The sequence below is a fragment of the Rhinichthys klamathensis genome, unplaced genomic scaffold, assembly GCF_029890125.1.
Source record: "Rhinichthys klamathensis goyatoka isolate OS25496 unplaced genomic scaffold, OSU_Roscu_1.1 h1tg000169l_1, whole genome shotgun sequence".
Classification (NCBI taxonomy): domain Eukaryota; kingdom Metazoa; phylum Chordata; class Actinopteri; order Cypriniformes; family Leuciscidae; genus Rhinichthys; species Rhinichthys klamathensis.
Genome location: NW_026606700.1, coordinates 2,808,385 through 3,096,742, shown reverse-complemented (window position 1 = coordinate 3,096,742; position 288,358 = coordinate 2,808,385). Strand labels below are relative to the sequence as shown.

General features: G+C 38.0%; 5 protein-coding genes across 14 annotated transcripts in view; 1 reads left to right on the top strand and 4 right to left on the bottom strand.

The window, feature by feature from the left end:
* dab2ipa (DAB2 interacting protein a) overlaps positions 1-106,780 on the bottom strand; it is a 112,185-nt gene extending 5,405 nt beyond the window's left edge. The window contains exons 1-15 of one of the 8 annotated variants that reach the window (XM_056259707.1): positions 106,608-106,780; positions 105,244-105,365; positions 104,858-104,984; positions 70,908-71,014; positions 53,094-53,212; positions 25,081-25,237; positions 20,533-20,631; positions 19,752-20,306; positions 12,072-12,216; positions 10,816-10,960; positions 8,752-8,988; positions 8,206-8,407; positions 3,890-4,068; positions 1,895-2,792; positions 442-594 (exon numbers count right to left, since the gene is read on the bottom strand). In XM_056259707.1, the coding sequence (XP_056115682.1) occupies positions 442-594; positions 1,895-2,792; positions 3,890-4,068; positions 8,206-8,407; positions 8,752-8,988; positions 10,816-10,960; positions 12,072-12,216; positions 19,752-20,306; positions 20,533-20,631; positions 25,081-25,237; positions 53,094-53,212; positions 70,908-71,014; positions 104,858-104,984; positions 105,244-105,365; positions 106,608-106,677 (3,315 nt within the window). In that variant the 5' untranslated portion in view covers positions 106,678-106,780. Of the gene's footprint in view, positions 1-441; positions 595-1,894; positions 2,793-3,889; positions 4,069-8,205; positions 8,408-8,751; positions 8,989-10,815; positions 10,961-12,071; positions 12,217-19,751; positions 20,307-20,532; positions 20,632-25,080; positions 25,238-27,968; positions 28,316-32,232; positions 32,539-53,093; positions 53,213-70,907; positions 71,015-81,712; positions 81,819-102,138; positions 102,307-104,857; positions 104,985-105,243; positions 105,366-106,607 lie in introns of those variants that run through there. The other 7 variants (XM_056259708.1, XM_056259711.1, XM_056259710.1 and 4 more) reach the window with 7 other exon arrangements.
* Positions 67,390-68,935, top strand: LOC130091682 (antimicrobial peptide NK-lysin-like). Its single transcript, XM_056259722.1, has 4 exons — positions 67,390-67,566; positions 67,932-67,996; positions 68,281-68,379; positions 68,513-68,935. Exons 1-4 carry the CDS (start codon positions 67,524-67,526, stop codon positions 68,669-68,671), a joined length of 366 nt encoding a protein of 121 aa, XP_056115697.1. The 5' UTR covers positions 67,390-67,523; the 3' UTR covers positions 68,672-68,935.
* Positions 106,781-107,590: 810 nt separating the features above from the next.
* Positions 107,591-135,404, bottom strand: phf19 (PHD finger protein 19). The gene is made up of 15 exons (XM_056259706.1): positions 135,158-135,404; positions 132,902-133,107; positions 132,118-132,199; positions 131,815-131,910; positions 127,486-127,580; positions 127,225-127,373; positions 124,554-124,649; positions 123,578-123,646; positions 122,867-122,987; positions 119,804-119,871; positions 119,541-119,690; positions 119,041-119,110; positions 116,685-116,770; positions 114,475-114,570; positions 107,591-109,386 (listed from the first exon to the last, which is right to left on the bottom strand). The coding sequence occupies exons 2-15, from the start codon at positions 133,079-133,081 to the stop codon at positions 109,053-109,055; spliced, it is 1,692 nt and encodes a 563-aa protein (XP_056115681.1). The 5' UTR covers positions 133,082-133,107; positions 135,158-135,404; the 3' UTR covers positions 107,591-109,052.
* A 4,327-nt stretch (positions 135,405-139,731) lies between these two features.
* Positions 139,732-154,425, bottom strand: traf1 (TNF receptor-associated factor 1). Its single transcript, XM_056259705.1, has 10 exons — positions 153,842-154,425; positions 153,266-153,350; positions 152,958-153,056; positions 151,267-151,428; positions 149,297-149,356; positions 149,142-149,210; positions 147,983-148,405; positions 145,904-146,081; positions 143,369-143,517; positions 139,732-139,964 (listed from the first exon to the last, which is right to left on the bottom strand). The coding sequence occupies exons 1-10, from the start codon at positions 154,054-154,056 to the stop codon at positions 139,746-139,748; spliced, it is 1,659 nt and encodes a 552-aa protein (XP_056115680.1). The 5' UTR covers positions 154,057-154,425; the 3' UTR covers positions 139,732-139,745.
* Positions 154,426-160,862: 6,437 nt separating this feature from the next.
* On the bottom strand, positions 160,863-288,053 carry fibcd1a (fibrinogen C domain containing 1a). Of its 3 annotated transcripts, XM_056259703.1 has the most exons (9): positions 287,705-288,053; positions 287,413-287,495; positions 276,043-276,162; positions 258,586-259,065; positions 229,148-229,313; positions 228,723-228,859; positions 203,094-203,190; positions 172,464-172,643; positions 160,863-161,532 (listed from the first exon to the last, which is right to left on the bottom strand). In XM_056259703.1, the coding sequence occupies exons 2-9, from the start codon at positions 287,482-287,484 to the stop codon at positions 161,270-161,272; spliced, it is 1,515 nt and encodes a 504-aa protein (XP_056115678.1). In that variant the 5' UTR covers positions 287,485-287,495; positions 287,705-288,053; the 3' UTR covers positions 160,863-161,269. The 3 variants fall into 3 exon arrangements, with proteins under 3 accessions (XP_056115678.1, XP_056115677.1, XP_056115679.1); XM_056259702.1 differs by having other exon boundaries at positions 287,413-288,053; XM_056259704.1 differs by lacking the exon at positions 276,043-276,162 and having other exon boundaries at positions 287,413-288,052.
* Positions 288,054-288,358: the final 305 nt, after the last annotated feature.

Here is a 288,358-nt window from a genome sequence, read left to right as displayed (position 1 = left end):
GATTTGCTGCTCAAGAAAGATTTCTTATTATTATCAATGTTGAAAACAGTTGTGCTGCTTTTGACCGACTAAATGTTTCCTTGCTGAATAAAAATATTCATTTCATTCAACAACAACAACAAAAAAACAAATGATTAGCTAGTGAATATTAATTAGGTTTAGATGATTGGTCATTCCAGGAAGGTTACCAAGCAATGTCAGCATGGCCTAAATAATATTCATCAACATGCCGTGAAGTCACAGAAAGTCCATAATGTTCCAGTGAGGATAAATGGGAAAGCAGCTAATGTATTTTATGAGAGATGATCCCCTCTTATAGCACTTATAGCACTTCCTGTCTGTGTGCCCATGGGAGGCCAGTCTTGATCTCACAAACAGTGAGCCTGCTGTATTTCTGCTGTTTTTATGCTGCTGCACCGCAAAATAAGGTCTCATTATTACCTTTTCAGTTGGTGTGAGATCCTCCTTGTTAGGAAAGTCCTCCCGGTGTTTCGAATCTGGGTCAATTCCCTCCTGCTCCAAATATTGCACATTCATATTCAGCAGCCATGCAGCAGTGCGGTCCAACGCATTGGGATTCACAGGGGATGGAGCCTAATAAAAGTTCATTTGAACAAACACGCACACACAGACACACACACGATTGTATTATAATATGGCCATGCTAACATCGAAATGAGAAAGTTGCTATCAAATTTGTTAGTTTTCACTCATCCACAGAAACATGCACACAAACAAGTGCCTCAAAACTGTTCAAGGTGTCAACAGCACTTGTGCGCGCTAGAAAAAAACATTTGATCATTTTTTAATGAAGAGTCATTCAGCAGACATCAAAGGAACAGTTTGGACAATGCGAGCAGTCATTTAATCACTAGCGCAGCGCCTGCGCTCTAGCAATTAATTCTGCTTGTCTGCTCCATTCCTTTCGCCTCTGACAGCGAGAGGGCTGCGTGTTCATCTCAACCTAAGAGCCTCGTTTGATTCTAGCGTTGCACCAAAAGGCTCATTATCCCCCGAGAGATCTGAGTGCCAAGTTGTTTTAAGGATATCAGCCGAGTGGTAGCTAATTTAGTGGTATCTAAATTAGCTATGGGAATGTTGCAACATAAAGAGACAGCTAGGGATGTGATCGGTTTTAAAATGCTATGTCTTGAAAACTTGGAACTTTGAGAAGTATAATATCTTTTCTTGATTGAAGCAACAATCACTACGATTAGGTTTATAACACTTCTGAAAAAAACATGAGTGGCACTAGCCCTGCAAAACTTGTAGCCACAATGCTAGTTGTTAGCATGCTGCTATGTGGTTGATGGGGTTCTTACTGGCCCACCAATTCTCTGTGATATTTTGATCTCCAGATATGACTCGGATCTTTAATGCAAGTCCATTGTATTTTTTTTTAAAATTGTATTTCAAAATATCTCATTGTATTTTTTATGATACGTTTATTGTCCAGAGAAAAATCAAGTTTATTTGCCTTAAATAAAAGCAACATTTGTGATGGAATATGGAGCCTCACACATGATATGTGGGGAAAAATAGACATTGTGGCAAAGACCAAATTTGTTTCCTAAGATCTATTCATTCATGGCCACATTTTATTAATTAGTTCCCTTGTTTTAGTTAAATTGAGGCCACTAAATTAAGGGAACACATTATTAATTCGTGACAATGGTATCTTCTTGTTGTTTTTTTATTATACTTTAAGAAAAAAGCTTTTCAAAATAGATTTTGTTGAGGAAATCTAGTGGTCAAAAAGATGAATAGCACCTGTACATGACCTGTACATATTCGATTCATATAATTCAATTATATGACAAACTTTTTACCCAAAAGAAAGGAAATTTTCATCTAAAGACAAAAACTAAAAAAAATGTTGTCACAATTAACTCACTTGTTTGTGCAGGGTCCGCTGCTTGGATTCTGGACTGTCCCCTTTGGAGGACGACGACTGCTGCCTCAGTCTGGTGCCGCTGCTTGGCCAATCAGGAGATGATGACATCATGCTTCCACTGGAGGGGCGGGGGTAGGGTGCGGTGTTGAGCATGTTGGGTGGAGTGCGGCCTCTTGTGACGGCTGGAGGCGGCTGGTCTATCCGGCGCTGTGGCCCTGCGCTGTTCTGCCGCGGTACGTTGGTCTGGTGTTGGGCCTCCGTGAGGGACAGCTGTCTGCGGGTGAACTCTCCAGAACGCCGAATGAACTCATCCCCGCTGCTGCCCCCTCCCCCACTGGCCCCCGCGCTGGACTGGCCCAGGAACGGGTGCTTTGACCCCGCAGTAGCTGCTTCCTCTGCGTTACTCTGGGAGCTGATGGAACTCTGGCATTCAGATCCCGAATCGGCCACCGCACGGGGCGACACGGGCAATCCGGCAGCCATCTGGTACACAGGGTTCTGGAACGAGAGCGGGGCAAGCAGCTGAGACCTTCCCGGGGCGGTCTCTGTGCTCGGTGTCGTGGGGGTCTGACCTGCTCTCCTTAGTGTCGGACCGCTGGGCGTGTTGCCCTTAGCAGTGCGGGTGGTCCACACTCCCGTGCCCTGGCCGACGGAGGTCTGGCTGTCATTGAGGGGGTCGCTGAAGGAGGTGTTGGGAGCGCTCTCAAGTGAACGACTGTCCTGCAGGTCCACCATTGACAAGCTCTTGCTGCCGTTAGGGATCTGAACATCTGGCTCGTTGGCCTCTGAGTAACTGGAGCTGCGGGCCGGCGACGGCTGAATCACAGAATTCCTTGTCACAAAAAATAGATCCTTGTTTTCGGGGGTAGGCGAGGGCAGCCGAGTGAAATCCACCAACCTGTCCAAGTGGCGACAGGACAAATTTGAAGATCACAGCTGTTCTTTAATTCAAATCAAACTCATTATTTGTCAATCTAGCTCATTTGCATGGCTAATTGATGTGTGTGCTAATATGACAGATTATAGTCCAAACACTGTACTTTGACAAAACATAACAGTACACTAAATCTCACGACAAAGACTACATAAAAAAAAAAAATGCCTTTCATTACTGAGCAAGAGGATAAACCACCCAGAAGTTTTTTGTTTTATTTTTGCACATGAAGAAAAGGAAAGTTTAAATGTCTTGTTTGGTTCTCTCCAGTCAAAACAAATCAGGATAAGTCTGGTCAAGTTAACTGCATGCATTATATTGCCACTTTCGACATTAACACGTTCAAAAGTTTAGAAGAATGTTTCAACTCTTTTTAACGCTGTTTTTAATAATAATAAATGTTTCTTGATTACCAAATCAGCATATTAGACACTGAAGACTGGAGTAATGATGCTGAAAATTCAGCTTTGCATCACAGGAATAAATTACATTTTAAAATATATTCAAATAGAAAACTATATTTAAATTTGTAATAATATTTCACAATATTGCTGTTTTTACAGTCATTTTCATCAAATAAATGCAGCCTTGGTGAGCCTAAGAGACTTTTTAAAAAACATTTAAAAAATCTTAACGACGGCAGACTTTTGAAAGGTAGTGTACATTTATGCATTCGGCAGATGCTTTTATTCAAAACATCTGACTGTGCATTCATACATTTTATTAGTAGGCCTATTCGTTTTCCCAGAGAACTGAAACCATGACCTTGGCATTGCTAGTGCGGTGCTCTTTCAGTTGAGAAAATGAATGTATGTGTAGATCTGTAATAGATCTGAAAATAAATTATTAAAACATGTGAAGACATAATCAGATCCAATTAATCGTCTTTAAAAAGCACTGAGTGATGAATCAAGCAGCAAGAAAAGATGTAGTGCTTTATAAGAGCCCTGCTCTGTAAAAGTTTCACCTTCATTTTTACCATATTCCACAATAGAATGATAAAGATTTGACTAGCTTTACTATCTAAACCAGGCTGAAATTGAAGTTTAGGCTCAACTTACCCTGTGATCTCACTGTCCATGACCATTTTCTGCAGACCGGTAGACAGGCTGCTGCTGGGTAGACTGGGGGAGCCCACGCGCTCGGTGGGAGACGGCACAGGGACTCCGGTGGGGTTCGTCAGGGCTGAATTCACGTCCCGCAGGATCCGCGCTAGAGGACCCAGCTTGGTGATAGTACTCTACAATACAATGGAGAATGAAGTGTGTCTGACTGGATTCAAACTTGATAAAGCACTGAACTCACTCTGGTGGGTAAAAGACAATATATCACTACAGAAAAAACACTTAAAATAAGGTTTAGTACAGGTATGTTATTCCAGCAGTTTGAAGCAGCAAGACTAGAGAGGCTATGGATTAGAGTGATTTTACTGTTCAATGGGTTCAGTGGAGAATCTTAAGGATCAATTGCTGGTGTTAATCTGGATGTTTCTATTGAAAGTGCACATTTTAGCCTAACCGCAAGATTAATTTTAATACTGTAACCATTTTATGGTTTCTAGCAACATGGTGCCTAAATATTAAAGAGGCCATATATTATGCCGTTTTACAAAGTCATGAGTTTGCTTTTGGGGCCTGCTAAAATAGGTGTTAATAAAACGCATTATTTTTCATATACATTCACCTAAAGGATTATTAGGAACACCTGTTGAATTTCTCATTAATGCAATTATCTAATCAACCAATCACATGGCAGTTGCTTCAATGCATTTAGGGGTGTGGTCCTGGTCAAGACAATCTCCTGAAGTCCAAACTGAGGCCCCGTTTACACGATGGGAAAACGCAGATATTTCTCTGCGTTTTGCCCTCTCATTTACACGAAAACTGCGTTTTTATCACAGAAAACGATTATTTCTAAAAACTCCGGGCAAAGTGGAGATTTCTGAAAACGCCGGTTATGTGTTGCCGTGTAAACTGGGAGAAACGGGGTTTTAGGTTCTCTCTTGCCGATTCTGAGGATTTTGATTGGCTTGCATGGCTTTATCCTTCTCCCTACACTGCCGCCCATAGGTTTGGCATAGTTATGATGGCGCTCGACGGTGTATTTATGCGGGTGTGTGCACGATGTTATTTTTGAAAACGGAGAGGGGGAAAATATTCGTTTCTCTAAATACCCGGCTATGTGTAAACGTAGCCTGAATGTCAGAATGGGAAAGAAAGGTGATTTAAGCAATTTTGAGCGTGGCATGGTTGTTGGTGCCAGACGGGCCGGTCTGAGTATTTCACAATCTGCTCAGTTACTGGGATTTTCACGCACAACCATTTCTAGGGTTTACAAAGAATGGTGTGAAAAGGGAAAAACATCCAGTATGCGGCAGTCCTGTGGGCGAAAATGCCTTGTTGATGCCAGAGGTGTAGTGGTAAAAAAAGAGGTGGGTAAACTATAAATTCTGGTGGACCACGACGTGGTGGTCACCCGGTAAGGTGGGCCACTGCCTACCGGTGTATGTGTATCTCCTGATGACATTGCTATATAGGGAGGGCTCGACATTAAGCCTTTTCATACGCTTAATCTGTCATCCACTTGTCCGAATAAAAAAGTTTTTTTTTTTTTTTTTTTTATTCTCAGTGTTTAATCAGCTTTGATATTTAAATCGGCATATTGTAATATCTGCACCTTTAAAGGGCATCCCCTCCCCCAATCTTATTAAATGTATGCTTAATCTTTCATTTTAAATTCCTAAATTTGATCAATAAATTCATGTTCGCCAATGATTCAATTATTTCGAATAATAAGACACTATAGGGCTGATCAAATTGAGTCATTTACACTGAAAAATTCCAATTGCATAAAATAATGTTATGAAATTGATTTAAATTTACAAATAAGAAACTTTGGGAAGAATGATCTACTTTTAAACATAACACGAAACCGCCAGTAGGTGGCGGCAGGCGACCGTCTTAATGAGTGAGTCATTGATTCATTCAAACGATTTGTTAAAACGGCTGATTCATTCAAGAATGAGACAGATGTTTATGAATGGGTCATTGAATCTTTGACTCAATCGATTCGTTCAAAATGCTGAATGATTCAGTAATGAAAACAGGTCGAGTGTTCCTGTGAGATGCGCCGTGGTTCTGCTGTGATTTTTGTTTGGAACTATTTTCGCTGCTGAAACAGAACAAAAACAGCCACTTGCATCTAAAATGTAAGTGACTTAATTTTAACTGTTTATTGAACTGTTGTAGGAAATCAATGTCACATTTTCAATTGTGATGGTGTTCAGGAAAAATAATGGAGGTTGCTTAACATATGTTAAAAATATAAAAACTCCACATTTAGATTTTTTATAGGCAGTATGTTGTTAACTGAGTGTGTGTGCGCTCATTTGTGTAGATTTCTCCTCGAGAGGCTGCGCGAGCGTCAACAGCGCAACCGTCATTAAAAGTCAACAACATTGACAGTAATGCAGCGCAATATGAAAGAGTTCGTCTTAGGTTTAACAATTATGAAACTAATAATGAACAATATGAAACTAAAACGACATAAGTTTAATTTATAGCTATTTAGAGGTGGATAAACGCACTTTGGAGGTGGGTAAACGCTATTTCCGAATATTGGGAGGTGCGTAACGTGCGTTTAGCCTCCACTACATCCCTGGTTGATGCTAGAGGTCAGAGGAGAATGGGCCGACTGATTCAAGCTGATAGAAGAGCAACTTTGACTGAAATAACCACTCGTTACAACCGAGGTATGCAGCAAAGCATCTGTGAAGCCACAACACGCACAACCTTGAGGCGGATGGGCTACAACAGCAAAAGACCCCACCGGGTACCACTCATCTCCACTACAAATAGGAAAAAGACGCTACAATTTGCAAGAGCTCACCAAAATTGGACAGTTGAAGACTGGAAAAATGTTGCCTGGTCTGATGAGTCTCGATTTCTGTTGAGACATTCAGATGGTAGAGTCAGAATTTGGCGTAAACAGAATGAGAACATGGATCCATCATGCCTTGTTACCACTGTGCAGGCTGGTGGTGGTGGTGTAATGGTGTGGGGGATGTTTTCTAGGCACACTTTAGGCCCCTTAGTGCCAATTGGGCATCGTTTAAATGCCACGGCCTACCTGAGCATTGTTTCTGACCATGTCCGTCCCTTTATGGCCACCATGTCCCCATCCTCTGATGGCTACTTCCAGCAGGATAATGCACCATGTCACAAAGCTCGAATCATTTCAAATTGGTTTCTTGAACATGACAATGAGTTCACTGTACTAAAATGGCACCCACAGTCACCAGATCTCAACCCAACCCAGATCTCAACCCAATAGAGCATCTTTGGGATGTGGTGGAACGGGAGCTTCGTGCCCTGGATGTGCATCCCACAAATCTCCATCAACTGCAAGATGCTATCCTATCAATATGGGCCAACATTTCTAAAGAATGCTTTCAGCACCTTGTTGAATCAATGCCACGTAGAATTAAGGCCGTTCTGAAGGCGAAAGGGGGTCAAACACAGTATTAGTATGGTGTTCCTAATAATCCTTTAGGTGAGTGTATTTTACATTGTTGCAGCACCTCTTTTCCCAGTCTGTCAATAACGCTCTAGTTCGGGTCTCAATGAAGCCCCTCTTTCCGAAAAGTGCAACGTGCTCTGATTGATGCAGACGACCAATCAAGCGTGTTTTGGAAATGTCACGCCCTTTACCAATATTAACACACTACTAACGCAACCAAGCGGCAGGCTTCCAACACGGAAGTGATTTAAACTGCAATTCATCGACTGGCCCCAAGAGACAGGCCCCAAAAGATAGTCAATCCCATATACCCCCCATATTAATATGCCCAACTTTCCAGCAGAAAAAAATATTTTTAAAACCTGGTTTCAAAAGTATTTTTGGTCTATATAGCCAATTTTGCCCTTCATCACAAATGTGAGCCACTTGAGTGACAGGTGGATTGCCGCTGCTGTCAGATAACCAACTCCCTTTGGACTGGACTTTGTGCTTTGTAACTTTGCAGGCCTTCATGCTTAAACAACAACATTACAATAAAGAAAGATTAAAATGTAAAAAATTATATTCTCAGGTGTGTATATATGCTATTTCACATTTTAGATCTTTGATTGTGGCTCATCCAATCAGATTTTAGAGCCAGTACTGTCTGTATTTTATCTTAAATGAAAATCTGTTCACTTTAGATAAACTAAACTGAGCTCTTTGTAATTCATCAGATTCTATTTTCTGATCTCAAATTACAATGATAAAGATATTCATTATTCCCTTTTCACTGATTTATGTGATTGTCTGTGAGAAAACTGACAGTTATATATATTTTCCCATGAAAAATGATATTTGTTCAAACATAGGTGTTCACCTGATCGAGCTGTGAGACCGCTTCTGACAGAAGAGAATGGAGAGTGGAGAGTTCACGGCCCAGGTCAACATAACCCTCGAAGCCTGCTGTGTTTGAGATGGTCTCTGGGTTGGAGATCTCCAGCAGGAAGCGCTGCATGTTGGTCCATTCATGCTCCAAGAACTGATTCATGAAGGACATGTACTCCTCCTTACTGCCAAACCTATGAGCAAAAAAAAACAAAGTACAGTTTGAGTTTCCTGATACAAATGTACCATTTGAAATACTTTATCAGTATGTTCACATAACTAATTGCAACCACAGGAATAATATTGCTCATTATAATACTGATTTAACCATAGTTCAAAGTACGATGCATTAAAACTCATGATCAACATCAATTTCATTGTCATTTCAGTATCATGGCATATGATATAGCTTTTGTTATGACACTCTTAGAAGAAAAGGTTCCATATACTGTAGAACCTTTGTATCTATCTTAAAAAATAACTTATTTATGTACTTAAAAAAGTTCTATCTTTGAGTTGCATGCACAAATTCACTCACTTGGTGAAGTTGGCGAGGTTTTGCGTTACTTTGGCAATGAGCGTGAGTGTGCGGGCGGTACGGTCGTCGGGATATTCCTGCATGAGGCTGAAGAGTGAGGGCGACATGATAGCAGGACACAGGAAACGCAAGAAGAGAGAGGCACTGATCAGGCGTTCGCTGATGTCTGGCCGTCCTCGGCTACTGCATTCATGCCTCCAGGACGCAAACACTTCTTTGAGCTCCCGAGGAAACACGCTGGAGTGAAAAGACAATTAAGTGATTTGATTAGAAAACAAAAAGTCTGTTTAAAAATGATTAAATGGATAGTTCACCCAAAAATGTTAATTCTGTCATTAATTATTCACCCTCATGTGATTCCAACATACAGCCTGTAATATAACTGTCATTTAACTGTCTTCAACAGTTCATAGTGACCACAGCTAAAAATATCCAGTATACAGGTTTGGAAAAACATGAGGGTGAATAAATGATGACTTATATGAGTCTAGCACTGCTAAGTAACTGTTTAGTAACAAACAGGCCCAAAAACAACAAAACTCCCACACAGTTCTGCATTCCCACATTGCATCACAGTCACTGTGTGCATTTAATTAAGTGTTAACAACACGGGACGACATCTTCTCCCACAACACTTTCACTGCTACCCCCTTTAACCGTTACACCCTCCTTTAATTTTCACATCATCGCCGTAAGGACGTCCCCTGCTGCGGCCTCTAGCTCACCACAATCTGCTGTTTAAGTAGCTCTTTTTAAGACAGCACGATATAAAAAAATGGCGGTATGACAAAACTGTAGCACTGTTAGACATAACCTGTCAAGATTCAGTCTAAGATAATCCTCAAAGTCAGGAAAATTACATTCCCCTGATGGAATATCATGCACCGGGCTGTTGCAAGAGGGACTAATTTCATTTCTCAGCATGGTTTTGCAGAAACGTAGGTGATGATTGAGGAATAGCACAGTCTCTACGAGGACAGATGGAGACCTCTCACTTCTTATTAGTCTTACCAAGCCAGGCTTCATGGGCCTTTTGGAGAAATGACAAAATTCCTTATTCAGGATCTGCCTCGACGATAGCAGACGATAACCCTTCATAAGTCTAAAAATGCTTGCATGTTTTTATTCAGCATTTATATTAATCTATTTGTAATGCTTATTATTCAAAGTGACTTACATTGAAATCAATATATATATATTAGTGCTATCAAATATGTTAATAAAAGTTTGTTTATTAATAATATGTGTATATATTATATTTATATATATATATATATATATAAAATATATATGTGTGTGTGTGTGTTTGTTTATATTTGTATACTACACACACACACACACACACACACACACACACACACACACACACATATATATATATATATATATATATATAATCATGATTAATCGATTTGACAGCACTAATATATATATAATTTAAATACCTTTAATAAAAAAATATGATATATATTTAATTTTCTTAATACATATCTTGAAATGTAGTCATATTTATATGAACACCTTTATATTTGTGAATAAATTAAACCTAATTTTAATATATTTCATATATATATATATATATAATACACATAAAATACTATATTAATGTAATCGTTTATGACATTTAAATTACTTAGTAAAATCTCTATGGTTACTATAATCACTTTACTATATGAATACATTTATAATTGTATATAAAATTAATACTACATAATTTAAATATACAGTATTTAATATATATATAAAATAATATTTTAATGTAATAGTTTCTGACATTTAAATTATTTAGTATAATCACTAATATATGAGAAGAACATTTACATATAAAATGATGTATACTATCACTCATCCATAAGAAAGGAAGTAAAGTAAATCGATCATATACGCGTAATGGTGAACTATGTTGTGTATTTTAGCATAATTAGAACTTCATATTGACCAATCAGTATTCAATATTGGAACTTCCCATTTTAAACCAATTAATGAAGCATTTCCAAATAGAAAAAAATCCCATTATGAGCTGTGAGCAGATGCTGATATGAGAGGCGAATTTGATCTCATTACCAGTAAGAGTTAATGATCTTGCAGAAAGCCAGCTCACAGCACATCTTGAGGTTGCTCTGGTGCTCATGCAGGTCGCTGGAGGAGCACTTAGACGAATCCACCTCACAGTTCTCGTCTGACTCATACAGAGCTTTGATGAACTCTCCTGGAACAAAGAAAGTAAACAATGCAGAAAACCCCAGTACTGTGCTGCTGGTCAAATGTTAAAACTACAGCTAATGCTAAAGTAACAAAACTTTATCATTAGAAAAGAATAGTACTATTAAAGCGGTTTAAAATAATGTACTTGAATAAATTGGAAATTAATCATTGACTCAATAGGTGCAATGGGTGATTCTCCACAGAAACATTTTTTATTATGCTTGCTGGTTGAAAGTCTCTTCACATCCTGATAGCAATCACTATGTTAAGCGGTCTAAATGTATTTATATACATATATATAGTCTATGGAGGGGGTAGGACCATAAAATGTTCGTTCAATCATTGCATTCGGTCCGAATAAAATGATAGCATGTGTTCCCTGTCAGTCAACGTGTGTTTGCATACCACTGCACAGCCTGTTCACGCAGACATCATACGTCATCAGCGTTCACACACGCTGTGCGGATAGAGCGAGAATGGCAGGCAAACAGTTGTTTACGTTCGTTATTGTAGTACTTTGACTCACTGTACTGTAATGTTTTCTCACCGGTGAATGACAAATGATCTAATACAATAACGTTGTCTCTGATCGTCTGGCTTCTGGTCTGTGCGCGTTCATGTGTTTTAGGGGGAGGCGTGGCTTTGGACGGCGATTTGAAGGGAGGGTGGGATCGTATGCTAGCAGGCTAAAGTTAGCATTTCCCAGATCACCTATTGCACCTTTAATTTTGTAATGCTCGAAAATTAACCAAATAATGATTGAAACTATGCTGTTGATGTAAGCTTCAACACTTTCTCAATGACTAAACTTTTAAAAGTAGTTTCTCAGCATCAAACAGGCACTTCTGAGGGAAACCGAGCCTAAAGCTTTCCCTCCGCACTCGATTGTGTGCTCATATTCGACTTGATATCTTAAATAATTGAACAGAACTTCAAAAACACAGACTACACAAAAAAAAAGCAGTAAATTATTGATTCTTGATTCTCCCAAGCATATTTGATGGTCTAAAATCCCAACAGGAATTGTGAGGAAAGGATCGGACTGCTTTAATTTCAATGACAATTAAATAAATATACATTTCACAGAGACATGTACACAAAGTCAGTGTTTTTACCTAAAGCGTCCTGAAGGTACTTCTGTCCCACTAGTTTCAGGTACTCCTCTATAGCTTTAGTGGCCAGTGTGTTCTCACGGAATATGAGATGCTCATTGTCTCCGCAACGGTCCACCTCAGACATCATCAGATCTGTCAGAAAGTCCTGAGGGGACAACACATTAAAATGTCTTTATTAGTGTTCAGCTTTTGTTGTCAAACTGTTTGAAAAGGACCCCTGACTGAAACCTTAGGTTTTCCTGGACACTCCCCCTGACTCTCATTGGTCAGACAAACAGATAGTCCCGCCCAATCTCATCTGGTTGAGCAAATGTTACTGTATCAAGCTGGTCAGGATGCTTGATTTATCGGTAACGCTTCCTTTTACAGTACAGTACTTACGTGTACTTACAGTGTACTTACCTAGAAAGTACTGGCTAATATAAGGTAAGTACATGGGTTAGGGGTAGTTTCAGGGTTAGTACCTAGTTATTACCCAGTAATTATAATTACTATAATAAGTACATAGTAAGTACATGGGTAACAGGACTGTAAAAAAAAACGTTACCGATTTATCAACATTACTTATAGTTGTCTTTGTATATAAAACTGATAAAAAGAAACACAAATCATGCAGACTTTTTATACAAGCAATGAAACTCGAAAGAAAAAAGTTGTATTCGCGTCTGCTGTGCTACTGGTCTGTTGCTTGCTTTTCTCCCTTATTCCCCCATCTTTGATCACTCTGTTTTTGAAATCCCAAGTTTGATTTTGAACCATCCAGAACCGGGTGTCTGACTGGATGACCTGGAAAACAGCAAAATCATCTAATAGGCCAGACTCAGGGGCTTTTTATTTGGAGTCTAGGAGTGCCACTATCGACTGAAGACACACAGCAGCTCCAGTCAGAATGTGTAACAGATTGAGAGGGTTATGGATATCCAGCTGGGGAGATGACTCATACTCCGTGATAGTGTATTGATTGTGGGATAATGGACATTGTATAGTTCAATGAAATTTACCCTGGGTGTCATTGCAATATTCTTTCCCTAACTTCCTGTTTTTCCTCTCTCATGATGCGTATCCCATGTCTCAGCTCCGCCTTCACTGCCTCTGTAATCAGTTTCAGCCTCCGAAGCCTACGAGTAAACATGCTAATGATTTGGACTCATGTGGCCCCTGTGTGAGAGGTCCTTTATACTCTGCAGGCTTTATTTAGAGGATACTCAGAGCCCCAAAAATGACAAAAAAGCACCATTAACAGTTAAGAAGACTCTTGCACACTACACTTCAGGTCTTATAAAGCCATACAATATTTTGTAATAATTTTAATTAGTCCTCTGCTGTAACTGTCATTGATGTCAAACATGTCAAGTGTTTTGTACTCGCCAAGTTTAAATAAGATTTCAGAGCTATGCCAGAAGGGAAGATCTTAAGTGAATAACAATGGCATCTGTGCACTTTTTCTTTTGTACACACGCACGCATGCACGCAGTTTGGAATTTAGAGTAATGACAGGAAGTGTAATTTACTGAATTGCAATTCTAAGAAATCGTTAGGTAATGGCATTCAATCATCATAATGACCTTTACCCATAAAGCTGTCTGTCTGTAAAAACTGTAATCCTTCAATCCTTGTCAAATGTTCCTTTTTCTTGTTAAAATGACCGTTATTGGGCTTAGTGAAATAAACCTATACCAAAATGTTTTTAAAATACATTTATTTAATACTAAGTATAGTACAAATCCTAAATTTTTTAAATTTCTTAATATTAAGCCTTAAAATGCATATAATATCCCTATTAGTAAGGATTGTATCTCTGTTTATATTTATTTTTTACTTTAAATAAATCTAATTCCTTTGAATTTCAGCACTAGTTCCAGTTCAAATTCAAATTCAACTCCAAATCAAATTCAATTCAAGCTTAACAAGTTAAAAAGCATTTGATTCATTTTAGAATGATGCTGAAAATGTAAAAAACAAACAAAAAAAACATGCTAAAATTAAAATTGCATTCAGCCAGTTATAATGTCATTATATATTCATAATGTTCTATTTTTCACAATAATTACCATGAATAATATAAGGGGTGAAAGGGGAATTTTTGTTCTCTTTTTGGCCCCCAAAAAGTGTTGATTAAAAAATGAATGATTATTAAATATGATTAGGCAGTATTAAACTGATTTTGGTTAGTGCTGGTTTAGGGCTTGTGGACAAGCACAGTCTTGCTATTTACCAGATTCCACCAGAATCAAAAACACAATCTGGTGACATCCTATGAAAAGAGACGAAGGATCCATGTGGGTGGTGCTGTGCTACTGCTGTCAACAGAATCTCCGTAAAGGACACGGACGTGTGTGTGTTTACAGCTGGCTGTGATTTCTGCTGATTTCAGCTCTGGCGTGTGATCAATGATCTGCAGCAGATGTATGTCTGTGTTTTGAGAGATAGTGTCTGAGTCATTATTGCACGTCTCCACAAGCACCCTTCAGAGGATTTTGTCTCCTAAGCAGGTGTCCATTAACAATCGAAACAGTTGCACCTTATATATTACACCTTATATAAACAAGAACAAGACTGTACCGCACAAAGCTCTCTAAACCATCACCGGTGGGATCAGGTGATAAGGGCATATCTGAGCTGTTCTCTTCCCAGTCAGGCAGAGGTACATTGTGGTTATGACACCGAGAGGATCAAATGAGACCCAGTTTCTGGAAAAGCTCTGCGTCTTTGGCAGCAGTCACAGCACTCGGTATTCAATTAGGACGCAAGATCTTAACACAGTGAGCTGCACTCAGCGCCCGCTCGCTGATGAGACTTATCCGTAGTCACTACTAATCAGACACTATCGAGTGCAGTGCATCTTCCTCGGCTCGCCTGTCACATCCCATCATGCCTGTCTATAGCTTAGCACCACAATCTGCAAAAAACTATAGGGTTTTATGAAATATGGAGTACTAGTGCAGGTTTTACTGGATACTAGGCAGAACACACTGTGTAATGCGTATTATTTTTTAAGCAAACAATGCATTTGAAACAGTATCCAGCTATAAATGCTCAAGGTAGTATTGTTGTCGCATGGTCTGATTAGGTTGCATGAGTGGTGCCCAGTTAAAGGTGGGGTAAGCGATAGCCAATCAGCATTAGGGGGCGTATGACGATGGAGGAGAGAGAACGAGCAAGAGGGAGATTTGAAGAAAGACTTTAACCCACATAACCCATTCTGGTTTCACTCTTCTAAGGAAACATGCAATTTTTTGTCTTGGAGAACAAAAAAAAAAAACAGGCCTATGCTGCGTCTCAATTCGCCTACTTATACTACGCCCTAAAAGTATGTACTCTTTTTGTGAAGAAAAAGTGCACACTTTTGAGTGTGTAGCAGAAGAGTAGACAAGCTTTGGGACATACATACTACATACAATTGCGTCTTTAATGGTTGCTCTCTGTCGCATTCTGTCACAGTAAACTGGCCTGTCAATCATCTTGTCACAAGTCAAAATCCTCTACATTGCATTTCCTACCGTATCGGAGAGAAATGCAGAAGCGTTGATCTGCAGTCGCGGGTCTTTCATGTCACTCTCCTCATATTCATGCATAATGACGCATTTAAAAGGTTAATGGTCAAACGGATCTTTATAAAAGTCCACATTGTTATTACAGATGAAATATAACACGGATAACATTAAATAAATATTTTTCTATCAGGTTAAACTTTGATTAGTCACTCAAACCTTTATCTAAACCTCTCACCGTCGGTCGCACATATCCACCATGTTATGTAGGTTTTTTTTAACACTTTTTACTCGTGTTTGTAATTCCTCCTCCAAAGCGCAATGGGTTGTGGGTACGGTAATATTAGCTGATAGTGTGCATGGATCCACACTTCGAAAATCCACCGGAAATAGTAGACCATCCGGGGACTTCTGGCATACTCTTTTCAACATACTATGCTTTGGGACACACTTATTTTAATCTCACATACTGTTTAGAATGGATACTATAGTGTGGACATTGAGACGCAGGGCTACAGACTTTATATCACAGACATTTGAGGGTGGGTTTTTTTAATTTGGTACACTAAGTAAACACTTAGTAACCACCCTGAACACCCTAGCAACAACATAGCTACACAATATAATTTACTCAGAATGAAACAACTACATAGAAACACCCCTGGCAACCGCCCAAAACACCTCAGCATCATTGTGGCAACTTGTACAAAAACACACAAAAAATAAAATAATTATGCTATAATTTGGCTATTTCACAAATTTCTATTTTTGTCATTTTTCAAAAGCAGACAGGTACAATACACACAGTGTGTGTGTGTTAAACTAGAGCAAAACAATAAATAAAAATCAGCTCACCTAAAATGAAATGATGTAAACCTCAGTCTGTTGTAAAACCTGACACAACCAATTTGTTTTTGCTGCATGTTTTTTTTTTCATTATACACAACCAATAAAACTGAAATCTGTGGCCATCTTAAAATGCTGTGTATTCACATAGGCCATACACTCATTATGATACTTATGGTATGTATATGATCCATGTTTCACACATTTCCTGCTGTCCAATAGCCTGAGGAAGGGTTGTTAATGTTCTGTTTAAGCTTCACGCTTACAGCGGTTTGAGGCAGGCATGAATAAGTAAGCAGTGACTTGTTAAAATGGCAGTGTGTGCTCTTGAGAGTCCGTTCACCCTCAGAGGCGATCCAGTAATGACCCCTGTCCCACAGGCCCCGCCTCCCTAGTGCACAGCCCTGCTGATAAATAATCTTTCAGACTTGCACATTACAGCTCAATTCTTCACTGTGCGTGATCACATGAACCTGTTTGGCCCTTAAACCAACGGCTGAATTAATAAAAGCTGATTAGCATGAGGCCTGACACTTGGAATTTCCCTCGGGACAAACCCTGAGCGGACACATTGGCTCTTTATGTGGGGTTAGAATCGTGAATCTCCCCCATCTGGCTAACACCCTTACATTTTTAACACTGTTTAACCCTTAACACGTTACATTTTTAATAAAGCATTTAAATGTAAATATGTAAATTGTATCAGTAATGCTTCAAATGTCTATATACAGTACAGTATATATTCAGAATATAACACAGACACACTATATTGTATGCATTTTATACTAAATACATACTGTATATGGACATTTAAATATTTACCATTCAGAGTTAGAGTTAAGAGCATCAAAAGATGTTTGATACATTAATAAAGTAAAACTCAAATGCATTGGCTTTTCAAAACTACTTTACAAATTTGATAGCTGCTTATTAGATCAATAAAGGTAAATATGACAACACATTATGGAGAGCTCATCATTCTACAATTCAATTTTAAAACGAGATGCCCCATACAGTTAGATATTATTTCAATCATCTGCTATCAGTACATAATCAAGCTAATTAGTATTCATTATTGAATTCATGCAGACCTGCAGACAAAGACAGGAAGCTGTGGAATCTAGGGAGTAAATCAATGCACTTTATTTACAGTAACCAGGCTTCAGCTAATAAACGACAATGCACTGGCTGACCAGCTCTGGCCTTGTATAATGAGAGACAATGCAGTCCCTGACCAATCAACTGCTTCATAATGAAAGACTGTGGCCTTATTGACTTAAAGTTCTGCTGTAATGACAGACCAGCCACTTCGTTGATTGTCTGAAAAATGATATAAGTGTTCTGCAAAAACTGGCACTTAAGAGCTTGAATTGTGCGTTTTGATGAAAATATGTTGAAAAAGTAACAGATTAGGCCTGCTGAAAAGGACAGAATCAATTTTTCATTCAACACAACCTGGAACATAAACACCAAAAAGCAGGGTACTTCTCATCGAGCACATTTAAACACAGGACACATTGTGCTTAGGGGTTGTATTATTACATTGCACAGACTCAAATCCCAAATAAGCCTAGAGTGGCACTCAACAATAATGCGATCGCATATTCTAGACTAGAGAACTGGACGGCACATTGTTGAACGGGTCCATTATGATGCAACAATGCCTCGGATTGGCGTCAGAGTGCTGCAGCAAAAAAAGCAATCACAAAACAACTCTTTTCTCGCAGCATTTGATCAATAATGACAGATGAGTGACAAAGCGTCAGACGGTGGGCTTTTGTGTGTGATGTCAGCTGATTTATGGCGAGTATCAGAGCTGTTCGTGCTCAACTTAATGAGGGCAATCATAGCGCTCAGCACTCCCGTGATTAAATGAGGGAAAACGGGCCACGTCTCTATTATTCTTCTCTGTCAATGACGCTTTTCGCAGTTGGACATTTGGTGGCGTTTAGAGTAAGGGCTAGAACGTTCTGTGCTGTGTTTTTTTTTAGTAACACTCACAGCTGTTCAAATGCTTCATTTTAAGAAGAAAAAAATGAATTTATTCTTTCAAGACACATCTAAGACAACATCCAAAATAACATACAGCTATTGAACTCAATATAGCACAATGATTGTTGAGTCTTTTATCTCGACGTCATGTCACCCTCTCGTTCGCTTGCCAGCAAACAGCATCCGTGAGAGACTATAATTAAATAATCTTCCTAGAATACAGTCAATCAACACGTTTACTTTTGAAGTCAACATGAAAATCAAGTGTAGAGTTAGTTCTGGCAGGTCACGTCAGTCAAGCTCGCATCAGAGGACTCTCAGCAGATCCACGTCTACCTACTGTATAGGAATACGACACCTATCACAGCATCCCTATATATAAAGCCCATTCAGTATTATCAGCAGCTTTATCACGTTGCTCAGGAGCTAATTACCCTCCCCCATCCCCAGCTCCTCCTCTCGTCCAGTCAGGACTTGGCCTTTTGATATTCCTCTTTGAACCAGACAAATTTTTCTTGAATTATGCTGCATATTAAATGATTGTTATCTGCAAAACATTTATGTTGGTTCAGTTCTTTTACCCTAAGGGGGGTTATCGCTGTTCTCCATGCTCTTATCCATGCTAGGCTGCATGAGTTCTTGCCTAGGTCAGAAGAACAGAACCATACTAGGGCTGCACGATATTGAAGAAAAATGCGAGATGCGATAACTACTTAAATAATGCGATATTCGATATGCGATACTATGAAGTGTGTTAAATAAACTTGAATTATCCTTAAAATATATTTAAAATTATATAACCTACATACGTGTTTCACAATCTGTTTTTGACAAGAAAACATCACTATAACTTCTGAAAGTGAACAGCAGTGTTTTAGTGTAGCATAAGAAGTGTAAATCAGTGTAAACCACAGGGTTTAAGGTAGGCCTACATTAGGTTTATTTAACAACAGAAACTGAATAATCAAATGTAAAAATAAAACACTGTATGAATAAAATAAAATATACTGATTCTTATTAAAGCTACAAAAGTTATTTAGCCAAGTGAGTGATTTTCTCTTTGTCTTTTTTTCATGACCCCAGTTATTGCAAGCTGTTGCGATATGCATATCGATATACATTTGCGATATTTCGATAATTTCGATATATTGTGCAGCCTTAAACCATACAAATTCAAACTGTGTGAATTGTCAATCCTCTTTGACGATAGTGGTCTGGACAGAATCAGTTTTCTTTGAAATAATGTGCACCAATAAGAGCAGGAATCTGCATTTATAAAGTAAATGGGGGTTAATTTTGATTTCAAGTTGACTTTAAAGAGACAGAGAAGCATACAACACAATTGTCTTACCTTGGCCTTGCCTGTGCTTTGTAAGATATGGACAAGTGCACAAGCCATCTCTTCTTTGTTCTTCACACTTAAAGCTGGCTCCAGCACTGAGCACATCAACATATAATTGTTAGTAATATACTCTGCAAACTCCTTGTACAGCTCCATGGGAAGGATGCTCATGCTCTGATATCGGGATTTCATTCGGACCATAGGTCCCGGACTCTTTCCTTTGTTGGGATTCGGCGTGCTCACGGAATACCATTTCTCCACAAACTGTCGCCCGGTGACCGCCGCCATGGGGATATTGACCAGGCCCACGTAATTATTTTTGTCCTTCTTTTTCTTTTTATCTGTTTCCTTGTAAAGATGCACAGTGATACTCTTGACTGAGGGCAGGTTGTTGAACTCAAAGTGTTCGCCCCAGAAAACATTGTCCGTTTTGAGTTTGCAGGTAGTCCGTGCATATAATGTGTCATCCAGACAAAGTTCACAGAAGTATTTTTTCTTTGCCGGCAAGTCCTTGGCTTCGATAATCCAACATTTCAGCATGTTTTCCACCCGACGGGTGTTATCCTGTGGAATATGAAAAAAGAAAACACTGCATGTTACATCGGCCTCTGCAAGCTGAAGAAAGATAACCCCCGTGTGTACTTTCAAAAGTTAAGCCCGGTTAATGCAGAGAAGTCGATCAGAAACAGTCAATATGTGAGACAGGATATATGAAAAAGTAACATGCTGACTGGCTTAAACCTCATCTCGTCTAGAATTACACAGGATTCAGATGAATCATCCAGTCTACCTTGTTGGGATGCACGGCACGTCTCAAATTCTCCATCCATTTGTCTCTCTCGGCAGCCGATCGACATGAGAAGCATTTGCTTCCTGTTGAAGTAGTTACCTGCAATTACAGATTACAATTGTTACAATTTGCAGATAAGTGCATGAAGTGAGCTAGAAAGGAATGTAATGCAGATCAGGCAGATGGTGGACATGAGCAGAGAAATCTACAGCACTCAATCAATGAAGCGTTTCCCAGGGGTGGAGAACAATTACATTTGAAGAAAGAATAAAACTATCAAATAGCCCAATCAGACAGAATGCACTTAAATCAAATGTATTAGCAGGATCACATGTGATATCAGAGAAAAGTGATACAAGCGGAGGCCTTTTACAAATATTCTTTTTATATCGAAAATTCAATCTGAAAAGACCATCTGTTCACAGTTGCACCATCCAGGTGACTACAAAAGTACGTTTGAATACAGAGAGGTGAATTCACTAAACAGTTGCAATACTTTTGCATGCTGTAATGCAGCCAAACATTGCTATGATAATTGAAAACCCATCCAGTTTAACCAGGTGCTATCTGCGTTTGACTCCTTTTGTATTTAAATATGCATTTACATTTTATTTGAAATAAATGTTTAAAATAAGTAATTACAAAAAATTAAGTAATAAATATTAAATAAAAAAAGTAAATAAAATTCATTCATATTAAAAAAGGGAAACATTAAGTAATATTTTAGTAATATATTCATTTAAATTATACTAGAAATAAGAGGTAATTGTTGAATATAGTAAAAAAAAAAAAAAAAAAAAAAATGAAGCAATTGCGAAATAAAGTAATATTTCATTTTGAATTATATTTGAAATAAATATTTTAAAAAGTAATAGCAAAATGTAATACAATTTAAAATAAATAATATGGGCAAAATTAAGTTATATCTATTTTAGATTTTTAAATAAGTAATTGTAAACCTACAAAAATAAATGTAAATACAAAATAAGTAACTGCAATATTTAAATGAAGTAACTGCTAAAAAACAGCTTTTATGTAAACAGGGTTGCTGCACATTTAATTTTAAATCAAACGTAAGACTTTAAGACTTTTTTTTACCTCTTTGAGACAGTATTCTAATTCTAAAAATCTAAATAATTCTTAATTAATTTGCCTTCATTCCCATTGCACCTAATTAACGTCTTGCAGCATAAATTGCTTGGCTTCATCGCTGTCATTAGTTGTGACGTACATCACTGTGACGTACTACGTAAAAAAAAACCTACGTAACAAAGTCAAGTTGCGAACTGGGTAGGCTACTACCAAAGACTTGGTGCTACACCTAAACGCACATGTTTTTCGATCAGATTTAAGACCTCACCTTAAATTTTTATGTCTAGTAGAAAAATACTAACATTTAAGACTTTTTGTGATATATTGAATTGCAGTCCAATTCAATTTATAATTTTGACTGTTATAATTGTAGTTTGAATGACTGAATAAACAGAGAAAACAGCATAGTCCATGGACCTCTGGCTGACCCCTGCAGAACTCCTACTAACTGTCTCATTTTTTCCAGCTGGCGTCTGGTGCTGTGTAACAGTCATCAGCTCCATGTGAACTGGCCTCTCGAAACTCACCGCTAGTGAGCAGAGAGAGAATGAGAGGAGATGTTCAGACAGATGGGACAGGCTCTTTCGCACCCTATCGGGCAGGGGATGCAAAGAGACAGGAAGGCCCTTCTGATCTTAAGATCTGCATGCAGATGCCTGATCCAAGTTAACTGTCACCAGGGGTGTAAAAAAATCCATCATTTCAGAAGTGAGGGGGACAGAAATGTCAAGTGTAATCCCAGTTGTTTTTGACTGGTTTTATTTTTTCCTATCTCTTGCTTTTAATTGGCTAAGGAATCAAATACAGTGCTGAACAATAACCAATAATTTGTAGTATATAGTTTCTATACTGTAATAAAGGCTATGTTGATTAGCACTGCATTAAGCATACTTTATTGTTATGAAAAACACACATAAACCATATATTGTGTGGTGCAAGTGTGTGTTTATTGTTTTTAGGTTTTATAAGTCAAAATGTTCCTGCTTTTTATTCAGCTACAGTGATAACTGGATGCCTTGTCCATATTAGAGATTTTCTGGAACATCACAAGTTATTACTTCTATGACTCCATTTTGGACTTTCTGCGAGAGACTTCCAGTATGAATAATAATAATTCATTACATTAATATAGTGCTTTTCTCTGCACTCAAAGCGCTTTACAGAGAAGGTGGGAATCTCCCCAACCACCAACAATGTACATCATGATCCACTTGGATGATGCGACGGCAGCCATATTGCGCCAGAGCTCCCACCACACACCAGCTTACTGGTGGAGAGGAGACAGAGTGATGAAGCCAATCATTATATAATATAAGGATTATTAGGAGGCCATGATGGACAGAGGCCAAGGGGCAAATTTGACCAGGATGCCGGGGTTAAACCCCTACTCTTTCGAAGGACATTGGATTTTTAATGACCACAGAGAGTCAGGACCTCGATTATTAAATGTCTCATCAGAAGGACGGTGCTTGTTACAGTATAGTGTCCCCGTCATTATGGGGCGTTATGACCCAGACAGAGCACGGGGTGAGCACCCCCTGCTGGCCTCACTAACACCTCCTCCAGCAGCAACCTAGTTTTCCCAGGAGTCTCCCATCCAGGTACTAACCAGGCTCAACCCTGCTACTTCAGTGGGAAACCAGTCTTGGGCTACAGGGTGATATGGCTGCTGGCTATGAAACAGACATTGCATGAGAGTGTTCCATAATGTTCACATCACCTCGTTTTGGATAAAAAATAAAACATCAGGTCATGCATAGACTATCTTGTCGATTTGAATTTAAATCTAGATTTAATTACATTGGCTCCGAAAAAAGTGCAAAGTGCAAAACATATTGCTCCTTAAGTAATTTTAAAGTACAGTATTTAGCTATTTTTAATCTAAAACAGTAGCATGACTGTAGTTTAACTGCTTAAAATTATGATTAGCTTGTTGTTTCAAAGTAACTGTTACAAAGTGGCTTTGAAGGTAGTTTTGTGTGCTTTTTAGAGCTTGACAGCCTGTGGAGCAGCATGAACATTTTCAAAATCCCTCCTTTTGTGTTCCACAGAAGAAAGAAACTATACAGGGTTGGAAGTGTATGAGGGTGAGTAACTATTACTAATATAAAAAAATATTATAAAATATTATAAAAATGTACATTTTATTTTATTTTAAACATTTGAAATATTACATAAAAAAATTAGTGCTGTCAAACGATTAAAATATTTAATCGCATTAATGTCATAGTTAACTCGCGCTTAATCACAATTAATCGCACATTTTTATCTCTTCTAAATGTCTCTTGATTTCTTTTTGTCCCATTATTTTTTCTCATTTTAATGCTCTTTTCAACATGGAAAAGTGGATCGGCTTGCTTTGTGCAAATGTTTTTTATTGAAAACAACATTGGCATATACTGTGATAAATTTCACACTAACATTCTCACTAGGAGCAAATAACCTCTCACACAATGTAACACTGTCCATCAATAAAAGGGTGAAAGAAATACTGACGAGGTACTGATATTGACGAGGGGGCGGAGAATTCGCATCAGCTGTGTGTGTGTGTGTGTGTGCTTGGCCATCAAGTGGTATTTCAGACTGGACGTGCTGCGATGATGATAGCTCGGTTCACAACGACAAAACACACAGATCACTTTGGTCTTGTCAATGGAACCATTTGGCAACTTTTTAAAAGTAAACTTTCCATTCAGAATCTTATTGGCATCCATTTCGGCGTCTCGCGCTTGTCATCCACTCAAAACATAACGTTAACCTACTATTTGGCCGGCTCACAAGCCTAAACAAGTGTGTGCGGCGCCGGCGTCGTGCCTGTTGTTTTGTTTCCGGTCTAGCTAGATCCGCTTGCGCTTTGGTCGACGAAGCAAAACGTCCTCACGCGGCGCAAGCCATTGAAATGAATGGGTTTCATAGCGCAGCGCCGCGCATGCCGCGTCCTGTTGCAAAAGCATGTGAAAAAAACTACAAAGTTTGCTAGGCCAAAAAGACCGCTAATCGCGCGATAAAAAAATTAACGCCGTTAAAATGGGATTGCGTTAACGCCGTTAATAACGCGTTTAACTGACAGCCCTAAAAAAAATACATATATATATATATATATATATATTTATTTATTTTGAGGTGAGTTACTATTCCTTTAAGGAAACCTGCATGCTGATACCAGATCATAGTTTTCTTTGTCTGCACCCTTTGACCTTGTAATTATAAGCATCTGGTTTAAGTGAGGCTTCCCTGTAGCACACGTGAAAATCATCCAGTAACTTGACCCGTGGCCCCTCAATGATTTAACTGTGGAGCAGCTAGATAGCGCTGCTATTTTCAGCTAATGGCCTTGATGAAGTTTTAATGGGCCTTTGCTGCGTGCTATTTTGAGACTTGTCGGACATTAAAAGTCATTTTCGCAATTAATACAGAGCTGTGGGTTCAACAGGGCAGTAAGATCAGCCGACTCACCTCAAAGCAGAAATCCTGTCCCAGGATGCTGCTGTGCACAGGTTTGATGAGCACTTCCTCCTCCATACTAAGATCTAGAGCTTCAACTGCACTGCTGGGGCTGAGCAACGACTCGTGAGACCGCGATTCCTTCAGCCTCGGCATCAGATGGGATCTACTGGAGCGAAACAGGAAGAGAGGAACACATGCATCAAGGTTAGGTTTCTTACAAGCATCCAATAGAGTCGAACAGGCATTTGTAGTTTATTAGAAGTGAGATGCAATGTGATCTGAAACTAGTGAGCACAGCAGGAGCTGCTGATTTCTGCTCAGCGGTTCTGCTGCATCGCACACAAAAGCCAAAGCTTTCAGGCCTCGTCATGGCATACAGTATCTGACGAAGATCCTAGGGGCGGCAGCCTGGGAAATGATGAGGCCATGAGCCGTTTTCAGCAAGCTGTAATGAGCCATCAAAAAGTAGTGTCGCTTAATTGGAAGTGAGGTGTCTCTCACATAGGAAATGGAAAACAAAGTTTGCCCTCCAGGTGGTTGACCTTCACTCGGACTGTTTGAACGAAACCACTGAGGACGTGATGAGTTGACTAATACTGCCACAAAAATGAAAAAGGAAGTAGCACACATACACAAATTAAAAGGTGAAAAGGAAGTGTTTACTGGATGTGTGACTTGTCTTCTCCACGTTTCCTTAGGAAAGAACATCTCTTAATTGTTTCTTTTAGACAATAATGAGATTAGGAGAGAGAGCAAATGAAGTCTGCTGTCTGTGAGAGACTCACACCTAATCCTTTACCTTCATTTCTAATTTTCTTTTCTTCTTGGTCTGTTTTTGTATGACTCTGCTGAACCAATGGCGTTTTACTGTCCATTGGTCACGCCTTAATTTTGCCATTTCCAGTATTAGTATCTAGTTAAGTATTGATTCCTTCTCATGAGCATTTAATAGTTTTTGACTTTTCAGTGCGAGTTACATTTCTTTTTTGGCCCATTTTACCTGTAAAAGAAAACCTGCTTAATAATTATGCACACCTGAATATAAGGCGTTTTTCACTTCCAGCCTTCCTTAACAATTATATATCACTTATAAATGATTAAATACACAATTAATAGTAGTTATTAAGATTGAAGTGGTTTGAAATTGGTAAAATGTGCTTGGAATTTTTTTTTTATCCTGCCAGTCCTGCTCATCCTGCCAATTACAGTTCAGTACAGCCCAGAAAGGAGGAAAATGTGCAACCGAATAGATTTTTTTTTTTTTTTTAAATGAGTACTTAGATAATGAGTTGAGATAACAGATGATGGAATTACACAGCCTCAGAGACACTGCTGCTAACAGAAAACAAAGATGGCAGATCAAATTATGAGTTATGAAATTGTAAAAACTCCCTTGGAAAATTCTCAAAAAAGGCCCATTTTGCTATCATGGTCCCTGACAGTCAGAATAGGGTGTAAAATAACAAGAAATATGGATTTTTTTTTTTGAAGAATGTACAGAGCATCAGTCAAGGACTATGTAAAAAAAACTCATCTCAGTCAAATCTCACAGAAAGATGACCAGATTATCTTCCTGTTCCACTGTTCATTCCTGACATGTATTAGATAAGTCAAGCAAGTGCTTCTCTGGTCCTGTGTGCTTTCAAAAGTTTGACGAATGACACACTGTGGACTGTAGGCTGATATTAAAACTCATGTAATGTCCCTCTAGCGACTCTGCCAGTGGTGTCAGCAAATCCACAAATGACCCGAGGCGAACATATGTTTGCTCCAAACATTGACTAAAATGACAAAGAAACCTACTTTATGCATTGACAGAATGACCGATAAGTGCAACAAGGCTGCAAAAATATGTGCTTCATAGCGAGAGAAATTTCTATAGACCCTATCATTTACACATATATTATATATACAAATGAAAAAAAATATTTTATATATATTTAAAGCGACTATAGCACAGGAAATAATGGATGGACGGATTGCTAAATGTTGCAAAACTTGCAACATCTATATGATCAGCACACACAATGAATGCACTTCTGTAAACTGCTAAGCCACAGGCTGCTCCAAACAAGAAAGTAGAATTGTTATCAAAATATTCTTTCCGGAACATTAATCACTGAAAACCACCTATTAGTAGACATTCACACCATTAAATAATGCAAAGGTCAAGTAGACAGCTGCATGGGCACAAACTTGTTCTATTTGACCATGCATGGGCTCTTCTAATCAGAGAGAGCTAGTGATGACTCAGTGATTTACACAGGTTGAGTTTGGAAAAAAAGTATATTAAAAATCTTTGTTTTCTTATCAGCTTAACATGAAAAGAGAGAACAAGTGTACAATGACAGAAAATCTCTTCTTGGGTTGTTTGCACTTATTTTAAGAAAACAAAACGATGTTTGTATAGACTGTTTGCACAATGAAAATCTTGGATTTAAACAAGGAAATAACTAAGCCTTAACCCTACACACAACCCTCACAGAAAACATTCCGCATTTTTACATTTTCAAAAAAACATCATTGGGATGTTTTCCTCATGGAGACCAAAAAATGCCCCACAACGTAGGAAATACCTGAACCACACACACACACACACACACACACACACACACACACATATAGAACCTTATATTTGGACCACGATGAACATGGAATTTATTTTGGGAACTGATACTGTATTGCTTTATTCAGCTTTATATCTACATCATGATCAAAAAACAAAATAACCGCAAGGTTTTCAGTAAAAAAAAACCCCTCTATATTGCAGGTTACAGTCCAACATTCCAGCTAATCTGTTAATCCCAGCAAACCCAGTGTTAATAACAATAATTTTCACTAGAACCGCAGCCATCAAGATTATAAAAACAGGAAGAAGAACCATTTCCCAAACTTACTTTTTACTATTCTGATTCAGCATGGTCCCAGAGCAAAACAAAACAAGTCCAGAGGCTGCAAGAGAAGCGAGCCAGTGCAGTGATTATCCTTGATTTTTCTGCAAGATATCAGACGCCATGGCTTGGAAACCGTGTTCACTGTACAGCGCTCTGCCGAAAACATTCAGAGCGAGGGAGTGCCTTGGTCTCCGAGCACCCTAGGGAACAATCTGTTGCATCTTGAACACACCCAAATCCATTTTCAAGGAGTTCTATTTTAAAAAAAATACTGCTCTCGCTTTCAGAGCAGGGATTTATGGATCGTTGCTGCAGTTCTTGTTGAGTTTGAAATATTAAGCTTTAAAAAGATATAAAGATTCATAATTATCTGATGAATTACATAATTAAAGGTTATAAGCAATCAGCAATTGAAAGTCTCCACTGTCTCACTGCACTAAAAATCCTTATAAGAATGATGACACTAAACAGCCAATTATTCAAAAAGCACTTCCAAATAGGTTTCTTTTTAAGTATGTCTTTATGAGCTAATAATAAGGAAGGAAAGAAGGATAGACAGCAGCAGATTGTGGACTCCGCAGACCTCGCATGCTGTAATTAAATTCATGTTGTGGAGTGCAGCCTGCCGTCTGGTCTAAGATTGTGTCCTATATCTGTGGTTGACTGTGTACCGTGTACTCCGCCTCCAAAGGTTCCCACACTCCCCAACAGGAAGCGGTCCTCCCTCGAGATCTCTGCTCCAAATAGGAAATGACTGCCAAGGAAACCAGCAATACAAGCAAGATTTTTAGGAGAATGACAATGGCTCACTGAACCTGGCATACAGTGCTGTTTAACGGAAACTTTCCATACTTACAATATCATTTATACCCCCAAAGGTCACACGCACATAAAATGCACTACTTTTCAAACGTTTAGGGTCAATAAGGTTTTTTCTTTGAAAGGAATGAATACCTTTATTCAGCAAAGATGCTAATTTTTTTTTAGAAAAATACATTTATAATATTAAAAATATTTATATTTCATATAAATGTGTGTATCGATTTGATGTTCACATTACCCTTATTTTTGAGGCTTAAATAATGAACAAGCTAAGATTTCAAAAGCTAAAAATGTATTGGAGTATACAATGACAAAGTATTCATATTATCCATTATCCCATAAGGGCAATATATACACAAGCTACACATCAAAACAAAGTAATAAAATGCCTTAGTGTGAACTAGATCAGCAAGCTCATGTAAACAAAAACAAAAATCCTACTAAACCACTCATTTTATAATCAGAAAAACATTTGGGAGCTCAATGACCAAAGTAATTATTCAGCATCCGATAATACCCTGGTACATATCTTATTACTGCATTTCAACAGCTGTGTTTGTGTTCACAGATGAATAGTTACATAATCTCAACACTATCGATGGGGTCACTCCTAAAGCCTCTTTTCAAAGAAGCTTATTTGGGTGATTCTTGGGGCATGGAATGTTTCAGGTTTTTTTGGGAGAAAGTTGGAGATAAACAAAACAAGTGTCCTGGACGTTTATTTTAAAATATATAGTTTCTCTATAGTATTATCATTATAGTAGTGGTGTAGACTCTGCTATTCATTTATATTTAGAACGATTTTTTAGAACTATGTATTTTTCTCCATCATCCTTAATGCCAAATACCAAGAAGTCAACACCAAGAATTTAGCCCATAAAAATGCATGTATACAAATATAAAATAATTACACCAATTTAAATAGTTTGGGATAAAATATATCATATCACACCGCTGTCACATGTCACCAGTGTTGGGTGTAATGCATTACTATTTAATTACAGTAATTTAATTACCTTTCCCTTGTAAAAGTAGAGTAAGGGATTAGTTTGAATTTTTCTGTCATTTAATTACAGTTACTTTTGATGTAATTGCACTAAATACTAATAGACAATAGAACAATTCTATATAAAACAATAGTAGATTTAACATCAAAATTTTACGTCTAATGTTAAAATGTATGTTTTTTGTAATTGTAACCTTCTCCCTTTAAATTACTTTGGTCAGTTCAAGAATAATGTATGCAATTTTATATGATTTTTTTTTTTTAATTAAAAGAGTCGTATAGAATCAAGATCAAGTATATCCTTTTATAGTTCAGCTGGTCGAGGTTGATATGGGATTTATAAAGTAATTAGTAATAAGTAATAAGTAATGCAATACTTTTTGGAGAGAGTAATTATTACAGTAATCTAATTATTACATGGTTGAATATGTAGTTATTAACTAGTAATTAATGGCTTTTTTAGAGTAACACTGCATGTCACTGCTTGATATTTCAGCTACTATTTCTACCCAATTTTACCAACCCACCAGCAAGGTTTTTGATCAAGCAGAAATTACTGAAGCTCTAAAATGGTTGTGTAGAGGGAGGCAATTAAAATGGAATGGTATTTCTGCACTAACCTTGGTGAAAATTAATCTGCTATGTGACAAGGTTTTTGAAATAGTCATGAATTTTGAGGGTCCTTAAAAATCCTTTACACAACTTCTGATAATGGCTTTGAATTCATGCAAAGTGCCAAACCTCGCTCTTAAAGAAGCCATTAACAGATATCTACAAAAAAAAAAAAGAGTAGAACCTGAATATGTATTTTGTCCTCAGCATTGCACATTCACACTTCCTGATGGAAAAAAAAAATCTATGTGAATAACACCTTTTTCTAGTGAATAATCTGGGTATATACACCAAAAGTGCTACTTAAAAAAAGTTGTACATTTGATTATTAACGTACATTTTCTATGTACGGGATATCGTACAGGAAATCATAAAATGTATTTATAGTTTTGACTCTTAATTGGATGAGCCATCATAAAATGCAGACAAATACAAATCTGTGAGCTCACATTCTAATCTACATGTATATTAATGCACAAAATCTACATTTATAGTGCCTCTGTGGTTTAGAGCAGCAAATGCATCATGCAACAACTGTGGTGGTAAAAGGCGATTCTGCATGGGTAAAATAATCTATATCAAATTACATTATTTGCAACAGTTTATCTGATACTAATAAATAAACTACTAAATGAACAAAAACTACTGTTTTTTATCATTTAGAGACTGCGGAGTGATACAAGACAACAGCTATAAAGCAAATCAAACAACAGTCAGTTATACAGTTTAGTGGTCATTATACAAAATTATTTGCCTTCAGAATGCAGTCAAATGCTACAATTGACCAATCAGAATCAAGTATTCCAGGTTGTGATACACATACTATGCTTATACCATAAATACTGTTGCGATGCTTTTTAACTTTTCAAACAACTTTAAGTTAATTTGTGATCACAAACACATCTAATACAGTTTCATGAAATAAATGAGACCGAATGTGTTATGCCAAATTCCTATGTATAAATATTTACTTACAGTACATATCTAATGAGAAAAATGACGTATGATGTGTCCAGCAGTATGTGTATAGACAACATGTTTATAGACTGAATTAATTCATTTCTTTGCCAATAAATGTTTGGATTAATCACTGTAGTAATATAAAACAATACTCTCATTATGTATAATAAATACTACACAGATTCATGACATATTCTCAGTCTGCACCAAGAAGTTTCACAATAACACACTCTCGTAAATACACACCTACACTAAATCACTAAATCAAATATACAGATGAAAGTATAAACTGCTAATATCTATATTCTGCCATCGCATCTCGACATACATACATCATCAGATTTGCCCATCTGACATAGAGAATGCTGGGATGTCAAACAGGACGTGTTGCCACCCAGTAAAAGGGTGGAATAACGGATCTCATTATATCAATACACAACCTGACAGTGCCATTAAATAAGCACCTCTACAGCCACCTGACCGCAGGGTATGGCGTGTATTCCTCACCCAGCATGTGTTTTCCAACATCTGCTCCCACACAAAGGACAGAACGGGGAAGTCAAAAGCCCATGATCCGTTCATAGGGACTGAACGCCTCAGTTACCGGCCACAATCCCAGCTGACCGCAGCAGCGCGCTGTTTACCATCGATTACTGCCCTGATAATGCCGACAAAGGCTGAGGGAGCTCTGTGACTCGTCCCTCGTCTCTCTCTCTCTCGCCCTCTTTCATTCTTTCAGCATGGAAGCTCTGTAATGAGATGCCATTCAAGCACAATGCAGCGCTCCCGTAACACACTCCATCCACCAAGATCTGGATCTACAGCGTGCCTGTCAGAACCACAGGGATTCTAGCATGGACTACTCACCGGGCATGCCGTCAAGATCCCCGGTCCCCTGGCGATGAAGACAAGGATGAGGAAGGCTGCTCACAGCTCCATTTTGCTACCTCTGCTGCGGCTCAGAGCCACTGGGAACAGCGGACACACACAGCCAGCTCACACACAATCTCACAACCCCGCCTCTCTCCTCTCGCTCTGGCCTCCTTGATTTAACTGTCACACTCTCATAGAGGAGCTGCTGTAAACCCCCCACTCATATTTAAAGTGGGCCACAGATCCTTTGACAGACTGTGGGCTGTGCCGATCCCTCTCTCCCTCTCTCTCTCGTTGTGTCGGCTGGACTGCTGCTGTGTGCAACGGAAGCAGGCTGAACAGTGTGAGCTGGCCCTGCCCCCTTCCCTCTGTGAGTGTGTGTGTGTGTGTGTGTGGCCTTTGTCCTCTGGCTTTTGTGATATACTGGCTTCTTCCCTGAACTGGGAAAATCCACATCCAGAAGTAAAGACAATATTGCCATGCAGAATGCATGTTTGCTGGAAGTTAATGGCTGTTTGGGAACGTGGGTGGGTGTATGTATGCTCAGTAAACCTTGACCTGAGTAGTGTTTGCTTAAAACAATTATAGCCTGCTTTTAAGCAGGCAGTATTGCTCATTCTTAGGGTAAGGGCAGGGGTTCTCAAGTTAGTTGTTTTGTTTTTTTGGTCCACACTGCAAGTCATTTCTTAGGTTTCTAAATTGTGGTGACCCCACTCCCACATAACAGAATCAAACAACTCTTTTCATTTTATAGGCAAATTATGCACCTACGAATACCAATATATCATTATTATTAACTGTCTTGCTCATGCACCATGAGCTCTCTGTTTTAAGACGCTAAAAATGCATTTTGCAGCAAGATACCCCTGGTGAATAGCAAAGAATGTAACTAATAGATATCACCAAACTTATACAGCTGATTGATTATATTAAGAACAGCAAACATTTTTTTTTGTATTACAAGTATTCTGAAATGTGTCTAAATATGAAAATGATGCATTATCTAAACCCTTCTGTAAAAACCTTTAGAATATAGACCGGAATAAAACAGTAAAGTTTGGTGTACAAGTGCTGCTAAAGTGGAGATTTCTTGTTCAGTGCATGAGAAAAAAACCCATTTTAAGAAAGTAGCCTTTAAAGAGACGTACTGTAATTAAAATCTACATACAGAAATAGATAACATCAAAATACACTTTTTATTTTATTGCACGTTTTCTTCCCACTTCCCACACACATGTAAAGTCACATAGCCATAAATCTCACAATTGACCAGTGCAAGTTTTTTGCCTGTAGTGTCTTGCATTGATTTTAAAATGTTTTGTTTAAAACATGCTATTTGAAATGAATCTGTGAATTAGTTGTGAACATGATTTGATCAATTATGAGATAATTTTATCAGGCTTAGTGTTCAACCCACACACATTTTGTGATTAATACTCTCTATTAAGAAAATGCAGTTTAAGCCATAATTTGATGAACAACAAGAGGAGGAAGAGGGCTGACACACCACAGCCTACAGCACGTCACTTAAAACTATTAGTGTTATGAGCTTGCAATGGTGATTGAATTTAAGCATTGCTGATCCAAACAAAATAAAACAAAAAAAAAGGAAAAAAGAAAAAGAAGATTAATTAGCAATATAGAGTGAAGAATGAGACCACATTGAAAATTTGCAGTTCAAATCTATTTTATACCTGGAAATAAACAAAAGATGTTTAAGGATTTTGAAAGATTTAAGCCAACCAACTTTAGTATGTAAAACTAATCAAATAAAGATATATATATATATATATATATATATATATATATATATATATATATATATATATATATATATATCTGTCATTCACTTGTCTGAGTAAAAAAGTTGCTTGTCCGGAATTTGTTTTTTTTTGTGTGTGTTGTAAATATAATTTATTCTGAAGCAATATTCTCATCAGTGTTCAATCAGCTTTGGTACATTTAAATCTGCATATTGTAATATCTGCACCTTTAAAGGGCATCCCCCTACCCCCCCCAATCTTATTAAATGTATGCTTCATCTATCAATAAATTAAATTATTTAAAATAATAAGGCACTATAGGACTGTTACCCTAGGTAGGGCTGATCAAATGAAATCATTTACACTGAAAAGTTACAATTGCATTAAATAATGTTATGAGATTGTTTTAAATATACCAATAAGAAACGTTGGAAAGAATGATACTTTTAAACATAACACTAAAGCGCCAGTAGGATCAGTGTCACATATTCAATGTCACATTTTCAATCGTGATGGTATTCAGGAAAACAGCACTCGTCGTGTGAGGTCAACTGTATCATACAGTTCTACTCGTCAACTGTATCACGTTCAATTTTTAAAAAGTTTATCGGCAGTATGTTGTTAACTGAGTTTCTTTGTGAGCAGTGCTCATTTGTTTAGATTTCTCCTCGAGAGGCTGCGCGAGCCTCAACTGCACAACCTTGTTACCGTCAGTAATACATTTATTATCCACTATCGATCAAAACTTACAATAAATGTAATAAAATAATTCTCTCGTTTTAGTGATTTCCTAGTTATTTTTTTCTTATTAACGTTCTAATCTTGTCCGGTCGGGCAAGTAAAATTCTATTTTACTTGTCCCTTCAAAAAAATCCACCCGTCAAAGTCCCGGACAAGCGTTAATGTCGAGCCCTGTATATTTATATATATTTATGAGCAAAAAGTAAATATATATATATATATATATATACACACACAATTATGTATGTACAGCTTAGATTTAAAAAAAAGTAAATTGAGTATTCTGCTTTTAGAAGTCAACAAACTTTTTACAAGATCACATCTTACTCTTTGTTCTGTATGTGTTTGCTTTGCATAACACAGCATCTGGCTTTTAACATATTTTCCATGGAAAAATGAAAAAAAGGCCTTTATTCATCATCTATTGACTATCATCTATCATCATCTATAGAACAGACTCTATCATCTGAATGTCCATTTAGATGTAAAGATTTGCATCCATTAAACATGTTTATAAATGCAAGTTAATCAATGCATTGTATTATAGCGACTTAAGGTCCACTCTTTAGCTGAACATCTCGAGCTTATGCACACTAAGGCGTTTAAAAAGCTTTTAGGTAGAGAAACCAAAGTGGGTTCCATGTCCTTCAGACCTGAAACAATGAGGTCATGTCTTTGTTACACAGAAGTGTGACAGAAGTGTGATGTGACAGTATCCGTGCCTAGTGGGTGCAGGTCGCAGAGACACATTCAGGAATACAATTCATCGGGCGACACAATATTCATGCACTAAAACAGAGGACCTGCAGCACGGGAGAGAGGAGTTTCCTATCACCAGCTCGGCTCTCCTCCAAACTCAACCTTTAACATAATGTATCGAATGTGAGCGAGTCACCCGGCAGACAAATTAATGACATATGTTCTCGCCATTCTCCACCACGCATAGCTTTCCCCTACAGCAAGCCTGTGATTCATTTTCCAGTGTCATGTGGGTGTAGGTGTGTGTGAGCCAGCTAAGAGCAATTACTTGTCATCTTGCAGCCTCACTTAATGGTCCCGCACCTGTCTTATGGAGTTGTGGAAGTCTTTTAATATTAATTTGTATTCCTCAGAAAGGATTCCTCAAATGTAAGCTCCCTGGAGCATTTAAGCAGAATGAAGATTGCAATAACAGGGCCTGACTTCCCCACTGGCCTCTTGGATTGTCAACAGACTGAAAATAATCCTGAATGCAATGATGCAGATGTGGCTAGCTGTAGCTGCCTCTCATTTCTGTCATGTAGCCGCAGCTGGGGACTATTTTCAGGCGCTGCGTCATATCATTACGCCTGCTGCTCTCATGGTAAGGCAGTAAAGTTTCGTGATTATTACGCAGGAATGAGAGTATTGAGAGTGAGGAGTCACGTGCCGATTTGGGCGGGGTCTGAGCCGGTCGGCCATGATGGTAGGAGACGCTATCGGTTGCCAGGGGCAACGCCTTCAGAACTTCACTGAGGCGCGACTAAACATTCATCCAGAAATAGCGAAAGAGAGACAGCGCAGCTTAGTATTTGTTTACATTTTACCGATACGCCGCAGTTTCTTTGGAAGATATGGAGAAGGAAGAGAAATGAAAGGGGTTCTATCGGGAGAGAGTAAATAACAATGCTAGCCAGCTTAGAGAAACTGCTTGTCAATAAACTGACAGCAGCAAAAGCGAGCAAAGCCTGCTTTCAAAAGCAACACATTTCAGCACAGTTCGCCTTTTATTTAACACAAACGAACGAAATTAATACTCTGTTATTCAACTAGAGTTGTTTCATTTGTTATAGATATATCTGTACCGTGAAATGTTTTAAAAATACACTTTTTTTAATGACGTACGATTCGCATTGACAGGGGAATGTCCGATCTGTTCGCTTAACGTTGCACGGCAGGTGCAAATGCACGTATCTGATTCATATCAGATTTATTTCCACATATGAATGAGGCCTGAATGAAACATCAAGTATGACTGAACTCTCGCAGTTTAACGTTACAGGTTTGGGGGTTTCTAAGTCTTGCACCCGCAGCCGCAACAGACTTGTTCAGCTTCTAATCCTCTTGCATTGTGTAGGCAGTAACGTTAGTCACTGATACCATAAACAAACCAGGTAATTAACTTTGTCAGCGTATGTAAAAGGTGGTAGTGCTTTGGTCTTTCGTCCATTCTGTAGCAGGTCGTACGGGTCCATGTTGATGTCAAGTAGTTTCTCTAAATAACGCTGCTTTGTGTTGTTATTTAGTCTCTCCCGATAGAGCCCCTTTCCTTTTGCTTCCCCCTTCTTCATTTATTCCCAAGAAACTGTGCCTTATCGCAAAAATGCAAACAAATATCAAGCTGCTCTCTCTCTCTGTCGCTATTTCTCTCGGTCTCACGGTCGAAGTAACCATGACAACGGACAGCGTATCCTTCCAAGATGGCGAATCCTTCCCACAATGCAACACGGAGTGATACGCGTGACGTCACCTTCTCATTCTCAATAGTTCCTAGCCATATCAGCCTAGAAAATCGCAACATTTTCCGTCGGTCTTAGTGCACGATGTAACTACAGAAGAGTCTTAAGTTTTAAATAGGAAAAATATCGAAACACTTTGGTCATTTTTTTATGAGAAATGCTAATGGTCTTGTCCACTTCAATGATGTATGCTAAGCTATGCTAAAAGTGGTACCGCCAGAACCGGAGATCGGCTGAATGGATTTAAAAACGGTAAAACTCAACAGTTTAACTCTGGGGGAGTTGTAAAATGAGCCTATTTCCAAAAAAAGTGGAGTATCCCTTTAAGCGCGCATGCTTGGCCATAATACAGAGTGTGAACAACGCACATACACTGTAGATGATTCTCTTATCTACACAGATGCATTTTACTTTTTGCAAATGATACATTATTATAAGGAAAAATATTAAAACATGAGGGAAATCATTTGTGTCCATGACGATGGGAAAAATAGGCATAAAGCTTACACATTTACCCAAATTATTATATGCATGTTTAACCGAAGCTAATTTGGGTGGGTTTGTCCCATCCCCAATGTCACTTCTCTTTCTTTTACGGCCCTGGCAAGAACATCGATCTCCTCGGCTGTGAACCGATTCTGAAGCGCGCCTGGTAAATGCGCCGTTATAATAGTATTGCGCCATGGAACAAGCGCACCTCGTTCATCATGCTCTTAAAGGGAATGTGATATGACGCTCTTATTGGTTTGTTTCCCGTTACGCCCAAACCACACCTATGAATAATGAAGCTACTTCAGACCAACCCCTTTTAGATTTGCGTCGAGTGCAAGAGTCATTTATCCCGCCGGTTAAATATCAACAGCGCCGAGATCCGCCCACAAAGTTACTTGCGCTTTGCGCTTGACACTTGCGTTTTAGATCGTTAAAATAGGGCCACATGTTTGAAAGGATGCAGGCAGTTTTTAGAGAAAAGCGACTTGATAGCGACCAAATTTAGATCTATTTGTCACCACATACACACAAAAAAAGCTGAATATCTTCAGAAGACTTGAAAACAGCGAAAGAGTACGGACTACCTTTATACATTGTTATTTTGGAGCCTATTCACTTTCAATAGGGCTGCACTATATGGGGGGGAATCAAATTCTTATTTATGTTTTTAAAAAGCTCCAGGTTTGCCATTCATGTTTTGTAAGGCTGTACAATTATGCCAAATATTTTAAAATTATAAATCAATATGACTATAAAAAGTAACATTTCTTATTTTGTTTATTATTTTATTTTATAATAATAATAAAATATTATAGTCTATTATTAGTAGTAGTATTAAATAAAATATTAAACAAAAGAGAAATATTTCACTATATAATAAATACAGTATTTGAGAAAAAATACTGTACATATATTTATACGGTTTATAAGCACTTCTCATCACAAGCTTGGGAAGATGGTAAGCGCATGTTGCCTTCTCAAATGCACACTATACATGACCCAAACTACTGCAAATACAGGGATGAATTCATGTGAAGCAGCATTAGAAAACAGGAACATGAGCTGTTTTGGTGTAAAAACAAAAACAGTGCCAGGCCTCACTATGAAACATGCAGCGCACATATTTATGTAATTAAATTGCAGCATGTGCGGTCTGATAATCGTTCTAAGCCATATCGCAATTTCAGTTTTATTTCTATTAATCATGCAGATCTATTTTAAAATATGGAAAAGTAGGCAATACTTTAGTTTGGGTTCCACAGAAGAATCAAAAGTCGAGCAAATTTGTTACAACACGAATTTTCTATTTTTCTAAACTATCCCTCTAACAAACCACAGACTGTAGCAGAACGCAGGAAGTCCTTTTACTCGGTTAGCTCAGTCTGCGACCTCTAACATTCCCCTCAGTGTTGTTAACATTCTCCTCCTGTCTCTTCCGGCTCCATTAGCTACAACTACAGACCACTGAACACATGCAGAACCATAAATCCGCCCCCATATTTCCCGTTTTTATTATTTGTTGCCTTACAGGCTGAAATTATGATGCATCATATTGACCTAGTTTTCCAGTAACTATGCTAACATCCCGCTAGGAAAACATAACTGCAAAACGTGTTAATTATGGAGGTGCAGGTTGACATTGTTAATGGTGTAATGCAGTAAAGCCTACTCGCAAAAGGGTCATACGGTATCCGTCAATTCGAAACGCTTCACTTGCGGCAACAGCCCACAAAAGGTACACACACTCGGAGTTAGCGATGATGTGCAATCATTAATGTGCATGTAAAGCGAGGTTGATATTGTACTTAATATTTATCTTTGTTACTATGGCAACTCTAGAGGGTAAGATTAGCTTTTATACCCAGCGACTGACTGCTTTCATAACTGGAGCAATTCCGCCTGCAAGTTGTTGACACAAATTACCTTGTCATTAAATGATGATGATTGCTTAGATGTTTTGGGGGACAACAACACAAAACTGCATATACAGTCTACACCATGGTGCACATCTCAATAAGACCGGATAATAACAAAGTGTCACAAATGAAAGCCTAACTCGCAAGGATATAAGATACTGCTTCAAATGCAAAAGAAGGCTGTGACAAAGGAGACAAAAAACCTGTCTGAGAGTCTCAACAAGAGTGAACCGCACTAAACCCTGTGAAGAAATGCCAATTTTGTGTGTCTCTGCGTGTGTGGTCATAAAAAAAAAAAAAAAAAACTGATAGAGCATAAAAACCACTGCAGTGGCCAAGCAGAACTGCTGGTTGAAAGATCACTGCGTATAACAAAGGCTTATCTGATAAATTGATTTGTCATTGATCCCTGAACTCGAGTGAATCTGCCAGACACAGTTACACACTTAGGCCTGTTTCACACAGATATAGTATGCAGCACAACTGCAACTGCAAGTTCACGTTGTGCTTTGTGCCTCTTTTAACAGGGATCTAAACAGAAAATAACAGTAATATTGAATATGTAAGGAATAATTGACTCTGGGCTGTTGAATTAGTAGGAAAATAATGCACACAAGAGGTGGTAATGCGGCCACGACACAAAGCAGAGATTATTTTTGCATTATTTTTCAATAATTCAACGGCCTGGAGTCAATTATTCTGCTTATACTACGGTTACCACACCTCAAAACATTCTTCAGATCATCTATTTCAAGACATTTGTTAGGTTTTTGTCCATAAAACGCTCTTGTGTGTAGGAGTCATTTGTTACGCATCTCATCCCAAGCCTCTGTTGCTAATTCCAAAATGTAATTTTAGAGCTGACGGAGCCACTGATATTTGACACAGAGCAACTGTCTCATTCAGTTATTAATGCAGTTAGAGAGAGAGAGATGTATGTATATTTTTAATGTATGCATATGTCTCAACAGTGTTTGGCAGCATAGCGAAACTGTGCTCCAAGAACAGCGCCGTTATTACATCGCTAGTGAAATGTCTTGTAGCTTTTAAGTTGCTAAACTATTTTACTGATAAAATCGTCAGAGCAGCGCGAAACAACATGTTTCTGTGCGAGTGTGTGTCTGTACTGTTGTGTGTGCATTTGAGTGGGAGAGGGAGTGGGAGAAAGAGAGTATGTGCTTTCCATACATAATAAAACATAATTTTGTGGCAAAAACATGGAAATAATTTGTCGTTTTTCCCCTATTATTAGCAATATTTATTTGCTTGCTCAGTGTCATTGTGGGTTTTGGTTCTTTTGTTGTTGTAGTCTGTAAGGACCTTTGAAATAACTGGAATCATTTGGCGAAGTGATATGGAACTGTAATGCGGTCAAGACCAGCCTGGAACTACTTTAGCCTTGCTTTTCCCTGAAAATAATTGGTCATAAATTATAATATAATAAATTATTATAAATTATAACATTGAGTGAGCTATTTATTAATTATTACAATCTTATAAAGAGAAATCCTTTACATGAAAAGAAAAGAAATGCATAGAAACCTAAAAGGAAATAAAATATTGTTTGATTATTTTGATAGCTTAATGAAAACATTTCTAAAGATTTTAAAAGATACTTTAAATAAAGTAACAAATTAGTGAAATAGGTCTGAACTGCACTTGTAGCTATGCATATGCCATATTATGCCGTTTATTAAAAGCTGTAACTCTTTCCCCTCCAGTGTTTTTTGCCAGCGAACAACAAAATTTTCCTAATTTTCACATAACTTTCATGGCACCCAGGATATTTTGTTGTATGAATATCTGAACATACAATATATCAAAAGAAAAAACATTTTATTCTAGCTTCATGGATTCTTTTGTTATCAACACTTGAATGTGGGTACGTTTTTTTTAAAGCATTGAACATTTTGAACAAAAAGCTGAGAAAACTGTATTTTTGCCAAAGACTACATCCAGATCGAATTCATAACGATGATCAAAACATAGATGGAGTAGATCGAGTCCATGAACACCCCAAATCTTTCTGGGTTCGACACTTCATTTGGTAACGTTAGGCAGTTTTGATTTATATGCTGTTTAATGATCGATTTAGTATCTTCTATGCTTCTATCTTCGCCTGTGTTTTGATCCAGAAATTCTGCACTCTTTCAGAAAATGCTAAATAGCGCCCCCTACCGTATAAAAGTGAAAAAATGGATTGCCTGAAAAGTCCGTCTATGGCAGGGAAGCGTTGTGTCATAAATGATGGAACATTCTGTCAACGGCAAGGAAAGTGTTAATATGGGTGCTAAAACCTGCCTTAGCTTGAATTAGCTACAACTCATACAAATGCTGCCAAATGAGTAGACATATATATTCAACTGCCTATTCGCTCTGAATTTCTATTTTAAAAAAACAACAACAACAACAACTTGACTGACAATTTCTGCCTCCTATTTGCTTGTTTTTGTTGTTTTTAGATCTGACATACCTCATGTAAAATATTCTTGGCAATTAAGCAAGAGTGATCTGCATGGTACAGGCGGTTGGAAAATTCCAGACGATGATGGGCTGTCGGGGCGGGATCTGTGGGATGCTGACAGGCGTTCGTGCTGCGTCTGAAGCCTCATCTTAACCACTGCACAATGCAAAGAAAGAATCAGCTGCGTTCAAGACGCTCCTCTCTCTGCTATCCTCTCGGATTTGAGTGTGAATTAGAAAGACATTTCTTCTTAAGAGCAAATCAATTTGCTCAGGTCATGGTCATTGCAAAAAGAGCCATTACTAGAGCTAAACAGCCTTCTCTGCTGTCAAAATGACAGTGCAGAGCTCTTTTAAGATGTAAACTGCAAATCTATTCAGTTTTATCCTCAATTGCACCATCACACTTAAGCAAACTGTTTTGTATTAAAGCTCCAGTCCGTAACTTTTTTAAGTTAAAAATAATCCAAAATAATTATATTAAAAAAAACTTATTCTGCCAGTGGTCAAAACTATCTGCTTGCCATAGCTAGATTCAAAACGGTTAGCTTGTAATAATGATTTTAATTCCAGAGGTACTGGTGGGTTTCCGCGGGAAATTCGAGCATGTCTTTGCGTCATGACGTCACACCCGTACACATAAAGAAGGAGTTTCGGCTAGCCGGCTATACTGCGCGTGACGAGATGTTTAGATGTATAGGCTTTTCTCGCAGCACTTTACATAATTAAACTTATGGCATCCAGAAAGATCCAAACAACAATCATCAGTGTCAACTGGAGATTCAGCAGTTATAAAACCCAAAAGACTTCGTACTTCGGATTTAAGGTGGCTAGAGAAAGAGAAAGAAACCGTCTCATGCGAACACAAGGATTTAAACATCGGCGGGGCTTTTGAAAAGTGCGTGAACTCCGTGTTTTGAAGGGGTTCAAAACGGAAGAAGAGACGGCTTTTTTCTGCTGAACAAGTAAGACATTTCAATAGTTCAATCGTGTAACAGTACGTTTTCTTAATTCACACAGTTACGGAGTTTCCTTTGTTGTGCCTTTCTCGTTTTGCTATTATGGAGAATATGAATTCTGAACTACACAGGTAACCATAAAACACATTAAATTTAACATTAGTCACGCAATGCTGATGTTGTTATGAACATGAACAATTTGAGAACAAAGTAGGCTATAATTTGCACGGTTGCTGTAAATCGCGTTGATTAAATCTAACGAAGCTTACCATGTCGAATGCTTTTTCCCCCTTAGTTGGTCAGAACAAAAATGGATGTTACTTACTTGTTCAGAAGACATTTTATTATGAAAATTCTTATGTTGGTCAAACTTTCAAAAAGTGAATCTGTGATTCTGTATGACAGTATCCACACAGCGCGGTGACTGACAGCAGCACTCGCCTCAAAACACTGTGTTCATCCGCGCTGTTTCATGCCGATTTACAACCCACGTAAAGATGATAATTCCGCGAATCACTGCAGTTACAGATTTCGAACAGAGAGATGGCGACAAAGAGGAAAAGATACGGACTGCAGCTTTAAGTAGTACAAGAAAATAACACAAAATCTGAAGGTTTTACCCATTATTCTGTAATTCCTAATTTAATTTACTTTATTGGCTCAACCCAAAAATGTTACACAATTTACACAGCGAACAATCACAACTATGTAGGCATTGAGTACAAGGACTCTTTAGTTTGCTTTCATTGATGTACTGTCTTCACAAAAATTAAAGGAACATTCCAGGTTCAAATTATAAGCTTTATTGAAAGCATATAATCTCAATTACCACTCAGAATATTTTGACCGGTCCCCCTCAGCTTGTAAAAATGACAGGTCTATACTGATAATTAAAGTCTAGGAAGCAAGACTGAGAGTTTAAAAGCAGAAATATGAAGCTCATATTTTTCTTAAAGAAACCTTATTAAATCTTACGTGCAAAAATATGTTGAGCTGTAAAGTTTCTAAATTCATTATCATTCATGATTCGGACTACACTTGATTTGTATGTGTTTTATTCACTAAACAGATTCGGTTCATAACAGTCATTAATTTGGGGATAGGACTGTGATCTATATGATTCATGGTCCTGTGTCTATGATTCACTAAAAATGGCTCATAAGAGTTATTTATTGGGGAATATCACTGGTCACGATGTATAGTGTTGTTGCAGCAATGACACATATTGCGCACTGCAGGATTGTATTTTAGTACAGTATTTCGTCTGCATTGGTGGAAGAACGCACATGCGAGAATCGTTAACAGAACCGAGCCCCATTTTATTCAAGTATTTAAAAATATTCTGGAACAATACATACCCACTTTCCAACATGTATTCGGTGAAGTCTTGTTTTGAAACGGAGTAAACTCATATATTTGAATGTTTATCCTTGTGCAATATCAGTGGCGCATCAAAATTCCTGCTATACTGTGTTGAATTTAAATTCAGAAGTCATTCAGCTGGAAACTGTTTTATCAAGAAGGTTATTCTGTCCTTTGAGCTCAAGCATTACTTTACATCATAACAGTGAGATTTGGTGATTCCTCAGAATAAAGATTTGTGGGATAGAGAGGTCATCGTCCTTGGCCGTGAAGATGTCAAACACAGCCCTGCTTACACGAATTGCATTACTACATCATCCGCGAGCCCGATCTATATAATATACCATGTCAAGCATTCAAAATGAGAGGGAAATGAAGACAAGGAGGGAAATGTTGCCAGTGTCATTGAACTGCTGGGTCAAAGAAAAGGCGGAATTGATGGTCATGTTTTGTATCAAGAAATAATGTCAAAAATATTCAATGATATAAATCAGACTGATACAAATACATGGACAATATTTAAATTATACATTTCAAAGGCATTTTTAAATTAAACAAAAAACACACGAATGTAGGGATTATAAATGTACGATATTTGGAAAAAGGATATTCATTTTGAGATTTGCTATACAAAAAAATTTAACTGTTAAATTATTAGCATTTTTAAATATTAACTTCTTATTTATTAGTGAGTGAAAAATGAAGGCAAATGTGATCTAAATGTAAAAACGGGTCACAAATACTGACCAAAACAACATATTTAAAAAGAATCGTCACACATTACAATAAGGCACCATTAGTTGATGTTGGTTAATGCATTAACTAACATCAATTAACAATGAGGAAAACATTTGTTATTATTAGTTTTTGTTAATACTATTTAATAAAAATACAACCGTCCATTGTTAGTTCATGTTACCTCAGGTCCATTAAATAATATTAACAGATAGCCAACAACGTTTGATTTTAATAATGTATTAGTAAATGATGAAATTAACATTAACTAAGATTATAGAAGTATTTTTCATTGTTAGTTCATGTTATGTCATTAACTAATGTTAACAAATGAAACCTTATTGTAAAAAAAAAACCCTAAAATAACCGATATGGAACTAATATATTGTGCATTCCTTGATGAAAAAAGAAGAAGAAAGAAACATACAGGTTTGGAACATCATGAAGGAGTGTGTACAGTGACAGAATATCTTATTTTTGGGTGAACTGTTCCTTTACTAGGGGTGTAACGATACACAAAATTGACAGTTCGGTTTTCCCACGGTTTTGACGTCTCGGTTCGGTTCGATTCGGTTCGGTTTAGAAAGCTAAAATTGCTTCTTTTTTTCCTTTTCTTTTTTAAACAGTGGTTTAACGAAAAAATTGTCTTTGTCTTTAAATTAATTCAATTACAATTAAACGTTTCACAAGGATTAAAAAAAAATCTGCTAAATCTGTAAACTATATAGGGAGCCGCACATTACTATAACATTAAAGGTTGTAGCCTAGACTTTTAACCTAAATTCAGATGCTATTTATTTTTTAGATATAATAATCAACACACAACACATTGTATGAAAACATGTAAACTGAACATAAGGCAGTTTTTGCATTAACTTGTGTTTTACTCTAATTTGTTATTGAAATATAATACTTTACACAGTTGTCATTTTCATGAAAGATATTTTAAACATACATTAAATAATCAAGATATCATTAACAGGTTAAGTAAAAGTAAAAAAAGTAAAAAAGGCTAACATGGTGCATTTATTTAGTGCAAGAGTTCATTTATAGGAACCATTTATAGGAAGTTGTGGACACTGAATCACTTGCCTGTTGAGGTAAATATAATGCTAGTGACAAGCTATGCTGTTTTATTAACGTCTTTCCGCTGCTGAAACACTGATTGAGCGATTACACGAGTTATGATGCCTTTCAGTAAGTATACTGCATCTTTCAACATACCTTCAGGTGTCCATTCCGTAACTGAGGAAGAGATGATCGCGTTTACCCGCGCGCCGCGTTGCCGTTTGAAATGAGGAGCTTAGTACGCATAGAGCGATCTGTCACGCCACATCAAAGAGCGCCAAAACGGCATTTATTGTTTGAATTTCGTATCAAATAGACAAATTTGAAAGATTACACCTTGCTTATTATCGAAAGTAACAAAACACGGAGCTTGTTATTTGGTGTTAATGGTGGTTAGCTACAAAACTGAATTCGTTGTGTACTGTACACAAGACATGAGGTCCATTGAGCCGGGCTGGGCGGGGCCGGGGTAGCAGGGGGCGCGGAGGGGCGTGTTCGGTACGCAATGAGAGTATCGCGATTCGAATCGTGTGTTCTGTATCGCGGTTTTTCGGTTCGGTTCGAATATCGTTACACCCCTATCCTTTACCCATGCAATCTACTGATCTCTTATTAAACATAGCAATAAACTATATATATATATATATATATATATATATATATATATATATATATATATATAGAGAGAGAGAGAGAGAGAGAGAGAGAGAGAGAGAGAGAGAGAGAGAGAGAGAGAGAGAGAGAGAGAGAAAATAGAAGCTCCATTGTGTAGGCGAGCATAACAATCTTGAGAAAGCGATGCGGCTGGTAAGATTATACCATCAACAAAACATGCACAGTCGGCTTCAGAATTTGTAAAAGGTTTAATGACCACACTAAAGCTAAATGAAGCGCTGAGCATCAATTTTCTATAGGTTTACCATGGTAAATAAGCTGCAAAGCTTGCTCAGTTTGCTATTAAATGCAGACCTTGAGAGATAAAACCTTCATCTCATGTGAAGAAAAAAACAAACAATCAATTCAATAACCATTAAAAGTCCTTGGCCAATCATAGAAATGCTCTGAATGTGCACGACAATCCTATTCATAGCTGATATTTGAGGTTGTTGGAGGGTCAAAAGCAGAAATATGGTGCAGGTTTTAGTGGGATAGAGACAGTAGAAACCAATAAAAACAGAGGTGGGGGGATAGAAAGCCTGTCAGATAGAGTACCGTGGGGGAAGACAGGCTGAGACAGAGACAAAATGAGAGGGACAGACGGACTGAAGGAAGAGAGGATGTGCAGCTTTGCCGTGGGTGTTTTTCGGTGTGGAATGCAGGTTTGAATTTAATGAGGCTAATCCATTATGGGCAGACTGCCACAGCCCTCACATCACACATGTCTTTAAACCAAACCCAACCACCATCCTGCACCCGCGCACTGCACCCTTCCCCCATCTCCTGGGACGCCACACACTGAGGGACAGTGGCTTCCAGTGTGCCTTTAATCAATACGAGTCAATAGTGACAACTTGCTCATGTATTATTAAAGAGGTTGGCTTTTCATAAAGAGGTCAACATGTTCCATTAGAATGAACTAAAAGTTTCATATCATTATATTATTGCAATAGCTGTTGGTAAAGGCTATTTATTTGAATTAACAGTCAGGGGCAAAGCTGTCAGATCATTTTTTATAAATGTTGTAATTTTATACAATTCATTACCTGTAGTCCAAATTCCAAAACAGTCATTTAAAATTTTTGTACATTACAATTTTGTACATTCCACAAATTGCAGTTCCTACATTACTGTTTTTCAGTAAATTCAGCAGATATAATTAACATAATATAATATAATATAATATAATATAATATAATATAATATAATATAATATAATATATGTCCCTCTATTGGGCCAACACTTCTTAAAGGAACAGTATCTTTTTTCTGCAGTCGACAACAGTAGAAATACTAAACTTTGTGTTTATACTAGACTACTATACGGTAGAGGACTTTAGGTTTGTCACTACTAGATATTGACTTTCAAAAAATTAAATTCTCAGAAATATTCACTGGAGTGAAATCATTTTTTAAATGTTTATCAGATGTTTATGCACAAATATGGTGCTTAAAATACTAAGCTTTCCAAATGATGCTCTTTCACAGATATCTCGGGGAAGTATGTATGCTTACTGGGGTATCATAGATTTTACACATCGTTTTGTGACCCTGATACGATCTGCGGTGGAATTCACAGGTCACTAATTAAACAAAATAACATAACAGCTTCTGATTACTCCATTCGTCAACAGAAGACAGACAAAGACCCCCCACGCCCCGGCCCGCCCCACACACACAGACACAAAGCCAGAGAAAAATGAAGACAGTAATCTGTGGAGTAGGGTGCACACTAAAACATTGGCACGCCCTGGGCGCTCATGTCTCTTGGTGTTAGTGGAGTGCAGTAAGGCCATGCATTCTCTCTATTACAAGACTCCCAGGCCTGTAATTAAGTGGGACATGGCAAAACAGCCGTCAGCGAGAGGGGAGGCTGACCTGGAAACCACGCTCTGTCCAAACGGATGATGCAAGAGACCCGTAAAAAACATTTACCAAAGTAATTGGTTTCAGGCAGCATGTCTTTAGATTCAAAATAAAGCAATTTGCATCAATACCTCTTAATAAATGTACAGAAGTGTGAGCCAGAGGTGAGGAAGATGGCCTTTGCCAAACAAAAACATGCTTTGAATAGCGCTATCCATCACACTGCCGTGACGATACCACCTCTTTTATTTCTTGTTCAATTACATGAGGATGAAGAGATCTCACTGGCGTTATTGTTCAGATAATGGTTGTTGGGAAACAACAACAAAAAATCAATAGGTAAAGCCCAAAGTCCTTTTCAAAGGCTGTAATGTAAAGAGATCTCCTAAGGCTGAATGGCATGTGTTTTGTCTTTAAGTGTCAGTTTGATGTCTCCACTTGGACATGTAGGTGAAAATTAAAGAATAATTTTTATAAATAACATTATCAAATAATATTACATTATATAATATATCATTACATAATGCATTGAAATGTCAAACTTTGATTCATATTTTTTCATAATATATCAAGTACTACTTGATACCAATTAAAAGTTTGGGGTCAGTAAGATTTTTCCATGTTTTTGAAAAAAGTCTCTTTTGCTCACCAAGGCTATCTTTATTTGATCAACAATACAGTATAAACAATAATTTTGTGAAATATTATTCTATTGGAATACATTTTAAAATGAAATTTATTCCTCTGATGGCAAAGCTGAGATTTTCAGCATCATTACTCCAGTCTTCATTGTCACATGATCCTTTAGAAATCATTCTAAAATGCTGATTTGGTGCTCAAAAAACTATTATCTATGTTTAAAACAATTTATTCAGGATACTTTGATTAATAGAAAGTTCAAAAAACATCATTTATTTAGAATAGAATTTATTTTTGTAACATTTAATGCATCCTTTGTTGAATAAAAGTAATAAAAGTTATAAAAAATAATTAAAAAACGTACTGACCCCAAACTTTGAAATGGTAGTCTGTTATTTTTCCACGTCATCTTACTACTTTCCAAGCTTAATAAGCACAGAGACCTACAGCATAAGTCATATACGTGACATACTGGCACATAACTTAAATTGTTGGAAGTTATTATAAAGTACTCACCCAAAATATTTAAGTTCACAAAATTAGCATTTTCCCCCTTCCGCTATAAAATAAAAATCAACTTCCCTTTCATATCACTTCCAGTTTATGTCAAAAAATCTTTTGGAGTGGCCAGTTGAGAGCTTAAAAGCTGATTCTTATCTTCAGCCAAAAGGACATCAGATATCTAAATGGAAGCTTTTATAGAGTTAAAAAAGGTAAAATATGCACTATAATAGAGTCCGTAAAGGATGAAACCGCAGATTCTACATATACTGATGCTGGCCATCAGTGCGGAACAGAACACCACAGTTCAAAACAATGTGCTCTACAAGCAGAATGAGTCTAAAATCAAATGCAATAATTCAGTCCAAAGTCATGCATTTTGAACAACTTAAATTTATGATTGTAAAAAGCTAAATGTGTGAAAAGAGATCATTAAGCAGATAAAGTCGGTAATTTCTGCACCACTATGGGCACCAAAAACTGAAAACCTTCAGCTCCGCCCCTTCTCTGTCATTGGCCAGACCAAAAGATAGTTCCTCCCCAAACTCACCCCATTGGTTTACATGTTAAATAAAGAGAGCAATGACAGCAAATATGTCATTTTATGTCATTGTACAACAAATTGCCTTTCAGGGACATTAAAGTTTTCTAAGTCTAAGTCTAATGTTTATAATCAACCAATAGAATGCGTACTTACAGCACATTAAACAGGAAAAAGTATTATATCAATGGAAAATGTTGCAAATTTAATGAGGAAATAAATGAACAAATCAGTCATATCCAAAAAGAAAGAAAAGAGAACTGACTGGGTCTTGAAGAATAGGGTAGGGATTTCAAAAATTAATTAAAGACAAAAATGGGCCCAAATTTATTTGAAATAATGCAGATGATTTGTGCACATAAATAACAGGAAAGCAAACTAAACTTGAAAGCAAAGAATAATAAATAGACAAAATTTCACTAAATATTAGACTGTGTGATGCTGCAAAATACTGCGAGTGATAGACCATGTCTGAACTACACAAAATCGACTTGAGCTTTGCAACCGTCAGGTCCAGGCAGGCTGAACAGACACATCTGGGTGAAATGACCCTTAACTTACTGTGACTGGCAGAACCCAGTCAGGTATGAAGTCTGGCACAGCATCCGAAAAGCAGTATGTGCATGTCATATCCAGCTCACACACCTTGGTGCCATGAAGCTGATGGTCCCCCTCCCAGGATAATATGCTGCTTTAATGAGGCGTAAAATCTCTGGACAAGCAAGGCCATTTTTCCCTGCTAACACCACAGCAACACAGAAGCACAAGGTTGACGGTGAGCTGTGGAGAAATCTTTGGCGCGGTTGCTATGATATCCACAGGACTGTATAGACTAGAGTGACTCAACAAATTCCCATGTAAAAGATTGTGCTCTTGAGATTCTCCCACACAACACACATCTAGTATACACACATCTAGTATGAAGAATAAAGGAAGTCAAAGTGCATTTTTGTAGTAAACTGATGAATATCAGACTCAAAACATCATTACTCACTCTCATATTGTTTCAAACCGGCATGAGACTTTAAAAAAAACTCACATTTTTGCATTATATCCCACTCTTTTCAATATAATTAAAGTTAATGGAACCACAAAATGCACCATAAAAGTACCACAAAAGTGTCTTATAACTAATGGCACCAGATTTGATTTGAGAGCATAACTGAGAGGAAAATTATTAAGCTAGAGTGGCTTAAATTTCACAGAGCTATTGTGTTGCTTCAGAAGACTTGGAATATAGCCGTGTGAGTCATATGGACTTTTTAATGACACTTTTATGGTGTTTTTTAGTAATTTTGGACCTTGATATGCCCATTCCCCATTTACTTTTTACTACATGGAAAAGAGTAGCCAGCATATTCACCATACGGTTTGGAATGAGATGAGGAAGAGTAAAAAATAAAATACATTTTCAACACATTTGTTGAAAGGTACAACAGCGTGATGACAGGAAATAATGGGTCAACAAGCATAAGCCAGATTCAAACTCAAATTGCTTAACTGAAAATTGTATAGCTCAGAGGATGTCTGATATGCTTTATTTGAGTATCAAATGTTCTACTAAATTTTCTTATAGGATAAATAAAAATAGAATGAGAATGAAACAATTGATGACGTACAATAAGAGCAATAAATGTGAATGGATTAGATAATTTGGTTTTAAAAGAATTTGGGAAATATTTAAATTTATCAAGAAAGATCTCAGACTTTTGATTGTAGCTTTTGGAATCTGTAAATCTGAACACAGAATTTCAGATGATATCTCAAACTGGGGGAAACATGCAAGAAAAAGCGGGAAAATAAGCTGAAAAGCACTGAGACCTCAGCAAGCCTCTATTTGTTTTTCATTTAATCTCATTGCATAAGAAAAAATTGGGTTAGTAAAGAAGTGAGGTTGCGAGATATCGCTTTCCACAGTGGCAAAGTTAGTGTTCTGAATAACAGACTCAAACGCAATTGCAATATCATCTAAACTCTTTGACTTTATCATTTGCCATGAACTCTGTTCACTTCTGTGCACATTGCTACAAGCTTGTATACAAGAAACACACACTGAGGCTGAGAAACTGCTGCGTGTAGGTCACTGTGTTCAAGTCACATTGAAACAACATATGGACCCAGCATCCCGGAGCCTGATATTTCTTCTCCTGACAAGCTGAACAACACGCAAGGAGCCGAATATTTCACAAGCATCTCTCGCAAATTAGACTGTGGCTGGACCATTTATCCTGTGAGTAATCCAATTCATTTCTCACTCTGATCCCTATTCATGGGGGAGAAAGATGACTCAGACATTTTAGCACTGCAATAAGTGACTCTAAACAATCCTAATAGAGATGAATAGAGAGGCTAAACGTTTGGAGAATAACGTGATGAATGCTGTAGGAGATACGGCAAGCTGCCTGCAATTCGAGACGTTACGCTTAGACCAGACAAGAGGAGATCTGTTCATCAACTTGTTGGCACAAAATCAAAATATTAATGCTAATTCTAATCACGGACTGATTAAAAACAACATGTCTTGTAAACGGCACATAAGAAAGGACGTATTGACAGCTGTCAATGTAATGGTGGATTCATGGTGTTAGATGAATAAAAATATAATATAGCAACAACAGGAAGGCGAAAAAGATTCTAAATTGCAACAAGCAACAAAATCGACGGCTCCACCTTACCTGTCATTCTCCGCGCTCTTGAAGCCCGGTAAGATGTTCCTGAAGCTGCTGTGCCGGTCGAGCTTCGGTTGACTTTTGGTGCGTTTAATGGAACCCTTCAGTCTGCGGCTGAGAAAGCCCTGGACAGGAAGTCAGAGGAAAGGACTGTATTACACTCACAGATTCATTAACCACTGGAGCAGCTGCATGTGAAAACTGACGCTTGGCTTTTCTCCTTCTATTTGTTCTTTCCTCTCCTCTGCTCTCCTCTCATCCGTAGCGTTTGGTTGAGCCGTGCATAGCTGCGCGATTGGCGTGGCGCACACATCTGCTCGCAGCGCTGGGCTGAAGGAGCTTCACTGATGTGATACTCCCCTTAAAGCTGCTGTTACCATGGAAACTGTTGGCTGGCATTGAGAGGGGGAAAAAATACTGGTGTACTGCAAGTTCATAGGAGGAGAGCTGAGCTGGTGCTTTTCAGAGGCCGTATAGATTAGGACAAGATTAAAAGGACTCGAGTTATTCTTGAAAGACCAAAGTCTATCTGAGTGAGAGATGCTTTGAGAAGGAAAGGAAAGAAAAAAAAGTGCATCTCAGGCATATAGATGCAATTAATGGGTGGGAAATCTGAAGCAAGGCCTCATGCATGAAGTGAATGAATGGCTAATTAATCTAAATAAAGCACTTAGTGCCCGTTGTTGCTCAACAACCGATTAAGGGGCTAACAGAAACAAAGAAAGTCACATTTTAAATGCAATTTAAAAGAAAAGAAAGCAAGAAAAAGATAGAATATATTTACATCTATCTATCTATCTATCTATCTATCTATCTATCTATCTATCTATCTATCTATCTATCTATCTATCTATCTATCTATCTATCTATTTAAATGATGCATAGTTGGTTAAAGTGCTTGTCTGAAATGCTGTGGCAGAAATCAGATTATTTGCTTGAAAGTGAAAAATCTGTCACACTACATACATATATGACCCTTTACCATAACTTAATCACATTTGCTAATAAATATTGTGGTCCTCATCATATTCCTAGGCAATTGAGTTACAACTGAGGCAACCAAATAGATCTGGGGCAATGGTTAGTCCCATGTGGCTTCTTATACTCACCCAACTATCCCAAATCACATTGTGTTACTATTCAGCTTGGGATCTAGTTGCGGACAACTGATTTATTCAATAGCCAGCGATGACGCTGATATCTACAGATCCTATATAATGCCACATTTATAATACATTTTATAATTATAAATTATATCTTATAACTATGATATTTAAATGCAAACATGTCCATCCAGTGAGAAGGCTGTCTGTAGATCATTGAAAAATTACATAAACAGTCGGTCAAACTCACTTATTGCTCAAAGCTGGTAATTTCATATCAGCCGATATAGACGTATGGTAAGTAAAGATTTTTGTTTTTAAGAGATGTCATGACTTGCCTGTTCTCAATGGGTCAGCTTTCAGACATCTTATATCAAAACACCTTCAAAGAATATTTCTACATTTTTCAGTTCTTTGTTTTTTCGGGACATTTTTCACATGAAATTTGCCAATATTAGCTGAACTTCTAAATAGAATTATTCATGGAGCCAGTCAGGGTGAAGGAAGAGCTCTGTTTGATGATGCTGTTGTTTGGAGCAGACATGTAACTGGGGGCTGCAGCCGCAGTCTGGATCAATGACAACACAGTCTGCAGAGCTCCACTCCTGACACAAACTCAAGCCGGGTAGTTATTCTGCATCTTTCAAAATTAAACAATACGCCCGAGACGCGTCTACAGCCAAGTCTATCTTTATCACATGCATTTCCTTACAATGGAATGTTTTTCACAAAATGATGAATGCTTTACCACAAAATAAATTTTATGTGTGAAACTCCACAGTTGTCACAAACAGTGAGACAATGAGACTATTTTCTATCTATCAGAAACTGGTTGTATTGTGAAAACTGGGAGTTACATACCAGAAAGGAGCTAAGGTAACTGCAAATGTGCTAAAGAAATTCCTAACTAGCAATGTGGCTTTTGGTTAACATTATCCAATAGTGTGAAAGACCATGATATCTGCAGAAAACATCATGAAGATGTTTGTTTTTTTGCCAATTACAAGTACAGATAAATAATTCACAATAAGACCAGAAACAAGCATTTGGAAAGTAACAATATATTTAAAAGGTTAAAGTTTTTGTCAAATCATGAACTCAAATCATGAACGCCAATCGGCATTACACACTATTCTAGGCCTAACATATGCGGTTATGTTGGCATCATTCCTCAGTAATAAGCTCTGTCAGCTGTCAAAAGGCTGAAGGTTTGCAGATTCCTTTATGTCTATTGTGTGCATGTACTGAATTCCTGTAATGCTTAGCTGCTGAGCCTGCACTCCTAACCTCCTCTCATCTGCCCCACTCCTGTAATCTTAATGCTTGGCCTCTCTCTGCCCTCTTGTGTCCATGCTTGTGAGTTTGTGTCTGACAGCTTTAATTGTGTGGCTGTCAGTTTGCAGACACGGCATGAAACATTTTGAGGCCGATAAACATTGATTTTAAGGCCCTGTTTAGATTTGTATAACCTGGTTCTTACTTTGTAAGACAGCAGAAGGCTAAGCTCTGTCCTGACCCCCAAACGGCACTGTTAGGCTGTTAGTCACACCAGCGCTAGTGAAGAAAACATCTGGGGCTCTTTTCCGAAACCTCCTGAGACAGCCTTTTTTTTTTAGTCAACATGAAGATTGTTCCAAAAGGATTTAAAAAAAAAAAATAGCTCATTAAAATTAATTTTTCAGTGTAGGAATTAGCCTATGTTACAACTGTAGCCTTTAATGGGTTAAATCCCTATTCCTCACTTGAACTTGTGTTTCGACAAGTAACAAGCCAGTCCTGTTATAACCAGTAGAAATAAGATCTGTTTCTCACCCTTATTGTGCCAATGCACCAAGGTTACAAGATAAACATTCCTGAAAGACATCTAATTTAAGATGAAATATTTCAAGAAGCCCCTTATGCCAAGTCTTCCAGATGTCTCCTTATGCCAGGCGCACACTACAAGACTGAGGCTCACAGTTCAATTGGAAACTCACAGTTTGGCAAATTGTTTTCTTGTTCAAAGTGGGTATTTTGCTCAAAACAAACATTTTGCCAATGGGTTGAGACAAATAAACTTAACTCAAGATACACTCTGAAAACAAGACTTAAAGCTGCAGTAGGGAGTTTTGAGAAAACGTTGACTTAGCCTGAAAATTTGAACAAGCACAACTTACAGGTCCCACCCCCTTGCTCTCTGCTGCGCTACAGCCCTCCCTCCACAGCTCGTCCACCACAGCGGAGCCTGTCGTGAACGCGCAGGCTAGTAAACAGGGCCACCGATAACAGCGGATAAAAAGTGATATGGCACATTCACTAATAGGGACTAAACGTCAACAATATGCTTTACATTGACTATGGCCTGCCCATACTTTGACTACAAACTTGGTCCTCAAATCATTATGTATTTTCCAATAGCCTACATGTAACTTTATAACGTTGCACTCTTTCTATAAGTTATAAATAGCTAGTAAGATAACGTTAATATAACGGTAACTAACGTTACAGTATGTAAGTAATTATTCTAGCAATATATAATGCTAGATAAGGTGTGCTAGTACATTATTTCAGCAACATTACAAGCCAGTGAATTAGCAGGTTTCAATTGTTGCTTAGCAGATTGCGTGACATTTTATCTACATGTTATGCGGCTAGAGTTTTGACACCGAGTCAATGGGCTCTTATCTGTATAATTCTTTCTTTTTCGCTTGTGTCTTTTTCCTTTTACCTCTTTGTTTTATGAGCAGGTGTCACTCGAGAATTGGCAGTTTAGGTTGTTTCTCCGTCATAAGCACAGCTGCAGCACGCCGGCAATCTTGAGTTTGAACGACGGCTCGCGCTGTGCAAGAGAAGGGTGTGATCAGCGCGTCCACGAGCGTGATTGACACTGCTAAGACATTCCTCCTGGCTCTGATTGGTTGTTGCTGACCGGGAGCGTGTATTTCTGCAAATGGCAATAGGACCACTAGGAGGAGCCAGAGGAGCTTGATTTTTTTCACAGATTAGTCAGGACATAATGACAGTTCTAACAAATATGTAAAAAATATTTTTTACAAAAGTTACCTACAGCAGCTTTTAAACGCAAGTATCAAGCGCGAAGCGCAAATAACTTTGTGGGCGGGTCTTGGGCGCTGTTGCTATTTTACCGGCAGGATAAATGACTCTTGCGCCCGACGCAAGTTTAAAAGGGGTTGGTCTGAAATAGCTTCATTATTCATAGGTGTGGTTTAGGCGTAACGTGAAATAAACCAATCAGAGCGTCATCCAACATACCCTTTAAGAGCAGATGCGCATGTTGCATGGCGGATTGTTATCATTATGGCGGATTTACCAGGCGCGCGCCAGGAGCGGTTCACAGCCGAGGAGACCGACGTTCTTGTCAGGGCAGTGAAAGACAGAGAAGTGACGTTGTATGGGGATGGGAGTTTTTTTTTTTTCTGGTTCTTGACGGACAAACTAATTTGTCAGATGTCTTTATATACATATGTGTCTTGCCACTATTGGGCAAACAGGTCTGATCCACCATTACTACAATTAGCCTGAAAAATTTGGGTAAATGTGTAAGCTAGATTTAAATTTTTTACATCTTCATGGACACCACAATGATTTCCCTCATGTGTTAATATTTTTCCTTGTTATAATGCATGATTTGCAAAAATAAAAACGGCTGCATCTGTGTTGATGAGAGAATCAAAGTGTATGCGCATTGTGCACCCGCTACATTATGGCCAAGCATGCGCGCTAAAAATAGCATTATGAACAACGCGCAACGCGCCACTGACTTTAGACTAAGTTTTTTCTGGTCAGTGGCGGAATTGTTTTCTGGAACTGCAAAATAGCATGAGGGAAAGTTTGCGCCGAAACACGCCTCCTTTTTGTGCCGACCCGCCCAGGGAGCGCAAGTTCATTTCGTAGTTTACCGACGTGCGTCTGTGGAGGGAAAAGCCCGCTTTGCGCGGGTGCAAAATAGGAATGATACATGCGTCAGTGTACAAAGTCATTTCCGCCGGGTGCAAGATAGGGCCCAATATCTTATTAATTTTATCGGTAACACTTTACAATAAGGTTTCATTAGTTACCATGAATTAAGAATGAACAAGACTTCTACAGCATTTATTAATCTAAATTAATGTTAATTTCAACATTTACTAATACATTTTGATTAAAATCAAAAGTTGTGTTTGTTAACATTATAATGTACGGAAGCGTATTGCATTCACTTGAGGAAAAAAATCTACTCCGTTTTTCTGAATTAACGAGTTAATTATTTCAGAATTACGAGATAATTTTTCATGGAAAAAAGTTTTTGCTGTTTTTCTGAACTAATGACTTAATTATCTCAAAATTATGAGTAACTCATTAATTCATAAAAACAATGGAAAAAAAATTTTTCAAAAAAAATTTATCCATCTCATAATTCTGAGAGATTAACTCGTTAATTCAGAAAAACAGAGCAAAACCGTTTTTTCCATGAAAAATGATCTCGTAATTCTGAGATAATTAACTCGTTATATCAGAAAAACAGAGTAGATTTTTTTTTCCTCAAGTGAATGCAATACGCTTCCGTAATAATGCACTGTGACATGAACAAACAATGAACGACTGTATTTTCTAACATCAACAAAGATTAATAAATACTGGCCGATTTTAACTTGTTTTACACTTGAAACAACATTCTGATGAAACATTTTCAACATTGTCTGAAAGCAAACTGAAATATATAATGCAATGTTGCTTCTCAAGTAAAATGTTCTTGATTTAAGATATAATTTTTTTGCAGTGTTCACCCCTTGTGCAGCTCAGAAAAGCCATATGACAACACTAGTTTGTGATATAATGAGCAAAATCACCATTTCTTTTTTCACAGTGTAAAAACAAGTTCTTTGTGTTCAGTCTTCCATGAAGGCACTTAGCATGACGGCCGTTATCAAACACACTCTCAGATAACAACTAAACAAGACTCCCGACTGAAGTGAGCCTCTGCTAAGATCCTGAATGTGTCTGACCATCTGCTGAAACAATACAACTATAATGTCATTATCTGTTGTTCGCAGCCAGACAGTCTAGCCTGAGCCTTAATGCAGAGGAGTCCACAGCCTGAAGCCGCCCGCTCTGCATGAGAACCAGGGCCTGTGGGGAAATCCGTAACCCTGGGTTCCTAACGATCGTGTCTGCATACATCACCAGAGCCAGGTATTGGATTTCTCCCAGGGTTCTCAAAGTGGTCCACGCAGCATGGGGGCGCACTTTTGCCCTTTCTCCTCCTGTTCAGACAAGCCTGGGATCCTGATCAATTAGCGTGGATCCGGTTCGGCGTACTCGCACGAAAGGCTCTGTGTCACCTGAGACAGCGGGACTCTCTTGTGACGCCACAGGAGCCAAACACACAACTCATCGGCATGCACGAGGGGCGTTCACGTTCAAGCATGCTTACAAACACAGTGCTCATTCTGTCTTGCGTCAGTTAATAGATCCTGTCATTAGTTTAGCTCTGTAATTAAGCAAAATGGGTGAGCTGAAAGCAGTGGAATAACTGTTTGTCTTAGTTTTCTGGTAGGGGGTAAACAGTTGCGGCAGACTGATGCCAATATTTGAATGCAACAAGTACCACCGGAAAATAAACACACAGGCCTTAAAGAGATTTACTGAAGTGCATATGTATGAGTGTTTCTTCAACGTTAGGCACAATTATGTCCAATGACTTTATTTATTTTTTATTCAAACTAACAGATTTCTCAATAAATGATCACAATCAAACTATAATGGAAACTTTTTACAATACAGTCTTCATTTACTTTTACTACTTTTCAATTGCCTTTAATATACACTACCATTTAAAAGTTTGGGCGCAGTAAGATTTTTCAATGTTTTTAAAACATTGTTATTTTGTGGAAACCATGATTTAAAAAAAAAAGAAAGTTAAAGAAAGATAAAAATAAAGAATTACATTTATTTGAAATATAAATATTTTGCAACAATGTCAAATTTTTTACACTTTTGATTAATTTAATGCATCCATGCTAAAAAAAAATTGTTTCTTTTTTTACTTACTGACTGAGCAGTAAATATTTAATTGTTTTACTCTTGTCCTATCTTAAAATACAAAAAGCCATCAAAAATATGAATTGTTACTATGGGCATTCCTATTATTCCTATTATATTAAAAATAAATGTGATTACATTTTTTTTTAAATGTACGACTTTCTCACAGTGTAATTTCCGCCACATCAAAAGACAATTGCAAGGTTAATGTTGCTTGAATTTTGTCAAATTGTACTGTAATTTTGTCAAATTATGAAAACCCTGAATATTTTCAAAACATATGGAAATATTATTTAATTGTGTGTATTTAGGACACACAAAATGCTATTTGTGAAAACAAAATAATTATCAATTTTATAAAAAAAAAAAAAAATTGGAATGGAAATGACTGGTGGAAATTTGTATTAATTTCAGATAAAAAGACTTATTCAATGATGTATATTTATATACTGTTGGATGTTGTTAATGCACGGCCAAAAACAAAACAAAAACAAAAACTAGTGAGAGTGTAAAAAGTGTTTTAAGACAGGGCCAAACGTGGCCATTGTTAAAGAAATCCCTTTGCTTAATCAAGTAAACTACTATATTGCTATTGCTAAAATTGACTTGACTAAATTACGACAGACTGCAAGTTATATTGAAGTGAAAGTCGCCACGATAACCTGTCCCAATTGAGTTGTACACTAGCAGTACAGTAGTACAGGAAGGATACGTTTTTACACAACACCTCATCAACTCATTCACTGTGAGGAACACGAGGGGGTAATATTGCCCTTCTCAAGAGGGCATGCAACAAGCACAGGAAAGCGTGGGTACACAGCTGTGGCTTTTCCACCTTGCAGCTAAATGCAGCAAGATTCGCTTCCCATCTGTCTCATTTAAAGCATGCATCAACCAGGACTGATTGCATCTCCTCCAAAGACTGTTCCCCATTAGACGCCCATTGAGGTCTATAAACCGATGGCTTAACTCTATCAGTGTGCCTAATCCTTCTCTCCTCTCAGGCTGACCCGAGGATTCAGAGCCAGCTGTGGCCGTGTCGCTCACTTATCTGCGAAGAGAGTCATTATGACCGGTGCTTCTCGCCCTAGGCAGGAAGAGCAAAACATGCTGTCTCTCCTCAGGTGCGTGATGCGTGATGACACCTGCGTGATGACACCTGCTTTATCCGACTAGCAACAACTGCTGGGATTAACCTTGTAACAGAGTTCAATGAAGTGCAGTCAGGAGTTAATCGACAAGTGCAATCCAGTGCCCTTTGCTTCACTAATCTCAACAAACAGAACCTATCATAAAAGCCAGTAAAGCTGTGTGTGCCACACTTACGACTGTAATCCACAGTAAACACTTTCTATGCTGTAAAAGGCAGTGTGGCCTAGTGGCTAAAAACTATGGCTGCATCCGAAATCGCATACTTCCCTACTATATAGTTAGGCGAAAAACAGTATGTGACAAAATGTCCGAATTCACAGTACTCATAAAAGAGTATGCAAAAATTACCTGGATGACCTACTTCTGGCGAGATTCTGAAGTGTGCATAAGATGGATACTTTACTATCCCATAAGGCCATGAGAAAGGGTTTATGAATGGCAGTGAAGTGAGGTAAATGAGGCTGGTAGGTCACATGATAATGACAATGGCGAATGTAGCACGTCCAGATTACATCCACATTCATACTATATATAACATACTTTTTTAGTGGTATGAAGTAATTACTTATTCAAAATGAGTACCTACTCGAGAGTATGTGATTCTTGACGGAGCCCAGGTGTGTTGTAGGTTTAAAACCAGTAAAGGGCCTTTCACACTGAGTGCGATTAAACAACGCAAATGTACGTCGCAATGACGCTCTTGAATCCAAACAATAGATCCCAATGGATCACAGCGCGACAAAGCGAGATTTCTATTTCCGACCAATGTCGATTTAGTCCAATTAGATTTGAGCTTACCCGAGCCGCTGCTGTTGCACAAGAGTGTGAGAGTGGTGGCCCTGTTTTGAAAACCTGCGTGAACACCTTTTATACAGTCTATGGCGAACACAGAAGAAAAGTATTCCAGAAGAGAGAAGAGAATTGAAGTTGTGTTCTTGTTATAATTGGTGTCTGAGAACAGATTTATTCTTACATGTTCTTTATATTAGATTATAGTTTCTGTTCATTTTCCACTGAATTATATGATGATCTGAAGAGCTTGAAACGGCGTACAGAGTGCTGTTTTCCTCTGCGCGTGTCTAGTCAGAGAGCTCATTCACTCTAGAGCTGTCAATCATATTATGTGATCATAACTCCTGCCCTTCAGAATGATGACGTTGTGTACATTTCCTCGTTCTGAGTTCAGCACGGTTCCGCACATAAACAACTGAGAGAAACCTTTCTACAGCATCAAGCCAAATAAATATATGATTACGACAATATATGTTCTGTATGTGTTCATGCAGCTCAGGTTTTTTTTTATAACAATAAAGAATGAGAAAAGCTTACATGAGAAATGCTAAGCAGGTGTATTGTTCAATTTATTATAAAACACTACAACTAATGCACGTCTGATGGTTGGAGGGGAGTGTTTAAGCGTTTTCAACCCAAGCCGTCAAACAGACGCCATCGGAAAAGGGAACGTCACTCCAGACCGGAAGTAACTTTTCAGATTTTGAATAAAGATTAACCATGACAAACTATTTTTTTCTGAGTATTAACTTGCACGGATTAATTGTTCTCCTTAAGACCAGTAATGTGTGCTAACAAAGTAAATAGGGTCAATTTGTAACTTAAAATCAGATTTTTGTGCTGTTGCTTTCCCCACCAAAAATTATGCCACTTCCTAGAAAATGCTACCACAAGCAGTGTTTTTATTTTTAAAGGTGCAGTAAGTGCTTTCGGAGAAGCAGCTATTGATATTTGAAATCAACCCAAACAAACACACCCCTCCCTTTATTGCTCCGCCCCAAAATACACTAAGGGTGTATTCACACCTGCCTTGTTTGGTTCGATTGAATCAAACTCTAGTTCGTTTCCCCCCTTGGTGCGGACCTTTTGGGCAGGTGTGAATACAGCAATCGAACTCGGGTGCGGACCTAACAACCGAACCGAGACCCAGCTGAAGAGGTGGTCTCGGTACGGTTCCAAACGAACTCTGGTACGGTTCGTTTACGGTGTGAACATGAACCGACCCAATTGCAAGAAAGCACTGCGCCTTTGAGTTAACAGGCTTCCGTAGTCGGAGATTTTGGCATAATGGTTTGTGTTATTGTTGTTCAAATGGCGAAAGAGAATTCCATTCCGGCGCGCTGTCTGGCCACACGATACTGTTGCGCGTCTTTCTGCGCGCCGTGTGTGCGTCATTGGAATGGAATGAATGAATGAGTGTGTGCATCAGGACATTCACATACAGAGCGTTCTCTTTAGTCTAATCGCGCATAGATGCAAAAAAAAGCTTTTGCAGTTCATATAATGTAACGATAGTTACAATACAAGGATGATGCTGCGTTAAACTGGACAAACTTAATCGCAAGCGTTAACATTGACAGCACTTGTTAGCAGTATATACAATAAGAATCTCATTATTTGAATGTGTGAACATAGCCCCTCTCTATGAATCAAAACTTTATACCTTATCCGTCTTCTGCGCAGTTTCTTCATATTGCGTTTGTACAGAATAACACAAAATTAGTAAAAGAACAAATATTGCAGTACGAAATATCTCCATGCTGAGCCTTTTTTGCACTTCCTGATTTCCCTACTTGAGAATCCTTGTCCAATGAATGGACGAACTTAGCACACATGTGGTTTTGTTTACAAATTTTGGTTCACTTGCAAAAAGAGCAGTGTGAAAGCAAACCGTACCAAAAAAAAAAAAAAAAAAATGTATTTGGTCCGGACCAAAGCGAGTGAACTATCGGACTTTCCTGGTGTGAATACACCCTAACACTCAATGCAAAAATGGATCACCGCAGCCTCACTGTAGCATTTTTTCTAAATATAACCTGCAGGTTACCAGAGTGTAGCAGTGTTGTTTATGTAACAATTTCAAAGTTATATAATGGGTTTTATATAAAGGGTTATAATATAATATAAACGTTTGAACACATTTGTCTGAATAAATTGTCTAATATGTGCAGTTTTTATGTATTTCATTATAATTACTTATATGGACACATATGTTTGATCATACTTGTCACTCAAGACCATTTTATTGTATAATTCTTTCTGCAAACGGTCTTCTTTGCTGAGTAATTAGCAAAATTCAAGAAATTATGAGTTTGAAATGGGCATGAGGTGGACCAAGAAATGGACTAATAAAATACTAGTTCAAGCATCCTCTGATTGCAAAAGTATCTCCAAAAATTGGAAAAGAAGAGTTTAGCATCATGTCACAAAACATGAAAGTTTGTTCACAAATTTATTTAGTAGATTATTGCAGGGAAAATACAGTGGTGTAAAGCCGAGTTTACATGACAGATATGCAAAAAAACTTCACATACTTTCCACCTTCATTTGTAGCAACAAATAGTGTGATATACAAAACCACAATGATCACACCATCAGCTCTAGTGCAGAATTTCATAAACTTTCCCAGCTAAAGGGAACACTCGAAAAAACTTTTTACATTTTGCATTCCTTCGATACATAGGAAAAAGGCCATTGACTCTATGCTCTTTATTAGCAAACACCAATGTTAATACAGATGGTTCTTGCATTATCAGTAGTTGAAAGTTCTTCAACCAGCACCGAATGCATTGAATGCAATACTAAATTCCAGAACCTAATGACATTTGGTTCTTTACCAGATCTCGCACATGCATTCCTCCGCCAATGAGGACGGAATTCCTTACTAAAGTACTCTCACAGCAATACTTCATCGCAGCCGCAACACCAGTGAAACCAGTGTAGTTCACTTACAGAATGGATGACTCTAATGCAGGAGTTTTCAATGTGTGGGGCGCAAGAGCACGACGGGGGGGGGGGGGGGGGGGGGGGGGGGGATGGGGGGGGGGGGGTAAGGCTATATATCCTGGCGACAAGTGTGAATCCATAGAGATTTTGCTTGGTCTATATTGTTTATAACACAGTATCCACACAACACAGGACTGCTTAAAGTTATTGACATGTTCAAGCAATAAAGAAACATGTGCAGTGGTGGACGAAGTACACAAATCAAGTACTTGAGAAAAAGTACAAAAGTATGATCCTACATTGAGTTCTCGTTTGTGGCTTATTGCACTTGAAGGATCAGATACACACAATAATGTGTCAAAAACAGGTGCTTAAACACAGTGGGTTATGTCTTAAGTGAACGTAAAAAGTCGATTTATTGGATTTGTGCAATAGGTCTTAAAGTGACAGCAGCCTAATTTACCTGCTGCTGTCTGTCATTAATGTTAATCAAACAACGAAAGAAAAAGAGATGAGATGCTCTTATTTAAATAACGTTTGTAGCATATAAATTCATACAGTGAATACTATGCAGTTTTTTTATTTTACATTAATGACTTTATTCAATATCTATATTTGAATACTAGGCTAGATCAAATATACCTTTAAAAAAATGCATTTAATTGGTGTCTTTGTTCTATTGTGTTTATTTGTCCTATTGATTGTAATTTGCTTCTTTCTTATTACTGATTGTTTACTTCAATAATTGCTTAGGAATGTTATACTTACAGAATATTAGGCTAGGTTTGCTGTGGTATGGAAATTAGGGAGGGGGTGTTCTGGCACCATCATGTACATTGTGTCAGAAGGGTCACTGTCTTTGACCTCGAAAACCCCTTCTCTACTGGGCCAGTTCTTTTTGCATTCAGTCAAAAACATACAGCCAGTGCAGTGCGATTTCCGGAAAAAAATGTGTGTAATGAGTGGGTTGTTTTAAGTGAAGAAACACAAGTAACTAACCAGCTACTGACTATGTGACGGCGTGTAGTTTTAGATACACATTTTGTCAGTAGTATTTTATATGTAATATGTTACCACATTTTTTATTGTTGTTTAATAAATATAGATAAGGCCAGTTATTCGATTGCATTAGTAGTTTGGTTCAGAGAGTTGCACACAGCTTTGGGCAGGGGTGCGAACTGGCACTGTTTTTGAGAGATGAGGAGATATGTGGTGTAGGAGCTCTCTGAGAACCAGAGCATATGGTTTGCTCTTTATAAGGTGCACGTATCAACCCTGTTTCACCATGGATTCAACAGGATAATTTCTGAATCTGCGCTGCACAATGTCATATCTATCAATTAATGAAGGCGTTTAAAGAAGGATGCTTTAGAACAAAAAATGCTATTACTTCTTGCTTTCCTGTATTGTGCTTCAGCTCTCTTTCTGTTGCTAAACTATGTGTATGTGTGTGTATGTTAGATTAGTCAAAGCGTTTAGTCTAGTTAATAAAGTCATTTTACACGTAAAGTTGTTTGTGGTTCATATACTGGAGTCCCTACTTCAGCTACCAAATCAGACATCAGGAGACTGCAACGGACAGTCCGGACTGCGGAGAGGATTATTGGTGCCCCCCTGCCAAACCTCCAGGACCTGTACTCTTCCAGAGTGAGGAAGAGAGCAGGTAAAATCATCACAGACTCCACTCACCCTGGACACCACCTATTTGAACTGTTACCGTCAAGACGGCGACTCAGATCACTGGCCACTAGAACATCTCGGCACAGGAACAGTTTCTTCCCACAGGCCATATCCCTCCTGAACAGTTAACACACCTCCCAAGGCATATGCTTTAAGTGCAATACTCCCACTGTTTAGTGCAATATCCTACAACTCAGGTGATACTTATATGTAGATTTATTTATTCATAATATTCAAAACACTGTAATATATGTGATACTTGTGACAACTGTGATACTTTTATTCTCATATATTTATATTTTTATTTTTTATTCTTAGAATTTGTAGTATTATGTTTCTTGTTGTATTTGTATTTGTATATGTCCACTGGAAGCCTCAGTACCAAAACAAATTCCTTGTGTGTGCAAGCACACTTGGCAATAAAGCTCTTTCTCTTTCTTCTAATCTTGCAGTTTTAGATGAATAGGATATAGTTCGTGAAAACAATACAATAACATTTATAATGAATATCACACATACAGTACAGGAAGATGACAAAAAAGTTATAGTGATAGTACTCAGAGTGATAGTAGGCCTACGCTTTGACATGTTGAGGGTGTTAATGGTCTCACTTCTACACATCTGTGGTTTCTGGTTGAAGACACATGTGTATTTAACAGAGTGGACCTAAATCATCTGCAGCAAACCAAATAAATCAACAGAGGGTTTTTCAGTCTCGTTGTGTTCAGACTTTTCTAATAAGATGTTTCGACGTATCCTTCTGGCCACCCTGCTGATATCCTCAGGTAAAATTAGCACTGGTCAAATGGTCATTATCTTTAGCATTATTTATCTTTGTATGTTCAGCTGGAAGAAAGATAGACCTGTTTGGGCCATTCACAAGATGGTCTTAATGGGATAAGATGGACAATGCTGCATGTAAATACCAAACCAGCATATGTATTTCATTTAAAAAGCCACCAGCTGAACCAGCTAAAATAGTTTGTTATTTTTATTGTTTAAACCAGGTTACATTCACTTACTTAGCTATTACTGTTTTGAGCACACATCTCATTTTCTCACGGTTTAACTGAACTCATATGTTAAATGTTCATAGTAGGGAAGTTTTCTCTTGTCAACTGGGATATTTGTGCTATATTTTTTCTCACAGTTTGTGCTCTTGACATGGAAATGCACAGAGGAAACTTTACTGGAGATGAACTTGAAGAAAGCTCGGTGAGTTGTCCTCAACGTGGTTTATCATGGACAGCTGCATCACACTAAGACATATAAGTAGTGGTCAAACATGTTTTTTTAATGGCTGATGCCGATACCAATGGCCAAAACTATAAGAGGTCAAAACTTTGCCATATGCTAAAACTACAAGAGAATGCCAGATGCAGAGAAGCTTGACGATGCTTTTCAAACAACTAGTCATGTCCAGTTTGAACTGCTAATTAGGTTCAAACTGTCATATCTAAACTACTTAATATAATATGCCATGTCTGTTGTCTTGTAAGGGTGAGATGTCAAAATCCGAACAACTCCCTGGATTGTGCTGGGCTTGCAAGTGGGCCATGGGGAAGGTGAAAAACCTAGTCTCCGGTAAATCAACGCAGGTGGGCTATAGGCTACTCTTGTATATGACTTTAAAAAATGTGTTATTCAAATAACAAAAAAAAAAATTACAGAATGCAAAGAGACAAGGTTAATTAAGGTTAAGGTTAATTCTGATTGTTTCTTTTCCTACAGAGCGAAATTAGACAGATGCTGTCGCACGTCTGTGATGAGATCGGGTTCCTAAAATACCTGTGTAGGACATTTGTGGCAAGGTATATAAACCTTCTGGTTGAAGAACTTTCAACTACTGATAATGCAAGAACCATCTGTGTTAACATTGGTGTATGCTAATACACTATGTATCGAAGAAATGCAAAATGTCATTTTTCTCTTCGTTTTTCAAGTGTTCTCTTTAGCTGGAAAAAAATGGATGACATTCTGCACTATAGAGCTAATGGTGTGATTATTGTGGTTTTGTATTTCACACTATCTGTCGTTGCAAATGAAGGTGGAAATGACTTGAAGTTTTTTGCATATGTGTCACGTACACTCAGCTTTACGCCACTGTATTTTTCCTGCAATAAACTGCTAAATAAATGTGTCAACAACAAACTTTCATTTTTTGTGACATGATTCTAAACTCTTTATTTTTCCCGATTCTTGGAGATACTTTTACAATCAGAGGACGCTTGAACTAGTATTTTCTTGGTCCATTTCTTGGTCCACCTCATGATCATTTCAGACTCTTGAATTTTGCTAATTACTCTGCAAAGAAGACCGTTTGTAGAACGAATTATATTGAGTGACAAGTATGATCAAACATATGTGACCATATAAATAATTATCATAAAATACATAACTGCACACTTTTAGACAATTAGACATTTTTATAAAGTGGGTTCAAATGGGTCCATTATAACTTTGTAATCACAACGTAAACAATACCAGTATTGCATGCAGCGGGCCTGCTACACTGGTAACCTGCAGGTTATATTAAGATAAATGCTACTGCGAGGCTGAGGTAATGCTCAGCATGCATTTGGAAAGCTTATATAAATCCTATCTTAAATTCCTATGCTATATGCAAATTTAATGGAGTTCACGTCAACGAAAGCAACAGATATGAGCTGCATTTTATTTATCATCAGCTAATTTCAAGATCAAAGACCACAATAGAACAAAGAGCGGCATCAGCACTGGTAAGATCATTAAGTCTCACTACTTTTAATGAAGATGATTATGTGCATCTGCGACTTACTTTCAGTTTCATTTGAGGCAGTTTGCACGTCGGCTTGCTGAAGAGCTACTCATCTGTGGTGAAGCGTGTTGCATGTCATATGGCATTTAACAGGCTCTCATATGTTTATTTTTTATGTGGTTTTAACAACCAGATGCATTTTCACTTGTCCAGTTTCATCTGGAATGCATCTCAGACCCCCTCCTGAAGTGGTATTAGTAATCAGATTTGAATCAGTCTCGAATCCGTCACTTATTATAATGTTGATAGATGCATTGAATGTTAATATAACTTTTATTGTCAGGATTCATCTTTGTTTTTGTTATTACTTTCCCCTGTGTAAGTTCATCTTTACTTGGTTGTCATAGGTTTGTCCCTGTTTGTCTCCATGGTTTCTGATTAGTTAATTGATTAGTTTAACCTGTGTCTAGTTTAGTGCCTCAATTTGTTTTGTGTATTAATACTCTTTTGTTCACTTTTTTTTGGTGTTGTCTGAATGGTTGGTGTATAGTGCTCCTGGGGTTTTTCCTGGGCCTTCCTGTGCCAGAGATTTTGGTTTTGTTTTATTTTGAGTTGAATAATAAATCAAGCATAGCGTCAGTTCTGGCAGGTCACGTTAGTCAAGCTCGCAGAGTCAGCTGATCCAGGTCTACCTATAGGAATACAACGCCTATCACTGTATACATATATAAGCTCCTTGAGTATTATCAGCAGCTATCGCGTTTCTCTGGAGCTAATTACCCTCCTCCATCCCCAGCTCCTCCTCTCGTCAGTCAGGATTTGGAATTCTGATTCCCCTCGAATCAGTAAATTCTCGAATTATGTTGTACTTTAAAGGTTCTCTAAGCGATGTCGGGTGACGTCACTTCTTGTTGACGTTTAAAGTATTGTCAAACAAAACGGAGGCTAGCTAGACCCTCCCTCCTCCTCATCCGCGCACTAACCCCCCCAAGTCCTTCTTGTCGGTGATTGGCTGGAACTATTTGTCATGTTTCGTGGAGCGGGTTAGCCCAGTTTGTTTTTGTTGCTGTTTGTGGAGCCTGGGCTGTCTACAGATATCGCGTTTCTTTACAGTGTGTTCAGGGGACAGGCAGCCAGCGGTTAGTGAGGAGATGTTTGCTGTATGTGACAAAAAATGTTTTGGCCTAAAAAACGCGTGACATCGCTTAGAGCACCTTTAAAATCTTGAATTTTAAAATACATTAAGACATTTATGAAGTGTACCGCATAGTAGGAATGACCTATAGTCAAGCTGAAACACATTTTGAGATACAACACCAAGCTCAGAGAGATGTTATGGATGTTAATGCACTATTTTTTAAAATCTGTGGTGCGGTCATAAATGCGTACCGTGACTTTAAAAGGTGTTGACGTGTCTGCATCCATAGCGACCACCGTTTTGTCCACCGTACTGCCAGGCATGCTGCGCCGCCGGCCCACCCTGTCAGTGAGTGACTCTGAGAAGAGAGAAAGGAATTAGAGAGTGTTGATTCTAGGATCAGATTTACCCAGAATAAGCAAAGCCACCAAATGAACACAGCTTATAAACAATCAAAAATCAATAACAGTACTGGAAAATCCCCCCCAAAAAAATGAAAAAGTGTTAATGGGCACAGCTGGAAAGAATCTAGCTTAAGGCTTCCTATTGGTCAAAAAATATGCAATTGCTAGAATGTTCTGGGTGGTTGTTAAAGGGTAACTAAACCCCTGGTCAGAGCCTGACTCCACCCACTGGCAATATTTGAAAAATGCTGGAAAAGTGGGCAGAGCCCAGCGGAGATAGAGGGGACGAACTGAGACCGCAGTGAGGGATTGATTGACAGCTGCTGTCAAACTCGCTAAAATGGAGACCGACTGGAGTGACGCAAGTAGCTTTGCAACAGAGCGGTCATTTCAAGTATTTTCTTCACCACCTTCATCTGATTTTTCTGCCTTTTAAGAGGGCCAAATCTGAGGTGTGTGGTCATATTTTGGCTTTTACAAAAGTCCTGAGGGAAACTTAATCGATGATGGTCACCCTGTCTGCAGAACATGCACAAAAAAGTCGCTGCAATACACTTCAAAATGTTGTTTTGAGTTGAAATATTTTATCTCACTCGAAATAAACGTGAAGCTTCCACGAAGAAAAGTTCGCATTAATGTTTTAAATCTTACCTGTTTATAAATCCATTTTGTGCAGCGTACAAAACAATCGTCCAGACAAGATGATCACAACAATATTATCAAACTCTGTAAACAATAAATCAAATTCAATACAATCAAAAACGGAGACGCAAGACGGCAAATTGTATTTGAATGAAACGAGAGAGGGCGTCCGTTGTGATGCATGGATTTGCACTGTGTTTATAATGCGTTGCTATTGACGACGGTCAGAAGGAAATGCCACAGAATAGAATCTTGCCTTAAAAAGTGCATAGAGCTGCTTGTTTTATTTGTTGTTTGTTGATTTTCAAATATAAAACTATCCTGATCGTTTTCAATACTCGTAATTCCAACTCCTGACTCGCTACAGTAGTTTTGACGGAACCAGATGCTTTTATACCAGGGGCTGCCAAGGGCGTGGTGAGCTCGCACCAAGGGCGTGACAGAGTTACGTCAGAGAGTATCCTACGTCAGAGAGTACCCCTACTGCAGGAGCTTTCCGTTTAACCTGAAGAGGGCAGCACTCATACGTTTTTACACCATATATTTGAAAATTAAAACACTTTATACCCAAATGTCAAAAAATGTACTCGAATCAAAGAACAGCATTTATGAAGCTCCATTCTTACAGATCATTAACTAAAAAAAGTTGTTTCAGTGTTTAGTTACCCTTTAAAGCATTGCATGTAAACACCTTATTCAACACCGTATTCAGAAAATCCAATGAGGAGATATATGCAAATGCTCCGTCTGCAAGGAATTGTGGGAATTGTATGATTGTTATTTGGCATTGTTTGCCAGACGTTTTCCATTGGATTATACTGGATCACTATTTTTGATCAGGATAGTGCTGCTCATTTCTTGTGGGTAGCTGCCAGTGCATTGTTGCCAAGGTGCTAAGTTGCTAAGGTGTTCTTTGTGTATTTAGCATGTTACTATGCAGCTGCTAAGGAGTTCTTTGTGCTTGCTAGGATCTAAATAAGTTGCAAGTATGTTTTGGATGGTTGTCAGGGTGTTGCTGTGCAGTTGTCAAGATGTTTTGAGTGCATTTAATGCATTGCTATGTGGTCTTCTGAGTGGTATTGTTGCAATGTGACTGCTCTAGCAGTTTGCTTATTGGCTCAAGTCAAAAGGCCCACCCAGTCTCTATGATATGCTGCTTCTGTGGTAGCGTCACTATGTCAGTCACATGTTTCGGTCATGCACGGCCAGATGGCTGAATCTCAGCCTGAACCAGCCTGTCAGACGCTTGGCATTCATCACACGCCAGCATCTCTGTCTGCACGATTGATGGAGGGAAGGAGGGGACAAGTGTTTGTACGGAAAACAAATGAGAGAGCGAACGCAGCCAACCTGAAAGACAAGATCTATGAAATTCATCCTACTGTCTCCCTCTTTGCACAGTCTGAATCATTTCAAACTCCAAACAAAGTGAAGGAACGGCTTCTTTGCCTCGCTGGTTTTGTACTTGGAAAGATGCGTCACTAACAAGATCTGGAAGCCTTCTTTTTTCTAATTCTGACAGCACTTTTCCTGTGCCTGAATTGTTTATTACAATAAGAAAGTCTCATATACTAACACTGTAAAAAATATCCTGTTACATTTACAGTAAAAAAAAATCTGGCAGCTGTGGTTACCTGAAATTAAACTGTATATTTCATTAAGTGGTATATTGTTAATATATCTACTTGAACTACCAACTTTTTACCATAAAAAATGTACCGGTAACTACCATAATAATACAATAGAAAGTCACACAATGATTTTATATCCACATGACATTTAAATAATGCAATAAACATGAACTAAATAACATAAAATGTAACACAAAACACCCTAACGATAACAAAAATTACAAGAAACAAAATTATTTATATAAAATACAATCATGTGAAGTGTCATGCATGTTAAACCATTTACAGTTTTTCACCAAATATGGTAAGCCAACAGTTAACCAATAAACAGTCTACAAAGAGTATTAAATTCACTGACTGGGCGTTATACCTGGAAACAAACCAATGATACGAATTACTAAAGATAAACAATTATGTGCTATTAAATATTTGCACAATATAAAATAAACAAGGATCTGTATTGCCACCTCAGTCATCATTTAGTATTGGCTAAGCAAAACTAGACATGATCTAACAACATGGAGGAAGAGTGATTAACAGCCCTGCGTAGGTATCGACATATGAAGATTCCATCTGTGTGTGTGTGTGTGTGTGTGTGTTAGTAATTTCATTGGAGAGATGAACAGATTGGAATGCATGAGAGAGAAATCTCAATGCCGCCTCTTGCTTATGTTGACATCACAACATCCTGATCCATATGTTAATATGTTAATCATAAAAGCAAGACCATATGATCTTTGACTTCAATGTTTGAAACACTTAAGATTCACTGGGTTTATGGGAAACTTTTTATTATAAAGTCTATTAGTGAGCCGCAATATTTGTGTAAAAATATATGAATAAAATTGATAGATTCGGCTATTCTAACCATTTAAATATATATTAATTGAGCACACAGACAGTCATACAGAACATTTTTAGAATATTAATTGTGTCTTTCTGGTGCTTGACGGACTTCTTAAATTTTTTTTCTGTTGTGCTGCACGGAATACAGAGTCATAAAGGTTTGGAACAACACAAGGGTGAGTAAATTTTGACCTTTTTTTCTTTTCTTTCCATTAAGCTAATAGCCTATTATTATTTTCAACAGTTCATGCAGCATAAAAGCTCCTTCGTGGCAGAGTTACTTAGCCTGACTTAGCCTCTTACATACTTCCACTCAATTTTCATTTTCCTTCATTACTACGTCTGGGATTGTGGTTTTCTCCGGTAAATTTTTTACCGGTCCAATCAGCGAACAGAGGGAGTGGCTGAGAACGATGACGTTGATGTCGTGCGCTAGTTTGAGTGGTTTGAGTCGTCATACGTCACGAGTCACGACCAAACGTCAGCGATTGGTTATGGCAGATCCAGAGTGACTCTGGGCAGATCCAATAGTTTTAAAATTCAACAGAGTACCCGCCTACAAAGAAGTTAATGCCAGATCCAGACTATCTGTACAAATTAAATGTACGAGAGTCTGGTGGGACCAGGCTAAGAGTTACTTCCCTTACCTTAAACATTTTATTCTTAAAATTCACAGATGAATTGCACACCATAAGACCAGGAATATTTATTAAGAAAATAAACAGGTTCAATTTGGACTTTATGTTGTCAAGTCAAAGGCACCGTGAATAACAACTACAGCAAAAACATTCAGCAGCTCTCCATCAGCTGTGGTGAAAAACTCTGAAAACACTCTTTGCCCTGAATGATGAATACAATGCCATTACCAACCTGCAAACTGGTAATTGGTTCAGCTATTCTTTCATCATTAAGCTGCTTGATCACGATGGATAAAATGCAGCGCAAATGGAAAAACATTAAACAGCAATTAAGAGATGGCTCCAACATTCCTCCACTCAGAGCCAAGTGTTTATGAAGAGTGGAGACAGTAAAATGCTTTCATATTGAGAGCACAACACAAGGGGCTCAAAGATAAGCCTTCTCTGGCATGGACCTGCGATCAGGGGGTCTGAACTCTGACCGTTCTGTGCATATTTGTCCAGAGCAAACATGCTGACAAGACAACAAAAGTTGTCTGTAGGAGTTGCTGTGGAAATACTTTCCATTTCAGAGTGGACAAAAAAGTAAACCAGAAAGTAAAGTTCGTTGGGACAAACTTTTATGTTGGCTTGACAAAGCCTTGTCTGAAAGATTTATGTTTCATGTTGTTAGCATGTCTTAACATTCTGCAAGCTTATTAACAGTTATAGCACATTGCAATCATGAATTAACATGTTGTTGACATGAATTAGCATTTTTTAACACATTGTTAGCATGAAATAGAATGTAGCTAGCATGTTTTAACACATTTCTAACATGTTTTAGCAGGTTGCTAACATGAATTAGCATGTAGTTAAAATGATTAAAATGTTTTTAGCGTGATTAAAATGCTTTTTAGCATGATTAACATATTGCTAGCATGAATTAGCATGTTGATAACGTGCTTTAGCATGTTGTACTATGATAGTCATTAAGCTCTCTAGTGGTAAGACAGCTTCAATACTCAATAAGTCTTGTTGTAGTAAGTCTTGACACCCTCAATGAAAGTCGATGGGATTTTTCGTAGTTTTGATCGTCCGTTTAACAAAAATCGTTGCCCCAGTAACTTTCTTGAAATAAATTAATCTCTACTGAAATTAACCAACAATATAACAACAATCCCATATAAGTTAATCAGTTCAGCCCCAGATGTTGGGCCATTTGCCAGAGAATTACAGCAGAAATGCGTGGTGCTAACGGCCCTATTAATCTGCACTGAACAAGATGCATGGCCCAGCTGTATAAGAGACGTCTTCACCGGGGTGCCACCGTCCTCCATCTGATCTCACAGAGGACTTTGTCATTCCAGGAAATTACATAGAAGTGCTACTGTCTCATTTAGCATTCAAGCAGGCTATAACTCACAGACTTGTCTCATTTACTCTTAATCTAAATGCACGTTCCTTTCTTCAGGTCTGGCTCGACTTGTCGCCGCAAGAGATGAGTCTTTGCAGGTCCTTCAGTTTGGTAAGACGAAGGCCAGGGACACAATATTTTTTTAACTTATTTAGCAGCGACGCTCTTCTCAAGGTTTAAAAGCAAAGACGATAACATAAAAAGCTAAATAAATGACGGTGATATTTTCAGCAGGGTCAGTATCTGGGTAAAGTAAAGTGACTGGCAGGTATAGTTACTGCTTGCTGATTATGAAAGACATTAAAGACGTGTCAAAGGAATAGACAACACAGACAATTGATGAAAGACATTAAAGACGTGTCAAAGGAATAGACAACACAGACAATTGATTTTGATACCCGAGACTATTTAGCAGAATGTGATTTAATTGAAATTATAGCCTACTTAGCCAATTCAAGTTTTTACAAGCAATGTTTCGTTCAAACGCACTTAATGCATACAAGACTTCTTTCAAAAACATCAAAAAACTGTGACGTGAATTATTCCGGCCCACCCACACTTTTAGAGGCCATCCACTTTTTGCATCCGCAACTGGCCCACAGTGATGTAATGTGCTGTAGTCGAAGAAGAAGAGTGCGGAAAGGCCGATACAAAACAACACACTGTTCCAAGAACAGTAAACAAAGCAGCATATCATTATCCATAAATTTGTTTTGTATTTTGTTCTAAACTTTGCATGCAATGGTGGATCCGCTACTTTTCTTCTTCTATCCTTCCGAGCGCATGTCCTATAAATGACATGACTCATTGCTGCCCTCTGACATCTTGTAGAGTCTAGAAAAGAAATTGTACTGTGCATGTGTCGAACATGTCAATCCGTGCTCATCTGCGGTTGAGTATGCTTTGAAAGTTATGTGGACATGACTGTGTGCAAGACGGAGTGGAACGGGGAAAATTAAGTATACCCAGGCCTTGAATGCCTTGGCATGTACTGAAACGCATAGAATGGATGGTAAATGCTGCATTGACGTTTATGTTGTGTCAATCACTTAGCAGTCTGCTCTCTTTGTTCTAGGAAACCAACACAGAGCCAAACTCTCGACTGCACCTGTCTCTCGAGCCTCTGGATATGTCAAGTCAAAGAATTTCTTTCTTAAATAGAGAACTGCAGCTAAAGGCCTGACAGATTGCAGATCGTTCACGTCAGCCATCAGCTCACATTCGCCAACTCCACAAAACCTTTCATCTCAGAGGGCCTTTATCAATCTCCTCAACTGTCCGAACTTACACCACCACAAGAGTTTGAGCAAAGTTTGAACAGTGCAGTGTTTCTACGTAAAATATCTGCCATCACTTTGTAAAACAAGAATACAGAATTAGTATTGAATTGGTAATAGAATTGGTTCCCATTTAATTCAAGAGTGTGCATTTAAATTGAGTTGGCCACATCCCACAGGAAGCTGAAATAGAATTAGAAATGGAATGACACATAATGGTAAATGGTAAATGGACTGCATTTTTATAGCGCTTTCACAGACCCAATGGCCACCAAAGCGCTTTACATTTGCCTCACATTCACCCATTCACACACTCATTCATACACTGACGGTAATAATAATGTGCTTAATCAGTATTTTGTCAGAAAAAATAAATAAACACATAAAAATCCATATATATATTTACATAAAAACTTATTTAAAACATATTTAAACCCTATTGTTTTCCAGGGCACTGCTATGTGGTTTCTAAGGTTCTCTGGGTGGTTACTACAGTAGGTGGTGGTCCAAGTCAAAAGAGCCCACCTTCAAATCTCTATGACATCTTGATTCGGGTTACTTCTTTGGTATGAGTCAATGGGATTGGTTAGAAATGTAATATCACACCTCTCCTCAACAAGCTGCATGACCTACGGTATATCACAAGTGGGTGAAGTTAAGCACCAAAGTTTAATATTTATCAAACACTAAGGAATGGATTGTCTTGGAGAGAGGAGAAACTGGGAATAAAAATCTTTTATGGAAATAGTGTTATGTTGAAGTCTGGAGGTGGCAGTTTCCTCAGTATTCTCTGAACCTCTTGCTGTCTTCACACACACACACACGTTTCTCTGAGCTCTAATCAGTGCAGGAAGAAGAAAAGGACTCTGGAGGCTGTATATTTGGGAAGTTTCGATTCACCATTAGAAAAAAGGGAAAAACACTTGTTTATGAACTCAGCCGAAGCCGTGAAATACTGCTGAAGGGTTACAGCACAAACGGATAGATATTCTTACAGCAGCAGAACTTTAAAAAACATTATTCCTGATTCAGGTTAACTCATAGTGAAGGTGAAGTGATTTAAAAGTAATACTTTTGCTCCAAGTATCAACATTTTTAAAACATCGATATGGAAGGAAGGAGTTCAATCTGACTTGCTCGGAAAAAGCACACAAGTTGTGAAAAATCAAGATAAATAAAAGTGCAACATAAAATACAACGCCTAGAAATATCAAGAAGTGTTTGTGTACTTTCTTCACTGAGTTGAATATCTCCAGACCGGATCTCTGTTTGTCAGATGACGGTTGACAGATGTGAACGCGATAACTTATACACTCACCGGCCACTTAATTAGGTACCCCATGCTAGTAACGGGTTGGACCCCCTTTTGCCTTCAGAACTGCCTCAATTCTTCGTGGCATAGATTCAACAAGGTGCTGGAAGCATTCCTCAGGGAGTTTGGTCCATATTGACATGATGGCATCACACAGTTGCCGCAGATTTGTCGGCTGCACATCCATGATGCGAATCTCCCGTTCCACCACATCCCAAAGATGCTCTATTGGGTTGAGATCTGGTGACTGTGGAGGCCATTTTAGTACAGTGAACTCATTGTCATGTTCAAGAAACCAATTTGAAATGATTAGAGCTTTGTGACATGGTGGAAGTAGCCATCAGAGGATGGGTACATGGTGGCCATAAAGGGATGGACATGGTCAGAAACAATGCTCAGGTAGGCCGTGGCATTTAAACGATGCCCAATTGGCACTAAGGGGCCTAAAGTGTGCCAGGAAAACATCCCCCACACCATTACACCACCACCACCAGCCTGCACAGTGGTAACAAGGCATGATGGTTCCATGTTCTCATTCTGTTTACGCCAAATTCTGACTCTAACATCTGAATGTCTCAACAGAAATCGAGACTCATCAGACCAGGCAACATTTTTCCAGTCTTCAACTGTTCAATTTTGGTGAGCTCTTGCAAATTGTAGCCTCTTTTTCCTATTTGTAGTGGAGATGAGTGGTACCCGGTGGAGTCTTCTGCTGTTGTAGCCCATCCGCCTCAAGGTTGTGCGTGTTGTGGCTTCACAAATGCTTTGCTGCATACCTCGGTTGTAACGAGTGGTTATTTCAGTCACTGTTGCCCTTCTATCAGCTCGAACCAGTCTGGCCATTCTCCTCTGACCTCTGGCATCAACAAGGCATTTCCGCCCACAGAACTGCCACTCACTGGATGTTTTTTCTTTTTCGGACCATTCTCTGTAAACCCTAGAGATGGTTGTGCGTGAAAATCCCAGTAGATTAGCAGTTTCTGAAATACTCAGACCAGCCCTTCTGGCACCAACAATCATGCCACGTTCAAAGTCACTCAAATCACCTTTCTTCCCCATACTGATGCTCGGTTTGAACTGCAGGAGATTGTCTTGACCATGTCTACATGCCTAAATGCACTGAGTTGCCGCCATGTGATTGGCTGCTTAGAAATTAAGTGTTAACGAGCAGTTGGACAGGTGTACCTAATAAAGTGGCCGGTGAGTGTATATTCACCTCAGAGAAGAAAATACATGCATTGTATTTGATGTCATGTTTTTTCTTAGTCTTGATTTGTAAACTGCCACACTAATAAACGCGCACACCGTGCACATAAGACCAACGGCCAAGGTCAGGATTTTTGTTAAATAATACATCCAATTTCGGTTTGTTTTTCACTAAAACCTATTGTATACCCCCAGAACACTTGGAATATATAGCATGTGTAGCATTGAACCATTTTGTGGTACTTTTGTGTTTCTTTTTTTAAAAGCTTGATGTTGGTTGCTGTTCACTGCCATTATATGGACGAGCACGAGCGGGACATTTTTTTTTTTATTCTCTTTTTGTGGTCCGAAAATGAAAGAGGGGGATACGGTATTAAAACAACAGCAGGGTGAGTAAATGATTACTTAATTTTCATTTTAGGGTGAATTAACCCAAAGCAAGATACTCTCCAAATAAAGACCAGAATGGGGAAAAAAAATTATCATTGGGTCTGTCCAGAAACTAATGATGAATATATATAGCGAACTGCACAGTTTTCCGAAAAGCATTTTCATTTGCTCACGGTGAACTGTCAGACTCATTCATGATTCAGAGTAACACGAGTAGGGAGAGATGGGTGTCCCTTATTTCGCCACACTAAAGGTGACAACCCTAATTTTATATGTGTGAGGATTTATTATTATTATTATTTAAATATACAAATATGCAAACCTGTGTGTACTTTGTTTTCATATTTGGTGACTTTTTGTGAAAAATTTAGATTTTGTGGGTGGTCCTAAAGAGAGGAGTTTGGAAACACTGATAAAGCACTGACTCAACAATTTTTAACGGTAGCTAAACTAAAAAATATAATCCAACAATCACACAATGTCCCATCAATGTAGACTAGATTAAATTTATAATCCCTTCTGTTCTTTCTGGAGATCAATTCTTGTAGTCTTATCTATAATATCTTTATGATTACTTTCAATAAGACAATATTCCCCCTATAGCCACAAAGCAAAAACTTTGCTCTTGTGAAACCGATATATCAACTGATTAATCAGCCATTATTTGGCTGTTAAACTACAAAATGATTATCTTAATAATTCTAAGCATTATCAGTATTTTGTATTGTTTGCGAGAATAAATGCTTTTCAAATATTTTTGTTTGCATTCAGTCTAGTCAATTGCATAACTTCCTGTTTAATAAAACATTTGAGCAACATTTGATTAGTGTGTGCCTCGTTAGCTATTATTAAAGTGCATTAATGGTATTATCAAATACAGTTTACATGCCAATTTGAGGACCTACTGAAGAGGATATTTTTTTTATGGATTATACAAAAAAAAAAAAGAAAAAAAGCCTAGTCCCTTCAAATGGTGCCTGCACAGTCACTTGATTTAAAAACAAAAAGTATCATGACATGCTCCAAAACTTTAAGCACAGAGCAAAATCTGAAACCTGGGCACCATTTTACTCAGACACCAAATGCACACTCTATTCTGATTGAAAACTATAATCAGTCAAACATTTCTGTCAGTTCCTCAGAGCACTTAGATTTCCATCGCTCTCTAGGGCGGATTCTATTATACGATGGATATTAAGTCAATATGATCAGAAAATGAAAAATGTCACGAATGCATAAGAGTACAATGGCACCCTCTGTAACCCCAGCAAAGTACTCTTTTTATCCAAGATAGACAGAGAAAGATGAAATCACCCTTGATAGCAGTGTGGCAGCGGCTCCGTGACAGAACATGCTGTCTGTGCCTGGACCGGCCCAGAAGTCTGTAGTAGTACCACCTCCTCCCCAGAACTCTCCTCACTGCCCCTGACATGCCCTCTGCGTCTCACGGCCTTCAGAACGATTGACTTCAGAAACTGCTGGAAGTCTTCACTTCAAAAGCTCCTGTTGAACTGAATCACAGCCAGTAGAGTTTGCACGTTCTACAGATTACTGCATCTGATTCTGCAAGTCAGGACTGCTCTTGAAATGTCATGGTGGAGAGTTTCGAGAGAAAGGGGGAAAAAGAAGGGGGGTGCCAACTCCTCCCCACAAATAACCTCTGTGATTTAGGAATGAAAACTACAGTGAGGTGTAAATTACAGTGCAAACATGTCTTGAGCAGCTCAAAAAAAATGATATTGAATGCATATATTAAATTACATGGATAGTTCACCCAAAGATGAAAATGCTGTCTACTCACCCTCACATTCTTCCAAACCTGTATGTTGTAGTTTTCTGTGAAACTCCAATAGAGACATTTTTGATTTTTATCTTGGAGCTCTTTTCAACTAAAAGTGCATATTGACATATCTGTCAAGCTCCAAAAAATGACCTAAAACAGCATTACAAATAAAATAACCGTTTACAATAAGGATTCATTTACTTACATTAGTTAACATGAACTAATCATGTAAAATATTTCTAAAGCATTTATTAATCCAAGTAACATGTGTGATCACTGTACACCGATGAGTACAAAAACTAGTGACTTAAATATGTGTCAAAATTTGTGCATGCTTTAAACCTATGCATTAAAGTTGTTATCTGTGCATTAAAGACATTTTTTACATTTTGGTCTTACACAAAACTGATTTGGGGGCACTTTTATGGTAAATTTATGGTGGTTTTATGTCCTTTTTGTAGCTTGACAGATATGCACACTAAGTAGTTCACATGATTTCCCATTATTGTTGTAGATAAATGTATTATAGCTTATATAGCTATAAGGAATTCTGCATAGAGGCTGACACAACTGAAGACCGAACAGGAGGTTTGTCCCTTCACACACCCTCAGTTAAAAATCCAATCCGTTAACATGTTTGCAGTCCTCTGACAAGGCATTTGACCCCCTGACCTCTACGACAACACTAGCCGGTGATATAATGAGATTTGCGAGCCTCACAAGAACATCTCACCTTCCTGATGAAATCCTTGTTTCTGAGAACCAAATGTCAACAACCTTTCAAACAGAGATGAAACTATTTAAAAAAAAATGATTTATATGCACCCATCACAATAAAGGTAACTGATTAATGCAATACTGTACGACGTATAACAAACCACCATGCTGTTTATTTTTATATCTAGGCAGGATATTCAGCTCCAGAAAAACTTCTTTCTCAGAAACCTCATAAAATGACCCATTCCCTATTTCTATTTTAAGTTCGTTTTCACTACTGTAAAAACCTAATTAATGAATATGCCATTTACACTAGCATACAAGAGTTTGGAGTCACCAAACATTTTTTTTTAATGTTTTTGAAAGAAGTATCTTTATGCTCACCAAGACTGCATTTATTTGATACAGTAAAAACAGTAATATTGTGAATTATCCATTTCAAATAAATAATTTATATTTGAATATATTCTAAAAAGTAATTTATACCTGTGATGGCAAAGCTGAATTTTCAGCATCATTATTCCAGTCTTCAGTGTCACATGATCCTTCAGAAATCATTCTAATATGCTGATTTGCTGCTCAAGAAAGAATTCTTCTCAATGTTGAAAACAGTATTGTTTCTTAATATTTGTTTAGGATTCCTGGATAAAAAGAAAGTTGTCATAATACTTACCCTTATGTTGTTCCAAACCTGTATGACTTTCTTACTTGTCACACTGCTTTCTTCTATGCAACAAAAGCATATAAAATAGTGATCATGAGCTGTCAAGCTCTACAAAAGAGACTATAAACGACTCACTCACTGTGTTCTAAGTCTTTTGATAGCTTTGTGTAAACAAAAGAAATTTAAGTCCTTGCAATAACAATTGCATAATGTACCTCTCAAATGTCACAGATTCAGAGATTAATATCAATATCAGGTTTGTATGGCCAGAAATGTGGAGGAAAAGCCTAGAAAAAGAGTATTGTGAACACAGCACAAATGTCATACAGGTTTGAAACAACATGAGGGTGAGTAAATAATGACATTTTTGGGTGGACTATCCCTTTAAAACTTTACTCAAACTTTCATAACTCCAACAGCAAAATGACAAGCCAAAAAGTTGCAGATCAGCATTACCTGCCGTCATCAGTGCTTCTCCGAACTTCGAGAGCAGACATACTTAAAACGACAAAGTTAAAAGATTAGAGGGAATAATTGAATAGCAGGAGAGTAAGAGTCTTGATACGAAGCGTCTCTCGTTGAGTGGGAGCTAATGGATTGGGGGGGGGGTTGATGTCCTGGCAGCTCAGTGACAGAATATTTCTCCAGTGAGAGGGAAGAGATCAGGTCTGTTGCATTCTGGGTCTTTGTAGGAGGGTGAGTGAGTAATGGAAGGAGCCGGGGGAGGCGGCAGGAGCCACTTTCATTCTCTCCTGACACTCAGACACTCGACCTCGGTGTGAACTTTCTCATCAAGAGAGGACGAGAGGATGAGATGGAGAGGCTGGCGTAAATCTGTCTGCTCGGCTTCTCAGAAGAGCTCTGCACTGGAATAAATGTGGGTAATAAGAGCTCTGATATTATTACCCATAGTGCAGTTGCTACATGCCACCTGAGACTCGGAGTCAAGCTAAAAGAGAATATAGAGGAGGGCCATTAAGTTGAGCTGTCTCTGAGTGATGGACGCCTCTGTGTACTGATGCTGCCTGCTTTGCATGAAGACATCAAATGAAACGTTTATCTCTCCAGAGATATAAAAGCAAACAGAAACAGTGGAACCAAACTTTTGGTAACCAACAAAAACACAAAACGTCACAAAGTCTTGAAATATGAGTAATGACATTCATTAGCCAAGTCACTGTCATTATAAAGTCAGTATAAAATTGTCTTATGGTTTTAATTTGTCACTTAAGACAAAAATGAAGAAAGACAAAAATGATCCCCCATAAATAATAAGTCCTCTTACAACATGAGACAATTAAGAGATCTTACATATAATGATGTAATCCAGCCAAGATTCATTAGGAGGAATTAATGTAGGACAGGGTGTGATTTTAACCATTAGGATTGGATTGGATCGTGAATGTTAGCTGTTATATTTGATTAATATTTTGCCCTGATCACGCAACCTTGTACTGCAAAAAAATTACTTCTTGATGAGCATTTGATTTAATTTAGTTTTAATTTGGTATATACGACACGAGTACCATGGGACCATTCTGTAATACTTTTGCTGCTTTGATGCTGGTCCCTATTCACTGCCATTATGGACAAACATTTTCTAAACATTCTCCTTTTGTGGTCCGAAAAAGAAAGAAGGTCATACACTATTAGAATAACACAAAGTTGAGTAAATGGTTACTTAAATTTATATTTTAGGATGAATTAACCCTTTAAGGATTTGTAGGTATTTTAACTGGAAAATTAGACAAAATACATACTAAAACTGAGATTTTGTGCAGTGTGGTTATGTCAACATGAAGAAGTCAAGAAAGCTACAGTCAGGGTTTCCACACCTTTTCCAGTTATCTGTGATTACTTGATACAAATCATTAAAAACACAAATTAATAGAGATCATTGTTTTGAGCTGAGCATAACTAGAAAACCTCATACTACATGACGTTTTAAGACAGTATTCAACAAATATTTGTAGACCTAGAGGAAATCACAATTCTAAATTCTCCTTCTATTTCCAGGTGGGAACCCATTAAATTTAAAATATTATGAAAACAAATGTTTTTTTTTTTTAATAACATGCACTGATGCATAACAAGACAAGTAACATTATTTAAAGCAAACAGAGTACATTTTGATTTCAAAATGACATAGTGGAGGCCATAAAACAGAAGGAACTGTGAGTAAAGTGTCCAGTTTTATGTAATTGACCTTGACCAAATTAATCAATTACTTCTTTCCATGATTCCTGCTTTCACCACACTCCTAAATCTCTGCCTCTACTCTGCTAGCCCTTTAATAGCATAACCTCAGGAGGTATACACATCAGCTTGCACACTAAACTGCTATTCAGCCTCAGAGTGCAGGAAGTACACTGCTGTAAATATCAGACTGACTTCAGGGAGCCGACTGACCAGTGTGCAGCAGGTAAATGCAATCAAGACATGACTTCAGCTCTCTGCCCTCGGGCCTGCTTCATAGACTGCACATTTGAAGGGAAAAATGTTTACATCCAGTGCCCCCCTCTGGACCAAAGTGGTAATAAAAAAAGAGCTGGGTGCAGTACCTACCATTAGAGCATTTCCTCAATCATCAATTAAAGACAGTAAAAATAATACAGATGGATGGATATTAAACGTTAAGATTGACAGATAGACAGAACGACAGACAGACAGATAGACAGATAGACAGATAGACAGATAGATAGATAGATAGATAGATAGATAGATAGATAGATAGATAGATAGATAGATAGATAGATAGATAGATAGATAGATAGAGCAATATTCAGACAGACAGACTGACCGACAGACAGATAGACCGAAAAACAGATAAGACAGTATAAAGTAATACTGATAGATGGATATTAAAGTTTAAGATTGACAAATAGAATGATATACAGACACACACAGATAGACAGTAAAAAATAATACAGATAGATGGATATTAAACTTTTGACAGACAGACATAACAAAATATACAGACAGACATAAAGATAGAAAGACAGACATAAGGAATAAACAGACAAGGATAAACAGACAAACATTTTGATAGACAAACAGACAGACATAACGATAGACAGACAGATATAACAACAGACAGACAGATATAGCATTATTTAGACAGACAGACATAACGATAGACAGACAAGACAGACATAACGACAGACAGACAGATATAACGACAGACATAACGACAGACAGACAGACATAACGACAGACAGACAAGACAGACATAACGACAGACAGACAGACAGAACGACAGACAGACATAACGACAGACAGACATAACGACAGACAGACAGACATAACGACAGACAGACATAACGACAGACAGACATAACGACAGACAGACATAACGACAGACAGACATAACGACAGACAGACAGACATAACGACAGACAGACATAACGACAGACAGACAGACAGACAAACATAACGACAGACAGACATAACGACAGACAGACATAACGATAGACAGACAAGACAGACATAACGACAGACAGACAAGACAGACAGACAAGACAGACATAATGACAGACAGACAAGACAGACATAATGACAGACAGACAGATATAACGACAGACATAACGACAGACAGACAGACATAACGACAGACAGACAAGACAGACAGACAAGACAGACATAACGACAGACAGACAGATATAACGACAGACAGACAGACAGACAGAACGACAGACAGACATAACGACAGACAGACATAACGACAGACAGACATAACGACAGACAGACATAACGACAGACAGACATAACGACAGACAGACAGACAGACAGACAGACATAACGACAGACAGACATAACGATAGACAGACATAACGACAGACAGACAAGACAGACATAACGACAGACAGACAAGACAGAAGACAGACATAACGACAGACAGACATAACGACAGACAGACAGACATAACGACAGACAGACAGACATAACGACAGACAGACAGACATAACGACAGACAGACAAGACAGACATAACGACAGACAGACAAGACAGAAGACAGACATAACGACAGACAGACATAACGACAGACAGACAGACATAACGACAGACAGACATAACGACAGACAGACAGACATAACGACAGACAGACATAACGACAGACAGACAAACAGATAAAATAGAAAAGTACAAGTCGGAAAAAATAAAATATTCAAACAAACAATGTCTGCTGGAACAAACCGAGACAAACCACAGCTCCCACACTGAGACCACAGAATGAGGACAATCAGAAGGACCTCAAAGCTGCGGACAGGAACTCATGACGGCCACAGCTCAACACCACAAACTGCCTACATCTGAGACAAAATATTAGGGGTGTGCAAAAAAATCGATTCACATTTGAATCGCGATTCAATCTTTACCGATTCAGAATCGATTCATAGAATTCCAAAAATCGATTCATTTTTTTTTTTTTTTTAATGGCGTGCACGGGTGGAGTGGCAATCGGGTGAGTCGGGACTTATACCAGTGGTCCGGCAGTGTTTCGAGGCTGCGAGGGCCGGTCTGATAAATAGTTATACATTGCAAGTTCTTGCCGCCCGCTGGTCAAACTGTGCAGCCTCTCTGCTCAACCCGTAAATAAATGCATCGATCCGCAGATCTTATGTTTGAGTTCTGTAGATCTGTTGCCAAGCGTGTCCGAGGTTACGGGTTCTAAAACCACACTCGTATAGTGTTTTCTCTCTCTCATCAAAACCGAATATGTTCATCACGTTTGTGAGCATTTTATTTTGTGATTTTACCGGAGTCTCCACAACGGCGATAGATTAAAGCGCGCGTCCGAGTGAAGACTGCGCGAGCCACAGAGAACACTGTATCCATGACACTGATAGCAGCGGCAACGAGCGCTCAGCTTGATTTCAAAAACAACAGATCTCTTATTTAATAGCGAACTAAATAAATGCTCTGCTAGTTAACTGGAGATACCCGCAAATTACGCCTATGAACGACTTCACTGGATCTAAACAAATCAATCTAACCATAGATGTTACCAGTAGCGGTGGCTTTTTTTTAATCTATTTAAAATAATTTCGCAAGGGTTCTATCGACATTAGTATATATTTTTAGGAAGTTCAATGTGCCCAGTCGAGTTCACATTTCAACAGTCAGCCTGGTAGCTGAAGTAGTCCTTAAACCACATTTAGCATAATTGTTTGTTTGATCTGACTACAGCACTTTAAAGCTAAATGTAAAAGCTTCTGTTTAAGTTTTATTTTAAACTTGAATTAAATGTAAGCTGGCCAAACCTTGGCACTTTGCACTTTTTAGTTGCAGAAGTTTTTATTTTTGTATGAAGTCATATAAAGTAATATCAAACTACATTTAATTTGCTGTGTTTTTTTCTTTTAAATTGTGTCTACTGCAATCAATCACAGGAAAAAGTAAACTACATTTATATACTGCGAATCGTTTTTTGAATCGAGAATCGTTTTTGAATCGAAAATCGATTTTGAATCGAATCTTGAGACAAAAAATCGGTATCGAATCGAATCGTGACATTTTCTGAATCGTGCACCCCTACAAAATATACAATAACTTGCTCTTCCTCTGAAACCACGTTTCTTTTTGGTTGATGTGCAATAGACGAACAGCTCTTTGGGCATTGTTTTATGAAATACACATAATGCTCTTGGTCACTTTAGATGTAATATCAGAGTTAGAGTTAAGCCTCCGTGAGTGCACAGAGTTCACTGAAAGGCACATTAGGTGCTTGGGTAGTACAGTACAGAAAGATCCTTGATTTTTTGCTGCTGTTTGGAGTTTTGTATTCCAAGTTTTTGCTAGAATGGACTCCAACTGCCAAAACCATCAACCAATGAACACCCATAATGACATTCTTTCTGTGATGATGTGACAATGTGAATTAATAAAGCAATGAAAACTAGGAGAACAAACACATTAAGATGAAGATGAGATGAAGTCTGCCAAAGAAACAGTGTTCTGGACACACTGGCCTAGACTGTGTATTGCTTTGAATGAGACATAGAATAAGTATAAATGATTGTGCAATTATTGCGATGATGCCAAGTTTGGTAAGAAGCATTTCGAGTTACATCTAGTCCTTTCAACTTGAGAGTCTGAAGATACTCCATTCGTATTGTTGTTTGGCTGTGTGAGAACTATTTATGTTATTTTTGCAATCATTAAAAAACTCTCACATGAGCTGTACATGGAAGTTATTATGTAGCTCTGGAGAGAAGCTAGACTACACCACAGCCTGAAAAAATAGAAAAACAAGCGGCCAATGGAAAAGCAAGGAACATACAAACAGATTTTGGAACACCACATGAAAAAGACCAGATGCTGAAAATGACTTTGTCTCAACTACAATGCAGTAAAATTAATATTATACAAACATTTAATACAGGGGCTTTTTTTCAATGGATGGATGGAAAGTTAGTAAAGAGAGTGAGCAGAGCTCAGATATGAGATTTGATTTGTTTAACATTTTAGTCACAACATAATTCACATTTCTAAAAGATAGAGAATCGTTTAATGATAAAGAATAGGTAGCTGTGTTCAAACTTTTGAACGCAGGTTCGTGAGCTCTATAGTGTATAAATCACTGAGTTTAATATTTTCAGAAGGAGGCAGTGGTTATTTTTCCCCTTCCTTTGAGCTCACTGTCTTCTCATAGAGATTCTCCAGCATGAATATGAGGGAAGAAATTGCAAAATACAGATGAAAAGAGGCACTGCTTCCAGTCGTGCTGTGGTTGGTTTATTACCCTGTCAACGCACTACTGCCTGCCTATCACGTTCAGTCTGCAAATTGGCCTTAAATGGGTGAAACTGGTGGAAACAGACTGACTTATTACAGAGGAAACAAATCACCCACTCAAATGGGTTTTCATATGGAACTGGAATGCACATTTTACATTAGAGAATAAGAAAAAAACAACAGCAGAGAGGAAACTTTGCCTCCTTATTTCAGAAGTCTGTTACACACCACTAATTTTACACTTTACAATAAAAATGACTAAACAAAACCAAACACTGAAGTACATTACCAGCAAATGGCGAAGCATCCTACATTATGAGCTTATTATTATAACACTCCAAGTCTCCAACTTACAAGAAAGTGTTGACAGAGCACCAAATACTGTGCATTCAACTTGAATCATAATCTCTGGGACAAGACTTCAATCACTGAGTTACATGGGGCCAAGTAGTTTACTGATGCTCTTGGGTATTTGCCACTTGTAAGCGCTCCACCGCTCTTACACTCATCTGGCCGTCCCCTGGAAAGCAAGAGGCCCTCGGCCACCAGACACCATTAACATCAAGCTCCCTGAATCCCAGGCAGTCATGCCGCATTTCCTGCAGCAACAGTCAAACAAGCTCATGAATCTCTTCCCAGAATAAAAACCAGCAGTTTGAACCATCACCAGCAGCAGCAGAAACAGCCTCAAGGATTTCACACGTTCCATCTCTGTTTACATGGACAAGAGTCACATATCTGCTGATCATTTATCTCGAGAAATTACACAATCCCTGGGAAGACAATCCAGTTTTAGAAGCCCTTGTGTGAGATTTAGAATAAACACATTCCATCAGTTGTTCAAATGAAAGAAGATTCTTTCATCCTTTTTAGTTTTTTCTCTTTTACATGCAATGACAGTAAAATAGCTGTTACACTAAAAAAATTCACTATAAAAGTATCAAATGGTCCATGCAACTTCATTTTCAATGCATGATGAAGAGCAGCTCAGACACTGCGAAATATTTTAGTAACACTTTAGTTTAGGGTCCAATTCTCACTATTAAGTTGCTTATTAGCATGCATATTACTAGTATATTGACTGTTTATTAGTACTTATAAAGCACATATTAATATCTTATTCTGTAAGACCATATTCAACATCCCCTAATCCTGCCCAATACCTAAACTTAACAACTACCTTACTAACTATTAATAAGCAGTAATTAGGAATTTTATTGAGGCAAAAGTCATAGTTAATGTTTAGTTAATAGTGAGAATTGGACCCTAATCTAACGTGTGACCAATATATATCATTTTTTTTGTGTTCCACTGAGGTATGAATGTCACACGGTTTGAGTAAATGATGACAGATTTTTCATTTATAGGTGAAGTAACTCTTTAAGGAACAGGCAAACAGCTGGTTAATTTCCACCCCTTCAAGTACATAAAGCAGATAAAATGATTTTTGACACAGGATTCAAAAATGCATTAAGACCCAAACTAATCTCATGTTCAATACAATCACGGCCACAATTGTTTTCCCCATGCTGGAGGAATTGTTTCCTACATTTTTGGCAATTATTTCAATTACAGAGAAGAACAACACAACTAAACTAATGGCTGCTGAAGAAAAGACCAGCAACATGTTGTTCTGATTTGTTTGCACTTGAAGTAATTTTCTTTCGGGTTCAGTTCCAGCAACGATCTCTTGAACTTGTGGGATCTCACATGTAGCACATTTCTCGTTTGACCCAATTTCAATCTAGTTTATTCTACATGTTCAGAAAACCGTAATCATGCGCAAGACAGATGTTCTCAAAGGGTTTTATCCCCTGTGATAATCAAGATTTCTGTGTTGCAACTATGCAATTTTGTATTGATGGTCTAAAACACTTTTTGCCTCAAATATAAAAAGGTGTAAGTACGTCAACAGACCACCCACTTGTTTCTGGCATATTACTTATCTGACCTAGTAGAACGCCTTAAAGGCATATTCACCAAAGAATCTGTCAACATTTACTCACCCATGATCCCATTCCAAACCTGTATGAATTTCTTCGGCAGAACACAAAAGAAGATATTTTAAAGAATGTTGGGATCCAAATATTAGACCGCACTAAGACAAATTTCATTAAAATTATTTAAAGTCAGTTTTCCAGTGAAATAGAGTACATCGCAACGCAACCAAAATTGCCATTATAATGTAATATTGTAGACTCAAGATCTTCCAACATCACTACACTTTAAAAAAGTGAAGTGTGTAATTTCTACACTATAACGTCACCAAATGAATGTGTAAAAATAATGTGAGGTTACCCAAAAACTCCCTGAATGCTGCTAATTGACAGGAATATACAAAGATAGCATCAAATATAGTTTGACTGAAGACTAGTTTCTGCTTACCAAAGGATAGACACAACTGCCAATATTGCACATGGACTCTCATATAACCCTGAGAAGAACTAAATTTAATACTGTCTAGGCCAAAGCAGAACAGACTCCTCAAGAATCTCAGCCCTTTCTGGCATGCTGTCTACTGTCCTTCAGTCTAATCTAAAACCGGAGAGCCAATCATCATCATGCTAGTGGGCACATGCACAATCTCAAATAAAAGTAGCTTTATTAAGATCAGGTGTGATGTTACTTCAAACAGGAAATACATCAAAGAGGCACATAAGTGGTTCACTTGTGTCTACAGGGGTCTTTTCCCTGGGGCAACCAGGGCAAGTTATGCTGAACATGAGCACTCTAAATTATGATCTATAAAATGGGCCATGAGAGGTATTTATAACCCCTGGATAGTGGATGAGGCTGCATTTTCAGACGAGTAAAAGCAATTCCAAAATATTGTCAAATATCTGTGCTCAGCTACCGATATGCATCCTGCAGAACATCTCGGCTGCATTGCTCAGTTAATTAATTGGACTTTGGCATTTCTCTTTTGCTTTGGTATGTTAATGAACGTCTAGCACAATGGACTCCATGCCATCAAAGAGCCATGGATAAAATATGCCAAACACCTGCTTGTTCCAACAAATCCGCAGTCTCTGCCAGGGTCTCCATTAAACCCCGGCAATAAACAGACCCAGTGCTTCTCTGTCACGATTTAAGAACTGAGATTCAAAAAGTTGAATACAAATTGCATTCAGATTAATCACAGTAAGTCTGCAATCCTTGTGATTAACATGAGAACTGACAAACATAAGATGTTATATAACGTATGGGAATACAATTTATATATCTTATGAATTTATATAAAAATCATTATAGATTTTATATATATAAATTAAACATAAATATTTTATTTATATAAAATGTGAATAAAATATATTTATATAATCTGTGTGTATATATATATATATATATATATATAAATAAATAAAGATGAATTGCTGATTGAGCTAAAATACAATCAATAAATACAATTTCTATTGATTTTTATAAATATTACATATATAAATATATTAATATTATAGAATAATTTAGTTGTAAATTATGAGAGAGAGAGAGAGAGAGAGAGAGAGAGAGGCAAAGGAAATAACAGTATAAAAAATATCAAATAGCCATTTGTTTATCAGCAGATTATAAAACAGCAAGGCCTGCATCATAATTTTAGTTAATTCCTGACATAACTAATAAATAATAATATATAAATTACATAGATTTATATAAATTATAGTATATAATAGTTAGGACAATTAGTCAGAAAACTGCATTATGGTCCAGCTAATGAAAATTCAAGAGTAAATGTTGGTCATATTGGTCATAGGGCGTTTTGACCAGTCTTGGCCGGATAAAACCACAATATGGAAATTTAATGTCATAGCCAAAATGTTGGCTTGTGTGACTAACAGCCTTTGTCTAGTAAGAGTGTCATATAAAGCAGAGATGGAAGAGATTACAAAAGAGGCTGATATGCAAAAAACAATTCCTGGTACTGATAGCGCACAATTGATGGTACTCTGTACCAATGAGTGCCAGCAAACTATGAAAACTAAACTCGATTTTTCTATAACACAAAAACAAGTCGTCTTATAACAGCACTTACGTTATAATACCGGTTTCCTGGTACCATCTACACAAGTTTTGCAAGATACACAGAGCAAATCTCCCAGAATGCTCAAGGCCAGGGCAAGCCTATATTTAACTTTGCACAAGAAAAGTCTTGTTTGTGATTTCGGAACGCTGTCCTTTGCTCAGCTGTTGTCTGAGGTTGCCAGGAGACGGGATCAATAGAGGCACTATATCAGCCATCTCTGAAGCACCACAGCTTTTATAGTTCAAAGCCAGGCTTGGAATACCCATACTTTGGAGTAAAACAACATCCGGACAAAAAAGGGGAGGGTAACATGGGATAGTATGGAGAGAGAGAAAGAGAGAGGCAAAGGGACTAACAGCAGAAAAATGGAAAACAGAATAGGAACAAGATCCATTTGTTCATCAGCCGATCCTAAAACAGCAAGACCTGCATCATAAAGTTAATTGCTGACAGAGCCAATATACACCCTCGGATTCAGAGTTCTGCCAGCCAGAGAATAATTCCCATGTTTCCACACAAGTTTACTGGCTGTTTAAAGCTTTTCTGCTGTGCATTTCAAAGATCAGGAATGTGACTCTGTAAGATGGATTAACACTATATGTTACACATTCAAACTGATTGCTGGAAGGCATATTTCACATCACCTTTATTAAAAAAGGTATTAATGATTTTTTTCTTCTAATAGCTATTTTTTTCTTTTAGAAGGAAAAAGTAAATAAATGGCACAAAAATGATTGCCTATCTTTTCTGAAAATGCTAGTCTGATCAGTCCACAAGATCATAGCGTGACCCATTTTATGATTCCGACTACTCCCCTACAACCTATGGGAGATTACATAACCAAAGTGTGGGCTTAGTGCACCATTTGGGACGGACCTCAGATGTCCAAAACTTCCTGTTTGAGCCTGAAGCGTACGGCATGCTGTTTAAAAGAACTAGGCCTAGTACTTCACATCTTTTTGGAGCCCAAAAACAGCTCCTTCTCACCTTGGTTGCCCATGGGGACATCTTAGAAATAGGCCAGTTTCTGAAGCAGGTCACCCCATCCTGTGAAGAGAATAATCAGAAACAGAAAGGACGACGCTCAAGCTGAAGGACTCAAGGATGTGTCCGGCACTATCTCAGCTCCTTATCGAGATATACAAACAAAACCTGCCTGTTGCGTTCATCTGTGTGCTGTTTCGGCCTCCACACGGTGGTGGAGGAGATTACCACAAGAATTCGAACACGCCGCTCAGGCCTGCCACATTGTGCGGCAAGCTGACCCTCCCACTTTTGGAAAGAAAGGAGAATGAAAGAGGCGGGTGGGGGGTTAACAAGAGGGACAGTGGTTACTTTTTTCCATTTTCATGAGCAGTTAGGGGCCTAGTAACAGCATTCTCTCTCTCTCTCTCATTCTGCACCACCATCTTTTGGGGAAACGAGCCCCCTTTGGAAATCTGAATTCCTCTGGAATGTCAGCCAATCAGAACGCAGGCTCAAGGGAATGTGTTATGGGAAGGTCTGGGCTCTGACACTTTAATCTCCCAGCGAAAAAGTTCCAATACACACTTTTTACAGTGGCTTTGGATGGGTTTATAATTAATCAGTCAATAAAGAATGTTTTTTTTTTTTACTCTAGTGATTTATGGTTTTACTGAATATTACTACTTGAAATTAGTTATGTAGAAATAATACATTTGTATCAAAAAAATGCTCACCTTAAAAATCTATAGTGCTTCAAATGACACCAAATATCATTTACAATGGAAAACTGCTTTTAATTTAACTGCAAAAATCTGCCTGATTTAAAAAAATAAATAATTCTAACAGGCTCAAGTGAACATTTTATTTGTTTAAAAATAGGTAGGTCTAGTAAAAATAATACGGGGTCTGATCATTTGGCTATAATTTACCGGCATAAATATATCAGCCTGTTTTATTTATCAGACTGGTTCAGATAACATTAAAAACATTGCTAGACTTCATTATAAGTGTGTAACTGTACATGTGTTTTATGTTGGTTTTTACAAACTGAGGGATTAGTAAACATTTACTACAGTAATGTGGATGCCAGACATATTGTCCATTGAATCCATACACATTGTAAGTAATCTGGAATGTGGAATTAATGTTTGGCATACTGAGCCATGTATCCAAAGAACAACATAAAACCAGGCACCCAACATATAGTGTTTGCTGATTGTGTGAAAAACGCTGGCTTTGGTGACATCTGTTTCAAATGACGAGTTAAAAAGAGAAACAAGTAAAAACACACATCAATCCAGAAAGGGGGATGGGTTAAACAATGTTTCCACAGTGATAAAAGCTCTGTCCACCGGACATCCTAGCAACAGTTCCAACGCTTCAGCAATCTGTGGTTCAGTGGAGATAAAAAGCTCAGCTCACAATGTGCATTTGCTTTACTTCATGGCACCTAAAACCAGCTCTCAAGGGTTCATATTGCACTACAGCAATAAAGGACATCGAATTATCAGTGTCTGAAAGCTGTCTGGACGCCTAGACATATAATGTGCATTGGGCAGAATGGACTGTTAATATATACGGCACGTTTATGGCAACATTTGCTGTTCTAGCTGTTAGCATGATTATGAGAAAGCAAACTAAAAGAAGTGAAACATACCCATTTTGTCATTGTCGCTAGTAGGGCCAATTGCATAAACATAGTTACTAGTTGAGACTGTGTCTTAAGAACTAGTCTGACCAACTAGCAATTAGTTAGGGCTAATCAGTTTTACTTTTCAGATTCAAATTAGACCAATCTATGTTTTTTTGTAACTGAAAAATTAGATGACCAACTTGTAAGACTAGTCTCTAAGCACATTATGCAAATGGCTACATTGCATGAAGGCCGATTGCATAAACTGCTAAGACTAGTCTTACAAGTTGGTCATCACATTTTTTTCTTTAAGACACAACTGTTTTAAGTCAGTTACATTAAAACGTTGATTGGTCTAAGTTGATACTAAAAGGTAATACTGATTGCCCCTTGACTAACTGCTAACTGGTTATACTTGAGACAGTCTTAACATAATGGCTGTTTATGCAACTGGCTGATATTAGCTGAATTTAGCCACTTATTCTGAAAATTATGGCTCACCAAATAAAAAGCCAAAATGAGAGACTCCTAGTTGCTAATGGTTGTGATAAAATATACAGTAAAAACCTAACAAGCCTAAATATTCAACTATATCCTGGAAATAAGGCGCCGCAACTGTACATATTTTAAATACATTTTGTGAATCCTTGTAGGCGTTACATGTTGTAGGCTAAATTGTTGCTTTGAAATTGTAGCTTGTGAAGCTACTACTCACCATATTCAAGCACCACCAAAAAGTTGCTTCCCCAACAATGGTTGTGATCATAAAATAAGCTCAACAAAGAGACAAGTGACTTGACGTACAGGTCTAAACATCCTACTAATATGATAGAGAGCTGGGATATGGACAGCTGCTGTTAGCAACACAAAGGCACTTCTGTGAAGCATGTGAGGTCAGAAAATTCGGTAAGATATATGACAACCAGCTGGGCCAAGTTCACATTCAAAGGAAATCTGACTTCAAGTTCAAATGCAATATGCCCACATGGATTTATTATGTCTCGCATGTCTAAGATCCTTCACATCTGGAATAAACAAAGAAAATAATTATTAGCATTTATGAAATGGGGCTAAGTATGGGTAGTGGAAGAGCTGTATTCAGTATATCTCTGAAACAATTCAAAATGAAAATACAAAAACGTCACAAAAGTGTCTCTGCTAATCTCTAACAATGACCTTATCATCGAGGTCCAGCATTTAGAGCCTGTTTCGCCCACCTACTCCTGATTCTGACGCATTTTACAGCTGCCCTTTTTCAAAATGTCCTTTGCTTTAATGGCAGCCATTCAGAATTTGGTAAAGGTCAACTTTGTGTTACTTAAACTTTCATTGGGACCAAGATGTAAACCACAGCTGTAACTTCCATAGACCTGGAGGGACACATGGCTTGGTATAAAACACTGAGAAACGATCATTAAAGGGCATTCAATTTGAACAGTTTGTCCTGTTGGACATGGTGAACGTGGGAGTTAAAAACATGAATTTGTCATGTAAAATTAGATCTGAAAAACACTTTTTGATGGCACAAGATATTTACAGAACCACAAAACATCTCTGTTCAGTTTATATCTGGATGTCTTATCCTTTCAAAAGCAGATATGAAGCCATTATACAGTGTATCTTGAAGTGATTTGCCCTACTATGAAACAGGCATCCACTGTACTCCTAAAATATAGCCTCAATGCTATGAGAGAGCTCTATTGTTTAATCTTCCCCCCGATAAAACTCAATAATAATTAATTATTTTAATACTATGCAATTAGGGGAGTGCTGTTCCCTAGTCTATGGGCTGAATAAAGACCCAGTTGAATACCCTCAATTACCAATTATGACTAAACTGGGATTTCCCACTACTGATAAAAAGCCTGAGCATCCAGCTTACCAAAGGCATAACTGTAAAATTTTAGGGAAGATTTTTCAAGCTAGCCTGGAGTAATGCTTCTAACTTATATTCAATGATTCAGAGTGCACTGTATCTGTGATTTACTGTCACTGTTTATTTGTACATTAAAGAGGTCATATTCAACACTTTGTAGCCTTTCATACTTCTATATTTGAATTCAACCATTATCATTCTGACACTTACAAGTAGACTACGTTTTAACTACTGCACATTTAAGACATCTATACAGTTTAAAAGTTTGGGACCAGTAAGCGTTCTCTTAAAAAAAAAAAAAAAAACCATTTACAGGATTTTTTGACATTGTTACGAAAAATATTTAATGCTGTTCTTTTGAACATTCTATTCATCAAAGAATTCTGAAAAAATGTATTCGAGTTTCTGGAAAAAATATTAAGCAGCACAACTGTTTTCAACATTGATAATAATAGGAATAGGAGTTATTTTAGAGTTATTTTAAATTGTAATAATATTTTGATCAAATAATTATAGCATTAATTAGCATAAGAGACTACTTTCAAAAACATGGAACAAATATTACCAATCCTTTAAAAAAAAAAAAAACTTAAAAGTGGACCAAAAATAGACTGCATTTTAAAGCTGTAATGTGTAATTTCTGCACATCACTGGTTTTATTAAAAAAAAAGAAAAGAAAAAAAAAAGGTTTCTAATCATTCCCCTATTCGACAGTGTCAATGTTGCTGTGTCAGGCCTGGGCTGCATTTCCCAAAAGCATCGTAAGCCTAAGTAGCTCGTATATAAACTATTGGCAGCAATAGTCTCACCGATCTACTTAGGCTTAGGACGCTTTTAAGAACAATGTTTTAGTAGTGCCACAGAGTTTTAGGGGAATCAACCCCTAAAAAGTCGTTTTCTTATAATCTCTGCAAATTAAGCTGAGAAAGGAGAAAAACTACATGCTTTAGCTTTAACCAAAGGATAACAGGAGGTTACCATAAGACAAGCTATCCGGCTTATGCCATAAATAATACAGTCCTGCATTGAAAGAGTAGAAATCTTTATTACTGAGTACATCAGTCACATTGTGTGTTTGGAACATAGCCAGTCCTCATGCCAGCAAATTAAATGGATAGAAGTCCAAAACAAAATGTTGCTAAACGTATTTCATGAACAAAAGCAGGACAATATGATGCTTTGCTGTAACAATGGCCAGACAGTCATCAGCAGCACCGGCCAAATTAAACAGCAACAGGCCTAAATGCTGCATAAAACACGGGGTGGGGCATCAGGAACAAGATGGAGGAAATTATGATTGTATCTGACTAAAGAAGATTATGTCCATCTTGATACATCACAAGGATTATGTTCTTCACAAAGATTGTCACCATTCAGAGCCATGTCTGGGATGTTTAATCCTCAGCAAAGTTACAAGAAGGATTGCTTTGAGCCCAACAGATATTTGCTGGATTTTTTTTTTTTCTTTACCAAATATTCCTAACCAAAGTGAAGCAACAAACAAAGAAAATCATACATCCCACCAAAACCAAATGTTTCAGATGTTTCCTTTGCTTTTCATTGTACTGGAGGTTTTTCCATCATAGTTCTTACACTATTTGTATTCTCTATTTGATCTCAGTGCAAAAGAGCTCATTTAATTAATTATTCAGTGGCTCAAAACATTTTAAACTTGTGCTGAAATGCAAAATTCACATGGGTTATGCTGATGAATATCTGAACAATTCTGTTTGATTCCAGATTCCTGGGGAAAATTAAAAAGTGATGAACATGGCAGAGCATTTCCATGTCATTACCAACAAAATACTTTTTAATTAGCCTATATGAACCATAAATGACACTACAAAGATGTTGTACAGTAAGCCAACCCCTATGCAACTCAAATGTAGCCCTAAAATGGATGCACAAGAAAGACAACACTTCACTCTTTATCTACATGGACTGTATGTTTTCATCTGATGGGATAGCTAACTATTTTATTCCCAAGTCTCAAACAATTTGAAATAATGAAAAATTGTGGTCTGACAAGCTCTGAAAATTTCATGACAGTTTGCTTAAAAATTTAAATTCTGTCAATTTATTCACCCTCAAGTTGTTTCTTTCTTCTGCTGAACACAAAAGAAGATATTCTGAAGAATGTTTGTAACCAAAGAGTTGATGGACCCCATTGACTTCCATAGTATTTTTTTTCCATACTATGGAAGTCAATGCTGCCTCACAACTGTTTGGTTACAAACTTTCTTCAGAATATCTTCTTTTGTGTTCAGCAGAAGAAAGAAAGTTTGGAACAACTTGAGGGTGAATAAACGTTGACAGAATTAATTTTTTTTGGTGAACTATCCCTTTAAGGGTCCATGACACATGCTACGTTCACGCCATGTCATAATTACTGTAAATGCATTTCCGTTTGCTTTCGAGTCGCTCTCGCGGTACTTTGATGTCATACACCGATTGTCTGCACAGCGCCACTTCAATTTGAACACACCTTAAACCTGCAGTGGTCAGGTGGTACAGTGGCCACGTGGTACAAGTCGTAGCTCTCAATTACAAGTTTACACATTGTAATTACACGTTCAAGCATGTGAAGGCTTTTTACAGTTCAGAATCGTTAAGGTAATTACGACATGGCATGAACGCACCAACATATCGCTCTAAAGTTCATCTCAGCCTACATGAGTGTCACATCAGCATGAACATAGACAGCAATAAATCCTTCAAAACAGTCCTGAGGGTGTATTCAGCCTCATTGAAAATACATTAATCAACAAAACTACAACCAGAACTAGTTGATTCCTGAATACAGTGGTGTAAATGTTTTCGAACATAACAGGCTGGCACAGGTTTCATAGCAACATTTCAATGCATCTACGAATTCAACTTATTTTTATATCAATTAAATATAAACTAATTCAAATGCTTCTGGTGCACACAGAAAGTTGAAGTAATGTTGTAAGTAATGGTTTTCAGTGCTGTTGGACAGAAAAGTGAACTCTTGGCCTGTTGTAGATCAAATTTCAGGTAAGGTTTAACGCATGTCAAGGCTTCAGCCTGTCTTGATGTAACAGGAGCCACCTGAGCGAACGCATCTGTTGATGTTACAGTGTTTTCATCCGTTCAGTTAACAAACATGTTCTAAACCCTTCCCTAACTGAAGAAGACACATTTTAGGACATAATTACACACATTCTGTAGATCACAGTTGTTAAAATACAAAAACTGCAAAAAGCGGACAAGCTCTAGCAACCTGCACTAATCTGTTTCACAGCCCCACATACACAAGCTCACATCACTGGCTCTCAACACTTCATGTGCTTTGTTAAAAGTGTATCCAAGTTCTCCTCTTACCATGGTGGCCGTCCAGCGCAAGTTTGTTGTCCAACTCCATAACTTCAAAGACAGGCAAAATCAGACATGCTCTCAGTGCCAGGGGAGGGGAAGACAGCAACGGTTCTCTCTCTGCCTCGTCACCCGTTTGCCAGAAGAGCGCTGCCTCCCGTGCAGCCTGCCTGCGCTCTGTTCTGGCAGTCGGAGCAGATCTGTGCTGGGCTGAGCCACTTCTCTGGGCCCCACTCACTCCCACATGAGCGCCAGAGCTCTTAAAGACACAGCAGGGATTTTTTTCCCTTTAAATCTTGATTACTTGCTTTCTCTCTCTCTCTCTATCAGAGCATGCCTTTCTACCATCCTTACACCTCATTGTATTGTCTTGTTAATTTAATCTTGAAAAAAAATTGTTTTGTTAATTTAATTTATAATCAAGTTATAATTAATAATAATAATAAATAAATAAAATTTAAGTCCTGGGCTTGACCGGAGGATTAAGGCTGGCAAATATTTTAATAAAAATACTTTATTAAACTGCACCAAAAAAAAAAAAAACAAGTTACAAAGTTCGAAAATGACTGAGAATCCAATTGTTCACATTTTGCACGTAATGAAACCAATATGGATCAGTATAATAGTCCATTCAGCACCAAATGATTCTATATCTATGCCTATTTCATAAGAGAGCTGTTACTGTGTAAAGAGGGGGCAGAAAACTGGAATTCTGTCAGGAGGACCACTATCGTCAAATACGACTGGCAATTGCATAGAGTTTGAATTGGCGGTATAGTTCTGTTCTGGGCAAGAACTCCCTGCGCATCCATGCAGAGCAGCAATAACCCCCCTTAGGGTAAACAGAACAGAACCAACATCAATGTATTGCAGATATCATTAATTCAAGATTTTAAAGTACAACATAATTCGAGAATTTATTCTGATTCAAGGGGAGGTGCTTCAGAGGCATTATTAATGTTTATAAATATACTTTCTTCAAAACTGCTCACTCGTTCACTCAACCATGATCCAAAACAAAGTTAATGCTACAAACAAGAGCAGACAGCACTTTAAGACCTTACAGACTTCACTTCCTGAATGAGGACAGATTCTGAAACTTGAAATCCGATCATACTGCAACATATTTCCAAAAATCCAATTTTAATCGGATTTCAAACCACATATGGATATCAAGTGCCTTACTCTTAAGAGCTACGACACAGATTAGGATGCCGCTGATGTACTGGAGTGTGTGTGTGGGGTGTTAAATGCCGGTGTCTCTGCGGGGGTGTGCAGAGTAAACGCACAGAGACATTTGCTGAGTCAGCAACAAGCTGCCAGTGTCTGACACAAGCATTAGCACAACGCTGAGCTGCGGTGACACTACGGCTCACACAACAGAGAAGAATCTCACTGAGATCTGAAGAACAGTCTGGAATGTATGAGATCTTTTGCCAAATCAGTTTTTTTAGGATCTACCCATGATCATACACTACCATTTAAAAGTTTGAAAAGAACTACTTACTTTTTCAGCAAGGATGCATTTAATTGATCAAAAGTAACAGTAAAGATTTTTACATTGTTACAAAATATTTCGATTTCAGATAGGCGCTGTTCTTTTGAACTGTATATTCATCAAAGAATTTGTTTTTTTAATTAAATAAAATTTAATAAAATGTATTATACTGTATATTATGCTGTATTTTTAGCAAATAAATGCAGCCTTGGTGAGCATGAGACCTCTTTCATAAACAAAAAAGTCTTACGAACCTCAAATTTGAAAAGTTAGTGTGCATATATCATTTATATGACACTCTTGGGGGAAATGGGTTTCAAATCATGTTTTAATAAAGACCATTTTTTTTTAACTGTGACAGACATAATGATAGATAGATAGATAGATAGATAGATAGATAGATAGATAGATAGATAGATAGATAGATAGATAGATAGATAGATAGATAGATAGATAGATAGATAGATAGATAGATAGATAGATAGATAGATAGATAGATAGATAGATAGATAGATAGATAGATAGATAGATAAACAATTGAACTTTATCTAGCTATTATATAAACATGCTGGCCTATTTAATGCAATAGATCTCTTTAACCTTTTAACAAAGCAACCGTTGGCATAATGTGTCTCGTCCCCAAATTCAATGGCAGTGTGAACCAGAGCCCCTATTAGGCAATTCTAAACAATAGCCATCCTGTAACACCATCATAATTATGCCTCCCACTGCAAATTACTGGTCTGCAGCCTGTCTGAGACAGATCTGGACGAACAGAAAACAGTGGAGTCTACAGTGCGTTCCATCATGCTCCATTTCACGGGTCTGTCAATTGGCGTCACATCTGAACTTTAACACAATGAAGGCGAGGGTATAATTTTGAAGTTCATATCACTAAACATCTGCTAATATGAGTAAAATAAATAATATATTCTGAAACATTACATAAATAGTGGCCAAATCGTATTAACTTGCACACGTTATCCCTGCCTTTAGCACAGCAATGAGCAGGTCATTTGTCAAAATCGCTCATTTAGAACAGTGTACTAGACTCAGCATAGAGATACTATGGTAAAAGCAGCGCAGATTGGCAGCAGCAATCAAGTGATCAAATGTTTACTTTTGTCTTCCACTTTGCCACTCTATTACCTTTAAAGACTGTTATAAGAGTTTAATTGTCATCAAACTGTTTTTTTCACTGCAACAGGTGTGCAAGCAGATCCTACTCACTGCTATTTCTGGTTTGAGTGCTCTGGTCCTTACGGATCTGAACTCCCTCGGGAATGCTGGTGCTACGTCGCAGGAGCCATACAGTGCAAGATTCAGCGCGGCGCTCTCGGAACAGCAATGGACTGATCTAAGGAAAGGTCACAGAAGCCGTTCATAGAGTTATAGTGTTGGTGGGCAAAGGACTACAATACAGACTCTATAGGCTGAAGAAAGCTCATCTTCTGTGCTCTAACCTGTTACTTTGACCCGTTGACATGTGCTGCCCTCTTGAGTTTAAAGGGTGCCATTAAATGTGAAGTCATAATCAAAAGGATTCACAGCGCATTCTTTTTTAAAGTCTCAATAACTAAGATTAAGTATGTCTTTATGTGTGTGTGTGTGTGTACCTCTCTTTTGTCCAGAAGAACTAGTTGACATTCTGCAACCAAGCAAAACTTGACCTGCCACCCGATTGGTTCTGATAGTGGCCGTCCACAAGATATCCAGTGGATTGATGAACCTTTCATGTCTGTAAAACAGAATTTTTTTTGGATCGTATGAGAAATGAGACAAGAAGATGAGGCCTTCATGGATCAATTACAACCACAGCAGGACCAAAGAGTGTGAGTCTAAGCAGCTAAAACAGAAGGTGACGTGGCCATAAAGCCAACTGGAAAACAGCTCTATGAATGGACAATCCTTCATGCTTGGCCTAGATTCAGTTATGACTATTGTTTTGTATGAAAGCACAATGCTAGGTTAACTGAATTAGATAGCCTTCAATTTCTTTAAGTTAATTTACTGAGTTTAAAAAGAACATTTAAAAGACTACACTTTAGGCTGTTGTAATGCACCTCTGTGACTGTGCCACAATCCTGTGACATTCAGAACTGTTTTTATATAATTAGGAAAATTATTAAATTTTGCTGGCTAAAGGGCAAGACACTGAGATATACATATTCTATTCCTGAGACACAGAAAAATATGAAATACTCTAGAAGACATCTGTTTGCAGTAAGACTCTGTAAAATATGAATACTCTATAAAAGACTTGAGACCTGATTTTTTCAATGTTGGTTTCTTTTTGGTGAATTCTGTCCTCCAAACTAAAATTGTAATATGTATTGCTTTACTATACATTTCAGGTAAACAAGTGAACACTTGAAGACAACATTTACATACATTCAGATAACAGTCAACAATATAATGGTAGATTTTGTCTGAAACGTTAAACTGTGACTAAGTATCATAAATGTCAGGCTGTTGGGGCAAGTTGTCACATATGATGTAGTAGATGTAATTTAAAATCGCAGAAATTCATAACACTATTTTTTTTTTTGACTGATCAATGGATTGATGTTTGTCCATTGCATACTTTAACATTTTTGCTGTTTAATGTTTTTTTTTTAATCATACATTTTTTAAAGACCATGACAAGAGTGAGTGACATGCTTAGACATGACAAAAAGTCTGTTTAACTGTATCTTTAATGTAATAATGTTTAATAGTTTTTTTGTAGAGACTGTAAGAAGTGTAAATACAGGAATTGACTTTAAAAAAAAATCAATGTACCATATTAGAAATACTGACTGACTGACTGCCCCAGTCGACCTAATATGCTCAAAAAAAAAAAAACTAAACAAACAAAAAACATCCACGGTAAACACATGACAGACAAACTTCTTCATACAAGCAAACGTATTGATAATATATCAAATAGTACTTTAGAAAGCACGTTTCAGCCTCGAAACAAATGATGTAGGTTACTCACCGATGACCCTCATCCAGCCCTGGTGCTGACATCGGGTGATGTTCGGTGACATATTAGGACCACTAAACATGTCGCCAGCGTGCACTTTTCAACATGCAACGTTCCCGGACATTTGCACACCTGATGGACGCCTCACAATGACTGAATGCGCCATCAAAATTAACTTTTGGATTATGTAAAACGAATGACACTGGTTTGTGTTTGCAGATTGTTGACCCGTATGAGGCGCGCGCGCGGGTCACCGAGACTGAGAGTGAAGGGGACAAGACACGTCATGTAATACCTTGATTCAATTAAGTGATTAAACTCTCTGGCGAAGAAAGTAACTAATCTGTCCACAAACACAAATCTCTCTTTTTTGTTTTGTATTTTTCAGGTTAGTGGGCTACTGAATTCTGTAATACACTGATTATATTACATCAAATGTCACAGAAATTAGATTTAGCCTTTCTCTTATTCATTTGTTTCCTTCCTCTCAAGTAACAAACATAAATTCGTGCAGGCCTGGCTCATGAATATTAGTTGCGTAACGTTACGTTCGCCCGGTAAGCCTACCTGATTGGGTGATAGGCAGACGTTGAAAGTTTGCGACTCATGAATATTAATTCAACTACTTTACTGGACGCTCTCATAGGAGTGGACGCTCTAAGGTTAACAAGGAACGTCAGCATCACGTAATTAATATTCATGAGTTAACCTTTTGTCACAGGATGTGTAAATTATGACCCCATGACGACCGTGTCATTGACACACAGGGGTTATGCATTTATTACTTTTTTTTATAGGAAATTAAAGCAGATGTTCTTGGCAAGAAATAATATATTTTCCTCAAACAATTTTATACTTGTGACACGTGCCATTCTCTTCTCATTCTATTGTACCTCCCAGTTTACATTTACAGTTATATTTGTGTATTATGCAAAATAAAGAATGTCACACCTGTGAAAATGATGGTACAAACACACAAGATCACACCTTTAAAATTATTGCTGACAAACTGTTTTAATGGTCTGAAACAGGAATGAATGAATAATGACACATGCAAGTTTACACATTTAACATGTTTGAACACTGTTCCAAAAAAAACGTACATGTTAACCATGTACAACGTTGAGTGTGATGTATAGAAATAGTCATAAAAGCATTCAAAACTATTTTATTTTAATCTTATACAAATACATTTTGTCTCTCTTCTGAACCTTGTTAAACTCGTAACCAAAATATAAAACTCCTCTTTAAATGTGATCAAGTTGACAAAAACTTAATAAAAAAAAAAAAAAATTGTTTTGTTCAATCTGTGTTCAATTTCACAAATGCTTTTCCATTGGGGGTAATATTATAAAAGTAAAAAGTAAATACTTGAAATATATTTTTATACATTTTTTCCTTTAAAATCAATTAGAAAATATAGGTACATTTATCCAATAATAGCTTGCATAGCTGATAAAACATGTTAATAGTGCAATAATAAAATGGGGCTAATCTTATATCCAATTATATACATGTAAATAATAAAGTATTTTTAATACCGTAATGTTGTGTACTATAAAACTAATGAAGTCAAATGATAGAACCTGACAGCTTTAAAACTTCACATTACTTTCAATTTTCCAGTCAATCCAATAATCTGATAAGTGGACGAATCCCCTTACAGATCCAGCTCAAATATAACAACAATCTTTGGATAGCTTGTAGAAAACATTGATTTGACGGTCACATGTGGGTAAAGAGCCTAGATTCTATTGAAATGAAATGCAGACGATCGGTTTCCTTCTGCTTTTTTAAAGCAGGTCTTGTATATCCAATCTGACATGCCAGAGCATACAAAAGTATATAAAATAGAAAAAAAAAAAATACTTCTCAAAGCAATATTTGCTTCACTTTGGTTATATAATCACCAAGAACAAATTCAAATATTATGGTTGAAAAGGAAAGAACGAAAGTGCTGACTAATATTTTAACAGCTAAAAAGTACCACTGTTAATCTTAGGTGAACAAATAAATGTCGCTATATATTCCTTCTGCAGAAATACTCTTGGAGATGAGCGCTCCATGTTTTATTAAACTCAAAACTTAACTGAAACTCACAGGGGCGAATGCTCTTAAACGGTTTGAATCTGAAAAACTAAACTGGAATGACTTCATGTTACGTAATACTGTCCTTTATCTGCTACCTACTGTAATACCGGCTGTTATACTGTGTAAAGTGAGTATGCGTTACCAGACTGATTCATGTTTGTGATGTTTAAAGTGCCCTAAAAAGACACTGTAAATGACTTCAAGAAAAACAAAGACTTGATATAAGACCAGAATATCAGAAAAAAAACACTTATGTGGTTTGTGGGGAAACAACAAAAACAAAACTAGAGCTCTGAAACTATGGCTTTCAGAAAAGCGATGTAGGGAAAGACTATGGGGAGTTATCCATCTGCTGTTCTGTGATGTTCAGTAAGGTGTGGTTCCTTCCCACTCCACTAAATACTGCACCTTTCCTTCAGGTGTGATCCTACGAGCCAGAACCTGATACTTCTCCCCGCAGGTGAGCCTGCCGGCCGCCCCGAAATAGCTGGTGATGGAAGACTTGAGGTGAGACAGCGAAGAATCGTCCTCGCTGATGCTCTCAAAGGTGTGGCTGTCGATGCTGTTCTCCATCATGACGTTACTCTCTTCTCCAGGCATGCTGATGGGGCTGAGCTCACGTTCCACCATCTCTCTTTTTGTGGCCAGCACAGTGTAATTAGAGGAGGGCAACTTCCTCTTCCGACTGCCCACATTTTTCCTGTAAAGAACATAAGAAGCATAAGAAATTGCCAGTCACCGGAAAAAATGTTTGTTCATAATATTTCAAATCTTTTCTGCTCATGTAACCAGAGGAGATTGAAATCTTCACAATCCAAATCCTGACGGATACAAATCAAGAACGGAGTGCTTGCTTACTACCGGCTGCATACTTGCTGCTATCATTTTATTATTAAAAAGAGAGTGAGGAAAAATAAATAAATACACTCAGTATACAAACTGCTCAGTATACATTCTATAAACTACAAATATTAGTATTTTGTACTATTATTTTATTTCAGGTAAAAAGTGCTTACTTAAATATTTTTCTATGTATTATCCAACAAAAAAATATGACTTTAATGTAAAAAAGGTGCAGTTGCATAGATGCACTGAAACGGTCCACCACAAGATGTCCCTGTTTAACACTGAATTTTACTTCGCCGTCCCCTTTCACTTGCCTCTGTGGGCGTTGTGGCATTTTAAAGGTCATACAGCAGAACTGGACTTTAAGGTTTTTCTTTTTCATTCAGCGAATCTTCTGGGGAGTTTCCAATCTGCATAAGCTTCGTAATGACCACACATTTCTGCCCAAGGGCATGTGTAACATGGGAAATCACAGCAAGATATCAAAATCCAATGCTGAGAACCTCCATTTCAGAATCATTACAGCAGCTAAAATGGGATGTAGAGCTAAACAGTATTAGTACATGAAAGCCAAGCACAGAAAGCAGATATGTGTTTGTGAAGTGTTTGATCTAGCCCACAACTAGGATGCACAGTAGGGGACAGGGATCTGTCGACCCTCACAACTTTTCCAGTCGAGAAAATCCAAGTCGTGTTTATTTTCCTCCACCCTCTCTCTCCGCCTCTTTCTAAACACCCTAAGGAACACTCCAAGAATACTAATGAGCATTCCATATCCTAAAATAAATAAGACAAACTATGGGAAAGATTTCAAAGAGTGAGTGGGGACGTTTGGCAGTCTCTAACCAGCCATCCATCCAACTCATGTTCTGCGCACAGGCCTTTGCTTTCTTTGGTTGTGATTTCTCCAGGCCGAGCGCAGTGGGTGACAAAAAAAAACAAAAAAAAAATACAGGACAAGTATAAGGGATTACTAACTGTACAAGTATCTGGCCTGCAGGACATGAGGCATCTCTACCAGGAATTTGAAGAGCTTCAGAAGAAGTGGTGACTCAAAAAAAAAGAAAAAAAAAAAGAAAAAAACCTCTGCTCGACAGTGTCAATAACGCTCCACAATGAAAATAAAGCTTTGTGAGGAAGACGAAAGGGAACAGGCTAGAGGTAAAAAGATTTCATAAGGAATGGTTCATCCGCATATAAAAATCATCATTATTAGTCATTAGTCATCAATAGTCGTTATTTTTCTAATAATTATTTAGAATCTTAAGCAGATAAAAATGTCAGTGCTGTTTTGATGACATGAGGAAAAATAATAATTAAGTAAATTATTAGGTGACCTATTCATTTAAAGGAATGTGTTATTGTTCACAATCAACAAATATACAGTAAACACTTTTAGGTCACACTTTAGTTTAGGGTCCAATTCTCACTATTAACTAACTGTTAACTATTGCCTCAATAAACTACTGCTTATTAATAGTAAATAAAGTCCTAATTACGGCTTATTAATAGTTAGTGAGGTTGTTAAGTTTAGGTATTGGGTAGGATTAAGGGATGTAGTATAAGATCATGCAGAATAAGGCATTAATATATGCTTTATAAGTACTAATAAACAGCCAATATACTAGTAATAATATGCATGCAAATAAGCAACTAGTTATTAGTGAGAACTGGACCCTAAACTAAAGTGTTACCCACTTTTATAAATGGAAGCTAAACAAGTTAAAAATCATTTAAAATCGGTTAGATTTGTTTTTTAAACTCAGGCTGTGGCCAGTCAAATCTTGTTACTTTTGTATGATTATTTCATGCACAGATAACACTGAATCTGTTTAACACATTTTATCATATAAATTGTAAAAATCATAATTGAAATGCTGGAAATGTACCCATCTAAAAAAAAATAGTTGCATCTCAAAACAACAATTCAGACAACTTTGCAGATCATTTTCATGTTGAATTCACATAATTAAAAAAAAAAAAAAAAAAAAAAAACTATTATTAAAAAGTCTACTCAAGCATGAGCATAAATAGTAAAATACATATTCACTATTGACATAATATATAATTATAAAATACAAATAATTTTTTTAAATATATTATGTGTGAATCCTAAATATTAAGAATTTTGAAAAAAGATTTTATATTATTTATTACATCAAATATTACATATTAAACAAATTAAGGGGGGAAATTACAATTTATTTCACATTTTTATAAATTAATTTTCAAGACTTTTCCATTTTAAAAATGTCAAATTCCCTGCTATCTCCAGGTTTTTCATGACCAAGTGAACCCTGTCTCTTAAACCCCTCAACTTTCATTTTAAGTTTACTTTTAAATGAATACACACTGAGGGATGAGTCTGGGTAAAACTGCATAACACCAATGAATCTGTGGTAAATTGCTAACATGCCACAGGGGAGGTTGAAAATACCTGGAAAATATCTCTGACCTTCAGCGCTAAAGGAAAGCCAGATTCGAGACCTCAAAAGCTGACAGGCCGACATCAAAATTCCTAACTGCCTAATGGCAATCTCGGCTCAGACATGGTTTCACTCCCGTTTTCAGCTTCCACTGACTCCATCTTTAAAATAAACAGGAGCAAACAAGTGGCCATAACCATAAATAACCCATAATCTGACCATATATCTCTGCGAGCTGTCAGAAGCGGTTTACACACAACATCAGGTGTTGATGGACGCCTGTTATTCCTCTTTAACTTGTGGGCAGCGGAGTGCAACCCCAGCAGAGGAGGTGAGAATCTACAGTGACAGCCGCGCTGCCAAATTGTCCCACTACAGCAATATTGATTACGCTGCAGTAGCCGTGAAGAGGACACTTGTGAAAGAGCAAGATGAAAGGTGTAGAGGATTCAGGCCTGGAATTCCAGCAAACCCACCATGGTCATTCCAGAGCCCGAGTCAAATTGACAATTGCTCGAGCTCATGTATATTAAAAAGTAAAGCGTTTAGAGGCACCCTGCTGGCCCAGTGGTTTAGATGATATCATTGATGTCACCACTTCAAAAGTCAAGACAAATTAGAACCTCCCAGAACACCTCAAGCTCGCATTGAATGGAACCGCAATACCACTTAAGTTGTAGTACAGGGTTAGCATCCGTGGTTTCCATGGCAACAGGGGACCAGCGGGTTCGGAAAATGGTCCACTGAAAACATGCATGGCTTTAACTTCACTTATTTGAATCGCACTGTTGCAAGGATGTACGAGAGTACGGGTGATTCGCAACAGCCTGTGAAGGATTACATCACACCAGCTGCTAAATCTACACCCCCGTGGCTAAACAAGTTTATATTTCAGCTGCGATGCGTTCAATTAGCTAATATGTTAATGCATTCAGTTCCTTTTTAAAGAGGACCTATTATGCTTTTTTTCATTTTCAACTTTCTCTCGTGTGTAGTGTTGCTGTTTGAGCATGAAATATGTCTGCAAAGGTAAAAATTCACTCCAAAGGGAGCTATTCACTATAAGTGCACACTGTTTCTGAACTCCCTCTGTTCTGAACTCCCTCTGTTCTGAACGCCTCTGTTGTAGTCTTGAGTTTTCTTTCGGGAACATGGCAAAATATTCCTCATTTAAAAAATTACCACCCAAGCCATACACAAAAAAAGGGGAGGCCTCATTTAGTTGCGTTAGTAGTGTGTTGAAACTCACAGTTAGTATTATGGCGCTTTTCCACTGCATAGTACGGTACGGTTCGGTTCGGTACGGCTCACTTGTGGTGCTTTTCCACTGCATGGTCCGGTACGGTACGGCTCGCTTCGGCTCGCTTTAAATGGTACCTGGTCTGTTGAGGTTCCAAGCGTACCGTACCGGTACTAAAATGTGACGTAAAAACACTGCAGATCACTGATTGGTCAGACAGAATCGTCACTACCAGCGTCATTGGACACTAAACCCGCTAGATTTAAATAACCAGTAGACAACAGCCAACGCGGTAGCATCTGTTTTTTAAACTTTAAAAAGAAATGGTTGAATCGTGGTCAGTGGACGAGGTGCAGACGTTCCTCTCGTTGGTTGCCGAGGAGCGGATCCAGCGAGAGCTGGATGGGCCAAACGGAATGAAAAAGTGTTCCAAGAAGTAGCTCAGCTCTTAGCCGCACACGGCTATCACCGGACCTACAAACAGTGTAGGGACAAAATAACGATCAGTCCCACCCACTTTGAAGAGGTACTAACTGCGGTGGAAAAGCAACCGAGCTAAAGCGAACCGAACCGTGCCGTACCGAGTCGAGTCGTACCACGCAGTGGAAAAGCGAAGCGAGCCGAACCGTTCCGCGCCGAGTCGAACCGTACCGAACCGTACCGAGCCGTACCAGCAGTGGAAAAGCGCCATTAGGAGCATGACATTTACGAAACACGCTCAAAGCAGTTGGCCAATCACAATACACTGGTACAGCCGGCCAATCAGAGCACATTGCGCTTTTCAAAATATGTGAAAAATAATGTGTTTTTTGAACATTCAAACTTAAACCTAACATACTGTAAGAGTGTGTATTTAAATTAACATTCACAAGTGTTTTTTTTTTTTGTTACATACATAAAAAAATATATATATACAACATAGGGGTGGGTGTCTTTATGCACCTAGGGATTTGATTCTATTTCAATTCAAAAAGTCGCAATCTGATTCCCAAAAAAATCACGATGCATCTTCATTTTTCTGCAACACTGTGAGGGTGCGAATCTTGGGTGAGTTAAGGTGCCTCACTGTGTAAAGATATGTGCATAAATACTGTATATATATACTGTATTATGTCTGCTTTGACCCTCCGACAGAACATGGTTATTATAATCTAGTCAGTGCCACAGAGAGTTGGCAAATATAGAAAACATTTCAAAGATTATTTTTATTTAGAAAATAGTAATACATAACATTGTTAATTTGCAGATCTGAAGAAACTGAGAAACTGAAAAGTACCTGAAGTCATAGGAGACGCTGGTGGTGGCTGAACCAGAAGTACTGGCTGCGTCGGTGGAGTCCTGGTCCAAACTGAATGTTTGTCCTGAACTGGTGCTAAGAATGAAGATGGACAAATCCATAAAGAGATATAGAGACAAGGAAAGAATCAAAAAACAGAAAACCAAAACCATCACATACTTACAGTCAACATGAAAGTTAACACACAGTTAGCAACCCTTTTTACTTCCATATTGTCACATCTCACAGCAAATAGGTAGGCCTTGATTTTACTTATGAGGAATTGATTGAAACCAGTGTTTTTATTGTTAACTAAAACAATTTTTTGCTAATTAAAATAAAGCTGAAATAAAATAAAATATATAAACGTTAGATGGAAAAACTTAAAAGAAAATTGGGCACCTAATTCAAATAAATTAAGTTTAAGTTTAATAAATTAAAGCTAAATAAAACTATTTTAAAAACTAATAAAAATGACAAACAAACAAAAAATTAAAACTGAAAAAGCCAATTCAAAATAATAATAAATACTATTATTATATTATATCAAAATAAATCACAAATAGTCACATAAAACAATACAAATTGGAGAAAATGTTGTTTCAATTTGACTTCATGTTACTAATCTTAAATCTTTCTCAGTCATACTCAAGAGGCCAAAGCAAAAGGGCTCCTGAAGAACACAAAAGAATACAGTTGATCCGACCTGCTGCTTGCTATTCAACACATTATACAGCGCTGGGATTGTGACTACACCAGAGTTTATCAGGACTACCATTCAAAGGATGGCAGTCATTAACTACAGTTCACGGCTTTGTGATGAAACCCAACGTGCCCTTTTTATTATGGCCGAAACCAACTCCAGCTTTCTCTTTTATACTCTTCAACAATCCCTCCCAGACAGCCGCTTTCGCCTCTCAAAGCTTTGTCTGCCCCAATAGTGTTTCCAATTCTCTCATTATTCAGGCCTGTTTGAGAGATGATAACCTTTACAGAAAAGTATAATTAAATCGCTTCACCAACCGTGTTGATAAAAAAAATATATTTTCTGTGGGGTGGGGTTGTGATTGGGGAAACAGTGAAAGACCTTTCTGATATTTCAAAGGAAAATGGATGCAAATGAGCATGATTGTTCGAAAGCCAATAAATAGATGCTTAAGGATTCAAATCAAAGGTAATGAGAAAAGGTTAAGCGTGCCGTCTGTTGCCGTGAGACTGAATTTGATTGAGACCTCATTATGTACATTGACGGAAAGGGGACGATTCATTTCTGCCAGTTTTAGCACAGGTGAGGCGACTTTATCAAAAAAAATGAAAGGGCAGTCGTATCAAATGAGCCATCAAACCCGAAGCATGCAGATATCTGTATTATGTGCTTAATTGTTACGACGTGTCCTAATGAATTATTAGGTCACTAAGAGGACAAGGGTAAATAATGAACTAGTACCACGACAAATCAATTATGAAATATTACGGCTTTTCCACACCAATTTTAAAATGCGAAACACTTGAAAAACAAACGTGGATTAATAAACTATCTTACTGTGATGATTTTATTCACATTAAGGAAGAGTGGTATGACCAATATTTTATATAAAGATATTAATATATATATATATATATATATATATATAGTGTAAACGTTTTTCAGCAAAAATAACTAACTTATACATGACGGTATAGTTATTTTTAATTACAAAAAAGTTTTACACTATATGTTCATGAGGTAAAGGCTATTTGTGGACAATTAAAAAAAAAAAACATGTGAATTAAATACTTCATCTTTTTTGATTATATCTTAGGATTATTTTAATTATTTTCTGTAAAAGCACTTTGAATTGCCATAGTGTGTGAAATGTGCTATATAAATAAACTTGCCTTGCCTTAAAAATCTTTAATATTATAAAATATTTTATACTTCTTATCGATATATAATAGTTTTGACTATATTCTAATTGGATGATAAACATTATATCAAAGTCATTATATACTCACATCTGTGACCACACATCAGTTGAATTTTACATTATAATATACCATTTAATTCTATATTTATTTCATACCAGTGGCCAATCCCAATTCACCTTGCTTCAATAAAATAAAACAAATTATAATAATAATAATAATAAAATAATGAAATAAAAAAGCTTTGGACTTGTGTGAATGATTTTAGCAACAAAAAAGGGCAACAAACAAAAAGTTCAATTCACCTCTTTAAACTCTGCAGCTCGTCCAGCGTGAAGTCGAAGATGTTGGCCATGTGATGATTGGTGCCCCAGGCAGAGGTGAGGTCATTCTGCGATGAGGTCACAAACAAAGCATGAAATGCAACGTTAAATTCATTTCACCGCATCGACTCATTGTCATTTGGACAATGACGATAACCACAGCTTTGATTATGACGATCAGAGCCGTCATGGTAGTTACAGTCACTCTAATGCCGTCTTTGAAGTTGCTCTTGGCATTATTAGCCGTGCTGCCTGGAGTGTCGAGATGTGTAGTTCAAGTAAAGCATGTCTGGGGACTGGAGACCTCTCAGAAGGATTTGTCAGTTAAAAGCCTCAGAGGATGAATGTAATCCTTTTTAGAAAATTTAGAAAGACAGAATGAGAGGGTTGGGGAGAAACAAACTTAAAGTAGCGACGTAACCCAATAGATTTTGTCAGTAGCGTGAATACTTTTTGTTAGTAGATTGTAGTGCAGCTGAATTCTTGCACTAAAGGCTAGTTTGACTCGAGTTCAGCTACATGAAATCATGAGTAGCTTGTAACATGGCTTTCAAAGTAGCTTCACCAACAGGGAGAGAAAAAAATATGAGGGAGGGAAAGCAAAGGCGAGAAAGAGACAAAACAACACAGGAGAAGAGGGGGAGAAATGCAAGGTCTGCATGGCAGCAGGCGTCAAGGAATAAAAAGAAGATCACCACGGGGCGCAGGGAAGATGCTAGAGAGAGATGAAGAGAGCCAGAAGACAACCAAGAGTAAACTTCGCTTGGGTCATATTTAAATTTAATAGTCAGTACATAAGAAACCTTGTAGAAAATGGCAGAAAAAAAGAAAGAAAAAAAGAAACAAGTAGCAGAAATGAACGATTGGCTGCATGAAATTGAACTATCGAGGAATTCAGGAAACTTCAAGAAGTGCTAGAGCACAAAATCTCAGTAAGGGAAGCTCAGATTTGGACTGACAGGTCAAACATAGTCTCAGAAGTCCAACACTTCACCTCTGCATGAATCAGATTTCAAGAGGACTGCACAAACTGAATTATTTAGTGTGTGTGTGTGTTGGTGTGGGTGTGTGTGTGCGTGCGTGCGTGCGTGTGTGTGTGTGTGTGTATGGTTTAGTGATAGATCAATATAAATCAGCTAGGCCAGTGTTTGTGAGTTGATGAAAAGCTGATGATTAAATCATAAAATTGTAAAATCACAATAAATAAAACATTGAAAATAAAAACATCAAAATGAAATAACGATTAACAGAACCGTGAATATGCTGTTAAATCATTATAAAAAAATAAAAATAAAAAAATGATATATATATATATATATTAGGTCAAAGAGGTTCGGTACACTAAGTTTGTGAATCCATAAATTATGCATCCATTTTAAGATTACTATCATCCTGTGCTAATGATGCCCAACTGGCCAGTTAACGGTGTCTGATAATCTTGTGAATGGATATCAAACACTTCCTGTTCTCAAATATTTCTTAGCAAAATTAGGGTTTATTTAATTTCAGATTTTTTTCCCCACTACTGTTCAGAAATCCACTACTGTTCAAAAATTTGGGCTAGGTATGATTGTTTTATGTTTTTGAAATAATAAGTGTCTAATGCTCACCGAGGCTGCAGTTATTTGATCAAAAACAGTCAAAACAGCATTGCGAAATATTAGTGCAATTTAAAAGAACTGTTTTCTGTTATAATAATTGCTGTTATAATCAGCATCATTACTCCAGTCTTCAGTGTCACATGATCCTTCAGAAATCATTCTAATATGCTGATTTGTTGCTCAAGTAACATTTCTTATCATTATCAATGTTGAAAACAGTTGTGCTGCTTATTTTTTTTGTGGAAACCATGACACTTTAAAAAAAAAAATCATTTGATGAATAGAAAGTTTAAAAGAACAGCATTTAAATATTCTGTAATAAAGTTTTCATTCATAAAAAAAAAAAAAAAACCTGACCTCCATTTTGAACTCCATTGTATTGGCCATCTCTAGATACCGATGTTAGCCACTGAGCGATTCATATCATTCGACCACTAATAAATACACTGTTTCATAAACTGCTTAGACTAGTCTTACAAGTAAGTCATCATTTTTGTTCTTTAAGGTCATAACCTTTTAATATCATTTCATAGACTGGCCTATTTTGAATCAGATATATATTAACCCTTGGCTAACTGCTAGTTGTTTACAATGTTTATGCAACTGGCCCAGAACCTTTTTTTATTATACAGACCTAGTAACTGTAACAACAACAGAACACAGATTTAAACCAGACAAGAAAGGTCATGTTATACGGCTGGTGACGCAGTGAAATGTTACCCGGGTGAAAAGCTTACATTAGGAATTGCATCCTCCAGCAGCCACTTGGACCTCTTCTTTCTCCGCTTCTCTGCAGGAACAGAGTTACTGCAACAGAGGAAGAAGAGAAACATTCAGTCGACATAATTGAGCATAATAACAGCTGAACTAAATAAACTGTCAATCAATGCATCATCTCCACCCACTAAACATGTCATTACAGATTTGAGAGCAAAAACTATTGAATCCTAAAAAGGAGATGTGGCTGTCAAATATAAAATTATAGGGGAGAAGCCAAGTGTCTTTCAGTGCATTCATTACATTATCAAAGCACTGCGAACATCTAAATTCCCTTTTATAAAGACCTCAGTTATGATCAGCCGACTGGATAAATAATAAACAAATAGCACTGTGAAACAATTAAAAGATTTAATTGGGATCAGTCTCATGATGAATTTCAATGTTTCCATGTGACATCAACAAGTGGTCTCATTCATTAAAAATGGGAGGCACTGATAAGGCAAATTAAACAATGAACCTGCTTCTGCTGGCCCCTTTTTTGTGGCCCCTGTGGCCCTCGCTGTTCTGGGCCTTCTCTGGGAACAACTTAGATGGAGGGTTAGGAGGGACCCTTGTCCTTAGTCGGAAAATGCATTTCCTCTTCTTGATCTCCTTCCCACAGAGAAACCTAAAAAAGGGGGTCAGAATAAATATACATTGAAAAGTGTTCTTACATTTTTTTTAATATACAGTATATTAAATATATTTATAAAAACACACACAGGAAAACATTTTTCTTACTTGCTTTTATAGTTGTTGAGGGCATCAAGAATAAACTGGCCTCGTTCAGACAGAGGGGTATTGGAGAGCTGAAATAGGTGAGAAAGTCTTTGAGAGAAACTGACGGTGTGATATGGGCTTTTATTATAAGACATTTCCTTTGCTGTTGCCTTGAGCTGTCATGTTTCAATGAAGACAAATGAAGCCCATTGGCTTCGCTATAGTTAAGTCTTGCAATTTAGCAATGCTGTTTTCTCAGATTACACATGACAAGCGGTCATGCGGCCCGTGAGCTACCAGTCGTCCTGATTGGAGGTAGCTTGCCGAGACATACTTTTCATGTGAGGTTATTTATTTATTTTATGAACATGCAGATGTGGTTACAAACAATCTAGCAAAATAACAACCAACAATAGAAAAAAACCCTATCGGGACTTCTAAGTTTTGATCAAGCACTTCATCATGGTCAGTTTTCATCAGAATGAGTAAAGACATAATTCAAGCAAAGAAAAGGGGAAAAAACCTTCTGTTTAAATGCTATTTTCAGCATTAAAAGATTAGTTCACTTCAGAATTAAAATTTCCTGATAATTTACTCACCCCCACGTCATCCAAGATGTTCATGTCTTTCTTTCTTCAGTTGAAAATAAATGAAGGTTTTTGAGGAAAACATTTCAGGATTTTTCTCCATATAGTGGACTTCAATGGGGTCCAACAGTTTGAAGGTCCAAATTGCAGTTTCAGTGCAGCCTCAAAGCCTCTACACGATCCCAGCTGAGGAATAAGGGTCTTATCTAGCCAAACGATCTGTCATTTTCTAAAAAAATAAATAAACATTTATATACTTTTTAACCACAAATGCTCGTCTTGCACTAGCTCTGCGATGCGCCACGCATTATGTAATATATATATTTATTTTAATTTAATTTAAGAAAACGACAAGTTTCGCTAGATAAGACCCTTATTCCTCAGCTGGGATCGTGTAGAGCCTTTGAAGCTGCATTGAAACTGCAATTTGGACCTTCAAACCGTTGGACCCCATTGAAGTCCACTATATAGAGAAAATCCTGGAATGTTTTCCTCAAAAACCTTCATTTCTTTTCAACTGAAGAAAGAAAGACATGAACATCTTGGATGACGTGCGGGTGAGTAAATTATCAGGAAATTTAAATTCTGAAGTGAACTAATCCTTTAAGTCTCACGCAGGCGCAGCATGCAGCGTAGGTTTCGTTTGTGTGAAAACATGACGGAAGGCAGAGTGCTGAGAGAAATGATATGAAACAATTTAAGAATGAATTATTTAATTCGCCTTTGGCTAAGCCCCGCCCCCCTTAGTTACTGTTGCTAGGTCCGACAAACAAACTTCATCTGGGCTCTGGTATCAACATGGCTTATGCTGTGACAGCTCTTCCTGCTGAAATTTTATCAAACTTTTATAAAGCAGCAAATAAAGTGTCCGATAGAAGTAGTCAAAAGGGGCTGCAATATACGTTCGAAGGCTATATTCATGACATACAGGTGAAACGCAAGGAACAACAAGGCATCCAAATAGAGGCAAAAGCATACCGGTCAGTCAAAAAATGAACCACCGCATATCCTACTAATCGAGACGGAGGCTGGGACTAACAATATCAAGGAGCAACACTGTTCATACAAAGCTGGGTAGGTCTCTATTCACTTCTATAATCGTTATTACAAAGGAAACGGACTACGCGAGTATAACGTTGTATTTATTAGCAGCGTGTGCTAGACGACACTTGTCAGGATTTGACTTCGGTTTTGGGAAGGGAAAAAAACGCACACCCCCCTCAAACTACTCTGGGAAATGCGTATCTGTGTTACAAATGCCCCAGGCACAACGTTTAACCATATTTTAGATAAAACTACGACGGTAATAGCCTGCTGAGACCAAAAATATGAGACGCCTGTGTTAAAGTCAATGGAGCGCTGTGAAAAAGTGTCGGACCTCTGTGGGAGCTCGTTCTTGGCTGCGCTGTGATTGGTCAATCTACATTCTAGGGTGTGGCTTAGCCAAAGGCGAATTCTATGAATGTATAAGAGGGAACTGACTGTCTTCAGAAAAAGTTTCGATGGCATTCGCTTTTTATCTTCCCTCCGTGTAAGCCTTATAAAGCGCTGATCGGCACGGGCGGTAAGGTACTCGTGTGTGTGTGTGGGTTGCGGGACAATAAAACGATTTGCGGGACTCCCGCAAAAGAGATATATTTAAAAAATAAAACATCTAAAAACAAATAAATTGTTATTCATATGTTGCACAAAAGCAACAAGAATAACTAAAACTAAAAAACGATTTACAGGCCAGAACGAGTTTCTATTTATAACATGTTTGCAGCGTTGAGCAATGTAGATAATCACGGACATATGTGCTGTTTTCTTGCAAATCCTCTGATTATAACAAACAAAGTGTTGACATTATGAAAGGTTTATTGTGCAGTCAGCTTCATTGATAATAACTGAGCTTTGTGAGATCGCAATGAGCTAAGATGTCAGCTTTATAGGAATTATTAAGGGAGCACACTTTGCGTTGTTTCTGTCAAGCCAAACCATGCCAGCAGTAGCCTATGCTTGCTTTTATGTTAAATTAAACATAAATTATGTTTGTAAATGTTTATGGTTTAATAAAAAATAATTTATCACCATCATTACAGGTGTTTTATGTACCTTACTTGTGTTGTGAGCATCACCAAGCCACAGCTTACTACAAGTTACTTGTGGTTGGCCTGGCCGTGCGTCACTCAGAAAACAACCGGCCAATCAGAAGAGAGGCTCATGAATATTAATTAGACAGGCCAAAATCGACCTGTTCTTGGCAGAGCTCCTGAGAAATGAGCTGTAAAAATATATTGAGATAGTTTTTGGTACTTATACTGCAAATACATATATTCTTTTCTTATATATAAAACACCTGGCAAAGTTTCACTACGTATTTCAAAGGACCTGCTTTTCAATTCCTAGAAATGACCGCAATCATCTACCAGACAAATCACTACCTAAAAGTTACAGACTTTACCTTTAATTTTTTGTCCTATAATGATCTTGGATAGAAAAAGCTTGAATATATAACCTTGCCCATCTGGAAATGATCCCAGTTGTTGCTGATGAAGGTAAGGATCTCTTCCAGTTCAAAGTATTTCTTCTTACTTTGGACTCCTAGGTTGTACAGGGCAAGATGGACCACATCCACCCTGTAAATGAAAAAAAAAATGTTTAAAAAAAAAACTCCTGCATAATGCCACTTAGAGCTCTAAAGTGTGAGAGTAAGCTGAAGATGTTTTAGACCTAAAGCAGAAATGCTCTTAGATCAAATGACACTGCCAAAATCTGCATGAAATGTCACATGGTAAACGTTAAATAGAGTGCCGTTCTGTTCACAAGGCAAGGTCCATTTTAACACACCAGACTTTTTAAGAAGGATAAAGCTTAAATCCGAACCGAGACTGACTTCATACCTAAATATCCAGCACATCCAGCTCACTGTATTTCAAGAGTAATCCCCCTGCTATCATAAGAGATCCTCTCAGCAGCAAATCTTTGGTTTAAATGGCTATTTCTCATTTGGGACAAAAAGCAAGAATCAGTGTCTAGACAAACTCTATGCTGAAAAAAACCCATCGAACCCACTTTACTTTCTGAGATAGCCGGGAGCACCAAAGAAAAAGCTCCGGATCGAGAGCTCCGGCCTGTATCAATCAAATCCGACACTTTGACTGTATAATTCTGACACAGATCTGGGCACAATCACTCGTGAGGGGGGAAAGAAGAGCTGCCCATTTACCATCTGAGAGCCAGCCGCTTGATGTATTCCACTCCTTTATTGCACACCGCACAAATGAACAAGTAAAACCTGGGAGAGAAAAGACAGAAAATGGAGTCATTTAAATGACATACCTTGGAGAGGTGCAAATGCTTCTGCGGCCACAGAAAAATTGTGCCTGACAGTGTCATAATGATCTTTTAAAAAAAATCCCCTAATGCATGTAATCTTGCCTGTGTGCGAGGACGCATTAAAGTTTGTCGCAATATTCACTAATCATCACTGTTGAGATGTTGCAAATAGAATTTCACTTTGGTTATTGCATTCATTGGTCTTTCTGAAAAGCAACGGCTTATATTTCATTATAAAACGGAAAACGCCGACCCTAAAATCTGATTGGACCGATTCGCCGTTCGAAGCCACCAAAGAGCAATTTCCAGCAACGAGCAATTTGTCGGTACACACTGAACGTGACTCAGCTGCATGACACAATCACAGCTAATCAGAGGCTTACAGCTATGTGGAGCTGGATTTTCGACCAATGAGATTTCATTATTTAATTTTATTAAACCATGCAATCAGAAAAACGTGTTGCTCGCCATGAGTGCAGTTGGTTCAACAAAAACTCTAAGAATGGTTTACTTTGATTATTTAAATACTTCAGCCATTTAAATATTTATTGATTATTTATTTATTCATCATATTAATGTTGTTGCTGTTTTATAAAACCAAATGCCACATGATGTTATGCGTTACAGTGATTTCCAGCAGGTTTTATGCACTCCACTTCCAAGTTCTGCCTAAAAATACCCTTCGGCCATGACACAATCACTGAAAGCATTGCTTTAATGATCTAAAGCCAATTGTTTTTCAGGAAAATTCATTGATTTGAGGGAAACTATGAGAAATCAATACTGAAGGATGGCAGAGTATTGATGCAAAGATGTAAGTTCTTTTGTTGTGGTAAAGTTTGTGATAAATGAAGCTCTGTACATACCTATCTCCAAACATCATGGACTCCTGAAGGCACTGCGTACACGCCTCATGAAACCACTGCTCGCAGCGAAAACATTGCAGCATTTTCAGGTACCACCTGATGGGACAATCGAGAATAAGAAATGAACTGTCGATTGTTTCTTATCAGACACAAAGCACAAAGACCTAAACAGACCAATTACATTTCATGAAAAAATAAAAGAACAAGCAAAACTAAGGGGGTGGTGTGATGGAGTGATGCTCAGATCTCTATTTTTTCCATTCAAATGGTGTGTCTATAGAACAGCAGCAATAGAAAAACCAGTAGCACAGCATTAACTGGATGTTTCTTGAAGCTGGAGCGTGAACTACAATACATGTGTAGGGACGCACCAATACCACTCATATAGACCAAGCACGAGTAATAGAGCTGCACAGTTAACCAGTAAAAGATTGCAATCTCGATTAAAACACCCAGGTGATCTCATTCCTAAATGACAACAAAACGCCTGTGTCTATTAAACATTTAACAGAATCACACAAGAACATTCAAATCTGTGTTTGAGCTGCCGCCGACCCAGAGAAAGCAGTTGTCATGTATATGTATGAAACGTCTTTTCAACCACACAATATCATTATTTCTGTGTTGCAAATATTACATTTATCACAGAACTACTGGGATAAAAGTTTATACTTTGGATATAAACACTGATTTCTACTGTGGCGATTATAATAGACCACCAAATCACCTTTTGAAAGTAACTTGGTGCTGCAAATAACGATTGTATCAACTACATCGTTTCACCAGTAGGTGGCGACAAGTGACTGTTAAGAATGTATTTGTCATTGAATCATTCATTCAAGAGATTTGTTCAAAAAGGCTGATTCTTCCAGTATTGAAACAACTGAAGTGTTATGTCATTGAATCATATTAGTATTTTATGTTGTGTAATGTAGACTGAGACACTATATCAAAATGCACAGACTTTGTTCAAGTTGCACACTGAATATGGGATGGAGCTCTTAATTTGGAACTCTCAAAGTGCATGAATTTAACTTTAAAATGTTTGTTTTTTTTAAAAGCCCCTTGAGGAACCGAGGTATTCATTAATTTTATTATTCGCTTAATTATTTTCAGTTTTCAATTGAATTTTCATTTAAGTTTTAGTAATTTTGCTATGTGCTTTCGTCATTTTTATTAGTATATTTCTATTTATCCTTAAATCTTTTTAGTTCAGTTTTAGTTTTAGTACTTCAGCTCAAACGTATTTTATTTTAGTTAGTTGCCAAGGCACCATTTCAAATTTTAGTTTAAGTTTTCATCTAATATTTATATTTTATTTAAGCTTCATTTCAATTAAAGTTTCAGTTTAAGTAGTTAACAGTAACAAAACTGTGCTTGTCATTATTAAGTAAAGCATAAGATGTATAACTTGTGTTTAACTTATGAAGTTTCAGTTCATTTGATTCAGTGTCACAGCGCACATATAGAGCTGATCCTGAACAGTGTGGCAGACTGTGATATAATAATCAGATGAGATGACCACTGCTACAAAGCAAGTAGGGTCTGTATTTTTTTGGAAACCCAGCGACAGTCCCTGTTCTGCCGTTTGTTGGATAACACATGCATTTTTTATTTTGATCAAAATGATTTGCGCTGAGTGAGCAGACGGCAACCGAGTGCATTTGTCACGCTTTCCTCACTGTTTTTTCCTGCATTTCACTGACATGTGCAAACAAACCATATCAGTCCAATTAATGAAACATTTGCTGCATTGACTGTATTTTCATTTTCAGCTTAACTTATTTCAGTGGCGGCTGGTGAAAAATATGTGGGCGCCCTAGCGTCCTCTATTGGCTCAATATTAGAAAGTATTCAATATTTTTTTTTAAATTGGAGAAAACAGAAAAAAGGCTGTAGGACAACTTCAAAACCCAACCTTCTGATGTTCATTCATGTTTATTTTGTGTTGTAACTAGTAAAGCGGAAGAGATGATTGGTTCACATGTGCTCCGTGTTGCCGCCTCGCTTGAACTGAGGTGCTACAGCGATCTGTCACGCCACAAAAGATCGCAGCGACAAGAGAGACGTCCATGGTCTCACTCCAGTCTTTGGGAAATTAACCCATTTTCAATTCTTTTGAGGTTTACTGTGTTTGCAAAAAAAAAAAAAAAACTCTTCGGATCTATACAATTTGCACGAACAACATTTTTGATTCAAAACGTAGAATTTAGCCGAAAAGCGACTACCGTAATTTGTAGGTATGAACACTGCTCTGGAGGATATTGTCATTATTGTCAAACATAATGGCCTGGTTTCACAGACAGGGCTTAGATTAAGCCAGGATTAAACCTTAGTTCAATTAGGGCAATTAAGTAGCTTTTATAAATATATTTGCCTTAGAAAAAAAAAACATTACTGGTGTGCACCTTGACAACAAGTCAAAGTTCAAAACAATGGCACTGACATATTATTAAGATTTCAGTACAAGTTGCTTTCAGTTAAAACAGCTCAAACATGCATTTTAGTCTGGGACCAGGCTTAAGCCTTGTCTGTGAAACCAGGCAAAAATGTATAACTCGTGTTTAACTATCTGACATCCATTCAGTGTTTTCATAATGCCTAGATCTCTAGCAGGGAAAGAAGGAAGACCGCAAAACGTCCGGAACGAGAAGAGACGAGGCAGACTCACTCTCCGGGTCCTCCGCAGTAACAGTAGCACTGCTGATGGTTCGTACGATGCAAAGAGTCCCACTCCAGATCCTCTGGATTATAAGTCAGCACCTGCTTCATGGCCTGTAGCGCTTTGGAGATTGGCCCTTTTTTCAGAGCTCCCCCTTTCTGCCACACACATGAAACACACATGTCAGCAACATACTTTCCCTGATCCCCATTCATTTATATGGAAACGGAAAGGGAATATAGTGTATACACATGGATAAGAAGGACTTACTCTCACAGCTAAGGCAAAAATGCACTTCCTGCAGAACCATGGGGGCAGGTCAGCTGAGCTCTCCACTGGGGGCAAGTGGCAGAGCTGGTGATAGCCTGAAGATGCAAGGCAAGCATGTGGAAGAATGGAGGACAAATATTAGCACAAAAAAAAAATCTACTCATACCCAATCAGATGTGTAAATATGAACAGCAGAGCTAAAGTCGACACTAATCCTTGAGACTTCAGAGAGCCACTTCTGCGTCCCCAGCGAGTCATTAATGTAGTGCAGTCTTACCGAACCCCCTTAGTCATCAAAGACACCCAGAATAGTTCTCCATTTACTTTGTAGATCCTATGGCATTTATAATGCAAATTGCACCACATTTTCCACTCCATTCTTTTAAAATACATTATCACAAGTACATGCTAATCAGTTGTATCCACACAGGCAGAAGAGTTCCCCAGCAATTACATCATGCAAGAAGTCATAGCAACAATTATATCACTAGATTTCTACATTTTCTGAAGACTATGTGAGTGCTGCATGATCATGCAGAAGTAACTAGAGACGTAACTAGCATAGACATTGAAAATTAAGATCGCCAAACTGCAATATTTGATTTGATTTGATCACCCCCACCACCCCCCACCCAAAGATTTGGCCAATCAAATCAAAGTGCCGGGCTTTACTGTTCACAGAAGCTAAACGTAAATTGTAAACCGTTTCATGATAGAAATGTTGAATAACCAAAAGTAATATTGAGTGATGCAAACTACTAAACTTTTCTTTTCTTTTTTTTAAATATAGCATCATTTTTGTGATGTAAAAAAAATAAAAAATAAAATAGTTTGGTCCCCTCAGAGTTAAATGGTTACAGCCTTGGTCACCACTACCATTTTAAGTTGTTGTGGGTGGTTGCCAGGATGTGGCTGTGTAGTTAGTTTTTGGGTGTATGCTAGGTGGTTGACCAACTGAATAACCATCAGCCACCCTGCCATCCCATCCAAATCTACATAAAATATTAACTTACAGTACGGTCCCACTTTATATTAAGTGGCTTTAAGTATTATGTACTTACATCGAAAAATAAGTACAATGTACTTATTGTGTGGATGCTGTATTGTAAAACACTTTTGCTGCTGTTGAGGAGTGACAAGAGAAGGTTAGAGACAGGTGTGGTATGAGTAGGTTTAAGGGTGGGTTAAGGTGTAAGGAAAGGGTTAACAGTGTAATTACAAATGTAATTGCATACATTAATTACAGCTGTAATTACATGCTGATATTTTTTAAATATAAGTACAATGTAAAAACATGTATGTACACAATAAGTCTATTGTATCAAATGATTAATTTCAATGTAGGTACATAGTACTTAAAGCCACTTAATATAAAGTGGGACCGATAATAACAACAAAAATAACCAACAAAATCCATCAGCCACACAGCAATCCCACAAAATAATAATAATGATAATAATCATCATCATAACCAAGCGTACCACACGAGTCCTGAAAAGTGAAGCCAAAGCGCCTCAATCGCCTCCAGGTGGCTTGTTGCAGTATTGGTCATAAACCCCGCCCTCTCCAAGTAATGATGCGAGACAAACTAAACAATCAAATTACACTTCAAATTATTTTTTTACAAAGATGGTCATTTTTGCCAGTTTTTATCACGCTGATGTTAGTTCAAGTTAGTTATTTGATGCTATAAAAACGGGGGTATGACCTCATGATTGACAGGAGGAGGAGTTTGGAGCTTTAACTTTAATTAATTCCATAACTGCTTATTTCACACAGACATAAGTTGTTCTGCAGTAAACTGAATTAACCGATTCTGCAGGAGTGAGGGCGGGACCTTGATATCACGGCTCCACCTCGCGCTCACTACTGTGCAGATTTGGGCTCCAAGTTCACTACTGCGCAGACTCCAGACTCCATATTGGGACACTGGCGGCTTCACTTACTACAATGGAAGAGAGTGAAGGTGCGTCGTCCATCTTTTTTTAACAGTCTATGATCACAACTAGTCATAATAAAGTTGTGATGTTTTCTAGAAAGAGAAGGAATTTAGATTTAAATTTGTATATCTGCTAAAGGTCAACTTTTAGGTGTAAGTAATATATGAATGACCTCAAAAACTCAAATCCCAAATCCCAAGTACGATGAGTAATAACAATACTGATGCTTCTCTTTCCAAATGCCACTAATAACTAGAGCTGCCCCTATTAGTCGACTAAACGTTAGTACAACAAGAAGAGGCTTATTATTCGGTTAGTCGCAGGGGGAAAAAAAACTCCACAGGAAGTGGCGAAGCCATGCAGTCTGTGAGGGACAAACCATTAAAGGCGGGTCCTTGTGGTAATGTGCGTCAGGCAGGAAATCCAAACGTTCGCCTATCATCTATCGACCTCAAATATGGCTTGTCATTTGAAACATGCAAGTAGTAGCAACTTTACATGGCTGCTCGCTCTAGAGTTAACCTAAATAAATGAGCGCTATTATTAGGCGCATATCCAAGTGTTTGTGTGGAGTGTGGAAGCAAAAGTATAGCGCTTACTGCACGACATGGAGGCGCCGGAGTTACGGTTTAACTGGTGATCAAAGTTAAGTTGCGACAGCATCATGTAGTGAAAAGGTTTAATTGTAATGGACGTATTGCACAGGCTTTCAGAATTGACAAATATGCGGTTAAGCGCTCACATCTGGCGTCACAACTTAAACCGGTCACCAGTTAAACCGTAACATTGTATGTAACTTGCATTGTTTCCTGATAACAGCGGAAACAACTTAAAATACTTCATTTTGGTCACGTAAGCAATACATCATTCGAAACTGTAAAGGGTCTACAAAAATTAACCAAAATTCATGGTACTTTCCTCACAGACATGAGAAATATATCTATAGAAAGCTTGAAATGCCAATTTGAAAACATTTTGCAGTTGAAAATAATCTCTGCTTATGTAATCCGTATCAAAGGTGCATTTCTCTCTAAAGGCGAGTCCACTAGACTGTGGAAATGGCGAGTCAGCATCGTCAACTTCATCTTTGCAGCCGACACTGACACAGAAAACACTAGTTTATTAATTAACAATTAAAATGTCTCCTTGCTATTTTTTCCGACAAATTCATAATCAATACTTTTGGCGGTGCTTTGCAAGCTTTATGTGTGCGCTTGAGTGCAGAATAGGCTTTATTCCACCCACAGTATATTTAAGTAATTAAATTAATATAAACGTGCGATTAGTCGACAAATGGCTTGAATGAACGTCTAATAGTCAAATAGAAAAATCTTTAGTGAAGGCCAGCCCTACTAATAACTTTTATTGTTTTTACTTTTTTGACATTTTATTGTAAAATAAGTTTTTTTGAGTCAACAGTTCTTCAACATGAATCTTTACTTTTTAAAACCAGTGGGGCTCGACAGCCTTAGTCAACGGGTTGGCGCGTATGGTTGGGTTGCGGAGAGATTGTGAGATTGTGGTTAGGTCTCAGCAGCAGGAGGGACGTAGAGGTCAGTAAGCTGGGCTGAGTTGAGTGGGGGACGGAGGGGGGTGATTTTGGGACGCAAGAGTCACTGTCTTCATGTTTTGTCTTTTACGCCTGTGTTATGGAAATCATCATTATGAACAGCAGCTACGCTAATTATTTTCCCTTTGCTTTTCTGCTGTTATCTCGGGACGCGAGTCCCGAGAAAATGGCGTTCGTCAGCTCCAGTTTGTATCCAGCCTCTCACGGAGACTTCAGATGCTCCAATCACAAAGCCTATGAAGTGACGACTCAACACGGGCGATATGGACTCTCTATGGTGGACGGCACTGATCCTCAACAACTCGTCTTAAGACCGGCGTGCATACTTGGACTTCCAAAAAATACTCTAAATGTTCCGATCCAATCTGACTTGTAATGCTGCCCGAATCATGCACTGTTCCTTCGTTGGCCAGAGGAGAACTGGCCCCCCGACTGAGTCTGGTTTCTCCCAAGGTTTTTTTCTCCATTCTGTCAGCGGATGGAGTTTTGGTTCCTTGCCACTGTTGCCTTGGCTTTTGGCTTGCTTAGTTGGGGACATTTAACATTTAATATTCAATAATATTATTGATCTGCCTTACTTAAGGTGGACGTTGACGCAATTTCTTTTAGAAACAGACTTTGTTATATTGTTATATTGTTTTTGTTATATTGTTTTCATGTTATCACTGTGAAGCGCTTTGATACAATCTGTATTGTAAAAAGCGCTATATAAATAAAGGTGACTTGACTTGACTTGACTTAAAAGCAAAAACAAGTTTTTTTCCTCTGATATATCCAGGTTTTATGTGCTACGTGAAGAGCTAGGTCTGCCTCACTCACCTATTCCACACTTCCCGCAGATAAGGATTTCATTACCAGGAACTAGAGACATGTCAGAACACACTGAGCATTTTGGTTCTTCCCCAGGGACACCAGCTGTGTGAGAGAGCGAGAGAATAAAGCTTGTTACTTCGTCACAAAGCGCTAATACCATAGCGTCACACAGACATCTCACAGGACACAATGACATATCAAACAATATATCTGCTTTCTAGCTTGCTGATGAATATTGTTGCTTCTTTAAAAAGCTAACGATTTAAAAACCCCAGGTTTGTACAATGCATTTCCACCCAGTCCTCTCACCATGCTGTATGTCTTTCCAAAGCACCCAGAACTTGGAGTTGTCTTCAAACGTCACAAAGCAACTCTGTTTTGAGGTGCTCACCTATAGGGAAATGGAACGAGAAACGTTTGTGTTGTGAAATGCGAACATAAGACTGTAAAAAAAAAACATAAATATGTCTTCGCCAAATGAATTATTCATGATTAAGAGCATGTGCTATCAGGTCATGAACATCTCTTGCATGTTTCCTCCAGGGACCCAGCAATTCATTTTTGTCCTCAGAAGGGAACATTGATTTTTGGGAATTTCACATGGCAGTTTTATAAATCTGGTGTATCTTAAAGTTGACATCCTGGGCTTTCAAAGCACAGTATGATTTCCTTTTTCATTTCTTTTACACATGTCCTTTGTAAGGTACATCAGGACTTTGAGAATTTATTTTCACCTTGAACAGGATTAAATATCACAAAAATGCTCTTATCCTATTTTTCCATTGGAAGTTGCCACTCAAATCACGTACATAATGACATTTTTCTATACATTTACACAAATTATGAAATAAATCAGAAAGCAAATATTATATACATAAATGTTGGTAAAAACCAGTTTCGAGACTATGTCTGATTTATCTGTTTAAATTGATATTTAGAAAAAAAAATTAATCGTATGTTTTTAATGCTCCAAGTAGTATCACAACTCAATTCCAACACGTTTTATTGCTGTGTCCCAGGAGGATATACAGTGTGTGCAATAAAACAGATTCAGTTCAGGTTTATATAGACCCCCAGAGCATCAGCGACTCACTCTCTGGATTTTGCCCAGGTAGTAAAGGCCGTCAGACCAGCGGCACAGGACGTACTGGCCCACGGTCAAGTTGGTCTCTTGGTCACTGCAGGGTTTCTCTTTCTTGGGAAGCAGGTGCTTGGGTTCTAGAGGTTCCGACCCGACAGTCAGATATCCGTCCCGACAGGCCGATTCCAACATGCTGACTGTAGAAACACCTACACTTCCTGTGGGTCAGTGGTAAAATGCAAAGAAAAAACACACACAATGATTACATCAGGTTTATCACATGTGATGTTTCCCAGAGATGACAAAAATGGAAATACTTGCATCATATTGCATATAAACATAATCTATTGGAATTTTTAAGAGTATTTTTCGATGTAAAAATGATTTAAATATGGAAACCTTAGTGACCAGTGGTCTGGTCACTTATCTCTATAAAAACTCCAGAAGAAACCAAGATAAACACTGACATAATAAGGGGGTTTGCCCAGTTCAGTTGCATTTATGAAAAAACACCCAGAAAAGGCTCTTGTCAAAGATGTCTATTTCTGTGCCAGTTGTTTTACAATCTATATTCACCCCAAACGTATTTATTTACAGATGGAAAAAGGGGGTTTAAGGATTTATATGTACAATTAATCAATAAGCTTAAATGCAGAGCACTATTGGTCTAAATGCACAGCACATCTCGCATAATTAAAGCTTAGAAAAAGGACAGTCATCTAGGTTTAGATTTCTCCACTCACTGCTGTGATTTTAAAAAGAGGATCATGCACTAGATTATTTGTTTTACACAGCCTCTTTAATAATTACCAACCAGAAATGTGTCCTTTTAACTGATATTATAATTTATATTAATATGAGTTTCATAATATCCATTCAATGACTACAGCACGTGCACATTTTTTAAAAACGTCATTTGCCAACAATTTACAGACTACAACAACCACAAGGACGAGTTTACATGCTTCTATAGTCCTTATATAGTAACTTATACTTACAAAAAAAGTGTTTCAAAATGTCAAATATGTTTTTTTGTAAAACAAAAGTAATGCCAAACAAATACCTTATTTGACGCATAAATGCCATTTTAAAAACCCATAGGAAATTCCCGGGGAAACCAATAGCTTGGAAATACAAATTCTCTTCTGGGTTTTTGTGCTACAAACTGAACAACTCACTTGACAATACATATAGTTGATAAAACGTATATACAGAAGTTGACAAAATGGATGAATCAATAAATACCTTCTTTGTTGCAATCAATACTGTGGGTGAAAAACACTTACTAGTAGTGTTATCCAAACAAATGTATAAAAACCGAACACATTAAACCCATTTTTGTTATTTAAAATGAATTATATTAAGTAATTTATATATTACATCTAATTAATTGTATAACAAACATTATTATATTAAATATTAAGTATTTTATTGATCTATTAATTTGAAGACGTTTATAGCTTTAAATGTTTTGCAGGTTCAGCAAAGTTAAGCATTTTCAAAACCCCCTGGTTAGGAATCAAACTCAAAATGTGCAAGTATGTAGCCTACAGTACAGCAGGTAAGTTAAGTGTACTGAATGTACTCGATGGCTTTGACAACCTGCAGGAATTCTGTAGAACTGCAAATAGATTCGTCCAACCACAACTGTGCACATGGGGAATATTGCCTGACTCAGTCTCAACCCTGATGAGTTAAAAAGGCAGCAGAGAAACTGAGCTGGTTGACTCATCGTCAGGATGTGATCTTCAGACTTACTGATCTCGGCCAGTTTTCTTCTACTTCTAATATTCAAATCAATCGAAACCAGCCGACCAAGAATCACACAATCTGCAACCGTGCTGTAACTGTAAGAATAAAACATGCATGCCTTTTCTCTGCGTGACAGAAAGCTATTGCATCAACTTTAAAAGCCTGCTTAAAAAGAAAGTCACTTAACAGCCATGCCGACTTCTAAAAAGTCTATTAGTTCAGTTGCGTATATAAATCATAGCCAACTACGAATCTTTGCACTGACTCCCTCCCCATTTGAAGACATGCAACATCATCAGTGCATGCTGGAAAACTTGCGCACTGCTAAAACTTCTCTCGGGGACTCAGACAAGTTGTCATGCTGGCTGTAATCAAACACAACATGCACAAAAACACAGTATTACTCTTTCATATGCATGAATAAGGTCGTCAGAGCACTACAGCTGTGACTGTTACGCACTAATGCTGCAGGTTTTGAATCGGGTCACATTCAAACACATCTCGCGCTGAGATTACCGCTTTGATTTCTCTCCAGTCCCGCGGGTAAAACGCGCCAAAAAGTGCAGATAGTCCTCCTCTGGCAGCCCGATGTCCCATTCGCGATGTTTAAGGGAGTTTCTGGTGTTTTTACAGCACAAGCGGCGCAGAAATGCAGTCAGTGCACGTCGCCATTTTTTCACCTTTTCCCGCGAAGCTTTTACGTTTTGCTTATGTAATTAACATAACCCGATCATCATCATCATCATCATCCGCGTACAGGAAGTACAGCAGCGGTCTCGAGGAGGGGCTACAGAAGCTCTGATCCAATGACTAAATAAAGACATTACAAAAATGCTCTAATATTACAACATGATAGATAGACAGATAGATAGATAGATAGATAGATAGATAGATAGATAGATAGATAGATAGATAGATAGATAGATAGATAGATAGATAGATAGATAGATAGATAGATAGATAGATAGATAAAATTATGATTATATAAAGTTATATAGATAGATATCATGTATGTTTATTTTTATGTTTTTAAAATATATAAAAAAGTATAGTTATATAAAGTTATATAGATGGATGGATAGATGGCAGATAGATGTTCAATTATAGCTTTATGAAGTTATAGATAGATATCATGTATTTTTATATTAGATTTTAAAATATATTAAAATTATAGTTATGTTAGGTTCATATAAAGTTATACAGACAGACAAACCTGCATAATTGACATTTTGAGCATGATATGTTTGTTAATATAATTTATGAAAGTTATTAAAACGTGTAATAGTTTTATTTTTGATGAGTGGATGTGAGAGATGTGTCAGAGAGAGTGAGTTGTCTGTCAGCATAAATGCCCTTGGCATTAGGTTTGCTGGCAGTGCAAGTGCAACTGTCACACTGCAGTTACATTTTTAACACATGGCTTGTATTTGCTGGCATAACAGTAGTATTCTTAGATTTCTGTGAAATTCGGACATTGTGATTCAGGCAGACATCACAGGGTCACGGTGAGCTGACTAAATGAATTTTTTTGACGGAAAAACAAAACTAAGAATGCTAACTCGGGGGCTGCTGAATACCTAGAGAGAGTTTATTGATGCAGTGTTGATTTGTACATATGGTGTCGAACCCTTCTCAAGTGCATCACTTTGAGAAACCACCTGTTCTTTTCTTTGATTTTGTGAACAATTGATTGTTTCGTTTCTCTCCAAAGTTGGGTTCTAATAGTTACTTTCAGGACTTTTTAAAACTGCTTACCAGGACGAGGTTGATTTTTTTGCACACATTCCTGTAAGTGTTAACATGAAGGTAAAGTGTTGAAGAATGAAAAAAAAAATGGCTACAGCGACAAATATAACAATTTTATAGAATCTTTCAGGTAAAAACGAGGTGATTTTGCACAGTAGCCACTGCATTTGGTGAGAAAAATGGATCTTCATAGTGAAAACACATTAAACAAATGAGTCTGATTCATCTTTTCATGTGCTAATCTGATACTAACCTATATTTGATAAGGATGCATGCTACACAAGTTTGAATGACAAAGTGTTGATGCTTATCAAAATGAAATACATAGAAGTACAGTAACCAGAATGATACCCTGATTGGTCCCACTTTATATTAAGTGGCTTTAAGTACCTACATTGAAATTAATAATTTGATACAATGGACTTATTGTGTACATACATGTTTACATTGTACTTATTTTGAAAATACCTGCATGTAATTACAGCTGTAATTTATTTATGTAATTACATTTGTAATTACACAGTTGACCCTTCCCTTACACCTTAACCCAACCCTTACACCACTCCTGTCCCTAACCTTACCCGTATCACTCCTCAACAGCAGCAAAAGTGTTTTACAATACAACATCCACACAATACGTACATTGTACTTATTTTTCGATGTAAGTACATACTTAAAGCCACTTAATATAAAGTGGGACCTAATGGGTCTGCACCAACCAAATCAAGGACTTTTATTCAGGGTTATTAGGACACCAAGTTTGTAACGAGTATGTAACGAGTCAATAAATCAATCCTTCTTCCAAAACACGTTTTTGTCTTACACTATTCACTATGGTATTATACGTGTTTAAATTTTAGACCTCTCGGGATGGTTTTCATCATGGTAAATAGAGAAAAGGCTCCAACTACTTTAATGCATGTATGATGTGAAGTGACATAAGTTAGTTGAGCAACAAGCGAAAAAGGTTGACATGGAGCAGCTAAATCTCAAACCTCTGGGGAATCACTCATTTTAAACAAACGCCGAACAGAGGAGAGTCTGCTGGCAAAAAAAGAGAACGCGACAGAGCTCGTAACAAGAACCAACATTAGCTTCGCCCACATTAGATGGCGAGAAATGAGGGATTTAAAAAGTTGTAAAAGCGATTGCGGAGATGGCGTTTTTATTACTCAACAGGTGGGTAAGAGATTTTATTGAACAGATAAATTGCCTTATGTATCTCTGCAACAGAGTTCATTAAAGCATTATTGTGAAGGGTCATTTCATCCGCAGTCATGCAGAGCCACAAAATGTGCATGCAGTGATGTTTTCAACCGCTAGAGGGCCAAATGATACCTTTAACTGAAACTAACTTCATTTCAGTTAGTTTGCCAAGACATTTCACATTTTCATTTTTTACTTGATGCAGTAAAATAGCTAAAACTGGAATACATATGAATAAAAACTATGTAGACATTTAAAAATACATATATTAAAAATACAAAAAACAACAAAATAATTTTAGCATAGGCCTACTGACGGCAATGTTGTCAAAACGATCCCGTCAACACAGATCCGAGAAAAATCTACTATAGACTGAACAGTAATATGCCCGCGCATAACGTCAGTTTTCACAAATTCGCAGTTTTGTAGTTTACACGGAGACAATAAATAACTATAACGATATAGTTATTTAAATTGGTCTAAATATAGAATAGCAGAGTCCAGACCACAACTATAGACCTTATGCAGCAGAGAAACGAGGTCGCCGCCATCTTTAGAATATTGTCTTTGAACTTCCGTTTTTGCGGTCGCTCTGTATATTTCTATGGCATCGAAGTTGATTTACTTATTGTAGAGTTAACGAAAGTTATCATGAGCATTGTAATGTTTATGATAAGCATTGTAAAGCATGTCTTAACAAATGGACCTTGGGAATTTTTTTTTACGAGCCGTTCATTCATAACTACGCAAGATCGCTGTGAAAATACAGACCGGAAGTCAAAAGACAATGAGCTCAGCGCGGAAAAGGGGCGTGGCTACATAAGGTCTGTAACGATAACGGCACAAAGAAATGATATCGTTGGAATCACTTACATCATTTTTTTTTCTCCAACTGATGAATGATAAAAACATTGACAGCTCAGAATCCATCCTGCTTTAAAGAGCTGGAGCACTTACAGCAGTGCGTGCTTAGAATTTCACAACGATATCGTGAGTTGGTGTGGACACTAATCATTATAGTTATTGTTATATCGCTATAGTTCTTGCACTTTGAAACCCATTTTCAAAAGTTTTCAGGCCCCCAAAACCCTGTTGTTGTGTAAATCAACGGCCAAATCACATAAAAAAATTTCCGGTTTTAGTTGAAAACAGTGTTGTCAATGCCGCCTAAAATTAGAATGAAAACAGAAAATATAAAAATGAAAACTAATAATAGTATCTGAATGATACTAAAATAACACTTGATTTTATAATAGCAAGAAATTAAATGTTAAATGCCAATAATATTGTTTGAAATTCTGCATGCATGCAGATAAAACACCATAAGTACATTCAAATCATAAGGGCCGTTTACACTACACCGTTTTCGACTAAAAACGGAAAACATTTTATGCGTTTCGGCTGTTCATTTACACGACAACAGCTTTTTGGGTCCTGAAAACGCAAACTTTTGAAAACGTGTTTCAAAAAAGTGCAGGTTTTTAAAAACAATACTGTTAAAATCTCCATATAACCTACAAAAACGTGAATTTGTGAAAACAGTGACGTCTCGCGCATGCAAATTACATGTTCAGTCTATATGCGCATAGAGTTTCTTTACAAAGTGACATCGCTAACTACTGGCCTGGCATGAATAATACAGCGTTTTTAAATATCCGTGTGAACGGGGATCATTTTGACAACGTTGTCGTCCGCATTCGAAAAATGCAAAGGAAAAACTTTTCCTTTTTAGTACATCATTGTTGTGTAAACGTACCCATATTTTATCTACAATGTTGAGACATGTGCCATGCAGATAAACTTTGCTACGAGGAAACACAAAAACAAGATATCAAACAAATGTTATTTATTACAACATATGCAATATGAAACCTGTCAATATGATATTCAAAATCAAGAAGAGTTCATTCCATAATAAATAAAAAAAGAAAAATATCCAAAATAACACAAAAAAGAATCACTGTTTTAAAGATTTAAAACTACTCTTTTATCCATGTACCAAAACAACCAAAATGCAACAGAGTTCATGAATATTTCTGGGTTTGTCGTTTCTCTGCACTCCATATTCATTTGATCCAAATCCTCTCCGAGATCCACAATTTTTATGCTCCCTAAGGTCTCCGGTCCTCCATAACAGCCAGGCCTTCATGGTTCAGGAGGAGATGTCCACCACACACTTGATATAGATTGTGTCATCCTTGCAGTAGGCGTGCTTAGGCGACCTCAATTTCCCCAGAGGGAAGAAGAGGGGGCACCCGCTGGCCACATTCATCTCTGAGACGGGCCGGTGGAAAGAGGCAGAGGAGAGGTCGGGGCGGAAAGCGTCGATGACGTGCTCCCTCTGGTTCTGATCTATGAAAAAGAACGTTACCTGCCAGGTACAAGCAGGAGAAGTCAGTGGAAGGTCATGGAAAATGCTGATGCCACATGATTGAGGAACCAAAGCAGAAGCCACTATCAAAGGGGTCATATCATACATTATTTCATTCTTTGTCCTGAGGTGCACTTAGTAAGGTTTTTTGCACCATAAACAGTTTCATTTCATTTTTCACGACCTTATTCCACTCTCTCTTATTACCCTTTAAAAAATTTCAGGCCATTAAAAATGTTATCTTCAATGTGAAACTTTGAACTGCCCCATCATTCAATAGCAGAATAAGCAATCTATTCTACAATGTGCTGTCAAACTGGTAAAATTATAATAATAATTTGACCCAAAAAGTATTACCTATAAACCAGAATAAAAGTATAAATATATTAGTGCTGGGCAACGATTAAAAAATTTAATCGCGATTAATCGCATGATTTTCTTGCGATTAATCGCATTGTTACGCGCAAAATTGAATAATGAATTCTAGTAGTGTATTGCGCACTTTTGATTTAAATGTACTGGTACAAAAGTGCAATAACATGTGGTTTGCAAAAACTTTAAACAAATAAGGTGCTTTTATACCAGCAGTATTCCCTTTACACAGTATCAATAAAATATTTCTTGTAAATCTCAACTTAAACATTAATGTAATCAAATCAAATATTTAAACAAAGCTATTTACCACTGCCAGGGCATTACCTTTTATATAGCTTGTTAAAACGAGTCCAGTTTTCTTGTTTTTTTTTTTTCTGAACAGGTATCTTGTATCAGGGAGCAGCAGAAACAGTCTATGTAGTCAAAGGGTCATGATCACTACTACAGATATAAGTCGACCAACGTTACTTCTCTGATAGCAGCTTAGGTTTGGTCATGGCATGCCATGGTTTCCCACGTAAGATTACATTAAACAGAGGTAAAGCCCAATTTATACTTCTGCGTCGAACTCACGCCGTAGCTGTGTAGCGCGCGTACCCTGACGTGCATCTCTCCAAAAATGTAACGTCAATTCTACGCGTACCGCAAGCGCTGTGATTGCTAGAACCGCTCCCCGGGTTTCACACTCTCCCTCTGCATGTGTAATTGCGCGTCAATGCGGACAACGACGCAGATATATAAATGAAAACCAACGCGTTGTCTATAGCGTAGAGGCTCCGGCGTAAGTCCGACGCAGAAGTATAAATCAGCCTAGAGTGAGGTGAAGTGGTCGAGCACAGGTGCAGCGACAAGCGGGTGCGTTCCTGTGAAACTGTTGCAGTCATGCTCGCCTCACGCACGCGCCCGCGCGTTGCCGAAGTTGAATTGTCTAACTTTTTTGTACACGACGCGCAGCACAAATCATTGGAAGAGAGACTGATCCTTGGCTCGCTGTTTGTGAGTTTCCAGAATCTAAATAGTTATCAGGACATCAACAGGAGGGAATTCACATGGCAGAGCATCCCCGCTAAACTAAACGCAGGCCTATCAGGTAAAGTTATGTATAATTTTAATTTAAGTTAAAAAGGCTACAGCTGCGTAGCGCACAGAAGCCGGTGCCATGGTTACTATCATCGCCTGTCATTCACTCGCGGAGCGCTGTCTCCCTTTCTGTTCACCTGAGAGAACCTGCCAAAGCCTCTCCACTGCTTGTTTGGGTGGGTTATTTGCTGGCTGACCAACATCCCACCCCTCCTGTGATCATGGTTTGACTGTAGGCCTATGTGTATTCAGAGGCAGTGAGCAACGGACTTTCAAAATAATAAAAAAAAACCTCTGCGTTAACGCGCGATAAAAAAATTGTCGCCATTAATTAATAAATGCGTTAACGCGATAATAACGCGTTAACTTGCCCAGCACTAAAATATATATAACATAAATAAGTAAAGTGGCAGTGATGCACGTCTTCGGTGTACTAAACATGCACACATGAGATGTTAATGCACTTCAGTGCTCACAGTGTTCATCATAATGATGCTCATTTTACAATTACAATCACTACAAAACAGAAGAAGGACAGTTCAATATGCGAACAGCATTTTAATAGATTTGTTTGGCCTGGGACTTATGGACAGTTATTTTAGTATTCATTATATACTGTATACAGTACTGCGCAAAAGTCTAAGGCACGTTGGGATTTTCACCAGAAAAACATGGTTGTTGTTGTGTGTCAGTTGGAAATATCAGTTTACATAAAAACATTCCTTTTGCCATTTATTGTAATAATCCAGTGAGATTTTTGTTTACACAAGGAGTCTGACAGCAGCCGGCACGATCCACACTGAGATCTCATCTCCCCATCATCGAGTCCATCTGGGATTACGTGAAGAAATGGATTTTAGAGACGTTGCCACAGTACTTCTGGATTTAGTCTGTCTCAATTTCTTCTTTCTTCATGTAATCCCAGACAGCTGATGATGGTGAGATCAGATCTCCGTGTGGATTTGTCTGTTGTCAGACTCCTTGTGCATACAGAAATCACACTGGATTATTACAATTAATGAGAAAAGGAATGTTTGGAAATGACACACTACAGCAAAAGATGTGAATAACTGGCTTAAACCATTTTTTGGGGGGTGAAAATACTAACGTTCCTAAGACTTTTGTACAGTACTGTATGTGGCAAGCAGGGCGGGGCCGAGAGCCGTGGGAACGGAGCGCTAATGGACATCACCTGCGCCACACCGCTCTCTAGTCTCACCGAGGAGCTCCGGAGGGATAAAAGCAGGACTGACGACAGTGCAGGATGAGAGAGGACCTGGCCTGGACTTTATGTTGTGTTTTATTATGTATGCAGCAGCCGTTTGATGTTTATTGAATGATTAAACTTTACATTGATCACTCACCGGTTCCCGCCTCCTTCTTCCCTGAACTTTACATTTTGTAACAATATACTATTATAGTATTTATTATATGTGAAATTTTTTCCGATTTTTTTTTGTTATGTGATTTTGTCATATTTTTATTTCCGTTTTAGTCATTTTAGTATTTCAACTTACACTTATTTTATTTCTAAGTCTACTGTTTAATATTTATATATTTATTTCAGCTTTATTTCAATGAGCAAAAACAACTTTTAATAGTTTAATTTTAGCTAACGATAACAACGCTGCTTTTGGATCTAGATAAAAAAGCTATTATAATCTAAAAGATAATCTAGGTAATATTTTTTGTTAGTTTTGTTTTTTGTACTAAAAATAAAATAAAAATGCCAACTATTAAAATGAATGCAGGGACTGGTTCAATTTGGATTCATTCTTGTAAACTAAGTGATCGAATTATTATTATTTTTTCTAAAGTGTGGTACACTTAAAACTAACCAGCAATGAGCAAAATATGTATACTAATGTATGAATTCAGCATAAACAACACATAAGTGCATTAAGCGATTGATTAATTCATTGATTGACAGCTTGATTATAGCGGTTTACCTTGTGTCTGAACGGCCATGAGAGAATGGGGTCATATTCTCCTTTCATTATAACAAAGAAAAGAGAGATGTGCGTTCCCTTTCCAACCCCATCTCCGTTCAAATAGAGGCGCATGCACACTTTAAATCCATACCTGGCGGTGTAGAAAGCTGAAAAACAAAGCATTGTCATTCTTATGTGAAGCGTGATGGGCTTTAGTTAAAACTCTTAAAAATAGCAGCAGATAACCAGAGAGCTTCTTTCATCTCAAAAATCAAACGTGTGGCTTCCTTTTGCTGACTGTTGTATTGGCGGAACAGTTATTCTGATATCCTATTCTGTAATGACGTGAAAGAAAACAAGTCAATTAAATTACCTTCAGTTGTTCTCTTTCAGTCTTTCTCTTTCTCAGTCTTCCTGTCTATTACAGTTGTGTTCACACAGACACATGCCCACTGGGCAAACAACCCCATTTCAGTCTTTATAACTGCTCCACATTTGCTTTTTTTTGCTTTCCCTTTCGCAGGTACCAACTCAATTTTTAGTACTGGTCTGAAGAATGAGCATTGATTCTACCTCAATACACGATAACAACTAACATTCATTCAACGCAGCTCTCCTGATGAGTCCAGTCTGATGCATTAAAGTATTCAGTGCTGGCAAAACTGTTTTGCTTCGGAGCCTGTGATTGTCAATAATATATATCGATTATGTCAACTGAAACTGCAAATGGAACATGCTTGGGAAAATAAGGCCCAGGGGAAGATTTTTCTCAAGCCCAATGTAGATGCAGGCCTGTTCCTTGCGTTATCTATCAGATGATTTGGAATATGATGCAGAGCTCATATGGACAACCCAAACCAACAGTCACCATCTACCTTCATTATATAAAAGAGTGTCGTCCTAATCCCTGAACAAATCGTTCCTTTAATTAAACCAAAAACATACAGCGTTACCAGTGTAGTCAGATTCATAAACAAATGATTTTTGAGCCAATTCTTTTGATGAATCACTTAAAAAACTCACTAACTCAGACCATTACCATTTGAATCAGTCTTATGTACCTATCGCTTAATGAACTCACTGAATGGTGAGTGGTTACTGAAATAAATAAATAATATATATATAATATATACCGGTATATAAAATATTATTGATATAATATATTAAACTGTATAAAAAAATCTTTTAAAAGATGTGTATATATATAATTTTGTATATATTATATAAATAATATACATTTAGTAATATATATATATATACATAATATTAAATTTATATTATTTATATAAAAGAACACACAAAAGAAGAAATGAATACAAAAAATGTATTATTATATTATTTATATTATACATAGAAATGTATACAAAATGTATACAAAATCATATAAAAGATGTATATATATATATATATATATATATAAAAATTTTTATATTTTTTATATATTATATAAATAATATATTATTTAGTATACATAATATTAAATATATATGTATATAAATTAATACAGATTTCCCAATTCAAGTTGATTTTGATTAAAAGCAATGTGTCTCTATAAAATATATATATATATATATATATATATATATATATATATATATATATATATATATATATATATATATATATATATACAGTATATAATTTTGTATATATTTGTATATATTTTATAAATAATATACATTTAGTAATATATATACATAATATTAAATATATATTATTTATATAAAAGAACACACAAAAGAAATAATATTTTATAAATATATTATTTATATTATATATAGAAATGTAAACAAAATTTATACAAATATATATATATATATATATATAATTTTTTTATATATTATATAAATAATATACATTTAGTATTATATATACATAATATTAAATATATATTTATATAAATAAATACAGATTTCCCAATTCAAGTTGATTTTGATTCAAAGCTATATATAGCTTTTGATTCAAAGCACTGTGTCTCTATACAATATGTATATATATACAGTATATAATTTTGTATATATTATATAAATAATATACGTTTAGTAATATATATATACATAATATTAAATATATATTATTTATATAAAAGAACACACAAAAGAAATAATATTTAATAAATATATTATTTATATTATATATAGAAATGTATACAAAATTTATACAAAATCATATAAAATATGTATATATATATATATAAATATATAAAATTTTGTATATTTTTTATATATTATATAATAAATATATATTTAGTATTATATATACATAATATTAAATATATATTTATATAAATTAATACAGATTTCCCAATTCAAGTTGATTTTGATTCAAAGCTATATATAGCTTTTGATTCAAAGCAATGTGTCTCTATACAATATGTATATATATATATATATATATATATCTTTGAATCAAAATCTGTATTAATTTTTACTTCTTTTGTGTGTTCCACAGAAGAAAGTAAGTCATACAGTACGTATCTGTCAATAAAGATGATGTTTATTCTTGGATGAACTCTCCCATTAAGAGCAGTGCAGGAGACATGTGCTTTGGTACCTGGCGAGTACTGACTGATCATCACGCCGCTGGCAGCCTCTCTCTGACTCTGGCTAACTTCACACAACCGCCAGAGGAAGGTGCCATCATAAGAGACGTCCTGCTGGGCGCTGATACACTGCTGCAATGAACTGATGTGAATGTCTTTCCTGACCAGCCTCTGCACCAGCTCGGCTACCTAAAATGTGATGGAAAACCATTATCATAGATGAATCACACAAAGGAACAGATTGGCTCACTGAAAAAGCATAAAATTAATGTATCATAATGGACCTTCAGAGCTGGTTAAGGTCAGGTGCCTTGTGCGAGACACTTCGAAATATAGAAACAGAACGAGATAGCTGCATCCTATTAGACACATTCTTTTTTTTTTTTTCTCGACTGCACTTGGAGAACTGTTACACAAATCTATTTTCTACCACTCATTCCCCTCTCATCCATACTTCAACTTATCTCTTCATTTTCAGCACTTCGGGAGTGTCATCTCAGCTCCTGCGTGTTGAATAACCCACCCCTCCAGGTCGACAGGCAGAACACAGCCATAATCATTTGTTATGAGCATAGGGACAAATACATTATCATTCAGACCCCCCAAAACGAATACCTTTGTTAGTTTTATGTGACTTCTTATTTAAACCATGAATTATGCGACCCAGAGGCTACAAATAAAAAACACATTACAGGAAACAAATGTTTTCCAAAGATTCCCATATAGTATTTTAGCTCTTTTGTAACACAGACACATTCATTAGCTCCGACCATATTGCAGATTCACAGCATGAGATCAATGCCTAGTTAACTGCAGGACACATCAAAGTAATGCAATCTGTTGTTGCTTTTTACACACAGTGGAAAGGAAGTGCTTTGATTTTGATAATCCAGGATGGAAATAATGTGATATCAGGGTTGTGCACCTTTCAGAAGTGAATTGAATTCCTGACATTTGAAATGAGGTGGCAGGATGCAGAATTGTAATTTGATTTTTAATTTAGATCAAATTAAATTCAGTATGAATTTGCCATAAACATGTTATCATACACACAGCATATGAGGTATTTCCAGAAACATTAGATGTCATTAATGATGTTTAGGGCAAATTGTTTATTGCTTACTATATTTCATTATCAAATTTAGATTTTTTTTTTATTATCTGAAAACAATGTGATGGACATTTTGTGGTGATGTATGACATTTTATGAATTATTTTGATCATGCTGAACTTAGTTTTAAGAAATATACTACAGTTAAAAAGTTTTATTTTGAAAGAAATTAATACTTTTATTCAGCAAGGACGGATTAAATTGTTCACTTAATCGCATAAAAATGTTCACTTAATCTTTAATATTTAGCTACTGCTTTACGATAGAAATGCTACTACAGCCACTGTAATTTCTTGAACAAGAATATGTGGACGTCAGAGCCACTTATGTTTATTTTTGAAATCGTAATGAACAGTTTGCATATTTAGAGAATGTTGGGGTAGGTTTATAAATGATTTACCTTACAAATCTGATGAAATGGCGCACATTGTGTTCCCAGATGAATGTTACAGGCAAGCCAAACTCACAGCATATGCAGAGATGAAGTTTGAGCGCATATAAATGATAAGAGTTCATGTGGAGCAGCATTTACTGTGAACCGAGCCGCTCTGGGACGCACATAACCTACACGCATGTTGTGAATAATTAAAGCGCATATATATTAAACCTGCAGGGTATGTATTTATTTAACTGAATCGCAGCCTTTGTGAATGAACAATAGTACTATGCTATTGTATGGTTTTTAAATGGTTTTGATAAATTGTGCAGCCTTAGAAAACGGTCTAGTAATGCAGATTCTTGTCGGATTTTTGTCTCATGGATTGGATTCCATGGATTTTGTCATACAATCTCTAAAAGTTCCTCAGAAGTTGAAAATCTGCTTTCTTCTTTAAAAAAAAAAAACACCTCATGATAAAAACCTAATGGCATTTTAAAACTGACCACTGTTTACAAAACCATTTAGAACCATTGAATTCCATTTAAAGGTAAAAATGTCTATACAATCAGTGTCATGAAAAATAACTTTTTAAATACTTACTTTGGTTTCTAAGTGCTCAATGATCTGCTGACTGTTGTCATTGTCCCTCTCCAGTGCAACAACACTGAGCTGCGTCTTCTCCACCTCCCTGTTCAAAGCTGAGATGATGTTCTCCATAATCTGCACTCTCTGCTGTATGGCGTCCAGTTGCTGGCCAACAGCGAGTTCAACCTGATCATCGTGGAGGCTGAAGGCCTTATCACTCACTCCTGGATCTCCTCCGTCGGTCTCAATCTCACCATCACTCGGAGAAGCGAGGGATGCACAACAATGTTCAGGCTGAAGAAAATCAGGGATTTCGTGTTGGCCACGGTCAGCTGGGGAACTCAAGGTACGCTGAAGAGCCCTGGTCACATCCAAGAGGAGCTGTAGATGGCCCACATGGCTGCAGGACTCATGTTCTTTTACTTTGTCTGCATAACCCTGCAATAAAGCGTTGCAGCAAAACATTGTATCATTCCACCAATATATACTTCCTCCACACACAAACACTATATAAAAAATATAATCATAAAACTAGATTTTCGTCGGGAAGTAAAATTGGAAATTGGTTTTAGAGAATAGGCAAATGTTTTCTAAGCATATTTATATTTATTTATTGTAAGTTTTTGTTACACTATTGTCAAATTTTGTTTATTTTTTTTAAACATAAATTTAACAAAACTCATACAAAAAAAAAAACACTTTTCAAACTTTTTACTTCTATGATTGAATCCCCAAGTATAATAATCCACTTACATTTACAGCATAGCCTTTTTCAGCAAAATATTAGATTTCTCTATTTTTGCTCATATTAGAGGGTCAATTTAAGCTCAATTTAAAATGTATTTTAAAAAGTACTTTTCACAATAATTATTGTTCCAAATAGCCATCCAACCCAACTGAACATGAAACATTTTTTAAATAAAATTTTGAATTTCTTTTTTTTTGGCAAAATAAAAATAATAATAAAAGATAAAAAAAATTCACTCAAGCTCTTTGTGGACCTCATAGAACCCCCTTGGCCCCTGGGGGTCCCTAGACCACATTTTGACAATTTTCACATTTTCATTCATATATTTTAAATGTGACTTAAACTTACAAAAGTTTCTGCTCAACACAAAATTATATAGAGCATCTTAATTAACATATAAACAGGTACTGTTATTAAAAGACCAACCTTAAAAGAACAACCAACGTCTGAGAAAATGCATGGCTCTTTCTTTTTCGAGCTGCCCGAGTGATTATTCTACAAAAGAAAACAGAAACATATTTTAGAATTGTACATGCAATTTCACAATATTCAGTGATCCACCAAAGCCAGCTGTTCTATACCTTTTGCCGTTTATCTGCCTTAGTCGCCTTCTTATCGCTTGAACTGGGACATACATGCTTCTGTGAAGAAATTAGGAAAGTCACTTTCACTAGCTACAGTGATGAAAGTTCATAAACAATTTTGACTCACAAACTTTCCAAAACATCTTATTAAGACTTTATCTTAATTTGAGGCGAGAAACACATTGCATTTGAAGATATCTTGACTAATGTGTTGCGTTTGAAGCTTGATGTCTTAATTCACTGGCTTTCTGCTTTTTTCCCTCTCCTTTTTATTCCTTTAATCTGTCCCGGAGTGCAGGTCCCGATGGGCGAAATAGAAAAAAAAAAAAACAGTAATATGGGACAGCAGTAAACACTGGAGACGTCTGTGGCTTAAAACCGAGCCATGGGGCTTCAAGCAAGGGCACGCTGACCCAAAACCACTCTAGCAACAACGAACGAGGCAGAACATCTTGCACAATATCGCCTATGTATCATACATATTATTTCCACAAATATATGCTGTATATACTGTAGGTTTAAGCAATGCAACAAGGTGAGAGAATCTATATCAAACAAATCACTGAATAAAGCATTTTCTTGGTCTGTTTTTTTTTTTTAAATTGTTTTCCAGTAAAATATCGAAGCATTGTTAAAACAAGATTATACAGAGCTTCTGAAGGGACATGGTGATAGGGGAAAAAATATGAGATGGGAGGAAAAATATATATTTCAAAACGTTTGCGGTCACTCGCAAACCTTTTGCGTTACACCGAGAAAGTTTGCGTTCCCTCGAAAAACATTTGCGTTCCCCTAAGAAACTTTGTGTTAGCTTGCAAAACTTTTTTTTACAGATCCCTTAAGGGGCATGGTGGTGGAAAAAATGGGAGATGGGAGAAAAAAAAAATTCAAAACGTTTGTGTTCTCCTGAGAAACTTTGCGTTCGTTCGCAAAACTTTTGCATTCCCCTGAGAAACTTTGCGTTTTCTCGCAAAACTTTTGCGTTCCCCTGAGAAACTTTGCGTTCGTTCGCGAAACTTTTGCGTTCCCCTGAGAAACTTTGCGTTCATTTTTCTCAATTTTTTTTCAATCACTATGTTCTTTTAGGAACTTTTTTTTTTAATTTTAGGCATAAATGTAACCAAATGTAGTAAGGTTTATGCTTAAAACAATAAAGCAGTAAAATAAAAACTATTGCCTTAATTCTTAATATGGTACAATTAACTTTGCGTTCGTTCGCAAAACTTTTGCATTCCCCTGAGAAACTTTGGGTTCGTTCGCGAAACTTTTGCATTCCCCTGAGAAACTTTGCGTTTTCTCGCAAAACTTTTGCGTTCCCCTGAGAAACTTTGCGTTCGTTCGCGAAACTTTTGCATTCCCTTGAGAAACTTTGCGTTCGTTCGCAAAACTTTTGCGCTCCCCTGAGAAACTTTGCGTTTGTTCGCGAAACTTTTGCATTCCCCTGAGAAACGTTGCGTTTTCTCGCAAAACTTTTGCGTTCCCCTGAGAAACTTTGCGTTCGTTCGCGAAACTTTTGCGTTCCCCTGAGAAACTTTGCGTTCGTTCGCGAAACTTTTGCGTTCCCCTGAGAAACTTTGCGTTCGTTCGCAAAACTTTTGCATTCCCCTGAGAAACTTTGCGTTTTCTCGCAAAACTTTTGCGTTCCCCTGAGAAACTTTGCGTTCGTTCGCGAAACTTTTGCATTCCCCTGAGAAACTTTGCGTTCATTTTTCTCAATTTTTTTTCAATCACTATGTTCTTTTAGGAACTTTTTTTTTTAATTTTAGGCATAAATCTAACCAAATGTAGTAAGGTTTATGCTTAAAACAATAAAGCAGTAAAATAAAAACTATTGCCTTAATTCTTAATATCGTACAATTATCTTATTCTAAGAATATAAATACATTTATAACAAATTTTCACTGTAGATAAACTAGATCGATTTTTTTGGAGTGTATACAGCCCCAATGATCATTTTCTAAGCTTACCTGGAGTTCTCTCGGTGTCAAGACACCAGCACAAGAGGAACATGTGGTCTTATTGTTGGGACAGCCCCTGTCCAGATGCGTGGCCAGTGTCTTCCTCTGCACCATTATGCCACAGCCAATATTGCAAGGGATCAGAGCATACTCACATTGGCTCTGATGGTCCTGTTAAAGGAGTAATTGAGCATATTAAAGGCATAATTCAACTAAAATGTGAACGTTTATTGAATTTAATGTGAACATGTATGCTTTTTTCTTTGAAAATTATTCATCCAAAAATCTTCATGCTGCTCTTTTGAATACAAGGACAGTTCATGAATATTTCTATTAAAAAAAACACACACACCATAAAACCATAAAAGCACCACTCCGAGAAACATGCCAGTTCAATTTTAGTGAATAATTTTTGGTCTGTTCCTCACACAGTTATTGTTTGTCTTTAGCCTTGCTTACGTTATTTTTTTATGTTTCAATAATGGTGTTTTTGCCAGTTTTACAGCTTGGAGGTTACAACAACTTGACGCTATATGAAAAAAAGCTTGAAGATTCTTCAAAACATCTGAGTTTATTTTCTACTGCAGAAAATATAACAATAACAGCGTACAGAGGGTGAGTAAATAATGACAGAATTTTCATATTTTGGAGAACTATTCCAATAAGCAACTATGATTACTACAAATTAGATAATGCTACTTTATTTCCATACACTTAATGAACCTCTACAACCATAACCTCTAAAAAGCAAAACCTACATGTTTCTATTCTAATAGGGAGCTTGTGAACAATGATATTCTCAAAAGGCTTTCAGACTCCCTTGAGTACAGAAAGAAGCTAGAAACACAAAAGGCTTCCATTAGGCAGCCATGAGGGTTGAAGTCATTGAAATTTCTACAGTCTCTACGAGACAAAACACTGACCTCTAAAAGTTGCACACGAGGCTTTTCAAAACCTAAAGTATGAGTTTATTATTGTTCTATCAGACTGAGGATTGATTCACTTCGCTGGACAACATCTGCACAACAGCTACTGTATATGATTAATGACTTAATGGCTGGTTCATGTTATGAAATGACCACAAAGCTATCATGCTAGGATTCCAGTAAAATAGCATCTTGTGGTTGTACTAAGTATGACTGCCTGCCAACTAGTTTCAACAAGTTCCTATGATTTAACAATGTGATAACAGAAGTTGCTAATGTGATCAATAAAAGCCCCATAATCCACATTGATTTTGACTCAGCCAAGTGTAAAAGACATTTGAGAGCATTACAGTGTTCCCGATAGCTTTGCAAGTTTTACATGAATGTGTACCAGCCCGTGAACAGCCTTGATCTCTGGTCTTACATAAATTAACTCGATGTTCTAATCTAAAGTGCAGTGGAAAGCGCTAGACTTTATCCGACGGCTCGGGAAGTGGCTCAAAAGCATGATCTTCACATCAGGACCTGAGAAGCTCAAAAAAGCATTTCATGTGCTATAAATGAATACATCGTTTAGAAGAAAATCTCATAAATTGAATAAAGCCTTGATCATTGACCTGATTACAGACTGTAAAGTGCATTAAAGATTCATATACGACTAACTCAGTGCATGTGCATGCAGATATACAATAAGAGTATCTATAATCTTTATCATGAATTAGTATCATAGCGAGCTAAATGAACTGAATTTCTATAACAAAAACAGAAAAGTACCTCAAAGTTCTTCAGGGTGCTTCTCCAGGGGCAGCCTTGGTTAGCACAGTGAACTTTCAGATCCAAAATTTCTTTATTGATAGCCGCATCATTGAAGAACTGAAGAGGGGAAATTATGATAACTTTCCAAAAGATGAGTCATGATTCTTCCACTGTCTAACACCATACTTTATAGCCTTCATTAGAAATGTGAATGTAAACACATTCGCTATTACATTTGTGTGAAGACATAAATCACCTAAGACGATAGATAGACAGACAGACAGATAGATAGATAGATAGACATATAGATTAAAAGCTTGGCTTACTTGGTCAAGAGTCAGTACACTAGTGTCACTCTCAACACTGGGATCTTCTTCTTTACACTTTGTGCACACAAGGTCCTTGTTGTTTCTGTATGAAATTGAAGCATTTATTAATGACATTTAGGCTACATTTAAGTCATTTAGCACATACGCTCATCCAAAGCAATTTACAGTTGATTTTCTCACTTTATAAAATAGCCAAGTTCTTTATGTCTCACACACACATTGTATGGGGACTTTCCATATAAATAATGATTATTATTATTTATTTTATTATTTATTATCAACGTAACACTAACCCTACCCCTAAACCCACCCATCACAGAAAACGTTCTGAATTTTTACATTTTCACACACATAGGCTATATGGCAAGGCGGCACATATTTTCTAAAGGTATTATTTATACCCCTTTGGAAAGTTAGTTATCGCCAGTGATTGATTATAAGCCATAATTATTACCATAACATACAATTACTATCAAAACCGAAAATGAAATCGGTGGCTATGCAAGCCATGTCTTGTGTGTGACAGTGTGTCGTCATGAAACTCTCGCTGTTCTGCTTGAACGATTCTCTTACCTGACCAGCCAGTTGACGCACGCGAGGCAGTAGCGGTGACCACACACCGTTTGACGCGCTTTATTCAAGACATTATTACAGTTGCTGCACAAGTACTTCTCTTTGGGGACCTCGTCGCAGATGCTCTGAGGAAAACCCGACGGGTACTCGTTCTCACCAGGTGTGGACGAAACCCCGTTTAACGACGGGTCTGAAGCTGCTGATCCAGAAGCCATTGAGCTTTTAAATGAAATGTCTGTACCAACAGCACGTTATGATAACATTGATATGCTTTTGACTTTTTGGTTATGTACCCACGGTAGAAAAACACCATGGGGTTCCCCCCTTCCAAACACCCGGAAATATTATTGCGCTGTTTTTCCGCCCACTTATCAGACACATTGCTATGGATCTTGCTGATAATAAACTGAAAAGGCTACAAAATAAGAAGACAAAGAAAAAAAAGTGTGGACTTATAGCTAAATTATGAGTAAAAGTGATAAAACCGCATGTAAACACAAACACTGTCTGTCTCCTGAAAGCCTAGTGAGCATACTAAAACCAAACGCAGAAGTGCTGCCTAGGTTAAGCTCACTTGCTTTCTTGACCCCGCCTACAAAGAGTTCATTTACAACGCGCGTTCTGTTCAAAAAGTGAAAACGTTGATATGTGGTTTTGAGTTAAACTGATTTTTTTATGTTTTTGTTTTTTTGCACAATATAGCTGCCGTGGCATAGAGAAGCTAAAAAGGCTGAAGTCATTTATTCATGAACTGAAAGTGAATGACAGTGAAATTTGCAATGAATCAACTGAACCGATTTACAAAACCAGTCTGTGCGTTCACGAATCGGACTGAATCTAAAACCGAATGAAGAGAACTCTGCACCGAGACCTGTCCGGTTCGTGATGAGTCGGTGGTGCCACAATGAGTAACGTTAGGCTATCGTGCCAACTGCCCACGATTGCCGTTGTGAAAAGTGCAGGCTAGCCAGGCTAGGTATGCAGGTAGGCAGGCAGTTCACTAGATGCGAGACACAGCCTCTCTCTTTCTCAGAACTTGGCCTCAGTCTGCCTCAGTTCACCGTCACATCCGTCAAGACGGAAAGTCCCCATCTGAAAAACTACCTGCGGTTCCAATGTGGTGGACACGTTTTTATTTTTCAAGTTCACATGTGTCTGTTAATTATAAATGGCATGTCGGACTCAGACGTACGTAGTTACTGTCTTCACGTCATAAATTGTAGAGCCATAAAGAGAGAGAGAGAGAGAAAGAGAGCGAGAGAATCTGTATTAGCCTATGCAATAATTCAAGAGTGACGTGACGTAGCCTACGGTATCATGCTCTGTTTTGTTCATTATGTTTTGCAAAGCGTCCTTTGCCTCATTTCATGCAGGCTATATAAACAATACTTATTATTATTATTAATAAATAATACTAATAATAATTATAGCAATAATATTATCGTGGAGTAGCCTATTTTCATAATTTCTATAAGCTACGCTATTACTCCATTAAATAAAATCAAGCCTTTGTGCACACCAGTGAATTTTTTATCATCTACTGTTCATTTCAGTTTGTGAAATGAAGATGAAGTAATCCTTAATGAGATTTTGACCAAAAAGTGGAGCTGCTGGTGATAAGTAACTCATGCAGTGAGACATTTTCCGTGTCATTTATGCTCTGTAGAACTTGTCATGTTTCATCTCTGACCTTCACGCTTGGAATATTTGACTATACAAATGGCCTGAAGATTATTGATCATGTTAATCATACAAGCAGCATTTCATTTTAAGATAGAGTGGAAAAACCCTCAGAAGACCTTATTTACTTTCTACTCAGAAAGGAATCTCCCACTTTTATAGCATGCTGTTACAATATGACATGCAAAAAAAAAAGTCATAACAAATCTGCATATCATGTCATACTTACAGCGGGTTACAAAAATATTTTTTTTCACTTCAACCTGTGATGCGCTTAAACGGCAAAATAAACTTTATGAAAGCTGCAGATAATTGCTGATAAATAGTGAATAATTGTCTGTGAAACGCTATTAGATGGCACATACATTCTTAACTGACAGCAGATTAGACGATAAGAGAGTGAGGGAAGGAGAGCAAGAGAGATAATTTTCGCTAAAGAGGGTGGTCGGGGGTTTTCAATATCTGGTTGAGGGGATTAATGACTTGGGTAAAACTATTCACCTCTACAAGGGACATTCCTCACCTCAAATCAATTACTCTGTAATAGGAGAGCAGGGCTATGCTGGCCTGTTTTTCATTAAACAGCAATCACATGAGGGACCAGTGCATCAAAATGACTGCAGCAGGTGGCTGGTGAGGGGCCCGAGAGGTTTCCTTGAAAAAGAAGATGTTTGTACCCTCATGAATCACCGTGAGAAGATGCAATCCAATAATACAGAAACCTCATGATGCAAAAGCTTAAAATGCGAAGGGCCTTATCGATCTGGCTGTTTGGGAGGCCCCAAACGACAACGTCTAGTGTGCTGGAAACAGAGAGCGAAAGTTTAGGGCAGCATCTTCTGTAAATCTGTCTGTGGAAGACAAGTATGGGTGTTAAGGATATTGGAGGAAGGAGATAAGGAGCCAGATGTGTTTATGGCTTGCTGAGTGTTGAATATCTGAAGCGTTACATCAGCACGCCTCTCGCTTCTGATGCATCCTTCACTTGGTTTTGATTTGGAGATTCTGCTGAGTAGATGCACATCATTCTAACAGTTCCTGCAAGACAGATACTGCAACTGTTCTTGGAATCTAGACCTGCAGAGTCATTCTCTTACAAACTTTCACCACATATACTGTATATACGAGATATTACATGAGTGAATCTCACAAAACAAGAATCAAGAATATATATATAGAACATCAGTAAGATTATTTTATAGCAACTAATACTTTTATTCAGCAAGGATGCATTAAATTGATCAAAAGTGACCGTAAAGATGTTACAAAAGATTTCTACTTTTGAACTTTCATCAGAGAAAAATTCAAATGTAGCTTTTCACACAAATATTACACATTGATAGTAATAAGAAATGTTTATTGAGCACCAAATTAGCATATTAGAATGATTTCATGAAGGAGTATGTAACACTGACGACTGGAGTAAATTACATATATTAAATATATTAAAATAGGAAACACCTATTTTAATTAGTAATACTATTTCACAATATTGCTGTTTTTCTGTATTATTGTTCAAATAAATGCAGCCTTAGAGATAAGAGACTATTTAAAAAAAATGTACCAACCTCAAACTTTTGAATGGTAGTATATATAGATTTGAAACAATTTAGAACAAATTAAAAGAATAAATGAGATGGGGGAAAACGATCTGAAAACTTTGCATATTGGATTTTTTTAGTGGTGTTTTTTTTAAACAAGGGGTATTGGCAGACTCTCTACCGTTTAAATATAAATTGGTGTAAAGTGTCCCTTTGTAGAGCTAGTAACCTTTTCAAAAAAAATATAATTATATTATTTAACTTGGGTAATTTCCATGAACTGGTTATAAGGACAAACTAAATAAATATAATAGGGTCCTGGTGATGTCACTTTCTAGGTGTCAATTTTAAGAAATATATATATATTTTAATAATTTAATAACACAGTGACTTGAATATCAAATTCAACAAATGACAAAATGTTGCATTTTAATTTGAATCAAGAAGGCTAATATTTCTGAGGTGGAAATCCAAAATGGAATGTCACCATCCTTGGATACAGACATTTTAGAACTAGTTACTTTTCATACTATTTTATGTTAGCTAATAGTTCACCAAGCATATACAAACATTTGTGCCGCTAATGCTTTAAAAAAGTAATGGGTCTTAAACTGTTTTTCAGATTTATATCCAGTCATACGTCAGGTAACACAGTTATATTGGAAATCAAATAAAATGTTAAAAAAGTAGGCTGCTGTCGCCTTATGAAAATGAATGTTGCATGATTGCTGGATATTAACCATTTTCCTTTCCATACTCTAGGAGAGTCCCATAAAAAGGTGAAATCTCTCCTTTCCTCCATTTAATGTCATGCATTTTCACGACATTCCTGAAACATTCATCAGCTGAGAGCCTCATTATGCTATCTGGGCCTGAGATTGGCACTCTTGCAAATATTTAAAAGCAAGGCAAATGTGATGTGTCACAATATTCACATTAAAAAAAGCTTTACCTAAGGATTTATTATTGGCCTAGTCAATTACCAGCTAATGAGCTGACCTCAGCTGACATTCACTCCCAAACGGCTAAGGACGAATTCGTTTTCTTTTTCCGTCGCAGGAAATGCTTCAGTCACACCGAAAGCAGGTGTGTTAGAAACTGTGGATGTTTATTAAATGTCACTGTGAACATGAAACACATTTTAATGATCAACATCAACAAAAAACTGCTAATACAAGACCATAAAAAATGTCTAGGATTTGAAATTGAGTCCATTGTAATTCATAGCAGAGCGTACCAAGTGTTTAATTGTATATAGTAGATCCTGGTTCGCTTTCATAGCTGGTCACAAATGATGGGTTTGAAGGTTTGGGGGATGTTAGGAAGGGCAAGGTGTGTAAAGAATGGAAAAAAAACATCCTCTTGTCATCCTGGGGTGTTGTTATACTGCAAGACATGCTCAATTTCACGGTTAAATTATTTAAATGGGTGACTGGCGAGCGCTATCAGCAAGGCAGGTGTAGTTTGAGAGGCCATCAGCAGGGGTTCCTGAGTTCCACGAAGTTCACAGAGAGCAACTAGGGGCCACGGACTGAGAATCTGTATTTCCCCAAAAGGTGTAGCTGTCCTTAAGCGGAACAAAACCAATCTCTCTCATTGCAGCCCACATTTCACATTTCAACATCAAATTTATTTTAATATACCTGTGGAGAGCAAGAAAAACATGGCATGATGAGGTGCGGGGATGTATTTTATTGGCGGTTTCACTGTATTTTGAATGTGCATGCTAGGACAGCTGGAGCATAGAAATCCCTCCTACAGTTTCCAGAGGGAATTGACCGTGAAAGTCAATCTGCATAGCGGCGTTCATCTTAAACAATTTCACCTCACAGAAATGCCTGCAGTTCTCTTTATTGAGCGAGAATGTGTCACAAACTTGATCAAAACACATCAGTTTGGTTGGGCTGTGACAGCTGTTTGCTTTTGAGTTCATTTGACGTTGGTGAATTGGTTTTTCAGTAGGGGTTGGCATTGCAGTATATATACGATAAGTTAGCCATTTGAGCATAGATAAACATTTGATCAATAAAGCAGGTTGATATCGAAATGCTTTGCATTCTTAAAATACTCTGAGGGATAAGTTATCCTTTGATTCATAAAACTATTTCTTTGAATTCCATCCAATACAGATATAAAAGTGATTGTAAAACATTTCGAAACAGAAATGACTATTTTGATGTTGTTGTTTAAAGTGCAGACAATGTTCATCTTTGACAGGATAACCAATGTACAATCACATCAAATATGAAGATACAAATAAAGTTATGAAACCGATTTTCACATTCTAAACACTGGGTCATTTTAGTTAACATGGACATCGCATGATAAATGGCATTAGTATACAAATAAAACATGTTCAATATAGTGTTATCAAAACTAATACAAACACACATAACAACGGAAGTAAATTAATAAAAGGACATTGCAAGTTTATGGTTTGGAAAGGAAACATGTGCTCATTGTCAGTGCCATAAATTAAATAGAAAAGAGAAAGTTAGTGAGTCAAGTCTGCATAGATAAAAAAGCAAACAAATACAAAGAGAAGCAACATTAGTTTACCCCAAAATCAGTTACTCACCCTCACGATTTTATACAACAGTTCAATAAACAAGAAGATAATACTGAGTAAATTGCATTTTTGACAGTATTGCCATGTACTTTTGCTTCACACATGAAAATAGATCCAAATGAAATCAAAATAGAGCCGGTGGTGTTTCTTCCTGAATGATTCATTATTTTGAACAGATCAGGTGTGTGAATGATTCAGTGATTCACTCATAAAGAGTCACTTGATCCGTTCTTGTATGAATCAGCATTTATGAACAAAGTGGTTGAGTAAATGATTCAACAATTCAGTCAGCCGTTTCTTTCATTCTTGAATGTATCCATCTATTTGAACATTCTATGATCCATTACTCACTTGAGTATAATAATTCACCAATAAAGGGTAATTTCCCCCCACCTACTGGCATAACGATATGACGTGCAGAAAGAGTCACTGAAAATCTATTGAACTGTTGTATTTAGTCTTTGCTAATTCCATTTTACACTTTTAGGAGCCTCCAAAGCAAATCAAGGTATGTCAAAGCATTTGCTACTTGCTACAATAAAATAAAATATATGTGTGATTTAAAATGTAATTTAGATCTTGACCCATTTTGGGGTAAACTATTCCTTTTTATATCAGAAATTTCCCATTTTATCTCAAACAAATGACATTAAATGAATGCATGAGAAAATTTTGGTGGCAACCCGATGAGCTACCGAATAAACTATACGGTATAACGATCTCCAGGTGATGATCTGACAATAAAAACAGAAGAGTCAGTCTGTTCACAACAATAAAAGCAGTTCAACCCAAGTTCGCTTCTCAGATCTCCTCCAAGATTAAGCCTTAAGCTCCGTCAATCCATCTCACTGGGATTTCAGGTGAACCCGACCTACTGTGCATAAGATAAAATCCAACACTCTGCTAACCGGCAGTAACACCAAAGGGTTACTGTGTTTTCTGAAAGACGTTTAGCTTCTCCATTGATAAACCTTCCACCGACTGGCCTGTCAAGAGTGAGAAATGTGCCTGTATTGGCCCATCACTCTGAAAGCCACCACTGTGACACATATTCTCTTTGAGCATCCCTGGTGGTCAATAACGTATTTACTCGACATGTGGGGAAAAGTAGTTACCTCCCAGATATTACAGCGGTGTCTGGACACACCAATAGCAACCTTGTCATGTTTAACTACGAGTTATTGATTAAGCACTGGATGAAAATAACATAGGACAAGCTGCCTCTCTGTCGGATGTTTGAGAAGAGTTAAAAGTCTTTATTTTTTATGAAAAGCTACACATTCTTGCTAAATTTCACAGCTACAGAAGTTTTTTTGTTTTTCTTTTTTCTTTTCTGTTTTTTTTTTACACAACAACTACTGATTTTTTTTTCATTAGTACATTTTTGACAATACCTGCAATGTTTCGTCATAATAATATTCAGAGATGTAGAACAGCAGATCAAGAGAAAAAACAACAGCCCACTGGGCATTAGCACGAACACTACAAGATGGTGGGAAAACGGGGATTGAAAGATGGATAGAAACAGAAACATGAGAAAGAGGTTGTCGCTATAAAGTTCTTGCGTTTCTGCACCGAGTGTCTCTAACACCTACAGCCATCTTTTGAGTTGTTCTAGTCAAGTTTTCTAGTTCTCGCTCATTTATTCTCCTCCTTGGTGGGCCTGATCTTCATCTCGGTGAACTTCAGCGAGTACTGCCAGCCCGTCCAGGACGACCACTCGATGCCGTCGGCGTACGAGGTGTGCTGGCCGCGCAGGTACTGTCCGTTGAGGTTGGAAGTGTGGCAGTTGCGGTACCACCAGGCGCCGTGGTAGAAGGACGCACAGTTATTCTCAGAGTGGTCGTTGTCCTTGTCCTTAGTGGTGAATTTCATCCCGTTGTGTTTGAGCAGCGAGTCGCCTGCAGCATCAGATCGATGCGTGATGGAAAGAAAGATTGAGAAAGACAGAGGAAGGGTGGAAGCGTGAGCGTGTGATAGACAGGGACGGTGAGGAAAAAAGACAGAAACAAAAGAACAAGTGAGTCACTCAACCGCAACGTCTTTGTTTATCCATATCATGGAAAGTTTAGAAACTGCAGTACACAGGGTTTCAACAAAGAAGTTTTGTTACAAAACCTAGTGAGCTGCCTCGCTGTCTAAAGTCGACATAAGCAGCTGCCTTCTAAGGCATCAATGGAACCTCAAAACAAGCATAAAAATACACAAATATTAGGTAAAATGTCCATTTTTTTTTTATTTTTATTAGGGCTGTCAATCGATTACAATTTTTAATCTAATTAATTACATACTCTGTAATTAATTAATCTAAATTAATCGCATACACAATCTTACCATGTTTACATGGTACAATTTCTGGTAAGCTACGTTTTTATTATTATTGCTTGACACAAATTTCACGATTTCAATTTAAGGTCATTCTTGTGATTTAATGCAATATTGAATCATTTGGATAAATATTAGGTACACAAGATAGGCATTCATTTTTCTCAAGAAAAAAAAAAATTACACCCAATGCTGTAAAAATACAGAGAGCCATATCAGCTGGTAGTATTTAAGGTTAAAAATAGCTCAAATTAAATATAATGCGTGTTTATTACAGATAACTTTGAAGTAAAAATATAATACATATGTAATATAGTAGTAGGCTACATAAATTTAGAAAAATACTCTATAGCTCTTTTTTTATAGCTAACTATAACGTGCTATATGGTCATGAAATGGCTTTCCTGGGGTAACTTAGGCTAAATGTTATGTGACATAATTGTTCTCCAGCTGTTTTATTGACCTCTTTTCGCGGTTGAAAAACACTGATTGATCGAGGAATATACATTTCGGTAAGTTTTAGGCTGCCCTACTGTATCTTTCAACATTGGTCATTCGTGTTTATTTACTATTAGCTAGAGATGATCGGTTCACGTGCCGCTATAGGGATCTGTCATGTCACATTTACAAGCGCCAAAACGGTATTTATTGTTTGATTTTCGCAATGAAATTGACAGAATCTGAGAGCTGAGATTTTTTTAATATCATAAGTAACGTGCTCTGTCTTGTCTGTTTCCGTGTCCTCTCTTTGGTGCGCGATTTTTCTGTGCGTGAGAAAATGGTTGTGTGACGTGAGAGCGCGTGAAAAGTTACAACACACACACACACACACACAAGCGCGCTTTCTCTCAGACACACACTCCTGGATGCTTTGCATTGATGTGGTACAGTTGACAAACTCCGTTTGTTATAAGTAAATGCAGAGGTGGAAAGTAACGAATTACATTTACTCGCGTTACGTAATTGAGTAGTTTTTTTGTGTACTTCTACTTTTTTAAGTAGTTTTTAAAATCTGTACTTTTACTTTTACTTAAGTATGTTTTCTTTGAAGTATTGTACTTCGCTACATTTGAAATCGTATCCGTTACTGAGTAAAAAAAAAAAAAGAAAGAAAAAAACACACTCCGGAAACTACAGCATTGATTGATGGGCGGGAGAACAAACGCGCAAAAAAAGGTGCCGCAAACACAGCTGAAGCTGAAACCGAAGCGCCAAGCGAATTATGGCCAGTATGAAAATACTTTGTAGAAAAAAGCGTGGTTGTCCTCGAGGATAGATATCCAATTAGCAAAAAATGTGGACGCAAAGTGGCTGCAAAAGGAGGATATAGGACACCATCCCTCCTGCAGATAAAGGTATGTCCCGATGTACGTGATGCAGAGGGAACCCCGGAATCTAGTCATGAAATTGAAATTTACATAACGCAGATGTCACGTAAAACCATAGACAGTAAAAGAAATGGACAGAGCGATCTCATTGGAACTCAGTTGAGACAGTTGAAGCCCACTTTTAGCGATTTTTGAGCACTTCCGTTCCTGACGCGCAGACTCAGACCGACTCAAACTAAGCTTGATGACGTGAGCAACCTGTCTGACAGACGTTAATCTTCTAGTAGCTGTGCGTGAAAACTGCCAACGTTAATCTTGCAGAGACGGGGAACTTGAGCAAAGAGTTATTTGGCGTGAGTGAGCAGGAGTAAGAATTCCGTTGCTTTTATGGACTCATTATCTATGGGCTTCTCCCTTGACGGGACGTCCCCCCGATTGCCTGCGAGCTTCTCCTCCTGTCTGTACGGTAACTTCTGTACAGCGCGACAGAGAGTCGAGTGGTTATGACGCAATCGTTAGCCTATTTTTACTAAATCTGTTTCTACGGAGCCATAGTGTAACATAGAAGGTAATGGAGCCCTTTATACATTGTCGTGTTTCTTTAGAAATAAATAATGGACAAATGGAGTCTTTAAACGCCTCAGATGTAAAGTTATTCGCTGTCAAAGTGACGCAAAAATGAATGGGAGTCAATGGAAATGCTAACGCAAGTGAAGTTCTGCTACAACATGGCGGCACCCGGCGGGCTTCAACTTCCGGTCGATGGATTACCCCCTTGCGTAAAACACGCAAAATAATGGATGGATGAATACATGGAAAGTAGAACTGTGCAATAAATCCAATCGCGACATGCTCTGTGAATATTTAAGCTTAGCACAAAAATACTGCATGTAAATATATTACCCTATTTGTTCTGCTGAGCTGCGCCGCTTTGTCTACTACATACTCAAGTACGCGTGACATTCAGAGTCTCACAAACAATTTGAGGATATGAATACATGAACATTTCCAGAGCTGCTCTGAGAGAACGCCTAATGAGCATTTTCATAATTTTATTTGAGACAAACCATTGTCAAATACACTTTGAAACACTTTTTTTTTACACTTTTGGTCTTCACTACAACCCGTCAAAATAAAAGTTTGGTTTTACTAGGAGAAAGTAGGACAGAAATATATTACTATTATAGGCATACAATAGAACGTAGCCTACTTCTCTAAATAATAATAATAACAACAATAATAATACATTTTATTTAAACATTATTTAAAGGAATATATTTTTTGTCCATGGTTTAATTTAGTAAATCTGTTTTTGCAGCGCTTCCCCAAAAAATAAAAGGACACAATTTTAAATTTACATTTGATTACAACCGTTTTTGATAATATATTTGGATTAAATCATAAAAAGAAACATTCATTTTCTGAATAAAATACATTTCATAGGACAATATTTTTTTAAACATTTTAATAAATTATTAATGTTAAAAATAAGTTGTTAATCTAATTCATTATCAATTATCAAATTTAATTGATTAGACATGTTTTATTGAAATTTTAATAAACAAAACAAACAAATGGTTTCAAGTTTGTTATAATAATTTGTTCAACCAAAAAAAAAAATCCTGTTTTCATTAAAGGGGCACTTCACCTCTGGGAAGATGAATGTGTATTTAAAATGGGTCATTTATGTAGAAGAAATGTGAAATTATTTTTGAATTTGGAGCTTTCTAGACTGAGAAAAGCCAGAAAATGTATTTTTGGCTTATGTGGATGAAAGACAACAACTCCCAGAATGCACTTGCTTCGCTGCCCTAGGAGGCCACGCCTACCCGTAACAGAGCGCAGTAGTTAAACAACAAGTCTAGGCTAGTGAGTCTCCGTGATGAGTCTGCCCGGGTTTTTCGAGATCGCCCATAATGTCCAGGATTCGGCTTTTGCGTTCTACAGTCGCCATTCATCATGTTTACTGTGGCGAGTAGGACGAGTGAGGGCCGCGGGAGAACGGCGCGAGTCATGTTTACATGGCGAGCAGGACGACGCTAGGGCCGCGGGAGAACGGCGCGAGGCCGGTGGCGTGATTACCGATGAGCGACACCTGTGAGATGCAAATGACCCTTTAATTGAATCCTGAAGTGACCCTTTAATTTAACTGTCATTTTAACTGATGATAATAATAATAATAATACACATAATTTAATAATACAGTTTATTTATTTAATAATTGATTAATACTGTAAACCGTAATATTTTCTGAGACGTTATCGTACTGTGAAAATCTCATACCATTACAAGCCTACACGGGAGAGTCCCCCACCCCCGCTGTTAAAAAAGTTACTCAGTAACTTTTACTCTGAGTAAATTTTAAATGAGCTACTTTTTACTTTAACTTGAGTAGATTTTTAGACCAGTACTTTTACTTGTACTTAAGTAAAATTTAATTGAAGTAGTAGTACTTTTACTTGAGTAGAATATTTTATTACTCTTTCCACCTCTGAGTAAATGTTCCAAACAATGATCCAAGCAGCGCGTTCTTGTCTCCCTCCTTCTTTTTACACGAATGGTGGCTACGGCTAGAACGGCTCCGCAAAGGTCAAAACAGAATGGATTAATCTGCGTTATTTTTTTTAACGCGTTATTTCTTCTCAGATTAATTAATCGAAATTAACGCGTTATTTTGACAGCCCTATTTTTTATTATTTTGAAAAATTTAATTATTATAAATTATTTTGTCAAATATTTTTGCAATTGACATTAAGGATATTTTTTTTATTATTATTCAAATTTTAAGCCTGGGACACACCAACCCGACGTCAAAGAACTGGCGGCGATGAAACCCGGCTGCGCTTGAACACACGGAAAGGACTAAAGACGACCGTCAACTAGCATCTGCGTTCTGCGTCTGTGTGTTTAAGTACATTTTTATGTCAGAAGGTATCAATAGTCTATTTTCGCCACTCAAAAATGGAAACCGAAACTTCCAATCAGAGTTCTCTCCCTCTAACAGACGGCCCGATGCAAATTCAACATGCTGAATCAGCCCAAAAACCCTGAGGGTGTCCGACACGAGCCAAAAAAAACTAGGGCGACTGACAAACAAAAACTGCCCAACAGCCGACCGTCAGCTTGGTGTGTCCCTGCCTTTATAAAGCCAGCATGCAAATAGAGTGCAACAGAACAGCAATGCAATAATGATGCCTAAAATATTACAATTAATATTGTAACTGTAATGGGACATATGTATAATGTCTCTTACGTTTGAAAGAAAACAATGCAACTGCAAAGCATTCTTGTTTGTGTTTTTCGTATTTTATTATTTAAAATTGAGTGATTTCAACCATCCTGTGCTTGAAAATGTGTTTTATAATGTAATGTTAATACACTACTGTTCAAAAGTAATAAAAAAAAAAAAAAAAAAACTTTCAGTCAGCAAGGATGCAATAAATTGATTAAAAGTGACAGTGAAGGCTTTTACATGGAAACATATACATTCTATTTAAAACGAATGCTGTTCTTTTGTACTTTCTATTCATCAAAGAATCCTGAAAAAAAAAAAAGATTTCAGTTTCCAAAAAAGTAATTAGAAAAATTTGTTGCGCTCTAAATTGACAAAAAAAAAAAAAAAAATCATTTTTCTTCAGGTGCGTAGAGCCGAGGTTCTAGTTCTAGTTTCCAAAAAAGAAAAACATTGATAATATTAAGAAATATTAGACTGATTTCTGAAGGATCATGTGACACTGAAGACTGGAGTAATGATGCTGAAAATTCAGCTTTGCATCCTAGGAATAAATTACATTTTAAAATATATTAAACTAGAAATCAGTTATTTTAAATTGTAACAATATTTCACAATATTTCTGTTGTGCTCTATTTTCTACCAAATTAACGCAGCCTTGGTGAGCATAAGAGACTTTCAAAAACATAAAAAATCAAAGTGACCCCAGACTTTTGAATGGTAGTGTATTTTAAAACTTTTATGCACATAATATATACTGTAGCATAGCCTACATTTATGCATTTATACTTGCTTTTTATAGCTTTCAATTAATACAATCAAATTGCTCAGAATAGGGTTGCTAAAACTGCATATAGGCTCATATTTTGAGCAGTAAAACATAAATTGGACGCACATTTCACAATAAGCTTAGCATGTTTACATCTGCATATTGAGATTGCTGGCTCTGCTGATGTGGAGAGAGACAGAAACCAAAGGGGGGAGCGTTTTAACGCGTTGCCGCTAATGTGCCCTTATTAAGCTCTGTGATGTATGTCTCAGGGACGTAATGTTGCAGTGTGCAGCTAGGCTAATCTAATCCCAGTTTCCTGCCTCCATACCGCCCGGCTCCGCTGGGCCCGGCCACGCTGACAAGATCAGCTTTTTATTGCCAGCCTTGCAGTAAAACCCTTCTCCTGTCCTCTTCCTCTGACTCTAATTCTACCCTGCTGAAACATGTATCGTGATAGCCGTTTTATTGGGACAAAGGAGATCCAATTGATGGCGTTATGTCATATTGTAAAGTGTGTTACACATCATAAACTTGTTTCTGGTGCCTCATAGATTCATCATTGTGGTCTAGCAGATAACGAATCAGCAGAATGATAGGCGTATAAAATGACAGCATCTGGACTGTGAAAGGAGACCCAGTGAACAGCTGCGGAGATTACCAGCAGAAAAACGATTGCTTTACATGGTTTTAGCAGGTTTAAAAGGTTAAAAGATGGTCATAATGGTCTTTGGCTGTTTCAAGCTGGTCTAAGATGTGAATCCAGCTAGCTTAAACCGGCTAAGACTTTACCATTTTAGACTGTCAGCACCATCATGCCGTTCCAAACCTGTATGGTTGACTTTTTTTTTGTTTCGGTTCCAATTGACATCCGTATAATGGAAGGGGATGGGAACCGAAACTGTTTGGTTACCAACATTTTCTTTCACAGATAAAAAAAAAAATGTCATGCTGGTTTGGAATGACATGAGTGTGAGTAAATTATGCCAGAATTCTCATTTTGGGGTGGGCTATCCTTTTAAGATGGGTCTCAAGCTAGCTATTTACTGGTCAGAATAAAAAGCTGGTCTAGATGGCCATGGTTCACCCATGTTGGTCAACAGTAACAACTATCATGTTCTAAAAACCAATTTGAACACTGGTACGCTGTGGTCAGTTTTAACCAGTTAAATATGGTGTACCAGTCTAATCTGCTGAAAAATGACCAAAACCACTTGAAAACCATTAAAACAGACCAGCCTAACTATAGCTTTGGAAACTAGCTAACAACCTTAGTTAGGGAAAGCTGCTGACAGGAAATCTTTTACTCTTTATATGAGCAAATCTTCACCAACTGCCCCTGTAATAGTATGTTGCAATATTCATAGCGTTCAATTTCAAGAATCCCCAATCATACAAACAATGCTGGAAAAAAATGCAATTTGCTAAAACGAAATGATTAATCATTGCAGTAAATTGCAGATTCTGTGCAAAATAGACCTCACAATTTGTGCACTTGAGGGGGTGTGTAGCGCGTACCAGCACGAAGGTGCATCTCAGACTTTTCTGAAATGTCTTGAGACAGACCCACTCAGGAGGGCGATACGAGTCATTAGGTATGCGCATGAATACATAATCGCATAAATGCCGAAAAACACTGCAACATCAGAGAGAAATTATACACTCCTCTACTTGGACAAGCATTGTTACAAAATAATCAAACGCTCACATGCAATTTCGCTTCATACTCTGGCCTCCCTAATGGTAGTGAAAACATTTCTGTGCACTTGCAAAACTGTCATTAGCATGCTTTGAAGTTGGCACTGTATTAGTACTCAAAGTGTTTACCGAGATCAGGGCATCATGGGTGTAAAAACTCATCTCAGGTAATTATTTCTTCCCCGAGATCCCCGCTGTGGCTGAGCGCTCTTTCTCTACGCGATCGTAAAGGCCTTTCATTAAACAAAGTAGCATTAAAGACACCACGCTTGTGTTATGATATGCAAGCAGTTAGGATATGAAAATTCTCGCATGCAAGGACAGGGTGTGTGAGGAACACTTTTACACCAAAAGATTTTTGTTTTGTTTTATCTCAGTTGCAAAAAACATCACAGTAATTTATGAAAAACAGAGGATTCTGGGGTATGGCTCATCAAAATCTCCACAGGGATTCACTGTCATATTGAAATAATGTCATATCAAATCGGTACATCAGCATCAGCGTACAATCGCTGAAACACTCAGACAGCTGCTCTGCACAGTTTTAGATGTCTGCTAAAGAAGTAACTTGGACGGTTTAGTCTTTTACTAATGGCCCGGATGAATGAGATTCTCTGTGGATTTGCATGCCACATATTTTGGCACATTTTCAAGGCGTTACAAGTAATTATATTTACTATTTACATTTTTGGTCTTATAGTGCATAAATTCATGAGTGCATGTTATTCCATCCATCCGTAAGGCCTATAAACCTTCAAACTTGAAAAGATTTTTAAAAACGTTTTTTATGACTTTTCTATATACCAGTTCCATAAAAAAGAAGGTAATATTGAATAACTTGTATTTTAAACACAATATCACCAGTTCCCTTTCAGTCGGTCATGTTCAATGTCACGTCGGAACGTACCGAGAGTTACATACGTAACCGAGACGTTACTTTTTCTCACAATTTAAAGTTTACATCTCTCAATTTTTTCTTAGAATTGCGTGATATAGTCGCAATTGTGTGTTGTAGAAAAAATGTAAAAAAAAAACTCAGTTTTATATCTCACAATTCTGACATTATAACTCGCAACACTTGCGAAATGTAAACTGAGATAAAAAGTCTATTCCCTTGTCTTTTACAGTTTTTTATTCTGTGGCGGAAACAAGCTTCCACATGGTGACCAATAGTAATGATTAATTAAAAATGAATAAATAATGAAATAATGAGATTCGAGGTATCCGCCCCACAGAGATGATCAAAAAGTTTTTCTAGTTCATCATTAATATCAGAGAAAAGGATACTTTGTGATAAAGTGAGAATAGATTAAAATCCTGCTTTTGGATTTTGAGCTGCCTGCCGCATTCAATTGTTTTCACGTTTGATTTTATGGCCGCAATGTGCCTTTTACCATTGACCTTGTGTCAGAATTTTCCCTTTCTAATTTCTGTGAAGGTTGGACTCTGAGGAGGGACTTGCTATATGTTTGACAAACCATTATTAAAGGTGTCAAGGACATCTCACAATGTTGCCCTCCAGAAACCTCATTTTGGATCTGCGAAGTTGTGTGTTTAGGTGTTTACTCCTTTTGTGTTTTAGCTTTTGTTTTGTTCCACACTGCTGCTTACTCTTAAAAAATGGCTGTTTGATTTCATTGTGCTAAAACATTCGATCTGTGTTGATCTCTCTCGGCATTTTATTCAAAACTAAGTTTCTTACTTGAGCAAGCACAGCTCAGACGAAAAAATCAAAATGTGATTTAATGCTTACGGTCAGTCCAACCTACCATTCATGTACACATTAATGCTTTAAACAACCAGGCATGCATTTTAATCGAGATAGCGGCATAAGAGTCCAAACAAGACGTAATTGATAAGATTGGGAATCAATGTGGCATGACTCCTCCAGCGGGGGATGTTTAAGACAGCCTTGCTAATTAGATGCGTGGATGCAGTATTCTCCTCTTGATTTATGTTAATAGGAGTGTTTGTTTACGTCTCCCATAATAAGCCGAGTGCCTGCTTTATTGGAATGCCATAGATGTGTTCTACGGCTTCATTATCCCTGCCCTTTCCGGCACACTGCGAAGGTCACGCCCGCGTCCGGCCCCTGCGTTGAGGGCAGTGCTCGGGGAAAAACACCTGAGAATAATAGAGTGCGGGACCCAATTAACGTTAAAAAGAGGCCCGGGCGACAGCGCAGGTGAAGCATTGAGAATTGCTCATCATTTTGCCTCGGCACAGACGATAACCCGTGGCCCCTGTTGCTTTGCGTGCCACAGGAATATATCTGAACACCACTGACAACAGGGCAGGAAACTTTAAATTAGTCTTGTGATTCTCATGATAGATTCTATTCTAGGCTGAGCTTTTTTGTTTTGCTGGGTGCAATTCAGGCCACTAAGTTTGGATTTCCTGTCTGTGCTTATGTGGGCTTGTTTTAAACACAGAAGCATTTTATATATATATATATATATATATTTATTTATTACACGGCTTTGTGGAATACTTGATTTGGTCAATTGCGCCATCCAGCAGTATGTTATTCCCCGATAACAACTGCTAAAAAAAGATAACACAGGCTCATCCGGGTTACTGAAGTCAGCTGCACTATACGCTTGCTAGGAACGGTTTTCTTCGTGGAAGTTTTTAGAGAGGTATTTTTCTGCTGATGACGACCAGCCAGCACAACAAAAACATACAAGTTACACTGAATACACTAAATCCAGTAAAAACGCATTTATTGTTTGCATTATTTTTTACCTATACTGGCCTAAATACTAATGTATTTATGTATGTTTAAAAAGTAAATGTAGAATATATATATATATACATACATTTACTTTTTAAAGTACGCTTACTTACCATCATTTTTACTAGATTATTTGTACTTTATGTAGTCTGTTTCTTCATTCAGTGTGTGTACAGCATTTTAAATTATATTCACTGTTCTCTGCTGGTGAAATGATCAATAAATATTATTTTCGGGGCGATCAGTTCATAAATTAATAATTTTATGCTAATTTCTATGTTCATTTTTTGCTATGTTTTTCTGTGCAAACATTTGCCAAGACTGCTGATATTTCTGATTTATGACCCTACATGGAAAAACATAAACATAACACAAATATCATTTCTGACACCTTCCATGTCAGTTAAATTGTCTGTCATGGTCTAAAGTGGATGTTCATGGCCAGATAATCTGTCAAAAGTCTGTCTAGGTGAGACTACAAATCAGCCAAAGAACTTTTACCAGCATTTACCTGAGGCTCCCTATTAAACCTGACATTAACTTTGGCTCCAGGCATCAATGCAGGTCCACAACTGAATTGCTGTTGTGCAGGATGTCTTAAGAATACAGAGCTTTGAAAGCAGGACACTATGACCTATGGCTTTCTGCGAGACCTCTGCCTTCTCAATAAATGTAATAGTTTTTGGCTCCACACTGCAGGTAAGCACAGGAACTCTCAGTCAAAGGCAGAATAGTGTGAATCATACCTGCAGTGCCGGAGTAGTCCGCGATGCTCAGTGGGTAGCCATCCTCGTCTGGGTCAACAGAGAACAAACCCACTCCAAAAGAGCCGTACTGCGCAAAGGAGGTACTGTTCTCAAAGTCCTCCAGGTCAATCCTTAGCTCGTAGTTGGCTTGAATGGTAAGTGCATGGATTCGTTTCATGCCTGAAAAAGAGATTTAGATTAAGTTAATGAAAAAAAGTGTACCGATGAGATTTATTTGAATATAAAGAATGTGGAAAGAGTGTTTGGGTGACCAGCTTGTGCTACAAACATAATTGATACCTCAAATCATGTAGTTTGTTATTAATAAAATACATTTTGGGCAATCTATTTGGGACTGCTAGTGGGACAGAAATGTGTGTGTATTATATATATACAGTTGTAATCGAAATTATTCAACCCCCATTGCAAATCAGGTTTATTGGCAAATTTTACAGACTTTCAGCTGTTTGCAATGAGGAAATCAAACAAAAGTATTTGAAATAGCTCAACAGAACAAATGTTTCAAGTGGTTTCCCCTTCTGCAGTCTCAAAATTATTCAACCCCCTGAATAGAATCCCTCACAACAGCACAAATCTGCAAAACATGTGTTGTCTCAAGCCCACCTGAACTAATCAAGGGCTTCATTAGTTGCACCAGGTGTGCTTGAGCTAGAACACATGACATATCTGAACTGGCTAGGTTTGTTGCGTATCACGTTTGACTGCAAATATGGCTAAGTCAAAAGAATGATCCATAAAGTTGAGACAAGATGTCATCACCCCTCACAAACAAGGAATAGGATACAAAAAGATAGCAAAGGCACTAAATGTTCCTAGAGACACCATTGGAAGCATAGTTCGCAAGTTCAAAGTTAAAGGAACAGTGGTTATATATATATATATATGCCTATATTTCCCTAGTCTGCTGCCTTTAAAGTCTTGATATAGTGAAACCATTAGCGAATTAGCATTGAGATTGTCATTCCTATTGGCTAACCCCTGTGACTGAGTTATTTGATTTCAAACTTCTTACTCTAACATGAAAAGAACTAGCAGTGAACTTTAAGATTCCACTGCAACATTCGTAGCAAAGTTCTATAGTAAGAGACGCAACATTGTGAATCTGAAAGCACAAAATGCACGTCTTCTTCCTCAGAGGAGTTGGTCTGCTAGAGACATAACTTCTCATTCTTAGCTAAGACCGGCTTGAAGGATTCTGGTCTACTTCCTGGAATCAATATCCCAACGGGAGACCCAGATTTTAGTAAGTTCTGCTCTTAATATTCCACCCAGTTTTCACACTGAGGAGGAGAGGTGCTTGACAGGAAACTAATGTGCTTGCCTACAAATGAATTCCCTTTGTAGCCCGTTCACTGGCATGTGCGTTGCCCCCCCAGGACAGAAAATCAATACAGCAGAGTTTTGCTAGGTCTAATCGTAGCTTGCTGCTGGTCTTCAGCTGTTGTGGACCGCAGCGCATGTTTGAGTAGGGTGTTAGGTGAATAAACTTTAGCTGCATGCGGCCATATTTGCTAAACAGAATGTGTTGTTTAAAAAGCATCACACTGTGCCTAACAGATGTTCAACAGCCATTAGATATCGACAAAAAAAGAGCTACGGGTTATAACAATTATTAACATTAGCACTGACACTGAGATATTGTTTTTAAGTCAACGTGAAGCCATTCACAACCCATTTCTTTGCGTAAACTGGCAAATTTCAGAGTAAAACAAGATATTCAGTGAGAAAAAAAAAATAGGGTGGAACTTTATTTTATTAATCAGGAAATGATTGGATAATGAAAAGTGGCCGTTATGTATCAAAGTCGTTTGAAGGTAGGGATTGAAAAGTAAGAGAGATTCATGATGTCATCTAAAAAGAAAAGTTGTCAAAATACTATAACTCATTGGGATTAATTAGTGCATGCTATTCCAAGTTAATATATATATATATATATATATATACAGTGTATATTTATATTTGAATTAGTCTTATTTTAATTTTTTCAGTTTTCATTTTAGTTTAAGTTTTTGTCATTTTTGTCATTTTAGTATTTTTAGTTTTAGTACAGTAATTTTAGTACTTCAACTTCAACATATTTTTAGTTAGTTGCCGAGGGAAAATTTCAAATTTTTGTTTAAGTTTATTAAGTCTATTTTTGGCTGCTACATCTTTTAAGATTCACCCCTTTGCAGCTGAAATGCTCCCCACACTTTGAACCTAAAGTTAGATGATAGCCTGGGTGAGAAGCAGCAGTCTATCAGCCTCCCTGCAGTCCTGTAGAATAGACTAACATTTGTTCAAATGATATTGGCATAATAACAGAGATGGTTATGATGGCTTTGAATGGAGGGGGACTGGTGTGGTACCGTTCCAGCAGCAGCCGAGCGCAACATCAGGCTCTATTAAACACCAACACCCTTCTAATGGTCTCTGCGCTGACTAAATGGATAGGCCATTTGCACTCGAAGGTCATTTATGTTTCAACCCAGGGACCCAGAAATGTTACACAGAGGTGCGATATATCAGAACAGGCGTGCTAAAGACAGAGGGCTGGCTGTGCTGTTCTTCATCTAAAAACTAATGTGCGTATGATTATCTTCACCTGGTCGGGGTTTCAAACGGCTCCAGATAACCTGATACGAGACCCATCTTCCTATTGTTTTGCACGATATGATCTGAACCTGACTATACTTTGATAAGTATAGTCAACAAGCTTGCATTGTGCCCTGTTTTAGTCTTTTTATGGCAGTATCTATTAAAACGAAATTATACTGTTTTTTATCATACAAAGGTCCTTTACATGCAATCTGCAAGCAATCACATTATTATCGCATGGCACAAGCTGATTTGCCTCTGCTGATCCAGCAGCCAATGAGATTGCTGATCAACATTTAAATAGTCTGATTCAGTGTTTGCTGTAGGCTAATCATGCAGTGCGCAATCCTCTGAAACCCTCCACCTCCCCCAGCTCCACCTGCCTAGATCTGCTACGGGATTTATGTATGTTTGATTATGCAGCAGCATCTTACACCGTGTCCTAACTACACACGACGCCGCGACACATGATAAAAGGTATCTTTTCCATGTTAATCAGAGTTTTTGTCCTAACGAGCCAAAACGACAACACGCGACGATTCTAGTTTAGAAACGGTTTCTATTTTTCTGTGACGTCGCGCTGGAACAACAAACACAAATTGTGGCAATGATAATCTCAGGTACTGTTTATGTGCTTTATTTAATGTTAAAAGCGTGTAATGTGACTTAGTGCTCCCAGCTTTGTAGCTGTAAAAGCAACAATGGATAATTCACCTCAGATCTTGAAATTAAACAAATGGAAACAAGAACGTTCAAACTGTGAACAAACAAGTGTATTATTTGGCAAATATTGCTTTAGTAACTCAGTAGCCTATGTATTTAAATAATGTTTAAATGGTGTAATATTTGTGAATTTGTAGACTACTTATCCATTTTCTTGCAATTGCCGTCAAGATTACTCTCTGGTGCTGCGCACTTGCCGCGAGAGCCCGCCCACACGCTGTTCTGATTGGCTGTGGGTTTTGATTGATTTTTGATTGAAATTATTTGTCGCTGGAATCTTATCGCATCACGTCTGGTTACTTGCTCACAGCAGGGTGTCTGTGTACCTATTAGCAGTAGCAAGTCCATACTTGCTCTGCAGCACCAGTAGCAGCAATAATCAACAGCAGCAGTGTGTGTTTTGGCACTGTGTTGAGTTGCCACTATATATAAAATCTGGTTCCTGAAGCAAAACCTATTGAGAATGACTGCTGTGAATCACATGTTGGATGAGTTGGATATGGAGGCAATAACGTATCAGGGTGACTTTCATATAGCTTCCAGTGTTGTTGACACAAAGACAGTTTGATCTGTTTTTGGGAAGCATTGATTACCCCCGAAACTGCCGCCTGAAAGCCCTGCGGGGAGGAGCCCGTTCCACAGCGGATCTGACATTCGTCTGAGTCCACACAACAAAATCAAACACAAACCCCTCGACCTTTCATCATATCATTTCCACGGCCTTGATGGGCCATGTTGTCTAAGCACCAAATATCTACTATCTTGTGATGACATAGCTTTTTTTAACTGTTGTAACGCGTTAGATGTTTTTCTTGCGCTTAAAAAAGACCCCCTCTTTCTCTTTTCTCCTTCTTTCCTCACAGACCCCCAAAAAAGAGGTTGATTACAAAATGAGAAATATTTGAATAATTAAGCATCATCTGAAAAGATGCACCTGTCAAGAGTTTATCAGTTTAATATAATTCTGTTCGTTCTGTATATTGTCTATGAAACACAGCTTAATATTTTTTTTTCAAATTTGGGAGAATGTCTTTTGGCTATTGGAATGAACATTTACATATCTCCAGGCATAAAATTTAACATGCTCTGACATCAAACAGAAATCTTTGAAATGTAAGTACCGTAGTTATGTTTAAACTGTGGATTTCCTCTGAATTTACATAATTACATTCAGGACTTTAATTAAATCTCAAGAGACTCACTCAACCCAAGTAACAATAATTTCTTAGAGATATATACAACAGCGAACATGTTGCCCTGAATTACTATGAAGTGCTAAGGTGTAAAAGGTCATTAATCAATAATCGATTAATCAATCGTTCTGTGAAAGCTACTTTGAAGTGCCGTTTAACTTTGAAAGGCTTCATGTCGGGCCTGAATGACTAAATTAAATAGTTGGTATTAATGGGTTAGTTCCACCAAAAATGAGAATTCTGTCATTCATTCACCTTTAAACTTTTATGACTTTCTTTTTTTCCAGAAAACACAAAAGATGTTAGACAGAAGGAGAATGAAGGAGAACCAACCAACCAACCAACCAACCAACCAACCAACCAACCAACCAACCAACCAACCAACCAACCAACCAACCAACCAACCAACCAACCAACCAACCAACCAACCAACCAACCAACCAACCAACCAACCAACCAACCAACCAACCAACCAACCAACCAACCAACCAACCAACCAACCAACCAACCAACCAACCAACCAACCAACCAACCAACCAACCAACCAACCAACCAACCAACCAACCAACCAACCAACCAACCAACCAACCAACCAACCAACCAACCAACCAACCAACCAACCAACCAACCAACCAACCAACCAACCAATCAATCTCTATCTATCTATCTATATATCTATCAGGCCTATACATCTTCAAACTTCAAGGCTTTTTAGACTTTTGTGAAAACTTTCAAAGCTAACATTCCAAGTTTATCTTGACAAACTTTGTTGCTTTAGTTAAAAAAATGACAGTTACACGAATTTCTCAGAATTTCAAGTCATTTTTGTTCTACTTCCTACAAATTCCAATCCAAAACAATTAATGTTTTAGTGTTTATAGGGACAGATACAATAAACATAGATAAAACTGAACAGCCATTCAATGTATGTATCATAGTGCTTGTAGCTAAAGCTAATTTGCAACAGAATATAAAAAAAACTAAATAAAATGATAAAATTCATTGTCAATTCAGTTCTGTGTGGTGCATGACCCTGGTATTTTATGACACGCATTGCATCTAAACAGTAAAATGACTTGTTGCGTCACCACTGGACTCTGAGATTCTTCATTTCACGTTTCAATTCTTCTGCTGCCTCTTTGAAGGAGGCCCAATTCGTGTTTCAATTAGAGCTAAACTGAGGAACTTGAGGAGGTGAGGCAGTGGTGAAATCGGAGGCTCGTGCTGAGCCGTGCCAGCGGAGGACAGATTTCTTTCTGACAGGCCAAGAGCTGCGCTCATTTTCTCCCCGTGCAACAGTCCTCTGCTATTAATTTTTAATCAAGCTGCTCCATCTGCGTTTCTGTGAGGGCTCTGCTGCTCCCTGCAACCATTCTATGAGATGCGTCTCGCATGGCTGTTCCCCGCGCCCTGTCAGACAAAAGCGAGACATTCGAGAAATGAAGGAGAGAGATTTGAGTTCAGTACAGGGGTTTCCACTCTCACGATCGCACGTATAAACACAGAAATTCGCACATTCGATTGCGCCCCGAGGTCACGATGTACGGGGCTTTGAACACCTGCCAGTAAAGTGACACAGCATCCAGCACATCTTCAGTTCTCTGCAGGATGAATCATCGCACCTAACATGCCCGTCCCTTCCCAGTGTGCCGCATAAAAGCTGCTGTTTACAGGTGGGCGCTGTCGACCGCACTGATATCGATTTTGCTAATTTTCTAAAGCCCGTCTGCACAAGAACCGCTCGCTGCAAGCTGTCTCGGTGAAATCCATTTTTGGGCCTTGAGCTCAATTATATGCAAATCAAGAAAAGGGATTTAATTACACCTGATGCAGGGCTTGTTTACATATTCAGAACGAAAAAAGTGTCTCTTGTCGCCTCCAGGATCCTCCAGAGGGATTCTGGCGGAATATGCAATGAACCTTCCGCTGTCAGACGCCAGATCGGGGCTTTAAATACGAGCCTCAATAAGGTACAGGAGCACAGTGCTTTGGAAACAGCTGAGGTAAAATGGACGAGGTGTAAAACCTAGGGCAGAACAGCTGTTTGTATGCTATTGAAAACACATCTGTAGGTACACCTCACATCAATGCAGTTGTTACAGCGCAATTAAAAAGAACATATGGAGACCTCCCACCAGAGACTGGAACAAACACAGTGTTTCTGGAAACTTGCTCAACACTTCAGAACAGGCAGACCAGCCTTTATATCATTGGCCCTTCACACATTCCTGACCAATCCAATTAAAGACAGCGATGAGCTCTGAGATACTATAAAGAAGGGTTATTATCTATGACTGCTGCTAATGCAATACACCATTGTGCATTTCATTTAGTTGATTTCTCATTACAGCATTCACAAAAGCACAAATCCTTTGTTATTCTGGTTAAGTGTTGCTTAAAATCTCAATTCTATCCCTTAAATAAAATTGTTTTTTGGATATTTTACAGCAAAAATCCTACATATTGTACCTTTAACTTATTAAAGAGACAATATTGCCAGTTATTTTGTCTATTTTTTTGCTCTATAAAGAAAATCTAGTTTGAACAAATCAGCTGAGTGAATGATTCATTGACTCAAACATAAAGACATTCACTTTTGTTAAAGAAAGAATAAGGCTGTGTCCGAAATCGCCCCCTTATACCCTTAAATACGGCACTATTTGAGGGGACAGCCATTTGTAGTGGTGTCCGAAACCATAGTGGACGTTATTGAGTGCAGTGCACTCATTCAATCCCATAATGCAACGCAATAACGAGTGTACATCTGATGTATGCTCAATGCCTAGAGAATACCCATAATGCACTGTGAGAGTCGAGCCAAATAAATTTGCACGTCGGATGGCACCCGCAGCTGAATCATCCATCCATCCGTTATCCAAACCACTGGTCCAATGTGGCAACAGCGTAATATCATACAGGTATAAATTCATTTTTAATTGATAATTAAATTGTTTAATTAAGGTTTATACATGCTAGTTTTCACGACAGATTTCAAGATAAATCTTTTCATTACTACATTACTACTGCTAGTTTCAAAAGATTATTAAACAGCAAGAACAAACTATGCAAAAGCGGCAGCTCTTCCGGCGCACTCAGTGTCCCAAATGGTGTGTGGGTGTGTGATATCAAAGTACCACAAAAACGATTAGAGAGCAGACAGTCACTGATGTCATGCATCGATTTGTCTGTGCAGCGCCACTTCAAGTCCCTGTAAAGTCAAAATTAAGTATGTGTTCTGAGTTTGTCACACCACTGAAAAAATGTGTTATTAGCCACCCAGCCAAATTTGAATGATAAAAAAGCCGCCAAGTAAATAAAATAAGCTATCAAAATCTTGAAAAAATGAGCAGTATTCTCTGCTCTCAAACGCTGGGGGCGTGTCCGCTGGCTGCGCTGAAACCACGCCCACTCGCGGGAAAGCTGCTGACGGTGATACTGCTTTCGGGACGGGAGGATGAAGGCCGAGGCGGGAGATAGTCGGTTCGGCCCCATTCACCAGTAACAGCGGATTATCAATGAATCCGCGACGAAGGCATAGCTAGCTAGTAGCTAACAGCAAACTGTAGGCTGCTGTAATAGTAGCCTACTACTCTGACAGGTCGCGATTGAGAGGCGAACTGATGCGAATGTGCTCTGTTGTTAGGGGAGGGGCCAGCCAGCCCCAGGGGCTGCAGTGCGTCATCAAGTAGGGGCGCGTGTCCAAGAGCTCAGGGGCTCCAGTGCGTCATCAAGTAGGGGCGTGTCCAAGAGCTCGGGGGCTCCAGTGCGTCATCAAGTAGGGGCGTGTCCAAGAGCTCGGGGGCTCCAGTGCGTCATCAAGTAGGGGCGTGTCCAAGAGCTCAGGGGCTCCAGTGCGTCATCAAGTAGGGGCGTGTCCAAGAGCTCAGGGGCTCCAGTGCGTCATCAAGTAGGGGCGTGTCCAAGAGCTCAGGGGCTCCAGTGCGTCATCAAGTAGGGGCGTGTCCAAGAGCTCAGGGGCTCCAGTGCGTCATCAAGTAGGGGCGTGTCCAAGAGCTCAGGGGCTCCAGTGCGTCATCAAGTAGGGGCGTGTCCAAGAGCTCGGGGGCTCCAGTGCGTCATCAAGTAGGGGCGTGTCCAAGAGCTCAGGGGCTCCAGTGCGTCATCAAGTAGGGGCGTGTCCAAGAGCTCGGGGGCTCCAGTGCGTCATCAAGTAGGGGCGTGTCCAAGAGCTCAGGGGCTCCAGTGCGTCATCAAGTAGGGGCGTGTCCAAGAGCTCGGGGGCTCCAGTGCGTCATCAAGTAGGGGCGTGTCCAAGAGCTCAGGGGCTCCAGTGCGTCATCAAGTAGGGGCGTGTCCAAGAGCTCGGGGGCTCCAGTGCGTCATCGAGCCCCCGTTTTAGCCCTGCCCAAAAAATCCTGAACACTGCAACGGTGAAAAACTGTTTAACGGTCTAACTCCACAATTCAGTACTTCACAGTTCACAGTCTTTGTAATGTGTTTTAGCAATACATTTCTAACAATTATAATGTGTTTAGATTTTTTTTTTTTTTATTGCCTTTACAGGGACTTTCAAGTCCAACACACCTAATCACTTCTTTTGTTCCAGAATGAATCAGTGTTTTGAATGAATCATTTGAGTGAATGATTCAATAAATCACTCATAAGGCAACATTTCTCACACGAATCAATGTTTTTGAATGAATCGTTTGAGTAAATGATTCTACTGGCATAACTATTTAACATGCAAACAAAATTGTGAATCCATGTTAATGTGTTTGAACCTGTGTAAACAATACATCTTTAGTTTAAGAGATGCAACTTAAATACAGTGTAAAAATAGCTATAGAAAGTCAAAGATAATAATAGTATAATTGGCTCACAATGATGTAAATAATACCAAAAACATCCCTCTTTATGCATATACACATAAAACAACTTGCTTCATAAGGACTTTGGTTCGGGCCTGAACTTGTGTATCCAGCATGAGCACAAAGGCTCAACGGCAGGAGAAAGTGTCCTAACTGCAGCATCATGACTTTAAAATTAATTTATTCTAATTTAATATGTGCCAACAGAACATGTTTGAACTGGCACTGACAAAAAATAGGTTGAACATGAGTGTCATCGGGTCTAGCGTGATTCACATCCTTTATTCATGTGGGGACTGTCACAACAAATAACATTTCATCTGTGGCTAAGGTAAAAACTTAATTACTATCTTGGGAAACTGTGGCGCACAAAGGCAGCCATCTTACTCTTATATACATAAGGAAAATAGCGATTTATACAATAGAAATCGTTTCAAAGCAGCTTTACAGTAATAAACAAGAAAATGAATGATGCAAACTTCATCAAAAATGAGAGATTCTGCTACAAATCAGCTGTAGAAAGATAATAGTGTCATTATTAAGCTCAATTCAGTTCAGTGTTGATTCAATTCAGTTCAATAACTTTTATTATTCACTGATAACTCAAGAACCAGTTAATTGAGTCAGTGAGTTGAACGATCTGATTCATGAACAAATATTTCAGACAAGTTTTATGATTGAAATCAACTGATTAATTCATTGATTAAACTCAAATAACTTGTTCACAAATCAAAGTAAGTACGTAAGTCAAAGTATACCTTTTTGGTCTGTTTACCATGCTTTATACAAAGATATTGAATGGTTTCAGACTACTTGGAATTTAGTGCACTAGTCAAATGGACTACTTTTATGATACTTCAATAATACATTTATGATGCTTTTGCTTCCTTATCCATGCATGGAAATGAGTAACCAGCATGATATTCAACATGTCTTCATTATAGGTTTGGAATGACATGAGAGTGAGTAAATGGTAATAGAATATTTTTTCATCTTCTAGTTCCTCATTGTGGCGTATGCTGTATCCGTATTTAATAAGATAAGAAGTCCAGGTCTGTTCCCCCTCATTCATCTATAAAGTTATGGGGTGTTAATGGCCGTTTCAGTTAGCACTGTGAAATTATCTGGAGTGCTTTCACTGATAGCATCATGGCGGCTTTGCGTTGTCATCAGCTGAAATCTTATCAGGGACATCAGCCTTCTATCTGTGTGCTGACCTGGTTTCATGTCTACAGCTCCCCGCCTGTCTATTCCTCTGAAACGCTTCACAAAACGCATATTACAGTTCATTACTGTGTCAGGTTTGGCTAAATGAATGGATGCCGTGAGACAGAAAAATATGCAGAGCATCCCGAAGGTTACAGAGACTAGAAAAATAATGCTCTTTGAAAAATAGCTCCCATTAGGAATCTGAAGCATTCAATGGAGCATTGCTATTTAATTTTTTATTTTTATTTTAATGCACCATCTCTGAGATCGGTAAAGCTCTGCATCTGTCTTAATAAGCACAATCCTTGTCCTGACACAACCTTTATACAATCATGAATATAATTTTGGGGCCACATCAAAAGAGAGGATGATTAAATTTTTTATGCGTTTTGTTCGGTATTGTACAAGTTAGATCCCACAGGCCCTGTTTACACCTGGTTTTTAAGATGCATTTCGGTCGATCGGATCACAAGTGGACAAAGCTAAATATAGGTGTAAACGCGGTCGAAAACATTTCGAGCTTATCCACTTTCGATCACTTCCAGGGGTAGTTGAAAACGTATTTGGTCGAATGCGTTTGAACAGCCACAAAAGGCCGCCTACTTGGCTGAAGACCCAAGTCTGGTTTGAAGATGAAAAACATACCAAACGCAATGTTCTCTCACCATTTCTAGTCCTTAAAAAGCGATTTCTTTAAAAGAAAATATCTCCCTTTGCTTTGAACTTTGAGCGTCGTGACTTTATGCTCAAACAGCAACATTACACACTAACTAAAGTTAAAAAAGTGAAATCATAATGAACCACCCCTTTAAAACATCCTCCTCATTATAAACAAAGCATTTATTTAATCAAACTCCAAAAATTCAGAAACGCATTCAGTTTCCGACATACTTGAGACTTGAGTCTGTCGACAACAGGACAAGTAGAAGAGTAAATGGAAGATTCGCTTTGATGCGTCCTGTTTAAACAGCTCATCTGCTCATTTCTGTAGAGATCAGAAGGATACCAGCGTCAGGAATAAGCAGATGGTTTAATTTTAATGCCGTTATGGATCATGTCAGAGGATTATATGTTTGTTAGGAGCATCTGACTGCAGATTGTTTTGTAAACGAGGCAAAGTGTAATGGAGAGTTTGCAAAGACGCTTATGTTGACAGATAAAGCGGTCAGCTGTATTGGATGTAACAGAAGCTGCATCACAAAACGTAAGTAAACAATTTCATAATGCTTTGTCTTTAAATTACTTGGGTGAAATAGCGAGTGGCAGTTGATACTGTTTCTTATGCAATGACGTTAGCCAATCATAACAGAGGCCACTTACTGACAAGCCTTAAAGGGATAGTTCACTTTGAAATTAATTTTTGGTATGTTTTAGCTTACCTCAAGGGCATCCAAGATGTAGGTGTCTTTGTTTCCGCAGTAGTTTCAATTTTGATATTTTTAGGTCAAACCGTTCTTGTCTATCAGTCATATAATGCAGGTCTATGGTCACCACCTCAAAGAGCATGCACAGAGAAGTCCAAATTAAACATGATTTAATGACTCGTAAATGTAAGTACACATTGATGGCCTAAGACACGAAACGAGCGGTTTGTGTGAGAAAACGAACAGTATTTATATCGTTTTAACCTCTTGCAACCATAGCCATGTCCAAGTGATCTGAGGGCGCGGGCGCTTCGGTCTGCGCAAGCGCCGGAAAGCGCCGGAAGTGATCTCTTCAAAAAAAAAAAAAAAAATTCAACGTTGTCTGTTGATATATCAAAATCGTCTTCCATTGCGATTTCCTGTATATCTAAATATGTTTAGATCTTCACAGTGAAAGGTAACACTTCCAAAATATCTGTGTAAACAATGAGTGACGTACACGCGCGAGAGATCACTTCCGGCGCTTTCCGGCGCTTGCGCAGACCGAAGCGCCCGCGCCCGCGCCCTCAGATCACTTGGACGTGGCTGTGGTTACAAGAGGTTAAAACGATATAAATACTGTTCGTTTTCTCACACAAACCTCTCGTTTCGTGTCTTAGGCCATCAATGTGTACTTACATTTACGAGTCATTAAATCATGTTTAATTTGGACTTCTCTGTGCATACTCTTTGAGGTGGTGACCATAGACCTGCATTATATGACTGACAGACAAGAACGGTTTGACCTAAAAATATCAAAATTGAAACTACTGCGGAAACAAAGACACCTACATCTTGGATGCCCTTGAGATAAGCTAAAACATACCAAAAATTAATTTCAAAGTGAACTATCCCTTTAAAGGAGCCGCCCCTTAAAAACAGATCATTTATGACAGACGGTCAGAATGAGGGTTGAAAAAAATCGTTTCCCCCCATATATATATATGTGGTGAGCAGGATGGCCGAGGGACGTGAGAGAATGTCGCGAGGCCGGTGGTGCGATTGCTAATGAGCAGCACCTGTGAAGCACACTGGTCTCGCATCTCTCACGGAGGAGCGGAAGCATAAAGGGGGAGCGACGGAGTGGATGATCGAGAGAGAGGAACAGGCCTGCTTTTGTTTGTATTTTGTTATATTTTATTTTGGTAGCCAGCAGTCGTCCGTGAGGGGCTGCTGGCAGGTATTTATATTTTATTTTGGGTAGCCAGCAGTTCCATTAGGGACTGCTGGCAGGTATTGTGTTTATTTCATTTAAATAAAGTTTTATTTTGATTGTCCGCCGGTTCCCGTCTCCTTCTTCCCTGAACATTGCTACATTGGTGCCGAAACCCGGGAAGAGGGAGGAACGCGCTGTCCGAGGGTCCTCGCCGCTGTGGGGAATCCGCGGTGCCATCGAGCGTGGTGCGCGAGTCGCCACCGCTCGCCGTGGGCCGGAGCCTGTTGCCATCCGCCGCAGAAGGGGAGGAGCAAGGAGCGGGGGACTCGCGGCCATGGACGCTCGAGGCGGGGCGCTGGGGTGAGTTGCCGGTGGGATGCTCGAGCTCGCCGTCGACCGCTTGGAAAATGGAGGGGCGGCTGTCTTCCGGGAGGGAGAGGAGGAGTCACCGCCGCGTGCCGTGGGCCGGAGCCTGCTACCATCCGCCAGTAAAGGGGAGGAGCAGGGAGCGGTGGACTCCTGCCATCTACCCAAGGCACCCGAGGAGCCGTCGCCGTCCACGGGGGGCGGGGGGGAGCGACGAGGCGTCCACCGAGGGCCAGCCAGCGTTGTCGCTGGGCACCGCGGAGGAGATCGCCCAGCTGGTGAGGGACAAGATGGCAGCACGTTGTTGGAGCCGGGTCAATTTTTTTTTCTTTTTTTTTTTTCTCTCTCTCCCCTCTCTCGTGTCCGTCACTCCTCATGCTTCCGTCTCCGTTTCCCTCGGCTCGTCGATCCATACCCCCAGGGATCGCCGCCACCGGGGGGGGGGGGGGTATGTGGTACAAGTCTCGGGTGTACCCCCCGGCCTGTGAGGGGTGATGGGGGTATGTGGTGAGCAGGATGGCCGAGGGACGTGAGAGAACGTCGCGAGGCCGGTGGTGCGATTGCTAATGAGCAGCACCTGTGAAGCACACCGGTCTCGCATCTCTCACGGAGGAGCAGAAGCATAAAGGGGGAGCGATGGAGTGGATGATCGAGAGAGGAACAGGCCTGCTTTTGTTTGTTTTGTTTTATTTTACTTTGGTAGCCAGCAGTCGTCCGTGAGGGGCTGCTGGCAGGTAGTTATATTTTATTTTGGGTAGCCAGCAGTTCCGTGAGGGACTGCTGGCAGGTATTGTGTTTATTTCATTTAAATAAAGTTTTATTTTGATTGTCCGCCGGTTCCCGCCTCCTTCTTCCCTGAACCTTGCTACAATATATATATATATATAATTTTTTTTGTGCAAAAAACTTTAACATTATATTTGAACCTTATGGAAACATTATAATGATAATAAAAAGATCCATGTCATGATGACCTTTTTAAAATAATTGTATATTTTGTTATATAATGCAAAGACATTCATAAGTGCGAATGTCAAACATTTATAAGTGTGGCTAAAAAGTCCAAATACGTGTTGGGGCCACTGTATGTAACAAAACCTGTCACAAAAGTTCTCTGATTTTCTTTTCAGTAACATAAATGCTTTATACTAGGTGCATGAGTAAAAAAGCTAAACTTTTATGGTCTGGTGTTGATTAAGATAAACAAGGTTGGGAAGCACTGTGAAAATATGCAATGATAACAACACACGTGTGCACGCTTGGATAAGCATTACCAGTGTCTGTCATGACCGTGCTGGCGCTGATCCTTTTCCTTTCCAAGAGGAAAACACTGGGATTGATAACATTTATAATGGATTACGGTGTTTAAAGGCGAAGCCGAAAGCTGTGATAGCATCTCATTTCCACACAGGGAAGAAGAAAGATAGAGAGAGAGAGAAATAGAACATAATGCAGAAGGGCAAGGACAGGCGAGAAGAAGATCAGAGGAATTTTCAATTTTACCTCGCATCTCCCCCATAAAATTCAAGGCCATCCGTGCATGGCCAGCAAACGTCACGTGGTCCGTCCACGGCGCAAGATAAGTAGTCAGTCTAAAACAATCCGAATGGCGATTAATGGAACGCTTTGTGGATGCTGAGCAAGGCCATGTTTTATTCAAAGCCTCTGGAGGGCTATACTCACAGATAAATCATAGATAAAGACCCAGTGAAAATTGCCAATATTTTCATAGTGCCAAACAAGTCAGCGGGGACCACGTTGGTTTGATATCCATCTCTTTCCCTGCTTAGATTCATTCCACCAGCCCGTAGACACATTGCATCACTCCATCGAATGGGCGATGGCTGTCTCGTGAAAGATCTACCCTATTTATTCAGTCCATCCTTTATTTTTGGCTCTCTGAATCATCTGTGAATTCACCTACAGACCAAGACAACTACCGGATGTGGACGCAAGGCTGTTCTCTATCACCTTCCATCAGATGTATGAAAACGCACAGAGATCTCACATAATCCAGGAGGAAACCTGCCTGCTGACCTGTGATCAAGACTAGATTGTAAGGTAAAGGGAGGACCAGATCCATTGTGAGAGAATGCATTGTTAAAACAGTAACTAACTAAAACTAGCAGCACTACATTTTTCAGTAATGTGACAAAAAACATGGTCTTAGTATTTTTGTCTTGTCTTGTTAAAAACAAAACCAATCAACTTGAAAAAGGAAAATTGTTTATCAACACTTGTTTTCATAAAACATTTTTCCAATCAACTCTGAACATCTAATTAGCTTCTTCTATTTTTTTTTATCAACACTTGAATGTGGGTTAGTTTAATTAAAAAGCAACATTTTGAGCAAAATGCTGAGAAAATCACATATTTGTCAAATCGAGTCCATCAACACCCCTAATGCTTGCAGTCATATACCTCATCTTGGGTCATTTCATTCTGTAATGTTAGGAAGTTTTGATTTATATGCTGTTTAATGTTGGTGATCGCGTTATTTTACATATGCATATGATTACATATGATATCACTTGTTTCGTTATATTTACTTCCGTTATTGAAAGCTTTTTCTCATAAACGACGTAAATTTCCATCAATGGTGGGGAAAGAGTAAAGTTTATTTTTGGTATTTTATTTAGTATAAGTATAAATCTCACTCATTTGTTAGGTTTATGCTTAAAGCAAATAAAAAACTAAACAAAAAACAATGGCATAATACACATGTAAGAATTTTTTTAATTTATATATTTAATGTAACAATAACATTTATGTGTCATCCTTCTGGAACACAATTTTTCTGTAGCAAAATAAATATTTAGCATCAATAAATATATTTATAAATATTCATAAATTTTAGTTTATTTTATAAATAATATGTATACTTTATTATTTACATTATATTTATAAATAATTTGATTTTTAACATTCTTGTTATCCAATCATTTGTATAAAAATGATGATTATATATATATTTTTATTTTTTATTATATGATATATCTTATATAACTGACCAGTTTTTTTTTTTTTTTTTTTTTTTACATTGGACGGGATGCCAGTACACAGCATTTGAACTATCAACTTTGACATTCAACTTTTACCAAGAAGATTGTCAAAAAGATCTACAGTTTATAGTGAAAGTGCACTAAAGGTGAAATGTAAGTCTTTATTAAGTGATCATGTCCATCCATGTCACAGGCTGTATTGACTAATCCAGTGCTTGGCTAAACACTTTAAAAAGCCTCACTGCAGTTAGTTACATGTGTTCATTACTTATAGTCTAGTTAACCACTTTTCAAAAGTGTGTAGCTTCACTATAGGCTGGTATTGCTCTCATCAATACACCACTTGCACAGTTAAACGCAAACGCTGTTTATTCGACCACTAACTGCACCTTGCTGAGTCTTGTGTTTAGTAGAAGATCAACAAAAATGTCACACTTCTCTTGCCTTGTGAGATGTAAAGGTTTCTTTCCCCAAGCTGTGTTCGAACACACTACAGCGTCAGCTGCACTTTAGACTGTTTAAAAATTTATTCTGAATTAACACTTTCTGACAGAAACATCTCGCTTGAGCATCTGTACAATGGAGAGTCACAATATCGACTCGTGTTCTTTGAAATCCTCCGGTTTTTAAATATTGAGGGGGTCACTGTAGTGGATTCTTCCATCTTGTGGCAGTAAACAATAACAGTGTGATTCAGAAGGGAGAGCTTACACAAACCCGCACACACACACACACACACGATCCAGTGGAGACAAGGAAAATATGTTTGTCAGCAGTATCTCGGCCATATATCTCTGTGTAACATCCAGGGGGTTTTGAGAGTGTAATAGCAGGATACGGATTGGAAATGAGCGAGTGAGAGAACGAACTATGAATTTCAAAAAGAAACGTGGAGGTGAGGATCCGAAGAAAAAGAGAAAACCAGCAGACCTTGATGTAGCTTGTACAGATTTGAAAATAAAACAAATTAGCAAGGCTATGTTGTTGTTGTCTTGTTTTAGGGGGTTCTTAGAAGGATAATTCATTGTTTCATCTGTCATTTTATTCAAAAGAGTAATTCAAACATACTTTAGATGAAAATATGACAAAAATAATACTGTAAAATATTATAGAATGATAGAATAACATAATATGTTGTTTTTAAATGTTGATAAATTAATGCATAAAATATTTGCACAAGAATAATATGTACAGAATATAAAGTTTGGGGTCAGAACGATTTTTTTGCTCACCAAACCTGCATTTATTTGATCAAAAATACAGTAAAAACAATGTTATTGTAAAATATTATTACAATCTAAAACAACTGCTTCATATTTTAATGTATTTTAAAATATAATTAATTCCTGTGATGTAAAAAAAATCAGTAAGCACTACTCCAGTCTTAAGTGTCACTGAATAAAAATATTAATTTATTTATTTCATAAAAAATTATTAAATGACTCCAAACTTTTAAACGGTAGTGTAATTATACACATAAATATTATATATGTATAATATAAAATGTTTAATTTTTAACTAAAATGACTAATGAATGAATATGACCTGATGAAATATTAACTAAATTAAATGGATATTTTCATAAAAATTGAAAAACTATAAGAAAAAACTGTAAAAATATTCACCAGCCAGAATATTCACCTAAAAATGTGTGTTTTGTGTTCCACAGAATAGATTAAGTCACTCAAGCTTAAAGTGAATGATAACAGAATTGTCTTTTTAACTATATTGAATTAACTGTCCCTTTAAGAGAATGCCAATGATGGAGTGACAATAAAGCAGAACAGCTCGCCAAAAGCAGTCTTCACAGGCTCCTATGACAGTGTGGCTCCTTTTTGAAGCCTCTCGGGTTGTTAGAATGCATTGCAGTCTATTAATGGAGGTTCTTTGTTGAGTAATGAGTGCAGAGACAGGGGAGAAACACCCAGGAGAGGCGGCCATCTTTTTAACCCACTTTTTAATATTCACCCGGCCAGACGTGGGGAGCTTGCATGGAGCAGACATCAGTGGTGAGAAAATGCCAGTCTAAGCTTAATGAAATCAGTAGGACTTCAACATCTGAATAGGAAAACAAAGCAAAACGGCAGCAGAAAGCGAGAAAGCTGAGATTTGAGGGGGATTAGAGTATTCCGACAGTCAGCAATATGTTGTGAGAGACGAGGAAAAACCTGGTAGAAGCACTTAATTACTTTTTTTTTCTCATGACCAGCACGAGCGCTTGAGGCACAGCTAGTTTATGCATGTGTGGAAAATGGAAGTTACACTCGTATGTCAAGCTGTAAGAACTAAGAGCCACCGGCACGCTTTTCTGAGACGTTCTACTGGTAACTAAGTCACTTCACATCAACAGCATCCATCCACCCTCGCTTTCTTCATGCTGTTTACACGCTCCGCCAGAAAAAAAGAGAATGTAATGGGTCAAAAAGCCCTTGAGATAACATCTTCATTTATCGCTAGCTGAAGCAAGAGCACATATCTGTGAATAAATTGCCAACGCACAAGACAGTGAAGTTGACTGAGTAATGTTTTATTTACTAACACAGCTAGTGATTCAACAAGTACAAACGTCCTTTCCACTGACTGCGTGTTAAAGAAGCTGGCAATCTGGATGGATGGATGGATGGAATGGATGGATGGATGGATGGATTGACGGGTGGGTAATTGGATGGATGGATAGGTGGGTGGGTGGGAAATTAGATAGATAGATAGATAGATAGATAGATAGATAGATAGATAGATAGATAGATAGATAGATAGATAGATAGATAGATAGATAGATAGATAGATAGATAGATAGATAGATAGATAGACAGACAGACAGACGGATAGATGGATGTATAGATGGATAGATAGATAGATAGATAGATAGATAGATAGATAGATAGATAGATAGATAGATAGATAGATAGATAGATAGATAGACAGACAGACGGATAGATGGATGTATAGAGGATGGATGGATAGATAGATAGATAGATAGATAGATGATTGATAGATAGTGTGATTGATAGATAGATAGATAGATAGATAGATAGATAGATAGATAGATGGACGGATAGATGGATGTATAGAGGATGGATGGATAGATAGATAGATAGATAGATAGATAGATAGATAGATAGATAGATAGATAGATAGATGATTGATAGATAGATAGATGATTGATAGATAGATATAGGTGATTGATAGATAGATAGATAGATAGATAGATAGATAGATAGACGGATAGATGGATAGATGGAAGGATGGATAGATAGACAGACAGACAGACAGATGGATAGATGGATAGATGGATAGATGGATGGATGGATAGATGACGTATGGATGGATAGATGACGGACAGACGGACGGACGGACGGACGGACAGACAGACGGACAGACAGATAGATAGATAGACAGACTCTCAGTCTATACAAAAACAGTATCTATGCTAGCCAGCTGGACAACTTTAACTTTGTCGAAAAAGTCAGTTAAAAATCAGATATATTCACAATAATGTTCAGAAAGTCACATTATTAAATTCGCAAGGCATAAAAATATGTAGAGGATTAACAAACGCAGATTTCAAAATGCACTGGCACTAACAGCACATATGCATCACCTAAAAAAAATCTTCCAAATAAAAATGATCCATTCATGTATTTATGATGCGTCTTGTGAATAAATGTATGAATTTATCAGATTGCATGCATGAATTGTTTGTGCACACTAATTAATAGCTATGCTATCCAGATGAAGCACTTTTTAACAGACGTCTAGGAGATGTATGTGTGCGTACTAGAGGTTAAGTGACAGAAACACTCTCACACTGGCCCTCAGGCAATCATCCTTATTGTTAAGCCCTGAAATATGATATCTTAGGAAAAGAAATCAATGAAGGAAATAATGGTTCTTGTTTTTTTTTTTACCTCTGCAAAGTCTTTTAAATATCGACCACGGCTTTTGGCCTGACCGACTTCTGCAAAGTTTGCTTGCCAGCAGGAAGTTCACAGGGTCAGTCTAAACTATCTGTCATTGTGTACTTTGCAAAGCACATTCACGGTCTGACTCTATCTCTGCCAAGATATTGTGACAGTTTCTGCTCTACAGATAACGACTGAAGGGCACACGATTACAAAATTTAGAGCATTTGATAAGAGTTCTAGACATTTTTCATTGTCAAAATACTTCCTTAATATAAAGACACAAATATAAGTAAGATATTTATAGACTGACATCCTTAAAAGGGAGGGAGAGGGAGTATGTTATTATTTTTCCAATTGTGCATAAATACACACTTCAGCTTTAATGAGTGACGAGTGATATAGTTAACACCACACATGCTGTGCCGCACTGGCAAACTAGACACGCTTCAAATCAATTTCACTGAAAAAGTCTCACATAGTGAGTCACCAAAAAACTAATCAGAAACAAATTGTCATGATTCTGCCATCATGTCCTTGATTTTCCCTGGTCTTGTGGCAGGATCATGGCAGACCCATGGTTTGTGTACAAGCGCATGGCCTGTTGTTTGGGCCATGTGCTTGTGTTGTCTTGTTATGTAACCCCGCCCCCTTGTTATCCTCGTCTTGTCATTATTGTCCAGTCAGCTTCACCTGTCCTTGTCATTAGTGTCTCCCTATATCTTCCCCTTGTGTTTGCTGTCCTGTGTCGGTTCATTGTGAAACCTGCTGTGGTGTTACACTCTGTGAATCCTGCCTGTGTTTGCTTTAGTTACGTGAGAGTCATTGATAAATATTACCTGTGAGTATCTTGTCTTAGTTACGAGTCCTGTGAAGATCCTGTTCGTGTATTTGCTATTTCGTCATCTGTCTAAATCATAGTCTAGTTAGTCATCCTCTGCCTTGTCTTGTTTTACCCCATCGTAGGCATTATTTTACCCTTTTTGTCGTCAATAAATCGTGTGTTTAGTGTACTCTGTCTGCGCCTGGGTTCTCCTTCATCATCATAACACAAATATTCATCTACCCAAAAAACATGACAAAAGGGCAAAATCTTTTTTATGATAAACAGTTGTGGCAATTTCTAACTTCTGTCTGGGAACATTTGTGATGAGACGACTAGATTTATGAGGATCGATGCGATTATAGTCTACGATCCTTTTTTCTGCTGATGTGGAACTGAACAGACTTTCGGGAACTCTATGTGATGACTGTGGGGATATGGCAGGGATAAAGTAAACCCGATTAAATACACTTTTCTTCCTTAAGAGGATGTAGGAAAAGGGTTAAGTTTCTTCTTTTGATGACCTGCCCAAAATAATGAAGTTCTCTTGACAAAAGAACTGGCCAATAGGATTCTGACAAAAAGCTCATCACACAATTTCAGGCCAGGAACATGATAAAAAAAAAAAAAAGCTTGTGTGGATGTTATATATCAAATTAAACCTGCTGATCCAGATGATACCAGCTCATTATCATTCAACATCCATGATCCATCAACATGATCCCTAATGAAATTGCAAAACTGAAACCATAATACTACACTTTACCTTAAATGGGATGTCTAATGCTATTTCATGCTTTCTGACTCCCTACACCAGGGGTCTCAAACTCAACTTAACTGGGGGCCGCTGGAGGTAGAGTCGGGGTCAGGCTGGGCCGCATCAAGTATTCCACAAAAAATAGTATTCAAGTATTCCCAAAAAGGAGCACAACTGATCCAATCTTCTCAATATTTATTATTAACGTTTCTTCTGAACTGTTCCTCTGAATTTGAACATTCCTTTCTGTACATCATTGGTTCTTCATGAGCTGTCCTTCTGACAGCTGAAGTTCATTTTACAAACTTTCTTTGTCTATAACACATATTTGTAATATTTATATTTGCTTATGTCTGTTTATTTTCTTTATACAACACATTAATGATATTGAATGTTTTTTTTGGAAGGCACATTTCCTTTTATTATACTTAGAAAAACAATTATTGCTTTTGAAATACAAATATTTGCAGTCATGTCTGCCCGTCTTATTGAATTCTTTCTACACATGTATCCACCTTATTCCTGACGACCTTACTGCGGTTTGAATTATGGGTGGCACTTCTGGTTTGGGGAACTTCCATTCAAAAAGGCTGAAACGAATCATTTCAAATCATAAGGTTGCCCTTCAAATAAAGCCGATCCGTCAGTTTGACTGGATGAGCTGTCGATTTTCCTTCATGATTTATATTCAGACATCATGAGAATAATGTTATACTTGGTGTTTTAACGTGACATGTTATAACAAGAATATCTATGGCAAGAGCTCTTTTCAGTCGCTGCTTTCTTTTCCTCATGATGATTTTTATTGTTTCCTTTGCAATCCGCTTGTAAAAGTATGAAAAAAGTACAACATATACGGCACATTTGTGGTCTGTTCTCCCGAATTTAATTTACGATAATAATTCACTGGAATGCATGAAGAATCTCTCGTTATTCTCACGTTTCTTTCCAGGTTTGTTTTCACAGGTAAATGCAATTTATAATCAGTCAAAATGAAAGAAATCACTTTGATATAGTGTCACGTAATGGTGAAGTTAATGAACATTTTTGATTAAGGCTTGTTATACAATATTGCCTACTACAGTGATATTTAACCAATGACTCGCGCTTTTGGGGCTATTTTTGGTCTGTTGAAAGTAGGCTACCTTGTTGATTCTTTTAAACTTTTAAATTTCATTTTAATGTTCGATGGTTGAAGGGTGAGTCGATTAATGTCATCTCATTGTGACACTTTTTTAACGTATTGCGTTCATAGAGCGAGCCTTCAGTGATTGTTTACACTAACGGAAGTTACACCCATAATTCGCGCAAAGCGTCATGGGGCGTAGGAATAAGGTGGATAGTGTCTCAAATTACTGACTGCACAAATCAAAGCAAACCTTCTTATCAACCTGTTGGACACATATTACAAGCTATAAAATTGATTATTCTCACATTGTTTTAGAGCAGGGTCTCTCTCCAACACGTCGCTCGCGAGCTACCAGTAGCTCGTGACCTGATTGGTGGCAGCTCGCCATGGGGCCGTTCACATATCGCGCTCACATATTTTGTGCGCTCAAGTTCGTTATTTCAAATGTAGGCGCGTGGTAAGCGCGCTCATAATGGAAGCGACGTGCTCATTTTTTCCAGGCGCAGTATGTTTGTACTTCCCGGTTGTCTATGACAACTATTGACAACAAACCCACCGTAAGCTGTCACGAGACTATCTATGGTAGCCCATAAGGGATACATTTTTTATTTATTTATTTATTTTTAAACGCGGCACACGCAACGACGGGCCGCACTAACATTAAGTTTTAATGTCAAGTAGGGGGCCACAAAATATCACCCCGCGCCGCGAGTTTGAGACCACTGCCCTACACTGTTAAAGAGTTGGATTCTCATGCTAAACATGGCCAAAGTATTTCTGTGCCAAATGCACTCCTTCACGGTTTGTATAAGTCTCGGAACGTTTTTTTTTTTCGAGTATGTGAAAGATGTCAAGTCAACTTTATTCACAGTATATAGCGCTTTTTACAATACAGATTGTTTCAAAGCAGCTTTACAGTGATAACAGGAAAATAAGAAGAAAGAAAGAAAATTGTGTCCTAGTCCAGCTTAAAGGGATCCTTCAGGATTTAGCATTAAGCTTTGTATTAGTAGAAAACCTGTAGTATTTTCGAATTACCGTGCTTTCCACCCTCATATCCCCCTGAGACAAGAGATTTATGTATTTTTTGTCTGGAAAAAATCCTCCGATGACGCAAAAATCGTCATTTTGCGTCATCGGAGGATTTTTTGGCCAGAGGCTAAAGACTACAGTCAGTAGAAGGAGCTGTCCCGCATGTTCTCAACCCGCCCATAGAGGGTGGGATCTCACTCACAGAATGTACACATAGTGTCAGACATCTTTTTTGGAAGCTTAGCTAGCAGGCTCTTGTTCTGTGGAGAAAGCTGAGTAACTTAGTTGGAGAAAGCTGAGTAGTAGGGGTTACCATTCATCCTCTTTTTCCCGGACATGTCCGGCCGTCGAGATCGTACAAAATGTCCGGGATTCAGCGTTTGCTTTCTGCAGTCGCCATTCATTGTTTACATGCACACCTTTTGTTTCAGTCTAACTGAATTCATTCCGATTGGTGAATCTGAATGTAGTGTTTACATGAACGCTAAACAAGTGATCGGTTGATGTGCGTTTTAACATTGCTAAGAAAATTCCCGCTCCTCCGTGAGAGATACGAGAGCGGTGCGTCTCACGGGTGTCTCTCGTCAGTAATCACCCCCTCGGCCTCGTCCTGCTCGCCACAGTAAACACAATGAACGGCGACTGTAGAACGCAAAAGCCGAATCCCGGACATTTTGGGCGATCTCGAAATCCCGGGCAGATTCATCACGGAGACTCACTAGTAACCTAGACTTGTTGTTTAACTACTGCGCTCTGTTACCGGTAGGCGTGGCCTCCTAGGGCAGCGAAGCAAGTGCATTCTGGGAGTTGTTGTCTTTCATCCACATAAGCCAAAAATACATTTTCTGGCTTTTCTCAGTCTAGAAAGCTCCAAATTCAAAAATATTTTCACATTTCTTCTACATAAATGACCCATTTTAAATACACATTCATCTTTCCAGAGGTGAAGTATCCCTTTAAGTAAGTTCAGTAATGACTAATTTTTGTTGTAAAAAGGTTATTTAGTTAATTTATATACAGCCGCTCTGGAGAAAACTGTGATGTCATCGTCCAGCTCAGTTCAGTTCTCATATAATGGTGTCAGTGCAGGCAGATCAATAATATTGCTGCTGAATACTAAATGTCCCCAACTAAGCAAGCCAAAAGCCAAAGGCGAAAAAGGCGACAGTGGCAAGGAACCGAAACTCCATCAGGTGACAGAATGGAGAAACATTCCTTGGGAGAAACCAGGCTGAGTTGTGAAAGTGTGTTTGTTTGTTCCCGGCATTTCGTTGACGAATGTTTTATAAAAGAAGGCCGCAAGCCTTGACGTTGGATTTGCAGGTCGTTTGAAACTGAAAGCTGAAGCAGTCCCAGCAATAAAAGATCCCGGTCATGAGTCGGAACCGCAGGCGGTAAGTAAAACTGCATCAAATGTCTGTGTTTTGTTGGCATAGAATGTAAACAACACAGACGTACAATGAATCAAAAGGTCTCCAGGGATAATTTTGTGTGTTTAAATACAATGAATCTTTTTCGGAAAGAATCGGTACATCTGTATCTGTCTTTTATAAATCTGATAAAACTAAAAGACTCTTCTGAGATATGAAGGATGCAATACTACTCTATAGGTACTCAAGATTTACATGAGATTGGCAGAAACTGTGTGTGTTATCTACCCTTTAAAATCCTGTACATTCTATCCATTCTTACACAGAGACTTCTATCACTTCTACTATCACCTTAGATGGGTGGTGTTTAAGTATGATAGTGATTTCCCCCCTCTGACTCATTTCATTAGTTAAATAGATGGCGCATCCCGGGTTCCAACACTCCTAGCCCGGATGGAGCCATTATAATTAGCTTAATTTATTAAGAAACAATAGCAGTAGGTTGGAGTTCTTCACAAGTGTAAGCACACAAGTTTGTGTGCATGCTTGAGCTTGTGATGAGGGAGTGGGAATGACTTATTATAAGCAATTCAACAGAATTGTGTGAAAATGACTGATAAAAGACTTATTTATAGTGCTCTGGGAGGCTGATCATGAATGGATATGCTAATACACTACAAAAGGAAATTATGGAATGATAATTCAAACCTCTCCTTTGATGACACAAAAATACACTCTTGTGCATTAATATTCATATTGCTCCCTTAATATTCGACTTACATTTATGCACAAGCATTTCATGCTAATTGGTAATGTGGCACTAAAACGATCTCTGCTTGCATGAACGCCAAAAGTAGCTCATAAGTTTCTGTGAGCTCTAAGAAACTTTGTCTGTCATCGTCTCTGTTCAGAAATCTAAAATATTGGTTTATACTTATATTTCATTCAGTAGTATTGAAAAGTATTGGTAAAAAAATGTCCAGAAGAAATAAAAATTGAATTACTTAATCCATTTTTGTATTTAAACTGTTCACTTTTAGCCACATTCTAACGTCAATCTCTATTGAAATTAATTGCAATTTATTATTATTTAAATAGGAATTTGAATTGAATCGGCCACATCCCACGGAAGTTGAGTTGGACTTTGAATTTGAATGACAGGAAAATGACTGTAATGAATCTCTGAGTGCAGCAGAGATTACGTATTTTTGTAGGCCAAAATCTGGAATTGAGTTAGCATTTTAGCACTTCCAATTCCTTCGTCCCAAAGTTAATGGATTTTTTTGAATGGGTTTCTGGTTAAATGCCTAAAATAAGGTCTGTGATGAACACAAGCTCAATATATTTCTACAACATAAAATACATTAGTAATTCCCCCTTTTGAGTTCTTAAAGCTTTTGTCTTCAAAAAGGCAGATGCTAACAAGTGGCTAATGCTAATAAGACTGCAGTGGTTGTCAGGGACATTGAACGTCAACACGTCAAACGGGAAAACTGTCTGCTTTCATAGCCTTGTTGTATTTTAGCACTCTTGCAAACTATTTCAACTCAAACTTTTAGGGAAATGTTTTTTCATGTGATCGTGGTGTAGTTCGTTTACAGCCTATGTTTAGCTTTTACTTCTTGCGATCGTATTTAGTCTTCAAAATTCATAAATGTTGTGTTCATTTGTGAAGATTATCATGATGAACAAAATGTGTAAAGGCCTGTTCAAAACAAGAACGGCAAAGATAACTATAGCATCCACACCAACGAATATTGTTCTGTTTATTATGAGCAGTCCTGTTAATCTGCTGCTTTAAAATCAGATGGTTTCTGATTGGCTGTCAATCTTTTATTGTTCATCAGCTGTGTTGTTATGGTTATAGATGTGGTGTTTAAAGATTTTTCAAACTATATCTTTACCGTTATTGTTATTATTGTCCTTAAAGGGGTCATCAGATGCAAAATCCACTTTTATATGGTGTTTGCATATAAATGTGTCTTTGCAGTGTGTGGACGCAACCACCATACAATGAAAAAAAATCCATTCACTCCTTTTTTTATCCTCAAAAAGTCTAAACACTCTCAATAATCAAGCCGTTTGGATTTTCTGAGCAATATGATGTCATATTGCTCATGCTCCGCCCACGAATACTGACAGACTGTCCCGTATTAGCATATTTCCGCCCTCTGCCATTTGTATACTGTCCGCCAAGGCAGGTTGCCATGGCAGCACTTTACGTGTCTTGTGTCGACATGCTCCACGGAAGAGAGGGCTGGGCTGAGCAGTTGCTCATTATCATTTAAAGAGACATACACTGAAACAGGTCGCTGTGAACAGAGCTGTTTTTGAGGAGGTAAAAACCATTGAGGAATTTTAATCAAAGTATGTTACAAACTTTACATGAAGACCCTAAAGAATCAAACCAACTTGTGGAAAATGGGCATCCGATGACCCCTTTAAGAATCATAAACTTTTGTTGGATAGCTTATTTTCTGCAATAATCCAAATCGTTTCAGTAACGAGTAACGAATTGAGTTCCCTTTCGCGTCTTCATATGCTTGAATATTTCAATTGCCAAGGCTTAAACTTTCGTGACGATGCAGCGCTGGCGCATCAACTGTCCCGAGCGTCATTCACGTTAATGTTCTCACAACATTGCATTGTTAGAATTCATAAAAATGTTACCGTCCAACTGGCGATTGACACAGTTTCATATACCCGCCAACACTGATTTTTACTCGCATTTGGCGCTTGGCGAGTGTTCATTTTAGGCCCTGCCAATAGTCCACCCTAGTCCACAAAGGTTGATTAAATAAGTACACTTGGGGAAAAAAAACGATTTATTTATTTAATCATATTCAATTGAAATTCCTCAACTGAACTGGAATTTACACAACATTCCCAATTCCGAATGGCGCACAAGTAAGTTTTGGAGCTATTGTGAACTGTGCAGTGTAATCCTATTTGTTGGAGGTGAGAGGCTAGATTGTCTCTCACTACGGGTCCTCTGCCCTCCCCGGTTTCCCTGTCACCTCATTCCTGATGAGTCTGTGTTGTTGATGTTTTCTGGAACTCATTTCACCAGCCCTGGAGGTTAATTGTCTCTAGCTCCCTCATGTCTCTTATTGATTAAGAGCGTGGGCTGGGGCAGCTCAACTCATTGGCACCGATTCACATCTTCACCAGAAGGCAGGGCATTGAACCTTGTCACTCCAGGGAGGACTGTTCCATCCTGGGCTTGCCCACAGGGACCCGAACCCCTGACCACCACCGGCATAGGCAATATCCTTTGTTGAACAGCCTGTGGAATTGCTCTAGGCTGGTCTTACTCACTGTGAAGAAAAAGGAGCAGGCCATGGGAAAAGTCATTCTCAGCCACAGCAGGCGTGAGAGACGCTGCTAGCAAGTGCTGTCCTGCTCTCGCTGTGAAGCTGTCAATCTCTCCAAGATGACACTCCGTGACGGGCCTGTCATAGTTCATCATCGCTGATTGAGACACAGGACCCTGAGCGCAAGTTACAGACAACAAGTCCAAGAACAAGTCTAGACATAAAATGTTTGTCAGGCAAAGGCGATAAAAGAAACAAGACGCAGCCCATAAGGACTGCCATCAAAAAGTACTTCCATTTTTTTTTCCTCGAAAGAGGAGCGACCTTGCAGTAAATAAAAGAAAAAGCAATTTATCTTCTTCATGTTCAACATATTGGAGAGCAACCAACTGTCGTGGAAAATACACAAACAAACCACAACGTTTTCCTTATTCCATCTCTCAGGTTAAAAAAAATTGATCATCCAAAAAATGAAAATTCTGTCATTATTTACTCAGCTTCATGTCGTTCCAAACCTGTATGCTGCATTTCCGTTTAAGAATCTTTAAGCTTTTTTTCCATACAATGACAAGGTGTCCGTACCAGTATGTCAAGCACTGTACAAGTAGTCCATATAACTATATTAATAAGGAATAGACATAAAAATAATCAGAAGACATGGACTTCCTCTATGGTGTTTTGACAATTTTATTAAATTTTTTCCATACAATGACAAGGTGTGTCTATACAAGTACTGTATGTCAAGGACAAGTCCATATAACTATATTCCAAGCTCGAAGCTATACAATAGCTATGTGTAAGGAATAGACATAAAAATAATCCGAAGAAATAGACTTTCTCTATGGTGTTTTGACTATTTTATTTTATTTTAGTCCATGGAAAAAAAACAACAACATAAAGGTTGGGAACAACATGAGTTTGAGTAAATAATTATTGAATAATACATTTTGGGTGAACCATCACAAAACCAGTGAGCTGAATCAAATTTAATTAAAAAGCTGAATCTGATCTTTAATTCCAGTATGGGATGAAACCAACAGTAGACGCTATGACAAGTTTCCTCACTACATTCAGTCTCTTTGCAAAGCCTCGCTCCCTGTCCACCCACCGCCATCTGCTACGCTCGGCTTTGGACACACAGCTTGGCATTTTGTCCGGGGCTGGCAGTTCACCGTGGCAATAACCAAATGTGCCCCTGGTCCTTACAGTTGTCAGAAAAACAGACATAAAAAGAGTGACAATCCCGAGAAGCGTGTTTGTGTGTTACGACAGAAGTAGAATAACTCATCACCTTGCTTTTTAAAGGTGTTACTGTCATTCAAAACCAAAAACCTGTGAAACTGTGATTCACGGCTGCGGGTGCACTTTTACACAACAGAACTATAAACAAAAAGTTACATAGAGTAATTTACATTTAGACACAACATGGCCAGCTCTTCTGGTTAGGTTTGTACATGAAACTAAAATAGTTTGTACTTTTTACAGGAATGTTTATGTTGCAAATACAGGCAAGATGAAATATCACCATTTATGAAAAGTCACTTGTCCAATTAAATTAGTGGAGCGAAACAAACTCTATGTATAATGAATATTATATAGTATATAGTACTTATTATATGTTATAGAAATTTTTATTTTAATATGCAGTAAAAGGAATTGCATACAATTGCATACAACTAAGCATTGTTTGGAAAATTTGTAATGACTCAGGAATGAGGAGAAAAACTGTTTGGAAACGTTCTATAAATCTTTTTGTGACACTGATATTACTAAAGCCTTTTTCCCAGAGAGATTGTATTACAGATAGTGACATGGACGGCTTACCAAGCCAATGCTCTCCTGTTATCTTGCCAAATCCTTCACGATAGGCTTCCCAGTCACGGAAAAAGTTAACAGAGCCATCTTCTCTGCGTTGAATCACCTGTAAAAAGACAAGTTAGAATGTCATTGTTGTACAGTTAAACTCTTTTTTATCAACCCCCATGCAGAGGTGATTCGTGCATTAGCCCCCTACAACAGGAAAATGAACGATTATCATTTCCACAGCGTTAATGCAAACTGGAACCTCCCCTGATTACTTGTGGTGTAGTTACAATATTAACCAACAGGGGCGAATACTAACCCCTGACCCATTGGGCTAAACTGCCTTTATGAGGGATGGATGCATGATATATTATTACCATATCAGGCTGATATTAGATTTTCTTTTTTATTCATCAAAATCAGTTTGTTTATAAATATAAATAAAATATCACAGTTTAATTTGTTTTATTTATATATATATGAGATTGATAAAATATTGTTATAATATATATTAGGTGATATCAAACATAAATTGTGCATGCATTCTCTATTTATTTAGATTAAATTTAGATTTGCTGTTGTCTAACACTCAAACTTAATCTTTCAAAACATTCATAATTGAATAATACTGATAAATGTCATCTTTAGCAAATCCCAAAACTAATATGCATGCACATGTATTATATATAACATAAAATATTTTTTGCATACTGTACATTATAATGTTGTGAAGCCTAATTGCGCTTGTAGCATTTATTGAATTATTTTCTAGTGTGTAATTTTTTTTATTTATTTATACAAAATACTAAAGAATTTTACTATCTATCAGCCATAACATGAAAATAATCTGTACTGGCCAGAATCTGTGCATCCGTCATTTTTGAAGTTACCTTTCAGTATTGAATGAAATACATATATTCACATTTCTCTGAGCTTGTCAAACCACGCTCTAGGATTGTATGTGGTGTATGTGATGCTGTCTAAGAATTTGGCTTCTCTTTGGAACAGTCTTTTTTGACAAGAACGCACCTACAGTATGATGCCTCAAAAAGCTGTTTAGGTATGTCACTAGGTTTTGGAACATATAGGTTTTGTGACAATTACTAGACAGGCGAGTACAGCATCTTATCATTATCTTATGTCAACCCTTTGTTCACTTCTTCTTAAAACCAGAAAGATAATGAATCCTAGTGTTTCAGTCTCTAGGTAGCTTACACACTGTCTCTTTCCTGCAGGTAGATCCTTTGTCTTTGGTATGCAGATGTATTCTTTACTCTTAGAGGAATGAAAGGGAAACATGTAAATTGACTGGAGATGGATATTTCAGGAGTGCGGTACAGAGGACGAGTGTAGAGGGGTCGGGGTCCTCAAGGGAAAGGTGACGCATATGTGGAATTCAAAGTGAAATTCAGACACTAATTGACTCCTGATCCCTTTATAGAAGATTAATCAGGCAGGCAGTGGATCAATGGCTGGTGAAAATGCCAGCAAAGGAGAAGTCTTGCCATCAATGTAAATGAGCCAAGCACAGTGCCCTCCTCACATGCTCACCAGTGCTTGCCAAGACCAAAACACACATTCCTCCAGGGACAGTTCCCAGAGGGACATCCTCACCTAAACAAGACAGGGACGAGGAAATCCACCTTCCAACCTCAATTAGAAATATTACAATTATGTACCTGTTTATGAGAAGACAGAGATGTCAATGTGTTTGTTTCAAATAAGGCACACACATGCGTTCTTATACTTACAAAGAATAGTGTACTCAAAAATGTACTTTTTGTCTTTGAATACAACAGGTGATTTTTTTCCCAATCAATTTCTTTCTGTAAACAAATTTGTTAATTTTTTGGCTCTATCTGATATATCTTTATATATATTTTATTATTTTTTAAATATATATATTTTTATTATATATATATATTTACACATGTACACAGTATATATATATATATATATATATATATATATATATATATATATGTGTGTGTGTGTGTGTGTGTGTGTGTGTGCGTATTATATCATATTTTTAAGTACTAAATATTTAATATTTTCTGCGGGGCAAAAAGAGTGAATTTTTACCAAGCAATTACATTTTGTGAACAAATACATCAACAATTTCATACTTATAATTAATATTTGTTACAATTATTTAAAATAAGAAATATTTCACAAATGTATCAGATTTTTTTGTAATATTTTAATATTATAACTGTTAAGACAGTAATAAATAAACAGAATTAACGATTTCATACAGTTATCAGATTTTTAGTATTTTTAAACATAACTTTTATTAATTATTGCAAGATAGCAATACATAGACACAGAATTAACGATTCCCCCTAACCCCTGACTATGAAATGCAACATGTACTTTGTGCACTGCGCTATGAATTGCTATGACGCGTGAAAATCAGGTTTGTGACGCTTGAAGCGCATGCATTGACGTACTTGCGTTGGAGTATGTTTCAGGCCTGAATGTACTGAAGGTGTTTTTTCCTCATTAGTTTACGTTTAGCTAAGGGGTTTTATGTGCGATGACACACAACATATAGATTCTGAAGAGAAGACCTTTGACTGAGACCTCCCGGGCATGTGATCTTGGAAAACACAGCCGCTCTCTCAATAAAACATGCCAACACTCGGTGCAGGTGCTTTGGGCTGCATTCAAAATTAATGGATGTGGCTTGACTCTGAATAAATCCTTTCATTGGTTCTTCTTCCAACTCACAGAGCAACCAATTTTTTTTTTTAATTATTCACCATAATCTCTGTAAATGAACACTGAGTCACCTCTGAGCAGTGGGCTCACTTAATCTTTATTGAACCTCGAGTATAAAACAGGTAATTAAAATACAGGGAAATTTTCATGTTCCGATAAATATTTCATAAGACCTGCTTTGAATATTCCCACCGGCGCAGCATGAGCAGACTTCAAGCGAGGCAGCGTTTAGGTGTTGGAAAATCAGATGCATGATTCAGGTGGGCACATCCCGGGCCATTCCCAGGGTTCAGAGAGGGGATACTGGGGGGGTTGGGGGCTGTCACTGCACACTGAAACGGCTGACTAAAAATACTTAATATGCATATAAAAAATATACAAATAAAGATTAGGCTGTCAATTTTACACATTCATTTTTAAGACATATCAGGGCTGGCTGTTGCAGCGTATGAGGTAAGTTGTCACAGTCTAACCTGCCATTTAAAAAATTAAATAACTATGAAATGCAAATCAATTCATGACGCTACAACAACGTTAAAGGGAAATAACAAAAAAAAATCATACATTTATGCTAAATATATGTATATAATAATAGCATAATATGTATAAATTATATATATATATATAAAATGTCAATCAATATATATATATATATATATATATATATTTATACACACATATAATTTTTTTAATTTATGGAACAGCTGACTGAAAATAATATGTATTGCATATTATTATTATTATTATTGAATATGACACACATATATATATATATACACTCACCGGCCACTTTATTAGGTACACCTGTCCAACTGCTCGTTAACACTTAATTTCTAAGCAGCCAATCACATGGCGGCAACTCAGTGCATTTAGGCATGTAGACACGGTCAAGACAATCTCCTGCAGTTCAAACCGAGCATCAGTATGGGGAAGAAAGTTGATTTGAGTGACTTTGAACGTGGCATGATTGTTGGTGCCAGAAGGGCTGGTCTGAGTATTTCAGAAACTGCTAATCTACTGGGATTTTCACGCACAACCATCTCTAGGGTTTACAGAGAATGGTCCGAAAAAGAAAAAACATCCAGTGAGCGGCAGTTCTGTGGGCGGAAATGCCTTGTTGATGCTAGAGGTCAGAGGAGAATGGCCAGACTGGTTCGAGCTGATAGAAGGGCAACAGTGACTGAAATAACCACTCGTTACAACCGAGGTATGCAGCAAAGCATTTGTGAAGCCACAACACGCACAACCTTGAGGCGGATGGGCTACAACAGCAGAAGACTCCACCGGGTACCACTCATCTCCACTACAAATAGGAAAAAGAGGCTACAATTTGCAAGAGCTCACCAAAATTGAACAGTTGAAGACTGGAAAAATGTTGCCTGGTCTGATGAGTCTCGATTTCTGTTGAGACATTCAGATGTTAGAGTCAGAATTTGGCGTAAACAGAATGAGAACATGGAACCATCATGCCTTGTTACCACTGTGCAGGCTGGTGGTGGTGGTGTAATGGTGTGGGGGATGTTTTCCTGGCACACTTTAGGCCCCTTAGTGCCAATTGGGCATCGTTTAAATGCCACGGCCTACCTGAGCATTGTTTCTGACCATGTCCATCCCTTAATGGCCACCATGTACCCATCCTCTGATGGCTACTTCCACCATGTCACAAAGCTCTAATCATTTCAAATTGGTTTCTTGAACATGACAATGAGTTCACTGTACTAAAATGGCCTCCACAGTCACCAGATCTCAACCCAATAGAGCTTCTTTGGGATGTGGTGGAACGGGAGATTCGCATCATGGATGTGCAGCCGACAAATCTGCGGCAACTGTGTGATGCCATCATGTCAATATGGACCAAACTCCCTGAGGAATGCTTCCAGCACCTTGTTGAATCTATGCCACGAAGAATTGAGGCAGTTCTGAAGGCAAAAGGGGGTCCAACCCGTTACTAGCATGGGGTACCTAATAAAGTGGCCGGTGAGTGTATATATATATATATATAATTATTTAGGATATGATTAATCGTTGCCCAGCACACACACACACACACATATATATATATATATATATACATACACACATATCTTTTTTTTTTATGGAACAGCTGACTGAAAATAATATTACATATTATTATTATTATTATTATTATTGAATATGACACCCACATATACATACAGTATACATTAATGTCTTCGTGCTACTAATTTGTGCGCAAATAAACATTTTCAGCAAATATTGGTTACTTGTGATTAATATGATTACTGTATTATTCTCATCATGAATATTCAATCTGCATTATTTTAATCATGAGAACCGTCTTCACCTCTTGCTGTTGTGTTCCTCTGTGCATCTGTTTCCTAATACTGGAGCCACTCTCCAGCTGATGTGTCCCAAAAGCAATTTCTCCTGTTACAATGAATCTCCAATGCCAGCAGAGCACACAAAAGCAGTGGCGAGTCCTTCGACACAGATGAGGTTCAGCTCCAGGTCGCTGCATCGGGCCGCGAGCTCTCGCGCACTTTGTCTGATGGACTAACGCAGGCGGGTGACCTTGTTCCACAAGAGACGAGATGTTCTTCTGTTTCACAATTGCCAAAGAAGACTCCATATGTGCAATTCAGAGAGCCGGAAAACCGTCCCTCCTTTAGACAGTGCACTCGAGTCATGTGCTCAGAAGGAGAAGCAGCCTTAAGATTCGTCTTGTTATCTCTTAATTATCAACGCTTTAATTTGCGGCACTACGGCAGACGGCACACAGCCAGGCCCGGGGGAGTTCTGAAACACCTCTAGCGAGCTGGTAAAAATTAATAATTGTTCTCAAAGGCTGAACCTCCCTCATATTAGTTGAAGTATTTCATTTTCAGTCCATGTAAAAGAGGAAGTGTGTGAAAGATTAAAAGGAAAATGAGAATTGTGTTGAATATTCAGAAATGATGGAGTGTTTTGGCTCCCTTGAGCGAATTAGATTACGAATTTATTTCACCGTTTTGAAGCCGGCGGCTCGGTTTAATTCTAAAGAAAAGGAAAAGAAGTGAGTTTATTGGTCTAACAACAGTTCTATAATATCTGATTTATCTTTGGGAGTGCAGGTAATGACCTCTGTAATTTCTCAGGAGATATCCTTTGTAATCTTCCTCATTTTTCATTGTTTTGCTATGTTGCTTTCGAGGTGAGAAGTAATTCAATTGTTCACAGGATAACCACAGGCCAGATCCGACATTGGGGAGACCAGGGCTATATGTTGTCAATATATGGGCTACGTTGCCACAATAGAACCTGCCATTAAAGGCTTTCAACCTAAATTATAACAGTAAAATAACTATGATACACGTCTGATATTTTAACATAAAAATATCGTAATAAATTAAATGACTGTCAGCAAGGGTGTAGGAATACACGAAGAAGATTCATGAATAAAGTGATTAAAAATCCATAAGGTAATTCACAGAAGGTTCAGACTGACGCAACTACACACATACTAACTGAGGGTGTATTCACACCTGCCTTGTTTGGTTCGATTGAATCGAACTCTAGTTCGTTTCCCCCCTTGGTGCGGACCTTTTGGGCAGGTGTGAATACAGCAATCGCACTCGGGTGCGGACCAAACAACCGAACCGAGACCCAGCTGAAGAGGTGGTCTCGGTACGGTTCCAAACGAACTCTGGTACGGTTCGTTTACGGTGTGAACATGAACCGACCCAATTGCAAGAAAGCACTTTGCCTTTGAGTTAACAGGCTTCCGTAGTCGGAGATGCGTTATGGGAAAGTGATCTGTTGTAGCCTACTACATTACATCTGTTGCGCGTCTTTCTGCGCGTCGTGTGTGCATCATTGGAATGGAATGAATGAATGAATGAGTGTGTGCATCAGGACATTCACATACTTCTCTTTAGTCTAATCACGCATAGATGCAAAAAAAAGCATTTGCAGTTCATATAATGTAACAATAGTTACAATACAAGGATGATGCTGCGTTAATTTACGTTAAGGCCGTGTGTCCACCAAAGCGTTTTTAGCCAGCTGAAAACGCTAGACGCTCTGCTGAAGACGCCTAGCTGTGGGCGCTTGAGAGCGTTTTGGACACAGCGTTTTTTCCCGTTGAGACGTTTCGTTGCTATGATACAGAATATCCGCAGCACAGTTTACTTGTAACTGATTTCGCAGATAATTTGTTTCATACTAAATTTATTTTTCATCCATTTTGTTCGGTTAGCTCTGCTGGTTGATGTCGTTGTACAGAAAGAATGTTGTGACAGTTGGTCGGTGTGTGGTATTAGTCCCGCCCCTCCTCCACTGTGATTGGACGGCTGGGTAAAAAGTGACAGTGATGAGCGCTGCGTTTTATCCAAAGTTGAACATTTTTCAACTCTCGGCGACCAGTATAAACGCCGGGCGCTCGGCGCTTCAGCGTGAAAAAAACGTCCAGCACCTCGTTACGCTCATGGCGTTCTATAAACGCGGCGCTCCCATTGAAAACAATTGAAAACATACGCCAGGCGCGTGGAAAAACGCTTTGGTGGACACACGGCCTAAGCCTTTTTTGCACTTCCTGATTTCCCTACTTGAGAATCCTTGTCCAATGAATGGACGACCTTAGTACACGTGTGTGTTTTTTTTTTTTTACAAATTTTGGTTCACTTGCAAAAAGAGCAGTGTGAAAGCAAACCGTACCAAAAAAAAAAAAAAAAATTATTTGGTCCGGACCAAAGCAAGTGACCTATCGGACTTTCCTAGTGTGAATACACCCTAAAAGTCCATGAAAACAAAATGAACAAACACTGATATATAGTGACAATTACAACACATAAAACACATGTCAAGTCAAGTCAAGTCATCTTCATTTATATAGCGCTTTTAACAATGGATTGTTTCAAAGCAGCTTTACAGAGATAAACATATAATTTAAGGTAACAGATTGTTTTGACGTTATAGCGGTTCTTGAATAATGTTACTTCCAGCTAAAGTTAACTTTGATTGATTCACCTCCGTTGAAATGATCAGACTTTAAACGCGAACCTGTGATTAACGCTGACGGCGTTCACATGACGGCGTTCACATGTGATAATTGACATTAAATAGTTGACTCTTATCTTATCAGTTGTGGTTGATAATAAAATAATTAAAAGTTATATATAACTTCTATAGCTGTCATAACTATTGCAAAATAAAAATAATAAATGTAAAAAACTAATAATATGAAAAAAAAAAAAATTGTACAATTTAAATCACTAAAAAAACCTTAAGACTTAAAAATAGTTATTAATAAAAATAGTTATTATGAGAACACTTGCATTTATGACAACTAACTCCGGTCGCCCCCAATCTAGATTGCTAAAGAAAATGATAGAATTCTGAATGCAAAAAAACGTGTGGTGGTTTCATTAGCATGTGCAGAAACCAAACGCCAAACGCCTTGGCACTATATTTGATCAAGATCACAGCCAATGACGAGCAGCAAAACACAGCTACATCATGATGGGTCATGTATAATTTAGCCGCCTAAATGAAATGCATAAAAATATGCAAAACTGGATCTTTAATATCCACCGAGTGACAGCGAAAACAGAAAGAAGTCGATGACCTTTTATTTGAAGAGCAGAAAACACCTGCAGTTAAAAATATCCTAAACTTCAATGGCGTGCATCTATTTACCGTACGTGCAGCAAAACATAAGAATAATGTCACATCTTTAGGTAAACAGCCTCTCCGAGCTTATAGTGGAGCATTTGTGGGCTATAAATGCTGCAGCAGTGTGGGCTGTTTTTCACCGGAGAGTCGCTAGGTACTGGCAGGTTTGGTTTCATATTGCTGAGAGCAGAGAAAACAACCCTGCTGCAAAAAATAACTGAAATCAAATCATGTTGTTCGCTCATATTCCCCATTGAGACCCCTCCCGCAGCCAGCAGTTGCACAACAGACCGTTGGTAACAATCTGCTGGGCTGGAACAAGAGAAGACATTCAGTGCCAGAAAACACGACCTCTTCCTGTCACTCTGACAGAAAACAGAGTCTGACCACACACAGGGCAAAAGGGTGGAGGATTTGACAATGGTCTCCCCGAGGGCTGTCAATCAAACGAGCTATAAACTTGAGGCGTCTACACCTCTGGTTGTACTGGCGGAGGGATGGTGACTGAGCTCCACAGACGTATCCTCTTCATAGAACAGCAATGTTGTCTCCTATATTCATGAAAAATTAAAACAAAATTGGTAGTGGTACATTCCATTGAGCAGTGCAGCTGAATAATTAAAGTCCCCATGAAATCAAAATTGAAGTTTTCTGGCTTTTAGTCTGAATATGATAGCCTTAAGGTTATCTATAAGCTTGTGTGCTCCAAAACAATGACAAAATTCGCATTTAGGAGATATAAGCGTTTAAAACTTCAACTTGGTTAAGCATCTACAGTGCTTAGCATAAGTGAACCCATGCTAAAGTTCACTAAAAAGAGGAATAATAAAATCATCTTTTGGAAATTTATCTTAATGCCTACCGACAAGAGACGGCAGTCTGTCAAAAATCGCGCCACAGAAAAAAACTGTATGTCATGTGACTTAACCAAAGCACATCATTGGCTAAAATAAGGTCTTCTCATTCCAACAAAAAACACAAGAATGTTTTCTTAAAGAGACAGTGGCAATGAAATGAACACAAAGAGTATGTTGCCATATGGCAACACCATGCGGTAGAGGGTTTTAAAGATAGACAGCTCAAGCACAAAGCCACACATTTCACAGATATTTGTCAGGTGTTAAATAATAAAACAAAAGATATACTGTTCAAAATAATGTGTTTGATCAAGACTGTTTATCTTGTAATCTTCTTTTGTATTCTGATTTAAGACTGAGACTGATCCTTTTTTTAAATATTTGCTTCAGTTTGTGAAGTTGCTGTGAAATAGTTTTGAAGACATAGTTCTGAAGTCTTCTAAAGACATATGATATATACAGCAAAAAAAAAAAAAACCTTTCTAGCCAAAACATATCTAAAATACTGCATATTTTAAATATATGTTGTAAATAAGGATTTTAAAATTGAAAATATTTTCAGTTTAAAACCTTAAAAATAATATTACAAAAAACCAAAACAAAGAAAATACAATTTATAGTATTAAACTATTTAAATATATTTTGAATAATATAAATATATATATATATTTTTTTTTTTTTAAATGGCCAAAATATATGAGGAAATATAACTAACTAAAACGCAAAGAAAAATCTTTCATATAGGACCAGATGATTTAAAGCAATCACAAAAATGTCTCAGAAAAGAAATCTAGAAAAATCTAGCATCATTTGTTTGCATATGCCATTGTGACTTTAGTGTCCAGATGCTTTTTGGAGCTACCGCATACTTAGTTCAACAGTCATTGCACTATTTGCAACTAAAATAAAGAGATTGAATTCATAAAAGAGGCATTACAGGATGAATGCTAAAAATCCCAGTCTTTTCTTTGGTTTATGGAGCAGATTCTGCCTCTTTCTGGAGTCGTGCAGAGCTAAAATGGAGGATGATGTCTGCTGCATAACTAGAATTTACCATGAAAACACAACTTTTCCCTAACCGAAAGCCAACACTTCTCTATAAAAGGCTTGCAACGGTCTGACACCAAGTCATTTGAAATGACGTCAAGAGTGAGTGCAGGTCACACTCTGAGTGCTGACCCTTTCCTTCTCTGCTTCTCACTAACACTACCGCTCTAAATTACAGTGAAAACACCAGGAATGAAAACCAGCCGCAGTCATTTTCAGATAGCTCACACAGCATCTATACTGAACAACCGTTTCATTCTTTATCAAGGCAGATACACAGCCTGGCTCCCATAATGCTGGGGAAAAAAAGGAATAAAAGACAAACAAAATGTAGCACTTCTTCATGCATGACAAAAGACATGATTAAACAAATTGAAGGGGTGGATTTCAGACCACTACATGTTCTTATTGATACTCAAGATATTTAAGCACGACTGTAATCTTCTTGTGTATTCTGGCATTTGTTATTGTAGACTTTTATTGTAGACCGATCGTTATTTTTTTATATTCGCTTCAGTTTGTGAAGTTGCTGTGAAATGGTTCGTAAAAAAACTAAAATTGCTCACTCCTATGTCATTCCAAACACTGCATGTTATCTTATTTTTTTGTGGAACACAAAAGCCACAAAAAACCCAATCAAAATATCATAGAAATAGTTCATGATATTCCAAGTCTTTTGAAGACATATACTATATATAGCAAAAATCTATAGTTTTTTTTTTTTGCCAGAACGTAACTAAAATATATGCTGAATATATGTTGTACATATTGCAATTTAAATAAATATTATTATTAAATTAAAAATATATTGTGTTTAACATTCAAATGCAAAATAATATTACAAAAAAAATTACAAGGAGCAAGACAATACAATTTCTAATTTTAAAATACATTTTGGGTGAAAGCAAAGTGTTTTTTTTTTATATATTTTGGATAATATTATATAAATTTCCAAAAACTATATGAGGAAATATAACTTACTAAAATGGAATTGAAAATTCTAACAAATTAATTTACATTTTAAAATCTTGAAAATTAAAAAAATAAAAGTTACCAATAAGTCTTTGACCATTTTTGTTTACATTGAACATAATCACATAATATATATATATTTTTTTTACAGTGTGAAATAACCATGTAAAGAACAAACTAAAATTTATTTGCAGCATTTTATTTTATTTTATTTTATTCACAAAACAAAACATTGGTTTGGAACAACATGAAGGTGAGAAAAAAAAAATGATTACTAATGGTGAATCAGACACAACAAGCTCAAGAAGTAGCCTGTAGTGTTTGGGAACACTAACCATACAAATATGTGGGTATTATCAGTATTGTTAAAACAACATAGACTTACTTTATGTGTCCAATCTGTGGCACAGGTTGCTTGTGACCCTGATCCCCACTCAGCGGCTTAAGGTCAAGCAGTTAAGCCCTTCATGTCATGAAGTTTAAGTACATGGAATGAACAGGTTCTTAAATGATCTACGCCACCTGTGAAGGAACACGCTTCTTACTTCCACAATTCACAGCCATGTAATCCTGTCAATGCTGATAAACTCACTAACAAACACATCTAACCCGATCAGAGCCAAGCTGTACTTAAAGACCCAACGCTCACTTCCGATTGGCTGCTAAGGTTATTATCAATCTGCTATCTCACGCCGTGTGCCAACTGTGCCACTGTTGCTTATGAGATCAGGGTTGTCGCCACATGACTGAGAATGCTCACTTTGAGGCATCGTGTTCTGGTAAAGAAGCTGCAGTACATCGTGAAGAAAAGACTCGGGAAAAGCTTTCAGCTAGAAGTCAAAATTTGACCTATGCTGTCTCTTTTAGACAAACCGAAACAGTGAAAAAATGTACACGCAATGGAAAATGTCCTTCAAGTGAGAGAGAAAAGGAGAGAGAGAGCATATTTAATGTCAACACGTATCAGGGTCACTCCAATAATACAGTATATTTTCATGTCCCCATCATATAAAGTTAATATACCAGATGAAATACTGAATTGCCATTTTTAAAAGAAGTACATCATACTACTTGGTTTTCTTTCATCGCAATTTCACCATTAAATGAACATACAGGGTGAATTTTAAATCATTTCACTAGTTTGGTTTGAGTAGATGTTGGAAATGACATGGTTTTGGTGGGAAAACAACAGAACGGACATCAGTAATAATTCTAAAATATATATGTTGTAAATATTGCAGTTTAAGGAAATATATTTTTCAAATTGAATGTATTCCGTTAAACCTTTCATTTGAAAAATAGCATTACAAAATGTACTTCAAGGAGCAAGAAAATACAATTTCCAATCTTAAAATAAATTGTGGGTAAAAGCAAAATGTATATTTTTAAATATATTTTGGATGATATAAATATATATTTAGAACAATATATTTTTTTAAATGACCAACAAATATATGAGGAAATATAACTAACTAAAAAGGAATTGAAAGTATGTATTTATTATATTTACATTTTAAAATCTTTATTAGCAATATATTTTTGGCTGTTTTTGTTTATTTTGAAATAAAAATATCTTCTTTGTTTTTGCAGTGTGGGATGACTGTGTTTAAAGAACAAACTGACATTTGTTTGCTGCATAAATATTATTCAGAATCTCTCCTGAAATAATTAAAATAAATAATAAAACAGCACACTAATTTGGATCAACAATAATTCCGGGGTGGTGTTAGTTGCCAAATTTTAAGCTGCTGAAACTTTTTGGCAAAAAAATGCCATAAAACATGAAAATAAGGAAGAAAAAATATGCCACAAATATAAAACACAACTTTAACATATTGTGTTCCAGAAATGTTAATGTGGCGATAATGAGGATTAGAAAATGATTCAAGCCAACTAATATTTAATCTACACAGACTGATAGTGCTTGTATTATACAAAAAAACAAAAAAAAGGTTTGAATATTTCTTAATAAATGTCTTACTGTGTGTGCATCCAAAGTATACACTTTGCCATAAAATCAAATCTACAACCTCAGTGTTGCTAGCGGCATGATCTACTGGTTGAGCTGACAAAATCTGTCAATCGAACAATATCGATCAATCAATCAATCAATCAATCAATCAATCAATCAATCAATCAATCAATCAATCAATCAATCTATCAATCTCACAACCTCAGAGTTCTGACACCCCCAGTTAAAATGTCCTGAAAATGCCACAAAGCAAAGGGACAAAATGAAGATTGCTACAAATAACTTTAACAACCTTTAGAGGGTCATGAAACTCCATCTATTGTAAACCACAGAATAAATAAAAAAAAGTTCCTGGCATCTAAGATGTAATACCAGACAGAGTAAAGTCAGCCATTCTCATCCCATTGTCTTTCAGTGTGAGAGTGTAAATTGATCCAAACACACAATACTGTCCAGAAAATACACTGACACTTCAAAGGGCCGGGCTCTCGGAGGCCAAAGAGCCATTTCACACCTAATCAAGTCAGCCCTTAATCCGGGCTGGGCCAGTGCAGATAACACACTTTGAAGTAAGGAGGTCCACTGACGGAAAAACTCACAAGTCTGAAAAAAGGATTCCTTCGTTCAGGCTCATACGTGCTTATTCCGCTTTGCTTCATGGTTCAAGTTTGTCAGGCTCTGCAGTGTCATCATCGAAAATGTCCCTTTTTCTTCAAACTCAAGCTGCAGTTTGATTTCAGCCCTGTTTAACCCAGGTATTAACATCAGTCACGGGTGATCTAATTGTCAGCCAATCAGACGTGCTTCTCAAACGTGTCTCCTGTGACTACTTATGAAATCAGAGACATATAGCATATAAACAGATCTTTAGGATGTTAGACCTGACCACCACTGAAAAAGGTTTTAATTATGATCAAATTGTGACACGCTATAGCCGTTTAACCCTGTATTTGGTGCTTTCTGTTTGTGATCACCGAAGCTGGAATATTAATACAACATATAAATGAGGGCTAATAAATGGTTTCATATTCAGTTTAAAACTTTGGCAGTAAACATCTTTTAAATAGCTGAAAGGTTGATAAACTCCAAGCATAATTTTGCAAATACACATTAATGATGTTTAATATGCAGATTGTGTGGTTAAATCAGAAGAGAGTTGAGTCTCCATTAAAATCAATGGGACCATCTGCAACCCATCAGTGATTTTACACCCTCTAATGTGGTTCAAATTGAACTGTGGCACTGGACGTTCAGACTTCCGACACCAGAGAATCAATAAACGGCAGTCGTGCCGTGAAGGATTGCACAGATAGCATCTGTGACAAACTCTTGTTCAGATTCCAGCTGTGCCATGCACCGTTTTCCAGCCCTTACTTAATACAGATCCACAACTATCGCAATAAATGTGTGCTATATACTGAAGCAGCAGCACCGTATATGGCATGGAAATAGCGAGGAGTGCAGTTTGATAAGCGTAAAATGACTTCTAAGACTAAATATCTAAGGTGAAGTTTGTGTAGCCAAACAGGGTATCTGTAAAGCACAGCGAATGGGGCCAGATTTCAAGGGCTTACCCTCTAATTCTCAAGGTTAACATAGGCGTTGTCCTGTTATCTGGACCACATTAATCATTATATGAGATGTGAGCTATATTAGGAGAATCATTGTGTGCTTGAACATTATCGCAGGGGTGTCAAAGTGGATTTTTTATTCTTTTTATGAATAAGAGAGGCAAATACAACTGGGATTAACATTGGATTAAGTTTTGCGAGAATCTCATGAAAAGGCCAGAATACATATAGGAATAATGGTTGAAATACATATTTGAAAGTTATTTATATAATTTATAACCGATGAAGAATAAATGTGTGTTTACACACACTCCACGCTAAATGTATGTGGACAACAAGCACATACTGCATGGTGTTTGGGTACGTTTGGTCATATTAGAACCACATTAGCGGGTGTAAAACTGCTGGTGGTTGCAAATGGTACCATTAATTTTAATGAACACTCGCTCTCTTCTTATTTAGCATCAGAATCTCCATATTAAACATCATTTATATGTAGTATGCTATTTACATATACAGGTACATGACAGATTTTGAAAAAAAAAATGATAATAAAAAAACGGTTGATTGAATGTTTCAATAGCCAACTGTTGAACGAAACTATTGAATGACTGTTGATTCTAATCACTCACACATAAAGATTTTGTCATTTGTTACCACCTACTGGTATTTCATTTTTACGGTGACCGGGAGGGTACATGTTCGTTAATTTAGTTTTGACGTGGGAGCGAGATAATACGTCCTGGCCATGAGATATTAATTCGTGGGAACATCATATTAACGTCTATATGAAGTGACCACAAGATTATTTTGTCGAGGAAACGAGTATCCTGGTCAATCAAATTTTTTATTTTAACAATTAACAATTCTATTATATATATATATATATATATATATATATATATATATATATATATATATATACACACACACACACACACATAGAGTTTAAAATATATACAGCATATATATATATATACTGTATATAGAAAATAAAATAAAATTATAGCTCTATTCATGTGATGTTAGTAGGTGTGTCAGAATCAAACACATTAACCGCAGAGAAAATTGAGAAATAACTTAACAGAATTGTAGAAACGTCCTGAAGGGCCAAAGTGTAAGAGAACATATTGATAAACAGCAAAGGTTTTTCAGGAAATAAAAACATGCCATGGCTTATTCACATATTTCATAAAACACCGGTCCCTCTGGGAACGCATTCAGAGCTTGAAGAAAGCAAATTAATCGCATGGAAATTTACGTTCTCTTTGAGAGTGGCCCATGTAATAACATTAACACCCCAAAAAAAAAAAAAAACACAAACAGCATGCCGTCTGATTCGCTTTACAGAAGAGGTAAATATTTCAACGGAGCCCCTTCATGTGCCATCCTCTGGCCATGTATAATAGATAAAGCATTTCATTTCACCTGGCCACCTTTAAAAAATAGGAAATTATACAGCACATAATGCTTTTTCAAGAGTGTTGTGATTACACTTGAATTTTTCAGAAAAGGACAGCGCAATCTGCACAAGGAATAATGCATTTTCCTTTCTCCGTTGAGACCAAGCTTACAATTCCAGCCTGTCTGTAATCATGAGAAATCATTACTCTCTGCTAAGATCAATGCCAGTGAGAAACCGTCTGCCGCTGTGGCGTGCGGCACTCGGCCATTTTGAAACAACCTAGGGGTAGCGCTAGCTGCCTGAATATAAATAGAGCAAGCTTAAGAATCGTTAGACCTCCAGACCTTTAGTGGTCATGCAAAATTCAAACCGTCAAGATGGAAAAAGAAAAAGAAAGATATGCTGAGACTTTTCCCCCTCTGGCAATAATGTTACTTTCAACTTTCATCACCTTTCAAGATCTGCCATCAAAAACCAACCCCTTTTTCACATCTCCAGAGTTGCTCCTCAAGAGTTACAAGGGGAGAAAAATGCAGCAATTAGTGGAGATCCGGGCCAGACACGGCGGAGAAGGAACGATTAAGCTGCGGGAGTTTGGGAGTGGGCCGCAGTGCTCCGGTTGAAACTTTTCTGGGTTTAAATTGAAATTAGATTGATATATTTCATTCCCCTGCCATTCCAACAAAGTAAGATGCCATCGCTGGTGCAATTTCCTCTTAGATGCTTTGATTGCCGCCCGTGTCAGGCCATCTTTCAAAGAGCTTTCTCTTGATGGACTCCCTCGTCTGTCTTTAGAAGAGAAAAAAGAAAAAACGATTCATGAAGCGCCCCGAGACTGCGTCTAGGTCTGCTCTATTTTTGGTGCGTTCTAACTCTTACACGGTTAAATAAAAACAACTAATTTCCAATATGCTGCCTCGGGTTTAAACAAACTCACAATTCAATCATTGTGTTCACACCCTCAAGTCATTCCAAACCCATATGAGAGGTCATGAGGGAGGTAGCGATGCTGGATTGGTGAATGAATTTGACTTCTGACATTCTTTTAGATCTTTTCAAAGAATTCATTGAAGCAGATCACAAAAATTATCTCAATGATTATTTTACAAATCTAAGTTGACAGTTAACGGCACCCTTGAGAAGATTATCAGTAAATAATTATTTAATTTTGATGTCTTCTGAATCACATAGCTTCAGGGGACTATGAATATGGCGCATGAATAGAAGTTATATGGACCACTTTTATGGTGCTTTTGTGAGTTTGAAAGCTCCAGACCTCATTTATTGTGATTGCATGGACTACATATTATTTATATAAATTGGTCAAAATATAAAATTTCTGTTTTTATGTTCCATACAACAACAACAACAAAATAATGTTTAGAAAAACATCAGGGTGAGCAAATGATGACAGAATATTCAGTTTGGGGTGAACTATCCTCTTAAAAGCAGCTTAAAGTCTTGATTAAAAAGGCACATCAAATAATAATCGAAAACAACAGAAATGCATCCAAAGCATTTTTATGGGTCTCCTAAAAATAAAAGCTATTAATTTTGTGTCCCAAAAAAGCAAAACAAAGAGGAGGACAGCACTACTTATTAAAGTGCCTCAGGGGACTCTGGTTTCCAAAATTCGAGGGGTTTTTTTTCCTCCTGGAAGTGCATTGTTATTTTTGACAAATAGTACTACGAGAAAGCTTTTGACAGATGGGAGAAAAAAATACACAAAGAAACAAATCAATGCATTCAAGCAAAAAATAATCAGAATTTCTTGAAAAAGTGCTGGGGGGTGGTGGGGGGTAATTGTGGAGGAAACAGTATGCAACCTTCAGTGTTAAATGAGCTTTGAAGATCCAAATTTCAGCTGTGCCATCTGACAGTGTGAATGAGATCACTAGCTAATAGGAAACCAGAGGTGAGAGGCTGACCGTTGAGAATCAAAAATCGGGTCAATTTTTTAAAACAATACTGGTGTGTGAATGATTTTTAGGACTTTAATTTCTGTTTATGGTACTTGCTTATCTGTAGTTGGACGAACACTGTACTACCCTACTCTTGAGAGTGTTTTCTGCACTGTCGTGACAAAAGAAATAACATTGTAGCTGAGCTGGAAGTTTTAGATAGATTGAATTGATTGTGATAAGAGAGAAAGACTTAGCCTATAGGAAAACCCTGATGAACTCCCGGCAAATTTGAGATTTGCTCCGCAAGTCCGTCTGGCCAAGAGCCCATTCAAGCCCATTTCCAATTTTTCCAAATCGAGGCACCAATCACAAACGTCGAGGCGGGCTTTACACGATGACGATAGCTCTGTGATTGGTTTTAGGTCTATCCAATTGCGCCCAGAGGCATTTGAACAACGTCCATTGGTGACGCCCCTTTGGAAATGGGCTGTGAATGAACATTCCACTCTCAGTTACAACGGTGTCAACCAGGGGTGCGTTTCCCAAAGCCAACTATGGTCGCAAGTTCCGTCGTTACCAATAGAGTTCAATGGAAATTGCGTTCATAGTTGGCCAACGATGCTTTTGGGAAACGCACCCCAGGCTAAGAAAGACTGGGTGCCGCAAATAAAATGACGACTCTACAACTAAGATTAATCTGTTAAAAAGACTCAACACTCAGTCCTGAACATTCGAGTTATAGTTTGAATCAGTATAATAGCTCACTATGAAGTAACAGATGATTCTTATGAGCCATTTAGTTTGAATGAATTGGTTAAAAATCAATCCTGAACATACAATGCTATAGTTGGTCTGCAGTATGTTTTTGAAATAAGTCTTTCCAAGTCTGCATTTGATCAAAAACACAGTAAAACAGTAATATTGTAAAATATTATTACAATTTAAAAGAACCGTCTCTATTTGAATATATTTTAAAACTGTAATATATTCCTGTGATGAGTTGACAAAGTTGAATTTTCAGCATCATTACTCCAGTCATCAGTGTCACATGATCCTTCAGAAATCATTCTAATATGCTTAATATCAATGTTGAAAACAGTTATGCTTTTATTTTCAGGATTATTTGATTAATAGAATTTCAAAAGATAATTTTTTTTGGCAACATAGTAAATATCTTTTCTCTCACAGCTGAATAAAAGTATTAATTTCATTTAAAAGAAATCAGTGAATAGTGTAGCAACTCAATGGAAAGAGATGTTTCTTTTAAACCAGTTATTTTATATTAATCAGACTTGATTGGTTTGAATAAGTCTAATCTCACTGACTGAATGAATCAATAAAACTGAATCAAAGGCAAGTGAGGTGAATGTGAACAGACGGTGCTTGAAAATTACCTATAGAAATCACATACTCAGTGCGGATTCTTTCAAGTGTCAAAACAGTTAATCATAGTTCATTCAAATGAAAACAACAGAGCATATGAAATACCAGCATGCAGACAGGTGCTAGTTTTGCAAGCTGATGGAATGTGTGAGGACGTCAAGTTCGTGCCACTTCACTTTTCTGTTTCACTTTTGAGTAGACTGACATTCTGTTCACAAGCTTCCTACAGTGGTTCACATCACCCTGACTCATGTCACAGTTATTTTTTTTTTGTATGCTGAGAGAAAGACTTTTGGGGTGAAGATTATGTAGTAGGTCGTGTTAAGCTGATGAAAACAAACGCCCAATACTTTACGCTCTGCCTCTTTGTTGTTGGTCAGAGTATTTAGGAAAGTGGTGTTCAGGAACGTGCTGTTTGGGGGCTGAATGCACCTGTGTGCTGACGGAGGTAGAACCGGGACATTATTCCAGACATGGCTGACAGCCACAGCTGCCTTCCAGATGTTTATACATCTGATTACTGCATAAATGAAGTATCTGCTCCAATTAACCACAGTTTGCCATCGTTATTTGTAGTTTTGGAGGATTCTAGCTTTTTTCATTACCCCAGAGTGCACTTTCTCCCCCTGACCCTCTCTGCCAGTCTTTCTTTCAATTTCTATATGTATATGAGAGCAGACATTGAACTGATCACATTTAAAGTGATAAATGAAAACTGTGGTTATTTTCAGCTTTCGAGCTCAAAAAGCAACATAAAATCACCATAAAATTGGTCCATATGACTCACAAGGTATGGTTCTAATGAGCCGGTTCTTTAAAATGAATTCAAAAATCAGTCTTAAACATAGTTATTTTATGTATTAATAAAGACTCACTACAAATGTATGCTTCTTATGATGAAGATATTTTAAAATAAATCTCATATGATTCCTATGAGAAAGTTTTTTGTTTTTTAAATGAACTGGTTAAAAAGAGTCAAAACATTAATGAACTTGAGTTATTGGTCTGAATCAGTGTAAAGACTCATTGCGAACTGATTATTAATCAAAAAGACTTGTCATGCCTTGAACATGCAAATTACCGCATTACTTTCAATCACTATGAACAGATGATACTTATGAGCAGTACTTTTAAATCAAAATCAGTCTTAAACTTAAGGATTTGAATCCATGTAAAGACTCAACGCATGAATGAATGGGTTAAAAAGACCAACAAATCTGAAATCTGAAACATATGAGTTATTGGTTTGAATCACTGTAAATACTCATTGCAAGTGGATGATGCCTCTGGGCCAGGCCTTTTACATTGAATTGGCTAAAAAGATTCAAAATCAGTATAGAACTGATTTTGAAGATTATTGATCTGAATCAATGCAAACTTATGGTTTTTATGAGAAAAACCTCTTAGGGTGCTTTCACACATGAACGTTTGTTTCGGAACCTGGTGCGTTTTCATGTAATAATAATACAAATGTCTTGACACAGTTAACCTCTAGACAGCACTTGGGAGATCCAGAGAGCGTGTTCGAATTTGCTGCAGTATTAATATGAATGTAGTATATAATTTACCAGCGGGAATGACAGCCACATTCATATAGTGTTTGCGTGTCTCTCAACAGTTACAAATAAAGCCACAATAAGCTCATGGAGCGAACTTGTCAATCATCTTGATGGATGACGCAGAGAAAACGCTGACCAATAAGAGTAACGTTGTACTCGCATGTAACTGCCATAAACACATTTTGGTACTCTTTGAATGGTTGCCTTGTGAAAGCGAACCGAACCAAGAAGCAAATGGTGTGAAATCTGTTCTTAAATGAAAATTGAACAGTCTTGAGTTAATCGGTAACAATCATACTGTGAACGAATGATTCTTCAGGGCCAGGTATTTTAATTGGTTAGAAAGACAAAAAAAAAAACCATGCAAATTATTTGTTGGAATTAGAGTAATGACTATAGGAACTCTATATTCTAAATCTTAATTCATACAAAAGCTTTATGTAAAAAAAGACTGAAATTTAAGTCTACAACGCACATTTTGTTGGTGCTTTTAGTTTTGTTTTTTTGTTCCTTTCAGAGCTTGGCACACAGTTACTATGAAGTTGAACTGTTGTTATCAAAAGTGCTACATAAAAATCCTTCAAAATGTTTTTCTTTTTTCTTCACTAGAAGAAAAAAAAAACACACCATGTGGGTTTGGAACGACATGAGGGCGAGTAAATAATGACAGAATTTCATTTCTGGCTGAACTATTCCTTTAATAAAACACCAGAGAGCAAACGTTTGTAGAGGAGGAGAGAGGACAGCTCATTCCACAGCTAACCGGGAATGTCCGTGGCAGGAATTGTGTGCATGTCCGAGCATGTGAAATTACAACCCCCTCCCCCAGCACCCCTCTCCGTGACCCGGCTGATCTACTCCGGGACCAGCAGAAAAGCCCCACATCCTCATCAAAAACCCGCTGGAGGCCGCAGATGATGAATAGGGGCGCTGGATCTATTAATTCCATGTAACAGTTCCTTTCTGCCTCTTCAGATTCCCAGCGCTCCCGGCACGCTTAGCGGTGCTAAGCTAATGCTCTCACAGCCGCAAAGCAGCTTTGACTGTAATCGGGGAATACAATATGTCACCCTTTTCAACACCACGTATGTTATCCAGAGAGAGCAAATATGAAAATACATGTTCTGGCACTTGTATCGCAACGGAGGAAACTGCGCGTCTGTGTTCATAACACAAGGACAACTCTGTGGCGTCCCGTGCTCTCCGCCTCTACCACTGACCTTAACAAAACACATTCAGGGACCATAAAGACGATGTGTCATCAAATATCTTCTTTCCTTTTACTGCTTAGTTTAGTCAAAGTCTTAGTAATACCATATGTTATTTGAAATCTTATCTTCTTTCATTGCAATAGCCTCGCATATACAAAGACAGACTTGCATAAAGCTTATGATGTTTCCCAAGTATTGTTCAAAGAATCTTCTCAGAGGACATCGAACAAATGAGGACACGGCGGTAACAGCGTTCTTTCAATTATTCATCATCAGATACGTTTCACATAGTCCAATCAGTTAGTCTTACAAATAACGGCACTAAATTTAATTAAAACAAAGTGCTGTTTTCTGTTTCATACGCTTAAAGGATTGAAAATGTTGAATAGATCTAAAGCCACTTGTTTTTAAAAAAGGATGTTATCCGACAACAACCATACAAAGTCATCCCTGTGAACTGATTAGAGGATTCTTAAGATGACTGAACATGCTGTCTGAAACGTGCCGCTTTGAAGCAATCACAGTGTTCCACTATAATTGCAATTTCACAAAGTGGACTGTCTTTAATAATTATGATAGAAAAACACTGTACAATTTATTAAATACCTGTCATATTTGCAGTGTGCAGCATTATCAAAACCTCATATCACTGTTTGAGTAATATTGCACAGTGTGCTACAGACAAAAAATGTATATGTTTACATCCCAAAAGGGATGTTATCGTAAACTAAAATGAAAAGTAAAATATATAAATATTAGATGAAAAAGTTAAAAAATTTAAAAACTGAAATGAAAAAGATAAATGCTGCTTGGCAACTAACTGAAAAAAGTTTAAGATGAAGTACTAATATTATTAAAAAATAATCATACAATTATAAAAATGACAAAAGCATATAACCAAATTACAAGTAAAATTCAGTGTTATTTACCGAAAGTAAACAAGTCATTTAAAAAAAAAAAACAGAAAGGGAATATGAGATGAAAGAAAGCCTGTCAAAAGGGACAAAACAAGAAGCGCATACTAAAAGTAAATTTTCCATGATATCTCAACATCAGCACTGTTAATGAATCTTAATGAACTTTACATCTAAAATAATTCCATTTGTAATTCAGTAACATGGCATAAACTTAGTAAAAGTTCAACAACTGCATCTCTTACACTTTAGAAAGTGCACAGAAGACGACGACTTCTTGGGGAATAAAATATCATTATAAATGATCCTGTCAACTTCGCAATGAATACAAGATTCATTCTGCTTTAACATAAAATATCATTTATATATTTTAAATTATTAAAAATTATTATTACAGACAGACTTCCAATATCAGACTTCCACTTATAAGCCACAATTTAATCCTGTTTACGTAGTGTTGTTTTTGGCGGCCTGTTTTAATTTTAGTTTTAGTCTAGTCTTTTTGTCAAGCTGTCATTTTAGTTTTTATTAGTTTTAGTCACGTTCATACTCTTTTTAGTCTAGTCTAGTTTTAGTCGACGAAAGAAATAGTCTAGTTTTAGTCAACGAAAGAAATAGTCTAGTTTTAGTCAATGAAAATTGTATTTTAGTTTTTTTTTAGTAATGCAATTCTATTTAACCCAGTCAATATAGTATAAGTACCTAGTAGTATAGAAGAAACCAAAATTTTATTTTAGCCAAACCCATTTCAAACAATCTTATCTTCTTGTAGTTATCTATATTATTGTTACCTTATATACTCAATAATGCATCCATTCCAGACACGGAAGACGCTCTGATTTGAATTTACAACATATTTATTTTACCAACCAAACATGTTAGAAGTAGCCTACACACATGATGAAATGAAAGTTTTTCCAAATGTCATTTCTTCTTTTTCTCCCAAAGACGAATCCCTTTCTATGTGTCAGACTTGTTTGTTGTCGTTTATGCTAACGCCTGTTTCACATACTCCGTTTGCAGTGTGTAGGCTATGTGGTGCGTATTTTTCCCGCACCACTGTGAATAGGTTAGAGCCTATGGTTAGAGCGCTCACACCGCACGTGGATGCGGTCCGGCAATGCGCTCGTGCGTGCATAACAGCAACAACGCGACATAATGGATGTAGGCTAAAAATATTGATTTGAAATAAAAAATAGAGAATAAATGTTGTGATTGTGGTACAGCCGTAGATCAGTTGCGCATTGCAAACGCAGCACATGTGGAAGCACAATAGCGCGTGCTGCTCCTGCATACACACGGAGCAGCCGCAACACGCACCGCATACGCACTACACACGGAGTATGTGTGAAACAACCGTAACTCACGCAGCTGCATCTTCTAAATAATGCCGCGAGTGGGGCTTGAATGTGAAGTCGCCTGCGTCTGCGCAGTGCGATCTGATGCAGCCCCTGAAGTGACACAGGAAACAGAAATGCTGCATAATAGGCCTAATAATAATGCAAGTAACCTTAAATAACATTTCGTCTTGTCTCGTTTTGGTCAACGAAAACGAAGAGACATTTTAGCATAGGTTTTATTTTGTAAACCACATTTAGTCTCGTTTTTATTCGTCAACGATATTGCATTATACATTTAATTATAGTCATCGTCACATGACCAGCATTTACGTTGCGTCTCGTCTCGTTTTCGTCACGTGATAAAAGGTTCGTTGACGACGATATTTAGTCATAATTTTCGTTGACGAAAGCAACACTATTCAATAAACCTGAATTTGCAGACCCGTTGCTGACCTATGACATAAACTCCGAGAGGAGCTTCGAAGAACAGAACAATCCGAGACCACATCACATCGTAAATAATAAAATCGAGATAACTCAAATAATACGATTATTCGTAATAACTGTAGAAGTCAGTGGAAAACCACCAAAACTAAATCACTCGCATTATAATCGAAAAATCTGTCTACAGCGGAAGCGGCCCTTCTGTGACACATTTTCTAGAGTACACTATACTTTTCTGCTTGTCAGATTCTTTTAAATGCACATCTTAATCTTTACCGGTTGACACATTTCTACCGTTGAATGATATATACACTGCCAGTCCTACGTCTTATCTTTATTTTTATTCAGAAGACCATGAAATTAAAACTCTTCCGCGTGCGTCGAATGAGGAGGTAATGCCCTCGGAAAAGATAGTTTGCTCTGTCTATTTTGTATGCAGCTGCTGTAATGAACTGTACACTTGTGAAACATCGGTTTGAAGTGTGTTTGTGCATGCGAATGCATTCATGCGCATATCTGTGACCTGCTTACTAATGCGTGGGAGCGTACGCTTAACAAGTCAATGCCTAATGGAATGACTCATTACTAGTGATTTTCATTCCGACGGCTGTTCAGTTAATTCATATGTATATATATAGCAAAAATAAAAACAGCTCAGAGGTGACTGGAAACAATGTCAGAATATTGCTGTATTTGGGAACTGACACCTGAGCGTGACTCACCGTCCATCCGCCTCCATCAGTAGTCATGTCACAGAAGACCTGGAAGCCTGCTGGGTAATGTGTGGGGAACACGGAGTAGATACCATCCTCTCTTTGCCCGCTGGCATAGATGTCACTGCAGTCCCTGGGTCTGGAACCTGGCAGAAGATAGGACATGCCAGCATCATCAATCCACATTAAGCGGCAAGCCATCCGTTTTTTGTGTTTTTCTTTTAGTTTTTTGAGAAACCTGTTCAAGGTACGGTGTGAGAAAAGAAAGCTTCAAGACTTCAAATCTGTCATCTCGCACCTGCTGTCTAAGCAGTGGCATGTCTCTTTCACACTGCTAGAAAGCTTATGAGGGAATAGGTGTGAAACCATTCTAGGGCTCATTAGGGCTGGCTGGAAAGTTGAGAATATGTGGCTAATGAGGAGGTTTTTTTTACCCTCTCCACCGGCGCAGCCCTTGGGCCGGACGCCGCGCACCGGAGCCCTCTGCAGATCTGCCTTGAGACGGCTCTTGATGTTTCCGGTTTCCTTCTGCATGGAGCTGAGCGCGTCGCTCACAGAGTTCACCACTTTCACCATGTTGATCTGACTCTCTGAAAGCAGCTGGAGAGAGAAAGCAAGGGAAGGTTTGAGGGACAAAGGGAGAAAACAAATGATCCATTTCTCTTACTGAACCTCTCAGAGACTCACGTACTCGCATGTTTGAATCAGCCTGACAAATACTTTAGAGCACTAAAATGTTCGGGGCACAGCTGCCACGTTTTTATTGATTCCCTTTACCAAAAGAGCTTTGTGAAACTTTTCATATGAAGAAGATTGAAACATTTAAATGTTCAATTATTTATTTAGAAAATAGAAATAAATAATGATAATGAATATTTTTTTAAAGTATTATTAAAATGAAAATTACCAATATTTATTACAATATTTAAAATACTGTTTATATATTTGTACAATATCAAAATTATAATACTATATATAATTTTGTTATTTAATGTTTAAACTTAAACTAAAATATAGGTATACAAATATAATATAATAATGTTTAAACAATTATTTATTGTTTTAAGTTAATTAAAATGAAAATATTAAAAAATGTAATATTAAAACTGGTTACCAAAGTGGTATTATTTGAAATAAGCAAGATTTTTTTACATGTTTTTGAAAGAAGTATTTTATGCTCACCAATGCTTGATCAAAAATATAGAAAAAACAGTAATATTTTGAAATATTATTACAATTTAAAATAACTCTTCTCTATTTAAAGTAAGGGATAATGTACGTCCAGCCGGTTGTTATCGCAGAATAAACCCAGAGAGGGTGATCAGGACTTGCATCAGCCTGAAGGGGTTTGTTCTGCAATAACAACCGGCTGGACGTACACTATCCTGCTTATTACACGGCTACTTGTCACATAAATACATGAAATATTGATCTGAGTTGAAATATTTTATTAGCTCTTTAAACGCAAAGCTTCCGCGGAGAGAGCAGTTGCAGCGGCAAGTTCAAACTAGACGGACAATTAAGGGATACGCCGGTATACAGTCTTACCACTTATTACACCACATAAATAATTATGGGGATAAGAGATATTGATCTGAGATGAAGCTGTTTTAAAATCGTACCAAATTATTACATTTATGATAAATCGTACAATCACTTCTAATCCATTACAGTGTATTAAACCAGCCTTTCTCAAACTTTTTTCAGTCGGGGCACCTTTCAAAAGTGCATAAAATCTCAAGGCACCCCAGTGTAAAATATAAATTAAAAACACTGCATAACCCAAATGTAAATGCAAATGTCCTGTTTATTTAGACAGAACAGTAATGAACAGAGCATAATACGAACTGTAAATAACAATAACAATAATAATAACAACTTTACAGGGCTATCACTTTTGTGAAAAAATCCTGATCGATTTTTGAGACATAAACGGTCATTGAATCGATTGTAAAATCGATTTTCCATGTCTAAAGACGTTTCCATTTTCAGCGCAAAATATAGGCAAATCCACGGACAACTAACAGGCATTAGCACGAGCGTAAAGAGTGCGCTTGAGACGCGCACAAGTCAGCAATATTTCTGATGATTTATTGGCATGAAGTTTCGTGCACAATGACAAACAGGAGTGCAAGATTCTCGAAAAACAATAAGCAGAGTGGACTGCCATAACATCAATGAAAAACATTACTGCAGGCTTCAACATGGCTGTGTTTACGATTAGAAATGTCAAACAAATTTCGCCTATGTAGGCGATTGTAGGCCGGATCTGTATCTGTATGCATTGGACTGTCTGAATACCGGCAGAATTCACATTTTTGTTGTAAAAAGAGACACGTTATGCAGAAGTATAGTATAGTTTGTATGTGTGTTTGTCAGAGCCTGCAGTTGCTGTGTGACGCGCGTTCGCTGTTGTTGCTATAACGCGGTGCTATGGGTTGCGTCACTTGCGTCAAGTAATGTGTGTGTCTTGCTTCGGTCTTGTGAGACGGATTTTTATGGTTAATTTTATATATATATATATATATTTATCTAAAATGAATTTACAATTTTATTAATACGTTCATATGTTTAAAAAGAAGAAGAATGTATTTATGTAAATTCAAATATATATATATATATATATTTTTAGCCTACGTAATTTTTTGGCGGCACCCCTGACAAAGTCAGGGGGCACCCCAGTGTGCCGCGGCACCCACTTTGAGAAAGGCTGTATTAAACAATCGTCGCAAAATGGCAGAAGCTGCGTTTGAATGAGACAAGAGAGAGCGAGTCCGCGATACCGGATGATGGATTAAATATCTCTACACAAAATATTGATTTGACTGAGTTTTAATATTTTATTAGCTCACCAAACGCAAAACTTTCATGAGGAAAACCCTTTCCTAGCAAGCGTATACTAGCGCTGCTGAATTCAGTAACCCGGATGAGCCTGTTTTTAGCAGTTGTTATCGGGAAAATAACATATCGCTGGATGGCGCAACTAACCAATTAGAATCAAGCCTTCCACAGAGTCGTGTAATAATATATTCTAAAATATAATACATTTTTGTAACGAAGCTGAATTTTCAGCATCATTACTCCAGTCTTCAGTGTCACATGATCCTTCAAAAATCATTCCAATATGCTGATTTGCTGCTCAAGAAACATTTCTTATTATTTTTAAATGTTGAAAACCATTTTTGCTGCTTAAAGGATTAGTTCACTTCAGAATTAAAATGTCCTGATAATTTACTCACCCCAACGTCATCCATTTCTTCAGTCAAAAAGAAATGAAGGTTTTTGAGGAAAACATTCCAGGATTTTTCTCCATATAGTGGACTTCAATGGGGTCCAACGGTTTGAAGGTCCAAATTGCAGTTTCAGTGCAGCTTTAAAGCCTCTGTCTACACGATCTCAGCCGAGGAATAAGGGTCTTATCTAGCGAATCGATCGGTTTTCTTAAAAAAAATATAATATATACTTTTTAACCACAAATGCTCGTCTTGCACTAGCTCTGAGATGTGTCACGCATTACGTAATCACGTTGAAAGGTCACACGTGACATAGGCGGAAGTACCGACCTGGTGTGTACAAAGCGAACGTGCAAAGACTAAATCAAACGCCATTTACAAAAAAAAAAAAAAAAAAAAGGTGAAACAACCATGTCAGACGATTTTAAAGTTGGAGGAGAAAATGAGATGGAGTTTTTCGCCCTACCCTACCTTTTTGAACCAGAACAGGCGTGACCTTTCAACGTGATTAAGTAATGCGTGGCGCATCACAGCTAGTGCAAGACGAGCATTTGTGGTTAAAAAGTATTTCAATGTTGTTGTTTTTTTTTAAATGACCGTTTGTTTGGCTAGATAAGACCCTTATTCCTCGTCTGAGATCGTGTAGAGGCTTTGAAGCTGCATTGAAACTGCAATTTGGACCTTCAAACTGTTGGACCCCATTGAAGTCCACTATATGAAGAAAAATCCTGGAATGTTTTGCTTAAAAACCTTAATTTCTTTTCGACTGAGGAAAGAAAGACATGAACATCTTGGATGACGTGGGGCTGAGTATATTATTAGGACATTTTTAATTCTGACGTGAACTACTCCTTTAATATTTTTTGTGCAAATATTGCTTGCCGCTGAAATCATTTGATTTCATGATTTCTTGGCATTTCCATGCCTTTCCTAAAAGCCTGGCTTAAACCATAATAACAATGAAGTCTCTGTATCAGCATGTGGTCCTCGGCTCTGCAGTGAAGTAACAGGTGCACTATGCTGCACAACACTGATAGTGCTTCAGTTTAGCGGGGCTCACGGCCAGTGGGTCTGGAAGCCACTCGGTTTAAGTTTCCCAGACAGCTCTCTTTATTGCCTGCATCAGCAAAGCCACTTAGGTCACCTCGATAAAAAAATAAAAAAAATAAAAAAAATAACTTCATTCTTTCTGAGTGAGGCAAACTACGCCTTTCTCTAAAGGACAGGTCTTTGTGTTGCAGACATCTAACATCATGACTCAGTGTGGCACTTGGGCATGTAGGAAGCTCAGCTGGCGATTAGCAAAAATTAGCCCTAAAGTGAAGCCTTTTTCCTATGACACATGAAAGCTCTCCTTTGGGGTGTGAACAAACATCAAGTTCTTTGAGAGTGTGTCGCTAACAAGTCTGCGTATGCATATGTCGCTGTGACAACACTGCAAGCTAAGTGTGTTGGAGTGTCCGTGCACACGCTTGAAGCTGATGACGGCTGACGCACTATGTACTTTCTGTGGATGGTTGGGACATTATCATTCGCAGCTCTCGACACACTGGTTCGCTCCGCCACGCTGCCATAGCAACAACACTTAAACGTCTATCATTACAAGGCCTGTCCAGCATCAAAAGAAAAACGTCACACGCATGAAAACATAATGTCGCCAAAAGTACAATGCATGCCACGCTCTAGCGTTTGTTTAATGGCTCGAAACCTCATGGCATACACTCGACAGGACGCAAGACCTTAGTCACCACATCTACTCTAAACATTGCCTCCCTTTTATTAAAGAACACAGCAGGAAACTACAAATTAAAAGATCCAGCTATTCAAAACTCACCTTGAACTATCAATTTCAATGGCTGTGTTTGGAACAGAACATTATAGAACAACTTGAATACTGTATTGTACAGTATTCTATTTTTTTAAACTGTATGTGAAACAGTAGGCTTTATTACATGAATGTTTCAAAGTCATTTTAGATGCACAAGATATTAATCAGAATTTGGTCAGATTTGTACTGTAAACACATCCTTATTTCAGTTTCTCAAAAATTGAAGACATCTGGCATTAACCTGTATTTATCAGAATTTTGGGGCATGCAAACACCTTGGGCCGTATCATACACCCGGCGCAATGCAAGTGTTTTTTGCTAGTTTCAGCCCGACGCAGTTATCATTTTCTCGTCCTGCGCCACGTTGTTTAAATAGCAAATGCATTTGCGCCCATCTGTGAGCCCATGGGCATGCTGGTCTGAAAACAAGGTGTGCTCAGGCGCATTGTTGGCGCGTTGCTATTTTGAGGAAACTGAAATAGACTGTGACATTGACCAACTGAAACCTGGTCTAAAGTCAATGGCGCAATATTTTTTTTGTTATTTAAATAGCACATTCGTTTTTGTGCGCCTATAGGCGGGAAGTGCCACAACGCGCGTGTACACTCTGCTTATTGCACACACAGGGACGCTATATATTAAAAATAAAAGGATTACAATGTAAAAGATTATTATTGTGTACATAAAGATATGGTGGAATCTGGCTTGTCGCGTAGATGGTCTGCTCGCACACTTTAACCTTGCACACGAGGAGATCCGTTTGCGCTCTAGAGACACGTTCTGCCTTTCCACTATCAAATTCCGTCATGTAAATAGCGAATACGCCATGGCGCGAGCGCAACTGGCATTTAAGGGGAATGGGAGATGAGACTCTGATTGGTTTATTGCACGGGTAAAGCCCAAAAACACACCCATTACTCAATTAAGAGAATAGGGACAACCCTTTTTAGACCGTAACTGCACTTGCGCCATGCGCTTTAGACCATGTGCTTAGATCGTTAAAATAGGGCCCCTTATTTTTAATAATATTTATTTATATTATTTACCTATTTTATGAATTATTATTGTTATTACTGATATTAATTTGTTTATCCAAAACAACAAAATAATTATTATTATACATTTTATTATAAGAAAAGAAAAATATTACAATTAATTATTATTATTAATGATAATTATATGGCTATGTATTGCATAACCATTGTATTGTGTTGAATAATATTATCATCATTAATAATAATAATAATACGTTTATATTAATAATAATGATAAATGAATAAACAAAAATTATTACATTTATAATAATAATTAATTAGTTTAATTTATTATTATTATTATATGTATTGTTATTATCATTCTTATTGTAATGACAATAATATGGTTATAATAAAACACTATTATTATTATTGTAAATGTAATGATTATTATTTTTTAATTTTATTATAAAAGTTATTATTTTTTGTATTATTATTATTATTATTATTATTATTTTAAATATGCAGTTACAGAACGTTCATTTTTATCTGTGCATGTCTAAAGAAAGTTAATTGTAGATCTTAGATTGTAGATTTTAGAATCAGACAGTTGAAAAGTCAAGCCATTTAAGAACTGCATTTTTTTTTTTAGCAAGGAGGACACTCATTTTTTGAAATATTAAAAGAAAGGTCATGGCCATCCTGCTCTTAAAGACATGAATGAGAATTGATGAGTTAGCTAACATACTGTTCAATATTACAGCAAAAACATATTGCAAAACTGCACAAGTATTTCCAGAAGAAACATGCAAGGACAAAAACAGAAGGAAAAGAGCAAGTATGTCTTTAATATATTTAGATTTTGCTAGAAGATTCTTATACTAAAAGATCAGAATATGTACACAAGTCAAACAGTCGTATGCTAAATTATCACTATGACCTCATCATCTGTTATCATCTTGGAAGATTTTGTAAAAATGTTGTAACATTTGGCCATTCAAATGAAATAATGAGACAAGAAATAGATTATTTTACTACTGGATCGTGCATCACACTGTAAATGTCAAGAGCATTGAATTGTGGGATATCATATTTCACACAGTAAACACTGGTTTATGAGGCGAATGTAGCAAGTTATGCAGGTATTCTATGCGTACAGAAAAAGAATGTGCCCATAATACATATGTTACACACGAGGTCCACACGTGCGTTTTATGAAGATTTAAGGTCGGGTTTTTATTTCAGGAACACTTACAACACCCAAAACAATCTCGGTTACAGTAGCAACAACAACGCTCTTCATCAATCGTCTCGCGATACTCTCTCTCTTTTCAATCTCGCGACCTTTTCAGATCTGCCTTCTCCAAATCTCGTCTGCCAAGCTTTTAGCTTAAAAGTCACAGACGGAAAATATACATACTTCAAACTGTGCAGATAGAGCATGAAAAGAACAGAAACATTAAATATAAATAAATATAAATAACAAGACCTCAACAAAAATACAGAAAAATTAAACAACAACTGTGGAATAAAGATAACTTGTTTAAATACACTGAAATTAAATAAAATAGTATTTAAGATGAATAATGGGGGGGGTTACTCCATTACACCATTACACTCTCCCCTCCAAAAATGATGTCGTCCCGACATCCCCTGTCTTCTAAATGTCTCCGACATGATAAGTCGTTGAGCTATAGGAGTCTGTTATAGTAAGTACTATTTAAGGATACAATGCTGGCATAAACCCAAAATCACATTAACAACTACCTCCCGTGTTATTGTAATGTTTCTGTAGTTGACAACATTGTGCACCATGAAAGCAACTACACTCCCCATCTTTAATACGGACGCTGTATCCTTCTGCAGGTCTCTTGTACCATCAGCTCAAATTTAACCTACAAGACAATCAGTATCACCGGGATCTTCAAATTCTAATTATCAGAGTTCACAGTTCTTCATTCCCTTCTTTACCGGTCTGTCATTATCATACGGTATCTGATTGAACAGGGTCAATGGAAAATACAAATTCTACATCACAACAATGTATCTAAACTCACCTTCAACTATCTTTAACTGTGTTTTGTTTTTTCCATATGTGTATTTTTATGCGTGTATGTGAATCTATTGTATGTTTTATTCTAATATGGGTTCCCCTAGAGTATGGTAAGTGAATGTCTGTTTGTGCTTTCGCTTTCTCAAAGGATATAATCTCTGTGGTAGTGCAGGTTCTGGCCCCTGGATTCCACTTCCCTCTTGCTCAGGGGTGGCTCCATCATCTGGCTCCGGACTCAACTCTACTGGTCCTTTATCAAGTGTCATTTGTCCTTCTGCCTCGGAGGCCTCCTCTTCCCCATTTCCACACCTCATCCTCACTTCCTCAACATGCTGTGGAACCACCTCTTCCATGTCACACTCCTCCATCTCCTTGTATTGCCCGTCTTTTACAGACTTCTGTGTCACTTGTGGATAGCATTCTTCAGCCTCTGACAGCAGCTGGTCTTCACACTGGCCCGGTTTACAAGGTCTGCAAAATCCTGTCCATTCGCTCTCATCCTCAGAGCTACTTTCCACGGCTTGCTGCTCGGACTTTGCTTTGCTGAGTTTTTGTTTCACCATCTTTTCCAGAGTTGTTGTGGTTTGTTCTATGGGCAGGAATTCACAAGGCAAAAGCATGTTTCGATGGAGGACCCTGACACGCCCATGCCCAGTTTCAGGCTGCACCTCATAGACTGGACACTCTGATCTCTTTTTCTGGACCACATAGACCTGCTCCTCCCAATATGATCGCAGTTTTCCTGGGCCCCCTCTTTCACTCATGTTCCTAATGAGAACTCTACAGCCTGGCTGTAACTCCACTCCATGGGTCTTACTGTCGTACCTGTCCTTGGCCTTCCCATTTGCCATTCTCGCAGATTCGGAAGCCAGCTTGTAGGCCTGATCCATTCGCTTTCTCCAACTTTTTGCATATTCTTGATGAGATGATGATTGATCTCTGGGGCTGAGATTGAACATGATATCAATAGGGAGCCTCGGATGACGTCCAAACAGCAGAAAGTAAGGAGCAAATCCGGTTGCCTCATTGCGTGTGCAATTATATGCGTGCACTACTTGTGCCAGGGAGTTCTTCCAGTCCACCTTTTCCCTGTCAGTCAGATTCCGCAACATGGACAAGAGTGTCCTATTAAATCGCTCCACCTGACCGTTTCCCTGCGGGTGGTAGGGGGTTGTTCTGGAGCCTTTAATACCGCTGTGCTGCTGGAGTTGTGCGAACAGCTGGTTGTCAAACTCCTTCCCCTGGTCATGGTGCAATCTTGTGGGGAAACCAAATTTCAACACAAAATCCCCGAAAATCTTTTGAGCTGCTGTCTTAGCTGACTTATTGAGGCATGCATATGCTTGAGCAAAGCGAGTAAAATGGTCAATAATGACTAAGATATATTCATACCCGCCTTTGCATCTCTCCAAATGAAGAAAGTCCACTGAAACTAATTCAAAGGGGTGGGTTGTGTCAATATTGGTAAGTGGTGCTCGGTTTGGCTTGTTGGGGCGTTTTGTCTTGAGACAGCGACACACTCTTATGACCTGATGTTCAACATCCCTCTGCATATGTGGCCAGTAGAATCTGTCCCTCATTAAGTGGAGCGTCCGCTCTACACCTAGATGACCCATGTTTTCGTGCAACTCTTTGAAGGCCAACCCATGGAACTTCTTGGGCAGCACCAGCTGTGATCGAGTTGCTGTTGTCCTGTACAGGATTCCATGCTCATCCAGGAACAACCTTTTCCTCTCCCGCATCAGTACAGCACGGCCATCATGACCACTCCAGTCCCTATCTCTAGGCCATCGATTTGTTCTGACGCAGTTCATCACCGTGCTGATCACTGAATCCTGTTCCTGGGCTTCCCTCAGCACGCTTTTGTCAAAGTTCAACACTGCATTCTCCTCTTCAGCCAGTGCGGTCTCGATGGTCACTGGACACATCCACGGAGTGTGTTCTTTTGACTCAATACTGAGAGCTTGGGTCACACAGCTGATGACATTTGGACTCACTTCTATCGAACACTTCTGCATATACTCCTCCATCCCCAATGGCATGCGCGACAGGCCATCTGCATCAGCGTTGGTTTTTCCTGGACGATACTTAATAGTGAAATTAAAATCAGCCAGCTCTGCAACCCAGCGATGTGTAGTGGCATTTAATTTGGCTGTCGTGAGCACATATGTTAATGGATTGTTGTCTGTGTAGACAACAAAAGAAGGAGTATAGTAGAGGTAATCTCTGAAGCGCTCACAGATGGCCCACTTCATGGCCAAGAACTCCAATTTTCCAGAATGCAGATGATAGTTCTTTTCTGCAGCAGATAAAGTTCTGGATCCGTAAGCAATGACCCGGAGCTTGCCTTCCTGTCTTTGATATAACACGGATCCCAGCCCTTCCTGTGATGCGTCGCAGTGGAGGATGAACGACTCTTCAAAATTTGGGTAACCTAACACAGGGGGTTGTGAAAGAAAATCAATCAACTGACCGAGCACCTCCTGGTGCTTTGGTATCCAGACGATGGGATGGTTTGCGGGTAGTTGTCCCTGGCTGTTTCCTTTATTAGCAGTTTTTTTTCCTCTTTTAGCAGTTGTCTTACATACACTCTTTTCCTGGCTCAGAAGGTCATATAGAGGTGTAGCTATCCTGGAGAAATTTGGTATGTATGAGCGATAGTAGGATATAAATCCCAACAACTTCCGAAGGTCTCCTACTGTTGCAAGTTTCCGCTCCCGCAAGGCCTGGACAGGTGCTAGGTCGGCAGGGTCCATCGTATGACCATCTTTGGACACAAGCTTTCCCAGGAACCTCACCTTATTCTTAAAAACTTCACATTTTCGTGCTGTCAGCTTAATCCCATGTTGTTGATAGCGCTGCAAGATTTTCCGCAGGTCTCTGAGGTGGTCTTCAAAGGTTTTGCTGTGAACTAGATTGTCATCCAAGTATGGCTGACATATCTCATCTCTCAGCCCTATCAGACACTCCTCCATACAGCGTTGAAACTCCGCGGGTGCTGAAGACAGGCCGAACGGAATGCGGACCCATTCATAAAGCCCCCAAGGTGTAATAAAAGCTGTCAGTGGTCGGCTATTCTCCTCCAAATATCCTTGGTGGTACGCTTTTCCTTGGTCTAAGATGGAAAACCAAGCACTTCCACTGAGACTGTCCAGCATGTCTTGAATGCGGGGAATTGGATGACGGTCTGGGATAGATTTCTGGTTCAGTTCGCGATAGTCACAGCACAACCGCAGACTCCCATCTTTCTTCCGCACACATACAATGGGCGATGAATAAGCAGACCTGGATTTTGTGATCCACCCACGGTTCAAGAGATCTTCTAGATACTCTTTGACTTCTTTATGAAGTGGTTTTGGTACCGACATGTATGTTCGCCTCACTGGTGTTGTGTCTTTCAGTCTGATTTTCAACTCCAGCGATGGGATACAACCAATGTCTTCCTCATTTCTGGAGAAAGCAGCACATTCCTCCCTCAGCAACTTTCTTACCTCCTCCTGCTGTTGAGGTAGCAAATGACTCACAGAAACAGGTGGATCCCATCGGTTTCCATTAGGTTGCCCCATGTACTCAGAATCCACTTCTGTTGCCTTTTCAGCATTGTCTCCTCCTGGCGTTTCCCTTTTGTGACTCATTACCTCTTCAATATCCACAGGTTTTGCAGCAGCAGGGTAGACAGCTTTTACACTCTGTACCTGGCCTAACACGGTGCGTGGTTGAAGTGTAATATCATGGCAGGTGTCATTACTTACTGGAATGAAGACTTTTGATCGAGTACCCTTCTGGAGTTTGACCACATTCTCAGTGACTGTCAGTCCCTCAGGCCAGTCAGGAGTCTCACTTGGAACAAACAGCATTTCCTGGTTACATGTCAGAGGAATGGTACGCACTGAACACTTAACTACTTTTGTCTCACCAGGTAATATTTTTGTTCGTTGCCTGCTCCCTTTCACGGTTCCCTCACTAGAGTTTGAATCTCCCTGTTGGACCAATCGCATGAGTCCCTCTGCTCTCTTACAATCTACGGAGAAGGCTGCCGTCAGCGTTTTAACCATATCTTGAGATGGTTGTTCTTTCTCCTGGTGTATCAGATATTCGATCACATTATATCCAATAATTGGCTCTTCTGCCACACCAGATGTTTCCGCTACCAGCAATGGCACAATAAGCTCTGTGCTGGGTATGCCAGAGGGCTCAAGCTGAAACTTTACCTCGATCCATCCTCTGAAAGGGATGTCCGTCTGATTTACAGCCTTTCCAGTCAATGTCCCTGGTCCCAGGATCTCCTCTGTGTCCCTTACTTTAGTGTGAGGTAGGTGTTCTTTGCGCCACTTGTCATTGATCAGGCAGACCTGTGAGCCCGTATCCCATAATGCTTGCGTGGGGACACCATCCAGGAAGCAATTGACAGTGCATTTCTTCCCTATCAAGCTCAGCAGTTGAGCTTTACGCTTAGGGGAAAGGTGGGCAGCATAGATGGACCCCTCCAGCCTGTCTGAATTTGCAGAGTGCTGCTGTACCTTTTCTTGTTGTACCGTATGATTTATAGTCCGGCAGAGCAGCTCGCTGGTGTTGCCACATGGTCCACCTTGTCTCTGACTCTGGGTGTGAAGTTCTGTTGGATCCATCGTCATCACTTGATCCACATTCACTGTATGCCGTGGTGCCCTACAGCCCTTAGAAAAGTGTCCCGGCTGACCACATTTAAAACAGTGATTGCATTGCTCACCGTTACCACTGTCTTGACACGATTTACAGATCTTCCTGGAAGGGAGGCGGCTATGACGGAAAGATGGCTGTGATTCCCGGATGCTGTTTTTGATTTCCGTTATCTCCTCTTTCAACTGTTTGACCATTTCAAACAACTCAGCCTCACGTTTGGATGTGTAGCTCTGGGCCCTCGGTTCTTTCCCTCTGGCTGTTGCACCCTCTGTTTGTTTTTGTCCATCTGCTTCTTCTCCCAGTCTTTGAAGTACCTGGACATCGGCATGGAGCTCATTTACTTTAGTCACTTTTGTATATGTGTTTTTCTTTTGTTTTTGTTGTCTCTCATTTTCAATACCTGCAGCCTCATTCAATTTCTCAATGAGCTCTTCATCGGTGATGGACTGATTTTCCAGATCAGCTTTTAACTGGAATTTTATGTGATCACTTGTAAGTCCAGTACTGACAGATCGCAAGAATTTCTTTTGGATGAGCTCAGCACTGTACTGTTCCTCAGCCTCTCCATCTCTGGAAGCGATTAGTAGCCTCTCTTTTAGTTCTATGGCTCTGAACAAGAAGTTTTGGGGTGACTCACGACTGTCTTGTGTGATGTTCACCAGCTTGTGATACAAATCTGTGGGGCTATCCTCTTTAAAATGGCCCTTGAGTATGGTTTTTAATTGGAGAAGGCTCAGATGACTTTTAATTTCTAACATATCCCGGAGGCTAAGACCTGGACTGATGGCCCTCACCACTGCATCCACAATTTCTGTCTCCGTATGGCCTTTCTGCACTCCACTTTCAATCTGATGCATCAAATTTGTGTAAGACAGACGATCTTTCTGACCTCTCTCTCCAATTTGTCCCCAAATTTTGAAATCACGCCTGATCGTCACCTCTGGCACTCGTGATGGCTGTGGCGGAACATCCATTAAAATGGCTGGAGTTGCTCTGTTCTCTTTGATCCGTACTTGATCACTTAACCTCATAATTTCACTCTCTAATGCTTTTGTAGAGTCCTGGAAACTCAGTCGGAGGTCTGCATATTGTTTTTTCAACTTTTCCAGCTCATCTTCATCCTCCCTTAAGCTCATCGCGGCCAAACGAGCACCCTGGCCTTTCATTCCTTTAATCAATTCCAACACACTGACAACAAACTGACGTGCTACATCCTCATCCTCTTTTTCAATTACTCCATCAATCTCTTCATTAATTCGATGTATCAAAACATGTTTTTTTGTTACCTCATCGTCTGGAACTTTTGCAAACGCTGCCAATTCCCTCAGTTGATCGAACGTCAGATGAGGTAGGTCCGCGCCGAGTTTATCTTGCAACTGCCGAAGATCCATTTTAGCTTTCGCGCTGCCCTCTCACTCACGCGCTCACTGCTGCAGCCGCTCCGTGTATGTCTCTCTGTTGCTCGCGCTGCTGTTCGCATTCCTTGAAAATCCCCGTACTGGCCACCAATTTTGTTACACACGAGGTCCACACGTGCGTTTTATGAAGATTTAAGGTCGGGTTTTTATTTCAGGAACACTTACAACACCCAAAACAATCTCGGTTACAGTAGCAACAACAACGCTCTTCATCAATCGTCTCGCGATACTCTCTCTCTTTTCAATCTCGCGACCTTTTCAGATCTGCCTTCTCCAAATCTCGTCTGCCAAGCTTTTAGCTTAAAAGTCACAGACGGAAAATATACATACTTCAAACTGTGCAGATAGAGCATGAAAAGAACAGAAACATTAAATATAAATAAATATAAATAACAAGACCTCAACAAAAATACAGAAAAATTAAACAACAACTGTGGAATAAAGATAACTTGTTTAAATACACTGAAATTAAATAAAATAGTATTTAAGATGAATAATGGGGGGGGTTACTCCATTACACCATTACACATACCTGTACTACATACTGCAGAAATAGCAAGAGCAGATTGGTAGTAAGCTATTACGAACACAGCCAATGTCCCGGCATGAAACCAGGCACATTAGCGCCCACTGACTGCACATCTACCCGACGTCTGTCTACTTCCATCGCTCTAAAACGTGTTAAAGAGATGATAGAGGGAAATTAACTGAGGTTAAGAGTCCCATGCCAACACATTTTAGCAGATAAAGAGACACAGATAGCCCCTCTTTTAAATAAGTGCCGCCTGGGCCATTTGTCATCTCCAGGCTGGACCTGAACATCGATGGCATAAACATTATTTAAAATAAATGTGCTTCCTGTTTGAGGGGCTTTCATTAATCATAGACATATTCGAACACGCTTCCTCCGCAAGACTCTGTATCATCAATAATCTCGCCAACAGAGTATGAGTCCAAGTTTGGAACACAGCTCTCAGTTTTGGAAATGACTGATGATAGATCAAAGTCGAAAGATTAATAAGCACAATCGAACAGGAGGAGACCAAAGGGAAAAATTGCGCTGCTTGCTGACACATCAAAACTTTCGTAGTATGCAAATGACGGAAAACACAAGATTCTGCACTCAAGTGAACTTTTTCTATTGTGCATTCATTTCCAAATCTCTGGTTCTACAGCAACTACATATACATCCAGGGCTTGATATCTATTTTGCTCACCAGCCACTGTGGCTAGTGGTTTTCCAAAGTTACTAGCTACTCAGCTTTTTCACTGGCCACATTTCTGACATCGATACCAAATGGAAAAACTGCCATATAGATATTTTTAATATTATCTCATAATTTGGCAAACGGTATATTAGGCTGCTGTCACTTTAAGACCTGACGCACGGACCCATTATACTGTTTTATATAGCTTAGCCAATATACTTGTCTTTAAGTGTGCGCACTTTGGGTGTGAGCACAAAATCTGTGGGAATGAGTACAATTATGCTCAATACGTGTTTTGAAAAATTCAAGCCTTGTAACACCAACAATATTCATCCGGAGCAAATGAAACGAGTGAGTAAAGGGACGCGTTTTTTGTGGCACTCGCTGTCGGAGAGACGAGAGAGCGTGAACGCGCAGCTGGCATTGTGTATCCTGCGGAAGAGTTTCAGATATTACAGTGTCGATATGTATCGAAAAATCTATATTTTTGACAACACTGGATAGCAATTAGTTTATTATTTCAGATGCCTTTTTAAAAGACTACAATTGAAAAATGTATATATAAAATTCAAACCGCCAAAGTGTCTAGTAGGAGTGACTGCGTTACACGCCACCGCTGAAATGTGTTAATGTCAAGCCCTGTATACATACTCTACATATACATAATGTGTGATATGACACGAGTGAGTAAATTACGACAAAATTTACATTTCTTTTCAGAGAGCTTAAGATACTTTTAAGAGAGTTAAAGCATAATTAAACAATTTAAAAATGACAACAAAGTCATTGTCCAGGCATAACACCAATCACAAAAAAGTCAAACCAGCTCTTTCCATCCTTCCATTTTGCGGCAGACGACAGATGCGATTTTGCCAGGAGAAAAGGGGAAGTGTCAGCATGTATTAATTTCAAAGTCTGGCTGACAGATGAGTCAACATTTCCTTCCTCCTCCCACCTTCTAAAGCAAAAGGACAAAAGAAAGTGGTCTCTTTGCCAAAGGTTTATCGTAAAGGTAGAAAGGCCTCTCTTCGCAGTGCAATCTCCCACAGCAACTGCTCTAATGAGTCTATGCTCATAATTAACAAGAGAGTTCTAATAAGGTCCTGTAGCTGGATTAATAAGTTCTCCTGAAGGAACAAATGAGTTTTACCTGCCCTTTACTAAACCCAGGTTTCATGACACACTGAACAACTGTATTAAGATGCTGTTAAAGTGGAATAGTGAGGCGCAAACTACTTCCCCAAATGCATGCTACTGATCTCCTGCCACCTTAGATGTGCTGCCAGCTCTGCAGCCGTGGCAGTGACCTAGTTGTGAGCACTCCAGTCTAAACGGGGAGAGGGAGATGACAGGTACTATGCCGGAGACAAATTATATATCCTGAAAGTTAAAGTGCAGCTATTTAAAAAAAAGTCAAGCTAACTTTGCAATAGAAAAATAGAGACTACAGCACGATTAACCACTGAATTAATGCATCATATACATTAAGGTTCAACAATGAAAAAGCAAATGCTTTGGACTTCATTGTATATATTCAGATCAAAAGCATGCAAACTCGTGCAATGTTACACAGTGGGCACATTCTGTGGAAGTTATGCTATAAAAGTGGCATATTCGCCCTAATGCATCACTATGTTCTCCATGTTCTAGTTTTTCGGGAGCACTGAGGTGGGATAATGACTAAGGAGGCCTGGATTCAGCCAACCTCATTAATGATCCAGGGCTTTTGCCGAGTCAGATCGCTGGCACCTTGGGATCCACAAAAGAAACCTTTATCCATCCTTCAAAGAGACCCTGAGGATAGATTTACTTAGCATCTCAGCAATTCCATTGTCACTGGAAGAAATAAACCTTCTTTTGATCAAAGGTAAATAGTCTGATTTCTGCACCACTAGTGGCAATAATAGAAACTGCAAAAATAAAGAGATTGCCTAACACTCCTACTACCAGCTTTTTCAGCAGCCCTCCCCCAGATGTATTTTCCCATTTATTTTCTCCATTTACGACCCTGATTGATTATAAGGAAGAAAATTATAATTTAAATTTATTTCAAAATATTGAACGGATCACAAAATTCACGGTTCGGATCATTAACGGTTTTTGAGCCACGGATCGGATCATTTTTCGGATCAGCAAAAAAATGTTTTTTTTAATATATATATTAACAGTATATGGGGGGAAGTGTAATTTTGCTTTTCATTTATTACTTGAAGCTCACTTAAAGTTCTTCAATAGCTACTACATCAAAAACTACTAGCCTAACTGATGTAGCGTCTGGACCTATCAGACACACACAAATTATTCATTATATTTAATGAATAATCCAGCAAACTCACTCTCCCAACAATGGTCTATGAAACTTCCCCCCAAAACTAACATCCCAAATGAAGCTAACACACTGGCAGAACTCGTGTCCTGTTACAAGACACAGTAAGACTGATTAGAGTTTTACGACCTCAAAAGGAATGTGCAGGGAATTGTGACTTTTACTTAATTCTTGCAGAGAAGGAGAAATGAACCCTTTTAATCCTATATATTCTATATACACTCACCGGCCACTTTATTAGGTACACCTGTCCAACTGCTCGTTAACACTTAATTTCTAAGCAGCCAATCACATGGCGGCAACTCAGTGCATTTAGGCATGTAGACATGGTCAAGACAATCTCCTGCAGTTCAAACCGAGCATCAGTATGGGGAAGAAAGTTGATTTGAGTGACTTTGAACGTGGCATGATTGTTGGTGCCAGAAGGGCTGGTCTGAGTATTTCAGAAACTGCTAATCTACTGGGATTTTCACGCACAACCATCTCTAGGGTTTACAGAGAATGGTCCGAAAAAGAAAAAACATCCAGTGAGCGGCAGTTCTGTGGGCGGAAATGCCTTGTTGATGCCAGAGGTCAGAGGAGAATGGCCAGACTGGTTCGAGCTGATAGAAGAGCAACAGTGACTGAAATAACCACTCGTTACAACCGAGGTATGCAGCAAAGCATTTGTGAAGCCACAACACGCACAACCTTGAGGCGGATGGGCTACAACAGCAGAAGACTCCACCGGGTACCACTCATCTCCACTACAAATAGGAAAAAGAGGCTACAATTTGCAAGAGCTCACCAAAATTGAACAGTTGAAGACTGGAAAAATGTTGCCTGGTCTGATGAGTCTCGATTTCTGTTGAGACATTCAGATGTTAGAGTCAGAATTTGGCGTAAACAGAATGAGAACATGGAACCATCATGCCTTGTTACCACTGTGCAGGCTGGTGGTGGTGGTGTAATGGTGTGGGGGATGTTTTCCTGGCACACTTTAGGCCCCTTAGTGCCAATTGGGCATCGTTTAAATGCCACGGCCTACCTGAGCATTGTTTCTGACCATGTCCATCCCTTTATGGCCACCATGTACCCATCCTCTGATGGCTACTTCCACCATGTCACAAAGCTCTAATCATTTCAAATTGGTTTCTTGAACATGACAATGAGTTCACTGTACTAAAATGGCCTCCACAGTCACCAGATCTCAACCCAATAGAGCATCTTTGGGATGTGGTGGAACGGGAGATTCGCATCATGGATGTGCAGCCGACAAATCTGCGGCAACTGTGTGATGCCATCATGTCAATATGGACCAAACTCCCTGAGGAATGCTTCCAGCACCTTGTTGAATCTATGCCACGAAGAATTGAGGCAGTTCTGAAGGCAAAAGGGGGTCCAACCCGTTACTAGCATGGGGTACCTAATAAAGTGGCCGGTGAGTGTATATAACCATGTGATAAATGTATTAACATGTATCTAATTTTCCATCTCATGATTTTTCTTTTGTGGTTTGGCCTATGTCTTCATTTTCTCTTCTAAACTATTTTGGTCTGAAACATGAATTGGTTAACCAAAATGTGTAGCATGTTTAGTCTCTATAAACTCCAATCTTCGTCCCCCATTTGTTAATTTACATTATATTTTGCTAACTTTGTGACACACTAGTATTATAAGCAGGGGTGTAATTTGCGGGTGGGACGGGTGGGACATGTCCCCACCACTTTTTGCCAGGGTCGATATTGTCCCCACCACTTTTTAAAACCTCTCGCGGCATGGATAGCTACCAGTAGAAATAAATAAAACATCTCCAACTGGCAGACCATTCATTTCGTTCGTTTGTTAAATAAAAGAAGCGATCTAGCCCTGAAATACGTTGTTTTTTAAATCAAGTGATCAAAGTGCTCCTTGCCGCCTGCGATCGGTGGCGCGGTTACAGTGTATCTCGTGGCTCACGCACAGTCTTCACTTGCGCTTCAATCCGTTTCGGAGACTCTTTGTTTGTTCCGGTGAAATCACAAAACAAAAATGCACACAAACGTTTCCCTGCTTGATATAATACAACCACTGATGATCATATTCGGTTTTGATGAGAAAAAAAGAAAACTATATGAGTGCGGATTAGAACCCTGAACATTTGACATGCTCGGCAAAAGTTCTACCACTGGACCATTAAAAGACACATGTTTTAAAGTCGGATCTCTGTATTTATTCACGTGTCACGTGATTCATTCATTTATACACACATGTCCCACCCACTTTTTAAAACAAAGTTACGCCACTGATTATAAGCTAATACTAATACCAATCAAATTACATGTTCAAAGGCCTTGAACAAAGGGCGTAAAGAAATTCCCTCCAAAGGGAATAACTTCTTATTGGCTCACAACCATCCAGAGGGTGTGACATCTTCACGCTTTAAAAATCATTGACCACAAGATCACGCCCTCTTAGTCCTCTCTTCCTCTGGCCTTCACTGCTGCTTCTTCGGGTTGTTGTCCGGGGCCCATGCTGGGACCACAGCCTGCTATGCCTTCACTCTCCCAACAGAGACAGACTGTATTTTCTTCAATCCAACTCAGAAGAAAACTGCAACTTTACCATCACTGAATGGGCCACCAACTCTTCCGACTTCCTCACTCCTTGGTTGCCTGCCCAGGGCCGGCAGGTCACAATCTGCATGTGCTCAGCCATGTGCTCATGGAGAGAGAGAAAACCTTCATCCAGAACAGAGTCGAACTACCCATGCAAGTTCATCATATCTTCATCCAACGGAGAAGAAAACGATTGCGTTTTCAAAATTTCAACATTTGACACTCACGGAACCATCAAAAACTTCAATTTTCAACAACTTCAAGAATTGTGTCCACTGCAAAAGCTATGCAAGTATACATTTAATGAGGGGCTCTGAAAATGATAAGCTGATGGTTCTTTTCATAGTTAAATGGATCTTTTCCATAGGTCCATTTCAGCCCGTTCTCATCCTTTGGCGTCATACATGTGACGCTTTGTACATTTCGTCGAAATCTTACGCACATGGCATCCTTTAGCATCAATATGAGACGCAGAACCCAAGGCATCATACAGGTGACGCTCGTCTAAATCCGACGCACATGGCATCGTTTAGCGTGAATATGAGACGCAGATCCCATGGCGTCATAACCGTACCCTACCCCAGACCTAAACCTACCCATAACAGTGCGTGTTATATTGACGCTAAAGGTTGCCATGTGCGTAAGATTTCGACGAAATGTCATATGGCGTCACCTATATGACGCCAAAGGATGAGAATGCGTTGTCCATTTCCTGCGGTTCTGATTCTCTGCTTGCAACAAAGTTTACTTTACGATCTTGATCTTGTTACATGCTCTAAGCGCTGTACATGCAAAGAAATAATTATTTTTCTGTGGCCATGAAAGATAATCCAATTAACTGACCCAAATATATTCAGAAAATTTCTTTCTCAACTGTTCACTTATGACATAAACGAGAGAATACTTGCATTTAAACGGGTATTTTGACATCATTTTGTGTTTATGTGTCCGTTCAAGGGCAAGGAAACGCGAAAGAGGAATCCATTCGGTGTTAGAGCGCTGTCTAAATCACGCCTCTCTCTCTCTCTCTCTCTCTCTCTCTCTCTCTCTCTCTCTCTCTCTCTCTCTCTCTCTCTGCGCGCTCTTCGGGTGTGTGCGGCTGTGCGCACAGATAACAAGCGAGTCCCGATTTTCGCCTCTTCTTCTGCGTTTAAAATTCTTTGAATGTGTAAATTGTCAAGACAAAACATGTTCAAATTATAAACTTTCACTCTATGATGGTTAAATTTAGCAGTTAATCCGCGAATGCATGCACGCAGAACCGTGGGGCCTGGTCCGTACGGATCACGGATCAACTGCGATCCGTTCCACCCCTAATATATATGGTTAGAGTTAGGCTAACCCCAACCTAACCTGCTAACCCTAACCTGCTAGGCTAACCCTAACTTAACATATTCATATATATACTAACTAGGGCTGTCAGTTAAACGCGTTATTAACGGCGTTAACGCAATCCCATTTTAACGGCGTTCATTTTTTTATCGCGCGATTGACGGCCTTTTTGGCCTAGCAAACTGTGTTTTTTTTGTGTTCATTCATTTCAATGGCTTGACCAGGCTTGACAAAGAGCTAGACCGGAAACAAAACAACAGGCACACCGGACACACTTGTTTAGGCTTGTGAGCCGGCCAAATAGTTGGTTAACGTTACGTTTTGAGTGGATGACGAGCGCGAGACGCCGAAATGGATGCCAATAAGATTCTGAATGGAAAGTTTACTTTTAAAAACTTGCCAAATGGTCCCATTGAAAAGACCAAAGTGATCTGTGTGTTTTGTCGTTGTGACCTGAGCTATCATCATCGCAGCACGTCCAGTCTGAAATACCACTTGATGATGGCCAAGCACACACACACACACACACACACACACAGCTGATGCGAATTCTCCGCCCCCTCGTCAATATCAGGACCTCGTCAGTATTTCTTTCACCCTTTTATTAATGGACAGTGTTACATTGAGTGAGAGATTATTTGCTCCAAGTGAGAATGTTAGTGTGAAATTGAACACAGTATATGCCAATGTTGTTTTCTTTAAAAAACATTTGCACAAAGCAAGCCGATCCACTTTTCCATGTTGAAAAGAGCATTAAAATGAGAAAAAATAATGGGACAAAAAGAAATCAAGAGACATTTAGAATAGATAAAAATGTGCGATTAATTGCGAGTTAACTATGACATTAATGCGATTAATCGCGATTAAATATTTTAATCGTTTGACAGCACTAATACTAACATATATTCACTGGGAATAAAACATTCAAATCATTTAAAAAATGAATGGGATGTTTACTTCAAAAACCCTGTTGGCGCTGTATTGTTCAGAAAAACGGGTAATATCACCACCAATTAATTGAGCCTGAATATCAGGCCACTCAAACAAAAGGAGCAATTTTCACTATAATGTTTGAATAATCGCTTGCATAGCTTACATGTCTCTGCACATTAAAAAAAATTACCTCTGACAAAGATAAATTTAATGATGCCTATTAAGATTTAATAGAGCTCACTTAATATAACATGATGATCGAATCTATTTTCTAGTAAGCACTGGGCAGATATTGGATTTCATTCCATCTGTAGAGAGTAAGTAAACACAGGTTATAGACAGATCTAATAATATGAGCTCAGGATATCATGGTATACCTGTAATTAAGTTTTGAAATTACCCTTCAGAACTCTCGTTCGGTATTCTTGTAATTCCACTCAATGGCCTCATATTTGCTTTCAGATTTATCCAGTGGTTTTCAAGGAGAGTGAGTGCAAACCAGTTTATAGCTCCCATCAACCTAACCACGACAAGCGTGTGTGTCCCTTGGGCTGAGAAATCCATCCATATCACAAAGTTATCTCTGACTCTGTGATAAATAATAAAAAGTTCCCATGATATTACCAGGCTGTATAGTCTAAACTTCACAAGGCTGTGGAATACGACCTCCTTCTCTCAACCCAATCATCCCTATTGATGGGGCAGTGTTTTTATTGTCTGGCCGAGGGAATGTAATGAAAGCATGGCCCTGGTTTACTGGCTGAATTCATAAAACGCTGATCTAAATGTAGGGGCCGCAGATCCCATCTGTCTCTCATTCTGTCTCCTGCTCTCCAGAGCCAGGTCTGAAAGGCTACTATCACATATCAGACACACGGGACACCTACGGCACTTTAATAAATATAAAAGAAAATGACAATTACGCCATAATTTACACAATTTAACAAGGGATTTGACCGTTTAGATGTTTAGTAGATCATCAAGATATTCCTATATCAAAAATGTACTTAAATATTATTGAATTATTATACTGGGTAAAATAGTAACAGCTGTTTTGATCAAATATAACAGTATATAATAACATATATATTATACATACACACGGTGTTACAGGTAATCTGCTTGTTTTCTGTTATTGGCGGGATTTTCATGTGTTTAGTTCTGTTTTGCTCAGAGTGAATCCATTGAATTTCCCCACATATATGTATGTTATATAGACTTAGAGAGAGAGAGAGAGACTGTATATCTATATTTTATAATATTTTGGATATAAAATATGATCATATAATATTAATATAATATATAATATGTAGCAAAAGTACAAAGGTTAACATTGAAAAGCTACACAGCTGAATCTCAAAAAAGCACATTCAAATATATACAATATGTAGACAACTGTAATATTTATGTTATATTATTTTTGGATATAAAACAGGCAAGTTTCAGTCGAGGGCATTCAAATGGGTCTATATTTCTTATACAGACATCATGTGGTTGACTGAATTCTCTACTATAATGTCCTTGTGTGGTCTGCCACATCAAATAAAGTCCTCCACTGTTGACCACTGAGCTCCAGTGCGTTTTGTCATCTCATCTTCAAATGCACAGTGAAAATGAGGTGTGTGCCTGGTGGGGATGTTGGCATACGGCTGCGTAGTGTGAGCTCAATCCCCCGCTAGTTCACGGGCAAGTCATTTCCCTCAAGTTTCAATTATAAAAAAAAAAAGAAAAGAGAAAGAAATAAAGATAGAGCCGTTCATCACACGGGAAAAGCTCATAAAGAGCTTTAGTATGCCGACAACATATTGGCAGAAGAGAGAAATGGTATCTTGTAAACACTGGAAGATTTGTTGAATGTTTGAGAAACCTTAGTATTTCAGGCTCAAATTACTGTCAAGGATAAATAATCTCTCGTCTTCTGTAATCAGCGAGTGTTACACTCAAAAAAGGTCATAAAGAGGGAACTTGTGGGACATTGTGAGTAATGGTGCTTGTGATTTTCCTACACTCTTCCATCTTGACAATCCAGCTGGTGCTGATGAAGCCTTTAACATAATGACAGGTGAAGGAGAGGCAGTATGGTGCTTATGAAGTTAAACCAAACTATTTTAAAAATGCTATCAGCAAAAAGTTCAGCAAAATCTGGTTTTCATGTGGAAGGTGTCAAGGTCTGTTCACATGAAATCAGATGCTATTTAACGAAACAGAAGCACTATATATATCAAAGTTGGGTAATATTGAGAATTTGAGGAATTTGAATGCCACACAACCCTGCTGTATATTTTGTGCTGGATAAAAATGTATCACGGTTTCCGAAAAAATTATTAAGCAGCAAAAACTGTTTGATCATACTAAGAACCATTATAAATACTGATCACATAATTAATAATTGAGCACCAAAACAGAATATTAGAATGATTTCTGAAGGATCATGGATACTAAAGACTGGAGAAATAGCTGGTGAAAATTCAGTTTTGCCATCACATTAAAATAGGAAAAAACGTTTATTTAAATAGTAATAATATTTCACAATATTACTATTTTGTACTGTTCTTTTGATTAAATGCAGCCTTGGCATGCATTAGAGACTTTAAACATTAAAAATCTTAAAAACAGGGCTCGACATTAAGCCTTTTCATATGCTTGTCCAATTCTGTCATTCACTTGTAAAAGTAGAGTAAAACAGTTGATTGTCCAGATGTTTTTTTGTGTGTGTGTGTGTGTTGTAAATATAATTTATTCTGAAGCAATATTCTCATCAGTGTTCAATCAGCTTTGGTACATTTAAATCTGCATACTGTAATATCTGCACCTTTAAAGGGCATCCCCCTACCCCCCAATCTTATTAAATGTATGCATCATCTTTTATTTTAAAGTGATCAAATTAAATCATTTACACTGAAAAATTACAATTGCATTAAATAATGTTATGAGATTGTTTTAAATATACAAATAAGAAACGTTGGAAAGAATGATACTTTTAAACATAACACTAAAGCGCCAGTAGGAGGCGGCAGGCCACCATCTTAATGAGAGAGTCATTGAGTCATTCATTCAAACGATTCGTTCAAACGACTGATTCATATGTTTATGAATGGGTCATTAAAGGGATACTCCACTGTTTTTTTCATATTAAACTGTTATTGCCTTAAAGCTCCAGTCGGCAAGTCTGGCAGATTGAGTGGATTTAGGAAAATTTTGAATGTTTACAACTCTCATGCCCCTCCCCCACTATCAACGGATACCCTCCCACCGTGACCGAGTTCATGCTCGTCAGTGCGTGTGCACCAGATTTTCAGTGAACGCGCCCGTCTCATCAGCATCCATCAACGCCATGGAGTATTTGGAGGTATGCTGTCCTGGCTAATCTACCGATAGATTGCAATTGCTAACGTCATTTATACTCTAAATGAGCTTACTTGATTTTCCGCCATCACTCGAGATCTTCGTTACTGCGCGAACTTCCGCGAGCTTCAGGCGTGTGCATGTGATTGTAACGTGCGCGAGGGGTGGCGTGTGCCCGATCTGTGATTGACAGTCAGATCTCACACCCCCCTACGCTGATTGTACATGATGGATGTGGATTTTTGCAAAACAAATAACACGCTCCAGGTGGAGTTAGAAGCTCGGGTTTTTTTCTAAAACCACTTTATTTATGTTGTTCTGTCAGATTATAGTGTCGATTTCACTGAATATGATCAAAAAAATGTTGCCGACGGCAGCTTTAACTAAGACTAAGTTGATACATACCTCTCTCGTCTCAGTGCGTGCACTAAATCGCTCTGTCTCGCGGCGAAACTTTGATAGCACTTAGCTTAGCCCAGTTCATTCATTAGGATCGCAGTAATATCATCACCCGTGAAAAATCCTCTCCCCCTCTCCCTCTCCGGAGTGATGATATTACTGCGCCGAGTCCATAGATATATATGCGCCGAGTCGAAGTGCTCCCGTTATCCACTTTACACGCTTAGAAAAGCGCAACGTTTTATTTTTTGTCACCATTCTTGGTCGAGTTACACTACTCGTGTAACTGTATTTAAATAGGAAAAACGTGCTATCAAAGCTAAGCTAAGTGCTATCAAAGTTTCGCCGCAAGACAGAGCGATTTAGTGCACGCACTGAGACGAGAGAGGTATGCATCAACTCGTCTTAGTTAAGGGAATAACATAGTTTAATATGAAAAAACGGTGGAGTATCCCTTTAAATCTTTGACACCGATTCGTTCAAAACGCTGAATCATTCAGTAATGAAAACACGTTTGAGTGTTGCTGTGAGATGCGTTATGGTTCTGCTGTGATCTTTGTTTGGAACTATTTTCGCTGCTGAAACAGAACAAAAACCGTCAATATTGCATCTAAAATGTAAGTGACTTAATTTTAACTGTTTATTGAACTGTTGTATGAAATCAATGTCACATTTTCAATCGTGATGGTATTCAGGAAAACAGCACTCGTCGTGTGAGGTCAACTGTATAATACAGTTCTACTCGTCAACTGTATCACATGTTAAAAATATAAAACCTCCACATTTCAAATTTTTATCGGCAATATGTTGTTAAAGCTCCTGTAGGTAACTTTTGAAAACATGTATTTGCTAAAACTGTCATTATGTCCTGACAGTAGAATATGAGACAGATAATCTGTGTAAAAATCAAGCTCCTCTGGCTCCTCCCAGTGGTCCTATTGCCATTTGCAAGAAATACACGCTCCCGGTCAGAAACAACCAATCAGAGCCAGGAGGAGTGTCTTAGCAGTGTCAGTCACGCTCGTATACGCGCTGATCACACCCCTCTCTTGCACAGCGCAAGCGCCGGAGCGCGAGCCGTCGTTCAAACTCAAGATTGCCGGCGTGCTGCAGCTGTGCTTATGACGGAGAAACAACCTAAACGGCCAATTCTCGAGTGACACCTGCTCATAAAACAAAGAGGTAAAGGAAAAAGACCGATGACGATAAACAAGCGAAAAAGAAAGAATGACACAGAGCCCATTGACTCTGTGTCAAAACTCTAGCCGCATAACATGTAGATAAAATGTCACGCACTCTGCTAAGCAACAATTGAAACCTGCTAATTCACTGGCTTGTCATGTTGCTGAAATAATGTACTAGCACACCTTATCTACATGGGCGTCAGTTTGGTTTGAAATGTGGGGGGGACAGAGACGCATTCGGAAGGGCATTTTCAAAAGTGCAGGGTACAATGACGCGTTCATTCTTTTTTCTCTTTCGCGCAGGTCATGGTTTGAAAGACGCCGATGTCCTGTAGCTTACTGATTTAAATAAATAAAAATGTATACAAAGATGTGATGATGTCCGACCAAAAATGTGATGGTACTTTGGGTTTAAATTTAATATTATATTAAGATCTAATATAATGTTGTTAGTATCGTGAATTTTTACGTGAATATATATATATAGATCCGTGAATATATATATATAGATCCGTGTCGGAGGTTGAGGGTTCTAATCCGCACTCGTATAGTTTTTTTCCCCACATCAAAACCGATAATTGTATATCAAGAATCTTGATATACTTTATCACTGATAAACATTATCGGTTTTGATGAGGGGGAAAAAAAACTATACGAGTGCGGATTAGAACCCTCAGAAGCAGGGACACGTTTGTGTGCATTTTGAATTGTGATTTCTCTGGAACGAATAGAATCTCTGCAACGGATTGAAGCGCGCGTCCGAGTGAAGACAACACATTTCAGCGCTAGATCGCCTCTTATTTAACAAATGAATTAAACGAATGCTGCTAGTTAACTAGAGATTTTTTATTTGTATTGGTACATCCGTGACGCGAGATGTTTCAAAAGTGGTGGGGACAATATCGACCCTGGCAAAAAGTGGTGGGGACATGTCCCACCCGTCCCCCCCGTAAATGACGCCTATGCTTATCTAGCATTATATATCGCTAGAATAATTACTTACATACTGTAACGTTAGTTACCGTTATATTAACGTTATCTCACTAGCTATTTATAACTTATAGAAAGAGTGCAACGTTATAAAGTTACATGTAGGCTATTGGAAAATACATAATGATTTGAGGACCAAGTTTGTAGTCAAAGTATGGGCAGGCCATAGTCAATGTAAAGCATATTGTTGACGTTTAGTCCCTATTAGTGAATGTGCCATATAACTTTTTATCCGCTGTTATCGGTGGCCCTGGTTACTAGCCTGCGCGTTCACGACAGGCTCCGCTGTGGAGGACGAGCTGTGGAGGGAGGGCTGTAGCGCAGCAGAGAGCAAGGGGGTGGGACCTGTAAGTTGTGCTTGTTCAAATTTTCAGGCTAAGTCAACGTTTTCTCAAAACTCCCTACTGGAGCTTTAACTGAGTTTCTTTGTGAGTTGCGCTCATTTGTTTAGATTTCTCCTTGAGAGGCTGCGCGAGCCTCAACTGCACAACCTTGTTACCGTCAGTAGGCTAATAAATTTATTATTATTATATTTATTTATAATAAATAACAATATTATAAATAAGTATATAAATAATATATGCAAATAAGTAAATATGAATACTATAATATATATATATGGCAAAATTCTATTTAAAAAATCAAATGGTTAGTGATTTTCTTCAGCATTTGAACAGTTAAAAAATTCACCTAGCTTCTGAATAAACCTAGCTTTTGCTGGATCACCATTCTGTCATCATTTACTCACCCTCAAGTTGTTCCAAACCGGCATGAATTTCTTTCTACTGCTGGACACAAAAGAAGATATTTTGAAGAATGTCGGTAACCAAACAGTTTGGTTACCGTCATTTTTCAGAATATCTTATTTTGTGTCCAACAGATGAAAGAAATGTATACAGGTTTGGAACAACTTGAGGGTGAGTAAATTATGACAGGATTTCCATTTTATTGGGTGCATGAACTATCCCTTTAACACCGCGCTATTACTGCCAATGGAAAGCAGATGGTAAACCACATTTAAAGGGTTGCTCCATTATAACCAGGCATATATCCAGATGAGCGATGTAAAGTTCCGAATCAGGTACCTGGATAGAAGTAGTTGGACAATGCCGCAAAGTCCCAGCAAAGTATGCCAGATCCCACAGTGTGCAGCATTCCCAACATCCTCATACCCAGAACCAGCCTGAAAGATAGTGAATGTGGTGGTCGCATTTGCACGTTTACCTAACTTGCATAATTTCTTTAGTGAATCTGGCGCTAAAACAATGCAAAAAGCACTATCAACGGCGCCATTCATTCTTTGTGAACTCTCCCAGCATTGTATTTTAAAATCTCATTCTGCAAGTTCTTCATGGCAGAAATTCAAACTTGGTATGCACAGGAATTTGGCTTTGTGGATAATGCTACTAACCTGGATAAGCCTGCCCTGTTCGGTCTGCAGAGTGCTGAGCTCCTGTCCAATGTTGCCCTGGCCTTGTCTCAGAGCGTTGTACTCCATCTTCAGCTGACTGGCATGGGCGGACAGTTTGGCCACCTCCTCAGCCAGTTTAACAAGCAGAGCCCGGTCCTGCCCTTTCACTGACTTCAGATCAGTGTCGTGGTCGGTGAGAGAGTGCAGCAGTGAGGTTTGCACGCCCTCCAGACGCAGGAAGTTATTGTTGTAGTCGGGGCAGTTGGGGTCAATGAAGATGTTAATGCGGGAACCGTCGCCTCTCTCGATGGTTACCAGGGCATTAGCCTCATCCTGGTTAGTGCTGATGAGAGGGGGGCCATCGGGGCCGCTGGGCGCTTGGTAATGGTTCATCAGAAGGATGATCCCGGTTACCGTGACAGCCAGTAACACTGCAACAAAGAGCAGGATGGTGCATAGGAGATAGCTACAGCTCATCCTCTGTAGAGAGCGTGAAAAACAGACACAGAACAAGATGCATTAGTATACAAAAAAAAAAAAAAAACATGTCTCAAAAGAAGCATTAAAATGACCAGCATAGACGGACTGAAATGTTTTTTTTTTTTTTCAATACATTTTAATCTTAAATACAACTGCGCTGATTAAACTCGCAGGAGGGCATATCAAATCTGACATATACTGATAACACAGATTCAAAAGTAGGTTTCCCACAACCGCAGCTTACAAATTTCTAAAAATCCCTGTCGAGCATTAAACATGCATGGAGATGTCTCTTGAAAGTTTAATCTGCTATTATGTAACACCTGAAGACTCCTGAATGCATAAATTCAGGCTTTTCACAAAGGTGTTTATAAAAGACGGGAAAATGAAATGTATTTGCTCGGTTGCCTAAGACCTAATAGCCGTCCCTCGCTCCAGATAATTTAAGTCAGGATGATAGTATTCACAGAGCACACATGCAACCTCAACCAGTAGGACACTCGGGATTTTCTCAAAGCCCAGACTTTCAGAATTGGGGATGCTCTGATAAAAGAATCATGGCGAAAGCAAACTGATATTGATTGTAATTACATTTCCATTTTTGGTGCACCATTTGCCTTTTGAATCTCTATAAAAGCTAAAATGCTACTCATTTAACTGGTTTAAGAAGCAAATAAACTATATTCACTGTGGGAGAACGAGAACGATAAAAACAGATAAAGCATCAATTACACATAATGTGTATCCTTTGCTCTTAGGGATGATATATAATGTAAATATATGAAATTGCTCACATCATCATTATGACTTCTGGGACTTTAAAGCAGAATAAATTATTGAGAATACAGAATGTGCTAGATAAAATGGATCATAAAAGCTGCATGTTATTTTTCTAATTACTGTTATTGTTAACCAGTTTAAAAGTGGACATAGCCTTGAATCTTAATAATGTGTGTTGTTACCTGGATGACAACTGTTTTTACTGCATGTTTTGTGATAGTTGTTCATGAGTCTCTTGTTTGTCCTGAGCGGTTAAACTGCCTACTCTTCTTGAGAAAAGTCATCCAGGTTCTGCACGTTCTTCAGTTTTCTAGCATCTTCTGCATATTTGAACCCTTTCTAGCAGTGACAGTATGATTTTGAGGTGAAAATGTTCACCTATTCTCAAGAAAGTAACAAGATCCATTAAGAGCTGGGGGGTGTGAATTTTTTTTGACAGGATCGTGATTTGTAAGTTTAAAGATCATATTTTTTCATTTAGTATTGCACTCCAGAACAACATAAGTCATGTATATGTTTTCATGTATAAGTACAATTTTAATCATCCGATTCAAAATGTTTCCTATCTTTTTGAGTTTTATGTCTATAGCCTACATATTTTCAGAACACTGAAAACACTTTATATATTAGGGCTATCATTTGAGAAATAAATTAATTAATTACATGATATGCTGATTAATAAATCAAAAGCAACAAAACAAAACAAATAATATTGACACTGAAAAGACATTATAAAATAAGTAATTTAACATAACTGACCTATAGTCTACAGCAATCAATTTTGCTGTAGAGTTGGGAAGGGGACACGATTAATTGCCTTCTAATTTGTAACACAAAATTGACAGCATTACTTTAAATACAGTCTTCAGACATACTAAAAACACTTATGCATGCAAGCATGTTTTCCTCTTATTGTGCATTAAAAATGTAGCATGAAGCCAAAGCCGATGTACATTAGGAGGAGGGGCGGCAGAAGCTCATTTGTGAACACTTTACACTGATTTCTGTGATTGCCCAGGGCCCGAGCGGTGGGCTTGAATATAAACGACAAGATGAGCAGTGTTTCCTTTGAGGATCTAGGAAGGCAAATCCCCACAGGGCAAAAGACTAGAAACCACAGATATAAGCCTTACAGCTCAATATTACGGTTTGGTTAAGTGCCCAGAGTTGACAACTCTCTCATCCACGCGAGTGTGTGCCAGCGTGCAGACTTGTGTGTGTGTGTGTGTGTGTGCATACAGCAACAAATGCAGATATAACAACAAATGAAGTGAAGAACATTTGATGGGAAACTAGGGAATGCCACGCAGGCACTGGAGAGGGCTTGCTTATCATTTTGCTATGTCTTTTTATTCAGGGGGAACCTGCATCGCTCGCCCCGCTGTTATAAGTGCCACTTCAATATTCCACTTGACAGCGGGTGCCGCTCCCTCGCGAGAGCTTCGAGTACATTTTCTACATTTATTTGTTGTACTTTTACATATATGCCAGAGTGACTCAATGCCCATGTGCCGTAGTGCCATTTATGATTGAGATTAAATCACTGATACTCAGGCTGAAGCAGAGCACAGCTACAATAAGACTATTTCTGCTTTCCTGGTCGGGCCAAATTTCTATTTGCAGTTCAGAAACATATTCACTGGCCTAGCACAAAAAAAAAAAAGAGTATAAAAATGTAAACATTTTAGGAATTTATATAGCATTTATAGGCTTTTTATTATTTATGGTCACACTTTAGATTAGGCTCCAATTCTCACCATTAACTAACTATTAACTACAACTTTTACCTCAGTAAACTCCTAATTACTCCTTATTAATAGTTAGTAAGGTTGTTAAGTTTAGGTATTGGGTAGGATTAAGGGATGTAGAACATGGTCATATAAGGCATTAATATGTGCTTTATAAGTACTTATAAACAGCCAATATCCTAGTAACATGCATGCTAATAACCAAGTAGTTATACCATTCATGGCGAAACAACACTGACACTGGTTAGTGATTTTCAACCTATTTAAATACATGCAGAACATTTTTAATAGATAAATAAAACTATAACTAAGATAAATCTATTCAAGCCAACTTAATTTAAGTTTAAAAAGTTGCCAACAAGTGGAAGTTGCCAAAGTTTTAGGCATAAAAAAATGCACGTTCATTAAGATCATTTCAAATAATTAAAGGAGAACTCCGGCGCAAAATGAACCTTTGGTCTAATTACACATGTTACCTAGTCAACCGTTATCTGAGATTTGTTTTCATGGTTATCGAATGTAAATAGTTTTATCTCTAAAAACAGTTTAGCCTATAAAGCTAGTATAACGCTAGTATATTGGGCATAGTGTAATGACAAATAAAAATCGCTTGTTAATACCACTAACAAGGCTCAAAATAGCCCCACACTAACAAGTTTAATAAGAAGATATTTTAAACATACAGTCAACTTCGCGTATACAGGCAGAAGCCATCTTTGAAATACAGTCTTTACCAGTCGATCTACGAACGCCGATCCAAGTGCGCTGGTGAGATGTGAACGAGCTATAAGTTGTGATAAGGTGAGCGCGAACAGCAGGCTTGGATCGGCGTTCGTAGATCGACTGGTAGAGACTCTTTTTCAAAGATGGCTCCTGCCTGTATACGCGAAGTTGACTGTATGTTTAAAATATCTTCTTATTAAACTGTCTGGACACTGACAAAGTTCTCAATGCTTCGGTTTGAAGGTAGGGACCCTCATTATGCTACCGTGCTAGTGTGGGGCTATTTTTAACCTTGTTAGTGGTATTAACAAGCGATTTTTATTTGTCATTACACTATGCCCAATATACTAGCGTTATACTAGCTTTATAGGCTAAACTGTTTGTAGAGATAAAACTATTTACATTCGATAATCATGAAAACAAATCTCAGATAACGGTTGACTAGGTAACAATGTGTAATAAGACCAAAGGTTCATTTTGCGCCGGAGTTCTCCTTTAAGATATAGTGATAGAACAATTAGGCAAGTCACAGTTATGTCAACTGGCCCCAAACATTCTCACATTGGCCAACTTTACCGGTAGTCATAAATCAGGGTGCAAGCAACACCAAGGTCATGGGTTTAATACACAGGAAACACATGCGCTGATAAAACATATACTGTAGCTTGAATGCACTTTAAACTACTTTGAATAAAAGCATTTGCCAAGTAAGTCCGACATTTCCATTTGAAGTTAAATCACCAAGTGTTGTACACCTGCATATATGCAAACACACTCACAGATGCAATAAAAAGGCATATACCCTCTGAGATGTTGATTTAACAGTCACTACTGTGAATAATAGCCCTTGCTCTGATGCAAAAACTCACTGTAAAAGACATCTAAATTTACGATAGCTGTGTTTTGTCCCGGAGTCATGGATATATTATTCTGCAGAGGTTTTATATTATATTTCCATACGTGTGATAAAGAATCTCTTCACAAGACACCAATGAACAAAAGCAAAAGTGGAGCCTGGTGAAGAGGGCCCTATTCCTGCAGTCCCACTGCGTCGAGCACAGGCATTGTCATATTTATTTTAAAGATAATTAATGTGCACAAAAGAGTCCAGCCTACTTCATCATGCAGCACCAGACGAGAGCGGTCTCAGATCAATTTGTTACAATAAAGCAACAATACCTGCTGTCTGCTGGAATTAACCGGGCTTATATCTGACCCCTCCACTGTGAGCATATCGCATACAGCCGCGTGGCAACAAAGACGCGGGCGAGACCCGACTTTTCCCTCCAGAGCAGCCCTGCGAGAAATCCTCACCGACACAATGAGGCAGCAAGCTCGTCTATTCTGTGTACAAGTGCCCCATCAATCTTGCTCTTCTTCATTGTGATAGAGCCTCTCTACGGGTGTTTAGGAGAAAAAACTGGGACTCGTAAACATTCGGCCGCCATTCCACGACTTGCATCTTAACTAGGCCACGGGGCCTGACATTAGCCGCCTTCAGAGGCATCTACGCACCTTTACTTCCCTCTCACAGTCTAGTGGGCAGCCGGTATTCAGATGCCCCCTGAACAGACACAGGTTAAGATTAGAGGGCCACGCTCAGCTGAGCGCAGACAATATTTGATAAGGGCTTTTATCTGTCGAGCTGAGACGAGGCTCTTGAATGAGGAGAGGTGAAACAGAGGAGCTGCGTAACAAAAACACCACCGCATTCTTTCCACCGCCCACCTTAGACCTATAAGACCCACAGCGAATCGACACTGATACCAGCCACAGGAACTGAGACGTAGGTCAAATGCACTGACACGAAGGGAACGTCACATGACAGAGCTGGTGATTGCTTATTTGGGGAGATGTAGGTGAGGTGTCAGGTTCTGCTCTTGACATTGGCTCTCCGACAAAAAAAAAAAAAAGAAGAAGCATAACAGAGAAACAGCCTTCCTGATAGAAATAACAATAAAATCTACATAATAGCCCAATAGTATCTCCCTGACAGCAATGACACAAAACGGACAGCAAATGAGAACCAAATCATAAGTAATGTAAAGTTAATAATTTCTCTCTTCCATGGTTGTGGAAAATTAAGAATTGGCTCCTTTTCAATTCATTTGTAATTCATTTGTGAATTTGAATTGAACTGGCCACACCCCACCGGCAGTTGATTTGAATTTTAATTCAAATTGAGGAATTGAATTGGAATTTAAAAGGCATTCTCAATTCAATTCTGAATGGTACGAAACCTTGGTCTTCTCTAAACTTTCAGGACATATTGGGAAATATCCTTCAAGGATCCATACTGGAGGACAGGGGTGTTTATTGGAAGTCATATCAGGTAACTGCTTGGGTGCCGCAGGGTTCTTCTATTTATTTCATTAAAGAAATTTAAGAGAAACATCTGAGAAAAAGTTACAATATAATTGAAGAACTCCATTAAGTCTCCAGAGCTATGGAAAAGTAACCTCCAAGCAATAAAAATGTCCTCAGGGTGGTTTCGCTCATCATTAGTTTAATTGTAGGTTATATAAGTTGAGATACCAGGGAAAATGGTCTTTTGACTGGTCTTCTCTCTGTTCTTGAAACAAACAAAGGATTCTCTTTTTGGAAGGGTCAGCATCCCTTGAGACACATATGGTTTAATCATAACTCAATCAATAAATAAAACCTGAACCGCATTCATTGGGTTTGTGTGTCCTTCTAATCTTATGAATGCAGCTCTGCTGATTACAAATCATGAGAATGTGAACTGCCTCAGGTTCATATTGGTTTTTCAATGAATGCATGTGTTCTGAAGGGGTTTCAATACAATGAACAGCAAGTGAGGTTGCAGGCAATTTCAACAGTGATTAAAAGGCTGTTAGGGTTGAACTTCATTTTAAGGTCAGAGCTTTTAAAGTCACTTTTTAGATGTCACATGTTCTAATATGTACAATAATCTTATTGCAAAGATGACCTTGACACAAGCATGGTTTAAGTGAATATTAAACTACACTAAGCTTTTGAAAGTAAACGTTCATAGAAATACAAATCTAGGATATGTATGTAGCATGTGAGACGACTACGATGTGAATAGCAGAGATATTTCAAAGGCTTATTCTAATGTCAATGTGGTAACCATTATATCATTTACTTTTACATTTATTTATTGAACTGGTTATTTTATCTATCTATAGTGACACACGTAGCACAAATCAAAAGTAAGTGTAATTGCATTGAGCTTCTGAGCGTACAAAAGTAGGCAAAATTGATTCCGAACTGTATTTTACTTTAGAATTTGCTTTTACTACAAATATCACAAGTATGTCAACATTTACACAAACATTTTGTTAATACATGTGATGGGGCACCATCTTAGTGAGACAGACTGTAAGCTACTGTTAATATCCACACTTAATGGATAAACGGATAGAAAAAGATTTAAACATAAAGACATAATAATGTCTTCGTACATGCAATGATGATAGTCAGATGGACAGCACTCCCAATCAGTTCCCGATAATAGACTTGATGATGTATACCAAAACATTTTCTTTAGCTCAGGGGTCCCTTTATCTTGCAATAAAATCTACCGCTCCTGCTGAAATATTGGGGTGCCTCAAGGCTCTAATCTAGGCCCGACCTAATCTTCTTATAAGAGCTTAAGTTAGAAAGATGCTCTCCCAGCTGTGCATATTCAGAGGGTGAAATAAACAGGCTGGCAGTCAGACATATGTAGTTGTTTACTTTTTCCCCTGAGGTACAGATCTCCAGGTTTTAAGAGTGCTGGGTATTCATTAACTACTGTACGGGTCTTGATGAGTGACCTTTTAATGTTCTCAATGCTTCAGCAGAAAACCAATCCCAGACAGATGAAAACGCATCTGCTAATATGTGTGTTGACCAACTAATAACATACATCCAGAATATAGGGTATTTATATTCATTAGGGTTGAGAACCGAGAACGGGGTCTTATTCAAAACTTGTTCTATTCTTTAAAAAAAAAAGCTAAATGATTTCTTTGAATTCTCATTCTGCTAATGGCTTTTAGGCATGCATTCTTTTACCGATGCAGATAGTCGTGTACCAAAATACTCACGCAATGATGTCGCAACACTGCTACTGAATTTATAAAGCTAAACATACAGCACAGCTAGTTTAGATTTCCAAACAATTGACTCTTTGACTCTCAATTGTTGCTGCCATGGTTTAGATCAAGGCTTCATCTGAAGACCCCTAGAGCACTTTCAGACCCCTTCAAAAACACAAGTCTTAAATGTGGTCAAGCTCCAGTTGTTTTACAAATTAGACACTTGTAAGGCCAAACGCCTGAAAGCATCGCCCGTCAACACGAATTAAGGGATCACTACGCTGTTCACTCTGAATTACACAGCAACCCGAGGTCTAAAAAAAAATCTTGTGATACAACTTTAAAGCAGAAATCCCAACGAGTAAGTCTTAGCGCTTTGGGCAGACCAGATGTAGGGGATTATTCTTAATCTGCAAAATGGCCACACAACTTTAGCTCTTCTTCTCCAGTTCATTTATCACGAACGTCGCATGGCAGTAAGACGCGGGAACCCAAGCACAGACTCACTACGAGATCCGCACTGCTGCATCCACACAAATCAAAACACACACATGCATTCACACAAACCAGCACAATCTGCTGGCTCAGAATATGTGGCTTCATTAGCCGGTTTGAAATGATAAATAGTTTACTGTGTGTGGGGTGGGGGGGGGGGGGGTCTGTGCCCGAGGCTGTCAAAAGCAGAATGTTCCACCAGCTCCACCGAGGCTATTAAAACAGCATCGCGCTAAAGTGTGAACTGCTTTTCTGAGCCAATAGGTGATGACATCCTGAGAAGGGGCCCTCTGTGTATCTTTGAAACATCTCACGAGCATCCCCAAAGCAGATAACAGCGCCTCGCCAAAAATCTGAGGAGTTACTGGCGGGTCAAAGCACTGCGACGTGCTCATTATAGCCTGAGGTGAGCGATAAAAATAATTCTACTTCATGCATAGGGTGAGAGAGGTAAACAAGGCAGGGGTAATGAATTAGCATTTGTCGTGCACTTTGTAGTACTCGTAGTGCGCTTACAGTTAATTAAAATGAAAAAGAAGCCATGTTTTTTCAAGCAGAGAAACTTCAAACTGAGAACTACACTACAAGTGCAGGTCAAGAAACAGCGCTATTTGTATAAATATTGCAGGGTCTTTTTGTCTATCAGCACAGTGTGACGTTTACTGAAGGCATTTTCAGAGAAGCTGATATACTCCGGGCTCTGCATCTTCTCGAAGGAAATAAGCGGGTGCCACAGAGAACAGAGGAAATAAACACTTCAATGGTATATATTGCTTCATGAAATTGCTGCCATGTGCTGCTAAAGTGGATCTGAAAACTTGGCCATCAATTTTTAATCATAATCCTCCTGCACTGACCCTAAACCTCCGTTCTTCAAACCTTAGATATCTTTGGCTTGTGTGCGTGACAGTGTGGAAAGGTCTCTCTTGTAAAAACTGAGACAAATCAGACACAGTTATTTGTTATATTTAACTAATAATCTTTAAAACTCACTCTGTTATCTACGGACCCATCCCCCAAAAGGGCAAGAAGGGCCTTAGTTACCATGACTCCTCACTAATAAGGTTTATTGCTCTAAAAAATGTGGTCACATGGAAAAATCAGAGGCTATAGAAAAGACCCACAGCCCTTAAAACAGACTTTTCTGGATTCATTCATAGACGAACATGCACCCCAGGACACTGTGTGAATGATTTACTGTCTTGTGTAGTGTCTTTTGATACTATTATGTCTGATGTCTGATGATACTATCTATTTTATGATAGAACCAACGGTCAATAAAACTTTAATTTTACCATGTTTGGTCTCTTTAACCAAACATGGTTGGTACTTTGAGGTACTTTGAAGATCGGCATGATTGTGTATACGATATGCCGATAGCTGCGCAACATATTAGTATTACAAGAATCTTTAATAGTTTCTTCATCAGCGACCAATCCAGCTGCACATGCAAGTGAGCACACTTGAGACAGAGTCATAAATCATTGCTCATTGGTCAAGCCAACCCAGAGGGGTGGAACCTTTCTCAGGCTTTATATGGCCTCTACACAAGCCCTTCCCTCTCTTGGCCTTCTCAGTACGTTCGGGTTTTTCACAACCAGCCACGTGCTCATTCAGGAGAGAGAGGACTCTCTCAACCACAACAGAATCAAGGACAACATCAGGAGTTTGGCACAATTTCTTCATTCAATGTAGAAGAAGTCAATCGCAACTCCAACCATCAACTCTTCCGACTTCCTCCCTACTCCTGGTTGCTCTGCGTGGCCTCTCCGGGCCAGGGCCGGCAGGCCACAATCTGCACTCCAGCCATGTGCTCATGGAGAGAGAGAGAACTTTCAACCAGAACAGAGTCAAACAAACCATGCCAGTTCATCACCATTTCTTCATTCAACGCAGAAGAAATCGATTGAGACTCATGGAACCATCAAAATCCTTCTTCAGGAACTTCACGAAATGCTTTCACTGCAAAGGCCATGCAAGTATACTGTACATTTAACGAGGTGCTCTGAAAATAATAAGCTGATGGATCTTTTCCATAGTTCCATTTCCTGCGTCCGGTTTCATTCTGTCACTTATCATTTTACCCAAGTATGTGTGATTGTGTGTATGTGTTTAGATTAGTTATGTTTGTGATTTAGTTAATAAAACTTGTGCACAATACGTATTTGGTTCTGATTCTCTGCTTGCAACAAAGTTTATTTTACGATTTAGATTTTGACTACAGGCTCTTAGTAGTACTAGTAAGAAAGACATTTCCCTTCCTGGAAATTATATTGGTAATATTAATTTTTACCAAATATTCATAATTATTACAAGTTGAGATTGATTATTAATATTTATTTTAAGCTAATTTGCTACACTCTGTTGAATATGTCTTGCCTTTTAAGCTATAGAAAAGAAAGCTCAAAATTGAGCTTGTTATAAATCTTAAACAATTCACTAAAGACATTTATTCAAAAACACTATTTCCTTTAAGAATTAAACAAGTGTCTTTCCTTACGAGAGAGAATCAATTCATTCAAAACAGTTAATTCTGCCTTGGATTGTTTGGAAATATGTTGACGTAGCAATATTGTGTCTACAGAGTAGAGAACCAATGAGGTTCATTCTCATGTTACCCAGCACGTTTGAGCCTCAGCAAGAATGAGATTCATTCCGCAGCACGTTTCAGCTTTCACAAGAACCAATGAGGTTTGTTCTCGCCCTTCCAGCAGGTTTGGCTGAGCTTCTGTCTATGTTCGCTGATCAATCTTTATATGTGAATAAAAGCCCAAATAAAATCTGTTCATCATATAAAGCGATCGAGTCTCTTCAGAAAATTTGGACTAAACCGTTCAATTCACATGGATTAGTTTTACAATCTCTTTAAACGTTTTGAAGCGTCACAGTGGTAGTTGCTTAGCGGTCAATGGAGGGACAGAAATCTCTCAGATTTAATCAAAAAGATGAACGGAATGACATGAGGGTGAGTAATTAATGACAGAATTTTCATTCTTTGGTGAACTATCCCTTTAAAACCAACTTTTTCTTTAATTAACCATTGTATAAAAAACATTACCATACTCGCAATTGTGTGGCAAAATATTCACTGAGCTTAAGATATTACAGAAGAAACATCTGCATGAGCTACACCAGAGCGACCTCTACGAAATAAACTTTGGGAGTGTACACATTATCTTCAAGTCAATGTATACATTTACTGCTAATTACAACAGAAAGTGTTTATAACTGTAGCGTGTGTCCACTCAACTGACTGTTGACATGATTTAGCCTCAGCGTGTGGTGTGTGTGCGGCTTGTGTATGCGTAACTCGGCAGCGTGGCAAGCAGCAGTGACAGTGCCTTCTCTCTGCAGGCTTGCCTGTCAGTGCACTCCAAGGACAGGCAGCGATGTGTGCAGGCAGCGATTTGTCTTTCAGGCCTCTTCTGGGCTCCAGAGAGCTGCTTCTGCAGGGATGCCATAAGTCACCATTCACACTCTTCCTCTCCGCTCTCTAATGGCTGACACACAGAAGTCAGCTCTGGCTTTGCTCTGACACGCTGGATCAAAACTGCAGGGGACAAAAGATCAGCCTGTACACACATAAACACACACACACACACACACATGGACCAACGGATGCCATTTGAGAGAAAGCAAATACATGAGATGTAAAAGCACGTCTCATTTGTATGATGCCAGCAATGAGCAAACATATCTCAAAACATTATTTTGCCGTGTTTGAGAAGCAAGTGAAATGTTGTTTCGGATGTCTTGTGCACACGGAGAATATGAGTTCTACATCCTTCATGCAAAAGTTCAAAGGAATGCAACATTTTCAGGAGAAATGCATTTGTGACATTTAGTCTGAAAATAAACAACATTCCAGAGGTGCTTTATATAATTTTACTGGAACATCACAATGGTTCTCAAGTGCATTGTTTAATGGAAATTAGAGAAAAATACAGTTTTCATAACATCTCAGCAATTTTTTAACAAAGATAAATTGGTAACACTTTATAATAAGGTCTCATTTGTTAACATTTGTTAATGTATTAACTAAAGTAAACAATGAGCAATCTTTGTTAATGTTCATTACATTTATTAACATACTTACAGACATATCGCTTGATATGTCAGTATATATATATATTAAGTACATAAAAAATATGTAAATGTATTTGTAGCATACTTAGCATAAAATAAATGTATTTCAAATACATTTTAGTACTTATTTTTCACTAGGGTTACCTATCTTTATTAGTGAATATTAGTACCTCAACGACATGAAGGTGAGTAAATGATGAATTTTTATTCTGGGGTAAACTATCCCTTTAAAGTAACTGTGTTGTCTGTTAATTGTCTTTCTCTATTACCACTTTCAGTTCAGACTGCTACTTAAACAGTGGCTCTGTTGAATAAGAAACATTATCATAGTATTTCAGTATGGTCATTTATATGCTATAATATAATACAAGAGGCCACAAAATTTCAAAGGTGAGGCAAGATTTTAGTGTTAAAATTCAGCAACCGAGAAAGAAAAAAGGAAAAATTGTATCACAGTTTGAGGTAGTTAATAATGGTAATTTATTTCTGTTACAGAGAGGCATTTTTCCACAGAAAGCCACATTTAGAGCCTCCCAGGAAATTCTACTGGGAGAAAATGTCTCGCTGAAACAATTTGTGATATTTTTCCATAAAACCTTACAGAATTGTAAGGGTCAGACAAAATGTTTTCAAGTCGCATTTTTAAAAATACAAACCAGAAAGATACCGTTAATCAAAATCGTTTTAAAATTCACCGTATTATGCGCAGACATTCAATATCGAAGCTTTCACACACTTACGATCACCATCACGAAATGCACTTCGCTTTAAAATGGGGACCTTCAAGAATTAGCCGGTAATTTGAGCACAAAACCCTCTGAATGGCACGCGTTTTGAACCCTGGCATGTGCTGAGCATTTAAAATGACACAGCCGGTTAGGGCTTCACAGTGCAGAAACTAATTAGATTGTCCATAATGGATTCCATCTCACTTTATACGATGTGACTTGACAGCTGCCAAAGCAGTTGTGAAGTATGAAACAATTTGTGTGTGTGTGTGTGTGTGTGTGTGTGTCTGAGTGTAATAATTTGGCCACTCATTTCTGGCTTTCCACGTATGATGTGTATGATTCTAAAATCCCTGTTAGTCGATGGCCAGCTCTCCGCAGAGGTCAAATCCATTTGCGCCTCCTGCAGGTGGCATCACACCAGGACGACCCCGGGTCAGAGCGGCACCGAAAACAGCCTTTTAAAAGCCATCAGAAATCCCAAGCCACATGCACAAACTCAAGGATGTTATGTCAACACAAATGCACAGTAAAAGTAAAGGTGGGCTGGGGTGAAATAATGCCACTGGTTCGCCTAGCACATGGTCCAGATTTTGGGCCATGGTGCTCATGATCAGATTGAACAGATTCTGGTGACATGAAGATACTATTTCTATTCAATTGCTTTGGTGATCTTTTGTCAGCCAGCTTTTGAAGTTTATAATTTTAGGGTGCTTTCACACCTGGATCGATTTGTTTTGTTCCGGAACAGATCCGAAACAGAATACTTTGTTCCGAATCAATGTAGCCTAATACGTCACTCTGTTCACACCACACTGTTGTAAAGCGGTCCAAATCGCGCGCCCTTCCAGGGCTTTCCTTACGCCATTACGTCACTACCTCATGCGTGCAGGTCGCGCATTCCATTGTGGGACATCGTCATGACAACAGTAGCCTAACACAAAATGAATCGCGGGTTGACTTGGTGCTACGAAGAGGTGAAATGCCTCATAGATATTTGGTCGGAAGAACACATCTCTAGGCGGTCTCGGCTCGGTTGTTTTGTTCCGATTCAGAGTGCGATTGTTGTGTTCACATATGACCAAACGAACCAGGCCAAAAGGGAAACGCCCCTTTGTTTCGGAACAACGTCTCCAATCGATCCAGGTGTGAAAGCACCCTTAGAGTGTGAAACAGAACTTCTCACTGTTTGCATTCTACTATGCCTCATATACACAACTAGACCAATCACTTCACATGTGGGCCATTTAACATGTCTGTTTTGTTGGATGGTAAAAATCCTATTAATGGTCACAGAATGGTTTACTGAAAAGGCTTTATGGTTGCTAGGAAACCAAAACAATGTTTCCACAACAAATTTTCAACGATGACCAGAGAAGACAAGAGTTAAGAGAAAAAGCAATGCAGTACTAAGAAGGCACTTCTCCTAGCAACTTGAATGAAGACCTGCAATCTCTCTCAAACTGTGAGCCAAGATTAGGTTTCATATAGCGTCACCAATGGCAAAAAAAAAAAAAAAAATCTATATAACAATTTCACAGACATGGCTTAAGCCTAGTCCCAGACTAAAATGCGTGTTTGAGCTGTTTTAACTGAAAGCAACTTGCACTGACATATCATACCATTGTTTTGTCTCAAGATGTACACCAGCACGTTTATAAAAGCTACCTAACTGCCCTATTTGAACCGTAAACGAACCGTACCAGAGTTCGTTTGGAACCGTACCGAGACCACCTCTTCAGCTGGGTCTCGGTTCGGTTGTTTGGTCCGCACCCGAGTGCGATTGCTGTATTCACACCTGCCCAAAAGGTCCGCAACAAGGGGGGAAACGAACTAGAGTTCGATTCAATCGAACCAAACAAGGCTGGTGTGAATACACCCTAAGCCATGTCTGTGTAACCGGACCAATAGTTTTCAGATTGCTCCCGTTATTTTGCATGCAGAAAGTAGACCTGATGATATGATTTCTTTTAAAGAAATCCTTTCCTGCCCTAAAGCCATCAATCATACAGAGTGTTGCAAAATATATGTCTGCCCACAGGAACTTCTACGGCAATGTCTGCTTGCAGAAATAATTACTTCAAACATTAAGGGAGACATTAGTCTGATTCTTTTTCCTTCAGTCGATTCAAATGATGAAGGTTGTGGTAATTTTACTAGGTGTCACATTCCAATAAGTCAATTGATGTATACGTGGTCAGTGTAAAGTTGGTCTGCACTGGGTTTTGGCCAGGTTTTAGTCTTAAGTTTACAAGAGGCTAAAATAGATGAAGTAGATCTGTAAATGCCTTGTTTCGTAGCCACTATTGACAGCACAGGTTTGGGGAAGTTATGGAAAAACTTGACTGCAACACTACAGGGAATCTATAATAGCAGTCAGTGGGTGGTTGACAGAAAGCATGCAGCAGAGCAGGACCGTCGTAATGAGCAATGCATTAAATATAAAGGTCTGTGAGACATTATGCAGGGGAGAATGGCCATTAACATCCTTACTATGTGGCTTGAAGCAAAAAGGAGATGTCAGCAAAGCTCCAAATTTCCAAACGTAGACCCCATCATTACTGTTAAATCTGCAGAAAACCATCTCCTCTTCTTCAGGTCATTTTGAGAAAGAATTATTGTATGATTGTTCTACTCTCCAAAAAAAAAAGAGAAAGAAATGGTGAGTTGTGTTTGACGTTGAAAAACCACTAGATCAATGATGTGAAACAACTAACTGCAGTGCAGTCAAAAAACATATGTTGGCCTTTGTGCACACAATACATCAAATACTGTACTGTATCAATCGTTTTTGTTCACATGATAAAATTACATCATATGCAAGTCAACAACCAGAGAAACAGAATGAAAGATCACATTCTGCACAATACTTTAAAAACGAACCAAAAAAGTACAAACGAGGACAAGGTAAGGACTGGGTGATTAAGCTAAAACAATTATATTTCAATATTTTCTACCAATACTTGACGGTATACTATATATATCGTAACTGTTGGCAGTTTCTGAGGCAGTAAGTGTATTGCATTATGTTTTTATTAACTTACTAGTAATAAAGGTTACTGTGGTTATGTGGGCATCAGTTTTTTCTGTAATTTTGGCCAAAATCTCATGTTATTAAAGACAAGGTGCAACGCACAGGCTATTTCAGACAGTATTGGCTATGACTCGACGACAAATGCTAGACTAAGACTCTCTTCTTCACTCCTCAAATACATAAAACATTAGCCTTTTTATTTATACATTGTTTCTGGTTTCTGCCCTACAAAACATATACCTCAATATTTATGTATTTTCTATGAATATGTATAAGATTTTATTTATTTTTTCAATCAGAGGAACCACCATTTGGATCAAGGAGCAACTGCAGTCAATTAGATTAAAAATAAATGAATTAAAACAGTTTAAAAATTAATAAAATAAATAAATAATAAATAATCAAGTCATGTTTTCTCACCCAATTCTTACACTATTAACAAAAAAGATAATTAATAACTTCCTTTTTGATTACTAATAATATAACAATTATAATATAATATAATATAATATAATACTCCTTAAATATAAAAAATTACTCCTAAAATTTATTTATAACACTAAAAGTGATATTTACCTACATATGTTTTTACATTTTCATTTATGAAAAATACCACACAGGGACTTTTGTCCATATTTTTTGAGTGAGGGTGCATCTCAAACTCAAAAGTCATGACAAAAGGAGTAATGACACAATCTTTAGGAAACTTAAAGGGGTCATATGATGGTTCTAAAAAGAACATTATTTTGTGTATTTGGTTTAATGCAATGTCTTTATGTGGTTTTAGGTTTTAAAAAAAGTCATTATTTTACACATACCGTACATTATTGTTGCTGAAACGCGTTGATTTTTACAAAGCTCATCGTTCTGAAAAGCGCGGTGTGCTCTTATTGGCCAGCGATCCAGTGCAGTATGATTGGCCCAAATACCTTAAGCGTGTGATGGAAATGTCACGCCCCTTACCATATTTGGAACATCAGCTCCCAAAGCAATAATGACAGATGATAATGTCGGTACTACCTTATCAATTCAAGCCCGAATCTGATCCAGATGACCAAGCTGATCGATCAACTTTGCCAGCGCGACTGGACCAGAACATATCAGATTGGTAAGGTTTTATTTCATTGGGGACATAATTACTGATTATAATGGTCTTTTTACGCGTCGCGCCACAATGCAGGGGTGAGAACACTATGTAAACATAAAACTATGTCTGCATTTGTGATCATAGAAACGACATACAAGCGCTACTCTATACTGCTCAAAACTCACGTTTGAATAGTCAGTATCAAATTCTTAAAATATGAAAACATACTTACAGGCTGTGTCTGAGAGTCAGAAGCGCCAGAATGTACTTGCAAAGATGGAATTGCCCCACTTTTTAGAATCAGCCTTTGTGCACAGCCGGCCTTGTACTCTCCCAGGTTCTGGAAACAGTCCTACGAAAAATGCGCAGCACACAGTCGAATATTTTGGTTGTACTGTCCTGGAACAGTGTTGTAAATAAAGCTTAACCACTGTTTTCTAATTGTGTCCTCTTTTGGAAGGCCAAACAAAGTAGTTTGGCTTTCACAACAAAAAACACAGTGTCTCCACGACATGGCGGCGGCGGCGGCGGCAACAATAATACAGCGGGAATAAAAGTTACGCCTTCTAACTTCTAACGGTGTTATGAAACTCTGCCCCCACAGACTGACGTAGATTTATGGGGGCGTGTTTGAACGAAGCGTTTTAGGCGTAGCTGAGCCTTAACTTTTACAAAGAATATCTCTTTGGGTTTGAGACTTTGAGCTTTGTAGCTCTGCAGATCTTATACATGCGCAAACAGTAACATAACACACTAAAGAAAAAGGAAAACAAAAAATCATATGACCCCTTTAATGGCCAAAAAACGCACAATAACAACAATGCAATATTTACAATCTTCCTTATACAATATATATTTTGTCTAGACCTAGACTAGGACATATTAGTGTTGTTGCCATGTCCCAGGTAGTGTAGCCCTAGATCCAGTAATGAGATCAGCCAATCTGGTGAGGGAAATATGGGCGCCAGAGGTTGAAAAATGCACAAGGCTTCCGGGATTCACTGAGCTCAGAACAGCTGAGTCCTGTTTAATCTCCATCTCTCCTTTTTAAAACCACTCAGCTTCAAAATGGCCACCAAAGCGACGGGAATCAGAAAAGCTGAGGAATCCTGTCTTAAATCATTACTGCTCTATGGCACTTAGTCTTAAAAGACTGGCGATCTCTCACATTAACTGCACGTCCCCTCGAGTGACTAAAACACCATCCAGTTTGTAAATCACACCAATTGACAAGCAGAAAACAAAATCTTCCTGTCCCGCACACTGCTGAATCCCTATAGGTGACAATTATATTAGTGTTTGTACATAAATCAACTGAAAATACAAATGCATACTGATTTCCTGACAGAAGTGATCGAAGAAGACTAGTCATGATAATGGCCAATATAACTTCATTAACACACAGACCTACATATCAACCACAAGATGTTCTCAACATTTCACTTACGACTGCAAGCCATAATGTCATTATCATTTCATTTGCTGACAATAGCAAGAAAACTAGTTTAACCATTGCATGAATACATCAACAGAACTGTCAGCGACAACTTTGCCCCGAGTGTCACTGGGACTAAAGCATGAATAGGAAGGCATAAACAGAAATGTAAATTTAGCAAAAGTAGGATTTGCAGTGATGGTCTCTAAGAGGAGACTGCGGTAAGACATTGAGTCAAAATGATAACTTAACACTTGAAGTGATCAAATTAAAATTCAATTTAAATATACTTACATTAAAAATTTAGTAAATACACACACACACAGCTGACCAAAAAAATTGATGTTTGAATTTAAATAGGCAAATGTTTAAGAGTCTATGATTGGATCATTATTACAGTGATCATTATGTGTCTAGCATGTTATATGTTTGGGAACAGTTCTTCCAACCCTAACTGATGGAGTGTGCAGCTTTTTATTTCTTAAAGGGATAGTTCACTTTGAAATTATTTTTTGGTATGTTTTAGCTTACCTCAAGGGCATCCAAGATGTAGGTGTCTTTGTTTCCGCAGTAGTTTCAATTTTGATATTTTTAGGTCAAACCGTTCTTGTCTGTCAGTCATATAATGCAGGTCTATGGTCACCACCTCAAAGAGCATGCACAGAGAAGTCCAAATTAAACATGATTTAATGACTCGTAAATGTAAGTACACATTGATGGCCTAAGACACGAAACGAGCGGTTTGTGTGAGAAAACGAACAGTATTTATATAGTTTTTACCTCTTGTAACCATAGCCACGTCCAAGTGATCTGAGGGCGCGGGCGCTTCGGTCTGCGCAAGCGCCGGAAAGCGCCGGAAGTGATCTCTTCAAAAAAATAAATAATAATTCAACGTTGTCTGTTGATATATCAAAATCGTCTTCCATTGCGATTTCCTGTATATCTAAATATGTTTAGATCTTCACAGTGAAAGGTAACACTTCCGAAATCTATGTGTAAACAATGAGTGACGTACACGCGCGAGAGATCACTTCCGGCGCTTGCGCAGACCGAAGCGCCCGCGCCCGCGCCCTCAGATCACTTGGACGTGGCTGTAGTTACAAGAGGTAAAAACTATATAAATACTGTTCGTTTTCTCACACAAATCGCTCGTTTCGTGTCTTAGGCCATCAATGTGTACTTACATTTACGAGTCATTAAATCATGTTTAATTTGGACTTCTCTGTGCATGCTCTTTGAGGTGGTGACCATAGACCTGCATTATGACTGACAGACAAGAACGGTTTGACCTAAAAATATCAAAATTGAAACTACTGCGGAAACAAAGACACCTACATCTTGGATGCCCTTGAGGTAAGCTAAAACATACCCAAGATCTTGACAATATATATATATATATATATATATATATATATATATATATATATAGTAAATATATATATAGTCACTTGACCTATACAGTCTTTTATTGACATTGATGAACATGTCAGCCTTCCTGGAGAAATTCTCATGGAACACCACTGAGAAACTGGTAAATGTTTCAGAAAGCTCAACACTAAAGGTCTCGGATGAATTTACCTGAAACATCCTGATAAAGGCGACAGATGCACATCCGCTGTGTGAAACCCTTGCAGACCATGTGCAGTATGTGGAGTAAATGAATGTGCAGCTTTATCGCTTTATCTTTTGTCTGTGTTATCACTGTCTGTTATTGCTGCACAAAAGTGCAAGAGTGGAAGCCAGGCCACTCAAGGGTCAATTTGAACAGCAGCAAAAAATTGCGTGCTCTGACCTTCCCATACATTGAATAAATCTCTGCCAGCCATTGTCACATCCAAATCCCTCACACTGCCAGATTCAATCCACCTAGATCATAATCTGTCCACCCCAATTGGCTCCAACAGGAAATTCTGTCTCAGAAAAACACAATCCACCACATTCAAAAACAGCTTTTATTCCCCCAGCAAAAAAACAAAGAACTGACCGCCTTAAGCACTTGTGCTTATTATGATTATCTTTCCTCTAATACATTGGACTAATAGGCTTTGTGGCTATAATTTTCACACTTCCCTGCTCATAATAATACAGCAAATGCCACTCGCTTTGTATTTATAACAGCATATGCGGCTGTTTATTGGATTGGATAATGTGTGAAGTTATTCCATGTAATGTTTAATTTTGTATTTGTCTTATAGTGCATCATATTAACTTATTCAACATTGCTGTTTTATGGCTTTTGACTTCATAACAGCCACACTTTTTGAACAGAATTTAAACAGCAAAGCAACACATGTATGCACTGAATTATTATTGCAAAATATGAAATCAAGTGCCATTCATTATAAAAAAAATATGGTTATATGGTTGTTAAATTTTTAATATATTAAAAAATAAAATCCAAATTATAAAAAAATATATGTCTCATAGTAATGGTACTTTGGCATTGGCTATACTATAGTACTGAATAATTACTATACTCATTTTAAGGGTGAGCGATATGACCAAGTTCGTATTTCACGATATGAGAGATTTTATTTCACGATAACAATACAGTATATATCACAATATAGTTATTTTGTTTTATTTTATCTCATTCCTGTTATTAAAAATAAGAAAAAATAAGCAAATTACAAACAATAGGTCAAATACAATAGAACAAAAATATGAATTTAATTAAGTTTTTCAGGTGCAATAGGTTTATTTAACGTGTAGTTAGAATTAGTACAGAAATGTAATAATCAAATGTAAAAACTAAAATATTGCATAGTCTTCACTGTGTGAATTAAATAGAAGTTTGTTCTTATTAAAGCTGTTAAAAAAAAAAGTTGTTCAATCAAGAGCAGTAAGTTATTTTCTCTTTTGTTTGATTCACATTAAATGCCACAGAGCAAGCAAGTATTATTAGGCTGCTGTCACTTTAAGACCAAACGCTCGGATCCATTATACTGACACGCATCCGGTTTACAGCCAACTCTTTACTTTCACTTGAGACATAACTGGCTGCGTTTACATGAATACTTCACACGATGGCCGTTTTGACATAATTGCGTGTGTGTTCGACCATTCAAGCGCAATAAGACGTGAAAGAGAACTGTTTTTATTCATTCATTCAAACATCGTATACTGAGAGACGTGGTTTTCTGTGCACACACTTCAGCTGTGTGTCAGTCAGCGTGTGCACCACATTGAGATCTTTTTCACTGCTTATTGTGCTGACACTTTTTTACATCGATCACATCCCTAATTCGCAATTCATTCATGCATTTCATCACACTGAAGTGTCAATAGTGCTATTTATTTACATAACTGCGGTATAAACGATATAGCACAATCTCTAACAATAGACATTTTATACCCTGGTAACGATATATATCGTCATACCGCCCAGCCCAAACTCTAGTACCTTGGTTTACCATAGTATTTTCTTGTTAGTTACAATTATATATATAAATAAAATAATGCTTCCAAACTTTTGACAGGTATGTGATGGCACACAGGCTCCAGACAAGTTGAGCTATGGTCCTTGTGGGAGATCCAGGTCGGGCTTCTGTACCCATTTCCCTTTTCTTCCCACAAATTCTCTGTCGCCTCTCTACCGCCTCTGTCAATAAAAATAGCACCATCCCCCAAAAATAAAAGCTGTAAAAACTGCTGACTCTTGAACACAACTGGTCAAGCAGCATCAGTTATATTGTTCTGCAGAATAATAGTGCCTCTTTATATTTGTAGTAAAATCTTGTTCTGCTCTCCCTTGCACGTGTCTGCTTACACTAATCCACCCTAAAAATTCTCTCAAAGCCATTCAAGAACAAATTACGCCCTCAAAATGTGTGCCCTACACAATTTGCATGCAGCAATTTCCAATTGGGAAAGTGAACAAGATGTTCAGCATGTTTTTACCCTGAAATACAAAGTGTGAAAAAGTGGCGCAACTGTTTAATGAATTCAATAGAGCGTCTTTTGTGTTATTCAGGTCGACTAAAGACTGATGTAAGTCTTTTTTAAACAATCTCAAAAGCGGAGAAGAAATGTCAAACGCAAGATAAATACCAAAAGGTGTGTCTATAGTCCTGAATTAAATAAAGATGGCTTTTGCAAAATGTCAACAGATCTGACCCAGAGCAAATGAGATTGTTTACTTTTACACCATGGTCTTAAAAATCATTCCTTATTGTTGAAGGTGAGAGGGAAGAGACACATTGGGGATCATTCGAAATATGTCAGAGGTTAAACCAGATAACATTCGCTCCATCACACTGAAAAAAAAACGATCCATGACAGTTTGATATACAGACGCCATCTAGGAAAGCCATTGATGGCCTATAATTATACAACTACTCTTAGAGCGAGCCCCTCGCCTGTGGGACTCCATATATCAGAATTCATACGCGCCCAAATAGCCCCACGATCCTGTGATGGATATCCAACACAGATAACAGCAGAGAAGGGAAAGCCATATATCTGTAGGGACTTTATAGCTTTCACATCCATCCACTGTCAATGTGCTACAACCAAGGCCAGAAGACTTTATTATGCATACAGGAAGGCTTGACGAGGAATGAGGTACGGCTGGAAGGATAGGGTTGAAATTCTGATAGCATTCCAGGCCACAATAAACACTGAAACACCAGAAAGATGGAAAGTGGATGGGTATTAAAAGGGCATTTTAGAATTCAAGCCACAGTTGATTGATTTAAACCCATTTTTTTTCCTGGATCAAACATAAAAAGCCATATGTTATTGTGAGGGAAGATAAACAGCTTTGAGCAGGGTTTTGTCCTTAATACGAGCTGAAAACGCACACGGGAAATGGGAAGCGTTTTAAGCTACGTCTACATTAATACGGATACATTTGAAAAAATCTTTTTCTCTCTCTCTACGTTTTAGCCTTTCATTCACACTAAGACTGCATTTATGTCCTGCGAAAACTGAGCTTTTTGAAGACGCTATCCAAAGTGGATCATTTAAAAAATGCTGTTTTAGTGTTGTTGTGTGGACAGAGGCATTCGAAAATGATAATGCATATAGATATCTATGATTATACAGAGATTTGCCAGCTATGTACTATTCACTTGCACAGTGTTGCCAAAGATTATGTTATTAATGTTACTTTGTACAATCTTCACATTACATTCCAACAAAGAAGACAGAAAATGTACTTGCAATTGCTATCCTGCGTGAAAACATGAGAGCAATTGCATTTTAGGAATACATGGAATGGCGATTGAGTGCCGGCTGGACATACTAGTAAGAGAAGGGATATTTTGCTAATAAAATTATTGCGCCAAAAGAATGGTGTGAGAGCTTCATTATGTCTCTCGGTCTCATCTCAGTGAGCTTTTATTACGTTTTACACATGTGGAGTAACATGATTTAAGCAAGGCCGTAACCATGTCTTGAACATTGGGGGGGGACCAAAGGTATTTTTTTGGTGGAGGGAGGGTCTTTTTGTTTTGTATATCTAATATGTCAAAAAATATGTCACATTCAGTTATAAATTACATTATTTAAATGGCGAACTTAGCCTACATTAAAAAGGTTGAGTAGTTTGCATCACTGTATGTTACTGTGGGTCAAATAAAACAGTTGTCAAATATGAAATGTTTATCTTACCACACACGCACTATTTCACTGTAAAAACTAAACGCGTTGAAACTCACACTCATCTTCTTCAGTAAACATTAAGCCCCGCCTTCTTTGATCTGATTGGCCATCATTGTGAAATTGACAAGCACGTCTACAATAAAACGCTCTCCATCCACAATAGTGTTTTCAAGCATTTTCCAAAAGTTTCTCATTCACACGGAAGGTCCAGGTCGCATTAGTCACCATATGTTTGGTCTATTTGGCCATATCCAATTATTGGGGAGACTTGTCCCCTTACTGCCTATGGTGGTTACGGTCCTGGATTTAAGTATTTTCTGACATTTCATTGCGGATGAGAAACTTTTGGACAGTTCAACTTTTTTTTAATTAATGTGGACATAGTTTTAAAGGTCTGTTCTCACACCAAGGACAATTATAACGATATAGTTTTAAAAATCTTTCTAAATTTAAAAGAATAGCAGAGTCCAGACCACAACTATAACGATAATGGCACATATCATTGGAATCACTTTCACAACAATTTCTTTTCCAGCTAATGAACGATAAAAACCTTGACAGCCAATCAGAATCCATCCTGCTTTAAAGAGCTAGAGCACTTAAAGGGCCAGATGACAATATCAGCAGCGCATGCTAATAAACAGAATGTTGTCATGTGTTGGTGTAGACACTAATATAGTTATCATCATAGTTATCTATCTTACTGTGACAAGCCTTTAGAGTTGTCGCAGCTGTACTGGGGCATACTTATTAAGCTAGGGGACACACTAGGTATCCAGTGTTTTATCCCGTACACACATAATGGCTATGTTCAGTCAAGCGGTTACAGCTTTCATTACAGAACAGCAGGCTTCCAGGTTTTTGGAGGAATGTTTAATTGGCAGCGCCGTGTTTGACAAGCATCCCGAAGAAATGAATTTCAGCCCACATGTTTGGACTTCCCATCCCCATTGTGTCCAGCACAAAATTGGTAAACATCTCTCACATTGTCTTTGTTTGGCCGTGTCGAATTGCTGTGTGCCCGCGGGGAGATTGCAGGACAGAAAGCAGACAACTGCTGGGCACGACTTCCCAGATTCTCTAAAGATTAACTCAAGAGATAAAGTATCTGGGTTTCCTCCACATCTACACTTCATCCTGATGAAAAGCTACCCAGGCTGTCAGCAAGTCTGTTCAATTTGCAAATCCTAATAGCTACTACAACCTAAGCAGCTTGACACATTTGAGAGGGAAAGAATTGATAAAACTCTATTTAACTTTAGGTGGCCGCTATCATCCTGTGCTGAAATGAAGTCTGCAAGTTACTGTATAATGGCCACTGCTCATTTTTTTTAAGCTGTACAGGATGGCAAATGTTTCGTACAGTCTTTGAAATCGTCAATGGCTCCAGCCCCTTATAGCTAAATGGCCTTTAAGTCCAAAGACTGCCAAGCAAATCAATTACCTGGTCTGAAGAACAATTCACGGATGTTTTAGCAGGGTTCAAAATACAGTAGCAGCTTAAAGAAACAGACAGTTCACTCAAGAACGGAAATTCTGTCATTTTTTTTTACTCGTCTCCACGACGTTCCAAACCAGAGCAAGAAGGAAAGGACAGGTTTGGCAGGATGTTCACAGTATTCTTTCTCATTTAATGACAGTGAATGGTGACCAGGGACTGTCAAGCTCCAAAAATGACAAGATGGAAACATAAAAATTCATAAAATCTTTATGAAAAACAGTAGTCCATCAAACTGTGCACTATAAGTCATCTGAAGACATAAGATACATTCTCTCTAATCCATTTCAAACCTCATTTGTGTAATGTGAATATGTGTATATTCAAATTTGAAACACATGAAAATCTAAATATTTGACAAACCTTGGCATATATGTGAACGAGAATGAGATTGGAGCTTCAGAAGAGTTCACACCAAGAACGATAATGGACAATAACATTGTTTATTAGTAAGTGCGTGCTGCAGTTATGTTGTTTTCGTGCTGAAAAAAATAATTCTGAAAGTGATTCCCATGATATCGTTCCTCAGTGTCGTTATTGTTATAGCTGTGGTGTGGACGTACACTCTTTAAAAAAAAGGTTTATAAAAGGGGTGTTTTTTTTTGTTGTTGTTTTTGCGATGCCATAGAAGAACCATTTTTGCTTCTCTAAAGAACCTTTCAGTGAACAGTTCTTAATATAACCATAACAAAGCGCCTTTTAATAATCTGAAGAACCCTTTTCCCTTATAAAGAACACTTTGTACAATGGAAAGGCTCCATGGATGTTAATAGATGAAAATAAAGAACTTCTACTTTTAAGAGTGCACCTTCTTATTAAAATTATAGTTATCATTATAGTTATCGGCCTTAGTGTGAATGGCCCTTTTTATTATAGTGCACAATTTGTGTGGGCTATTTTTATGGCCCTTTTGGTGACCATTCACTTTCATTGCATGCAAAATAGCAATTTCAACTTCTAAATAAGAAAGAAAATAATTTTGGTTTGGAAAGAAATGAAGGCCAGTAAATAACAACAGGAAAGGAGTTCACTGCAGCTGTTTTTTTCCAGCATGTGTGATCGTGTGTGTCTGCAGGGGTAGACTTTAAAGCATAGCAAGGGAGGGCCGACAGTGAAGAAATCCACAGCATTTGAGGAACAAGGAGCTAATGAGTCCATCTGAACATACAATAATGTTACTGTGACTTGTGTGGCCTTTACGTAACACACACACAGCATACATCACATTGCTAAAGGAAAAGCAAAACATGCAAATCCTTATTTTACCTGTACGCCTGTCTAACAAGACCCTTAAGCCCATTTTTAACTCGCTTTTACAGCTGCGCAACGGGCAGGGGTTTCACCTACTATACTCAACTGGGGGGGAAAAATCAAGGCACAAAGAGCAGCATGAGAAATTACAAATCGTGTCCATCAAAGTCTGAACGCTCCAGCACAGCAGGTGAACGGTTTTATTCGTCCCATGAGATCCCACCCCTCCCCTCTCACTCCCGCTCCCAAACGAATATTTTATTAATAAACATCAGTCAGAAATGGATGGCGGATGAATTCGCGTTGATTAATTAACAACCCCTAAAATAACTTGCACAGCACTAAAGCAAACAAGCCCAGGCAGTTTGATAAACTGGCACGACACTTTTGGTTGTGCAGCGTGATAAAATGACTCGGTTAGACAAGACAGGCAAATGAAGAACTGCCATTAAAACAAGCGGCTCGTGTTGATGTTGATGCTTCAAAAGCAGGGCTTGACATATTCCTGAAAGGGCATTGTATTATGCACACTTCACACCCCCGCTGAGAGAAGGTTAGAGGATGCCACGTGAGGATGATAGCAGTAATAAACAGCTGTTACAACTGTGATCCCACCCTTAAACCTCTATAATCAGGATTGCTATAAACAGCGTGTTATGCACATTTCCCACTAAATGCTGACAGCAGATTACAGTTGCTGTGAAATGCAGGCAACAGCAAGAGCTTTGAAAAGGACAGAGAGAGATAAAGAAATCAAAGATGCAACACCCCTCTGGATGCCGATCTGTGATGTGCTCTCTCTCTGCAGTGAATGCATGAACTTCCACCAGTCATGAGTGAAATGTTCTGGCACACATGCAGTCGCTCATACATGGAGGAGCTGAGCTTAATCCCGGAGTTCTGTGTGAGCTGCATAATAGAAACAAATGTATTCCCTCGTGTGCAGAGGGCATGGAGAGAGGCATCATCTGACACTCGCACTATATCACTCTGAGTGCTTGAGAGATAAAGGGAATTATTCTTTACTGCCAATAAACTTATATTAAGCCCATTAATCTGTCAATATTTAGGTATTATCAGCATCCACCAGCGATTAACAGAAGCGGTCACGAGTTGGTTACAAAATTTACCAATAGCCTTGTCAATGGATTTTCTGCTTTCAAATAATTTTTAGTGATTCTTAGTAAATACTGTGTGAAACAAGCACTCCTTTGAATGCATCTACTTTTGTACATTTTATTTTGTTGTCACTAAATTGTACTGCATACTGTTTGTCAGCACTATACAGACCACTTGGTTCTCTAGATATCAATATATATATATATATATATATATATACTGTATATATATATAGGCTAACAGTACTTTACATTTTGGCCAATATATATATATATATATATATATATATACAGTTAGGCAATTATAAATGAGGTGCACACACACAAAAAATCCTTCAATAATATATATTCATGTATTATTTAAAGTCATACTTTTTAAATCTCTTTCAAGGCAACACTGTCTGATCCAAAACAATTAGAAGACACAGAATAGTCAAGACGACAAATAGCCTACTGAAATTTCTCAAATGATATTTATTTAAACAAATAGTTTTTTCTACAATTTCCATGTATTTGGGATTTGTTACAGTGGCATGCGTTTCAAAATATTCAGCTACGAGTAATATCCCCCTGATTTTTTTTTTTTTTTTTTTTTTTTTGTGGGGGATATAAAAAACGAAATGTGACGTGCATTTGATCATATTCATAATTTGCGACACAGGTCTAATAGCTTTCCATGATGCGCGTGACACATACCTGCGATTTATGCTGCTGACCATCCTCGAGTTCTGAAACACTGTTCATGATTTTCCATCGATCATTTACCATTCTCTGGAATCCTTACCATCCGAGAGTTGTTTTCATGGGCATGAGGAGAGAACGGGACTGTCAGTCTTAAATTCCAGCATCCAAGAAAGAGACAAATGAAACAGCACAACAGTCTAAGGGAACTAAAACTACTTCACAAAACGATCCGCACAAACCTACTGAAAACCGGGGCACAGAACTAGGGATCCACACTCATTTTGTAAAAGAAAAATATACGTACTTCAAGGGACTTGACCCTCACCCCAAAAAGAAACAAAAGAAGAAAATACAGTCCGAAAGCAGATGCGATCTCCTCAACGCTCTCAAATACTGAGGCGAAGGTGTGACGGTTTGCGGATGATGCGTTCCGTTAGTTGGCAGGTATTCCTCCTCAGATATGAAACTTTCCCTACCCAGTCAGTGAGAAACAAAGAAACGCGGGTTTAGATAATAAAACAAAGTTATGCAAAATAACTGTATGTTAAGCATCCGTTTGGTTTGCTTCATTCCTGTGGTGTGTGATGATAACACGCTCCTGAGATCAGCCCCCCCTTTCTTGTGCTTACACCGCGTCTGCTAGCGATGTCCGATCAGTGAACGAATCGTTCTTCTGAGTCGGATCTTTTCGATGAATCATTTGAACCGGTTCACTAAACCGGTCTCACGCACTGGACTAAACGACTCGAATACGAATCGGTCCGAGCGGATCTCGAGTGAACAACTCTGGAGTGCATCGAGGACTGATGGGGCGAATAGCAGAACATTTACAACAACAACAACAAAAACATAGCCTACCCATGGCTTAAATGTTAACGAATATGTCCGTTAGATTTAAATAAATAAATAATGAATGAATGAAAGAAAGAATTAATGGAATTTTATTAAAACGAGTAGG

Coding starts and splice junctions, on each gene's coding strand:
- LOC130091682 (XM_056259722.1), top strand. CDS start 67,524: ATGTTTCGACGTATCCTTCTGGCCACCCTGCTGATATCCTCAG. Junction 67,997..68,280: donor ATGAACTTGAAGAAAGCTCG/GTGAGTTGTCCT, acceptor TTGTCTTGTAAG/GGTGAGATGTCAAAATCCGA. Junction 68,380..68,512: donor TCTCCGGTAAATCAACGCAG/GTGGGCTATAGG, acceptor CTTTTCCTACAG/AGCGAAATTAGACAGATGCT.
- phf19 (XM_056259706.1), bottom strand. CDS start 133,081: ATGTTGGAATCGGCCTGTCGGGACGGATATCTGACTGTCGGGTCGGAA. Junction 132,200..132,901: donor ACCTGGGCAAAATCCAGAGA/GTGAGTCGCTGA, acceptor ATTTCCCTATAG/GTGAGCACCTCAAAACAGAG. Junction 116,771..119,040: donor TGGAGGATGCAATTCCTAAT/GTAAGCTTTTCA, acceptor ACCTCATCGCAG/AATGACCTCACCTCTGCCTG.
- traf1 (XM_056259705.1), bottom strand. CDS start 154,056: ATGGCTTCTGGATCAGCAGCTTCAGACCCGTCGTTAAACGGGGTTTCG. Junction 149,357..151,266: donor TGACACCGAGAGAACTCCAG/GTAAGCTTAGAA, acceptor ATTTCTTCACAG/AAGCATGTATGTCCCAGTTC. Junction 148,406..149,141: donor ACGTTGGTTGTTCTTTTAAG/GTTGGTCTTTTA, acceptor GCTTTATTGCAG/GGTTATGCAGACAAAGTAAA.
- fibcd1a (XM_056259702.1), bottom strand. CDS start 287,484: ATGGTAAATGATCGATGGAAAATCATGAACAGTGTTTCAGAACTCGAG. Junction 276,163..287,412: donor GTCAGCAGCATAAATCGCAG/GTATGTGTCACG, acceptor CATTTTTCGTAG/GACTGTTTCCAGAACCTGGG. Junction 161,533..172,463: donor GGACTACTCCGGCACTGCAG/GTATGATTCACA, acceptor CTGATGCTGCAG/GCGACTCGCTGCTCAAACAC.